Below are 279,522 nucleotides of genomic sequence, written 5' to 3'. Positions count from 1 at the left end.
TCAAACATCGTCATCTTACATAAGATCTGTTTGATTGACGATGTTTGACATCAAACATGTGTCGGAGCCCGCAGTGATACAGAGCCTATAGATTAATGTGTCCACAGGTCTGCCGCATACTATATGTCTGGTAGACAGGACCCATATGACTACCTTGTCAAACTCCTTGAGTTGAATGTACCTCATGTAGATTAGATATAGATTGCAGTATAATCTAAGGATGCCAAAGTTCAGTTTAGTTTGGTTTAGGGCCCAATTTTTGCTGAACCAAAACTAAACCAATAATTTTTTTTCTGAACCTGAACTGAACTAAACCTAAACCGTAAAAACTGGTTCTTTCAGTTTAGTTCTGGTTCAGTTTTGGTTTGAATTGCTTGAACCAATAAAATATTATAAAGAGTGTATTTCAAAATAAAATAAAGTAATTACATGCATTTCCTAATCTAATGGTTATTATGACTTAGGTCTACTACAAGCTCAGTTGTATCAGACACAAAAAAGAGCTGTACAGATTATAAGGCCTAATTATAAGAAAAGACTTGTTTATTATAATCTGCACATCTGCTAAATATTTAAGAGCTCCAAATCTACTAGGAGAATCTCATAGGGGAAACTGATAAGAAAATACTCATGTGTATGGCTACCCAAGTGGGAAAATATTCCCCATAAATACTTGGTTTGCGGAGCCATCACAAAGCGCGGAAATACAAGACTTTTACTCATTTTAATTTTTTTCACATAAAATGAGCCTTAGAAAGTTTTTGTATACTTAAAAATATTTTATATTCTAATATATTTGTAGCAGGTTCTTGAATATTAAATAATCTGCAATTATAGAGTTAGCCTCTTACAAGCTAGTTTTTATAGTTAAAATAGCTAATACTATGGGTGATCAGTTGTTCAGATTGGACACTGATTCGGATCTCAAGATCCTGTGCTCTGTTCCTCATAAAAATTGGTATATACATTCTAATACATACTATTTGCATAAAAATAAAAATAAAATCATAGAAAACAAATAGAAAATGGGTAGCATGAATGAATGTCCAAACTGACTTCCCATTACCTCTCATCATTGCCATTAATCTGAGTTAACAAGCGGCATGGCATTTCTATGAGCTATCAATGGTTGGCACGACTTGGAGTTATAATTTTTGCTGTTGACCAATGGTAAGTGGCCATCAACCCAAATGTATGTCCAATCTAAACAACTAATCACCCATAGTACCCTTTCTTTAAATATATTCAGATGAAGTTTATCACATAAATGATATTGATTAATACTAAAAAGCTACATGTATAAGCCAGCTAATTTTATCTATGGATACTGGGTTTGAGTCTAGTAAAGTGATTGTTTTTAATTTAATCTTTTGAAATTTCCTTGTTTGTAATATAAAAGTGTCACATACTAGCATATTACATAAGCAGTGATGTGTGTGCACACATGACAGCCGTAGAAATGCAGATATGACTGTAAAATTAAAAACAAGCAGAGAGAAATATGAAATAACTGAGATAAGGCTTACCAAAGTAAACAGCACAAGATTAACGAGGCAGAAAGCAAGGGAAATCTCACAGAGTGTTGTGAACGGCAAACTGAGAGAAAGGCCAGTCTGAATAGTTGGTAACAAAGTGTAGTGCAGGAAGGTGGCCTCAGTTATAAAAATAGGATTTACTGCTTGATCAGTCAGTTAACATGTATAGAAGTTCATGATAATAATAAACTCAGCCCCTAAAAGACAAGGCACCAGCCTGCTAAACAAGAATGCAGAATCCTGGTCATGGTACACAGAATGGACGAGCAGGCAGTCCAAGCTCAGTAACAGATAAGCGCCCAGCAGAATCATTTCCAATAACGCCAATTAAACCAATAGCCAAGTACAATCAGAGCGTTGGGTATTTCGGGAAGAAATCCTATAAATACGGCTCAAGAAGGAAGCTGAAAGGCAAGCATTGTACCTGTGAGTCTTCAAGCAAATTAGTATAAAGTTTTGAAATATAGCATAGAAGTCACAGAGCTAAGTAAGAGTCAGAAGTTAGTAGTCAGGCAAAGTGATAAGTCAGCCAGTTCAAGAGGAGGCTAGAGCACTTGTACTTGAGATTTAGAATTAGTCTTGTGAAATCCAATATATCTTAAAACCCTAACAAAACCCCTCAAAACAACTTGAATTACTATACAAATCAAACCATTAAATATCTGTATATGTTTTTAGAATTGTGATATTAATACTTTAGTAACCTTGCCATGTACAAAGTGTGTGTGTGTGTGTGTGTGTGTATGTGTGTATGTGTGTGTGTGTGTGTGTGTGGTTCTACTACGTAAAACATTACAATCTCTTCAGCAGTAATGTTGCTTTGAATTTTGTGAATGATTTGCAATTTATTTCACTAGATTTGATAAAGAACTGGCTATTATATACTTGTTTTAAATTATGAAACATTTGTTTCAAAAATATATATTAATGATGTAATATCCGTCAAGACAGACACCTTCAAGGTCTTCAATTCTGCGGATATTGGAGCTGAGTAGAGTTGGGTTTCAAATTCTGAGTCATATGGTTTTAAATCACATGCATAATGCACAGCCATTTGATGGAGTTGATAGTATTGCACAATATTGATGGCATCAGTATTTGTGACAATGTCACAATTTAGAACTCAGATGTAACAAGCAACTACATCCAGAATACTGTCTCTGCATCCATCCCTAAATATGATTTTTTTGACTAAATAAATTTATAAAAGAATAATAATGCCTAGCATCTATCCTACAAAAAAAAAATGGTTTGAGAAAGATTTGAAAGAAATATACAGCTTTTAAGAGGAATGAAGTACCAATATAGTAAGTCACTTGATGGCATCACAAATATGTTCTCACGGGGTCAACAGGCATTACACTTTTGATGGCCAATATTCTCAGTAAAAAGAACTCACTTTTACAAAGTAAAAGTCTCGTAATAATTTCCTAATTTTTGAAAAGTGCATCAAGAATAAAATAAAATTTGTTGGCGGAAATATTTGTTTGGTGCATAGATTGCTTTTTGGCCTAGTTTGATGTTGCCATGAACACAATTGGCTGTGCAAAAACATATTTCAAGCAGAAAAGCAACATTGCTTTTTGATCACCCAAAAATTTAAAATATGCCTGAAAATGTTGTAATCAAGACTGAAAAACACAAGACCAAATGGATTACTATGTTCGCGCATCCGCCAGACATCCGCTAGACAGACTCACATGACTACCTTGTCATATTATGTCTCAACATTGCGTGCGCACGCTCTCATGCACTTTGTATATACTCAACAATCCTAATCCCTAATCCCTAACCCCTACACCCAACCCTAAACTACCTAATCCCAACCCTAAACTAACTAACTAATTAATCCAACCCTAAGAAATAAAAGAACTGCTTAAATATGGCAAGCATTAGAGTGGTAAGATTGAAGCCAAAAATTGCACTACTGCAGTGGTACAAGTTATGTAGACTATTTCACCACTACAGTGGTACAAATCATGTATACTATTCTAGCACTTGAGTGATATAAGATACATTCAAAATCTTACCACTTCAGTGGTATAGGAATTATAAAAGTAGTAATAGTTAGTATTCTTAGGATTGTATTTATTCTATCTAACATACAATTATGACTACTGCAGTGGTGGAATACAACAAGTCATTTTCAGTACTGACATAAACTTGCTATATTCCACTACTAAAGTAATCATACTGACATGCTGTACTTGATTACTGGAGTGACCAAATTTACATGTCAAATTCGACTACTTCAGTGGTAAAAACTAATATGTCAATTTCATCACTGCAATGGTTACGTGAGTCATGTGCTGTCCGCCAAACACTCTGTCCAGTGGATATTATAATTATAATAATCTATTCTATCTGAAAAACACTATAATTGGGCCTAAAAACCCTTAGGAGAGCTTTTTAGGGCCTAAATAACAGCCCAACTTTCCGTAAAAAGCATAGGGGCACTACTAGTATATTAGAAATTATCAAAAAAGTTCAATTTGCTTAAACATACTGAAATGACCATGGAAATAACTTGAATATACTATATGCAAGTTATTCCCACAATCTGCTTATTAATTTATAGCCAATACAAACAGCACAACAAGTTTAATATGACAAGATTATTTGAAGTAGCATTGAAAATAATTACTATTGCCAAAGATACTTGTATTTTACCTGAAACATATGCAATGCATCTTAGTAATGTATCAGAAATTATCAAAAAAGTTTAACTTGCTTAAACATACTGGAATGATCATGAGAATAACTTGCATACACTATATGCAAGTTATTCCCACAACCTGCTTATTAATTTATGGCCAGTAGAAATACCACAATAAGTCTAATATGACAAGTTATCTGAAGTGGCATTAATAATAGCTAAATACATAATGTTTATTATTTTTTATTCTATTTTTCTGCAGTCTGATAGTTATTTATACTAACTTCATTTGGTAACAACAGAGTATTCTATTTACCTCTATTTGCAGTTAGAGGTGTAAAAAGCATGCAAAATACTTGGTATGGAATTGATGGTGACTAATTAATGGGCTCAAATCAATTAAATGAGGTCATTATTATAAAATTTTTAGTCTTGATCAATAACTATCTGCTTCAAAATGTTTAATTTGTGACTAAAAGGTCATGATGTAATAATATTTAATTTTGTTTTCCACCACATAAGAAGCATACCAGTTAAATAAAAACCAGTATTAATCACGCAATTTTGATGGCATCAATGATTTACTAATGGGGACAATTGGCAAGGATATTTTTTTGCACAGTGGGTTGTCGAGATAAAAGAACTCACTTTACTTACATAAAATCTTGTAACAAGGCTGACTATAGGGAAGACTTGTTCTTTTCATCTTTGACCCTTGCCAAAATTTTGGCTATATAATACTTGAGTAGCTGGCAAATCCCAAAGTCCAAATTTTCCTTGGCCTTTCCATATATAGGTATTCATTCCAAATTCAAATGCAATGCTATTTTCAGCAATTAGGTTCAAAGTCCACATGTTACTTGGCTTGTGGATTGCTACTCATCACCATCCATCTATTGACAATCAGCAGCAAGGGCCAATGCAAGTGCTGGCTGGTAGTTTTTTCCATTGCCACTTATTCTCTAGATAACCGGCAGTGTGTTATCATTACTTTCCATCCTCTTGATAACCAGTGTATTACTGGTATATCCATCTTGCCAATCATTCTTCCTTTGACAACCAGCAGTACAAAGCTGATGAGAATTAGTTGGTAAGTATTTGTGTATTGCTGTTCCCAATGTCAAGCATTCAAATCTTATACTTTGTAGTTTTTTTTTAATTAAAAGTTTGTATTTATTTTCATAGCATTGCTAAATTATATACTTATAATACTATAGAGACAATTCATTTTTGTTTACTGTAATAAATTATATACAGTGGGCAAAAAAACCGTTCAAGTGTTGGTCACGTATGAAAAGATTAATTTATAACTTTGAAATTAAAAATGTTAAAAATATGAGATTATTCACAGATATACTAGAGGGTATTAGCTAAAGGATGGCATACTGATCATGTGATTTTTCCAAGAATTGACCAAACAGGAGCATATACAGTTTGCTAAGTCATTCAAATAGTTTTTTTGCTAAACACTTGAGTATCAATAAATCATATCTACTAGTACTTTATATGTCCACCCTTGGCCTTATTCACTGCTGCACACCTTCTAGGCATGCTAGCAATCAAATTCTGCACCACTTTCTTGGGTATTCCATTCCATTCCTTCTCAACCCTCTCCCAAAGTTCATGGATACCCTTTGGTGGGACTTCATGTTCATTAAGTCTTCTTTTGAGGTATTCTCATAGATGTTCAATGGGGTTGAGATCTGGAGATTGTGCAGGCCATATGAGGACCCTAAAATTCTGCTCTTCAAACCATTTCCTGGCCAATTTTGAGGTGTGCTTGGGGTCATTGTCTTGCTGAAAGTGGATATCTTCTACCTGTTGACCATACCACTCCAAGGATTTTAGGAGCTCATCACCTAGGATCTCAGTGTATAACTGAGCATCCATCTTCCCATCAATTCTAGTGGCAAATCCAATTCCTTCCCATCCCATACAACCCCACATCATCAAGTTTTCTCCTCCAAACTTCACAGTTTGCTTGATCCTCCTGGGGTCCTGTCTGTTTTCCTTGTCTATCCACACCTGATCTCTGCCATCTGAACCCAATCTATTGATTTTGGTCTCATCTAACCACCAGACCCTTGCCCAGTCATCCACAGTCCACTCCAAATGCCTTTCTGCAAACTCCAATCTAGCCCTCCTATGCTTTTTTGATAACAAAGGCTTCTTTTGTTTTGCCACTGAGACTATGCCAGTTGATTTGAGTGTATTCCTAACTGTTTGAGGACTGATATTCTGGCCATTAATAGTAGCCAGAGACTTGGCAGCTTGCACAGCATTCTTGATTTGTCCAGTTCGAATTCCACACTTGGTATAGGTGATATTGGCACCAGTCAGCTTCTTTGGGCGTCCTCCATGGGAAACCACTACCTCAGGACAGTAGTCTTGGCAAATCTTGGTGATAGAACCAGCACTAGCTCTAGTCTGGGCCTTGATAGAGGCATAGGAGTGACCAGAAGTAAGAAGAGAGACAATAGTAGCAATGGTTGCTTTAGAGAGGGGTTTCATGCTTGATTGGGGGGATAAAGAGGTTGGTTGTAGCTATTATATACCTATTCAACATGTAGTCACATGATTTTATTGATAGTTGTTTGGTATATCAACAAAGTCATGTGATAATACATAGTTTATAGCATTTAAATTACTAGCAAAAAAACTGTTCAAATGACATAGCAAATTGTGTATGCTGCTGTTTGGTCAATTCTTGGACAAATCACATGATCAGTGTGTCATTCTTTAGCTAACACCATATAGTATATCTGTGAATAATCTCATATTTTTAACATTTTTAATTTCAAAGTTATAAATTAATCTTTTCATACGTGACCAACACTCGAACGGTTTTTTTGCCCACTGTAATTCAAGGCATATATAACACTGTAGAGTTGTGATTATAAATAAATAGCAGCATAAAATATAAATTAGAAATAATGTTATTGAACAGCTCTACATTAAAATATTCACATAATGGCATCTAGCCTTGTAACTGCCATAGGTAAACAATGGCCCTCCTTTCAAGTTATCCCAGATAGTCCTGCAACTTTAATGAACACTTTCTGTCCCAGATAGATCTGCAACTTTAATGAACATTTTCTATGCTTCATGTACCAGCCATTACCAGAAGCCATTTGTATTATATAATGACTCTAAAGTGGCTGGTTACAATTAAAACTTAGTTTTCAAACTGAATTTTAATGTCTTATTATGTTTTTTAATTGTAAAACAACAAGTTCTGCACCAAAAATTATGAAATTTTTTGCACTAAAAGTTTAGTTTAAACCGGTTTGAACTTGGTTTGTGGGGCTATTGCAAAGCACAGCAATACAAGACTTTTACTTATTTTGATTTTTTTATATAATATGAGTCTTAGAAAATTGTTGTGTATTTAAAAATATTTTACATTCTAATATGTTTATAGTAAATTCTTGAATTTCAAAAAATCTGCAATTATAGAGTTAGCCTTTTTACAAGTGCAAAATTATGCTGCACTATGCATACTAATCTGGAAAATAAGAATATTATACTCCTATGACTAATACCAGATAATGGCCAGATTATGTGCAAATTATACACAGCATATTTAACTGCATGGTGTTAGTCTTAGACATGCTTTTTTAACAAGAATTATATTTTTTTATCATTTATTTTTTGACTGCATACTGTATATTCTGGATAATAAGATATGTTTTAATCAAATCTAATTTTCTTGATTTATAATTTTGTCTGTATTCTCAACAACATGTAGAATAGAGGCTTAGGATATCAAATAACTAATATTCTATCAATTTTTTAAAAAAATCATTGGATGTTTTTAATCATCTCTATTTGGATGGGATGTAACATTAAAAAAGAGTGGAGTCTGGGACACTTAATGTAGTATTTAGATCACACCTACTCATACCAATAGAAGGTAATACTAGTATCATGTAAGAGCCACTATTGATTAATATCAACTTATTCAACAATAATAATACCTCTATTGCATTGCAGAAGATGTTTTTTTTGTATGCTAATAAATTTGAGCTGCTTACTTACTCATCCTACTATTACATTTGTGAGTGCTTGCAGCATTACTAAAATTCTAAAAGATTTTATTCTTGTTATGCTTACAGATTGACAGGACTTGTCTTTTATTTTTTCTGCTTTATATGCACCTCTTAAGCCTATACGGATTATATTAAAAACTATTATATTTTCTTTATTGCTTATCAAAGAGGATGATAATTTTAATTTTCTTTCTATTGTCTGTTTATTAGCTTTAAAAAAATTGAGTAAGAGCTTGAAAAATGCTTAAATATATTTTTTTATATTTATGGCTCTACAGATAACCACAAGCATTAGGGCATTATTAGTTTTTGACTACACTTTTTTTATTAATTATTTATTTTTCTGCTATAGAGTTTGATCCTAAAATGTTTTAAACAAATCTAGCAAGTAAAAAACACTAACTTTTCAATCTGGATTTGACTTAAGTAGATAATTGTAAGTTGGGCTCAAGCCAATATATCTTAAACAATACTCAAACAGGTTAATAAATTTCTGTTGATCCTATTTTTCTTCTATATAGTATTGAAGTCATAATAGGTCTAGCTTGTGAACTGCCTTTTGACTTGTTATATAGTAAATCTGGCAATGTTAGAATAAGCAATCATTTGGAATATAAGCTTGACACAAGTGTTGTACATTGAAGATATAATATAATACTTTTCTGACACAAAAGTAGCAGATTATATTATTTAAATTGTGCTGCATTTGATATAACAATGACATGTATTGGCTTGGTATCTTGATATTACATAATAATCTTATATAAAACTTTTATTTCTATTTGTATCCAAAACACACCAAGAGTCAATTACATGCATTTATTTATGAATAAATTATACTAGTTTTTGTAGTTGAAATAGATAGTACCCTCCCTTTAAATATATTAAGATAAAGTTTATCATATAAATGATATTGATCAATATTAAAAAGCTATATGTATAAGCCAGCTAATTTTATCTATGGATACTGGGTTTAAATCTAATAACATTGATTGTTTTTAATTTAATCTTTTGAAATTTCTTTGTTTATAATATAAAAGTGTCACATACTGACATATTACATAAGCAGTAATGTTGCTTTGAATTTTGTAAATGATTTGCAACTTATTTTACTAGATTTGATAAAGATCTGGCTGTTATATACTTGTTTTAAATTATGAAACATTTGTTTCAAAAATTTATATTAATAATGTAATATCCATCAAGATGGATACCTTCAAAGTCTTTGTTTCTGCGGATATTGGAGCTGAGTGGAGCTGGGTTTTAAATTTTGAGTCATATGGTTTTAAATCACATGCATAATGCATAGCCATTTGAAGGAGTTGATGGTATTACAAAATATTGATGGCATCAGTATTTGTGTCAATGTCACAGTTTAGAACTCAGATATAACAAGACAACAGATGAATAAGCATGACAAATTATTATGTAACCAAGTGTTAGATAATGATGTGATCAGTTAATAGCATTACTGATGGTTGATGCAAACCAATAAGATAAAACAAACAAATTGATGGCATCACAAATATGTTTTCACGGTGTCTACAGGCATTACACTTTTGATGGCTAATATTCTTGGTAAAAAAAACTTATTTTTACTTCCTAAAAGTCTTGTAACAAGTAACTGTCTAGGTGGCAAATTACATTCTTACCAGGCATTTCATATCAATGATATCCAAGTAAAAGAATGATGAAATCTTCAATGATTTTATTGCTTTTATTTGCTTGATTTCATTTCACTTTGATTATATTTTATTAACTTACTTATATATTTGATTTCAAATCCAGGCTGTTTCATTTAACTACTTAGCATGATTTTAATTAGATTTCAATTGTTATCTAGAAGGATTTTATTGCTGTATAGCATTGATTTCAATGTTTATGCATAGGATTTTATTATGATTTTATATCTAATCTTATGATTATCTAGGCTTGGTAATCCTATACTAGATTGATTAGTGCATACTATTTTTGGCTCAGGAACTTGGACTAGATATATTAGAATTAGGACTGATAGCCATTATATCAGAGTCCTGTCCCTGCTCCTTACCTTGGCTTTTGGCTCTATAAATAACACTCATCCTATACTACTTTTGTATATTGCTGGCAATGGATTAGGCGCTTTTAGGAGCATTTCTTAACTCTTTCCCTTGGTGTTTTTTGGTAGTCCTATAGCTTTAATGTGTCCCAATCTAATTCTAAAATTACAATTGCAATATGTTTACTTGTTATTGTGCAATTAAGCATACAATGTTTTGGCCAAAAGATGCACCTTAAATAGCACCCTCCAGGGGTTGGTATATATCTTTTTGACTATGCCATTGTTTTATATTTCTGTTAGGCAGAGTACATGCCAGGTTTTAGTCTAATTGGAGCAGTAAAACCTATTAAACTATAATATGCATCCTACCCCTCCTCCTACCCCTTGTATGAATGCATTCCCAGTTAGACAAATTCAGGCCTAACTAGGGCTGGGTAGGCATCTATTATACCAATTTTTAAAGCCTAAAATCTTGGTGCAACTCTAAGATCTCAGGATGCTACCTCATCCTCTCCAGAACTTATATATTTTATTATGGGATAGAATAATCATTCCTAGCACATATAGATATGTAATGCTATTTTATATAGTGCCACAAACGCAATACATATCTTTGAAACATTCTGGATAAAGAAGAACACTTTGGTTATGAGGTAAACAAGAAGGGGTTGGGTTTCTATTATAATATTAGTATATCACCACTTATTCTTCACCAAAATGCACATATTATACATTTATGGATAGCCATTAATATCTCCTACATTCTATATTTAAAGTGCTAAATAGCCAAAATGTTTCACAAGATGGTATAAGAAGAATAAGCAATATTGTCCAAAAATAGCAAAAAGGCAAAATATGATGGGCAAGATAATATTTAAAAAATACTTAAATAGCATAGCTGTGTAGCCCCAAGTGACACCTATCTGTGGTATATAGAATCATAGAAATCCAATGAGTATAAGCCAAGATATGTCAAAATGTATCTAGGAGAGACCCTAGGTAGGTGACCACAAGCAAAGCATAAATAAAGGCCCATATCCATCTGGGTCTTTGTATGACAGAGTCACTTTGTAAATAACAACTTTCAATCTCAGATGCAGCCATGCTCATGATTTCTGAAAAGTCTTAGCATATTATTCAACTTTAGACATAAATAAATGATGTATATAGGTACATAAAAGATATATAAGGACATAGGTAGAGTAGGTAGAGAACAAGCTTGAATAGATTCTCATTTGAACAGTCTTTTTGGGTTTCAAATATGTGCTAGGATTTATGTGATTATCACACCCTGTCATATATTTTTGACTACACATCTACTATCTCTCTCTCTACTCTACTCAACCACCTTACCACATTGTTTTGACCTCCATCTTTATGTTTCCTTTGGCCTGATCACCCAAGGATACCTGGTACGTTGTTGACAACTTCTATTGTGTTACTAATACTTGCTTGCAGAACCTTATGGCTAATAAGGGCCTAGCTTTGAGAAGTAGCTGCACACTGAGGAGCCAAGTTATCTCCAGAGATATGGCTGCTATGGGATCTAACAGAGATCCTTCTGCTTTGAAGGGTGAAAAAACCAAAAAGCTGGATGTCCCGTGACTGGATTGGGAGGGAATGACATGTGTGGTTGCAGCAACCATCATGATGAATTTGAAATTGACAGCCACAGTAAAGGATACCATTTAAAGGCCAGGGATGCAGCCGCTGCAGCCAGGCACATCTGTCATAGCTTAAGCCTTAGTAGCTTAGATAGAAATTATATGAATGTAATAGCTGACAATACTTTCATGTGTACTAGTGTGCATGATGCACAAATAGTAGTTGCTAAAACTAAGAATTTAATATTATCGCTCATGGAAAGATTGGAAAAAAATGAAGAAGCTATTAAGCTGAATAATATTGACAAAGTAACTACAGAAAGGGATGTGACAGAAACTAAACCTAGTCCATTTAATAAAAGAAAAAACATTGACCCCAGGAATTGGGACAATGTCAGCATTCCCAAGGATAAATTATCCAAGAAAATATAACAAGCCATTAAGCATGAGATTCTTAATTTCTACGCTTGCAAGTTGAGCAACTTAGATATAGAACAAGAAAATACAGACAATAACAAACTTGATATAGAATATGAACGGATTCAAGATTTAAAGAAACAGCTAAACAAAGTTAAAAGAGCTTACTAAATTCAAAAACTTTATTCACAGAGTGAACAACCAAATATCAATAACAAGTATGAAATTTTAACTATGCCTATGTCTTGCAACATCAAAGAACTTATCACACAAGTGGCATATTAGCAAATGCAGGCTAAACAGGCCAAGACTATTAAGCCTAGCAACCAGCTATCTGCAGAAAGTTTGCTGGGACAGCTTTTTATCAACATAAAGGATAATGGTAGTAGAAAGCTACCAGAGTCAAGTGCCCAAGTACTGGGACCATTAGACACAGAGGAACAGACCATCAGTCATGCAAGGTTTAAACCATTACCATCTACAGCCCTGAATAAATATCACGGCAACAGACTTTATAAAGTTCTACAAATATATTATATAGTATAAAAGATTCTGTAAAGAAGCAGCATTACCTCCTCAAGATTAAATAGTAAAGTGTGCTAATTATTTTGCAGAAAAAGTGTACAAGTTCTACTCTACTATGATATCAGTAAATGTAGAGTACTGGGACAGACAATACTTCTTTACTGAGCTATACAACTATTGCTTTCCACTAGACTATAGACTGAAGCAAAGAAAAAAGCTTGAGAATTTCTCTCAAGGATTATTGACTGTAGCAGAGTATGCAGCAGAGTTAATGATTCTCTTCCATATAATTGGTAAGTCCACACCTAAATAGAAAGTGGACCATCTATGGAACAGATTAAAGCCAGAATTACGGGACAAGGTCATACAAGTGGCTACTTATCATGAGATTGCTCAACAAATTAAGAACAACCAGAAACAATCCCACAGAAATGTCAATGAACCTTTAATAAGAAATCTAGGTTTGGAAATAATGAAATTAAATGAAACTATCACAGAGACAATTGCAAGGATTCAAATATAAATAGATCTAAAGGTGACAAAAAGGAATTAGCACCCAATAAGAGATTTGGAAATAACCGATCCAAACCAGAAGGATACAGCTCTTATATTAAATGCTATTGGTGTGGAGAGATTAGACACATTGGAAGACATTGTAAATTGTCCCAAATAGTAAAAGCAAGTGGTAACAATGGAAAACCACCTGGAGTAAAGAGCTTTAATGTTAAAGTTGCAGTAGACAATGAAAACATATTAATCGGTCTCCAGGACACTATAGAAACATCAATTAAATCACATTGCATGCAGGTTGATATGTCAATGTGTGAGATTAAAGACAACAACCTTTACTTGCAAAATACACCATTATACAAGAAAGCAGCCCAAGGACTATACAGGCTGGATATGGGTAGTGTATCAGATGAAACACTAGATAGTCCAATTTGTGACTTAGTAAAACATTAGTTAGAAAGTATGTGGCCTTATTCTGGTAATCCATGCTGGGAATCTCATATTTCTAACAGATTTATGGTATATACTAGCCACAAAGGTTAGAAACTGGTTATACTCAATATAGTCAATCATACAGATTAATTGCTAGACGTGGGATTAGTCTTGTATTGTGATTTTCTAATAGGGAGATGGTACACAATAAAATATACCCAAAAAGTGTGATTGTTTAGAATAAGGCCAGACAAGCGCTAGTATTGTAAAACAATTTTGCTCAATGTTTGGGAGCGTAATTGCAAGTGAAAATTAGCCACAGGTTGCAGTTTTGGTAAATATCTTTCCATGACTAAGGAATCTTGCCTCAAGTGCACCAGTAGATTTGTAGTTCACTTGGATAATACAAAAAAGCTCAATAAACTCAAGTATGTTATAATAGATTGGAATTTATACATATCTGACATTCAGAATATCAGCGAAAGAAATAGAAAAACCAAGACTCAACATTCAAACCTGGTATTTCAAGTGGCTAACCAAGCTAATAAAGGACTATGTGATATCAGATGTTGAAAATTAGTCTTTATTTGGGCTAAATGAACTATTTTACAACCAATCTGAACCAATTGACAACTCCTGTGATCAATATGACTTTTATGATGAGGATGAGACTATTAACGAGGATGCAGAGGCAATTGGTTTAGATAAAAAATTAATAGTTAAATTAAGTGCCTAAGAATTGGTAGCATTAACAAATGGCTTACCTGCAGCTTAAAGAAACGCAGCAATTGTGCAAAATCCTTCTAGAGTCATACCAGACTCCGTAGTAGTTGTAGTAAACATACAGGGATGCCTGGTGCAAGTATTAATTGATATCAGATTGTTATGTGACCTTCATGTCTTTTATTTTAGTTGATCAGTTAAGACTGAATAAATATGAATTGAAGACTCCACTCACTGTTCAGCTTGCGGTTCTGGGTTTTTGCTCTAAAGTCAACTACAATACAAGTGCTTGATTAACGTACCAAGACATCAATGAAGTGTGATCATTTGATATGATTAATTTGTCAAGTTATGACTTGATTTTAGGTACATCTTTTATGTATCAGCATTAAGTGCTGGTAGGATTTAATCCTACTCAAGTTATTGTAGGCAGTAATATGGCCCTTCCAATTAAAGGCTTGGCTATTTGGACTCTTCATTTACAAATAGCAAGAATTCAAGAGAAAAATCTTGATAAAGTTTGTGAATTTTTGAAGGCAAAGGCCACACCATTATGTAAAACAGTAGCTGAAACACCATTGCCACCCCTTTGAGCAATTAACCATTATATAGAGTTAATAAATGACAAATTTTAGTATTGCTAGCACCCCTCATAATGCTTTGAGGTTTTTATGCCCCAATAAGTTGTTCCTATGATGTTCATACCAAAGCTGGCAAAGCCTGGCAAACCTGCAAAGCTACGCACAGTCATTGATTTGCGTGCTTGCAATAGTAATACCAAAAAACTTACAAATCCACTGCTGGATATCAATGGCATTATGCAATGGATATTAAGTAAACCATACTAAAATTTAATTGATTTGAAAAATGCTTATGAGCAGGTCAGAATTGAACCAGCAAACATATGGAAAATGGCCTTCTCCACACCTAATATAAATATGGTATCATATGTATTACAGCAGGGTAATTGCAATGCTCCTGCTACTTTCCAGTCACTAATAAATCATATATTCTTATCCTACATTGCAAAATTCATAGATGCTTACTTAGATGACATAGTAATTTACTCAGACACATTAGAAGAACATATTGAACAGGTATTGACTATCCTAGATGTACTCTAAAGAGAGAAGTTTTATGTTTTTGCCACTAACAAGCTAGACTTTCTATGCAAAAAAGTCAAGATATTAGAGTAGATTGTTGACAACCAAAAAATCCAAATGGATCTGCATAAGGTTGATGCACTGCTGAAATGAAAGACACCAACTAGCCGTAAATTGTTGCACAGGTTTCTAGGATCAGCAAATTATCTTGCAAATGATATTGAAAGTGTCTGCATCCCAATGAGAATATTGTACATACTGACTAGTAAAGATGCACCTTACCAGTAGGAACCAACTCACCAATATGCTTTCAAAGAGATAAAGCAGTGCACAAATGCTTACCGTAATCACTATAGGTGCCCGCTTGATTATTTGGAGAATGTACTGCCTATTAACATGATAATGGATGCCAGTATTATTAGAATAGCTAGTGTCATTAGTTAAGAGATGGATTGGAAAACTGCTCCTGTTGCTGTTTTCTATTCAGCTAAGCTCTTGCCTGCCCAGAAAAATTATCCTATTTATGAGACAGAGATGTTAGCTGGGCTAGAAATAATAATGAGATATAGAGACTTACTATTAGGTGTAAAATTTTGGTGGTTTACAGATCATAAAGGCCTTGTTACTATATTAAGTCATTGGAATATTGATTGTGCCAGCAGTGGTTGTTGCGCCTGGTGGCTAGAACAGCTTGCAATGTTTGATTTTAAGATTATTTATGTCCCTAGTATAGAAAATATACTTAGTGACGTGTTATCTTGAATATATTCAAATGACGCACTTAGAATAGTTTGTTTGGAATCAGAATATATAGAGTATGACTCACCAGAGACTGGAGACTTACAGTGGGCAAAAAAACCGTTCAAGTGTTGGTCACGTATGAAAAGATTAATTTATAACTTTGAAATTAAAAATGTTAAAAATATGAGATTATTCACAGATATACTAGAGGGTATTAGCTAAAGGATGGCATACTGATCATGTGATTTTTCCAAGAATTGACCAAACAGGAGCATATACAGTTTGCTAAGTCATTCAAACAGTTTTTTTGCTAAACACTTGAGTATTAATAAATCATATCTACTAGTACTTTGTATGTCCATCCTTGGCCTTAATCACTGCTGCACACCTTCTAGGCATGCTAGCAATCAAATTCTGCACCACTTTCTTGGGTATTCCATTCCATTCCTTCTCAACCCTCTCCCAAAGTTCATGGATACCCTTTGGTGTGACTTCATGTTCATTAAATCTTCTTTTGAGGTATTCCCATAGATGTTCAATGGGGTTGAGATCTGGAGATTGTGCAAGCCATATGAGGACCCTAAAATTCTGCTCTTGAAACCATTTCTTGGCCAATTTTGAGGTGTACTTGGGGTCATTGTCTTGCTGAAAGTGGATATCTTCTACCTGTTGACCATACTACTCCAAGAATTTTAGGAGCTCATCACCTAGAATCTCAGTATATAACTAAGCATCCATCTTCCCATCAATTCTAGTGGCAAATCCAATTCCTTCCCATCCCATACAACCCCACATCATCAAGTTTTCTCCTCCAAACTTCACAGTTTGCTTGATCCTCCTGGGGTCCTGTCTGTTTTCCTTGTCTATCCACACCTGATCTCTGCCATCTAAACCCAATCTATTGATTTTGGTCTCATCTAACCACCAGACCCTTGCCCAGTCATCCACAGTCCACTCCAAATGCCTTTCTGCAAACTCCAATCTAGCCCTCCTATGCTTTTTTGATAACAAAGGCTTCTTTTGTTTTGCCACTGAGACTATGCCAGTTGATTTGAGTGTATTCCTAACTGTTTGAGGACTGATATTCTGGCCATTAATAGTAGCCAGAGACTTGGCAGCTTGCACAGCATTCTTGATTTGTCCAGTTTGAATTCCACGCTTGGTATAGGTGATATTGGCACCAGTCAGCTTCTTTGGGCGTCGTCCATGGGAAACCACTGCCTCAGGACAGTAGTCTTGGCAAATCTTGGTGATAGAACCAGCACTAGCTCCAGTCTGGGCCTTGATAGAGGCATAGGAGTGACCAGAAGTAAGAAGAGAGACAATAGTAGCAATGGTTGCTTTAGAGAGGGGTTTCATGCTTGATTGGGGGGATAAAGAGGTTGGTTGTAGCTATTATATACCTATTCAACATGTAGTCACATGATTTTATTGATAGTTGTTTGGTATATCAACAAAGTCATGTGATAATACATAGTTTATAGCATTTAAATTACTAGCAAAAAAACTGTTCGAATGACTTAGCAAATTGTGTATGCTGCTGTTTGGTCAATTCTTGGACAAATCACATGATCAGTGTGTCATCCTTTAGCTAACACCATATAGTATATCTGTGAATAATCTCATATTTTTAACATTTTTAATTTCAAAGTTATAAATTAATCTTTTTATACGTGACCAACACTTGAACGGTTTTTTTGCCCACTGTAATGGCAGTCATATTGAGTACAATAACATACTTTGTTTTGGTTGGTTTAGAAGCTGAATGCTCAGCGCTTAATCCAAATTTTGTAGGATGGTAATCAAAACAAATACAAAATCGTGAAGGGGCCAAAACTGGATAGCCTAAAACCTTGGACAAGTTTGCAGCACAAATGCAAGGATTGGTAAAGGTTAAGAGCCCTAAGGAACCTCAGGAGGGCACATTATCTTCTAACAACAAGAGGTTAGTAATTTGACTACCTTCAAGATGTTCCAATGCTTATGGTTTGGCAATTTGTCAGGATATAGGCATACAGGTTTAGCCTAGTCTTGAAAAAACTCCAGACAATATTGTACTGTCTGTATTTCTTATGACTAGTTATAATTCATTGAATGTATTTGATAATGTGAATGAGATTAGTATTGTAAATAGTATGAAAAAGAAATATACTAAGGATCCTATCTTTAAATCCATTGTTGACAAACCACAAAAATTCAAGAGCTTTGAGTTTGATACAGAGTCTGAATTGTTATATTTCATTAACAATGATGCAAAGCTATTATATATACCTAATATTAAGACTTCTGATGGATGTGCCATACAAAAAATTGTCATTGTGGAAGAACATACTCTGTTGGCACATTTAAGTGCCTGTAAAACCTATACTTATTTGCATGATTTTGTATGGTAGAAATCATTGGCAAAGGATGTGAAGTTCTATTGTTGTTCCTGTTCTTTGTACTTGCACAATAAGGATGGTCATTATCAGACCTAGACAGTGAGACTACACTCAGTGGACATTGTGAATGAACGACTGTTGAATCTACCTAGACAGTGAGACTGCACTAGATAAGATGGTAATCAATATCTAGGTATCATGGGAATAGGGAGACGAGAACTTTACCTCAGTGGACATTGTGAATGAACGACTGAGGGAAAGGAGGAATAGAAGGGAATGAGCTATATGTACTAATGGTGTCACGTGTCTATGGTAATGGTCTAACACACCCCCACATGTATGAGGGTGACGAGTGCATGGAAGGAGAGAGATAGAGAGGAAAGAGAAAAAGGCTAAGAGAAAAGAAAAAGAAAAAAAAAAAAAAACAACGGGAAAGAATGGAATGGAAGGGGTAACACAAGCGTCGAGAATCAAGGGATTTTCACGATTCCTAATGCATCGCAATGTTTGGAAAAAATGGCATACGGGAGAGGCTTTGTGAATATGTCGGCTGTTATGTCTGCGGTGGGTATCCAATGTGTTTCGAACGATCCATCGGCTATTTTCTTGCGTATTATGTGGTAGCGCACATCGATATGTTTTGAGCGTGAAGATATTGCATCGTTATTGGCGAGACATAGGGTGCTTTGGTTGTCTCCTAGCATGGGAAATGGGGTCGGGATGGGTAAAGAGAGCAATGTCAAGAAAAGCCGCAGCCATATAGCTTCTCGCAGTGCATGAGACATGGAATAATATTCCGCTTCAGTCGACAACAATGCAACAATCCTCTGTTTCGAGGCTGACCATGAAATAAGGCAACCCAGGTAGAAGAAACAGTATCCCGAAATACTCTTACGGTTGGTCTCGTCTGAAGCCCAGTCAGCATCGGTCAGCACACATCCATTAAGAAATGGGGTGGTAGGTGCCGACACCTTCGATGTATCCACTGCGTATTCCAGACCGTAATCCATAGTACTGGTGAGGTAGCGTAATACACCTTTAGCGGCAAGCAGATGGGCCCGCGTGGGGTTGGCATTATGCTGTCCAAGTGCCATAGCCGCGTATGAGATATCTGGGCGGGTTGAAATGGCGATGTAGATGAGACTGCCCACAATACGTTGGAAATTGATTTTGATATCCGCGTCAGCTATAGAGGGCATTGAGTTGGATGGGACAGGTGGGAGTTTATGCAGTGGGGAATACATGGGGACTTTTGCGGGTGCGCATTCCAGCATATCCCACGTCGACAGTAGGTCATAAATCAGAGGCTTTTGGGAGATCCAGAGTTTCTTTCTTGCCCTATCCCGTGTTATACGACAACCCAGATACATGAAGACCGGGCCCATGTCAATCACCTCGAGGTCAGGTATCAATTGTTAAATTAACCAGTGGTACAGTGGAATGGAGTTCATAACCACGAGCCCATCATCGACATGGATCGGGACTATCAGGTATAGTCGGGATTTGTCTGGTAGCGGGGGAATTGACGAGTGGGATGGTGTTGCCCAATATCCGACAAAGACAGAATGGTCAACTTCACAACGCATCAAGCCGATACGCACCAGCAGCTTCATGAAGAATTGATAGAATTCATGGGCCGATTGACGCAGGCCGTAGAGTGCCACCATAAGGCGCAGGACTGTGGTTGGGTCTGCTTCAGGGAATCCCGGTACTTGCTTAACATATATCGAGTTTGTCAGCTTCGCGTGAAGAAATGCCGTTTTGACATTGAAACTCATGATTTCAAGGTCGTTGTAGGAGGCATGAGCGAGGATTGACTTGACACTAGACAGTTTGCAAACAGGTGCATATGTATCGACGAAATCAATGCCGTATTGCTGGTGGAAACCCTGGGCGACTAAATAGGCCTTTTCTTTGCCTTGACGTATGCTGCCGTCTGGATGATATTTGAAGGAGAATCGCCAGACCATGCCAATTGCTTTGTAGCCTTGTGGAATTGGCGTTGTCCGTTTGAAGGCACCACGTTTTTGCAAGCTGTCGTATTCCCGCTGCATTGCCGCAATCCAAATTGCTTTATCAGGTCGAGCGATGGCTTCCTGGTATGATTCGGGGGGTTTGTCAGGATCATAATCAGCGATTCAGAAACGATAAGGGAAGCGCGAGTTGGAATAATAAGAAGAATGTAAGAAATGGGAAGTGTCATCAGGCTGAAAATCGGAAAGTGAAAAAATGTGCTGTACTACATTGTCCGTTTTGCATCTATCTACAAAGCTATCAAGGGCGTTAACGTCTGCGAAGCAAGAAAGAGAATCGAAAGTTTGAAGTGGGTGGATAAAAGGATGAAAGGTATTATGTACAAGGGAAGTGACTTGTGAAAGGTATGAAAGAGGTTTTAGAGAGTCGTCGTGTTCCGCGAGAAGGGAGGCATGTTGTGGAACGTTTTGGTAGGCAGCAGATCGGAGTACCCTTGTCGGGGGAGGCAGTGGGTGGTTGGTAGTGGTGTGGTCTGGTTTCTGTTGTTTGGGTGACAGGAGGTGGCCATGTTCATCCTCGACAAAAATAACATCACGCGTGAAGCGGACTTTACCCTATAAGTCCATTACATTCCAACCAATCCGGTTTTTCTCATATCCGACAAAGATACCTTCATAACACATTAGAGAACCTTTACCACGGAGTTCCTCTGGCTGGTATGCAAAACACCGACACCCCCATACACGCAGGATTGTCAAGTCAGGTTTTGTCTTATACATGCGTTCGTAGGGAGAGGTGGTAGCAGGTAGTGTCTTTGTTGGAATGCGGTTTTGAAGGTACACAGCAGCCAGCACAGCCCAACCCCAGAACGAGGAGGGTAATCCCGCATCGGCCATCAAGGCAGCGGCAGTGTCAGAAATTGTACGGATATATTGTTCTATCTTGCCGTTTTGCTGGTGCGCATAAGGTGCTGTCTGTTGTATGAGAATACCCCGTTCCTCCAAAAGGTTCCGGAAGGCACCTGCGACAAACTCTGCAGCGCCATCCATGCGTATTGCTTTGACTTTACGATTGGATACCGTTTCCCAACAAGCCGTGGTACGTTTCCATATGGATGTAGCATTGTTCTTTGCAGACATGAGGCCAACATCGCCCATGTTAGTGCAATCATCCAATATGGCGACGTAGTACTTGGCTTTAGATGTGGCCAGGATAGGGAAAGGTCCGCATGTATCCATATGTACCAGGTCGCACGGATTCGCGGCACGTTTGTGATTGGAGACATATGGAGTCTGTGGCATCTTGCCTAGTATACACGGCACGCAATAACGCAATGCTGAATCACCAGACCAGTCAATACCCTTTGACAGGTGATTTTGTAGCACAATCCGCGTTGTATCCTGGCCGGGGTGTTCAAGACAACGATGCCACAGTGTAGGAGTTGGTTTGACAATAGGGAGCGCAGGGCAAGCGAACATGGGAGGTGAGGAAAGAAGTATTGGTGGTAAGAAAGTAAGAGAAAGGAATGATATGCGATGTTTAATAGTGGCGTTGAAAAATTTGCCAGATAGTGAGGCTGGATGATTGGCTTCCTCAGAGAAGCATACTTTGGTGTATGGTTTCCCCAGACCCGGTTCAAATCTGCACGCTATACCCGCTTCCGCCATCTGGCCGACCGACAGCAGGTTGAAGGGGACGTCTGGTGTGTGTAGACAATCGCGAAGAGTCCAGTTGATGTTAATGGATGAACCATCAATTCCCATAGCCGTGATCCTCACTTTCACATCACCCCGTGCGCATGTCTCCATCTGACCGCAATTTGCAGTGCCCACGACGGCTCGTTCCTGCTCGTTGTATGTCCAGAAAAGATTATGGTCCTTGATGAGGTGGACCGTGCATCCGGAGTCTAACGCGGAGTTGAACTGAGTGATTGTAGGAGCAAGAAGGACCCAGTCTAGCGGGGCAACAAATGCACACTCAGGGGATTCGGATGGAAAGTAGGAGGAAAATTCAATGGATTGCGCAGAGGAAGGCCTAGCTACCAAAAGGGCCCCAAACGGTTGTACTACAGGTGACTCAATGGCTTCTTTAAACGAATCTACGATTCCATCATCCAGCACCGCATCTACAGTATCCGCGAGGTGAGCCTGTGCAGGGATTTGAGCACGCCGGTTAGCCAAGACTTCGTCTTTCCGTCCTTCCATTGCACCCCCAGGTTGGAAGCAGTTTTCGGTCGGGTGGCTACCATGGCAGGTTGAACAAGTCGGTCGAACAGTAGTCGCAGTAGTAGGGTGTGTATTCGGTATCGCAGAAGATATGGTTGGGCGGCGCGAAGGGTTAGGTGCATGTGGAGTTTTGGGCATACGAGAAAGGGTAGAAGTCATAGCCTGGGAATCCCCTACCACATGAATCATGTCAAGGATCTCATCGAACGATGGTAGCGTGTTGTCATCGGAGTTGCGAAGCTGGAGAAAAACAGAAGTCTTAACCTGCGTAAATGCGAGCGAGTTGGATGGCAATCCGCAGACGAGGAGTTGGAGGACCTGACGATGAGGTAACGGGTAACCCGCTTCGAAGAGCTGAAGGTAACCCAAACGCCATGTTGCGATGTAATCGGCAAGTGTCACACCCCCGGAACCTGGACCTGAGCGGACGCGCAGTGCACGTAGTTTCTGTTCCACCAGCATCGCAGAGTAGTAATCGCCGACGCTATACAATTGCCAAAGGTGTGCGTAGATCTCACGGGAAGAATGCCGTTGTCCCGCGAACGGTAGGGCTGTGGGTATGCTACCCAGTACGGCCGATAAGAGACGCGATGTAAGAACCCAAAGGACTTGGTTATCCTGGGACCACCAACAGGTGTAAGCCGCCAGATCGTTAGGCGAGTAGCCTGGCATGAGAATAGGTGGATGGGATGGCATCAACAGAGGGTCAGGGATAATGTGGGTAGGAATCTGCCAGTCCTCCGCGATGTGGCCATACAATCCTAGGGAGGTGATGAGTAGGGTAACGCCATTGTTCCAGGTAGTCCAGTTCTCGCGGCCGGTGAGCACGGGAATCTCTTTGGTAGATGGCGGTAGGGCATGTTGTTGCTGTGGTGCCGCCATGGGAAGGGTCGGTGGTGCGGTCGTATGGTGAATGGGAGGTTGTGGCATTGCATATCCATCCGGGAAAACAGCATGATGACCAATATGAGTCTGAGGGGGATGTACTCGAAAAGCCGCCGGAGTATGGTGTCGCTGGGTAGAGGCAAATGGGTGACGCACCGAGGGTTTCACTGCAGATGTATGCACCTTATCCCGAGATGGGACAGAAAGTAAGGAAAAAGGAGAAGAAAGTGCATTATAAGAAGGATGGTTCTGGGAACCTTGAGCAAAAGAGTATGAATGGTCATCTGGAGTACGAGGTGGAGGAATGGAATGTGAAGAAGACTGTCTATGAGAATTTAAAGAACGTGAATTGTCAACTTGACTTAAGAACATATAATTCGAAGAGAATAGGGCAGAAGAACCCGTGGAAGATCTTGTGGAACAATGGCCATGCGATACCCGCGTAGATGAACTACCGGTTGCAGCGGAGGGCGGGGAGATAATGGACCAATCAGAGCCAGTAGTAGCCTCGTGAGAAGAAGAAGATAAATGAGAGGAATGGTGAGAAGAATCATACGACAAAGACGAGTCATCAGATCCGACAGTACCTCCTGGACGAGGCGGGGAAGGAGGCGGTGGAGCTCGTGGAACTGGACTTGCAGATGCCTGTTGGGCAGCGGCACCTGGTGTGATTGCAGAAAGGTGGGTCAAGGCAGGAGATGGTAGACGACGTGGTTGTGGAGTCGGTGAATGCGTAGGTGAGCGGTGCGTGATGATAGGAACACCAGGACAACGAGTCATGTGTGGTGGTGTTGGGCGGTTGGCAAAATTTACACCAGACCCAGAGTGGTTGTGAAAAGATGGGGTTCTTGCCGTCTCCGTAAGCGGTACATGGAGCAAAGAACTAAGTCCCAGACCAAGATGGCCTGGGTTCATCCGAAAAGGGGAATGGAAAGGTAATCTATAATACTGAAGAAGCGAATCGCAATTGGAAGAACGCGTAATGCGAGAAAAATTTGAATGCAACGAAGGTAAAGAATCAGAATTAACAATATCAAAAGGCGCATATATCTGAGCGTTGACCGGCTCAGTGAGGTCCATTGGATTTCCTGACATCCGTGGCGAGTAATTCCCACTGGGCGAGACACTGTCTTGAAAAATCCGAAGAATTCCACCTTAGGCGGGGCCCATAACCTATCAGACCTAGACAGTGAGACTGCACTCAGTAGACATTGTGAATGAACGACTGTTGAATCTACCTAGACAGTGAGACTGCACTAGATAAGATGGTAATCAATATCTAGGTATCATGGAAATAGGGAGACGAGAACTTTACCTCAGTGGACATTATGAATGAACGACTGAGGGAAAGGAGGAATAGAAGGGAATGAGCTATATGTACTAATGGTGTCACGTGTCTATGGTAATGGTCTAACAGTCATAAGCAACCATATGGATTGATTAACCCACTAGAGATTAACAGATGACCATAGGACATTATTAGGATTAATTTTGTGGGTTCTTTGCCTATATCTGAAGACCACAATGGATCCTATAACTTGATTGTTATAATCATTGATTTGTTTATAGGCATGGCTTATTTGATTTCTAGCCGGGAAAATTATACTGCTAAGGATATTGCAGAGCTTGTATTTTCTGAGGCCTATAAACTGCATAGTCTACCTAGTATAATAATTAGTGACAGAGACAAATGGTTTACTAGTCATTTTTAGGATGAACTGCATTGTTTAATTGGTACTAAGCTACGGATGTCAAGCGTGTATCATCCTCAAACAGATGGTTTAACAGAGCAGGCAAACAAACCAATAGGACAGATGTTTTGGTACTGTATCTTCCCAAATCAAAAAGATTGGGTAATTAAGTTGCCAGCTATTGAATTTGCAATAAATTCTGCCAGTTCTGAGAGTACTGGTTACACTCTATTTTTCTTAAACTATGGGAAAGTGTCTCAGTCATTTATTTGGGATTCAAGTAAATCTGTGAAGTACCTAGAAGTATGAGCATTTGCTAGGCATATAAAGTCAGCTATTTTATGAGCACATGATGTCTTGATTGCTTCAAGGGTTAAGTTGGTCCGTAATGCAAATTAGAAGCGTATTTGAGCACCTTTTGCCTTTGGAGACTTGGTATATATTTCTACAATGAACATTGATTTGCCTAAAGGTTTATCTTGTAAACTGGCTCCTAGGTTTATTAGGCCATATAAAATACTGGAAGACTTCAAAAATAACTCATATTATGTGGATATATCTAGTAAGTTGTGTAAACAAGATGTAAATAATGTTTTTCATGCTTTTTTGCTTAGAATTCATATATCTAATGATAATAGATTTTTTTCTAGGAGAGCAAACAATCAAATCTTTATAGTTGAAGATCTGAAGGGCAAGTGGATAGTGAATAAGATTACAAACTACAGAAAAAATACTGATGGAATAATGTTATTGGAAGTTTAGTGGAAAACTGGAGATAAAACATGGGTACTATACAACCAAATTCAACACCTACACCAGTATAAAGAATACCTAGAAGTAAAAGGTGTTAGAACTATCAATGACCTTGCCAAGAACAGTGAGCAGAAAGTTTCAGGTATTTTTTTGATACTTGTAGATATTGCTCAATTTAAAATTCAATCTGAACTAGACATATATAAACAGAAAAATAAAGACAAAAGAGAGCACTAATGCACACTTCTATATTATCCACACTCGCTTTGCATGTTAATTGATACTTTCCCTATTCCTATTTATCCAAGCATCATCCTGGTCAAGTAGCAAATGAACAGCATGTACATTGCAAGTTCAGATACACTAGATCAAGACACCACTATAGCAAGCAATGACAGTTTTTTAACTATTGCTACTACAGAAAGTGGCACATTGGACAGTTTTCTAGCTCCAAACACTACAAGTAATATAAATCTAGCTGTACTAGCACCCATTCCTGCACAGGCAACAGTGGACAACTTTGTTGAAGCAACGGGCACTAGCCAATATATATTACACTTGATTTTTTACAAATTCCCATTTACTAAATTTAGATTTGTGATAGTATCAGCCAGTGATGGACTTAGCAATGCTGCTTTGAGTGTGCCAATATATTCATATGACTTCTTTGGTTGGCCTGTATTCATCAATTTTCCTATCCATGGATTTGCAGTACTCTTCCAATTCTCTGACAAGTATGAATACGGTATTGTTGCACCAGATATGTCCATTTACTCCATATACGCCGCTCAACTATGAGACTTCATTTTGTTCACATATTGCATTCTTAAGGCAACACCTAGAGCTGCACCTGCTGTTGAACCAATTGGTTATTGCGAGTTTCTTACGTTCCTGCATCAATACTCTAACCTGAATACAAGGTTGATGATATTCAACAACCATGGCAACATTTTGTTAAAACCAACTACAAATCAATTTCCATTTTAAATATACTTTCTAAACAATGCGGAAATATTACTATCATCACTCCAGTAGTGGATCTATGCAAGTAATTCTTACCACAACAATGTCAACAAGAATAAATATATATATAAAAATTGCTTTATTTTGTTTTTCTTCCTTTAACCACAATCTCAACATGGAAACCTTCCACCTCTTTGATACTTCCAACACTCCCAAGTTACTAGCATCTGTAAAGGATTTTGCGATTGCTTTGCCTAGTAGTGCAACTTGTCCTTGCTGCCATGCTCAACCTATCTCCCATCCTATCAAATGCACAGGAGGTAAAACCAAAAACCTAGGTTACTACTTCCAGATGTATCCAGATTGATATACCCACATCCATACTCAAGGCAAATGCAAATTTTTCCAGTGGGTATTCCATTCTGAACACCCCTCCAATGTCAATGTTTCAGTGCCTCTAGCACCTGGTGCACTATTTTATTCTACCTTTTTTTTTTCTACCCTATCACATTGAGGTAAATGGGCTATCTGTGAAGGGCCCTGTTTTAATGGAATTTGCAATTAAATATATACCTTTTTAATCTATAAAACCTATTGTATTAATCGCCAGTCTAGCACCCCTGAAACAAGATAGACTGTCTCTGCCCATACTATCTCAGCTGACACCTCAAACAACAAACATAATGCACTATTACATGCACCTGCTCAGAGTCTACTGCATGTATCTCCTCAAGCTTTCTCATCCCAAGCTTTTCAAAATCTAACACCTCAATCGTACGGAAGGATGATTAACCCCCTGTATCAAGAGAAACTTGCATCTTTTCCTAAGATGTTTACCTTATCTCCCATTGGCAATAGTCCTAGCAAGGCGTAGCTCTGCAATCTAGAAAACCAGAAGGTCAGGGTATTGTGGTGGTTCTCAATATGTCTTTCATATTTTAATTCCTATGTCATTAATTCTCAAACTTCATAGGATGATGAATGTTCTGAACTCTTCAAAGCAGACTTGCAACTCATCTCTGTTTTCAACCAGCCTTAGACTTGGCTTTTGCCCTTTGCAAAGCCTTTCCTGAAGACCCCCAGTTCACTGAATATGAAACATTTAGGGCTTACGATCCATCCATAGGAGAATGGCCCATAACTCAAAGATCCGTAACAGTTAACAAAACTACTAGCACAGTCCTTTTGAGGCATGTACATGTTAAGCAATGTCTTGATTTTGAGAAATACAATACCTCACCTACTGCACGGCGCCTGTAGGATACCAATAATAAGCAATCCTTCTCAGCAGCTGAACCATATCTTCAAAAGTTACGTGTTCTGAATGCAACAGGAAATCCTGTACTAGTCTGTCTGTTTGCTTATATGCATCAACAACCTGCATTCCAGGATATTTTTGACCTGTGAGTAGGGTTTTGTGTACTTTGGTCGAAACTTATGCTCTTAAAATTGGTACTTTGTGTGACAGTAAACTAGATACCACATCTAAAAACAACACAGATATCTCAGGTCAAGGTACTGCACTAGCACTATCATCTACGCAGAACCACACCATTCAGTATGCTCAACCTCAATATTTACTTTTTTACTACATTATTTATTTAACCAGGGTGGCATTCAATTGCCATAGTATCAATGCTCCGCAATCACAACCTGAGACTACCCATGCCTCATTGTAAGTCATTGATTTGTCTTACTTGCATAACTTTCACTATTTATTCCCTCTTTTAGGATTCATGGCCCATCAAAATCCGGTTTTCCCCTGAGATATGCCTGTAATATGGACCACTGTTTTAAATGCATGAATGATATACCTAAAAATTCTAAGATAAAAATCAAATTTAAGTCTGTTTGTGGTGGGATACCCTATGTCTCTTCCACATATTTAGACCATTGCAAGATATGAAAGAAGGTGAAAAATACTTCGGAATTTGCTTCTGCTTTGGCAGCTGGTCATTGTATAGAAGATTTATAGTCTACCGTTTTTTGATCTCATAAGAATACCAAGTAGATAGGAAATGCAAATAGCTATGTAACATTTGATCATTCAGCAAAAAAATTGGTTGTTTACCTGGCCAGCCTATGCACTCCTATGCAACCATTTTTTTATATCCCGTTGATTTGAAATGTTAAATACTTGGTAAAGAACAAAAAATAAACCGGTACTCCTGTTTAATTCTGCCCTGTCACAAACCCTTTACATTTGTTTGATAGTCCTCAATAGCACCTCAACAAATGATCAAAGAACAATTGTGAGCATAGCCACAGTTTGCATATTTTTATGCTCATCTTGTTGTCTCCCATTCAGTACTTGTGCCCCATTTTGCCTATCTAGTAATAAGTTTTTCCATATATTTTTACTACTATGCTCACAGACACCCAAGAACTTCTTTCAATACTTGAAAGAGTTGCAACAGCAGGTGAACTGAAGAATCACCCAGCCGAGAAACATTTGGCTATAGGACAAATAATTTTGCACCAGCCAGAGGTTGATTGGGATCAAATCCTAGACAACAATATGTCAAATCTTGAATCCTTTAAAGCTTTAGTTTGTAGAAGTGTTGAGAAGGGTTGAATCATTCCTTCTTCTGAAGAAGAACAGTCTAATCTGACAGAACTATTGGATGATGACAACTCTCAATTAACTTGCTCTATGATAAATAACAAATAAGTTACACCATTGTCTTAGGCTAGTGCACAGCCTGGAGATGCTTCCGGTCAACCTGTTGCTATCTTTGCCTTCCACATTGCTATTGCCAAATTCATGGAAACCAACTATGATTACTTACTGGCACTAGATCAACCATGTCCTGATAGCAATATACTCAGCCTTGACTTTGCCATTACTATGAAAATTTTTTGCAAGCAACCGCTCCATAATTGTAAGTTAGACTATAACTGCATATAACAATAACTGACTATGCAATCCTTGCAGTATGTGCACTCAAACTTATATTGGGATCTGTCCTTGCCAGACTCTAACCCAACAGTGCCCTCAAATATCTGGGTCAATTCATTAGTCTAGACAAATCTAATAGCCATCTAGTTTTTGAAGCTTGCAAGTCTCCTATATATCCCCTTTATATTCAATCTGATGAAAATGATGAAGAAGGAAGATATTATATTCACTTACTGCTTGTCTCTGACCTTTCCTTAAAATTTCCTCTTATTTCTATTTACATCCATATTCTTCTTCTGAACCCTAATAACAGCAATAGCCGTGCTCTACATATCCCCACCTGGACAGACTCAAAGTCATTTGACATTTTTATCAGTCGCATAACATCATATGATGTTATCAATAAAAAATCAACCATTTAGATAAAGTCCCTTGTATTTCAGCCACTGTCCCCCAAAAAACAGGCACAGCAAGAACTTAAACAAAAACAGGGATACAACAAGGAGGAAGCCAAGGAAGCGGCAAGGCGTAGGGATAAGCATGACACTTGTCAGAGGATTGCCAATGAAGTTGCAAAAGAACAATATGCACCTCTCAAATTGTGGCACACAAGACCTCAAAAGGACAAAGCAGTTCCAATGGAGGAACTTGTTAAGTTAGTCAATCTCACCCACGACTTGTATACCAAAGCGGGAGTCAAGGACCACCAAGATCTTCTGGCCAAGTGCTTTAAGTGCACTGTCAATTTTATCAATTTCTGCATTCATATTTATCAAAAATTAGAAAACTGTCCTGTTTTCTACAAAAAACTTTAGCTAAGACTTGAAAGGCAGAAATTGGAGACCATTGGAATCAGTAGGATGAAGATGATGTTGAAAAACCTCAATATTGATTGATACATACTAATGTAACTTGTCTCTACATCTAAAAATGCAATAAAATGACATATAATGCTACATAAATGCAATGTTAAAAATGTAAATATGTCCATAAATGTGAAATTCCATTGTATTGCGATTCCGTAACTACACTACTGTAATGTGCTAGAAAATGTCCTTTTGTGCAATATTGTGCAATATTATTTATACCCCAGGTAGACTTGAATGAGGCTGGTTGTGAGATACTTTGGATACTGCATGTTCTTTGCCAGCTTCCTACGTGGAAAGAAATATACTCCACAAAGTGAACCCTCCATTTTCCAAACCTTGTAAATCTTGCCTGAATTTGGTCCCTCTAGTAATGTAACCATGTTATTGACTGCCGTTGGGTGAATTAGCCAAACTATGTCAGGATCAAGTTCTGTGTATGTGCCTGATTGCCTCACTGTTATCTTGTCCTGTATGGCCACTATCATTTCAAATACTCCCATTCCCTCAGTTTTTCTTTCTATAATTATGCATTATCACTTTGACTCTGACGCCATGTAGATCAGAACTCATATACCACAATGTTTTTGGGTCTTGATGTACTGCATCTGCAGAGATTTGGATAGGAGTTTGCAAAAAAAGGATTCTATGCTTCCAATAGCCTTAATGTTTCAGATGGATTGTGCCGCAGTGTCACACTACCCTGTGAAATTTCATTCTCTACAAAATTGAATATTGGTAATCTGCATTGCAAAGATAAGTACAATTTGATGATTATAATATCAACGACATACAACACTAGATCTTCCAGTAGGAATCTTTTGATTCTTTGCTGTCGCGCTGAAGATTGAAGTTTGTGATTGGTTATAAACTATAAATAACCCAACAAACACAAACCCTAAAGAAAAAATGGTCTAGTCTAGATAGGATGAAATCTTCATCTTAATTTCTTAAGGGAGGATATTGCCTAGGATTTAGGTAGATAAGGATAGTATGGATAGTAAAGGGTAATTGGTAAGTAGTGGATAGCCAGGTTTTCTGGGTATGATGGTAAATAAACCTTCAGAAAATAGAATAGAGCCATGAAATTGGATGGCAGGTGTATAGGGAAAATACGACAAGGGTGCGTAGAATGAGTAGAAAAAATCAATAAAGGTGAATCTTAAAGGGGTAGTTGGAAAAGAATTGGGAACGTTATAAGGAGAAATAAGAAGGTGATTGGGAGTAGGAACATCATTGAATGGCTGAATCTTGGTTAATGGATGGTAAAGGTGAAAGTGTCTTTAAATTGACAATCTTTCTGACATTGGAAATGAAGTTGTACGTTGCAAAAGTATTGACTATATTAAGACTGAATGGATAAGTCTATCTTGAATAAAATCACTCCAGATGAGTTAACGAAGGGAAGGATGTCTTAGAACAACTCCTAACAGCAATGGTTAGAAGGCGTAAAAAGGGAAAGTATGATGACAGGTTGGATAGAGGAGAGGAAGTAGAAAAGTTCTGGATGTCTGGACAGAAGTAGGGTTTTCAATGCTGGGAAAAAGAGGCATTGGAGGAGAAGAAGGACTGGTCTCAGATAAAATCCTCTGTTAATGGAAAGCGAGATGACTTCGGATGAATGGAAGTAAACTTGGTCTCGACAGAGGATGGAACTGATGACTGAATTGGACTTGGACTTGGGATTGGGCTTGGGCTTGGGCTAGGAATTGAAATGAATCAATGTGGATTGACTTGAAATTGACTTGACTTGGATGAAAATTGACTTGCTTTGAAGAAAGTGGGGACTGGGTGTAACTTTCCTGTCATTTTGTGTAATTCTACTATAGCTTTTATACTAAAAACTACATGAACAAAATATCAATCTGAACTACTGAAAACCGAGTCATATACTGTACAAAGTGTCAAGAATGAGGCTACGCAAGCATAACAATAAGCAAGAACAATAAGACATGTCAATATCAACATGACGACAGATAAGAAATGAATAGGATGAGTAAGAAAGAAGTGTACAACAAAGGTGAATGTAAATGAGTCAGAAAGCATAGAGGATTGGTAAGACAAGGACAATAAAAGTGCAACAGACAATAGAAAAGATATAAATAAACACAAAAGGATGAGTAAGACAAACCAAAAATAAGTTGGAATGAGTAATCTGCAGTCTGATGCTGAGTAAGACCATTGAGTTGATAAAAATAGAGTTGATAGTCCGGCTGTGCAAGGCAGTGTAGAATGCTGTGCAGTTTAATGGTTGACTGATCCGTTGCATAGCCTTGATGATCCGACAGAATAACATGATCCGGAATAACATGGCTCACATGTGACGAGTGTTGATAAGATAAGATGGGTGGATGACTTATGGAAAGAATGACTGCTTGGGTTGAGGGCATTGTGTGTAGATCCAAAATGAACATCTCATCTCTAATAAGGATTGGGGTATGATACCGTCCATGGTGCTCTGGATTCTTGGAAACACTGATAGATGACTGGTTGTCCATATGCAGCACAGAGGGCTTAGTGACTGTGTAGCCAAACTCCTCAAGGATATTGCACATCCACACAATCTCCTTGGCTGCCTCCACTGCAGCAATATACTCTGCCTCAGTAGTAGACAGAGTTACAACAGCTTGGAGTTTGCTTGCCCAGCCAATAGCATCTCCAGCTAGAACGGTCAAATAACCACTCGTAGAGCGTCCAGTATCTACACAATCACTATGTGCAGCATCAGTGTAAATGACAAAGTTATCATGGCCCACAGCGCCAGAATAAGTCAACTTGTAATCCAGAGTGCCTCTGAGGTAGCGGAATAAATGTTTAATCGCAGCCCAATGCTTAGGCCCAGGATTGGAGTTGAAGTGTGCCAGATAGGACACAGTAAAAGCAATGTCAGGACGGGTCATGGTGGCTAGATACTGCAAAGAGCCAACTGCATTGAGGTAGGGAACATTTTGCATAAATTCCACCTCATCTCCATTCTGAGGTCCATCTGCCTTGGACAGAACAGTGCCCACAGCCATAGGTGTTTTGACCGGATTAGAATCAGTCATGCTATATGTATCAAGCATATCGAGGATATACTGACGCTGATGCAAGGAAATGGTTTTAGCAGCCATATCTCGCTCAATGGCAACACCAAGTAAATACTATGTAGGACCCAGATCATGGAGTTCAAAATGCGCAGCTAGCTGCTTAACAGCTCTATCTATGGCAGCGTCCGATTTGGAGGCAAAGGTGATGTCATCAATGTAAATGGGAACAATAATCTTCACATCTCCATCTGAATAAATGTAGACAGAGCAATCTGATTCTATACACTTGAACCCCATATCTGACAATGCCTCATGCAACTTGAGGTTTCATTGACGTGTAGACTGCTTAAGACCATAGAGCGACTTTTTGAGCTTCAAAATCATGTTAGGACCACCTTACTGAAATCCTTCGGGTTGTAACATGTAAATCTCCTTGTCCAGGACACCTTTAGTGAAAGCAGCTGTAATATCAACAGAGCGCAACTTCAAGTCCCCAATGGCGGCCAGAGCCACAATCAAGCGGAAAGTAGCAGGGCAGAAAGTAGGAGCAAAGACCTCATGGTAATCAATGCCAGGGCGCTGACTGTAGCCCTTGGCAACAATACGAGCCTTGTAACGCTCTATACTGCCATCTGCATTTCGCTTGATTTTAAAGACCCAACCACAGCCAATTGCCTTTTAACCCGGAGGGAGCTCAACTCGCTCCCAAGTTTGATTGTGCTGCAACAGATTGAATTCTGTGTTAGCAGCCTCTTCCCACATGTGCGCATCAGGCGCTTTCATTGCCTGTTTGAATGTGCGCGGATCTGCGCTTGAAACAAGCCCAGCAAACTCTACCTCTTCAAATCCAGGATCATTGGCTTCAGGTGGTTCAGGATCATGTGAGACTTTCCACCATTCACCAGGCTGCTTACGAACGCGAGTAGTGCGTCTCAACGTTGCAGGATCAACTGGAGCACGCTGGCGGCGTGCAGGCTTAGGAGGAGGTGCAGGAACGGCCTCAGGCTGTGGCGGTTCAGCTGGCTGTTCAGGAGGCGCAATAGGCACCTCTGGCTCAATGACAGGAATTGGAGTAGAGTCATCCTCATCATCATCAAAATTGAAGCCATTAGAGTCCCCCCCTGAATTGAGAGGTGGTGCACTTGCAGAAGAAGTGGGAAGAAGGTCAAACTTTGGCATAGGGCCAGTGGACACCCCAGGGAAGCACCTTTCGTCGAAATCAGCTCTCTCAGAGATAATGAACCTTTTGGTGACTGGGTTGTAAAACTCCCAGCCCTTGTACCCAGTAGGATACCCAACAAAGATACACTTCTCCATATGAGGCTGCAACGATTTGCGCTTATCTCCCTGAACATAAACATATGCAAGGCAACCCCAAACCCTCAAATGACTAACATCAGGTTTGCGCTTGTTCCAGCTTTCATACGGAGTCTTGTCCGGTAGAGGAGCTGTAGGAACACGATTCCATACATGCATGTATGCTGCAACACAGCGACCCCAAAATGAAGGTGGAACACAAGCCTCATTGAGCATGGAAGTAACATGTTCTGCCATGGTGCGATTTGCACGCTCTGCAACTCCGTTCTGTTGTGGGCGATTTCGCGTTGTATGACGACGCTCAATGCCACACTGGTCAGTGAATTTGATGAAAGCATTTGACATGTATTCACCAGCTTTGTCATCCTGCAGCGCTTTGATCTTAAAGCCTAATTTGTTCTCAGCCCATGCTTTGTACGTTTGAAACGCACTGAATGCATCGCTTTTGCGCTTAAGAAGCACAGCAGCTCTACTCTTTGTATGGTCATCAATAAAGGTTATCCAGTAGCGATAGCCTTCAGGAGTAGGGGGCGAGATAGGACCTTTCAGATCTGAGAAGATAAGCGCAAGCGGAACATCTGACATGCTGGGTGAAGAAGGAAATGGGTTGGAATGCATCTTGCCTGCAAGGCAAGGTTCACAAATGGGGTCAGGCTGTTGCTGTGAATTCAGCTTGAGTCCGGTGACCATACCCTCTCTAATCATCTTCTGGATGTCAGTGTAGCTATGATGAGCAAACCGACGATGCCAGAGACTGATATCAAGGGGTAGAGTGGAATTGGAGGACATAAAGGCAGACTCCGAAATAGGAACTGTATAACCGTTCAATAAAGCGCAGTTTGATGTACTAACATCTGCAGAGAAGAGACAAGCTCCTTTGCAATGAAACTCCATCAGATTAGCATCAATGGTGATTTTGAAGCCTTTGTGCTTTGTGAGGTATAGAACAGACAGTAGATTGTTTCGGAGATCTGGTACATGTAAAACTCTAGTTAACTTGACGCCTCTTGACTTTATTCCATTTACAACTGGTTCAAAGAACACAGTGCCCACCCCTGCAAAATAAATAACTCGTTCATCTGCTAATTGGATTGGAATGCGAAGGGCGGTGTAATTTCTAACCCAATTGCGATGGGGCGTCATATGAGAAGTTGCCCCTGTGTCTGCAATCCAATCGTCATTAGTTTGGGGTGAAATGGAAGAGGGAACATTGGTATTAAGAGCACTTGCATTTCCAGCAAATTCCATGTCCTTGGACTCTTTTTCCTCACTGGATGCCTCTGAGGCCTTGTGCGCTCTATTGCCTTTGCGAGCCGCTTTGACACGCTCCTTCGCATCCTTTTGCGCAGCAATAAACTTGTGACACTTGTCCATTGCATGGTTGGTCATATCACAAAATGCGCACTTGGGCTTGGATGCAGAAGGGGCTGGAGCGGTCTGGAACGCGGTGGCGAGTGCAGGCAACTCCGAAGCGCGGCGACGTCGCTGTATGTTCTCTGTGACAAAGGCTTGATGCATTGTAGCCTTGTCTAACTTGTCCAAAAGGAGAAGTGAGGATGCAAATGAAGTGTATTTTTCTGGGAGTGCCCTGACCAGAGCAAGCGAAGCAAGCTCTTCATCAAGCTTAGCCAGATCAAACCCCTTAGGGCGAAGCTGCTGAATTAGCAACATGGCTTGCTCAACTCTATTGATCAGGGTTTGAAGGTTTTCACCTTCCTCCTTTCGGATGGAGAACAGATCATCATATGCATTAAAGCGGTTGCCAGGGCGCTTTTGCTGATGTACAGCGGCGAGGGCATCCCACATCTTGATAGGATCATCCTTGATGGCTTCCACATGAACCCTCTGATCATTTTCCAAACTGAGATAGATCAAACCACATGCTTTGTCTCTCTGCTCAAAGTAGGTTTCAAGCAAAGCTTCCTCCTGAGCAGTAGGCTTGTCTGAGAGCGTTGGCTGTGCTCTAGCACCGCTGACAATGCGCCATATCCCTTTAGACTGGAGATAGGCAGTCATCTGGCCTGCCCAGGTGTTGTAGTTGGTTGAGTTCAATGGAGTGATTTGGGGATCAGAAGTCATTATTGCGAATTGCGAAGAAACGCGTAAGCGGATGGATACGAGTGTTGGTAGTAATGTGTGGGGATGTGTAATGATGTGTGGAAACGAACTAGGCGTTACCCGGAGCTCGGGGTGCGATGCGAACGCAAGTGGAAAAGACGAAGTTAAACTAGCCTAATTTAAAAGGGTTACTTTTAACTAGAAATAACTCGGGGATTAGGCGACGGGGGCCCGCTCAACCGAGGTTAACAAGTCGCGTAAGGCGTGCTCGTTCAACCCTACTAGCAGCGGCAATGTATGGCCGGGCCTGGTAGAGGATAAAAAGCAAAAAAGACTAAAATGACCGTTTTATGAAAACTATGCAGAAAGCAACTTGGTTCGCAAAACACGGAATTGGAGCGCTTAGAGCGCGGGGCCCATAACCTGTTGAAGCAGGCGAGCTCGGGGCAGTGTGAGCTACTCGGCGACCTAGTTATAGAACGTAGGGCGCAGGGATAAGCGAGCACGAAGCGTCTGAAGTCCGAAGTGAGTAACTGGGTGAATTGAGCAAAGTGCTAACAAACTAACCTGAAGTCCGAAGTGAGTAACTGGGGACTTCAGGATGTAAACTAGAGTGACTATATACTGTGTAGACTCAAGTACTCTGGTCTACCTAGGTCTACTCTGGTCCGGTCCAGACCAGTCTATGGACTGATAAATATCATGTGTCTAGAATGGTCTGGAGAGCAAATGAAGATAAGAAGAAAGTAATCTAATCTGATAAGATAGCAAAGTGAGGGAGACATAGAGAGCAGTTTTAACAGCTATCAAGATGTAGGATGCCCTCGCCGCTGTATATCAGCAAAAGCGCCCTGGAAACCGCTTTAATGCATATAATGATCTGTTCTCCATCCGAAAGGAGGAAGGTGAAAACCTTCAAACCCTGATCAATAGAGTTGAGCAAGCCATGTTGCTAATTCAGCAGCTTCGCCCTAAGGGGTTTGATCTGGCTAAGCTTGATGAAGAGCTTGCTTCGCTTGCTCTGGTCAGGGCACTCCCAGAAGAATACAGTTCATTTGCATCCTCACTTCTCCTTTTGGACAAGTTAGACAAGGCTACAATTCATCAAGCCTTTGTCACAGAGAACATACAGCGACGTCGCCGCGCTTCGGAGTTGCCTGCATTCGCCACCGCATTCCAGACCGCTCCAGCCCCTTCTGCATCCAAGCCCAAGTGCGCATTTTGTGATATGACCAACCATGCAATGGACAAGTGTCACAAGTTCATTGCTGCGCAAAAGGATGCGAAGGAGCGTGTCAAAGCGGCTCGCAAAGGCAACAGAGCGCACAAGGCCTCAGAGGCATCCAGTGAGGAAAAAGAGTCCAAGGAAATGGAATTTGCTGGAAATGCAAGTGCTCTTAATACCGATGTTCCCTCTTCCATTTCACCCCAAACTAATGACGATTGGATTGCAGACACAGGGGCAACTTCTCATATGACGCCCCATCGCAATTGGGTTAGAAATTACACCGCCCTTCGCATTCCAATCCAATTAGCAGATGAACGAGTTATTTATTTTGCAGGGGTGGGCACTGTGTTCTTTGAACCAGTTGTAAATGGAATAAAGTCAAGAGGCGTCAAGTTAACTAGAGTTTTACATGTACCAGATCTCCGAAACAATCTACTGTCTGTTCTATACCTCACAAAGCACAAAGGCTTCAAAATCACCATTGATGCTAATCTGATGGAGTTTCATTGCAAAGGAGCTTGTCTCTTCTCTGCCGAGATGTTAGTACATCAAACTGCGCTTTATTGAACGGTTATACAGTTCCTATTTCGGAGTCTGCCTTTATGTCCTCCAATTCCACTCTACCCCTTGATATCAGTCTCTGGCATCGTCGCTTTGCTCATCATAGCTACACTGACATCCAGAAGATGATTAGAGAGGGTATGGTCACCGGACTCAAGCTGAATTCACAGCAACAGCCTGACCCCATTTGTGAACCTTGCCTTGCAGGCAAGATGCATTCCAACCCATTTCCTTCTTCACCCAGCATGTCAGATGTTCCGCTTGCGCTTATCTTCTCAGATCTGACAGGTCCTATCTCGTCCCCTACTCCTGAAGGCTATCGCTACTGGATAACCTTTATTGATGACCATACAAAGAGTAGAGCTGCTGTGCTTCTTAAGCGCAAAAGCGATGCATTCAGTGCGTTTCAAACGTACAAAGCATGGGCTGAGAACAAATTAGGCTTTAAGATCAAAGCGCTGCAGGATGACAAAGCTGGTGAATACATGTCAAATGCTTTCATCAAATTCACTGACCAGTGTGGCATTGAGCGTCGTCATACAACGCGAAATCGCCCACAACAGAACGGAGTTGCAGAGCGTGCAAATAGCACCATAGCAGAACATGTTACTTCCATGCTCAATGAGGCTCGTGTTCCACCTTCGTTTTGGGGTCGCTGTGTTGCAGCATACATGCATGTATGGAATCGTGTTCCTACAGCTCCTCTACCGGACAAGACTCCGTATGAAAGCTGGAACAAGCGCAAACCTGATGTTAGTCATTTGAGGGTTTGGGGTTGCCTTGCATATGTTTATGTTCAGGGAGATAAGCGCAAATCGTTGCAGCCTCATATGGAGAAGTGTATCTTTGTTGGGTATCCTACTAGGTACAAGGGCTCAGAGTTTTACAACCCAGTCACCAAAAGGTTCATTATCTCTGAGAGAGCTAATTTCGACAAAAGGTGCTTCCCTGGGGTGTCCACTGGCCCTATGCCAAAGTTTGACCTTCTTCCCACTTCTTCTGCAAGTGCACCACCTCCCAATTCAGGGGGGGACTCTAATGGCTTCAATTTTGATGATGATGAGGATGACTCTACTCCAATTCCTGTCATTGAGCCAGAGGTGCCTATTGCACCTCCTGAACAGCCAGCTGAACCGCCACAGCCTGAGGCCGTTCCTGCACCTCCTCCTAAGCCTGCACGCCGCCAGCATGCTCCAGTTGATCCTGCAACGTTGAGACGCACTACTCGCGTTCCTAAGCAGCCTGGTGAATGGTGGAAGGTCTCACATGATCCTGAACCACCTGAAGCCAATGATCCTGGATTTGAAGAGGTGGAGTTTGTTGGGCTTGTTTCAAGCGCAGATCCGCGCACATTCAAACAGGCAATGAAAGCGCCTGATGCGCACATGTGGGAAGAGGCTGCTAATACAGAATTTAATCTGTTGCAGCACAACCAAACTTGGGAGCGAGTTGAGCTCCCTCCGGGTCAAAAGGCAATTGGCTGTGGTTGGGTCTTTAAAATCAAGCGAAATGCAGATGGCAGTATAGAGGGCTATAAGGCTCGTATTGTTGCCAAGGGCTACAGTCAGCGCCCTAGCATTGATTACCATGAGGTCTTTGCTCCTACTTTCTGCCCTGCTACTTTCCGCTTGATTGTGGCTCTGGCCGCCATTGGGGACTTGAAGTTGCGCTCTGTTGATATTACAGCTGCTTTCACTAAAGGTGTCCTGGACAAGGAGATTTACATGTTACAACCCGAAGGATTTCAGTAAGGTGGTCCTAACATGATTTTGAAGCTCAAAAAGTCGCTCTATGGTCTTAAGCAGTCTGCACGTCAATGGAACCTCAAGTTGCATGAGGCATTGTCAGATATGGGGTTCAAGCGTATAGAATCAGATCGCTCTGTCTACATCTATTCAGATGGAGATGTGAAGATTATTGTTCCCATTTACATTGATGACATTACCTTTGCCTCCAAATCGGACGCTGCCATAGATAGAGCTGTTAAGCAGCTAGCTGCGCGTTTTGAACTCCGTGATCTGGGTCCTACACAGTATTTACTTGGTGTTGCCATTGAGCGAGATATGGCTGCTAAAACCATTTCCTTGCATCAGCGTCAGTATATCCTCGATATGCTTGATACATATGGCATGACTGATTCTAATCCGGTCAAAACACCTATGGCTGTGGGCACTGTTCTGTCCAAGGCAGATGGACCTCAGAATGGAGATGAGGTGGAATTTATGTGAAATGTTCCCTACCTCAATGCAGTTGGCTCCTTGCAGTATCTAGCCACCATGACCCGTCCTGACATTGCTTTTACTGTGTCCTATCTGGCACGCTTCAACTCCAATCCTGGGCCTAAGCATTGGGCTGCAGTTAAACATTTATTCCGCTACCTCAGAGGCACTCTGGATTACAAGTTGACTTATTCTGGGGCTGTGGGCCATGATAACTTTGTCACCTACACTGATGCTGCACATAGTGATTGTGTAGATACTGGACGCTCTACGAGTGGTTATTTGACCGTTCTAGCTGGAGGTGCTATTGGCTGGGCAAGCAAACTCCAAACTGTTGTAATTCTGTCTACTACTGAGGCAGAGTATATTGCTGCAGTGGAGGCAGCCAAGGAAATTGTGTGGATGTGCAATATCCTTGAGGAGTTTGGCTACACAGTCACTGAGCTCTCTGTACTGTATATGGACAACCAGTCATCTATCAGTGTTTCCAAGAATCCAGAGTACCATGGATGGATGAAACACCTTGATTTGCGCTATTATTGGCTTAGGGATGCTGTTGGTGTTAGAAAGATTTCTCCTTCTTATATTCCTACTGATCAGCAAGCTGCTGATATTCTCACCAAACCCCTCTCACCTCCCAAAGTGGACTTTTGTAGAGATAAAATGGGTCTCAAACTTTAATCTTTCTTTCTCTGTTTTGCGTTATTTTTCTTTGTTCTGGAGACTTGTCAGAACAGGGAGGAGTGTTAAAACTGCTCTCTATGTCTCCCTCACTTTGCTATCTTATCAGATTAGATTACTTTCTTCTTATCTTCATTTGCTCTCCAGACCATTCTAGACACATGATATTTATTAGTCCATAGACTGGTCTGGACCGGACCAGAGTAGACCTAGGTAGACCAGAATACTTGAGTCTACACAGTATATAGTCACTCTAGTTTACATCCTGAAGTCCCCAGTTACTCACTTAGGACTTCAGGTTAGTTTGTTAGCACTTTGCTCAATTCACCCAGTTACTCACTTCTATGACACAATTTTCCGTTGAAAATTCGAACATTCAGAATCTCAGCTGTACTCATAAGTATCCGGCCTTTTTGTACATCATAATAGGTAGTTAACGAGGACCCAAACAATGAGAAACAAGCTACCAAGTTAAATATAGCACAATGCTTAGTACACAGTGACGTGTGTCGTGGTGCGATCATGGTTTTCAAGGTGCACTCCTTGGTATTGCCCCGGAAAAATCCTTCTATCTTTGTGGATAATTACTCTAAAAATTATCACAGAGTTTCTCAAAATTGTCCTGACTCTATTTCGGCCCATCCACGGCAAGGCCTGTTATTGGAATTTGTGCTTTGCCAAGTGTCTTGCCAATACATATACACCAATTTTTTGAAGCCAAGGGAGCAGAGAATCCCGAGACGCACTGGAGAGGAAGGATTTCTAACAGTGAGTTTCAATTTATATAGAAATAACACAATATTTGGCACATGCGCTTGTTAGCGTGTAGAGCTTATAAATTCTGACAGAAAAAACCAAGGTAATGAACAAAATAAACCAGGGCTACAGTACGACCACAGCAGAGTACGTACTACAATCCATTGTGCAAGCGCTATCAACTACGTACCTAGTTACAAAACCTGCATCAATTGTACGTACTACAATATTCAACTTGCTATTTTTATACTCACCATAAACGAGTCTCAGGGACTTCACATTTTCAACGGAAAATCATGTCATACACTTCGGACTTCAGACGCTTCGTGCTCGCTTATCCCTGCGCCCTACGTTCTATAACTAGGTCGCCGAGTAGCTCACACTGCCCCGAGCTCGCCTGCTTCAACAGGTTATGGGCCCCGCGCTCTAAGCGCTCCAATTCCGTGTTTTGCGAACCAAGTTGCTTTCTGCATAGTTTCACAAAACGGTCATTTTAGTCTTTTTTGCTTTTTATCCTCTACCAGGCCCGGCCATACATTGCCGCTGCTAGTAGGGTTGAACGAGCACGCCTTACGCGACTTGTTAACCTCGGTTGAGGGGGCCCCCGTCGCCTAATCCCCGAGTTATTTCTAGTTAAAAGTAACCCTTTTAAATTAGGCTAGTTTAACTTCGTCTTTTCAACTTCGTTAATGCGATGTTCGGCGAGTTATTTGGAGTTTCAAAGGACCTTAGGACCCTTCTTATCAACAGCATCAAAGGCAAGACCCTTACTGTTGACGAATTCAAAGCTTCATTGGCAAACGGCAACTTAAAGCTTTCCGATAAGGAAGTTCTAGACATCATTCGCAGTGCCGAAAAGGACATACCTGTTCAATACATGCACAAGACCAATTCAGTCAAATCCCTTTGCGCTCACAAGCCCCTTTTTCGAATCACATTAATGTGTAATGGTCACAAACTCAATGCCTTAATTGACAGTGGATCTATGCAGAACATTTTAAGCGAACAAGCTTGGAAAAAGATTGTCAGGTTGCCGATGGACAGCCGGAACACTATTGTTATGGCTGATATTCATGGCGGCAAATCTCACAAGTTTGGATTCGTTAGAAATGTTTAACTTGATATTGGTACAGTCAGGACGCATGCTCATTACTATGTATTTGACAAAGTCCAGTTTGATATACTCTTGGGACGTCCATGGACCCGTGACAACTATGTGAACATTCTAGAACAACCCAAAGGGACCTTCATTGCCTTCTATGACTTCAAAGATCCTACACGTGAGCAGAAATTCCTTGTGACAGTGGGTTCCAACTTGATGGCGCAAAGATAGTAAATGGCGTACAAAAAATCATGGATGGTGAGCTTCGACATCTGCTTGATCAAGTTCTCCACTTTGTTGTCCTTGTGCGCTTGCTTCTCTTCCTTTTCTAGATCCTGAAAGATGTGCTTGGTCTCTTCCGGGGGATTGTATGGACGTTCACAAGCATCGCACGTCTCGATGTTAGGAAACATCTCCTGTAAGTACTTCTTGATCTTGTCGAAGACTGATGAATGTTCAGGATACGAATTCTTTGGGGGAATAAGAGATGTGAAGGGGCGTGCAGAGGGATTGTCAAGGATTTCAACATCAAAGCGGTCTTGTTTGAAGATGATTTTAACTGCCTTGGTAACGTCTTCAATAGAAAAAGGTGAGGAGAGGTCGATATGAGGATTAAAGACCATAATCTTGCTTTTGAGTGCAGGTCGGAGGGATTCATTGATTCCTAGCCAGAAGTATTGATTGTATTCCGTCTTGGATATCTTGTTGTTGTTGAGAAGCCAACCAGCGATGCAAATGTATTGCTTCTGATACTCGCGGAAGTCGTTGAGAGAGCGCATAGAAAGATTGGAGTGTTGGAAAGCGTAAGCACGAAGAGTACTCAACATGAACTTCTGTGTTGTCCTAGCATAGTCAAAGATCTTGAGCATATCAGTCTTGAGTCGTTCCCATTGCTTGGCATGATGGCTGGGTAAACCTTCAATGATTTCTCTGCTCTCTTGGTTGCAGCATTAAACCATGTATCGTACTTTGTCATTGTCGAGAGTGACATTGTACTGATCAAAAATGCGGTCGCAGTGATCCAAAAAGTTCTTGACATCGACATAGGATCTAGTGAATTTTGGAGCAGCACTAGATTTAGGAATGGGCATATTGACAGGAGTATGTTGGATGATGGTGGTAGCCATAGTGGGAGTAGAGGATGGAAGCGGATTGCCAGAATTGGTCATAGCGTAAACCAGTTACAGAGTCAGAAAGTGTTGCCTAGAGTTGTTGCCTAGAGTTGCCTAGAAAATAAACCAGAGAAGCAAAGGATGGTGAAGGTGAAAGTGTCCTTAAATTGACAATCTTTCTGAAGCTTGGAATGAAGCTATACGTTGCGAGAGTATTGACTGAATCGAGGATGAAAGACTAAGTCTGTCTCGAATGAAATCGCTCCAGATGAGTTGACGGAGGGAAAGAAAGTCTTGGATCCACTCCTAACAGCGATGGTTGGAAGGTATAGAAAGAGTAGGAGCGGTGACAGATTGGATGGGGGAGAGGAAGTAGGAAGTACTGGAAGTCTGGATAGACGTGGGATGATCAACGCTGGGAAGAAGAAGCATTGGAGGAAAAGGAGGACTGGTCTTGGATAAAATCCTCTGTCAATGGAAGGCAAGATGATTTTGGATGAATGGAAGTAAACTGGGTCTTGTCGGAGGGTGGAACTAATGACTGAATTAGACTTGGACTTGGGATTGGGCTTGGGCTTGGGCTTGGAATTGGAATGAATCAATGTGGATTGATTTGAAATTGACCTGACTTGGATGAAAATTGACTTGCTTTGAAGAAAGTGGAGACTGGGTGTAACTTTCCTGTCATTTTATGTAATTCTACTATAGCTTTTATACTAAAAGTTACATGAACAAAATACCAATCTGAGCTACTAAAAACCGAGTCATATACTGTACAAAGTGTCAAGAATGAGGCTACGCAAGTGTAACAATAAGCAAGAACAATAAGACATGTCAATATCAACATGACGACAGATAAGAAATGAATAGGATGAGTAAGAAAGAAGTGTATGACGAAGGTGAATGGTAATACAGATTAGATAAAAGAAGCAAGGATGAGTCAAAAAGCATAGAAGATTGGTAAGACAAAGACAATAAAAGCGCAACAGACAATAGAAAAGATATAAATAAACACAAAAGGATGAGTAAGACAAACCAAAAATAAGATAAGATGAGTAATCCGCAGTCTGACGCTGAGTAAGACCATTGAGTTGATAAAAATAGAGTTGACAGTCCGGCTATGCAAGGCAGTGTAGAAAGCTGTGCAGTTTGATGGTTGACTAATCCGTTGCATAGCCTTGATGATCCGACAAATTGACATGATCCGGAATAATGTGGCTCCCATGTGACGAGTGTTGATAAGATAAGATGAGTGGATGACTTATGGAAAGAATGACTGCTTGGGTTGAGGGTGTCGTGTGTAGATCCAAAATGAACATCTCATCTCCAATCAGGATTGGGGTATGATAGCGGATTATTGTTTTGAAAAGGATCTGAAAGGTTTTTGCCTAGGTAGGAACAGGACTCAGTAATCATTATAAGAGTCTGTCCGGTAACAATAATTCCGTAGGAATTATTCAAATGATGGCAATCTCAAATATGATGGCTGATGGGAACAATTCTCACTTCCCAAAAATGGAAATGCGTGACACGTCCGATAAGCTATCTATCCTTTTGTACTTGTTGCTATTAAGTTTTAACCATTTTGCCAATGCCTTGAGGTCTTTCATTACACCAGCATCAACTCATCATAGCTGCTGCATACCTAGTTAATGTTGTAGGCATTACTGCAACACTGTATGCATTCCCCTTTTACTGGAAACAACTCTATCACACTTCAAAGTTAACTGGAGAGGAATGGGTAAAAGAGCTGATCCAAGGTCATCCGGATTGTATATGGACAGAGCTAGGAATGCATGTATATATGTTTCTAGCATTTGTTCATGAACTACGAACTGTTTGTGGGCTAAATGACTCTAGGCATGTAGGGTTGAATGAACAAGCAGCAATATTTCTCTATATGTGTGTTACTGGTTTATCAGTTAGGCATGTTGGGGAAAGATTTCAACGGTCAAATGATACAATATCAAAGTATGTTGCTAATTTTTGACATGGTTTTTAAAATTAACTTGAATTTAATATATTAAATATTTGCGCAAAATTCTTGATGCTGTATCTTCTGGACCATTCTATCAGAAATATGTCCAGCTTCCAAGTGTTAATAATAACACACCCGAGTTTATATGTGGAAGCTCCAAATTCTATCCTTTTTTTCAACATGCTATTGGAGCAATGGACGGCACACACATTAATTGCAATCCCTCAGCAGAAGATTGACATGCTGCACGTAATCGCAAAAACGGGGTTTCACAGAACTGTCTTGCATGTGTTTCCTTTTCTATGTGATTTCTTTATTTTGTCAATGGCTGGGAAGGCTCAACAGCAGATGCTATAATGTATGCAACCTCGTGACTAGTGGATTTAACAATACCTTCTGGAAAATTCTATCTTCCGGATGCTGGATTTGGACTTTGTGATGCATTGCTTGTTCCTTATTGTGGAGTCCAATATTATTTAGCAGAATGGGGAAGAGTACAACTCCGGTACGTAAATAATATTTTCATAATAAGAATCTGTAAAATTTATGAATAACTTAGACCTACAAATAAAGAAGAATTATTTAATTTGCGGCATTCATCCGCTCGGAATGTGGTTGAAAGAGTTTTTAGTGTTTTAAAAAAACGCTGGAATATTCTTACCCGACCACCACAATTTTCAATGGCAATTCAAGCCCAAATTCCTTCTGGCCTTGCATCAATTTATAATTTTATTATGGATACTGACTCAATTGATATTGACAACTACCTAAGTGGAAATCTTGAAAGCGACTTAGACCCCAATCCAGGAATAGTTATTGAACACGAATTTGGAACATTGGCTAATTGATCAGTAACTAACCAGGAAAAAACTCGGGCAGCTTTAAATTGGGATCAAATTGCACAGGCAATATGGGATGATTATCAAGAAAAGTTGCATTTACGGTTATCTCAAGTTGAAGTATAAAATCACTTCATATAAACGATTGACTATTAGTGAGTGTATATAAAATATAATGAATGTAGATATAAATAAATGTAAGGTAGTTAAACAAGTGAAACATGTAAAATCGGGAATCACAACACTTCAGTAAATGCTGCTAAACCTTCAAGCTGAATCCTAACCTATTCACGACAAACATCTATCTCCGTAAGTGCTAAATAAGTATCAACAGAACTTGGATCATTCTTTAAAAAGTCAACAAAAATAGCGCACTGCTTGGTTGTAAGCCAGACCTTTTTATGCGTAAGAACAGAAGTAATTGCTTGGATTAAGGGAGTAGTGGAAATAACTGGAATAGAAGGTGTGGAAGAAGCCGGTACAGGTGCTGTAGAAGGTTGGGCAAATGCTATAGCAAGAATAGTATTGAAAGCACCAAGTGATTCAGCCATACTCATTAGCGCAGCAGCACCATTAAATGAACAATGGTGCTTTGCAGCTACTGGAGTGGGCATGGCTGGCTCTCGTTTTTGCTTGGCATTTAACCCAGTTGAGGAATTCAAAGTCTATATAAATAAGAACAAATTTAGACCAAATATTAGACTAATAAAATAATTGTGACACACCTCTTCAGTTTCCGAGTCTGAAGACTCCTTGGCAGAAATAATACCCAAATTACCACGATCAGATCTAACCAATGACAATGTACACGGCTGAGATGATGGTGAAGAAGCTCTGGCTGTAGATGATAATGGACAAAAAACATTGGAACCAGAAAGAGATCCTGGCATAAGCTGATCCATTTGGTACAAATACGGCCAGCCCTTGTTGTGAAATGGCTTAGCCTCTGGGTGCATTCTAACATAGTCATCCCAAGATGATGCCGTATGGATATCAATTGATGCACTAGTAGAGTCATCCCATGTCCATCCTGAAACAAGTTAAATAGCATGAATAATGCGATAAATCTTGCAAAACTATAAGAAAATATTAAGTTAGATTAATTCTAAATAAAAAACATTTGCAACGCACCATGGAATATTTGTTCATGCATGACTTTGCATTTTTAATAGCTTTGCGCTTGTGAAAAGGCCCAATGTGTAAGGCTGCCTTTTGGAAAGTAGCTGATTTAAAACTGCCATCATCACCGGCCTCTGCCTTATAATCAACAAGAAATTTCATGAAGCTGAGCTCCTCTTGAGCTGTCCAGGAAGCAGATAGGGACATTGGAGAAATCAGAAACAATGATACAAGAGGAAGAAGGGGGTGAGAAACACTACTCACCTAGTCATCAGGTTTAAATATGATGCTACACCTTTGATTCATGGGTAAAGGGCACAAAACAGCTGTATTTTATTTAACTACATTAAATACACATGTAAACTATGTTTAGATTCTGTAAATGCAAAGGGAATGAGGTGAACGTAGAGCAAAAACATTGAAATTGTGAGGTTGCACACGATAATCAGTCATGGATCAGCCATGTGACTCAAATGTGACACCTACCCAAATTAAGACATGAGAATTATTCCTATTAGCCATCATATTTGAGAATGCCATCATTTGAATAGTTCCTACGGAATTATTGTTACCGGACAGACTTTAAGTGAACAACTAGTATTGGAGTCTATCTAGACAATGGAATGGGGCTAGATAGTATGATAGTTAATATCTAGATAGAATGGAAATGGTAGATGGAACTTTACCTCAGTAATCATTATGAATAAACAACTGAGGGAAAGAGCAAAAAAAAGGAAATAAACTATATAGAATGAGTGGAGTCATATGTCTACAGTTTTGGTCTAACAATAGAAATATTATTTGGATCAGTAACTAGATTAGAACTATTATTAGAATAATTAACTGGAGTGGTTGAATTGAAATTATTGTGAATGAATAACACTGGAGCTATATTGTTTAGATAAGGTTCTGTATTGGGTTAAACAATATATGCTTGCTGCATTAATTGTGGTGATGCACAATCTCTGATGCATGTGACCTTGTGTGACTGGGCTCATCACACTGTGACATGCCCAATATCTTGAGATATTGACTTTGTACTCCATATACTTAAAATAATACTTCTACAACAACTATGATAGACTTGTATAGATTAAATCTACATTTTGTGAGAGTTAAGAGGATCAATATGCATTAGTTATTTCAAAAATGCAAAATGTTACTGTTTTTCCTGCAAAAAATAGTACTTTTGAGTATATAGCTTTTATTTTTGCATAAAATGAAAATATAGAAATGGTTGATAAAGCAAAAAGTATCTATTTTCAATTCTATACAACTCTATCAGAGCAGAATTTTGAAATTTATTTCCAGTGCTGAGATATACCCTAAAAATAGCAGTTTTAACACACTTAGAGATAGAAAATCAAAAATTGGCTTGGACCATGTTGTTTGAAATGAAAAATAGATTAATTTTACTCCCTCAATTATAGCTTGAATTGAAGTTCTCATTAAGATATTCTTCTTGTATTGATTTGCTTGCAAAAAATGGATGACACAGCCACTGATTGCATTTTTGAACGGGCCAAAAACATCCCATGACTGCTTTATGGATGTCTTGTACCCTCAAAATAATCCTGAAACAACATATAAAAACATGAAGACTGGGAAAAAAGTGCTTCTTTTCCCTTTACCATTATTATTGCAATACGTAGCCACTTAATTTTGCTATTTTTTGCATTTTTGAACTCAAAATTGCAATATATTTCTTCTATTTGGCCAAATATTGTCTGTATACTATCTATAAGTAGGTTTTTTATTATAAAAATGCGGTATTGCTTAATCAACTTAATAGGCATTTTTGTGCAGTATATTAGCATACTTTTGAGGATTTTCTGTACATAAATCTTTAAAATATATCATTCTAATATTGTGTATATATAAGATTTTTTTCATTTATGGCATCTGGTAAAACTAGACATGTTACATCTATTGCAGTGGCTAGGGAGGCCAAAACAGAAAAAAAAGCTGCACAGTCACACATTGAGGAATTAGAAGATTTGCTGTTTATAAAGATAGAGGAGTGTACTTGTCTATGTTTGAAGCTTGAAAGTGCTCTATTAAAGTTGACTGAGTATAAAAAAGAAGCATTTTTGTTAAAGTCTAAGCACAAAGACAAATATCCCAAGCTTCATATGCAATGTCAAACTGCACAGTACTGGAAAGTTAAAAATTCTCAATTAGAGGATCAGATTACAATTTTAAAAGCAGCAGAGAAACATGCATCCATGCAGTTTTTATATATTGCTCGAGAATCTCATATGTCTTTGATGTTACTTCAAAAGGCTAATGAAAAGCTACAAAACACTTTATCTAAATCCTTATTTCAATGGACCTCACAATTGGCTGATGCATATTCTAAGCTTGATATATTTAATAATTGTTTACAAGAACTTCAAATAGAGGCATATAAACTGCTCAAAAATATTGCATATTCCAAAATTGCTAAACATGAAGCTCTTGCAGATTTACACTCTAAAATTTATAAAGAGTAATTTGTTAATTATTTAGCAAGCAAAGGTATTATTACAGAAAGCACAAGAGATGTTGTCCACCTTCTAGTAAAAGCAGGCTGCTCACGTAATTATATCCAAGACATTATTGTAGCAGTTTTAAAATCTGCTAGAATAGAAACTATTGGTAGAATTAGCTGGGCTTCTGTATCTTGCATTTTTTGTGAAGGTTACTTTGCTGCATAAATTCAACTTGGATATGAAATCAAAAATTCAGAAGGATTCACTTTTAGTGCAGATTGTATAGGCTATTGAAGTATTAACTATAACTTCCAACACATTTATTTTCTTGCAAAAGATTATACAATACTTGATGGTTCTACAATAAAATAGCATGCTACCCGTTTACTTGGAATTAGATTTTCACAAGATGGTATAAGTGCAAAGGCAGTAGCAGATTGGCAAAAATCTTTTAAAAGATATTCTTGGCATACATATATAATAATAGCCCACTTAGAAAGTAATCTGGAATCATTTTCAAAGTTGCTGATATCTTTATAAAACTTATAGAAATGAATACCAACCATTGTGCTAAAGAAAAAAAAAATGCTTGCTTATTAGAAGCAATAAAGGCAGCTGCAGTTGATTAACATCTTGGAAAAGAAAAACTGCTTGAAATGTCATTTGAAGAAGCTTCAGAATATTTACAAAAGGCTGAGGCATCTATGGTAAAAAAAGCAAAAAGGTAGAAAAAATGAGGATACTTATTTTATCTGTTTGGGTAAGCATTTTTATTTTACTCTTTTTTATTATTTTTTTAACTTTCATGCTATCACTTCAACCTAACATTAAGCTTGCTTATTGCAAGAAAATGTGGAATGAAGAATATTATAACAAGGAATATAATGCTTTATGTGATATGGTGTGTATTTTATTTCTTTATTATTAGTTATAACATTATCTGATTTAGGTATAGTTTAACTTATATTATAAGCCACGCGAATTGGCTTCACAGTCTTTACAATCACAAAACTCATTTCAAGGTAAATATTATTATTTATATTAATGGATTTTTTCTAATTTGTTTGGTATTTAAAGGAAAGAGTGCTGTTAAGTCTAGCTATGCATCAGCTTGGATTCAAAACAGCATTCAACCCAAGGTTAACAGTCAAATGGCGGCTTCTAATCCTCAAAAAGAGCTCTGTGATTATCTTGAAAGTAATTTAGAGCAAGTTTCTGATCCTATCAAGTGGTAGAGTGTAAGTAATTTGATAGTTTATTCTTTTATTTTATCTAATGCATTATTTAGTATCATTCAAAGCAATATCCTACTCTTTCATGGATTGCATGCAACTATTTGGCTATTCAAGGCTCATTTGTAGCTGCTGAACACTCTTTTTCAGCTGGTAGATTGACTAATGTTCTCAATCGTAACCAGATGGATCCAGAACTCTTTGGGTATCTTCAAATTCTCAAAGGTTGCTACAAGTCTAAACTAATGACTGCTACTAATGAGGCTAAGGCTCATGAGCCTATGGATTGGGAATCTATTTAAATATTTTGTTATATTTTTTAAAATATTATCTTTAAAAATTTGTCAGTTCAATCAGTTTGAACCAGAACCAAACCAGAACCGAACTGACTGAACCAGTTTTAACAGTTCAGATTCAGTTCAGTTCAGGTTAAGAAATTTTTTAGTTAGTTCAGTTCTGGTTCAATAAAAATTGGGCTCTAAACCAAACTGAACCAAACTTTGGCAACCCTAACCACTAGGGCAAGGGCTGCGTCATGTCACCATTGCCGCTGCTGCCCTGCTCTGCCTCTATCTGCAACCAGCAGCTCCGGCCTACTGGTATATCTCTCTGCCTCTCCCCTGTTGACTTGCGCTGCTGGCTTGGTCCTTCTATGCCCTTGCTTCATCCCTCTAGAATTGTAGCCACCACCTACTGGTTGGATCCGCATGATGTTCTTTTTTTTTTTGGTCTGTAGATAGTGCATTATGAAACTACAATATGCAACAATGTGTAGTTTTTTTTATTGCAGTGTAATATAGTTGGCTATGCATTTTATTTGTGTTTATCATTGATTTATCAAAATATGAGTTCAATTCTGGACTGTCACATTTTAACAAGGATTTTTTATACTAGCTTTGTTATTTATATGCATAATTTAAAAGTTTTACTAATCTTTAAAATAACCATCTTAATAGTCATTAATGGTGATGTTTAGGAGGTTATTAAATGAACTGCTATTATCAATACTATTTAGAGGATATATATTATTAATTCTACTTTATATAGAATTAATATTCAGGTTTTATAACAATCAATAACAATGAAGGCTAAGGCTTTATACATATCATGTATAAGTACTAGCCCACCTTACAAGTGTAGATAGACAACAAATGCAGTGAATTGGGACATTTGTGCATATTCTATAGCTAGTAGGTTTTATTGCAAACTTATAATCTATTTTCTGATATCAAAATAGACAAGTCACATGATTATATTCTCATGACCCAAGAAGATAGGTTGATTTTATGGTCGAGTTTAAAGAAAAATGTTACAATAGTCCAATGAGGAATGCCAAAGAACTACCGCGCAGAAATGTGAATAGCAATATTTATGACATTCCCTTAGGCCAAGCGTCACAAGAAATACTCATTCTCCTCAGACCGTGTGTCTCGAGGAATTCCTCTATAACTGTCTCCGGCCCCAAGCGGCATGGGCAAAGACTGTCTCACCCAATAAAATACTTATAAGACGGAAACAGTCAATGTTGCAAGCTCTTTCACATCGCGAACATCACATTTTGAGCACAACTACTCGAGCAACAAAAAATATAACTTCTATCAAAGAAAGCTCGTGCTTTATCGTCAACTTTAGTTGTCTCATTAAAAAATATCATGACCAATGTCCCAACTCAACATTCACCCATTATTAACTCGGACGGCAATCAGAGATTGACTGAAGTATCCCAGTCCACACGCGACAAAAGGACCTCCAACACTCTTTCTAACTCACTTCACAACAACAACTGTAATGGCGAGTCAGGATTCTCGTTCCAAGATGATGACCAACGCCTTGGCGGTCCATCCCATTGTGAAATCCGTCCCGAGTACGTCATGCAATTCCCATCAAACCAGCGTCGGGGGCGTCTACAGCCAGCCTCGTTATCATACCCCAATCCTGATTGGAGATGAGATGTTCATTTTGGATCTACACATGACGCCCTCAACCCAAGCAGTCATTCTTTCCATAAGTCATCCACACATCTTATCTTATCAACACTTGTCACATGGGAGCCACGTTATTCCGGATCATGTCACTTCGTCGGATCATCAAGGCTATGCGACGGATCAGTCAACCATCAAACTGCACAGCTTTCTACACTGCCTTACACAGCCGGACTATCAACTTTATTTTTATCAATTCAATGGTCTTACTCAGCATCAGGCTGCGGATTACTCATTCTAACTTATTTTTGGTTTGTCTTACTCATCCTTTTGTGTTTATTTATATCTTTTCTATTGTCTGTTGCGCTTTTATTGTCTTTGTCTTACCAATCTTCTATGCTTTCTGACTCATCCTTGCTTCTTTTATCTAATCTGTATTACCATTCACCTTCGTCATACACTTCTTTCTTACTCATCCTATTCATTTCTTATCTGTCGTTATGTCGATATTGACATGTCTTATTGTTCTTGCTTATTGTTACACTTGCGTAGCCTCATTCTTGACACGTTGTACAGTATATGACTCGGTTTTCAGTAGCTCAGATTGGTATTTCGTTCACGTAGCTTTTAGTATAAAAGCTGTAGTAGAATTACACAAAATGACAGGAAAGTTACACCCAGTCCCCACTTTCTTCAAAGCAAGTCAATTTTCATCCAAGTCAAGTCAATTTCAAGTCAATCCACATTGATTCATTTCAATTCCAAGTTCAAGTTCAAGCCAAGCCCAAACCCAAGTCCAATTCAGTCATCAGTTCCACCCTCCGTCGAGACCAAGTTTACTTCCATTCATCCGAAGTCATCTCGCTTTCCATTAAGAGAGGATTTCATCCGAGACCAGTCATCCTTCTCATCCAACGCCTCTTCTTCTCAGCGTTGAATATCCAACTTCTATCCAGACATCCAGTACTTCCCCTCCTCCATTCAATCCGTCACCGCTCCTACTCCTTCTACACTTTCCAACCATCGCCGTTAGGAGTGTATTCAAGACATCCTTTCCCTCCGTCAACTCATCTGGAGTGATTTCATTCGAGACAGACTTAGTCTTTCACCCTCGATTCAGTCGATACTCCCGCGACGTATAGCTTCATTCCAAGCGTCAGAAAGATTGTCAATTTAAGGACACTTTCGCCTTTACCATCCGCTTATCAAGATTCAGCCATTCAACAACATTCCAACTCCTAGTCATCTCCTCATCTCCCCTCGGAACGTTCCCCACTCACTTCAGACAACCCCTCTAAGATTCACATTTATTGATTTCTCATACGCATTTTACGCATCTTCTTCACGCTTTCCATATACACCCGCCATCCAATTCCACGGTTCTATCCCATTTTTGGAAGGCTTATTTACTATTGTACCCAGACGACCCAGTTATCCTCTTCTTACTATTTCACTTTCGTTACCCTTCACAATCCACACCATCCTAATCTACTTAAATCCTAGGCAGCGTCCTCCCTTAAGAAACTTAGGAGAAGGTTTTGTCCTATCCAGTCTGGACCACTCTTTCCCTGGGGTTTGTGTTTGTTGGATTACATATAGTTTATAACCAATCACAAACTTCGATCTTCATCTGGAGCCCACTGCGAGGGACAGATAGAATGGATTAATATAATCATAATTTCCGCCGGACACTCCGTCCGGCGGACAGCACGTGATTCACGTGACCACCGCGGTGGTGAAATTGACATGTTAGTTTTCACCACTGAAGTGGTCAAATCTGACATGTAAATTTGATCACTCCAGTGATCAAGTACAGCATGTAAGTATGACCACTTCAGTGGTGGAATGTAGCAAGTTAATATCAGCACTGAAGTGGTGAAATTAATATGTTGGAGTTTGCCACTTCAGTGCTGAAATTGACTTGTTGTATTCCACCACTGCAGTGGTCATAGTTGTGTGTCAGATAGAATAAATACAATGCTAAGAATAGTAATTATTGCTACTTTTATAATTTCTACACCACTGGAGTGGTAACATTTAGAATGTATCTTATATCACTCAAGTGCTAGAACAGTGCACATGATTTGTACCACTGAAGTGGTGAAATTGTCTACATAACTTATACCACTGCAGTGGTGGAATTATTAGTTTCAATCTCACCACTCCAGTGCTTGACATATTTTAGCAGTTTGTTTTATTTTTTAGGGTTGGATTAATTAATTAATTAGATTAGGTAGTTTAGGGTTTGGATTAGGTAGTTTAGGGTTGGGTGTAGGGGTTAGGGATTAGGGGTTAGGGATTATGGGTTAGGGATTAGGGGTTAGGGATTATGGGTTAGGGATTAGGGGTTAGGGATTATGGGTTAGGGATTAGGGGTTAGGGATTAGCTTTTAGGGTTGTTGAGTATATATACAAAGCGCGCGAGAGCGCGCGCCATGTACATTGAGACGCGACGTGACGAGGTAGTCACGTGAGTCTGTCCGGCGGATGTCCGGCGGACGCGCGGACACAGTAATCCATTCGGTCTCGCGAGGGAGGGTTAATTAGGATTTTGTATTAGGAACACAGCAATCTACCACTTTATCACTTCCATTCCATCCATTTCGACTCTTTTTCTTTACAGGTTATTTCGCTTCTCTGGTTTATTCTCTAGGCAACTCTAGGCAACTCTAGGCAACAATTCTAGGCAACACTTTCTGACTCTGTAACTGGTTTACGCTATGACTGATTCTGGCAATCCACTTCCATCCTCTGCTCCCACTATGGCTACTACTATCATCCAACGTACTCCAGTTGATATGCCCGTTCCTAAATCTAGTGCTGCTCCAAAATTCACTGGATCTTATGTCGACGTCAAGAACTTTTTGGATCACTGCGACCGCATTTTTGATCAGTACAATGTCACTCTCGACAATGACAAAGTACGATACATGGTTTAATGCTGCAACCAAGAGAGCAGAGAAATCATTGAAGGTTTACCCAGCCATCATGCCAAGCAATGGGAACGACTCAAGACTGATATGCTCAAGATCTTTGACCATGCTAGGACGACGCAGAAGTTCACGTTGAGTACTCTTTGTGCTTATGCTTTCCAACACTCCAATCTTTCTATGCGCTCTCTCGACGACTTCCGCGAGTATCAGAAGCAATACATTTGCATCGCTGGTTGGCTTCTCAACAACAACAAGATATCCAAGACGGAATACAATCAATACTTCTGGCTAGGAATCAATGAATCCCTCCGACCTGCGCTCGAAAGCAAGATCATGGTCTTTAATCCTCATATCGATCTCTCCTCACCTTTTTCCATTGAAGACGTCACCAAGGCAGTTGAAATCATCTTCAAACAAGACCGCTTTGATGTTGGAATCTTTGACAATCCTTCTGCACGCCCCTTCACGTCTCTTATTCCTCCAAAGGATTTGTATCCAGAGCGCTCATCAGTCTTTGACGAGATCAAGAAGTACTTATAGGAGATGTTTCCTAACATCGAGACGCGCGATGCCCGTGAACGTCCATACAATCCCCCGGAAGAGACCAAGTGCATCTTTCAGGATCTAGACAAGGAAGAAAAGCAAGCACACAAGGACGACGAAGTGGAGAACTTGATCAAGCAGATGTCGAAGCTCACCATCCATGATTCTTCGTACGCCATTTACTATCTTTGCGCCATCAAGTTGGAACCCGCTCTTGCTAACATGCTCATTGCTCCGGCCATTATGAATCAAAGTGCACAGCCAGCTCAGCCAGTCCCAAGTGCAAGTCAGACAGCACCTCCAGCACCACGAGCACCACGTCAGTCCGCATCCGAGATCATCTACTATGGTTGCCACCAACAAGGCCATGGAATCAACAACTGCCCAACACTTATTGATCTTACGAACCGCAAGCTCATCTCCAGAGACAGTAGCAATCGAGTTGTCTTCCCTGATGGATCCCGTATTATTCGCCAGAATGGAGAGTCAATTGCACAAGCAGTCCTTCGTCAACAACAGCCTCCTCCTCCTCCTCCTCAAGTCGCTACCACAAGCATAGCTGTATCCAAAGCATATTATGGTCAGATGTTCAAGAACTACAGAGCCATGGTCGCAGAAGAAGAAGAGGACAATATTGGAACCTGGGATGGAGAAGACGAGTTTGAGTTTACGCTGGCAGGTCCTGGTAATCGAATCCCAACTGAAAAGCGAACACGTGCTGCACGCAAACAGGTCATGGACGCTGTGGTACCTCCGGAACCCGCGTATCTCAAAGGAAAGCAAGCGGAAATGAGTAAAGCTAAGGATTCTTCTCAGATCCCATCTATTCTTAAACGTCCAGCTAACTCTGGATTGCCGAACAACGTGCCTAGCTCCACTTCCATTCAACCTGTCCCAATTCCGTCAATTAATCAACCTTCTGCTGAAATGAATCCATCAATTCCTATCAAACAAGCTCAATCCAATGTCCCAATTAGGGCAAATCCAACGGAACATCCCGAGACTGCGCAACGACACGAGGTTTTTGATCCGGCCGATGATGATCAAATCATGGAAGATGTCACTCCTAGTCTAGAACGAGGCAAATCAGTTACCAAGCCACGTGCAGCGCCTCAGAAACGTGTCTCTGACATATCCCAAACTGTCGACACTATGGCCATTCTCAGACGATGCCTTAATCAATCCGTTAATGCAACGTTCGGCGAGTTACTTGGAGTTTCAAAGGACCTTAGGACCCTTCTTATCAACAGCATCAAAGGCAAGACCCTTACTGTCGACGAATTCAAAGCTTCATTGGCAAACGGCAACTTAAAGCTTTCCGATAAGGAGGTTCTAGACATCATTCGCAGTGCCGAAAAGGACGTACCTGTTCAATACATGCACGAGACCAATTTAGTCGAATCCCTTCGCGCTCACGAGCTCCTTCTTCGAATCACATTAATGTGTAATGGTCACGAACTCAATGCCTTGATTGACAGTGGATCTACGCAGAACATTCTAAGCGAACAGGCTTGGAAGAAGATTGTCAGGTTGCCGATGGACAGCCGGAATACTATTGTTATGGTCGATATTCATGGCGGCAAATCCCACATGCTTGGATTTGTTGGAAATGTTCAACTTGATATTGGTACAGTCAGGACGCGTGCTCATTGCTATGTATTCGACAAAGTCCAGTTTGATATACTCTTGGGACGTCCATGGACCCGTGACAACTATGTGGACATTCTAGAACGACCCGAAGGGACTTTCATTGCCTTCTATGACGTCAAAGATCCTACATGTGAGCAGAAATTCCTTGTGACACCCAATACTCAGCACGACCGGCGTTACTTCACGGATACCATTTACGACAAGACCCCCCACACAATGTTAGTACACAACAACCTCTCCTTAGCTAATCCAGATGCCGAAGAAGGTGAAATTGAAGAAGATCTAGAACCCGGTGAATTATTGGACGACCTTCGCTATCCATCACCTACCCCTTCCATGATCGAGTTATCTATCCTTACTAGGCAACAATCTCTGAATCGGGACGAATCTGCTAACCCAAATGAGGACTTATCCACTTCACAAGATGCACCCTCTTTCTCTGACTCCAACTGCGAACATGACTCGACTCAGGACTCCTCTCACGGTCTCTACGCTTCCGATTATGACTCAATGTATCAAGATGACTCGGGAACTTCTCAATTCAATGCGACAGCCCATTATGGTCATATTTCTACACCACCTTATGATTCCACACATGAAGCCCCACAAATAGAACAGCCACCATCACCATCTGTCAATCCGTCCATCAAATCCCACACTTCAGACAGTAACGACCCACATGAAGAAGAACCAGCTGATGACGATCCAGAAATGGAACAATTGAGCTCACCTAAAGTAGAAGCTATTCAATTCTCTTCTGACAATACTCACCTTACGGCTATGGGAATGCTCAACCCCCACTTGCGCTTTGAAGATTGGATCCTATACGACGCCACTTATTCTTCTCCTACTTGTGTTGTTTCTGACCGGACAGGAACGGCCTTTGTTCATTATGTTTATCCGCAGAGAGACACTCATATAAATTTGACGACAACTCCAACTATTCTACACTTCAGTCGCACTGGTATCTCGTCTCAATCTAACCACTCTGCTTCAGTCAGTGCCTATCCAATGGGCCAACGTCACTCAGCATCCTGGACTCATTTTATTCCCCAATCCATTCGCTCTCAAAACGCTTCTTCTATTTCCCAACCTCATTCCCGAAGTTCTGCTCTTCCAGAAACACCTCTTTCGATTATGATTCAACAAGAAACACGTGTATCATCGACGGTCACCGCAAATATAGACGAGCATCATCAAGGCCCAAAAGCTTTGGTACATCCTCTGCGAGTAGCCCACGACAGTCCGAAGAAGCCATTAAACGAGGATGAAGAAGAGCTACGAATCGCCCAAAATGGCAAAGAGGTTGACCACAATTCTTCCCTTTTACCTCTTCCCATAACCAGCACAATGCACGAATCGCAAGCTTCAAATATGGACGATAGAAACGAATGGTACTATCAGTATGGAGAAGAAAGTCCCTTTGGTATCGACAACACAGAAGAATATCCCTTGGATGCCAACACATTGTACTGACTATCTGGACGGTGCATGGACATCAGCTTGCTTCCTCAATGCCCTCTCTTTGTTCTCCAATCCCCTCAATTTTTCTTTGTCACCTTTGCTGTTGCTGGTGTTTCTTCTTCCTCATCGTTATGCCTTTATCCCACCTCCCATTTTATTTCCACATTTTGCGTTTCTCTTTTCCATGTCACGGACACTTATGTAGATTTTTCATTTGTGCAACGAGTTTTTGAACGCCTCCACTTTTCTTTTATGCGCCTTTTCCTCACATTCACACTCTCAATGGCAACTCCACGCCATACAACCTTTTCCTTTACCTTTTATTTTCATTTTCTTTCCACTTTATCCATTTGTATGTACGTCGACCGAAAAGTTGTTAAACTAACCTTTATTTATTCCTCCCTTTTATTTATTTGTTCCACCCCTGCTTCACCACTTCAGTCTGCAAACGAATCCTCAGGTCGCCTATTGCAGAGTTCTTGGAGGAACACATGCAACCTCCCAATGGAATGCTATACGGAATCTCTATCTCCAATATACACCACAATCATGCCTCCAATACACCTCAAACTCCTACAGAATTGGGAAGGGCTTCATCTTATCCACAAAGAGCGAAAAATCAAGCTTACGGACAAGATAAGAAGGACGACCACCCCATTACCTCTGATGGGTCAAGACCTACAGAAATTTTGGATAGATCAAAGCATTTATGCGAGATCATGGTTACTCAATTCAGATATTACTGCTAAACCCACCGTCAACCGAACTAATTCGGCAAGGTTGTCAAGCTCTCCTACAATTGGTTTTGTATTCACTGCCGCGTCAGGATCGACACTATCAACCTTCCGAGCCTCCATGAATCAATTCATATAACCTATTCTTTCCCCCACTTCTACCAATACAGCCTATAAACAAGTCGATCGGAAAGTTAGACCTATAAATCGGGTTACTCCCGAATCGGCCAAAGTTATACAACAAATTCCTGTTGATCCCTTATTATCTCTCCCACCTCTCCCACTCCATCCCCCTGCCTTTACACCAACGACCAGACTCACTCTTGAACGCATACAATCAATGAACATTAACGCCAACAAATTCCTATGGCCGGAAGAAGAAAAGCTTTTCCTTCATATTCTTAAACTCAATGAACGCTCACTCGCTTTTCATCAGTCCGAACGTGGAACATTTTCTGAAGAATACTTCTCTCCATACATCTTTCCTGTTGAGGATCACGAGCTCTGGGTAGTCCGAAATATTCCTATTCCACCCGGCATCAAGGATCAAGTTATCAGTCTCTTACGTGAAAAGATAGACGCTGGAGTATACGAACCAAGCCAAGCTCCGTATCGCTCTCCAATTTTCTGGGTCAAGAAGAAGACATCTGGTGCTATCCGTCTAGTTCATGATCTGCAGATTCTTAACTCTATTTCCTATCGTGACGCAGGAGTTCCTCCAGTTCTTGACGACTTTGTGGTTCCCTTTGCTGGTCATTCTATTTACACGGTCTTTGACTTATATTGGGGATACGACGCACGCAAAATCCATCCTATGAGCCGAGATCTTACCACATTCCAGTCGCCTATTGGACCTCTTCGACTTACTTCAATGCCTATGGGATATACAAATGCAGTAGCGGAATTTCAAGCCTGTACTACCTTCATCCTTTGTGACGAGATCCCTCACGTAGCCAATGTCTTTATCGATGACGTTCCTATCAAAGGCCCTCCAACACAGTACTTAGACGAGGACGGCAATCCAGAAACACTTCCAGAAAATCCAGGAATACGACAATTTGTCTGGGAACACGCTCAAGATGTTCATCGAGTTATGCATTGCATGGGATGTGCTGATGCTACATTTTCTGGACCAAAGACTCAGCTCGCTCAGCCTGAAGTTCTTATCCTTGGACAGTTATGCACTCCGGATGGACGACTACCCGATCAGAGCAAGATACAGAAAGTCACTGATTGGCCACAACCAAAGTCTGTTCACAACATCCGATCCTTTCTAGGTCTATGCAGAACAATGCGTGTTTGGATCAGAAATTACTCAGCCCTTGTCCGACCGCTTACAGAACTCTATTGTAAGGACAAACCCTTTGTCTGGACTCAACAACGAGAAGACTCTTTCCAAACTCTCAAAGAAATCATTTCCAATCCTCCTGTTCTCACTTCTATTGACTATTCATCCGATCGCCCAGTTATTCTTGCCGTGGACACTTCTCACATTGCTATTGGTATCATTCTCTATCAACTTGACAAAGAAGGCATCCGACGACCTGTCCGCTATGGTTCTATCTCACTTAATCCACGAGAAGCACGATACAGTCAGCCCAAGCTCGAGTTATATGGTCTTTTCCGTGCTCTTCGAAAATTCCGCCTCTATCTTATTGGAGTCAAGAACCTCTACGTTGAAGTCGACGCCAAGTACATCAAAGGCATGCTCAATCAGCCTGACTTGCAGCCGAGTGCTAGTATGAATCGATGGATACAAGGCATTCTTCTCTTTGACTTCAAGCTCATCCATGTAAAGGCCGGTAATCATCGTGGACCTGATGGACTTTCAAGGCGACAACCAACTTCTAAAGAGTTAGAAGAACCTCAAGAAGACAATGACTGGCTCGACGATATTGCTCTTCTTAATACGGTCAAATTTTTCCCTACTTTTCTTTTTACTCCCTCTTCTATGCCATCGTATGACTCTATCTTGCTTCCTTCTTTTATTGCTTCTTTGTCTTCTCAAGAACGGACACTTTGACAAATTCTTCAATTTCTTACAGACCAAACTATACCCCCTTTTCCCAATTTGCAGTCCCGATGATGATTCCTTGCTCGCGCTACTCAGTACTATCTCAAAGATGATCAACTCTATCGACGACGACAAGGAAGACCTCCACTCTTGATTATTCTAGATCCAGACAAGCGACGTCTCATTCTTACTCAAGCTCATGAAGAACTCGGACATCGAGGAGTATACGGTGTGTTTGGAGTTATTCGCATTTGGTTTTTCTGGCCATTTCTTTTTCAGGATATCAAGCATCATCTCGCTACTTGCCATGAATGTCAGATCAGATCCACCAAGAAAAGCAAAGTTCCTATCACTATCACAGCTCACCCAACTATCTTCACTATCATCAATGTCGACGTCATGTACATGCCCAAGTCTGGATGCTTTCGATACGTAGTCCTAGCCCGAGACGACTTATCATGTGCACCTGAAGGACGTGCCCTCAAGTCTTTACGTTCCAAAGAGCTGGCCACTTTCTTTTGGGAAGAAGTCATATGCCAATATGGTGCTATTGCTATTGTACGCACGGACAATGGAGTAGAAGTCTCTGGCGCTTTCAGTCTTTTGATGGAAAAGTACGGCATTCCTCAAGTTCGCATTTCTCCTTACAACTCTAAAGCCAATGGATCTATTGAACGTGGTCACATTGACTTCCGTGAATCCATTCTCAAAGCTTGCGGCGACCGACCTCTAGACTGGCCACAGTACGTTCATCACACACTCTTCTCCGACAAATGCATCACTCGACGCTCTACTGGACGTTCCCCTTTCTATGTCATGCATGGTGTTCATCCTGTTCTTCCATTCGATCTCCTTGAAGCCACATTTCTAGTTGATGGATTCCGACAAGGAATGAGTTCCGAAGATCTCCTAGCTCTCCGTGTTCGACAACTCATGAAACGAGATGAAGACTTAGCCAACATAGCCGACGTTCTGAAACAATCACGACTTCAATCCAAAGCTATTTTTGAATGACGATTTGCTCGACGTCTTCGACAAGAAAGCTTCAAGTTTGGTGATCTAGTCCTTGTCAGGAACAGTCAAGTTGAGAAGGAGATGAATCGCAAGCACAAGCCACGATATCTTGGACCTTACGAAGTTGTACGACAGACACGAGGAGGATCATATGTGCTTAGAGAACTTAATGGTACGCAACTGGCTCAAGGCGTAGCTGCTTTCCGACTTCTTCGCTATTTTCCACGAGACGGTTCAGTCATTCCTCGACCTCAGCTAGACCGGATGATCAGAGAACTTGGACACAAGAGTGAGGAAGATGAAGACACATGGAGCGACGACATGGACGATTTCTAATCTATCCCCTCCCTTCCTTCCGCAACCGGGGACGGTTGATTTCTCAAGTTTGGAATGGATATCATACCCCAATCCTGATTGGAGATGAGATGTTCATTTTGGATCTACACACAACGCCCTCAACCCAAGCAGTCATTCTTTCCATAAGTCATCCACACATCTTATCTTATCAACACTCGTCACATGGGAGCCACGTTATTCCGGATCATGTCACTTCGTCGGATCATCAAGGCTATGCAACGGATCAGTCAACCATCAAACTGCACAGCTTTCTACACTGCCTTGCACAGCCGGACTGTCAACTTTATTTTTATCAATTCAATGGTCTTACTCAGCGTCAGGCTGCGGATTACTCATTCCAACTTATTTTTGGTTTGTCTTACTCATCCTTTTGTGTTTATTTATATCTTTTCTATTGTCTGTTGCGCTTTTATTGTCTTTGTCTTACCAATCTTCTATGCTTTCTGACTCATCCTTGCTTCTTTTATCTAATCTGTATTACCATTCATCTTCGTCATACACTTCTTTCTTACTCATCCTATTCATTTATTATCTGTCGTCGTGTCAATATTGACATGTCTTATTGTTCTTGCTTATTGTTACACTTGTGTAGCCTCATTCTTGACACGTTGTACAGTATATGACTCGGTTTTCAGTAGCTCAGATTGGTATTTTGTTCACGTAGCTTTTAGTATAAAAGCTGTAGTAGAATTACACGAAATGATAAGAAAGTTACACCCAGTCCCCACTTTCTTCAAAGCAAGTCAATTTTCATCTAAGTCAAGTCAATTTCAAGTCAATCCACATCGATTCATTTCAATTCCAAGCTCAAGTTCAAGCCAAGCCCAAACTCAAGTCCAATTCAGTCATCAGTTCCACCCTCCGTCGAGACCAAGTTTACTTCCATTCATCCAAAGTCATCTCGCTTTCCATTAAGAGAGGATTTTATCCGAGACCAGTCATCCTTCTCATCCAACGCCTCTTCTTCTCAGCGTTGAATATCCAACTTCTATCTAGACATCCAGTACTTCCCTACTTCCCCTCCTCCATTCAATCCGTCACCGCTTCTACTCCTTCTACACCTTCCAACCATTGCCGGTAGGAGTGTATTCAAGACATCCTTTCCCTCCGTCAACTCATCTGGAGCAATTTCATTTGAGACAGACTTAGTCTTTCATCCTTGATTCAGTCGATACTCCCGCGACGTATAGCTTCATTCCAAGCGTCAGAAAGATTGTCAATTTAAGGACACTTTCGCCTTTACCATCCGCTTATCAAGATTCAGCCATTTAACGACATTCCAACTCCTAGTCATCTCCTCATCTCCCCTCGGAACGTTCCCCACTCACTTCAGACAACCCCTCTAAGATTCACATTTATTGATTTCTCATACGCATTCTACGCATCTTCTTCACGCTTTCCATATACACCCGCCATCCAATTCCATGGTTCCATCCCATTTTTGGAAGGCTTATTTACTATCGTACCCAGACGACCCGGTTATCCTCTTCTTACTATTTCACTTTCGTTACCCTTCACAATCCACACCATCCTAATCTACTTAAATCCTAGGCAGCGTCCTCCCTTAAGAAACTTAGGAGAAGGTTTTGTCCTATCCAGTCTGGACCACTCTTTCCCTGGGGTTTGTGTTTGTTGGATTACATATAGTTTATAACCAATCACAAACTTCGATCTTCAACGGGCATATTAACTGGAGTACGTTGGATGATAGTAGTAGCCATAGTGGGAGCAGAGGATGGAAGTGGATTGCCAGAATCAGTCATAGCGTAAACCAGTTACAGAGTCAGAAAGTGTTGCCTAGAGTTGTTGCCTAGAGTTGCCTAGAGTTGCCTAGAGAATAAACCAGAGAAGCAAAATAATCTGTAAAGAAAAAGAGTCGAAATAGAAGGAATGGAAGTGATAAAGTGGTAGATTGCTGTGTTCCTAATACAAAATCCTAATTAACCCTCCCTTGCGGTGGGCTCCAGATGAAGATTGAAGTTTGTGATTGGTTATAAACTATAAGTAATCCAACAAACACAAACCCCAGGGAAAGAGTGGTCCAGACTGGATAGGACAAAACCTTCTCCTAAGTTTCTTAAGGGAGGACGCTGCCTAGGATTTAAGTAGATTAGGATGGTATGGATTGTGAAGGGTAACGAAAGCAAAATGGTAAGAAGAGGATAACCGGGTCGTCTGGGTACGATGGTAAATAAGCCTTCCGAAAATGGGATGGAACCGTGGAATTGGATGGCGGGTGTATATGGAAAGCGTGAAGAAGATGCGTAGAATGCGTATGAGAAATCAATAAATGTAAATCTTAGAGGGGTTGTCTGAAGTGAGTGGGGAACGTTCCGAGGGGAGATGAGGAGATGACTAGGAGTTGGAATGTTGTTGAATGGCTGAATCTTGATAAGCGGATGGTAAAGGCGAAAGTGTCCTTAAATTGACAATCTTTCTGACGCTTGGAATGAAGCTATACGTCGCGGGAGTATCGACTGAATTGAGGGTGAAAGACTAAGTCTGTCTCGAATGAAATCACTCCAGATGAGTTGACGGAGGGAAAGGATGTCTTGAATACACTCCTAACGGCGATGGTTGGAAAGTGTAGAAGGAGTAGGAGCGGTGACGGATTGAATGGAGAAGGGGAAGTAGGGAAGTACTGGATGTCTAGATAGAAGTTGGATATTCAACGCTGAGAAGAAGAGGCGTTGGATGAGAAGGATGACTGGTCTCGGATGAAATCCTCTCTTAATGGAAAGCGAGATGACTTCGGATGAATGGAAGTAAACTTGGTCTCGACGGAGGGTGGAACTGATGACTGAATTGGACTTGGGTTTGGGCTTGGCTTGAACTTGAACTTGGAATTGAAATGAATTAATGTGGATTGACTTGAAATTGACTTGACTTAGATGAAAATTGACTTGCTTTGAAGAAAGTGGGGACTGGGTGTAACTTTCCTATCATTTCGTGTAATTCTACTACAGCTTTTATACTAAAAGCTACGTGAACGAAATACCAATCTGAGCTACTGAAAACCGAGTCATATACTGTACAACGTGTCAAGAATGAGGCTACGCAAGTGTAACAATAAGCAAGAACAATAAGACATGTCAATATTGACACGACGACAGATAAGAAATGAATAGGATGAGTAAGAAAGAAGTGTATGACAAAGGTGAATGGTAATACAGATTAGATAAAAGAAGCAAGGATGAGTCAGAAAGCATAGAAGATTGGTAAGACAAAGACAATAAAAGCACAACAGACAATAGAAAAGATATAAATAAACACAAAAGGATGAGTAAGACAAACCAAAAATAAGTTGGAATGAGTAATCCGCAGCCTGACGCTGAGTAAGACCATTGAATTGATAAAAATAAAGTTGATAGTCCGGCTGTGTAAAGCAGTGTAGAAAGCTGTGCAGTTTGATGGTTGACTGATCCGTCGCATAGCCTTGATGATCCGACGAAGTGACATGATCCGGAATAACGTGGCTCCCATGTGACAAGTGTTGATAAGATAAGATGTGTGGATGACTTATGGAAAGAATGACTGCTTGGGTTGAGGGTGTTGTGTGTAGATCCAAAATGAACATCTCATCTCCAATCAGGATTGGGGTATGATAACGCCCTCTTGAAAAAGTTCAAAATTGCGCCCTCAGACTAATATGTGCCGTCTTTAAGACCACACTAATAACCGCCCTCAAAATCGAATCAGCAATACCACCAATCAAGTACCAACTCGATCACCTAACCAAATGATATGCTATCAGACTCAACAAACTCAGCATATCAAGTGCTGTTCTTCAAAGACTACCAAACACATGGAGACACAACCAAGCTCCCACAACCCCCCACCCCTCCCCACCACCCCATCATCTCCCAAATCAAGACCAAAGAAAACAACAACCTTGAGCCGAATTGCAAAATTCACTGAACCTCACCATGAAAGATTAGACTCTTTCTTACTACCACCATGAAGACGTACCCCTTCTTTTTATAATGGATGTCTACTCATCAAACCTTGCGACCTTTTTTCAGATAAAGATAGTATACAAGAACATAAGGAACTTATCAATAACATTGGGCAAAAAGAAGACACACTAGTTGTCTACTCGGATGGATCACTTGTCAAATTCAAAATTAGATTTACCAGAGCAGGAGGAGCCGCCGTAGGATACTACCTTGACAGAGAAGTGTTTGCAATCTGAATGGGACTCGGAGGCTATGCTGAAGTCTATGATGGGGAAATGGCAGGCCTAATGATGGCAGCAACTCAAGCAGTCAATTTCGCTCGAAATCATAACACTATACATCACTTATATTTCTTTGCAGACAACACATCAGTAGTGTCAGCAATCTTTGATGCCAAACCAAGATCAGCCCAAACCTACGCCTACACATTCTACACCAAAATTTGTGAATTTCTCAAAAGCAACAAAAATACAACAGTAAATATTGTGTGGTGCCCAAGCCATGTGGACATAACCGGGAATGAGAGAGCTGACAAACTTGCTAAACAAGCAATGAGACTGGCCTGCTCTGCTCCCATCACCGTCACTTGATCAAATGCACTCAAAAGGGCTAAGGCGCAAATTCTAAAGGCATGGAAACAAGAGTGGGCAAACACTCCCAAGACCGGTGGCTTTGCACCCGCCAACCGCATCCAACCTTCCCTCAAATTTCCCACACCGACCATGCAGCACGTCCAAAGGTTCTCAAAACCTAGAGAATTATTTGGATGCATCATCCAATGCCACACAAATCATGGCTATATTGGCAGTTTCCGCCAACGATTCAAACTACAAGGTGAAATCAGCTGCCCATGTGGTGAAGCAGACATTCAGACCCAAGAACACATTCTTCGAGAATGCCCACGCTATACTGAAGCGCGAAGAGAACTACTACAGGCTTCCCAATACATATTTCTACCGGAAATCCTAGGAACAACCCAAGGCATTAAAGCCCTGACATCTTTCCTCGCAGCCTCCGGGGCATACACTCAATCTGGCACCCAACCACTACCACCCAAACCTCCATTGTTTGACAACAAACCAGTCCCGGACTCCAAAGACAACAAATCCGATCTTGACCTGTGATCCAAACGGGAGACGGCAACACACCTGTATCAAACCCCCAATGCCAATCCATCATTTTGTTTGAAAACATCCACAACTTACTTGTCCATTCTTACTATCCCCCCCATTTGACTTTATCTACATTTATTTTTACTTTATCTACATCTCTATTATATTCTACATCTTCCTCCTCTTTGAATGCGTACCACACTCGACCCCCACACCAATAATTTGTACCTACAGATGATCCCTTAGATATACAAACACCAATAACTAATACTTAGTAGATAGTTTAGCGTAGAGAGGTGAGCACCACTCACCCGTGCGTCTTAGCACACTGATTGCTTGTTGCACGATAATAAACAGATTCAACAACAACACTTCAAACCTTCCAATTTAGGTTGCGAGTATGTGTCGCATCTTCGTCCCGAATTAGTCAGCAGGTGTGACAGGGGCGTGAGAACCGATGAACAGACCCAAAGACGGAATGAAAGGAACAGAGGCAGATAATGCACGTTAAATGAACCCACACCTCACACCAACAAAATGACATCTACATCCTCCCCCGTCCACATCGACACCCTGCTCACGCAGATCACGACGTCCAATAGCCCTGCGGCGCTCAACCACACGTTCAAGACGGCTTTTACCCGCGACGCGCGGGAGATTTTGCTCTCGAGCTTTCTGGCGAATGGACAGGACCCGCTTGCGTTTTTGGATCCTGCTGTGAACACCATTGGATCGCTGTACATTCTGTATGTGCTGTATACTGTGCACTGTGCAATGAGAGAGAGAGTGTGTGTGTGCTGATAGATGGGATGTTACAGATCGTCGAGGCTGCATGCGAACTACTCGAACACACCGCCGCCGTCGTGGCAGACGATCGGGGACTTTTGCAGCTCGTTCAACGCGGACGATGCGCGTCTCGCTCCGGAACGCGGTGAGCACACATCGCATCGCATCGAATCCCATCTGTATCCTAACCAACCCTGTGTAGTAACGAAGCTGGCAAGAGGTATACAACGATACGCAGCGCACATCGGGACCGTAAGCGCTCGTCTGTTCATCACACACCTCTCAAGCTGACGAATGCACAGCCAAGTCTCGCAATTCAACCGCTCTCTGACCTTGTGACGCGCTACCCGCCAACTCGATCGCACCTCACCGCCATCCACCCCATCTTCCTCCTCGTACGTCCCATCCCCCACCCATCCAATCCAATCCAATCTAACAACCCACCACCCCAGACCTGCGTAACAACCCGCCACTTCCGCGCCGCGCTCCCCGTGCTCGCGCACCCCATCACCGAGATCGACACAACGACGACGTCGCCCGACCTCACATACACCGACAACCTCGTGTACCACTACGCGGGCGGCATCGCGCTCGCCGCGCTCAAGCGCTGGGCCGCCGCGGAGGAGTGCTTCGAGATCTGCGTGACGAGTCCCGGGACGTACCCCGCCGCGCTGCAGATGGAGGCGCTGAAGAAGCTGCGCCTCGTCCAGCTCATCTCGACGGGCACGGTGTGTCCATCCATTTGTCCATTGATTTTTTTCTGATCTTGGTATGAATGAATATGTTACGCTTTTTTGATAGATCTCGAATTTGCCAAAGTACACACACCCGCTTTTGAACCGCATGTTCAAAAACACAGCGTACAACGCATTCATCAACGCCTATCCAAAGAACACGACTCTAATGCGCGAGATCCTCGAAAAAGAGCGCGCTACATTCGCCCAGGTCCGTCTCCCTCCCTCCAATTTCCCATCTCCCATCCACTTGATGCCTTAATATCTAAACAATACCCCAATACACAGGAAAAAAACATCGGGCTGATCCAACAAGCAATCACCCGCGCACCGCGCTGGGTGCTCAAAAAGCTCACCGCGACCTACGTCACCCTCCATCTATCCGATATCGCGCGTGCCGTCGAGATCGAGTCTGAAGACGAAGTGCGCGCGTTGCTTTTGAGCATGGTGCGTTTCCCCTCTCTTCCCTTCCTTTCCCCTTCCTCTCCCTCTTCCCCTCTCTTCCTCTCCCCTCGCCCCCCTTCCCCACTTATACCTACCCCACCTCACCTCACCCCACCATAACGCTAACCCCCCCCACCCAGATCGAATCCAACGACATAACAGCGACCATCTCCGCCTCCGGCACAGTCACCTTCTCCGACCCGCCCGCCCAATTCTCCAAAGCCCAAGTCGACGCCGCGCTCCGCGGCGTCCAGGAGCAGACTGCGCTCCTTGCGTTCTTGGAGCTTGAGGCGGGGAGGAGTCGGGAGTTTTTGGGGAAGGTGAGTTTTTTTTTCTGGGGCTTTCGCGTTCTCGTCATTTCATTTACTCATTTACTCGTTTGCCCGTTTGCTCGTTTCATTTACTCATGTTTTTTTCTCTTTTCCTTACTATATGCCCTACAGGTCGTCAAATCAAACGACGGCAACTGGGCACCAGCTCCCGACGAAGAGATATTCGCCAACCTCGGCGCGCAGCATATGTGGGAGGAGAACATATATTCCTAGACGACCCCCCCTCCTTCGCCCTTCGTCCTCTACAAACCCGACTCTACACACCCGTCCCGACTCTACACACCCGCCCGCCTCTTCGCTATCCCGCCCGCCTCTTCCAACTCTCCCAACTTTCCCGACTTTCCCGTCCCTCCTCTCGGTTTCGAACACGGTTTTGAGCACGGTTTTGGACACTGTTTTAGACACAGTTTCGAGCACGGTTTACTCCTCGTCCTCGTACATACGCACGCATATACACACCGACACACCTCCCCCTCTCCTCCTCTCTCCGACATTTGCTTTTCTACTTTTTTGACATTCATCGCTTTCCTGTACATATTCCGTTCCGTTCTGCTCTTCCCATTCCCTTTCTTTCGCTTACTTTTACATGTTATAAACTTTTTCTTTTTGTGCATTCGTGTATTCGTGTATACACTCTCCTGGTCTGGTCTGGTCCCTGCCTCATGGTTCTTTGGTCAATGTCAATGTATTGACAATGCCCGTCGTTTCGATAAGTTCAAAACGCAATTCCAAATCCAACATCATATTCGAATCTCAAATTCAGGTTCACTTTTCCTCCTGTTCATACCCCTCCTCCTCCTCCTGCTGCTGCTGCTGCTGCTCTTTCTCGTGTTCATGCGGCTCCAGAAGTCCAAGTCCATAGAATTTAGAAATAGGCCGAGTCACAAGTTCAACAAACACATACAAAAAACACAAAGTTCAACAAACACATACAAAAACAGACGTTCAACAAACACGTTCAAAAACAGAAGTTTGACAAATAAGTACACGAGTTCAACAAACAAATACACAAGTTCAATAAATAAGTATACAAGTTCAACAAATAAGTATACGAGTTCAACAAATAAGTACACGAGTTCAACAAATAAATACACGAGTTCAATAAACAAACACATAAAACACATACAACTGAATTACAAAAACACAAGTTCATTGTTCAACACACGAACAAACATAACACACAAAGTTCAACGATTGAACGATTTCGGATCGAACGAGTTAGCCAGGCAGGCATACGGAGAAATCATAGAATCGAGAAATCACAGAATTGAGAAATCATAGAATTGAATTGCATAATTCAAAGTACATATCGTAAACGTATACATATTATCGGTGATGGGTCGATGGGTCGGTCGTTATTTAACAGAAAGGAAAAAGACAAAGAGAGGACAAAGAAAGAGAGAGAGAGATGAGAAGAAAAATGAGAGAGAGAGATGAGAGGTAAGAAGAGAAAAACATAAGGAAAGAGAGAGAGAGAGATACATAAAACTGGATATACATAAAAAAACCAAAAAGAAACCGAGAGCCCCAAGCTTCAAGCTTCGAGATCAAACTTGCTTTATCATATCACAACATAATCTAACAATCACAATAAAAAAAAAAGAAATGAAAGAAAAGGAGAACCCAAGAAAAGGAAAAAAAATCAAAACCAAAAAAAAAAAACGAAGTACCAAAAATCCCAAAACCACCACACCCCCCCACACACGCAACCCCCCAAAAAAGGAGGCTTACAACCTCCACCGAGGTCTAACAACCACATCCACCCCCTTCCCTCCCTTCCCCTTGCCCCCATGTCCCATCTTACTCCCCCCAACCCCCGCACCCGCCCGCCCACCCACCCCCGCCGCCTCCTCCTCCGCCCTCCTCAAAGTCTCAAATCCCAAAACCAAATCCTTAACACTACTCCCACTGCTCCTCCTCGGTCTCGGGACCACCCCCTTCCCCTTCTCCCTCTCCCGCTCCTTGTCGTTCTCGGGAAGTTCGCGGTGATGCAGCTCAACAAGCCTCTTCCCTTGTCCCCGTCCACCAGCGGAAGAAGAAGCAGCAGCGGAAGAAGAAGAGGAAGGACGAGCGGGAGGGGGAGGGGGGTGTAACCTAACAAGCTCCCTAGGCGGCCTCACCCTCTCCATCGGTCGTCTAGCAGGCGTAACAACCGGCCCTCTCATCCTTGTCTTCTTCAGCACCTCGGGCGGGGGCATCGGGAGCGCTTGGCCTAGATGATGATTTCGCAGTGGGCGCGGTGGTATGGATTTCGTCTTTAACGATGATGATGAAGAGGTGGAGGTGGAGGAGAGAGTGGGGAGGTACGAGAACAGGAATCCTGTTACGCGCTTTGTGAGTGTTGGATTTGGCTTGTTGTTGTGAGCTTCATCTTCGTGTTCATCTTCATGTTCATTTTCGTCTTCGTCCTGGTCCCGGTTCTGGGATAGGTGCGTATCTTCAACGTTAAACGACGTCTGCGACTCGGAGGCGAACGACATGTCCTCTTCCCGCTGGTCCTCCTCCTCCCCTTCCGAACCCATCCTCGGAAACTCAACAGGAAACGGATGTACCAACACGCCCTCTTTCCCAACCGCCACAGCCTCCTCCAACAAATGCGAATATCGCGGTGCGAATAGTGTCGGCGGGAGTTTCTTCTTGTTCTTGTTCTTGTTGTTCTCTTTCTCAATTTCCTTTCCCCTTTCCTTTTCCTTTTCCTTCCTCTCGTCCCTCTTGTCATCCTCCAACGCGTTCCCATCATCTTCCAACGCGTTCGCCTCGAGCGCAAGACAAGCAAACGGCGCTCCGGATCCACCAGGCGCACCCAACCGCGACCCCAACGACCCCAACTTTGATCCCAAACCCAAACGAGGCGGACCAGGTCTACGACCAAGCGGTGTAAAATCCGGAACTTCCATCGTTGGCGTGCGTCTGGTTCCCCCAAGAGCTAATGCGGCGGATGACGCTTCGGGGACACGCGAGGCAGAGGCAGGTGATAAGCCGAACGTAAACACCGACAACGACGAACGGGGGGTAGTAGGCGCCACAACCTTCCCGGCGCGCTGCTTGCGCTGCAGTGCGCGTGCTCTCTCGAGTAGGTTGTCCCTACACACACGTAAAACACATAGTTAGTATAACATACACCCAATAAAATGAAATAAAAAATGAAATGAAAATTTTAAAAAGTAAGGGTAGAAAAGGGTAGAAAAAAAAATAAGGGTAAGGGAGTAAAGCAAAAAGCAAAAAAAAAAAAAAAAAAAACGAAAAAAAAACCGAAAGAGAAAGAGCAAGAAAGAAACCACCAACCTAGACCACGCATCCCCATACCCCCTCAACACATCCTCACCACCTACAAAGTCCACATACCGGTCGACGACATCGTCCAGCGCGACCATTTCCACAGGCGCGAGCGCATTTCCATCGTGCGCGAGTGTATCATGTGCATTTGCATCAAGCGCATTTGCATCGAGAGCGAGTGTATCGTGCGCACCGGGCAAAGCCAACGCAGCGCCTACAACAAGCCGCTGCTCCGTAAAACACGCATCGAGGAGTTTCCAATCGTCTTTAGCCCACACCCGCTCGCCTTTGTCCTCGTGGTGGTAGTGCTGGTGATTATCCTCAACAACCGTCGACCGGCGCCTATTCATCACAGGCGTCGTCAACACCTCGGACTGCGCCTGTGCTCGCGCACTCCATACACGCTCCATGGCCGCAGGACCAGGGCTCTTATGCAACTGCAACTCCATCGAAACCTCCTCCTCAGCCTCCTTCAACAGCTCAGGCAGTGTCATAACAGGTGTCCCAGGGATAAAGACCCGGTCTCCAATCACCCCCATCGACCTCCTATTGCCCTTGTGCACAGACTTGGACTTGGACGCGGACTTGGATATTCCGGCGGAGAGGATATCCCTCCGCCTCGCGGACCGCGCTGGATCAGAAAGTGTCGAATGGGAAGCGCGCCGTTTCATGGCGATCTTGGTGTAACACTCATAGTCATGCTAACAACGCAAAACGTCACGTCAACCAAAAAAAAAAAGTATGTCAAATAGACGCGCGCGTACCTGTTTAAGAATCGCAGCTGCGCGTGCAGCAGCGCGCGGGTCCGAGCTCGTAATCTTGACAAATCCAGGTTCATCCCCGTCCTCCTCCTCCTCATCATCATCATCCTCCCGACCAGACACAAACGCATCGCGCATACTCGCATCATCGTCCACAAGCGCCTTCAACACCGAAGGCGACAACTCCACCATCGAATAATTCGCTTTAGACGGGGCAGGCTGCGGGGACTCGATAGCTGAAAAATCAAACGCGTCTTTGATCGTCGGCGCTGGGGATGGTTCTCGTGGAACCTCTTCCTCATCGTGCTCGTCGTCAAACGACATGGACATCTCGCGGACTTGACGCTCCTCTTCCTCTTCCTCATCCTCGTCGGCAGACATCTGTCCGACCTCTTCCACAGACACATGTTCAAGCTCAGGTTCAACAGACAACCTCCTAACCTCCTCCTCCTCCTTCTCTTCTTCTTCTTCACCGACCAAATCAAGCACAGCGCCTTTCGGAAACGGACTAATCGGGCGGCCCCATTCTTCCATCCTAACGCGCGTCGCACTGCTCGGCGGGTCCATCTTTGTCCGCACCGTCGTCATCCGCCAGCGGCCCGTGTACTCGCCTTCGCCTTCCTCTTCTTCCGCCTTCTCCTTCTCCTTCTCCTTCGCCGCCGCATTCTCGCCAACCGCCACCGGCTCATCATCATCGCTATCACTCCACGCCCCGCCCGCGTCCACAAAAAGCCGCACAGGCGACACATCCGCGTCGCGCGGGTCAAGCTGCATAACACTATCCCCTTCCTCCTCCTCAGTATTCATACTCCCGCCCCCCGCACCAAACCCAAACCCAAAGTCGAACGTGCGCACCGCGTCCATATCCTCTGAATCGAGCGGCAGCGGCTCAGGCGACGAAGGCGGGAGCGTCCCCGTTTCCATCTCCATCCCCGTCTCCATCGCCACTCCCGCCTCCACATGGTCCGTCGACGCCGCATCTTCAACCTGCACCGACGCCTCCCTCTTCCCCCCACCGCTACCGCCGCCCTCACTAGAAGGAAACGAAAACGACAACCTCCTCTCCACCCACGACCGCCTCCTCCACCTCTCCTCCTCTCTCTCTCCCTGCTCCATCTGATTAGGCTCAGACTCAGGCTCCGCCGGCCCACTCAACAACAGCGGATCATCCGACGGACTCGGCGGTGGCATCGGCGCGGTCAAATCGATATCATCCGGGATCTCCTGCTTCACCTGGATGCGCAGCTGCGATTTCGCTTTCACCTTCTTCGCTTTGCTGGTGTTACCATTATTGCCATTGTCGGTGGAAATGGAGTTCGTCGGACTGCGCTTCTGCTTCTTCGCAGCAGACCTGGACTTCGTAACGGACTTGGGCACAGGCGTAAGATACACCTCCCTAGGCGGCGTGAACACATCCGCAGGTGGCTCGTAGGGCGGGATCGGCGTCAGACTCCGGCTCCTGCGCGACAAGCGTCTCATCGCTTTTGCCTCCTTTTCCTTTGCCTCTGCCATTTCCTTTGCCGCTGCCGCTGCCGCTGCGTTTCTTGCACTCCCACCCTCTCCTTCATCCTCACTTCCACTCTCATTCCCGTCCCCGCGCTCCGCAGACGAGACAAGCGAAAGCATCGGTATCGGGATGCGCACCGACACAGGCGGTATCCAGTCCGCATCGGGGTTATCCGCATGTGGACTACGCAGCATCATACGCCGTGCTCTCGCGCTCCCATTCCTAGTCCCGTTCCCAGTCCCATTCACACCCGCGTGCGCATTGCGTTTGCGCGTAGGCGTCGAAGGCACCGGCGGCTCATTTTCCTGCTGAGCATGTGAATCCAAATATGGATATGGTACCGAAGAAGAAGAGGCAGAAGGCCTCGTCGGCGACCCCATCTCCATAGACTCCACACGAACATGCCGGCCCAACTTGCGCGGTTTCGGGTTCGGCGTCTGTTCTATCTCCATCTCCAGCTCTATCTCCTGCGGTGGTTCTAATTCATTCAGCTGCTCGTGTTGAGGGGCGTCCACGACGGAAACAACGGCGGCGGCGGGGGAGGCGTCCTTGTTCGCCCGCTTAGCACTTGCAGTGGCGCGTTTCCTCTTGGCTGTGGTGGCATTGACTGCGGTAGTGGTAGGGGTGGCATTGGCATTGGCATTAGAATTGGCATTGGCACCGACGCTCCCGCGGGGTGGAGACCCATTCTCATCATTGACATTGGCGTTGGCGAGTAAAGAAGGTGTGAACTGTCCGCTCAGTCTCTGTAAAAGTCACAAATAAAAAAAAACATTAATTTACGTTTCTTTCTTTCTTTTTGATTTTTTGGAGAGGAAGGGGGTGCGGGTCAGGGCAAGGAGAAGGAGAAGGGAAAAGGAGAAGAAAAAGGAGAAGGATGAAGGGGTGGGTGGAGTGGCGCTGCTTCGCCAGCGCGGAAAATGTAGGATGTGAAAATAATCATATGTAAATATATGAAAAATGAAAATGGATGCCGCTGCTTCCTGCTTCCAGAGTGTAATGGTGTGCCACCGCAAAGAAAAGAAAGAGAAAAAGCATGATAACGTGAAGTCGATGCAAAAGCAGCGCAACCACAAACAAAAGAAAAAGAAAAAAACGGGACAGAACAGAACAGAACAGAAAGTGAAAACCCATAGAAAACCCCGCTTAAAAACCACACCACACACCACACCATGCAAAAAAACCACAAAAAAACACCCAAAAAACACAAACATCGAACTCAAACACAGACTTGAAATTAAAAACTCACCACACTAGACTGCCTCCTAAACGACAGCGTCTCCTCAGGCGGCGGGCTGATAAGCTGCATCCTGTGCGTGTCGATCTCTCGTACGTCTCTCTCCCTCTCCCTCTCTCTTTCCCTTTCTCTTCCCATATCCCAGTCCACATCACCATCAAAATCACCATCGACGTTACCCCCCGACGAAACCCCCAACACGCGCGCATCGCCGTTGCGCGGTTTCATAGGCGAGCTATTAACACTCAGCACGCTCTTCTTTCCCTTTCCCTTTCCCTTCCCGACCCCCTTGGAGTTGGATTGGGATTGGGATTGGGATTTGGAGTGGGATTTGGATTTGCGCGCGGACATGGGTCTGATGAGAGATGTAAAGTCTACGCGCCGTGTGTTCCCGCTCCCGTTCCCGTTGCCGCTTCCGTCCTCGTTGTTCTCGTTGTTCTCGTTGTAGTGGTGGTTGTAGTTCTCTTGGTTTTCAAAGGCGTTGTTGTAGTTCTCGTTGTTAGGGTCGTTGTACCGCTCAAAGTCGAACGCAGAAGCAGAAGCAGAAGTATAAGCGTAAGCGCGTTTATGCTCTGCCATCCTTGTCCTTCTTGTCCTTGTCCTTGTCCTTGTCCTTGTCCTTGTTCCTTCCTAATCCTTGTTCCTTGCTAATGCTTGTCCCTTCTAATCCTTGTTCCCCAACCAAAAATCGGTGCTCAGATGTCGATGCAGATGCAGTTGCAGGTGTAGATGCACTTGTAGGTGTAGTCCTAGTCGTCGTAGATATCCACGTATCAGATTATACCATAAGGCAAGACAGTAAGACGGCGGAGCCCCAGTCCTCGTGCGGGAGAGGAGGAAAGTAAACAAAGGAGATGAAATTAGATCGTGGTCCACTCGTTTGAAATTCAACATGCACGTGATCGTGCCACTTTTTTCTTTTTTTAGATATGTGCGGTGGCTGGAGCCTGGGGTGGCGCGCGCCGCGCGAGGACGCGTCGCGTCTTTTGACACTTGAAGCTTGACATGTACATGTTGACGGTGTGGATGTGGATTCGTGGAAGCGATGCTTGAGACTCTGTATGACCTTCTGAAGCGCGCAGAATTTTTACAGTCTGAATGGACTCTGTGAAATTTGAAGTGATAGAAGGCAACACTTCGTACGTTGAGAGTCCTAGCACGCGCCCCATCTGAGAATTACACAACTTCCAAGGTTTCAAATACAAACTTCACCGGCGTCTCAGAAACATACACCAACCAGGCCTTTTAGGCTAAATTCCTCTCATCAAATCCAAAACCCTGTCATTCCCATTCACCATATCGCATTGTAGAGTACGCTCCCAAGAGTCCGGAGGGCCGGTTGTTATAGATTGGGAGATGGCAGGTTGGTTTCCTGAGTATTGGGATTATATCCGGACGCACGAGGCGAAATGGGACTTTGAAAGCTGGCTGGATATGTTTAAAGAAGTAATGGAGAGATACGACGACGAGTGGGATGTCCAACTTGGAATTAAAGAATACGTATACATGATATACTCAGTGTCTTTCAATTCCAGCTCTCGAGTTGTGTATACGTTAATGTTCATTTTGGATCTTTCCACGACAGCCACCAAACAAGGATGTGTTTTAATACTCCCACACTCTTCCTTTTCCTCATTCTTCTCACACCGTCATTATCTCAATCGAAATGGATACAAAACCTAAAGGGAAAGAGGCAGAAACCTCGTACGTATGCGTTCTCCAAGAAAGAAAATTAATTAATCATATAGTCATGCATGCTAGCACTTCTGGCATGGCAGCTTTTCAGGTTCCATGGTTTCCTATACGGGAATTGAGTGGTTTTGAACTCTTCAGATACAAGCTTAACCGCCATCTATCAAAGTTAATAACAGACTGTCGTTTCCTCTTATTCAAAAACAGACCCTTCGTCAAAGCGCATCTGAAAGTGCGATATCAAGAAGCCCTATCAATGGAATTTATAGCGCAAAACACAACAATCCCAGTCCCTCGTATTCTCGATGTTTACACTGTCAATAGAATAGTGCACATCCTTCAGGAACGCATCCAAGGTCTTGTTCTAGAACTAGTCTGGGATGATCTGCCACTGGATGAGAAGCGCAGTTGCATGCTGCAAATCAAAGACTACTTCATCCAGCTCCGCAATCTCAAGCCTCCTCACCCCGAACACGTCCAGTCCATCGATGGATCGGGTCTCTCAGATAACAGAGTCGAGAACTACATCTGGGGTCCATTCTCCAGCCACGACGAGTTCCAAAAATCCTGAACCACGATTTCTTCCGTCAGCGGCCAGAAAGGTACCCGAATCTCCAAGAACCTCTATCCAAAGTACAAGGAAAGAAATTTAAGAGTGTCTTCGCCCACGGCGACTTCGGACCTCATAATATCATCTGGAGCAATGGTAGAGCGGTTATCATCGATTGGGAAATGGCAGGTTGGTTCCCCGAGTACTGGGATTACACTCGGACACACGAGACTCGGTGGTATTTCGCAAGTTGGTTGGATATGTTCAAGAAGCAGTGAATCGGTACGACGATGAGTGGGATGTCCAGCTTGGAGTTCATGAGTATGTTTTCACAATATAACATTTCGCGATGCGTAACGGCACTTATTGCACTCGCTTTATACCATCCACTTCCAGACAATCTTGCGCATCGGGATAGGGAAGCGTGTATACGTCATGGGCGCTTGTCAAGTTAACGATTTGGTCCTCAAAATAGCGCACGGTTGCTTGAGATATGAAATGAAAAGCATGATAAATATACGACGGCATATGCGCATCAGAGCGGAGTTCAGAAGCTAGCTGGAGGCCGAGCCTATTTTACTGCCATAACAAGCTATTTGAAAGCCCTTGAGGTTGGAACTTTTTGTCATAAACATATCAGGTTTCCAGCAGAGTATTCAGAAATGGTCCTCCAATCCGACCTTTGACGTTGTGTGTACGCACTTATGACGGTGTTCAAATTTTCGGATCTTTCCAGGACAGCCATTAAACAAGGTTGTGTTGTAAATTATCCCACACTCTTCCTATTTTTCGTTCTTCTCACAGCGTCATTATCTCAACCGGAATGGACACAAAATCTGAGAGAAAAGAGGGAGGCACTTCGTACGCATGCGTTCTCTTGAGAAATTTGATCAATTATTCATATAATAGTGCATTACTAGCGCTTCTGGCATACCTTTTCAGGTTCCATGGTTTCCTGTACGGGAATTGAGTGGGCTCGAACTCTTCAAATACAAGCTTAAACAGCGTCTCAGAGGCTATACACCGCACTGGAAGTTTCTCTCATTCAAAAACAGGACATTTGTGAAAGCACATCCTGATGTGCGTTATCAGGAGGCCCTGTCCATGGAGTTTATTGCACGAAACACCACAATTCCAGTGCCCCGAGTACTCGATGTTTATACCGTCAATGGGATTGTGCATATTGTTCAAGAGCGTATCCCAGGTCGCGTTCTACAAGTAGTCTGGGATCGTCTATCAGCCGAAGAAAAGCAAAGCTGTATGCTACAGATCAAACAATTTTTTACCCAGTTGCGCAGCATCAAGCCTCCCCACCCGGAACACGTTCAATCCGTCGATGGGTCTGGTCTCTCGGACAACCGTGTAGAGAACTACATCTGGGGCCCATTCTCCAGCCACGATGAATTCCATAAATTTATGCATCACCACGTTTTCCGCGCGTGGCCTGATATTTATCCCAAGTTACGCGAACCACTGGCAAAGGTTCAAGGGAGGAAATACAAGAGCGTGTTCTGTCATGGCGATCTTGGGCCTCATAACATCATCTGGAACAATGGTAAAGCGGTTTTTATTGATTGGGAAATGGCAGGCTGGTTCCCGGAGTATTGGGACTATATTCGGACACATGAAGCTCGTTGGTGGTATACAAGCTGGTTGGATATGTTCAAGGAAGTAGTGGACAGGTACGATGACGAGTGGGATGTTGAGCTTGGGATTAAAGAATACATATTTAAAATTTAACGTTCCGTGATACATGACAGAATTGATGGTCCTCGCTTCATACATCCTACCTCCAGGACAATTACTGTGCATTGGAAAGCATGCATAGGTCGTGGGCGCTTCCTGATTAAATGTTTCACCAATTTGTTCGTTGCCCAGAATAGCGCGCCGCGCCCCCAAAGCATAAACGCCTGTCTCGTTCCCAGCTGCGTGCAGGTTGCACGCGGTGTGTTCAAATGTTCGGATCTTTCCAGGACAGCCATGAACATAATACAAACAAGGTTGCGTTGTAAAGACTCCACACTCTTCCTTTTTTTCGTTCTTTTCACAGCGTCATTATCTCAAGCAAAATGAATAGAAAATCTGAAGTGAAAGAGGGCGAAACTTCGTACGTATGCATCTACTACTAAGAATGTGTATCAATTAATCGTATAATTGTGCATGATAGCACTTCTGTCATGCCAACCTTTCAGGTTCCATGGTTTCCTGTGCGGGAATTGAGTGGCTTTAAACTTTTCAAATACAAGATTCACCGGTGCCTCAGAGACTATATACCAGACTGGCAATTTCTATCATTCAAAAATCGACCATTTGTCAAGGCGCACTCTAGAGTGCGCTATCAGGAGGCCCTGGCCATGGAATTCATCGCCCGAAACACAACAATTCCGGTCCCTCGCGTACTCGACGTTTATACCGTTAATGGAACTGTGCACATTGTACAAGAACGCATCCACGGTCGTCTTCTTGAATCTGTCTGGAATCTTTTATCAGAAGAAGAGAAGAGAAGCTGTATGTTGCAGATCAAAGATTATTTTGTTCAGTTACAAAATCTCAAGCCTCCTCATCCGGGACATGTGCAATCCGTTGATGGGACCGGCCTCTCAGACAATCGGGTGAAAAACTGCATCTGGGGTCCATTCAACAGTCATGATGAATTCCACATATTCCTACATCACGATGTTTTCCGTCAACGGTCACATATTTATCCCATATTACAGGAACCACTGGCTAAAGTGCAAGGGAAACAATACAAAAGTGTTTTTTCTCATGGCGATTTTGGGCCTCATAATATCATCTGGTGCGATGGCAAAGCGGTTATCATCGACTGGGAAATGGCAGGTTGGTTCCCTGAGTGCTGGGATTACATTCGGACACACGAGGCGAGATGAGATTTTGAAAGCTGGATGGATATGTTTAAAGAAGTAGTGGAGAGATACGACGACGAGTGGGATGTTCAGCTCGGAATTAAAGAATATGTATACACAATATAAGGTGCATGGTTGCACTGGCTGAACTTGCTTCGTAATTCCATCTCCAGGACAATCATTCTACACAGTGAAACATGTGTACGTCATGGGCGCTTGTCAATTCACGATTTTGGTCCTCAAAATAGCGCGCGGTTGCTTGAGATATGAAATGAAAAAAGCAAGATAAACGACGGCATATGCGCATCAGAGCGGAGTTCGGAAGGCTATTACCTGGAGACCGAGCCATCAGCAAAAGTGCTCGGATCCCCAAATGCCTTGTCAAGGCATTTGGAGGCGTCCAAAGGCCCCAATGCCCGAAAGGCATTGTGCGGTTCGTAACGAGAGACTCCGAAGACTGAAAGGCTTCGAATTATTTATTCCAAGGAAATGATTTAGGTAGTACTAAATATAGCCAAATCATTTGGTTAAAATTTGAGAGTGTCCGTAACATTTAGGCAACATTTGGGAGTCCCAAAAACATTTGGCAAACATTTGCCAGTGTTTAAATGTTTTACACTGTTCACATGGTTCCTTATTTAGTGGATCCCTCAGATTATCATAGCAAGTAAAAAGAACTTGTTGCATTAAGAAAACTTATACTACAACATGACTCCAAAAGGTACAGAGAAGCGAGAAAGTGGGTAAATAACAAAATGATGCTGAGATGATGTCATCAATAGATGTTACCCATGAATTATAGGAGCTACTTTGGTTGCATGATGTAAGCAAGGTGTGTGTGCAGAAGTGCGCATATACTCACCTAAAAGTTTGGGAACTAGTGAATAATTATATACCAAGCCGGATATCCAGTAGATCTAAGGCAGAAGGAGAACGGTCTACGGAAAGGCAGATACATGGTCAGTTGAGGATGATCTAATCAGAAAGGAAGTGGCAGAATTACCTGTGAGTTAGATTCAGCTATGATATACGAAGACTTAGAGTTGAAAAGTCCAAGCCCAAGTCCCACCAAGCGTCGCCGGAGTAGTGAACATGAGAGTATGTGGAAAGAAAGAAACGGGGGTTGAAAGAGATTATTATGCACAAACAAACAAATATTTGATCTCCGATTCACTCCGATTCATGCTGATCGCATTGTGACTTCGTTGACAGTCGAGAAATTGTACAGACCGGGTGACCAACTGTACAGAATTCTAATTAGAACTAATGTGGCTGTATAGCCAGTAAATTTTGGTGTGGATGAATTATTTCATCAGCATTTGAAAGTCCTGTAAACATTTCTCATAACCGAAGTGTAAAACCAAATGTTTTGTGACCTCTTTTAATTTTGTTAAATGATTCCTTCAAGGTTGCACAGTCTACGAATTTTTTTTTGTAAATTGTAGTTACTAGAAATTATTTGGTGCTTGTTTTGTGCTTCAAAAATGTTTGTGGGGCCTCCAAATGACCACCAAATGATTTGAGTGTTCCCAAATGTTGCCCAAATGTTTTGCGTGACATTACTGTGTCACGTAAAACATTGGCATGCCTTATAAGGCTCCCAAGGCATTTGGGGGTCTGGTCACTTTTGCTGATGGCCTATTTCAATGCCATGACAAACTCTTTGAAAGTCCATGAAGTTTGGACTTGAATTGGTCATAAACATATCAGGTTTCGAGCAGAGTATTCAGGAATGGTCCTCCAATCCGACCTTCCACGTTGTGTGCGCACTTACGACGGTGTTCAAATTTTCGGATCTTTCCAGGACAGCCATTAAACTAGGTTGTGTTGTAAATTCTCCCACACTCTTCCTTTTTCTCGTTCTTCTCACAGCGTCATTATCTCAACCGGAATGGAAACAAAATCCGAAGGAAAAGAGGAAGACACTTTGTACGCATCCATTCTCTTAAGAGGGTATATCAATTGTTCATATAACAGTGCATTGCTAGCGCTTCCAGCATAACTTTTCAGGTTCCATGGTTTCCTGTACGGGAATTGAGCGGGTTTGAACTCTTCAAGTACAAGCTTAGACGGCGTCTCAGAAACTATACACCCGACTGGAAGTTTCTCTCATTCAGAAGCAGGACATTTGTCAAAGCACATCGTGGTGTGCGCTATCAGGAGGCCCTGTCCATGGAGTTTATTGCACAAAACACAACGATTCCAGTGCCCCGAGTGCTTGATGTTTATACTGTCAATGGAATTGTGCACATTGTTCAAGAACGTATCCCAGGTCGCGTTCTGCAAATAGACTGGGATCATCTATCAACCGAAGAGAAGCAAAGCTGTATGCTACAGATCAAAGACTTTTTTACTCAATTGCGCAGCCTCAAGCCTCCCCACCCAGAACACGTTCAATCCGTTGATGGCTCTGGTCTCTCGGACAACCGTATAGAAAACTACATCTGGGGTCCATTCTCCAGCCACGATGAATTTCATAAATTTATGCATCACGACGTTTTCCGTCAACGACCGCACCACTACCCCAATCTCCAAGAACCCCTTTCTAAAGTACAAGGGAAGAAATACAAGAGCGTGTTCTGTCATGGCGATCTTGGGCCTCATAACATCATCTGGAATGATGGCAAAGCGGTTTTTATCGATTGGGAAATGGCGGGCTGGTTCCCAGAATATTGGGATTATATTCGGACACATGAAGCTCGTTGGTGGTTCACAAGTTGGTTGGATATGTTCAAGGAAGCAGTGGACAGATACGATGATGAATGGGATGTCCAATTTGCAATGAAAGGGTATTTTGCTTTCCGATAGTTCTGGTGGTCATTTATATAAACGCATGTTAAGCGGGTTCATCATGTCCTTTGAAATGTTGCAAATTGTATTACTATCTAGTCTGGACTGACAACAAACTTCCAAAACTACCTTCGAGTACGCATGAACATAAATCTGAAGCTGTATTGTGTTACTTTGTGTGGTTATACGCCACCAGTTCACAAAGTGGTTGTCGAAATTCATTTCATTTTCGAACATAAGGCCCAATTTCGCTATCGATTTGCCTGCCAGACATATCGCACGTATAAAGCCAGTCATCATGTACTGGAATCCCGTTTCCGTTTGTTGCTCCGTTGACAAAGTTGACTCCAACATTCCACAGATCCTGGCCAGTTCCATCAAATCTCGGAATAATCCTCTCCTCCGCCAGGATCTTTAAAAACGAGAAGCAGTGTCAAATTGGTGTTATTTGGACTATCAATCGCTTAAACACTCACCTCTAACGATGCCCACACCCAATTTGTGCATCTCCAGTCTGCTCCAGAGGCATCTGCATCTGTCGGTGGGATATATATCTTGGTCAACACTTCTTCGATGATTTCGGGTGTGATTGCAGGCTCGAGCTTCCCGAGCAGCATAACCCCAGAAAGCATTATGGTTCGAGGAGAAGAATCTTTAGCTTCAAATCTCCATATTTGTCGCAATTTTCGATTTTTATCCAAGAAATCGACTGCGTGAAGAATTCTGGCATTGGGCTCATTGTCCTTCGGCTTTTTTGGGCAAATCATGAAAGAAACATGGTATCTCTCAGGGTTGGCTCCGCTGGGATTAGTTCGCTTGAAGTAAGCAAGATAGAGTCTCAATTTGTTAGCGACCATCTGGATAGATAACAAGTGTCAGCGGCCATAGTATAAACAAGGATTAAGCTGAAACAAACGAACGGTTGTATTTGATTTTGCGAAGTACTGCAGACGAGGAAAGTTTGTAAGAAGGCGTCGACAAAGTATGCCACTTAAATACCCAAAAGCTCGGTCTGTGCGTGCAAACACGACGTACTGGAAGCGAGCTTCGATCATTTCAAACGGAGTAAAGAAAGCATGAATACACACAAAAGAAATCGATAAGGTGAGCAAAAGTCGACGAAAATGGTGCCAAATTACCGATAGTTCTCATGAACTATGAGTCACTCAGTCCGCATGTGCGTACATGCGCATTTATGACAGTGGCTTTTCGCTATATGTACCGCTGTACAAGCCAAATCACCGCACTAAACACATCAAAGAATCATACTGTGGGAGTGACAAGGAAATGTATGTCCCTGGTATGACTAGATATACCAAATCGCACCATTGTATTCACACATAACACGAAGTACAACAAGAAAATTTCAGTCAGCTGAACACAGGGATTCTCTTCCTTTGACTCACCGCAACAAACACCTAACCATATAGAAAGAAAACGCCCAGATTCGGAGCGTACCTTCCGGTGTGGTCCCCATGTCATGAGTCGGCCATTGAAGAGTGAGTGTGGATGAATCTATCTGGCATCCTAGCTGCTGAAACTAGTGTGTTTCTCTCACCTGCTAATTCACATGCATGCCTTGTCTGCGCCACCGCCAGGACGCTCACTGGGAACACGGCGAACACGGCGGGAGCATGTATACCTCATGGGCGCTTGTCAATTTAATGAGTCGCCAATTTTAATGCAACGATGGGTTTGATTCATATTAACATTTCTCAGCATTAATATCTTACGAAAGTTGTGTTTTCCATCTTAGCATGGTGAGAAGAACGATAGGGAAGTAGGCAAGCATCTGGGAACGCCACTCGAACATGAACTGACTCTCAAACGGCGAGCTATAAATAGAACTTGTGTGTGCTCTTGTCAATTACTGATGATCGATCATCGATGATGCCAGTCACCTCAACGTAACGCTCATCCTGATTCCTTTAATTCTTTATCCGCTGCTGAAAAAACCGATTCGTTGCAGTATATCAGTGTCAAGGTCTTTAAGGATCTTCCGGACCTAAACTCCACTGCCCGAAGAGTAAGCTAGAAAACGAGTCATCGATCAAGAAATCAGCTTCCACATTTAATTCCGAGAAGCCCATGGGAACGACACTCACTCAAACAGCGCCATCGTCGTCCACTTTCTATTGTCTGCCTCCTGGAACACAAGCGAACGCGGGCCATAGAAAACCTTTACAGAATACAAATCCGATAAGGAAATCCTTTTCAAAAATTTTGAACATAGCCACCCACCTCGTCGTTGACTTCGTCCGATTTGCGGGGAAGACAATGCATGAACATCCAATCCGGATGCGCATGCGCACAAAGCTTCTCAGTGACCTGATACCCTTCAAAGGCCCTAATTCTTTCCTCCTTTTCCGCCTCCTGGCCCATCGACACCCTACGAAACAGCGTCAAAACGATAAAAAATCAACTCAAGCTCAACGAACGTGCCATATGCTTATCACACGCACCACGTATCAGTAACAACCACATGGGCACCGTATACGGCCTCGAGCGGGTTCTCGAACCACTCAATACCCCGATTACACCCAAGCTGCACAACGCGCCGCATCACCTCAGCGGGAGGGCGGTACTGCAGGGGCGCAGCGACGCGCATGCGATGGCCCAGCCGTGGATACGCAACGAGCATATCATGAAGGACGTTGGCGCAGTCACCCACGTACGCGATTGTAAGAGGTGGGAGCGCCGGCAGGGCAGGTGTAGTTTCTGGCTGTGCTATTGCGTGCGTTGACGTTGGGCTGGGCGTCGGCGTCGGAGTTGGCTTGCTGAGGCTCTGAAACACAGCAGCGTGGTCGTGGAGAGTGAGCAGCCCAGCTAGTATCTGCGTAGGATGCCACAGGCTCGAAAGCGCATTGACAACAGGGACATCCGCCCACTTCGCGATCTCCTGCACACCCCAAAAGCTCCATTAACAAGCTTCAAGAAAATTATTAAGTACAAATCTCACCTCAATTTCACTATGATCGCCTACACGCGCGACTATCCCCTGACACATCCCCGACACAATCCGCGCTGTATCCCTCACGCTCTCATTCACACCCATCTGTATGTCATCCCTGCCCAAAAACAGCGCGCGGCCTCCCAAGAGCGCAACGCTCGTCTCCGCGGCGAGCCGCGTGCGCGTGCTGCGCTTGGAAAAAAGCAGTGCGATTGTTTTTGCATGCAGCGACTCCGCGGGGAGGTTTGCCTTGACGCTGTTGGTAGTACTACCATCAACAGCCGCAGAGGAGCGCTGTGGGCCCATCCACGGCTTTGCACGCGTTTTTAGCATATGCGCGTGGTTGACGATGTGTTTTATCTGCCAAGGGGAGAGGTCCGCGAGGGTCATGAGGTGAGGTGGGCGCATTGTCGTAGCAAGTACTTCTTCAGCGCACAGGTCAGAGGCAAGAAAAACACACGTCAATGCACATTTAAAATATGCCCTTGGTTCCCCAGGGGTACGTACAGGGTACGTACATAATCGAGTCATAACCTAAAGGTGAGTCATTTTAAAATAGTTCGACAGGCGTCTATTATTGTCGTTTTGTTCCATCGTTTTGCTCCACCTCCTCTAGAGAACTTTCTGATCAAAATAATGTATATAGCAAGTTTGATGCACTACGAGACCTTGCGCATGTTCTAGTCGACTCGTTTTACAGTCAGTCTCAAGCACAACAACGCATCGAAGGACTCATGAAAGAAATGTTTACGCCTTCTAAAGGCTAACGATGACAGGAGTACGTAATCCAAATCTCTAATCATTCTGCGTTCGACGTCTGGTTCCATTGCATCTCAAAGGTGAGTGCATCCATTAATGTACCCCAAGAGCCTGGAGAAGTGCCTTTCCAACAGCGGAAGCAGAGGCAGGATTCTGGCCCGTAATGAGCTTCCCATCGACCGCAATTTTCACCTAAAAAATAATCACCAGCGTCAGAATTTTTACGTCTCTGCTGCTGAGGAGCTAACTGACACCCCAAGCTTTATCAGCCTTGACATATTTGCCTCCGAGATCTTGAATCCTATCCTCCAGCAAAAATGGGATGTCCTGAACCGAATGCAAACGGTCAATAACCCAGAAACTCTGTCATAAATTGATGCTTACCGCGACTTTGTCGACTTGAACTTCTTCTTCGTTTGAGAATCCAGTGAACGTTCGTCCTGCAAAATTTAACTTGCCGTCGGCGTCTACACCATTCACAAGAGCACTTCCAAAGACGTGTCAGTAAAGCCATCCCACTGACGTCACTCGAAAATACTCTTACGCAGGTCCATGGCAAACAGCTGAGACAATCCTTCCAGAATCCTAGAACTAACTCCCCAAAAGGTTGTAAACCCATTCTTCAGCACGACCTCTGTTTGGCGGGCTTACCTCTCCAATCAACTTGATGTTGTCCTTATCGGTTGGAAGATCAATTACAGGCCCGTGCCCCCCAACGTAAAAAATAGCATCGTAATCGCGGAACTGCACCTCCGACAGCTTTTTGTGCTGGCAAGTTTCTCTTGTACCACAGGATCGGTAAGAAACCTGACAGACTCCTCATCTTTGTATAGCTGCGTACGCTGGTGAGTGCCGTATTTCTGTAAATACAGAAAGTGCTAATTACTTTCACGCTACTTTCGTCTAGCGGCGGATTGGCCCCCTTTGGCGCGGCAAAATCGATGGTTGCGTGTGGGGCGAGCAAGTAGTAGGGATGCGCTGCTTCAGGCAAGTACCACCCCTAGAATCAGACAAATGTTTCAGACCATGAATACTTCACTGAATTAAAATCACGCGTAAAGTCTGTGCTCCTGTCAGGGTTCTGTCTGCTGAAGTCAAAACAAATAGCTCGGAAGGCATGTTTGATTGCGATTGGGTATATGCGATCAAGCTAGAGAAGGTGTAAAAGAAGAGTTGATACGTTGAATGGAAACGAAAAGCATAGCAGCTTTTATACCCCAGTACAAGGACCTTAACGTCATATCCTCCCACTTTCTGTGCCGGAATGTGAATTCATCTCGCTCACTCGGCTACCACAAGTTTGATACAAGTCCCACGGTGACAACCTCGATTTGGACCGTGAGCCCGCCATTCTCCGCGTATTTCACAACCACTAAGATAAAATATAGCGATCTTACTCAGATGACAGCTTCCAAGCTGCTCAGAAGCTATTATGAACTCGGGGAAGCAAGCTCCAAAATTCAGATTGGTAATTTTGAACTAATGTAAGGCGGGGACTCCAACTCGAGTTGTCTAAGTCCGTAATCACCGAGTGAGCGGTTGGGCGTACAATTCCTTACTAAGGCTGTGTTTTCTCTTATCCTGGACCCCTCTCAAACTTAACTAAATAGCTGATTAGCTTTGATTCATTATCTGGCATGTACTTGAATCCATTTAAAACTTCAATACACCCGTTGGTCATTGATTCTCTGCGATTGAATCTCAAAGAAATCTGAAGAGTTTTCGTGTTTGATTAATGGTCAATACATTTCATCCATTCTATTCTCCGCAGTTAATTTTTCTGGTAGACGTTCAATAAAAGATTATTTTGAGGCTACTGTTTCAAGTTCATACGACCTTATAAAGATTGTAAGTAGCGACATTGTATGCATCGTGGGAATGGCGCCTTCCTTTTCGAGAATGCAGTAAACGCGATCGCTTGACGTTGAACACGCCATGAACTCGAACCACGTTTCCAATGTCGAACAACAAGCTCAAGAAACAACCTCCCATCGCCATGTCAGCTACACTCGCACTGGCTTCCTCTTACAACACCAAACAGTCCCAGTACGATTCTCAGGGAGCAAACTCTCATTCGTCAACTTGGCTGCCGCAGCGGTATAAAGGAAGTATAGCCAATTCATCATTGGTTTCGACCACGACCACTCTGGACGACATCACAAATGTGAATATGAATACGATGCATATGCAGCCTTTAACTGCGAAGGAACAGTACTGGGCGACACGTGCTTTGAAAGCAGAGGCATTACTTGCTGCACACGAGGACCACAAGAAGGAGATTAAGAATTTGGGATATGCGCACGACATGAAGAGAGAGGTGAGCACCTCCATATGTAGAACTTTGCAACAAGAATAATTATCATTCATATCACAGCGCGAGCTTGTACAACTCGCTAAGGAACAGAAGGAAAAGCACGACACATTAGAAAAACTCGTCGTATGTCCCTTGTCGTTGATACACAATTCGGTTCATTGAACACAGTATTCTTTCCAGAGACTTCTCGTTGGGATCGTCTTTCTACTAATCGGCGTCGTGGTCTATCTTGCAACACACTACGCGCGTCATTCAATGTTATTACAACATAAACAGCAGGAAAAATGGTGGTCAATGATAGGTGCTTCACATTTCACAATCCCAATCCTGTCGCCTTTCACATCAGTGGTGAGTTTCAATGAATGTATTGTCGTTTATCTCACTGTCGAATTTCTGCAGGTTGAACACGAGAGCTCGGTTGTTGGTGCCAAGGTGATAGGCACTCTCGCTGCTGTTGGAGCTTGTCTAGCCTTTTTTGTGTTCCGAAAATGGCTTTCAACACAAGGTAATCATGACGCAAATGCAGGACGAGGGGGAATAGGGGCCAGTGGTGTGGCTGCAATCGCGTCGGCTGTTTCGCCGATGCCCTACAACATTGACCGATGAATCAAAGACGAACAGGATACTGTCGATTTGGCAAATGGCAGAAAGAAAGTTCTCTTGGAAAAGAGCCAACTTTCTAGCCCCTGATGCACTCCTGTGGGCAGTTGCCGCCATGGAAGGCCTTGGGAGTGTGGTGGTAACAAGTTGAATAGCGCCTCGTAAGGTCTGTTGGTATGTGGACTCGCTGTCTTGAGTGCGAATTAAATATAACGAGGTAAATATTGACCACCCACTATGATGTAGGACTCATCTGGGGATTATTCAGAGTTCTAATGCTCTATCAGAGCATCTTTCGGGTACTGCTCGCCGATTTGAACATTTACTACCAATGAGTTGATTCACTGGACGACCATTCTATTCAGTATATTTCAGCTACTAGGAACCCGCATGAATACTATAGGGCTTATAAATGAACAGGAATTATCCACCCACTTCGCAAAATTAAATGCTAGTAACGTTGCGCTTTGCTCAGGGGCTAGCAGTGTACCCATCCACTTCACTATATTACTGTACTGCTCAGAAGGAACTCCAAAATTAGCTGCTACCTCTGGTTATTTGAATCTGGCCTTTCTAGGATATTTCGATTTGAACCGGCGATCGAAGAGACCATATCGATTGCTACTGCATGAATGAAAGTAAGCTGGCCTTGTTCTTACTACCTCCATATTTCCCCTAACCCTTTCCATGCAGCTTGCTTTGACAATTGACGTCAGCGGAGATATACTATTGACGGTATATCCTATGTCTCTCAAAAGTTATATCTCTCAATTGTTGGATGCGGTCTGTGCGTTGAATCTCTCTTGAGGATGATATCTCTCAATCCTTGGATGCAGAAATGAAGCTTACGCTCCTGCATTGCTAACACAAGTAGGGTTCATTGCTGCTGTCAACTTAGGATCAATTTAGTGTCAAGATAGATGCAGAAGCAAAGGTATTGAGTGTGCACGCTTATCCGCCCAAAATAATATAGCTTATCAAGGTATAGTGTGCATCCATAATCTGCCTGATGTGTTCACTTCACACCAATGGGTATTTGTATAAAGACTGGTTATCCGAAAGATTCTATTCCCACCATCTTTAACCACTGAAAATGTCTTCTACAGCTCTCGTTTGGCTTATTACCGGATGCTCGTGCGTTTACTTATACCCCAAACCTCTAATTTTATGCGGCATGAACGACTTACTCACGATGCTGCAGGTCGGGCATAGGTCGTGAGCTCGCTATTGCAGTACTCGAGCGGGGAGATCATGTTATAGCTACTACACGACTGCGATCCTTTGAATCCATCAAAGACTTGAAGGACCTGGGTGCTCACGTCATGGTTCTTGATGTCACCGAAAGCATAGATAAGCTTAAAGCTGTCGCTGCAGAAGCTATCGTCGTCTATGGGAAGGTTGATGTGGTTGTAAATAACGCTGGTAGGTGGTTTTATATTACTTTTCTTTGGTGCTCAGCGTTTCAACTGTCTGTCTGTATTGTTTAGGATTTATCATGCCAGGAAGCTTTGAAGAAACTACGTAAGTATTTTCTAGTAAACAGCATATTACAAAACCTCTGCTCACTACTGCAATAATACTCAGCCACGAGGAAACTCTTACTCAATTCAAGTGAGTTATTTGGCTGCGTATAATTTATGATACCAGAGGTGCACTCAATGCTAATACGGATCCCATAGTACAAATGTTTTCGGGGCTCTTAACGTGGCTCGTGCTTTTCTTCCATACATGCGCAAGCAAAGGACTGGCACAATTTCCTTCATCGGATCCTGCTATGGGTGGAGGTAAGTCCCTTTTATTTTAATGTGTTGCACTTTTGATCAAGTTGTCAATCCGAATTTAGACCCGTGCCCTTCTGTGGGCTCTACGTCGCAAGCAAATTTGCCATTCGAGGTCAGTAGAACTTCACATACAGAGACTTAGTGCACCTTATTTTACCACCTTTTCATCTGGTTGCATTTAGGAATATCCGACACACTACATGAGGAAATTGCGCCTTTCGGACTTCGCAGTATTTGTTTTGACTTTGGCGCCTTCCGCACTCCCATAATAGAGAAGCTCCCGAAATGGGTTCCCATTCTTGATGCATATAAAGATGCCGGTGAAAGTGCCAATGCGACTCTGCTCGGTATGAATCATTCTGTTACATTCATGTCTGGAGCTTACTTTTTTTGTCGATACATCAACACAGCATACAAAGGGACTCAAAAAGGGGATACAGTCCGTGGTGCTTATACTATAATTGACATTATTAGGGGAGAGGGAATGGCAACCGGGAGACAAGTCCATCCCGGCTTTGCACTTGGAAGTGATAGCTATGAGACTGTGAAGAAGCATTGCGAAAATACGCTAGCTAGGCTTGAAGAGTGGAAGCCCGTTTCTCTGGCTACAGACTACCCAGATAATTAGCTAACAGCAAACCCAAAGATGTCACAAAGTATAGCGTCCAAGGCCCGGGCTTTCATTGAATAGGGAACATTGTACAATGTAGATATTGTGGGAAACATAATTTCCTTTTCAAGCCAACATCAGCAAAAGTGTCCGGATCCCCAAATGCCTTGACAAGGCATTTGGAGGCGTCCAAAGGCCCCAATGCCCGAAAGGCATTGTGCGGTTCGTAACGAGAGACTCCGAAGACTGAAAGGCTTCGAATTCTTTATTCAAAGCAAATGTTTTAGGTAGTACTAAATATAGCCAAATCATTCCGCAACATTTAAGAGTACATGAAACATTTGGATAACATTTGAGGGTCCCAATATCATTTATCTAACATTTAGGAGACCCAAAATCATTTGGGATTCACTCAATGCACATTTCTTGGGTACCCTTATTCCTAGCGGCTACTTCAGGCCATCACACACAGTAATAAACAATGGAAAGCGAAATTGCAATTTAAAAAATAACAATACAGACAGGGAGGCTACAAGTACAGGTAACCGAGCAAACAGAATGCAAGCAGACTATAATTACATGATTTTCGCCGTCGAATGGAAGCCAGAGCTGTCGCCGAGAAGTCCAAAATGCAACATGAGTGAGAGGAGAGCCGAGCAAGAACGAGAAGTTGACAGTAGCGAGAGAGGCCAGAGCACCAAGAGAATAATAGTAGCAGTTGAATCTAAAGCCTTATCAGTAATGATAACTTGCAGAATGATTAGGTGAGCTTACCAGTTTGTTATGTCAGGGAAGACCGGATTCATCTGGGGACCTACACTGGGATGACGATGACCAATATGGTTCTTCTTCCTTGTGTGGTCGGCAAAGTATGACTCGTCGTAGGTATTCTCCAGCTGCCATTCCGGAGAATTATTGAACTGTTGAGTGTAGACACTGGAAGAGAGTGCGCGCGGGGTTGGATGACCACGAGACAGAGCCGGAGCCGGAGTGGAGGCACTAGCAATAGGGTGCGATGAGTTGTAAAACAGAGGAACACCTGCAGGATATCGAGAAGGTCCACCGAGAGGTGGGTGGTTGCTAGCAACATGAGGACCTGGGATCTGTAAACGGGGGTCAATGTTGGCGTCCACTGGGCCGGCAAGGTATTGAGCATGGTGCTGCCGGCCAGGAATACCTACACTTGGTGGAATAGATGAACCCGGTGCCGGAGACTGAACAGGCCTTAACGACAAGGGCGGCGATGGCGACAACATCTCGCGCTGATATTGAGATGGTGGTGGTGGTGGTGGTGCAGAGTTGGCAGGAATATCCCTCGCTGCACGGCTGGCCTTCACCTGTGCCTTCATTTTCTTGAAGGTAGACGTAGTCATCTCTTCGTCAGATGAACTGCTCTCGGTAACGGAGTCGTCTTCGACAGGGAAAACTTGCCTAGGATGAACTGTTTGAGTTATATAATTTAATTGTAAAAAAGAAACTACGCACGCGTTCCACCATGTAACAAAGTCTTTCCACCACTCGGGATCATTTTCTCGAGCCCACTCCAGCATTTTTACAACCTCCATGTAGAACTCTTCGTAGTTGAAATGCCTATCGTTCTGACGCCAGTCCATACATCCCGAAATAGCGTACCGATACTGATGACATGGTTAGTATATACAACATGTGGAAAAAAACACGTACATGTGTGCATGCATATGCAATGCTCGGTATCGTAACTGACTTCATGTGATGCTTGCGAGCCTTCCCATGTCCGGTCCGTGTAATGCCAGGTGTCTTCAGCGCCGAGGATGGCGACATAAATATATGTTGAAAAACCTGATAACATGCGTAAGTAGTACTGAAGACAGCAACACAAAATACGCACCGCGACCAAGGCCGGAGCCATGAACATCCCTTCCAATACATGCTCGGGGTCGTACTTACCATACGGATACACCAGGTGTGGCATTGCCTTTGCCTTGATAACAACCTTGTTGAGAGAGAGATTGCGACGATACCTCAAAAACAAAATCAGTATGACACGCATATAAATACGGGTGACTTACTCGGGATCATTTTGATACTGTTCAAAGCAGGCGGCGGGAACTAAAAGCGCACCAAGTTGCGGGTGCTTGAAGCCTCGGGTCGTCTTCTTGGAGTCGTTTGGGTTAATGGGAGGATCCAGGCGACCATCAGGCAGGCACAGTGCTGCATAGGTAAGTGCATCCTTCTTGAGGCTTGAGATGTCGTTAGAACGAGCGGTTCCGGCGGCAGTAACCATCTGAATAGGACATTAGATGTACGTGTATGAGAAATAGGTACTCATACCGTTTTGCACAGTCTGTCTAGGTAAGCGGGGTCCCTTGCGATGACCTTTATATCATCGTCAAAGGTGGGAATAGCCGCTCGCAGATCGTCGTAAGCCGAAAGTGCTTTTTTGTGCTTCTCCGCAAACCTAAAGTAGTAAAAAGTTTAAACAAAAGAGACCAAATCGGGTAAATAATAAAGTTACTTACTCCTGCTGTGTAAGAGAGCCAAATTTCCCCTGCTCGGCCTTCAAGCCGGTGAGAATAACGTGTTCCCAGTTGGTGTAGATAGCACCATTGCGAATGTGCCATGCCGAATGGTGCATAAAGGGCTCGAGTACCGCGCTAGGTGACAGCAATGCGCATTCAGTAGTAAACTTAAACTTGAAAAAACACAATACGCACGAAGACTTTAATTTTTTGCGAGAGGCCCTTTTACGAAACGTAACCTTCAAAGCCTTCTTGCGCTTTTTGATAACCACCTCTTCTTTATGGTCTTGGTCAGTATCCGAGCCGCTGCTGTCTTCATTGCTGCCGTCACTGCTGCTGATTGATTCTCGAGATTTTGCATGCTGAGTGGAATGTGGGGGTTGTGCGTCTGCAGTGTGAATCTGTGAGGCTGGAGCCATGGAATCCCGAGGTAGGTGGTTGCAGAGTAGGGAGATGGTGATGGGACAGGGCAAAAGGTTTCAGGTTTTCCGAAAAAGCCCGTTGAGAACGGACACGTGATCTTTTCTGATGCGTCGCGACGCGTGTTTTCTGGTCAATATTACCTTCTTGACCTCTTTTTTGTCTCCATGCGCATTGCATGCTGCAATGCGGCATTCTATTTTGTTGTTTCTTATCATCATGGTCATTTGCGATGCTTGCGAGAAGACATTCAAAACAAAGCACGCAGTTCGAATTCACCGCATCACCTGTGCTGCTGTGCAAGCAGACCTTGAAAATGTCTGCAAGCCGCTTGATGTTGACCGGGATACTGGAAGTGCGAAGCGTGTCAAGATTGACACCACCGTTAATCATGAACTCAATAAGGTATGGTCCACCGCTTCGACACACATTATACTGACAAATGAATACTTTCAGGATGCCGAATGGGAGGATGTTTCTATGACCTACGAGAATATCGACGACGGTGTTATTTTGCCTCCAAGATCTGATCCCCCTGACCCATTTCCTGAGGGGTTTGTCCCTCCTCCTACGCGTTTGGGACGTGTACGTAAATATCCCAAAAAACATGTTGACTTTTTACCCAACTCGTCGACCCGTATACCTCATATGCCTCCCCCCATTCCTCGAGTCCGACGATCTGCTCCAAAGCCTGTTTCTCCACACGAACTAACTCCGGAGCCGGCTCCTTCTTTTGAACCCACCGTAACACGCACTCTGCCCAACGAGTTTGGTTTGTACCGGGAATATCCAACTTTTCCCAGACAGGAGGTTGATGACTTCGAGGAACTCGACAATCTTTGCAATGCACCTGGCTTGGCGACCTCTATCCCAAAGGAATCAAGTTCTCGGATTGCCAAGGTTATGGGAATATCCCTAGACAAAGCTTCTGTGTCCAACCGCTTTGCGCCTTTCTTGAATGCTACGGTTTTTCGCCTTATGCATTGGTTCTATGGCAATACTACCCTGAAATCCGTGGGTGAGCTTGATCGCTTGGTCCGGGAGGTTCTGCTTGCCGAGGATTTCTGTGTCAAAGATTTGGAGAACTTTAGTGCGAAACGGGAACTCGCTCGCATGGACAATGCGACTTCCGCACCCGAAAGTTCACAATCAACGTTCAGACAGGAAGCAGGCTGGATCAATGCAACTGTCAAAATACCTCTTCCTTGCGAGCAGTCGCTACACCCTTCCGAGGATGCAGCACCAGTCCTTGAGGTACCAAATGTCTATTATCGGAGTTTGGTAGGCACGATCAAGGCCGCCCTTCAGGATGAAAGCGCGGAATCATGGCATTTCACACCGCATCATCTTTTCTGGAAGCCATCGCCCTCGAGTCCACCAGAGCGCGTCATTACGGAGATCTACAACTCCGACGCATTTTACGATGAATATGTCGATCTTTGTAAACAGCAGAATCAGGAAGCGCAACTTAGCGATACCCACGAAATTGCTATTGTTGCGTTGATGCTGTGGTCAGACTCGACCCAGCTTGCTAACTTTGGCAACGCATCACTCTGGCCGTTATACCTGCTATTTGGCAATCAATCAAAGTACGTACGTGCGAATCCCAATAGCTTCTCAGCGCACCACATTGCGTATTTACCATCGGTATGTTCATTGTTCTCATTCTGTTTTCTGTTCGTTTAACTATATATGTGACTAGCTGCCCAAAACCCTACAAGACATCTATATGAAAGCTTACAACGGTCTGACAGCAACGGCAGCAACAATCACCCACCTAAAGCGGGAGCTGATGCATGCCGTATGGCTCATTCTTCTCGACGAGGAATTCATGGAAGCCTACGAACATGGCATCATTATTAAATGTGCCGATGGTGTCATACGTCGTGTGTTTCCCCGGTTTTTTACATACTCCGCCGACTATCCTGAGAAGTAAGTCTGTTTTGTTTACTCTGGTCTATGCCGTACCAAGTCATACCTTCAGAGTCCTTCTTGCCACCATCCGCTACCTCGCAAAATGTGTCTGTCCTCGGTGCTTTATTCAGAAGCGCTGGGTAAGTGGACTTGGAACTCATGTTGATCAACAGCGGCGCTCGCACATTCGCAAAGACGATCAGCAACGGCGCGACAGGGTTGAGAATAGTCGAAAGTGGATCTTCAAACATGGAAAGGGGGTCAAAAGCACACGTGTAGAAGATATCCTTCAGGATACGTCGGCCGTCCCAACACGGGTACGTTGATCCATTTTACCCCTTCTTACAACGATTAACCTTTGTGTAGAATGCATTCTCAACACGTCTTTCAAAATTTGGATTCAATTTTCATACCATGTTTGTACCTGACTTCCTACACGAGTTCGAACTTGGTGTTTGGAAGTCTTTCTTCACGCATATGATGCGTATTCTTCTGGCCGCTGGTGGCAACTGTGTTCAGCGTCTCAACTGGAGGTAAGTACTATATATTATCATTTAAATTTCGTGCATTCACCTGCCAATAGATATCGCAAAGTGTCTACGTTTGGCCGAAGCACAATACGCCGTTTCCACCGCAATGCATCGGACATGACCAAGCTTGCAGCCCGAGATTTTGAAGACTTACTTCAGGTACGTATAAATGATTTGCCATCGTTCCACGTTACGGAACACTAATATGCTCTATCTAGTGCTCCATGCCAGTCTTTGAAGGCCTCCTTCCTCCGGCGCAGGATAAATTTATTCAAGACATTCTCTTCACATTCTGTGAATGGCACGCGCTCGCCAAGCTTCGCATGCATACCAACTCCACGCTTACAGGACTTGGTGTCGCCACTCGTCAACTAGGCAAGGAGCTCAGATCTTTTGTCTCTAAGATCTGTCCGCTGTACGCAACCAAGGAACTACCAAAGGAGACCGCTGCCCGCGCCCGTCGTGCCGCCAATAATGCAAAGAAGGGCAAGCCCACCGCTCCTGGGTCTCTGAATGCGAAGGTTTCCAAAATGCTGAACCTCTTCACGTATAAGCTTCACGCTCTCGGAGATTATGTCAAGACTATCTGGATGTTTGGCCCAACAGAGGGTTATTCTACTCAACGGGTATGTCATTTTTTGTTACTACAACATTATATTAACTACTCTCAGGGCGAATTGGAACACCGTCGCGTCAAACGGTTTTTTGTACGCAGCAACAAGGGGTCTCAGTTTGAGCGCCAAATTTCTCGTCATGAGCGTCGTGAGCAGTTGCTCCGCTCTATTGCTGCACGGGTTTCAAGACTGGAAGAAAGTGAGGCTAGCGAAAAGGCCAATTCAACTTCAAAGGATAAGCAGGCCACTGCACAGCCGTCCAAGAAGCGTCCGAGGGCTTCGCGTGTTAAGAAATCGTATATCAAACCCCCACACATCGTCTCAGCTTCGGAATCTGAGAGTCTCCCTCCTATCTCACCGTCCGAGCACCATCAAATATCGACCAGCAAGCGCCATAAACTGTATTTGTTTCAGTTTATGAACGAATACTGTGATGACCCAGCAGTTACGGAGGTAATTTTCTCTCCATTCTTTACTGCAACCTGTGCTAATAATACTCGCTCAAACATTAGGACTTTGTTTCTAACCTCGAAGATCATATATTATCTCGAATACTTGGCCATTCGAATACAGGACAAGTCCGTACATATTCAGACCAAGAGCGCGCACAGGTGAACATCCTTAGCGACCGAATTTACTTGCACAAAGTCCTGCGAGTCAACTATACAACTTACGACGTACGACGCGAGCAAGATTCTATCAATCCTCGGAACCATTGTAATATCATGACTCTCTCTCGGGACGGGGACTCAGGTCGCTCTATGGCCCACCCTTATTCGTATGCTCGAGTTCTTGGTATCTTCGACGCTGACATACAGCATAACGGAGGTAAAACACAACGTTTTGAATTTCTGTGGGTAAGATGGTTTGAAGTCGACTATGCCTTTCGTGCGGGGTGGACTGCACGCCGATTAGACCGACTCAAGTTCATTGATTCGGATTCCCCGGATGCGTTTGGCTTCCTCAACCCCTCTGATATACTCAGGGCCTCACATATTATTCCGGCATTTAATTTGGGGATGACTGACTCCCTTCTTCCCCCCTCCATTGCTCGGCAAGCCTACTGGGAAGATGACAACTATCCAGACCACGACTGGAATTTCTATTATGTTAACCGGTACGCTGTGTTGTTTTATTTATTCTATTTGATACATATTGCTAATGTATGATAAGTTTCGTGGATCGTGACATGTTTGTACGCTATCTAGGCTACGGTATTGGCCACAAGGGCACCAACGAGTACACGCGAAGCATGCGACCGTGGTATTTTGGTTCCTACTTCAACCTCAGTGATGAAGAACCTTTAGATGACGAAGAAGAAGTTGATTTACCCGTTACAGCTGAGCAAGAGGCTGCCATGAACGCTTCAGAGTCTGAAAACAGTGACGAGTCAGAGAAAGAAGATCAAGATGAGGAGAACGATGAAGGTTTTGTGGGAGAAGATGGGGAGGAGCCCTGGGATATGGATGATACAGAAGCCGTGGGTTTTGCAGAGTTTTAACCTTACCTTATCTGTACGTTGAATAGGTTTTCTGATGCATAAATCATTTTGAGTGCATTTGAATCCATTCATTTGTTTTGCGTGCATTTGAAAGACCTTCAATCATTGCTGTGGACGTCAATTTAAAATCAATGTTTTGTTCTCCATTTTAATTTTTCTCAAGCATTCTCTGAAAGTTCTATGGTAAACCAATGATTGGGTGTTCACTGCAAGAACCTGAAATAATTTATACTGCATTTTTGGGATGTCAAATGTTTGTGGAGCATTTGAATGCCCTCCAAATGTTTTCGACACCACCAAATATTATTCAAATGTTTGCGCAACATAATTACGTCACATCAAGGATTGACCTGCCCTATAAGGCCTCAAAGGCATTTGGGCGTCTGGTCACTTTTGCTGATGAAACTAGAAGCTTTTTCAATCTGGTTGTTATCGTGTATCAAGCAATCGGAATGCTAAGATACACGAGTGAATGGCCCTAAGGGCCGCTCTACATAGATCTACTACGTATTAGCTATCTGGACCTGCATATCTAAAGGTCAAGGGATCATCTGTGGCACATGCACTTGAACGTTGTCTAAGTCAAACGAGGCTTAAGGAGCTGCCCCTTCACATTAGCTTCCTTCCATCCATAGTACTTAGCAGTTCTATTGCAGTTCTCGTATACCTTTCCCAACTTTATCAACGTCAATACTACATCACACACATTAAATATGATTTGCATGTGGCCTATTGTAACAACACCAAGAAAGTGCAGGGGTAAGACGCACTCGTGATACTAAAAGATCAAGAACTGGGATGCGTGCGCAATATAAGAAAAGGTGAGCCGCGTCATTCAAAAGTAGAATATATGGGATTACAATGGCAAGAAATAACACTCTGGCATGTAAGTGTTCATCGGTTAGTACGTAGTAGGCTCGCCGTGTCACATCCAGTAATTTATCAAATAGTATGGGAGAATTTCTAGACTATAGAGGCCATAGCTAAAAAAAAATCTGTTAGATCTTTCTCAAGACAGCAACTAGCTACTCCGGGACTCAGTAATTCCTTTGTTCAAATTTGTCCATTGACATTTTATACAGCCGTGAAATCATTTTGGCTGTCAAATTGATTAAGAACCGAAGTCCCAAGGAACATTTATTTTCTAAAATATGTCTTGTCTTTTTTGTTGACTGAGAGTGAAATTCCTGATGGGGTAACTTGGGCTGTCTAGTTTCGAATTTACAGATTGAAATCAAAGATAAGACTGTTCTTTATATAGAGAGGAATTAAAACATACTTTACATAGGCATCTACGGGACGAGTCTTAGTATCAATTTCTGCTTTTACAGTAGCTCCAAGCTCCATGTGGTGCGTAAGTGAGCAATGGATACATTAAAATCTTAACGGAACCAGCTGACACCGTTGGGTTTTTGTCGAACAAATTTCTCAGCCTCGGCAGCGCATTAGCTGGACAGCTGCAGACAGCAAATTTAGCTTATCGGACCGGACATTGTAAGCTTTTTGGTACCCCCTGTGTGGCGAGTCGGAAATGTCGAAGTATAAAAGTAAAAAGCTGACATGGAATCCCTGCCATTTAACCCTTTGATACGAAACCCTCATCACATACCAGCTTTAACTTTATCTAACATGCCTGCTGCACCTCTTGTTTGGCTCATCACCGGATGCTCGTATGTTGATCACATCAGTAGACAATTGTCAGGAGTGCATTAACACTTATACCTTAACACTGCAGGTCTGGAATAGGTCGAGCGCTTGCGATTGCGGCCATCAAGCGAGGCGATCTTGTCATAGCCACTACACGTGCAAAGTCATTCGACACCATCAGGAACTTGACGGAAATTGGGGCGCACATAATGGAACTCGACGTTACGGCGAGTTTAGATCATTTGAAGGAAGTTGCAGCGGAAGCGGTCAAGGTCTATGGCCGTGTGGACGTCGTCATGAATAACGCTGGTAAGATTTTTATATAATGCTTGCTTTTTACTGCTGTGGTGCTTATCACGGGCCTTGGTTAGGGTTTGCCTTGCGTGGAAGCTTGGAAGAAACATCGTACACATTGACATTGCTATATTTTAAGATTCTGATATTAACACTTCCTCAGACACGAGGACTCATTGGCACAGTTCAAGTAAGCTTCACTTCATCGCGAAAACCGCCATAAGTTTGCCAGATAATACATTGCTAATAAAGGTAACAAATGGCACTAAGGACACAAAGATTATAAATGGCCTTACTTGTAAGCACTTACAAGTAAGGACACGTTATAATTAGCAACATTGCGAATCCTTTGTAACTTTTGGTCATTCTTAGTTGACCTTTGAAGGCAGGGCAAATCTTTAATTGCCCTTGCAAAGCTGGGTAACTTTGCAAAGATGTGCGCTCATTAATGAATCTTATTTCACTCTTTCTGGCTTGGCCGCCGGTATCCAGAAATGTACAAATTGCTTATTAACCAACTGAATACAAATACACGTGTAGTAAAAAAAGCTACTGTAGAAGTCAAAACAGCAGAGCAAAAAAACTACGCTAAAAGCGAGAACGAGACCGAGTGCGAGTGCGAGTGCGAGAACGAGACCGAGTGCGAGAATGAGACCAAGTGCAAGAACGAGACCGAGTGCGAGAATCAGATAGTCGGTCACCTTCGTGTTGAAAACGAGTACATTGTGGAATAGATGGTACAGAATATGATGTGCACTTACTATCTGACCAGCCAAACCCAGTCCCACATGTGTGCTAGTACTGTTGGAACTGTATACTTGCTAGAGGTTATACGGCAGGAATCTCACAAGTTAGGAAGAAATTCTTACCATTTAATTTCTTGAAGATGGGGAAGTGAAAAGCCTTGACAGAGTTGTTTTGAGTTGTGCGACGGTCTTTTAGAGTCCCCGTCCCCAATTTCCGTGGCCCCAATGTCTGACTCTATGTCATGTGATCTCTCACGGAACTTTGTCTCTGAGCTTGCTCTGAGCAGTGAGGAGCGCCCCGTGGTTATAAATATTGAACAATCAATATAATAACTAAAAATCAATGAATAACCTACACTACTAATCTAGATATTGGTTTGCCTTTCAATTTTCAGGTAAGATTTCATTAACAAGGAAATATTTTTCTAAAGCTTTACAACACAATATAAGGCAAAGCATATAATTATATTGGAAAATAAGGTAGAATTTATAATTCTCTGATTATACATACATCTGAAATATTTTGCTATGACTTACAATAAGAACAGATATTAAAATCCCAAGCAAAGATCAGTTAATAATTCACTAACCTTTCAAAGGCAATCCAAGGTCAACAAATGTTTGGATTGGCTTGGTAAGGTCGGCTAATTCCTGACTTACCTTAAAAGGGTACAAAGGCAATGCATGTTTTTGGCGGTTTTCGCGATGTTCGTGATCCAATAATATGGAAAAGGGCTCATACGTTTAAAGTACAAACCTATTTGGTGCACTTAACGTCTCTCGCACTTTCCTTCCCCATATGCGTGAGCGAGGCACCGGCACCATCTGCTTTATCGGATCCTGCTTTGGATGGGCGTACGCAACTTTCCTTTCAATTCCACTTTTGACAAATAATAATAAACTATTTCCAGTCCCTTCCCCTTTACTGGACTATACAACGCGAGCAAGTTTGCTCTTCGAGGTAAAAAAACAGATTCTAACTGCCCATAAGACAATTAAACGCATACTGAAAATTTGTTTTTGATGCTGCAGGAATGGCGGATACATTAAACCAAGAGATCTCCCAGTTTGGACTTCGCAGCATCTGTTTTGATTCTGGGTGCTTCCGTACACAGATTATAGATCACATTGCCCCGATAGTTTCAAACATTGATGCTTACAATGAAGCAGGGCATAGCAATAACACTTTACTATTTTGTATGATGCCTATTCCTATTCATATTGTTTTGATTATTTGACCTGCTAATAACGGATCCATACAGCCCTTAACGGAAAACAGAAGGGTGACCCAGAGCGAGGGGTGAACGTCATTATTGACGTAGTCAAGAGGGAAGGACTGGCGGCGGTACTGAGCGACGATGAAATTCCGTCTGGGTTTGCACTCGGGCAAGACTGCTATAACGCGGTGAAGGAAGAATGCGAGAAAACTTTGGCTAGGCTGGAGAAATGGAAAGCACTGACATTCAGCACCGATTATCCTGATAATTAGAAACCATCACCATCACAAGTGATTCGAATGTTAAAACTTGTTAAATAATAGTAAATTACTATGTATTTGAGGTGATCGTAACCTTAAGGTATTGGATGCTCATTCGAGATAACTAGCCTTCAGTCATAGTTTTTCAGCGACATCCCCATTCGAGTCTTGTTATACAGAAGGACAACGAATGAAATACTGGACCCATTGTCGAAACTGGCGCCCAAAACGATCGGGCGCCCGTCGCCCGAGCCGGCAACAATTACCGAACGCGGATCGGTTCATCCGATGACCTATCTGATCAACGTAATACCTGGGGCAAAAAAGCGGGGAAAGACATACCCATCCTACCGGCATTGAAAAGTTGAGTCAGCGACCCTGTTTCTCTGATCAAGGCATGCCTCAGAGGTAAGAATAAAGCATATAAAATGCCCAGACTTTTTTGACTCCAACTCGAAAAGCTACACATTAAGACCCGATTCGTGTTCAACACTCCGCATGGCTACTTACATCTTGAATACCTTCATTGCTAGAGCGCTAGGCTCCCCATATAGTGCCGCAATTACCATTAGCGTGGGCTTGACGTCGTACTTCTTCTGCGGAAACATGTCGGCGCAATACATGGGGGCCATGTCCCTGGCCATATATCCAGAGGAGCGCAAGAAACTTCAACTCAACACAGCTCAAGCAGTCGAGTTATTCGGGTATGGCTATAGGAAGGGTGCTGTAAGTTCTGAACTAGCAAATCCGCACAGTTGACACTGATGGAACATAACGCCGCAGAGACACTTTGGTGGAGCAGGGACTATGGCTGGCCTAGTGCTTTTAACTGCAGCATTTCTAACGCCTCCTTCCGGGCTCTTCTTTTCACCCAAAAACTACCTCCTCTTTCTGGCACCACTAAACTTCGCACATGGCGTATACACGTTAATATTCAGTGAGTTATATCAGTGAATCAATGGAAGCAAATGAGAAAACTAAGCTTTAAAAACCCAGTGCTTCCTACGAACCTCCGTCTCCTTGCCCTAGGAGACAAAATTGTGAAAGCACGGTCAACATCCAAAGAGTCTCCTCTGACTCCTGCTGAGGAAAATGAAGCCGAGTCGTTACTGCAAAAGTGGAGACAGCTCCATTACGCTCGGCTAACCGCTGGTGCTGTGGGATGGGTCGCAACATGCGCTGTCTTCTTAACCACTGTATAAGCTGAAATTTGAGTACTATGGAACACAATTGTGGCTTGGAGTACGTAGGTGTTGTTCGAGGTCGTAATCAGACATGCAGCACTTGACCCCTTTTCGCGCGATCTTGGCGCGGTAGTATTCTAAGACGCCTGCCAAGCTTACGCGTCGCGTCCAAGTTTGGCCCAGTCCAAGGTCGCGTCGACGCGTACTGTCATACCTTTCCTATCTTTAACTTGACTGAAAATAATGTCTCGATGCTCACCTGTACTCGAGTTTTAATATCCTCCATTATTCATCGCAGTACACGGCCCTCCGGTGCCTGTAACGCCGCTCCGAGGCTCTTTGAGGTGCATTACTCTCATATCGATCATTGATTTCTCGTACAAATACTCAATCACAATATAGCGTTCCTGGAACTGGCCTATGACTCGGGTCGGCACGAGTCGCCATTCAATAGTGTCCGAACTTGAGGTAGCGGCTGGCGCAGCGGGAGCTGCACTGCGCACAGCTACACTGCCCGACGCGCCTCACTTGCCTGCGGGCAACAACGGAGCGAGCTGGCCGACCACTAAATACCGTATTACCTTGTTAAGCGTGGCAGCCTTATGTTGCCCATCATTGTGCACTAGAAATGCACTACTGCACAGCACGGCACTGTTAGTGTGCTTAACTTATCTCCGGCTCCTCCCGAGTATCGGCATACACGTTCTGCGCACGCACGCGCCACGCGCCGCTTGGGACAACGTGAATAAGTTAACTAAGTACATACTGGTAAGTCGTTTACGACATTACATGTCTTGATAAGTTATGTAGTTAGCTTATTTTGTTTTTTCCGCCGGGGTCCCTGTGTCCCTGCAAAGTCACCGCGTACTGCGCGTGCAGCGCAGTGCCGCGCTAGTCTCTCGTAGACAGACCACGATACGTACGTGCCGCGCACCTGCAGCGCCGCACTTCGTTTTGCACACGCAACGGACACGGGGACACACGGAACAGGGGAAAACAACGGCACGTGTGCGCGTCACCGTCGGGGGCAGATCAGCGGCGTCTATGTACATCCTCACTTGCTCATAAGTATATGCGCGTAAAATGCAGATCAGGAGAGAAGTAAATTACCGCGCCGGCTGTCCTGTCCTGTCGATCCGCCACTTGCTTTAATAAATGCGTGTTCTCAGAGGTCGAGTGTTGGATGCTAGTAACGCGACATCATCATGATTGTCGTTTGTATGTCAGTGTTACAATGTAAATCAAAATGACTCCTCGGTGAGTCGGCTTGTCTCTGACGCCTGACGCCGGAGCAATGAGGTCTGAAGCTGAAGATGTATATATTTAATTCACTGTTTACATACGTCTCCGCCCAGCACACGTCAGAGTGCTCTGAAATTCTGCATCATCAGTGCTCTTGGTAAGTTGACGCCGGTGCTACGTAGTACGTTGACGCCTTTAGCACCGGCACTGTACTAACAAAGCAAATCCGCGGAGCACTGCAGTTACAGTGCAGAAATCACTCAAGTACTAGCACCCAATCCACCAAAGTCAAAAAAATCGAGTCAGAAGACTGTCAAAATCGTGCTCTTGACCTCGACTTTGAGCGGCTCATTCTAGTCATACTAACTTGAACCTCGAACACGACGTGCTAGAACTTCAAACATGAACATATCAAGACTAATTAACGAAAAACTCCAGCGATCTCCGACGTGTTCAACTACTAGTAAGAAACAAACAAGCCACGTTCTTTGTAACAGACATGACTCCCTTTACTCCACAATCGGTGCCGTGAGGACTGGAACTAGCGTCCTTCACTGCACACTACATCGTTATTTCCTTTCAATTCCCCAGGCTGCACTACACTCCCAGCAGCCTAATTGTCCAAGTATTAGTATTAGATATCAGTGCTTCATCTAATAATAACACACACCCTCGGAACCGAGAGTAAAAACACAAAAAGTAACAGTATCGAGTCATCAAATCATCCAAATGAATTAAATCCGAGCTGTACACCCGCCCATGGCCAACACGACACCGTCCATTGTCCATTGTCCATTGTCCATTATCATTTCCCGACTCCTCAGTTGCCCAAAACACTCAAACCTAAGTATAATTAAACAGTTAAACAGTCACAGTCGACACTGACTCGACAGGTAAGACCCCGAGAGACAACGCAATTAATCCATGATCCTCTAAATTGCCATCCTCAATAAAATCAGAAAAACACCAACACAACGCCCCGAAAAGGAAATGTAATTGAAGAATGGAGATGCTATGGGTATCGCTGTATCGCTGTATCGCTGCATAACGTATAATGCATAATGCATCGCACCGAGTCATAGCTAGACCAGTCCTCCAATGATCAATGATATCCTGCGAATTCATCGAACCCTGGGCCGCGGAACGAGAAACGAGAAACGAGGAACGAGGAACGAGATGGTAGTTACATCACGATACCTTTGATATACAATTATGATAACGATGATGTCGATGTTACAGTAGATGGCTATTGCGATGGCTATTGCGATGGTGAGCACTGACTAGGACGAGCTCGGATCACTGAGCAGAGTGGCGATGCCGTACAATTAATCATTGACATTGTAGCTCGCGACCAGTCGCCAGTCGCCAGTCGCCGCAGACCAAATGGCAAAAACGCACTGGCAAACACGCAGACTCGGGAAAACCACAAAATAGAAAAAAAGTACATTTGAATCATCTTGATTCTTGAACATGATTAGTAGTAGTACTTAATGTTACCCTTTTACCTTTCAGTCGTTCACTGACACACGAAACGACGAAACACAAAACAACCACACAACAAATACAATGTACAACACATCACAACCACATATCTATATCTTCACAAACGGTGTCTACGCAGAATGAGCATTGAGCATTGAGCATTGAGATTTGTTACGTGCAATGTAATAATTCCATAGCGATAGCGGGTGTATGTGGGTAGGTAGCTAGCTATAGGGAATAGCGATGAAGGATGATGGATGAGGGATGAGATCTTGAGAGACTGGGGGGGGGGGGGGGGATTGGGGATAGACGTTGCTTCAGCAAAGAAAACAACAGTATTGCGAAAAAGAGGAAAAGTCATAACATCGAAGACAAGGGACAACGACAAGGATCAAAGGGCAAAGGATCAAGGGACAAAGGATCAAAGAACAAAGAACAAAAAACACTAAAAAGCCATAAACATACCAATACCAATCAATAAATAACTACAATTCGCAAAAACCGCAATGCAACGCAACGCAATACAATACAATACGATGCAATGCAATGCGGCGCAACGCGATGCGAAAAAAAAAAAGGGAAAATAGAATAAGTAAATGTACTTTCAAAGTTCGAACCACTGTATTCTGCCGTGGTTGGTTGAGATAATCCAGTCCGGTCAGATCAGATCAGGTCCGGTCAAGTCAAGTTCGGTCAAGTCGGTCAAGGTCTGTTCGTGAACCGATGCATTTTTTGCGGGGTCGTAAAGAGGTCGTAAAGGGTCGTAATCGTGATTGTCGTGAGTGGTCGTGAATATATGCGTCAATAACCAAATGGATGGATGGATGGATGGATGGTGGGGGGCTGTAGCCGGATAGAATGGATATGCGTCGAGAACAAGAGCAAGTGCCAATAAGGCAAACAACAAGTCGAAGTCGAAGGCGAAGGCGAACGAAGACAAGGCAAGGCAAGACAAGACAACAGAAGGACGCGAGAGTGTATGCGTCCTGGCGGGGTACAAAATAAATATCAACGCGTCAAGGCGTCACGGCACGGCACGGCCAAGCGAGAAAAGAACGGTCACATCGCGTCGCGTCGCGTCCAATTCGAAAATCCGAAATCCAAGATCCAAATTTCAAATTGGAATCACGAAGCGCCCACAAACCCAACCGAGCTCGGCGGCCTCGATCCCGCACCTCCACCTCCATTCACAGGTGTCATAGCCAACGGCGACGGTCCGCTCTCGCTCCTCCCGCGCGGGCGCAGCGCAGCTTGGACGTGCACGGGGATGGGCCGTTTAGCTGCGATCGAGAGGTCGTCCTGCGAGTGCGCTGGTGAGAAGAAGTCGTCTTCTGGGAGCTCGTATGGTGATGAGGACGCGTTTATCTGGGGGAAACGAAATGGGGGGTGAGGGTTTGGTTAGATAGATGTAATGTATGGATGAATGAATGGATGAATGGATAGAGCGCGCAGACAGAATACAAGCCCGTAACACGAACACGAACAAAAGGAAAATAAAATGTTTTAAAAGAAGCCGCCACTCACCCACTGCCCCAACACATCCGCAATCCTCGCCGCCTCCTCATTGCTAACACGGGCACTACACCCCTTCTCCGCATGCATCCTCAACAGCTCGCTCAGCGTGCGCTTCTTGCCCGCCTTGTCCAGACTCGGGCCGCGGCTGTGCGTCGACGAGTAGCGCGAGCGTCTTGAGGGTGTGGTGCTTGTGGTTGCGGTTGCCGGGAAGACGACGGAGTTGCGCGGGGTCGTTGATGATGCGTGTGCGGGTGTTGAGGAGGGTGTGGAGGAGGAGGAGGAAGCTTGAGCTTGATCGTTGATGTCGACGTCCAGGGAGGAGACGGATGGATCGGGGAGCGATCTGTCCCAGTCGTCTTCGGATTCGAACTGTGTGGACGTGAGCGACAACGACGAGAGCGAGCGGTCCATGCTAGCAGCAGCGGCAGCGGAGGAGGAGGGGGAGGGGGAGGACATCGGGGGCGGTGGTAGTGGAGGAGGAGGAGGTGAGATGTGAACCGTCAAGACGGACGAACAGCCCAATCGCACGGATTAATCAACGAAAACAAAGCAAAACAACGCGTCCCCGAGATTTAATAATAATTATCTAATCCGGGAGCATTTTTGCCTCCGTTAATGCTATTTCGAAATTATTATTATTACTAATTAAGGCTGTGCAGGGACCCCAAAAGCACACGCAACCGTTAACGCCGGTCGGAGATTGAAAATAGCGTGTATGTTTCCCTGACCTCTGATTCCTTTTAGTAGCCTCGCATTCATTCCATTCAAGGCTGCTGTAAAAGAAACGCACATCAATCGCCCTTGTTTTCGATTTTCGAAAGTTAAACTACATCATAATGGCCACATACGCTCAACCATACCAGAGCCAGCACTACGCTCACAGGAGCACTTATCCACCACTACAATCTGCCCCCGTTTCTTCTCAGAGCAGCTGGGCTCGCGGCGGCACGGCAGCAGCAGTAGCAGCACCTCCCCCAGTCCCATACGCAGGCGCTCCGCCACCCATACCCGCGGGCGTCTCTGTCAACCCGCAACAGTGGCAGGCCGGCTCCTGGCAAATCAACCCCGCATACAGGCACCCCGCCAACGCCCCCGCACAGCAGCAGCATGTGCCATGGATCCCGAGCCATCATTGGACTCAGCAGTACCAGCCGCCGGCTCAGCACCAGCAGCAGCCGTATCAGCAGCAAGCCGCCCAGCAGCAAGCGAGCTATAACCCGTACAAGCGGGTACCCAAGCCGCCTAGTAAAGAGTATCTAGAAACAGAACTGTCCGCGAATCCGCTTGGATTGGAGAACATGGTTCCTGCCTCTGTGTGCGTCCATCTGCTTTGTTTTCTCTCATCACGATCTGGGAATCTGACGTGGATATCTATACAGGGAAGAATACTATCGGCGCGGGCACCAAACACCCTGGATCTGGAAGCCGCGGGATCTCGATGACGACGAGTCGAGCGCTAACGGCAGCACCAGCACCAGCACCAACGCCAACGCGCCGCGGCGGCACACCGACGGCGATATCACCCACCAGCCCAGCGAGCCCGAGTCATTCACAGCGAAACGCGAGCTCCAGCCTACATTCTCCAGCAAGATCGTACGCACGCCGGAGCACTACCGCAACACGCCGTCGCCCAAGCGCGCGGGGTCATACAGCTCGATCGACTCGAGTCTCTCCTCGCGCATGAGCTCTTTCAGCATAAGCACAGGCGAAACCAGCTCGCCTACACCACTATCGCGACAATCGACGATGCCCACCTCGCTCGGCTCCTCGTCCTCCTCCTCCTCGACGTCGTCGTATCTTTGGTCCAACTCGGCGTCACCGACCAAGCGCGAGTTCGGTGCGGCTGCACAGCCGATGCTGGCTGATCAGCTGTCTGAAGAGCCGGATAGCATGCTTTCGCCGCTTGTGCTTGCGAAGACGCCTCTGCTCCCTGCGCGCACGGTGAGGAACCACCCGAACCCGCTGTTGTCGACGCAGTCGCTTGATACCATCCCTGAAGGCCCTGCGCGGCAAAGTTCGTTGAATTCGACGGTGCGCGCGCCGGAGCATATTAAGTATTATCCACCACCACCGCAACAGCAGCAGCAGCAGCAACCTGCGGTTGGAGGGGGAGGAGGAGGAGGAGGAGGAGTGGGTACGAATGGGAATTATTATAGTAGCAGTAGCTCGTCGCTGCAACACGCGCACACGATGCCGAATTTGCCGAAATCGCAGTATATCTACCCGAGCAATTCGCATAGTCGACATCAAAAGGCAGAGGACCACAATTGGGAGCGGGAACGAGAAAGAGAAGAGCGCGAGAAAGACCGAGAACGAGAGCGAGAACGAGAAAGAGAACGAGAAAGGGGTTTGGGCAGTCGACATACGACGTACGTCGACCCGCATCTGCCTTTGAGCGCCAACGCCAACGCCACGACGAACGCAAAGACGCCTTCGCCGCGGAACCACGTGCCGTCTCATCCATCCTCGGCACACGCGTCGCCGACGAACATCACGCCCCCGAACTATCCCACATCGCCGCCCCACCAGCAGTCACAGCCGTACGCGTACGCACAACAGCACGCGCACACCGCGTACCCCTCGCCGTCCGCCACAGTCACATCGCCCGCGTCACACACCGTATTCTCACCCACCTCCTCCCTCTCCTCCTCCACCGGCCCGTCATCGCGGCCCTCCCACACATCGCCCTCCTCCTCCTCCACCGCCGTCGCACCCACCAACAGCAACCCTCTCCCACCACCGCCGCAGCTCCCCACACGCCCGCCCATCCTCCCAACGCCCCGCACGCCCCCTGCAAAGTACAACACGCGCATGCGCCGCGGCTTCTGGAATAGGCGCGGCGACCACCTCACCGCGGACGGGTACATCGTCTACGCCCCCGCGTCGCAGGCATACCCGAACGATCTGGTGTCGTACCCCGATGAGGGTGTGGGGTACCAGGACCACCATGGCTTGTTCACGGCGCATATGGCGCGCCCCGAGCTGCCGCAGAGTTTGCCGCGTTGGGGGAGGGAGCCTGAGTGTCCTTATGAGAAGGTCAGTTTTTTTTTTTTTTTTGGTTTTGTGTTTGGGTTTCATGATGATGTTGATATGGTGTGTTCTAGTTTGTTGTGTATGAATACACGTAACGTATACCCAACTCGCATCCGATACCCCAATACCCCTCAATGGAATAGACCAGACTCGCATACCACACTCCTAAAGCTCGCCAATACACACGCACGCACAATACCATACCATACCATACCATACCATACCATACCATACCTTCGCAACCTTGCGTTTTCCGTTTCCATTTCCACGACACTCGCATCTACAGATACACCCTGCCTCATCTATTTACTGTGCATCTCTCATCCATATCTTTGTGTCTTTTTCCATCTTTTGCTCGTGCCAGCTTCGTCTGTCCGCTTCATTATCTTATCATCTTATGACGCCGTAACCCGTTGTTCAAGGACGTTGTGTTTCGTTTACGGTTCGATTTCGATTACTATACCTTATTATCGCGCATATATCGCGGCTTGACCGTGTCCTGCGCATTATACCAATTCCAATACCAATACCACACACCACACACCGTGCGACGTTGAAGTTGCGCATATATACCCAATACTTGATAGTCTGACTGGAAGGATGGATGCACGCATATATCGACTTTGCCTTTACCTTTGCCTTCTACTCTCGGCTCCGGACTCGGACGTTCGCTCGACGATATATGATTATGCATCACATATATGCGCGTTACCCATCTCGTAACAGCAGCAGCAGCAGCGTCTGTCGCATGCCCCACAACGCTCAGGTTGGGCGCGTTGAATTGAATTTCAGTGTCCCATCTCCGAGTCCCTTCTCCCTTCTCCCGTGTACTATCTACTGTCTACAGCTGCGAAACTGTAATTGCAACTTGAACTGCAACTGCAACTGCAACTCGGAACGACGAACCCAACGACGGTGATGTTATCTCTGCTCACGCCTATCGGTTCTATGCACACGTCTATCGGTATCGGTATTAGTATTGGGCATTGGGCATTGGTTTTCTTTTGCCGTTTTGCCTTTTTGCCTTTTTGCCTTTCGGCTTCGAATTCGACTTCGAATTCGATTTTTTACTTTGATTCTTTGATTCTTTGATTAAGGACTTGGACTTTATGATATCTTCAACTTGGACTTTTTTTTGACTCCGACACACGATCAGCAGTACGACACAACTCTCCTCTCCTCGTCACAATTCACCTAAATTCGACTCGACTCGACTCGACACGACTTGACTCGACTCGAGAGCCAATGACTCTGGTTGTTGTACTGTACTCTACCCTCCCACCATCCAATTTACATCTGTATATTCTTTCTTATCGCTTTTTTTCTTGTTCATTACCTCTCTTTCTCTCTCTCTCTTTCTCTGTCTCCGTGTACATCCTCATCTTCATCCTCCTTCGAGCCTATGATTCGATCAGCTTTGATACCGTATTGGCCTATCCCAACACCAACACCAACACAGACGTCACCAATACCTGTACCACCAATGCCGATACCGATACCAATACCAATACCACCAATACAGATACCGATACCAATGTGACCAACAACCGCTCGGTATCTCCATCTCTCTCCATCTCCAAGTCAGATTCACACTTTATCTCAAACATCCTACTATCCTACTATCCTACTATCCTATTCTCCTACTCTCGATACTCTGTTCCTGTTCCTGTTCCTGTTCCTGTTCCTGTTGCAGTTACAGTTACTTCTACTGTTTACTCTTTACTTATCAATACATACACGTATATACATGCATTTTTTTTGTAATATATCGGCGCTATGCCACAGATGCGATGCGATGCGATGTGGTTGTGAGGTGAATTGTGATTGTGAGGTAATTACGATTGTGAATGCGAGGTGAATTGCTATTGTTATTATGCGCTGATTTCTAGGCGATGTCATTGTTAATGTGAGGTGAAGGTAAATGTAATTTGCAAATGCCATGAGATATAAGGTGATTGTGAATGTGAATGTGAAGGTGGTGCCCTAAAACCCTTTTATTTTCATTTCTCGAATCTCGAATCCATGTGTCTGCCTGCTTTTATGCTTTTCGTGTAATTGTTCTTCGTTTTGCTTTTTAACATTTTAAATTTTATGGCTTAACACTTTTAGCGTTTTACCTTTTTTGCACCTCTTTGTCTCTTCTACCTCTTCTGCATAACTCGAAGGTTTCCTCTTTTAGCTGCATCCCGTCCCGTCCCGTCGCTGCCTTCCATTCCCTTCATTCCCTTCATTCCTTTATCCCTTATCCCTTAATCCCTCCATCCCTCCATCCGTCTATCTCAGCTAGGGTCTACCTCTGTTCAGCTTATATTACGGGGAGTCAGGGGGTTATCTACTTCCCTACATCCCTAGCCGTGATTCCGTGATTCCCACCTTCCCACCTTCCCAGCGTCCCAACGTCCCAATATCCCAATATCCCAATGTTCCTACACCCTACACTCTCACACACTCTCACTCTCACGAAAGCGCGTGTATGTACGTATATTCTAAGATTGGGCTCATCAGAAACCAGCACCCTTACGTAATCAATGGGCTTGGCGCCAAGAGCGGCCAAAATCCAGCTCGAAAAAAAAATCAAAAGTTATGTTGACGGAAAATGGTTTCAGACAAAAAGTTTAAAAAAAAAAAATTCATAAATGTGCATATACAATCCTTACTACTAGCCTTTATGCCCACAATAATAGAATTACACCTCAGAGGTCAAATTGTAGTCTCTGGAAGTCCATAATGAGTCTGAGAGGTATTACTTAGGCGTGACTTATTGTCACGTGTGGTCACGTGTACCATTATATAAGCGGCCAAAAGAACATTGTCAAATTTTCGAAAATCTCCCAAACTCGAGAAAACACCATTTCTGACGTGTTAGACTAAAAAAAAAGGAAAAAAATTAAAATCTTTATAACTTCTTGAGATCAAAATTTTTTTGAAAAAAAAAACCACAGATGTGTTCAAAGAAGCATAACCTACATATCTGTGGTTCAAAAATGTAGAATAGTGTGAGTGCAGAAGGGTTGAAAAGGTTCGGAGGTAAGCCAACTTTTGCTTACCTAAGGGGGTGCTGGTTCCTGATGAGCCCAATCTTATAAGCATACATACATGCAGGCAGGTAGGTAGGTAGACATGAAGGGATACCGGGCGCGTGCAGGATGCGTGCAGACTCGGATATTAAAAGGCATTTTCCTGCCACCCTGCCCTGCCCTGGCCTATTTTTTAACATTCTAACAGCTGGCTTCTTCTTATCGTATCACATCACCATTCACATCACACCGTATCGTATCGTATCGTATCGTATCATATCATATCAAATGCTATCGCATCGAATTTGTATGTCATTCATTGTCTGGTCATAGTCATTGTCGTCGGAGGATCGGAGGATCATATATATAGCAGGCTTCTGTGCAAATGAGGAGGCGAAAACTAAAAAAAAAAGAAAAAGAAAAAGAAAAAAAAGAGCGTCCTTACGCTTAATTTGCATGAATATTCAGAAACTACACTTGTATCGTAGCAGAAGAGTCTGAGCTGCCAGTGATAAAGCTTAAAGCTTAAAGCTTAAAGTTAAAGTGTCATCGGTATCTATACCTCGTGGGAATCATTGGCCTTGAGTAAGTAGTATGCATGCATGTTCTCACTACACCTAGAATGTTATTCCCCGAGCGCTAGCCTGAGCTGGGTGATCCAAAAGGTTAGAGTCATCGCTCGTACCGTCGCACACTGGCGTCCAAATAAAGGGGAGGTTTTGATTGAACTGACAGGCTGCTCGGTGCCTCGGGCTAGTGGGACCGGCACTGGCACTGGCACACCGGGCGGGCGCTTAATCCCATCTGTAAAAATAAATCAAATTGGATATACATCCCGTAATCATCTACAGCTAACATTTCGCATAGAAATATGCATGTGCTTCAATATGCGTCGCTCCAATGGGCGTCAGCGCTGAGCTTGAGCACTGGTGATCACTCTCAAAATAAATATAAAGATACATACAACCAACTCGGATCTCCCTCAATTGAAAATTGAAAATTCTCCGCGACATAAACGGGGGATGGATCATAGCGGATCCCCTTGCGTCATTAAATTAAATTAACTTACATCACGGAAGAGATAAAGTGCACTCCAACCAAGAATCCACGACACTTACTTCCGCCAAAGCAACACCCTACACAAGTCAACCGAACAATGCACCTCTCAAAACTCTCATTCGCTCTCCAAGCCATCGTCGCTGGCATAACGCTAGCCACAGCAGTGGCAACCGCGAATCCAATCCCCGACACTGAACGTGAGGCTTCCATCTATAGCTACCCAAGATGTGTTTCTGAGTCTGCCTCTACACATCCCTTCTACTCTAGTTATGCCACATTGTACGCCTCTTCCCTATAGCTAGCTAGATATCAAGGATGTGATCTGATCATCTTTGCCTGCGTACTGACTACTGGCGTGCTAGGTATTACTCCGTGTTTTTGCCCTGGTATACCCATACCCCCTTGCGCCGAATGAATGCTTTTGGATCGAGTGCTCTACGAAACCCAGCAAAGATAGAACGTAAAGGAATGTTATCGTTTAGTATATTGTATGTCCACTCAGGCCAACTGATAACGGAATATACAATGTTTACATTAAATTTTAATGAACGAGTCAGAAAACGCCTCGTACACCAAATTTGGATGCTGCACTCGCCCAAAACAAAGTCGGTGCAAACGCCGGCTCACTTGACCACGCATCGCCCATAAGAACAACAACAAGTGAAGACACGTACCTGATTCATTTTTACCTCCTAAATACAATTAGGGCGCCAACAGCGCTCATGATGATGATGACAATCGTTCTCAAGGTAAATATACATACATGGGACTGCATCATTCCATAGACGGGATAAATATGCAATCCGGCAACTATACACAACCCGATACCTCTAGTTCTACCCTCTCCAAAAAAAAGAGCGGGTATGGCGGATCCCCTTGCTTCTTTAAATTAAATTTACTTGCATCGCTGAAGATATAAAATGGAGTTCAACCAAGGACCTGACCCTCAGATCTACAACAAAGCAGTTACTCGAGTCAAAGGAGCAATGCACCTTCCCAAACTCTCAACCGCTTTGCAGGCCATCGTCGCCGCCATGATGTTGGCTACTGCAATGGCAAATCCAATCCCCGATACTGACGGTGAGATACTCAAGAAATTTTATATCGATGAATTCTTTATCTGATTGTTGTCCCTCCTAATCCATAGTTATTATTCCTTGTACGCATATTTGTTCTAATATGATTAACCATTCTCACATGTGTACTGACAATTGGTGTGCTAGGCACTATTAGATGTCATTGTCCTGGAATTCCCTGCCCAGACCGCTAAGGAGAGTTTGGAATGTGCACCTATCTGAAAGAAAAACAATATACAATGACATTTTTTATGACTTCCAATGAGGCTCACCTTTTTGATTTTCGCGCACCAAGCGAATGCCGTGCTCGCCGTAAGGCCGTGTGAAAGCTGAATTACTTGGCTCGGCATCTTCAACAAAAAATGAGTGAAGCACAAGTAAAGCACATCCGTTGCTTATCTCTGAGAATTTAGCACATATGCTTTTCTTTTTCACTTTTAGAACCGTCAGAGTTTTTGTATTCAAGAAGAAGTAGTTTGTTTTCTTAGAATCAGCTCCTCAACTTGAATGAGCACCTGGAGTCTGCCGCTTCACACGCCATCACAGGCATCTCGGCACGCACTTGTGAAAAATTGAATGCGCTGGTGTACAAACATTACAACAAAAACACATCGTTTGCTGGAGAAGATACCTGGGTGAGATATATCGTATCTAAATATTCAGGGACACCATTCTGAAGTTTGTTTAGTATTATATATATGGATATCATGTTCGATTTGGCTGCAATTTGGTGGCCATAGAGCGGCGACTAGAAAATGGGTACAAGTTTGAAATACCTCTCGATCGACAACCGGACACTGCTGGCGCTGATACATATTTGATAGAAAAATATGTATCGGTAATTATGTTTCCTGTTGGTTTTTGACGTATTTTTCTCGTATATAGAGTTCGGGGTTACCCAATTAGGGAAGCCCGAAGCCTATATTCCAATAAAATACGTCAAAAAAATGTAGGAAACATAAACACTGGGTCTTATTTTCTTGAAAATATGTATGAGCGCCAGCGGTGGGATCTGGGCTTGCCATAAAATAACACGGATATGGCCGATCTTTTCTCTGTGCTCGCTCTGTCAAGAGATAGCTTTTATAGATCAATGTGCTTTGCTCGCTCTGTCAATAGATATGAACACAATCCGTATGTGTGGGACCTGTATCATCTCCTTGCTTAAGCTGAAGCTGAAGTAATATCCAGCACCCATACCTCTCAATAGCTTTCTAAGCCATATTTTATGCCGTAAAATCTGCCACTTCTATCACAAGTTCGGTCACAGAGTCTGACCATAAGTCTGATGAGCTTGTGTACGTTATTTTTGTTGAGTTCCGTGATATAGGACATGCTAAGGCGGCCCGAGGGGGTGCCAGAGCCTGCCTGCAGGAAGCTCTTAATAACTTGTTATTTCTCCGAGATCTGACCCTCGTTATCGGTCTAAAAGTGACCCTAAATCTATCACCTTCTCTCAAGTGTTATAAGATCAGACACCCCTTCGGATACAAGTTGTTGTCACTATGTTCGCACTTTGTTTGAGTCCGAGGGTAGTCGGTAATCTACCACGATTTTAGGAGCATCAGTGTCAAAGTATTGGTATCATCTATACCTTCTCAGGATTATACGTCTATATGTATCATCAATTTATGTCTATGTAGAAGGCAACAAAATTAGCCGCCCAATCGTACATGACCATTGACTTATTTGTGTTTCTCCACCGCATCTCCACCGGCATCGCATTGTACTATGGTTACAAATTTGTATTGACGTGAACGGCACCCGTTTTTTCTAATTCTCTTGCTTTTTCTTCTGCTTCGTGCCTCTGTTTTGCCATGCATTCCGAGTCCGTAAGCTGCGCAGCGCTGCCAAAGTGAGCGCATCTATATCTTACCCCAATAATCATCTAACCCATTGTATACGATACCATCTCATTCAAATCATTAGCTCGTTCCAGCCTTCGAGAATGAGGAATCGAAGGACCATTTCCCTGGCCCTAACCCGTGTCATGGAATATGATTGGCGGGCATGCCATTTATAAATTTAACATAGCAATTAATACCATGAAGGCAGGATGTTTGTAAAACCAGTACTTATGGATATACAAAAAATGCATTGTGATCGTAGCAAAGGATTTCGCTCTGGTCCACTTATGAAAATCCATAAAGCCAGCATTAAGTTCGGGCGGGACTCTGCACCGTGAGTCTAAATTCAAAAATAACAACTTTTCACACTCGCGGTGAGCCATGCCATCGAACCGAAAGTCCTAAAATACCCTGCCTTGCTAAGTTTGATTTTTTTAACTTGTAACAGTCCTGACTCTGGGCCCTGTCCTGTCAAATAACGATATTGACACGGATATCATAGCCGCGTGACAATGGCAACTCAAAAAGAAAATCCCTATCAAATCTCAAAAAGCTTATCAGAACGAAGTGAGAGTGTACGTATACATACTGCGTGGCAAACTTACTGTGGTAGTGTCTGTGAAACACCCATCAGACGCCGAAGGACTAACCGTGCATATCCGACTCTTTGACGTTTAAAAGTGTACATCAAATCTATCACACCTATCGAGTCCTTTCATTGCACTGCTAGCGTCCTCGAACTCCACGGATATTCCAATAATGAAAAGTTGTCATTTTCAACAATTTCAATACAATCTCACTATACTAACTTTATCAACACAAAGTACTCCTCTCTCTGATTCCATCCAAGCACATTTCACAATACTTATCACGAATTTGGGATCAATTTACGACGCTACAAAAATAGCCGCCCAAACGTCCATACTTTTGACTTGCTTAAGTCCCGCTGCTGCATCTCCACTGTCATCCAAAAGTGCTACACTAACGTCCACCGCGTCAAACGCAGCAATCAATGCCGCGAGTTCTTTCTCTCCAACACCATCAGCTTGCAAAGTACGCATTATATCTTTCCTCTCCTCTCGTATCCCCCATACCTCCCAGTATCCATCCCTAAGGCCCTCGTTGCTCTGTATGATCTGCTGCTTCTCCAGCCCAAATTTTTCTCCTTCTGTGATGTGTGAGAGAATCTGAGCAGGGGAGAATACGGATCTGATGTTCCAAGTCGATGGAACCTTTCGCTTCGCCTCCACATTGGCCATCAGCAACGCAGTCAGTACATGCGGCAGCGCCTGGATTTTTGTAGCTCGCAATCCCCATTCCGCGACGCAGAGTTGTTTTGTTTTGCCGATTAAGCTGTTGATAGTTCGGGAGAGGACCTCTGGAGAAGCGAAGTACCAGATACAGTGGGATAAAACCACATAGTCGTATGGAACAAAAGATTCCGGAAGGTTGTTTAGGTATTCAATTGGATTGACGGTGAGATGAAATGTCACCCTTGGTCCCAATGGACCAGATTTTATGAAATCCTGCGCCTGGGATAAGGTGTATGGTGCGCCTAGTAAATATTAGTATTGCTCAATAGCATTATCAAACAACCAAGCCACGCACCATAATCAGGCGCTCCGAGATCCACCGCATCTACATGCCCTGCATCTCCAACCCTATCTGCAAGTACAATTGTGCAATCACCCTGACCACATCCAATTTCTAACACCCGCGAACCAGGCTTGATATCCCAGAACGACACGAGATGAAGTCGGTGATCGATTTGCCACGCTACGCTTTGTGCACTTTTGCCGTTCGGATTCTGAAGAAAATATTTTCCAAGTGATTGAACCTTCTGTGAGGGCACAGCGGACATGGCTCCCTACGCATGCCTTCATATGAGCAACAAGGTTTTATATTCGATTTTGGGTCAGGACTGCCAGGACAACTGACTCAGCATTACGAAAGGACATCAACACCGTGCGTGTGCTGCGAACGCATGGCATGTTCCGAACCTGACTCAAACCTGACTGGAATGCATGGCCCGCACAATAAAATCAATATCCGAGTCATATCAGCAGAATTATCTACGCGTGCACTTCGACGAAATAGTTTTTGGAAATGGTCTCCATAAAACACCATCTAAAACTTCAGAGCCCTTCATGAGAATATTTTAGTAAATGTCAGTGCATGAAGCAAGTACCACTGCCGTAAAATACCCAAGAATTTGTTAATTTGTAATAAAATACGCTTTAATTCCAAGCTGGCCATCCCACTCAGATTTGATGGAACTGGCCGGGATCTGTGGAATATTGGAACCAACTTTGTCAACAGTGCAACAAACGGAAGCGGGATTCCAGTACATGATGACTGGCTTTCTACGTGTGGTATGTCTAGCAGGCAAATCGCTAGCAAAATCGGGCCTCATGTGCGAAACTGAAATGAATTTCGACAAACCACTTTGTGAACTGGTGGCGTATAACCACACAAAGTGACACAATACAACTTCAGATTTCTGTTCATGCGCACTCGACGGTAGTTCTGAAGTTTGTTTGTCAGTCCAGACTAGATAGAAATACAATTTGCAACATTTCAAAGGACATGATGAACCCGCTTAACATGCGTTTATATAAATGACCACCAGAACTATCGGAAAGCAAAATACCCTTTCATTGCAAACTGGACATCCCATTCATCATCGTATCTGTCCACTACCTCCTTGAACATATCCAACCAACTTGTGAACCACCAACGAGCTTCATGTGTCCGAATATAATCCCAATATTCTGGGAACCAGCCCGCCATTTCCCAATCGATAAAAACCGCTTTACCATCATTCCAGATGATGTTATGAGGCCCAAGGTCGCCATGACAGAACACGCTCTTGTATTTCTTCCCTTGCACTTTAGATTGGGTGTTAATTATAATATCGTTATCGCATACAATATACTTCCATGGTGCGAATCTTCATTGGACAGTTCAGTTTCTGTAGCCATAAAGATCATAAGGACGCAGATTGTAAGGGAGGAACAAGGGCTCTGAGTGTTGCCGATTGTTGGTGGTAAAAAATCCCAGCCAAGTGTCGAAAGGTGTCGAACTAGGTTCAAAAATTCCGATGGTGGCCCGTGCGCTTGCAATGCCATCGCCATAGACTTTCTATAGATTTTTGACAACAGGGAAAGGTCGCTTCATACGTGTACCACTCACAAGGGGAATGGTATTACAAAGACAACTACAGACAATATACAAATTTAAAAGTTTTACAAATCAGTAAGACAGCTCCATAGAAATACCGTTGTCGGTATATTGCCCAACGCAGCGAAAAGAGAGGTAGTACAAAATACAAGGAGCAAGGGTTAGAAAACAGAATACACATACAAATGCGTCGATATCTGGTGCACGAAGCGCATTGCGTACAGTGAGAAACGGAACACATTGGGAGGATAGAGGGAAAGGACCTGATCAGAGGCTAATAAATAAATAGAGCGTAAAATTCAAAGAAGGCATGCGTGGGTAGAAGAAAAACGAGAAAAAATACACTTTACTGATCAAACAATTGGGCCTAACCCCCAATCTCCATGCTGGCTTTGCATATGACCGTAAATCCCATCGCCTTTGGGGAATGTCTTCATGCACACCCAGCAAACGTGGGTCTTACACATCGTGCACACCATATGGTTGCAACCCTCGTCTTTCTCGATCGGTACGCTGCATCCGGGGCACCGTTTTACGTCGTGTTTGCTTGCCCAGATCTTGAAGAGGTCGTCCCCAGACTTAACCTCCGCGCACGTCTGTCCATCGTGTGCATCCTTATGGCAACTGGGACAAGTTCTGACGAGGCACGAGGGGCATTGAATAAATACACCCTCGGGGGCAGTCCGATAGACTTGGGAACAGTCCGGTGTTGGACAATAGTGGTACTCTTTCGAGTTTGACTGGATATACGCGGCAAATGCTGCGTGAACGACAGAGTCAAGTTCAACAGCACTGAGAAGCGTCCTTGCAGTTAGCAAAGGAATCCGCTCCGTGCATTTACCTTCTTTTCCAAGGCAGGTCAAAGGGAAGAATTTTTGGTCGATGGACGCAATCAAGTATCTGTGAATACACGCTCGGCACCATTCGTGCCCACAACCAAGGCGCACAGGATTGGTAGGTTCATGGAAGCACACAGGACATACTGCTGCAGAAGACGACATGGACTTCTTGCCTCGGTCACTGAGCTCTAGTCTGCGCCTCGAGGCAGCCACGGCATCCATTGCAATATCGAATGCATCCTGATTGCCGTGGATGCGCAATTCTCGATTCCAAATATCCAGGACTAGATTTTCCGCACCAAGTGTCTCTCGCAATTTGGCATAACCGTCGCTTGAAAAGGCATACGTGAGGCGGCCATCCATACGGATCATATAGCTATTTAGGGATCGTAACGCTGTGATCTTCTGGACGATTTTATCCCTAGCAAGCGCCCTGACTTCGGCGATGCCGAAAGCGCGCAACGTGCGTCTAGAGGCGTCCCTTTCAAGGCGAACACCCAAGATACCTCGTTCTACCTCTTGCAAGAACGAGAAACCGACTGGTCCACCAAAGAAGTCGTGCCAAGCGACGGCGCCATTATCCAAGATCAACTCGCCATTGAGAGTACGCTCGACTTCGAGCTTCCATCTTCGAAGGACCTGGAGGTCTTCGCCGCACAGAGATAAGGTGACATGGTATACCTTGTCGTTGCAATTTAAGCTATACCCGCCACCTTCCTTCCGAATGGTGTCGCTGAGCGCCTTGATTTCCGACGCGACTCTGCGGTACTTCTCGTTATGCACGTCGTACTCGATAGTCTTGATGTGTCTCGCCGTAATTCTAGTATGACCTGTAAAAATAGGTTTCCTGTCATGGATATCTTCGGCAGCAGCCTTTGCATCGCTGGGAGTATTAAAATGCGCCCAAGCGCGCATCTTCCCATCTCGGTAAGGAGGAGGCCTAAACTCCAGATTGGTAACCTTCCCTCTAAATTGGGGTTGGTTAAGCAGCTTTCTAACACCTTTAATCGTGTCTTCCGCTGTGAAATCCTTGTAATTAGGACGTTCAGTAACCATACCCTGATGCGGACCATAGAGCTCCGCCATTTTCTCCTCTGTAACATTAACAGGGACGCCCGCAAATTTGACAGTCACCATTCCCACCGCCGGCACCCCTATATGTACATTGGCCTGGGTGACGTAATCCTCGTATGGAATGTACTTCGCCTTGTTCACGATTTCGTTCGCGACCTCCATGCTCTCGTAGCCCATGTACACGTTACGGTGTGGGCCCTCCCAGTCAATTCGCACCCCTGTGATGTCAATGCGACTGCCTCCAACCTTGGTCTCAACTGCCATACGAAGTTCGAGCTTCCTCCCGAAATGGACGCTGCCATGTAGAGTGATGTACGCTTTATAAGCATCCGCAGGCTTCGAGAACTGCACACGCGCCTGCGGGGACTGCGACTCGCGGTGGATGCTAAGGACCTCGCCAAACTCACGCATGAGTGTCATAAGACGCGGGTCTGGGAGGAGGTATGGCAAATTTGAGACGTTGACCCAGCGCGACTCAAAGCCGGTAGTTATATCTTCGACCTCGAATCCAGGCCCAACGCGGATGCGCATATGGTCATGCAATGTGAACCCGAACGCCTCTGGAGGCCTCCTCGACAACTGTTGAAAATAGGTATCAGATATCGGGGGATATCACAGTGAATGACACGGAAACTACTCACCGGTTCTTCGTCGTCGTCGTACTTTAGATCGCCGTGTATCCGTTTGCAGTTGTATCCATACGTACATGATTTCTGTTGCCACCTCCTGCATATCTCGTTGGTTTTCGGTCGGGGATGCTTTATTTGTGGTATAGAGGCTTGTTGAAGAGCTTGTGGCCTTTGCGGCGATTGTGCGACGACAGGCATCTTTGACGACATGGCCCCTAACTCTTGAGGGGATTGTTCTACACGATTTGAGAGTACCGCGGCTGGTTGAACTTGTGTTAATGGCACTCGAGGAGGTGCAGCTACGCTGGCAGGGTCTTCATCATATTTGAGATCGCCATGAACATATGAACAGTTGAAGCCAAGATTACATTCATTCCGCTGCCATCGATAACAGGGTTTGCCGTGTTTAGGTCGGTAATGCTTGACGGTGGAAGGTGAAACCTCTGGCACAATCGGCCGAGGTGGCAGGGGGTGAATCTGCCGGGACTGTTGCGTGCTAGCTGAAGGTTGTGGGTCACTTGGGGAAGGGGTATAAATAACAGAAGGAGGTTGATCTAGTAGCCATCTAAAGCTTTCCGAACATCTGGCATAATCTTCCGGATCCATTTCCCAATCATCCGTGTTGGCTTGGGGAAACCACAGCAGCGCTTCCATATTATCAGTACCATTCGATGAACTACTGGTATCTGAGGGGGGATGATCTGCCCACGGAGGGGTGCGAATGTCCTCAGCGCTATTGGATTTATATTCGTGTCCTCGGGTCTATATAATGTAAATTACCATCCAAATCAATGAGAGATAAGCCTAGTATACCTTGTTCTGTGATTTGGATGTCCGGGAAGGGCCAGCAATGGGACCTGAATTTCCCGATGTTATCTGAGTAGGAGGTAGCTTTACGCGGACTGCGGGATCTTCAGAGGTGCTAATTTCTGGAGCAGGTCCGTACACATGCCCACTTGGTCCTACAGTGTTGCTACTTTGCAATTCCGACCTCATTTTGTTATATGATGCGGCTGCCTTTACGACAGTTGGACGATGTGTGGAGCGATCGAGAGGGTGAATACGATAGCAGGCGGTGCCGCGAGGGCACCATCGTTTATGGCTAACAAAGTCAAAGCACACTTCATTGTAAATGGCTTTGGTGCGAAAAGCCTACAAGGAGAGGCGTTGGTACAATGATTATATAAGAAACGATGGAGCCGTACCTTGATCCCGAAGGCCTCAAATTGTTGACGCGACGTGGAAGGTGGTGGATTTGTTGAGGCATCTAACGACATAGGTTCAGAGATAACGTGGTTTTCTTTTTCTTCGACGACGGAATATGATGAAGTTTGAACATCGAAGGTTCGGACAGTCCCATCAATACAGGAAAAGGTGAGACTCTGAGAATGAGAGTTCTGTGCTAATGGTGAGAAACACAAGGCGCGGGTAAGAGAAAATTCAGACCTTCTTTGCGGATTCGTGTGCTTCCCTAAGCCTAGCTACGCTTTTGTGGGGCTTAGAATTCGGCAGAATCGATTTTGGGTCGAATGGCACGTCCTGGATTACATCAACAAGCTCAGTGAGATAATCACGACCCTGGATGATCATACTACTGACCGTGGGGTTCGGAGGAGCAACATCAACAGGCTGGGACGAGACATCTACTTTCTTTTTCCGGCTTTTCTTCTTCAACGAGGCAATGGGGGGCGTGGTCGTATCCGATGATGGAGGCAACGCCTGGTTGACCTGAGTGGCACCGGACGCAGTCTCTCTTTGTTTTCCTTTCGCTGTTGACATATCACCAAGATGGGAGAGGTGGGAGAGCGGTGGAAGGTGGGGGCATGGAAGGTGGAGGTTATAAGAAGTTGAGTGGGTTATGGGCCGCGGTGTGAGTGTGTGCAACGGAGTCACGCGTAATCTCCATCACATCACATCATTGTCTCTTGTTATTGCCTCCACTTGTTCTCTACCTCCATTCATCTTTGTGTGGTCCCCACCAATCTTATGCTTTTATCTGCACATCAGCTGGGCAGGATAATGCTGCCCCGGCATGATTCTTTCTTCGAAAAACAAGTATACACGTAAGTGAAAACCACAGAAAATTTTTGATTGGTGGGAACAATACAGTGCTTCCTGTCAAAGCCACGTCCTGCTGATCATGACTCCTTCGGGATTTCTCACCGTCAATCTAGTTCCTTACCAGCGCTTCGACTTGCCTCTCAGGTACTTATTATTTCTTGTTGCTGACTCTTGGTTTTGAAACCCTGACGAATTGACCAGCTTAATTCCCGACAAATTCGATGACAGAATATGACTACAGCGAATCTGTATATCTAAACAGAAGCCCTTACCCAGCTCCGTCCAGAGCACCGAATGAAACCAAACTTCTTTTCAGGGCGCAACGCGTATCATCACCCATCACAACCGATGGCCCGATAAATACTAAGGCCAGAGATGGGCTCTTAAATAGGGTCTCAAAACTTCTAAAACTATCGAGAAAGACTCGCAAACGTCTGACTCCTATCAGTAATCTTGCTAGGGACACTGGAAACCACAGCGATATAGAGCGAGGTCGCAGCAGAGTTCAAAAGCACTTGGCTGCATCCACCCCAAACCTTCGCATATCACACCGATCTATCTCTCCTCAATTGTTGAAATTCCCTCCACCTTCTCCATTTCCTCGTTTCACTAAGCCCATATCCGATGGAAATCAGGAGCAGAGAGAATTCAACCAACAAGAGCGTAGACGTCAACGTCAATTAAGAAGACAAGAAAGGGAGAAAATCCGTCAGGATCTTTGGGCTCGCCGTCAAATGGAAGATGAAAAGAGAGACAGCGAAGGAGATTCTGCTTTTAAAATCCTTCACTCTAGACCGATCCTATCTAACCGATTATCTGAACGAAATCTCTCAACTTCGCGAGTTCATTTACGCTCACGAAATTCTTCAGTTCAAGGTATGCCTGAAGGGTCATCGAAAACCAACAAGAGTGGACTAGTTCCAGATTTGAGTTCTCCTTCCTTGAAAACAAAAGGTTTGCCCGTTAAACCACGTCAGCGGCTCTCCAAGCCTTTGCCACTTCCACCTGTTGGACGGTTTACTGTTATAGATCCCTATGTCCACTGCGGTGAATTCTCAAGTCAAAGACAACGGCATTCTCCCCAGAAATCCCGCTTCATTCGTCATCCCCGTCGCCCTTCTCCCCACCCGTCCTCGGGACAGCGATCCTCTAGATCATCTTATTCTCGCTCCTCGTCGATATCATCATTTGGGGGACTTTCGAGCATTCCTCAAGGAATACCTCACCAACCCTCTGACTGCAGCAGGCAATCATCACCGTCAATTCGGTCCACATCTTATTCACGTTCTCATTCTCCTTCTTCCATGCACTCTCTTTCTCCTCACTCTGCCCCATTGTTACATACAACATCCAGCCATAACAGAGAGGACAATCATCGACGGAAAATTTTCAAATTACGATTGCTTTTCAAAGGCCACAAATTCACTTTTGTGGTTCCATCCACAATCAAATATGGCCATCTGGTTGACAGGATTCGCCTTAAGCTACGGATCCTTGAACTATATAATGAGGGCCCTTTAAACATCGATGTCAAAGACGTCGAAGGAAACTTTACGCGAATAGAAACGACGGAAGATATGCAACAAATATTCCAGCAGCATCAACAAAATTCCGATTTCATTGAACTCTCCATCACTCCCGCGTAATTCGAATTCATCTCTGTTCTGCCCCGTTTGGGAGGGGTGCCTGTCGACCTGGATGTGCCAGTTGTCCGTTTTTAACAATCCTTTGTGCAAGAATCCCCCTCATTAACCAATTTTGTAATACAACGCGCTGTTTACCCGTAAATGAATATTCGATGTGTACGTCCAGATTAATTTAGCACATGCTATTATTCCATTCAGAATGTTAGCAGAAAACGAGCGAGGATCGCCCTCACCACATTGCACACAAATCAGCTCAAAGTCGTATCAGGAGCAACATTAACGCCACTAGCTCAATGAAAATCCCCATGAACACCGCCGTCCCATGCACCTGAGCACGTTACAAATGTACTCGTATGTGTATCTAATAAAATCTTACCACTTAACCCATTCTTCCTTTAATGTATTTCAGAAGCGATACAAATTATCTGCACGTCCTCCCACAAAATTTCAAGTTGTTCAAGATAACCTACATACGATCGCATATTCCGTCCTCCGACAAGTATGGATCCGGCCTTGACTGCCTGGCACCTGCACTGTAGACAGCCTGCGGATCGCTGGTAAGATCATAATCACACATGTATGGGTCACAAGAACACGCCTAATAGTTTCAACTTAACAGTCAGGTATCTACCTCAAAGATATAAAGAAGAAAAGGACACATTGCTCACAAGACACATATCTTCAATATTTTCCCCTAACACGCTGGAGTCAGGATGCTCGGATTCATTTTTGTGTCCGCCTTGTTGACTCTCAATAAATACTGCACCGTTTGCGCTTTTCCTGCGCATGGTTCGCTTGCCGGGCTTGCTAGGGAACAGCTTGACGCCATAATTCCAACGCTTGAATACCAGATCCCCTAGAGCCCTCCTGGTCCTCTAACCGACACATCTGCGAAGCTTGTCAACGACGCTGCCCACCCTTGGAAACCCCAAGCCCCTGGAGATATCCGCGGACCCTGTCCAGGGCTCACTACCCTTGCGTCTCATGGGGTACATCCTACAACTGCTTCTCTCCATTCAACAATCTAACTGGTGAAAAATAGTGGCTCCCTAGAAATGGAATTACTACTCCAGCTCAAATCATCAACGCCGTCCAAGAAGGTCAGAAACCTTGCATGTTCTCCTTGCTCATTGAAGCCTGACATGGCGGTTCGGCATCTACAGGTTTCAATATGGAAAACGACGTAGCTACGCTCGTTACCTACGCCGCTTTTCTTGTTGACGGAAATGTTATTACAAACCTTCTGAGCATCGGAGGAAAGACTTCATTCACGGGTCCGGACCCACCCGCCCCAGCAATTGTGGGAGGTCTAAACACTCATGCTGTGTTCGAAGGTAAGCAACGCTCCAATATAATTTTATGTAATTTAACAGCATTTGTTTATTCCAAGGCGACGCCAGCATGACTCGTGGTATGTTCGGTACAATGACAGCAAGTATTATAAGCTGATTGGCAACCTCTTGTTATCCAGCTGATTTCTTTTTTTGGAAATAATCACGACTTCAATGAAACACTCTTTGACCAAGTACGTGACTCGTTCGATGCCCATCTCTCTATTTTTTTTTATTGAATGGTCTCTCAACCTCAAATTTTGGAATAGTTTGTAGACTTTAGCAACCGCTTTGGCGCCGGAAAATTCAATTACACAGTCGCAGCAGAGCTCAGAGCCGAACGTATCAAACAATCAATCGCAACCAATCCCACCTTCTCCTTTGTCTCTCCGCGCTACTACACCGCCTTTGCCGAGTCCACTTTTCCTGTCAACTTTTTCATCGACGGCCGGCGCACAGATGGGCAACTAGATATGACCACAGCGCGTGGGTTCTTCCAGGACTCACGCATGCCCGACGGGTTCTTTCGACACAACGGGAGCATAGGCATCGATGGCCTAGGTCAAGTTTTCAATCCTCATCCTATCGCACCAGGCAGGAACGTGAATGGAGTTAATACCTACACTCTCGACCCCACTTCCGCTGATTTTACCGACTTCTGCCTTCTCTACACCAACTTTGTCAACGAGACTGTCAGGAATTTATATCCAAACCCAACAGGCATCTTGCGACAGGCTTTAAACACCAATCTGGGCTTCTTGTTCCAAACCGGCTTCGAGGACTCTGGATGTGTTCAAATATTTCCTTTTGGGCAGGATTAAATGCGTATACGAACGGTAGAAATCCGCGTAAATTTAACTTTATGGCTTCTTCATTAACCTGTCCTCATTGGAAGTAAATGGAATCATATTCTCTGCTCTAAGTCACATTGAAAAGGGAGTTTGTAATGATTCTTTCATACCAAATGGTATCAATATTTACAAACTGCGTCCATATTTTTTCCGTAATTTTGGTGCCTTTTGAAACATTTCATCATCTTGTATTCGCTCTCGATATTGCAACATGGCCTGTTTAGCTTTGTCCAATTCCTCCAAGCCCTTGCACTCATCTCGAAAAGAATGAGACTCAATTTGCCTCATCAAAGTTCCCGAATAATTAGATTTTGACAAAAGGGTCGGAAGAAAAGCGAGAGCATCCTTGATAATTGGCCCGTGATCGTCTTCGATGTCTAGGCTGCATCCACGGCTAGTGTTAGGACATTTAGTAATTTTAAATTGAGTTGCTTACGCTGGTGGCGAGGACGGTGATCGCATGTCATAATAATCAGACTCCCAGAAGTGACCTAACATTTCCGATTCATCACGATCTCCAATCCGAGTTCTAATGAAATTAGTTCTGCACACTGTTATTAGTGATAATAAACCGCTCACTTTGTTGTTCCCCTAACTGATAAATACTCCAAAAATAAAACAGAGACAGCTGCATAAGCTTTGGCGCTAAGCATGTACCTTCCCGACCGTTTTTCATCAGCAAAAAAATCAAGGAGCATACCCCGATACGCTTGAGAGGGACGCTCGATTATCCCAAATTCGTAACCGCTTCTATCCCAAGTGTATAGCCATTTTATATGAGAAAATTCTGAATCCCAGTGGTCCGGTAGCAGACAACACAAGGTCGAGTAGATCGAACCAGTAAAGTCTTCATGGAGAAGAACACTGCATACATATATGTACAGCAGTGAAGGGAAGTTCTGCAGCTCTGCCAAGAGGTATTCATCCCAAACCTTGAGATGATGATCATACACGTGTGAAGCACTTGCAAAATTCTGCATAGAGGAACAAAACTAAGCTGGTATTGAAAGCAAAACAAAAATGAACATCTCACAGGTGATTCCAAAGAGGCAAAGAAATCCAAGAAATATTCCAAATCTTGGTATGTGCCCAAGTAAAAAAGCGGCGGAACCACGGGAGTCTCCAGAAGTACTGCAATCAGGTCCTTAGAAGGTGGTGCTTTTGAGCAATTTTCTGCAAGCTGGCGACATGAGTAACGAAGCAGAGTCACTTCGTCATTATCACTATAATCTTGAGCTGTATTTACAAACATAGAGTAAGAATGACACTCAAAGACAAGAAAAATAACACAACGTACATATATGTGATCTCTGAATGAATTCACAGTACATAATGGAGAGTCGGTCTTTGAACTCTACAGGGTCAATAAAGTAGCCTTTTGATCTGTTCTCATCCAGTAAAAAATCCACGAAAGACGCATGTATAACCCGAAGCTCGGTATCCTGATCCTGATACCTTATCAAAGACGAAAGATCTATCAAAAGACGCTGAACCTCCCCGTCTTCAAGAGCGAGAAACTTCTCCAAAAAGCGAGGAATCTTGAGAACATTTTGATATAAGTCGATCCTTTCGGTACTCTGTGGAAGGAGAAACCCCAATAATTTCATCGTGGATGATATATCCTCCACTGTGGCCGCAGGATTTATTATTTTGGTATATAGTGCATCAAGCTGGGCGAAAGGGGCGTGGTTTGAGCGAGGAGGGCGTAGGCCTAGAATGACCTCTAAACATTGTGCAGGCTGGTTACGTGGTGCAGAGACGTATTGAATCACCGTGGCTGCATATATAAATTGACCTGATGACTTGTTAACTAGCGTTTCAATATCACGAACAGTCGGCCAAACGCCAGGGATATGCCTTCGCAAGGGGTGCCTTTCCTTGATTTTCTTGAAAGAATCTTCCAAGAACTGTCTGATATCAGCAGTAGGGTAATATTTGTCGTCCAGAGGAAATCTAGTTGTTTTTGGGAAAAGCTGTGGATCAGCAAATTGGATATAGAGATGAGGCTCTGGGCGACTAGCGATGATATAACGGAGTGGCAAACGGGTTTCGACTTCTTGCATTTCACTCGAGATAGCGTCCAAAACTAAACTTTGCATATCAAATTTCAAGCACTCGTCGAGGCCATCAATGATTATCACCCTGGGGCTAGTTTGAGTAAAGGCTCCGGAATGTACAAGTTGAAGCAAAGGGCGAATGATCAAGGAATGAAATTGGTCTTGTAGCGAGCGAGTGAAGATCAGAGGGTCACGGTCAACCACCATCTCAATCAAATCGCGGGCCATTGGTAGATACAAAGCCACCTGATAGGCCAAAGTTGCCATTAGAGCGTTCACCTGATTACGAGTTGGATCTGTGTTGGAGAAGAAGTACGTCGCGAGCAACAAGTTCCGAGAACTACACCTCTCTGCGATGGTCTTCGCGACTGCAGATTTTCCGGCGCCCGCGGGTCCATATAGCCACAGCACATATCCATCCAAAGTCTCGAGATTCCCTCCAACCCATTCCATGATCTTATCCAAAATGGCAACCCGTGTGTTTGGATGACATTTCGGTGAGTCGAAATTACTCCCTGCGTTATAGAATGCTGAAGGAGACGAGGCTTTCACAAGGTTATCAAATCCTGGAGAACTCAAAGTGAGTGCTTATGCATTCAACCAAACGAAGTCTTAAAGTTGATTACCGGTTGATTGCTTTGAGATTCCATGGTATTCAACGCGACTATCGACAAAAGTGCCCCCGGTTACAAGGGTGTTCTGACTTTGAGTGAACATAGCATGTGCGGTTTGTGTACGATTGTAATTAGATGGTGGTGCGGTCCTGGGTTGAATTTGGGTTGGCCGGACACACGTGCCTCTTGGGCGGTGAGGGGCGGCTACTATATTTTTATCGCTGGCAAATAGTTGTGCTAATTATTCGAATTGTTCAATATCGATCGCATGTGGGCTGTGCCGTTATGATGCCTTCAGCAAAAATGGAAGCTGGAGGAGAAGAAAACAAAGAATCACTTTCGAAGGTACAAAAGTGATTGATTGGACTTATGGATGGAAGAGAACAAATTCATGATCAGACGTGCATGAGGGGCGGCGCTAATTATGAGTTCGGAGACAGAGTCGATCCGGAATACGGGACGTCCGAATCCGATGGTCAGGCACCGAACTACAAGGTCCTCCAGTGACAAAAAAAGATACACGGTCTCTTCGGGGACGCATATTCACCGTGTCATTAGAACCACCCTTGGATATGCTTTGATAGATGAATCGAGGACCTCTGAGTACAGTGTTCTTCAGCAAGTTCTTGAGAAAACTGACCGCGGGCGCTCAGAAAGAAGGGTTCGTCCCCACTTCTCGGTGAAGAATTTCCTCGTTAGAAGATAAGTGATCATACATACAGTCTTTTATCCGAATGAAATGATCAATCTCGTTCAGAAATACTAAAGCAGAGTGTTACGGACCATAATAGCAGACAGAATTGTCCGAAACGCTGTCCAAGTGAAACGAAAGATCAAAGATATTGCGCGAATAGGGAGCGCTCCTTCCAAGAAAGCGTAGGATCCTTGATCAGCTGGAAAGTGCAAGACAATATTAAGGCGTGAGACACAGAACATTTTATCATTCCAAACGTGTGGCAGCAATTACCGCCAAAAACAAGTCTCAATAGCCAAGCTATCCACGTTTGCCAGACCTCCCTTTCGTTTTGCTGGTTTTGAAAGTACTGTTTTATCAGATATGCAGATCCATTGATTGAGTCAAATTCTGCATGTGCCATGTCCGTTAGTTCGACCACTGTATTCGTTAGTGCGTTTGATGCAAGTACTGCGCCATGTTGGATATCACGCAGGTCCTCGGCCTCGCGTAAGGCAAGAGATAAGGCGCCGGCTGTCTGCGCGGCTTGGTCGGAGATATTGAACAAGACCTGAAGTTCATTCAGCCTCTATGTCATGCTAAAGAGTGCCTCATGATTGCCACCAACCTCCCTCATTCCATTTAAGTCATAGCCAAACTCTATCCAGCGTGTTTGAGTGGCAAGCTAGCCATTGTTCCTAAATTAGACAACTGAGTTGGGAGCACACAGACGACGCTCACGAAAAGGGAGTTCATTAGTTGATATTGCCCCTCGTGGCGCGACAGAATGTCATCAATTCTGGAAGACACGATAGAGTCCATCGTATCCATAAATGTTCCCAAACGCGAAGCGTGCTGAAATATTGATGAATATACAACAAGTCAGAAGTTTCTTGGTGAAAAATACTTCAGATGCAATTTCTGCAAACGCCAGTTCAAGCTGAGTAAACAACGATCGTCAACGGGAATAAATGCAACTGAGTTTGAGAGCACTGGCCTTCGCAACGGATTGATCATAAAATTGTTCATGACTATAAAGAGATTTCAGGCCCATATCCCACAGGCTACTTAGTGTCTGAGATTGGTCGACGAATTTTGTAAAATTAGGGCAGAAAGCGTCGGTAACGAGCCTACCGTGTTCAATTTTTCGTGAAAATTGGAAAAATAGTTGTTCATATCTGTGGCAAGTCCGGCGTATGCAGACTGCAGTCCGGAATTAGTATATTCCATTTCCTAATTGAAAAAATGTGAGCTTAGGCAGACGGAAAATATGCTCAGGTGGACACACTTTCGACCGTTTTACCCAATCATCAGTCAGATCCTCCATTTTCTTTTCCCTGTTAGCAATAAATCGTATCAAACTAATTTTCTCGACGGTGGCATTGTAGTAAATATCGCGCGCCAGATCTTATTCCCAGCTCGTCAGTATACCAAACCAAAACAACAGCGCATTCACTCGATCACCAATATCGTTCCATCTTCGGAAAGCATGACACAGTTGGGCTGTTGTTTTATGTGAGAATATATGCGTATTTAATTGAAAGAAGAGCGACATACGAACTTCCCGCAGATACCCAGAATAACTTGACCAAAACTGTGCACTGCGAGCCAAAGCACTGATGGACCCATTGAGTATCGATTTCTGCGACGATGACAAAAGAGTCTTACTCAACGCATGCTCCTTGATTTTGAGATGGGTTTTCTGTCTTGCTTGAGCCGCCAACAGAGTACTGATGACACTCCAGAGGGTGGGAATGATGTTTAGCGGTAGCAATCTCGCATAATGTCATAGATATTGCAGCTTGTAAGGCATCCTGATATGAGAAAAAAAGATGAATCCATCAGTAAAATATTTACCTGACACTCTCGCGTCCTCGTCCATATCCAACTCCGTACACCGAGCACGAATACTAGCGGCAGCTTCTTTGAAGCAATCAGGTTTCCGATTGTATGCGCGTAGTGCATCTTCAAGCAACGCGCACTGCTATTAGTCCTCGTCAAATAGCTAGTTTCGTAAACTTAACGGTCGCACCCATATTTAGTTGCAATGATCCGTAATTTTCATCCCCCAAAAAGCGGTCTAAATGCGAGCTGATTGGAAAGTAGATGAATACGAAAGATTTATTTACTCAATTCCTGTGGAATGAAACTGGCGCCGATAGTGCTGATGGTGGGCGGTGCATTCAAGGCATCTTCATCATTTTTGACACGAGAGATATCACGCCGCCAAGAAAAAGAGTAGCAAATGGGCAAGTAGAGTATCAAGAATGGGAGCAGCATCATAAGAGTAGAGAAGGTTAGAGATTTTATTGTCCGGTCGAGAAGGAAGCGCCATTGAAGATAAACTGGCGCAAGCATTCCCACGATGCTCGTGATTAGCCCCTGAACTTGAATTCTCGTAAGTATTACCTCAGGGATCGATTCGACTCTTGACTCTTGACCTCAAACTTTATACTTCAAGACCGACGTCGGAGCTTATTGCACATAGAATGGTGCAGACCCGCTACGCTTCGTTCCTACTGCCTCCAATGTTGCATTTCAGTGCATCACATCTGCGATATCACGTGTAATCCAGTTACTACGAGTTCGATTCAGTGTCTTGCCGACATACGTGTAGTATTCACTTTACTTCCCACCAGCATCTTTGACGCCTCTGTATTTCCTCAAAACTCGAAGATATGCTGACTGTTCATCACTTGAATAACTCTCGTTCTCAACGGATTCTATGGCTACTTGTGGGCCCATCTGCCAGTGTCTCCTCTTGGGTAACAGCAACTGACTTTGATAATGATGTTCACGCATAAAGGAGGAATTGGAAATCCCGTACGAGTTGAAGAAATACCAACGAACCCCTGATGGTTTGGCGCCCCCGGAACTCATAGCCATAAGTCCTCTGGGGAAATCGCCGCTCATTACGGATGGCGATGTCACCCTCGCAGAAAGCGGCGCCATCATTGGTGGGTCCAAGTCATGATGAAACCCTACATTATCCCATTGACGTACTCTGTCGCCTGAATAGACTACATCATTGCCACATATGGTAATGGTAGAGCCGTCGCTCAACAGTCGGGATATATACACAATCTCTATTGTGAGGACCGAGTCAAACTCTGTGGTTTACATGAATTAATCCGTCAAAATTACTCCCATTAATTTAGTCAGCCACTATGCAGAAGGTTCCCTGATGCCTGTTTTAATCCTCAAATTCATCTTTACAATTGTGCCCAAGAAATCACCTTTCTTGATTAGACCATTTCTTAGTTTCATCTTTCGCCAACTCGACAAACAGCTCGCAGAGCCCCAGATCACACAGCATCTCAAAATGGTAAAGCATGTCTTGATCACCGATGACTTCGTGAAAGCTCAAGTTTGATAATATCAGATCGAGGAACACCTGGCAAAATCGAAATCTACCTGGTTCGCCGGTGGAGAAGAGCCCACTGTAAGTGCAACCTCGCTACCGAAATCATCCAATAGTGACAAATGCTCGGTCTCATCGAAACCATGTAGGCCGCAGACTATCAGATGGCCTTCCCCCTTGAGGCAGTTGCGTCAGAAATTCCAAACTTTGTCGTAAACAGTCCGCACATCAAGAAATACGTGGAAACTGTTCACAGTCGGCAAGTATCATACTCACTGTTCATCCCACGCATCAAATGTAACTGATGTGTTTGATCTTGTTCACAGACCGGCTTATAAAAGGGTAGGTCCATATCCCATGGCAACTTCTGCGCAGAACTGATCATGCCAATAATATTAGGCGATTGAAAAGGGTGGAAAGTACTCGTATGCAAAACTTTGAATATATTAGTCCTTCAAAGTTTCTACGGCAGGGAACTACATAAATTAGTGCAATGGTATAAATACATCGAGGGGGGATGCTTCGTAAAGCGGGTATTAAAACACAGAAATAGGACTTTGCTACAGGTGATGAACAATAAAGTGAATATGGTAGTGCATGAAAGAAATGACTGTGTCTACAGCAAACGAACGAATGGTGGAATGAGCACAGGGCTAGGAGAAGTCTACTATTAATGGATAAAGATAAGTTAGTGAATGTTCAACAAAGAATGAACAAATCAAGACAAAGATACTAGGGCTACAGTGGGTGATGCGAGTCGTAAAAGTCAGCACAAAAAATACACGAATGAAGTGACGAGACTCAAAGGAAAGCAATGGTTAATAATTTAAAGATTAATGGCGGTCGGCGTCGGTTCGGCGCTTGACAACTTGGCCAGACTGTGCCTTTTGCTCCCATGCCATAGGGGATTCACCTTCAAACCACGTTTCGGTGATCGGGTCGTGTTCGAAGTCGCCATCCTTGTACCCATATCTCTGTTCGAGCAATCGCAATAGAGGGTTGCGCAAAGCAGGATCCATCCTGACAGTCTCTCCAGGAAGATAGCTCCCAACACCGTGCCTAGAGAGCGATTCTTCGAAAAGAGCCTCCTCGTATGTGCAGCCACAGTTGAGGTATCCCGGAGGAGCGTGCCTGGCAGGGTATGCACGCCTTTCACGTCGGGAGTCGTGCCACGCGCACAGGGCGTTACCGGCCCTGTTAAGAGAGCAGAACATCTTCTTGCGCGTCTCCGTTCGTGCCCTCCAAGAAGCCTGGAAAGATGCCGAGCGCGGTGCAGCGGGGAGCCCCGTCTTGGCCTGCAGGGCAACCTTCGCACGGCTGCACTCTTGCTCGAGCTCCTTGATTCTGCGTCGGAGGCTTGCGATCTCGCTGCTTTTGCTGTCAGGAGAAGAAGGGTATGTACCAATGTACCCCATTGGTGCTCCGCCTTGTTGCGGGGATAGGTGGTGACGGTACGCGTCGCCTCCGTATTCGCTGGGGTAGTTTGGAGAGTGGGGGGAAATTGATTCCGGTGAAACGTTACGAGTCGTCGTGTATTCATTTAGTGACATATCAAGGCTGGATTGGCTCATGCTAGAAAATCCCATCCCGCCGTGACCTGCCACACCAGGGTAGCCGGAGTTGTTCATCGCAATCATGTTCATTTGAGAGGAAGTGTTCCATAAGCCAGAATTTGGAGTCTGGAGGTTGCCGGAGTATGCGTTCCCGCTGTTGGACGAAGAGGGAGAACGAGAGTGTCGCGAATTAGAGATGCTGGCATCGCCCATGGCACCAGTAAGACTTGAGGTGGATGACATAGGTCTAAGATCAGGCGGTATGAAGGACTCCTATATATCATAAATAAGGCGCTTAAGTCAAGAGGTAAATACAATTAAACATACCGCCATGCCATATGAGGGAACAGAGTAAGAACTCTGATCCTCTCCATCAGATGTCCTGCGTTCAACTGGGCCATGTCTGCTGTGACTAGACTTGGATCCAGTGGGGTTCCATGTTCCGTAAGCCGCGTTATTAGACATTGTAGAAATAAGTGATTCTTTTCGTGAGATCTTTAAGCGGTGAGTTGAAGGATATGGTCTTGGGCGTTTTGGGCCAGCCAGGGAATATATGGAACCTCTTCGACGCGACGTCGTCGAATGAACACTCGGCAACGAGTAGGAAGGGAGAGAAGGAGTAATTGGAGGGGAAAGTAATGAGGAACCAAGGTCGGAGACCTCCTCTTTAATATCCATTTCGTTCACCAGGCAATCAGTGAAGAAACTCTCCATGATGAGGGCAGTGCTTCAGACGCTACAGTAACAACAGGTTGAAAACAGGGCTATTTACCTTGACGAACCAACTCAATCTTTGGTCACGCTTCGCCTAGCATCTATGTCGTGAAGGAGATCGACCAAACGTTAGAAACCGCCAAATACGAGATCTTGCAGTGGGGCTGTGAATGGAGACACAAATCTGTAATTATAAGATCTATTGATGCCCAAATATGCTTAGCGAGCCCGCTTTTTGAATAGATTGATGAAATCATCAAAAAATTACACGATCCTTGAATGTCAAGTTTCAGCATAGAGCGTGACCTGTTGAACAGAGTAAGCTGTGGTTTGGGATACCATCCAGATGATGGCCGCGTCTTCGGATCAATGGCCTATGAGCAGCTGCACCCACAAATATACCCGGACCCACAAGGGCCGTAGGAAAGGCATGAACGCGACGATCAGCTTCTCGGGTTTGACTTGGGCCTGAACATTGTATTCAATTAAAAAAGACACTGAAGAGACGTCAACTCAAGCCAATGGGATATAAAAAGAACATGGAGTATGGTCGAGGGAAGATACAGACATACATGGTGAATTAAGTTCCTGAAATAATTTGATGTCCCGAGATGGACAAGGTACGCTAGAATGTGCGTAAAATACTTGATCCAACCAATAATCTGCAGGAAAAATGAGAGAACCACAAAGCACAGGAATGATTTGAATCTAATCATTTGCCCAGAAATCTTCAGGGAGATAACCACGTCCCGGGTTCGACCGGATAACGTCTTTCCATGCGCGGGCCTTTGCAGAACTAGCGCTGGAGAGTTCAAGTGTGGAGCACGTAATACAGTTTATGACTTGACCAACACCTGGAAGTTGAAACTACTGACCTCAAGTTTGGGGGAATATCAATTTCTCCGCTCTTCATGTCGATGTTGATGAACTTGGTCAGCTCGACGGCAGGCTGGCCAGGACAGCTGGAGAGGAATTGAGAAGACCGGAAAGCCAACAGATGATGGAGCTCGTACAGTTTCAGGATACGGGGCAGTGGAAAACAGTGGAACGTAGGAGTTCCATTGCGCTCATTCTTGAGTGAGCATGTGTGCTGAACTATTTCTGCAATGACACACTTCTTAGTCTCTTGCTTGTCCATTGCCAAAACGCAAACTCGTCTCGAGCCTCGCATCACTCCTGTACTGGCTTAGCTAAGCAGATGCCATCGATCCCGGCATCACGTGCCAAAAAAAACAAAAACGTTCGATCGTAAAATCTGGAGGTTATCCACAAACTCTCATCCTATCTCTCATCCTCTCGCAAAAATGGTCTTCAAAGTCGCTGGTAAGTCGCTTTCTCTTTCAAATTGCTTGGATCGCTGCTCATATTCCTTCAAGATGTGTCTCTTGCTGCTTTCGGTCGCAAGGAGATTGAAATCGCAGAGGTAACTCAGTTCGATGGGATTTGTTCGAAAATCCCCGTGTCGTATCACTTTGTCTAACGCAATTTTATCAACAGAATGAGATGCCAGGGCTCATGTACCTCAGGGGAAAGGTGAGCATCATTCATTGTACATCATGCCCGCATGTCCTCATTGTCGTCGCAGTACGGTCCATCTCAACCCCTGAAGGGTGCTCGCATTGCTGGATGCCTCCACATGTAAGCTGTCAACCCAAATATCTTCTGTTCTTTCTTGACAGGTTTTTCGTATCCAAAGGACCATCCAAACTGCTGTTCTCATCGAGACTCTCACTGCTCTCGGTGCTGAGGTTACATGGTCGTCCTGCGTATGTTTAGACGTGATATATTCGACTCTGAACATCAATTAATGTTATTTATCAATCTAGAACATCTTCTCAACTCAGGATCATGCTGCTGCTGCGTGAGTTTGTTTTCGATCACTATTTCTTGTTTCTAACATAATGTTTGACAGAATTGCTGCTACTGGTGTTCCTGTCTTCGCCTGGAAGGGCGAGACCGAGGAGGAATACCTCTGGTGTATCGAGCAAACCCTTGCTGGTTTCAAGGATGGCAAAGCCCTCAACATGATCCTTGATGACGGTGGTGATTTGACCACCCTTGTCCATGAGAAATACCCCCAATACCTCTCTGGTGAGTTTTGTTCGGTTTATCTTCCACTAATCTTAGTGCTAATATCTTGATATCACAGATATCCGCGGAGTCTCTGAAGAGACTACCACCGGTGTTCACCACCTGTACAAAGCCTTCCGTGATGGAAAGCTTAAAATTCCTGCCATCAATGTTAACGATTCGGTCACCAAATCCAAATTCGACAACTACTACGGCTGCCGTGAATCACTCGTCGATGGTATCAAGCGTGCTACCGATGTTATGCTTGCTGGAAAGGTTGCCGTCGTTGCTGGCTTCGGTGATGTTGGAAAAGGAGTAAGTTTCAGCGGGACATTCTGTTTAATTTGTTGCTGATCCTGTCTTCCAGTGTGCCGAGTCCCTCAAGTCGTACGGTGCCCGTGTCCTGATCACCGAGATCGACCCCATCAACGCCCTCCAAGCTGCCATGGCCGGATACGAAGTCACGACTATGGAGGACGCCGCTCCCCGTGCTAATGTCTTTGTTACCACCACTGGTAACAGGGATATCATCACTGGTGCCCACTTTAATGTCATGCCTGAGGATGCCATCGTCTGCAAGTAGGTTGATCAAAACTTGGTTGCATGAGAATAATTTTCTGATAACGTTTCTAAAAAGCATCGGTCACTTCGATGTCGAGATCGATGTTGCTTGGCTCAAGGCCAACGCGGTCTCAGTCTCCAACGTCAAGCCTCAGGTCGATCGCTTCACCATGGCCTCCGGCCGTCACATCATCCTCCTCGCTGAAGGCCGTCTCGTCAACTTGGGGTGAGTATTCCTATCAGCTCCGTGAATAAACTGTTCTGATGTGTTTTCATTGACAGATGTGCTACTGGACACCCCTCCTTCGTCATGTCTTGCTCTTTCGCAAACCAGGTTCTTGCTCAGATCGCTCTCTGGACCACCCCCGAGAAGTTCCCCCTCGGTGTGCACATGCTGCCCAAGGAGCTCGATGAGGAGGTTGCCCGTGCCCACTTGGCACAACTCAATGTGAAACTCACCGTCCTCAGCGAGACTCAGTCTAAGTATTTGGATATCCCTGTCCAGGGCCCCTACAAGCCTGTGCGTGTCTTATCTGTCTTTGTCACTTGATTTCTCACATTCACCTCTTTACAGTCTCACTACCGTTACTAAACGTGTAGCCTGATACCCGTATTCATCGACGGCCTCAACGAGCCCTCGCCAATTAGACGGGAGAATGGGATCTTCAACGTCCTAACGAGTGGATGTTTCGGTGATTCGTTCAACAGAGTCTTTATTTAATGCTCTTGAAGCAGGCAGGGACAAATCAGCACATGTGGCTGAGAGCGTCAGTTTAGGAGTAAGTATACCGCAGACAAGGGAATATTTTGTCCCTGGGGATGATGTTGCGGTTGCTGCAGAAGGCCTCAACGCCTTGGATGTGGATGTGATGTTGATAATCACTTGGATTATTTCATGGATGCAAAAAACATTTCTTCAAATATGATTGACCGACATTTTGAGTGAAGTATCTTTGTTTGCATGGTAAGTTAACAGGAACGGATTGGCCTGGGTTGGTGAAATGTTGACGTGCATTGTATCCGAGTTGCCACAGTGTCTAAAGTGTGGGCACTGTATGACTGCAAACATGTGTGATTGAGTGTCGAGTAACGGGTTTACCGCTTACCGTTGGTTGTAAAAATATTAAACGTGTCCATTTCGATCACGATCATGATCAAAATTGTTGATCACGATCAGTCGTATGTTTTGCTGATCTTCTTAGCCTGCTGATTACCGCTGATTACGATACACGGTGTACAAGAGGTCAGAAAAGCCGTATCCCTCTGTGTTTTTCCACAGGCCTAACATTATTTGCAGGCGACATACAGAGAAACATGGTCGAAACGTCGGTCCTCGGCCCCATTGACCCCGCATCTTTGAAAAAGGACCAGGAGGAAGAAAAATCGGCACCATGGATCGTTAGAAAACTAGTAGGCGTGAGTACTTACCTTACTCTTGGGCGTTGATTTTAGCTCGTATTTTTCTTTGTTGCCTCGATATGTCGCTGTCCCCGACTGGGAAACTGTAGTCTACAAGGGTTTCTCAGCCAGGCGAACAGCCTCCTCGCAAGTGGATCGCAAAACCCCATTCAAATGAAGCGAGCTATCACCATGTTTCATTCACCAACTATTGTGGTGGCTTACTAATAAAGGGAACCATTAATGAATTAACTAACCGTTTTTTCCATCTAGTCAGTGACCGGACGAATCGTCATGTCGTCATACGAAACGCTACGGGCGACGGGTACCAACATTATTTGCCTTTCTCCTGTGAGTCCCAGGGTTAATACACTCCAGATATCATGAAACCCATCAGAACAACGACGCGCGTTCTTCTTTCTCCTGGTCGCCTATTTCCAACTCAATACAGTGGGGAGATTCATCGCCGCTGTTTTTGCCCTGCATACGATTCCGTGACCTCGCCGTACACACTGTTATAGCAGCTACAGTAAGTCCGCCGCTAAATTAACATCCCGGCGCCCCCCCTTTTTACACTCCAGCCACTAATCCGAAATCATGATCACGATTCTCAGGGAGGGATGGCAGCCGTAGCAGCTCCGGTGTACGTCACAACCTATTTTTTTCGATCTGAAAGACAATTTTGTGCCTTGCTCCTGCTGATTCCAAGGCCATATGTTCTGATTTATTAAATTATAATAGCATGGGACCAGTTTCGGATGTGGTGGTTGGGTCGCTCGGTGATACAGTTTTAGTCGAACTTGGCCTCCACGCCGGATTTGGCCTCACCACGAAACTTGCGAACGATCTTGTTTTCGATAAAACTATCAAAAAAATAGTCCCAATACATTCAGACAGACTTGAAACCACCGCCGTCAAAGTGCTCCTTATAACACTCAAGTATAAACACACCATGACAGACGCTGCGCTGGGGTTTTACCGTAGCTCTCTACATTCGTAAGTTGATTTAAATTGCCTTTATAGAGAAGGCTGAAAAGAGGGGCTGAATATGACGTTCTCACCTATAAAGGGATAACTCTCTGTTTGCTGCGGTCAAAGACTATCTATCGGTTGAGAAAGGATGGTTCTCACCCTACCTTTTCGCGAGCGCGCGACGACCGATCATTCCAAGAAACATGAAACCTGATATTATCTTCTGTCATGGTCCATTTTTATCAGGTGAGCACGTACACCTGGGTGTAATATTTATCTTATTGTGTCGCGTGAAGCTAATCCACCTCTATGCAATTCTCCCGTCTGTCGCATGTGAACCTAAAGGCGATTACAAAATTGGAGAAACGCTGCTAAAGGAATCAGCACATGTAATTGAACTATGTGACGCACCTCCGGCCGAGCCCACTGAAGTAGAGGAGGAGGATCATCATTTGAGTTTGAAGAATCTGTCCATCCCTTCACTTTCCACTATGTTTAACCGGTCCAGAACGCCGTCTCCAGAGCCGGAGTTGACACCCTTGCCGAACCCTCCGAAACCGCGTCGAATGGTTATTCTCCTAGTGGGACTCAAACCACACCGAAAAATGTGGACACTGAGTGCACGCCCAAGCGAAAGCGTCATGAATTACATTCTTCTCAATGGCTGTCCAGCCATCGTAGTTCCCGTCAAACTGGGAGGGCCATTGGTTGCGTGGGATGGGCTAACTCTTGAACAACTCTGGGAGATTGATTTGCCACCCAGCGACGGAGCGCTAAGTGCATCAGGAAAATTCGAAGGCATTGTTGATGTTGTGTTTGAATATATCGACCTGTGCGTCGATTGGGAAAGGGTAAATATTCCGGTTGCAGAGTCGGAAACGGAACAAGAAGGTAATTTGCAGACAGTGGTGTCGGATCTTAAAGGCGGTGAGGCATTGTCCCGAAAGCTACTCAAAGATGCGGTCATTCTACTCGTTGCTGCAGCAATAAGAAGCAGGTCTAGTAAGGAAGCCAAGAAGGAGATTGATGGCGAACGAAGTGGAATTGCTATGTGGAGAATACCGTAGAACATTGGATGGTTGATTTAATGGATATCCTTCTTTGTATTTGCCTTGTTTGGAGAGAGCATCTCATGCCCTGTAAGTCGCGAGAATCTACCGAACCAATGTAAATTACAGACACTTTCTGCGGTCTATCTTTCGCGCTGTTTTTCAGGTAGTTAGTCTGCTACCACGCTGAGAATGTGAACCCACGGAACTTTGATGACAACACAAACCCGCAATCATGTTCTTGATGTACTTGATTGGGTTTCTAGCACAACCGGGAAAAGGAAAGGTCAAAGATGATGTTTCGGGAGTATATCTGGGACCAAGAATATACAGAACCAGCAGCGAGAGAAGGTAGAGAATGGTATGGAACACTGCCCACGGACTGGCAACCTTGCCAACGTGGAATTAATCCCTCAACGTTTTTTGTTCAATCTTCTACTTTCACCTGTTGGGAAGAAACACGACGTGATCAAATAACAGTCAAATTGAGTCTATCACAGTACGCACCCTTCTTAGCCTTTGGCGGTGCACCCTTTCCTCTCCTGCGTCTCTCTATGACATCCTGCAAACGCTCCTCCTCGTCGTCATCCACCATTTCCAGTCTATTGCGGTATGATCGAACAATTTGTGAAATATTGACGCGTTCAGGGTAGTAGCCAACCAGAGAAGGGCCTCTTAAACGCGCCCGCAAATATTTCGCGCCCGTTCGCAGGCTGTCTGGGTTATATGTTGTCTGGAAAATGCTGCATCGAAGTTTCGTGAGTGCCTGCAACCGAGAAGGCGGCACCGAAGCCATTGCGTGAGGTATAAAGTCGAGGAAACCTGGTTATGTTACTTCGAGAATCTGTGGTTGCAGTTTTTTCGATGATAAATAGTTTGAGTGCGTCGCAGAGAGTGGTGAGGTCAATTCAATGGAACCGATTTTTGCCTGCGGACACTGGTCGAAGTCTTCTAAACCAAGCATGGACAAACATCGACGGTATACCTTAAAATGGAAATTCTTCAATGAACCAATTTGTGTTTTGGACTCATTTGAACTGGAAGCTCCCATTCGCAATCCAAAGTGACTATAATGTTTGGAATTTACGACTGCTAAGATTGCCGGTGTATGTACAGCAGCCATATATTACGAGTCACGTAGTGTAGAAGCCGGAGAACTCGGAATGACCTACTACCACTTGTTAAGTTCTATACTCCACGCATAGTTCAACGAGTAGTTTGAGAAGGAAGATAAAAGATATTGTGTCAATACTTGATACGCACTTGAAACCGTTTAGATTTTCTCGTTAGATGGCAAAGTTAGTGGCACCATAGGCTATTCTCCAATTGACGTCGATGCAGAATGTTGAAACACTAGGATATGTGTCCGAGTACTAGCGTCAGAACACGGTTTGTCTGTAACAAAGCTTTCGTCATATTGAGAGTGACTTCCATTACTTGATATCAAAGCCACTATTATGGTGGCCGTCCCGCAGTTCATCTATTATCTACGGAATCATGATGTATAGGGGGATCCATGGCTACTTTGACTGTGGGTGCATGCCATTAGGTACTTTGAAACACTTTGCATCGGTATTCTGGTCTAAATTTGCAGCAGCAGCAATCTAAAATTAAATTACATCTGAGACATTTACTGTCGCAAGGTGGCTCTTCTAAATGTACGTTGCTATTACGATTTCTCGTCTCTGCCTAAGTTTAATAATCTTAGTAGTAGTCTTCTAAACCGTTCGTAGGGCGTCCAGTCTGAAGCCTCTTCAGGCCAAATAGATACTCGTACCGGCTAACTCATGAGAGTAATACACCTATCGCTTTCAATCTTAGATTCATGCCCAAAAATCGATAAACCAGATTAACTTACCCATGTGCACAGCCTCAAAGTCTTTCACAAATCTTATACTTAGAGGGGCCCTGTAGCATTCACGAATCGCCAGTTCGACAAGTTGATTACATAGGCAATTAATGATCTGTGCAGTGACATCGAATGACATATGCACATATACAGAATCAAATTATAGTCAGCACTCAAGCCGTTGAAAGATACTTGCCGCCGGATGTCTAGATTTACAGCGCCCACCCCATCTTGCTACTTACTTGTTGAACTTGAAAGCCGGATTCCTGCCGTTTGGGATATTAATTATATCAATCTATTAATAGACTGATATACAAGTGACACACCGATCCAGGCTGAAACGCTGAAGCTAGGACTGAGAGCGCCTAAAATTCAAAGCATTTTGTCACATACTGATTCTGCCTTTTACGAAACGTTACAGAGGTTTTTTTTTGGCAGTGAGGAGAATAAATTAAAGCGTACATCATGTGGGAAAATATTACATAAAAGCTTCCCAGAGCTTTCGATTTACAGCCCATTGTGGCTACGTCATACGCGACTCTGAGTGCGAAACTCTCCCGGACTTTCAAATCAGTTTTCAAAGTATTCCGTCATCTACATATTATCTGCTAGTCAAAGCACTTTTTTACACCTTCAGATAAAAGTGCCTCGCGCGCTGTCAACTCGCCATTATGAATCACCGTGTTCTCGCGGTTCTTCGGCTCTTAGGGGTCATGGTTATGATTTCTATTCCTTCAACGATGGTCTTATTCATGTTCCTGGGTAAATCTCCAGAGATCACTGTGCATCTGGAAAAACAAACGCAGCCTAAGCAGCACGCCATGACTAAACCGGTTGACTTTATCGACAAATTTCAGATTTACGTGGTCTCGTTACCTGGACGTGGAGCACGCAAGGCTGATATGGAGAGACTTCGTGGAGCCCTAGGTCTACAGTGGAAATACTACGACGCAACTTACTCCAACAGTGCTCTCATTGGGAAGATCCTTCACTGGGTTGAAAATGTTCGAGCGAAGCTTCTGTCTGCCATACCATCTACAGACTCTGACGTCTCTGGATCTCTCGGCAATGACGACTCCTATAGCGATGGCGATATACATGCAGAAGATGTGTTATTTTGGCCAGAATATTTAGAGGATATCGCACAATCTAACCTCGAGATCCCCCTCCTTGATCCACTAATTTGGGCTCAGCCAGTCAGGCGTCCACCCTATGAGCCTCTTACGTGCAGCGAGCAAGACTTTTATCTCCTCGACAAGGCGCCTGACGAGGTACCGGAATACAAGCGACTGACTTCTGGGCGTGTCGCATGCTGGCACTCACATTTATCGGTCCTGCACCTACATGCAAACAGTTTACCAACTGCTTCTGGTAAAGGAAGTATTGCGTTGATTCTGGAAGACGACGTCGACATGGAAAGAGATATCATGCAGCAAATGGAATTCCTGTGGAAGGATTTGCCGGAAGATTGGGACATGGTGTTTCTAGGTATTGAGCACTTCATGTGAAGAATGTATTCTTTTTTGTCTAAATTCTAATCCTCTATCAGGTCATTGCTGGTCAGACGAAACCCGGGGTAGTCTAATCACAAAAGAATCACCTACAAACGGATCGCTCCCGACATGGTCGAAAATGTATACCTCTACCGATCCCAAATGCACACATGCCTACGCTGTCTCCCGCGCAGGCGCCCGGCGTCTACTGCTGCATCTGACGCATCCACCATTTGCCTACTCACGCGCGATTGACCAGGCTTATGCGTGGCTTATAGAGAGCAAACGGATACAAAGCTTTTCTGTGGTCCCCAATTTGGCCATGCAGCGCAAAGTTACAGTGAGTGATGTTATGGAAGGGGGTACGGTGAACAATCTCTGGATAGACTCCCTGTTCAACAGTGTGTTAGACTCATTGCAGGAGGATTGATTTGATATCAAGTATCCGTTTTTTTACAAAATACTACAATGTATATAGACGACATGTATTTTCGAATTATAATCTATGAAACAATCGAGACCCATCGAACAACCCGTATACTACGAACACCTACCTCAGAGGCCTATCGCTATCTGAAGTGTAATAGTACTGGTCAAGACCAGTTTTCCCTTTATTTTTTCACGCCATAAATCGAAATTCTACGTTAAATTGTCCTCTGTCAAATGAAAGTAAACAAGTGTTTATGATTTTTATATGATGGAAAACGACCTACCTTAACCTTGGCCCACTGAACTATAACCTCTTTAATTCGTTTTTGCAACGCCATTTCGCAGTCGGCACAAGTTAAATGATCCCCCAAAGCTTCAAAAGTGGACTGTATCTTGTTTATCGAGACATCTTCTCCATTCGAAAAAAAACGACGGTCAGAAAATTAGAATAGTGGCACCGATGCCGAAAATTAGGGACGCGCGCATTACGAGCCAACTCACCCGGATTGGAGTCCCACGCCAGATATGACGCCGAAAGAGCCCACGCCCTCGCCAGCGCCTTTTGCTCATCGGAGCCACAGAGGTTGCTCCTCCCATGAGGGTCGGGAGGTTGCAGAATAATTTTTTTCAACGAATCAACCGTATTCAGGTGTAGCGCCATGAGCTTGTTGAGATAAATGGGTCCCATGCGAATCGAAATCTCATCCGTCAAGTTTGCAAGGTTATATGACAGAAGATGGGATGAGGTTTTTAGCGCCAGCTCGTGGGCACGAAAATGGCCGGCTAAGGTGTATATGCGCAATGGATACAAGGGAGCTTTCGACAGGAGTAGGTCGAATAACGGGTTGGCGGGGACAATGTGTGCTTTGGGGTCAATCCCGTAGACAGGCATACGATATACAGCTTCTTCGATGTCGTCAATTGTAGGAGCATGTCTGGCGCATGAAATATGGTACAGCGTGTGCAATATTACGTCGAGGACGGCGGATGACTCTGGTATGTCGATTATAGCACCGTTTCTGATTTTGAACCTTTCTTCGCTCAATGAGGAGCCTAGGAAAGGTTCGAAAGCATTGCCCGACTTGTGCAAAATGTCGTCAGTTCCTACATAGAACATTACGCCATCTGAAGAACGAAATACGACGTCTGAGATTGAGTTATGAGAGCCTGAAAAGAACGCTGTGGATATGAGAGATGTCGCCCCTGGTACATAATGAGGTTGATCTGCTTCATCTTCTGGAGGCGTCTCCAGACCAGGGGCTTTGTTGGAGATGTTATACACCAAGGATAATGTGTTTGATGAACCTGGAAGTCCTGGGATATTTGTAGCAGTGTAGTGGGCGGACATTGCAACAAATTTCAAGAGTCTTTTGGATTCTCAAGGCTTGAGGGCACTGGACTTCTTATAACCTTCCGAGTTGTATACAAACCATAAAAATACATCATATCCGACGTCAGTAGTGTACGCGCTGTAGTGCACAACCATTCGCCGCTTCGGCATTCCATGTAAGTAGGCCATAAAGGATTATCTCTCGAAGGTCCGCAATCCATATATTAAAATGCAAAAAATCCCTCCATACTTGGTTCACAATGAGACGTCATTAGGCCTAGCAGCATCGTACTTTGGACGACACGGAATTTATGGTAATGATAAGCGTATCTATTAGGTGGACAAATTTTCCAAATTATTTATGCTCACCGGAGAGAGAAGCACGTCGGCATACTATCAAATAATGGACGGCGAAAGAAAAGAATCCAGCAGTGACACATCGAAGGTGTAAGGTATGAAGTCATTGATGACCGCTGACACTGTTATTGTACAGAGATCACACCACGCTCATCTATACAGTTACTTAATAGTGACAAGAAGAGAATAAACAATCTCTGCTCTACTGTCAAGGAAATTGTAGAATCTTCCAGTCATGTCACGGTTCCTGTCTCGAAATTACGAAAATCAGCCTGGGCTATATTTAGCGGTTTGATGGGAGATAAACCGTTTTCCATCATTCAAACGACATTTGTTGTTCGTTTGAGAATCAAAGAGAGCCAGAGAGAGCCCCTTTCAACCTCGGAGGCGATATAGAAGCCCACATGAGTACGTTGTCTTTTAAAACTCAGATGCAACACGGAAACGATTAAATTTCACAAAGAATTCGGAGATTCAAGAAAATGTGTACAGCAATATGAGCACATGGAAATGAGGTGATTAAAACTTCTTCTCGCCTTCTCCGACTGGGTATTTATCCATGAGATTGGATGGGTAAGAGGGGTCGACGTCCTACTGACCGGTCGCCCCATAATAGGGCGCTTGGGCGGGGCCGTTGTTCTGATACAATGGTTGATATTGACCATTTCCGACATCTTGAAGAGGCAAACAGATATCATTAACAATTGTGAATGACAAACAGGTGGTATGAGACATTACTCACATACGAAACCGCCATTGCCGTAACGCTCTTCAGCCTGCATCTTCTTGTAGATAAGCCAGAAAGCGTGAATATGACCAGGAATGTATCCAAGGCTGTAAAACGCAATGAGAAAGACATGAGTCATGAGAGAATGCATCAATATACATGGTCAATAGGATGTTGATGAGCAAATCACAGCTGCATCCTGTAACAATTGCCGCAGCTGCTGGGGGGAAAAGAATGGCTACCTGTTCAGAAGAGCAGTTCAATAACACTCCTGTCAAAGGATTACCGCGACATAGCTCTTACCAAGATAAGGAGAACGTCTGAGGATCTAACCATAGTGAGGAAAGGTGACTGAGGGTGTGGAAGTAGTGGTTAGAAAGGAGAGTCTACGACTGCGGCGCGCTCGATCCTGCGGTTTAAAGGCGTGGGAGCATCTGCTGTCATACGTCATATGGTATTAACGTCCACGTGCCTCTGTTCAGCGTGGAATGCGTGACTGTGACCGTTTCGGCAGGAACGAGTCGGAAAGCGCATCTTCTTCAATTCGGAGCACAGATAGTACTCCTAATTCATGTATATATCGTCCTCCTTCTCTACTTCGTTTCTACGCCCAAAAATTATCACCAGCAACGTCCGAGAGATAGATATCGCATTCGATTCTTGCCCGACTTATCAGCTTGATCCGAAGTTCGAACTGTATCAACATCGCAAATTGCCGTTGCCACGATCGCTCACCGATTGACCGCGTAGTAGGTTATGGCTGGTTAAGGCGCGTATTTGGGTGTCAAAACCAGCTCAAAACATAGCGGCCATGATTGCCATCATATAAGTTGATCTTTTTCCCTCTGCATCTGTTTTACCATTTTGCCATTCCACCGCCTTTACATCTGTGAAAGCATACCATCAATTACAGTCTTAATGGGCAGAACAGTCAATACTGCGAGGCGAGCGCCTCATAGTGCTATTATACTCTACGGACGATCTAGAGCTTCAATTGACTCTACAGCAAATAAAACTACCCAGACGGCATCCGATCTACCATCCGATAACCGTTCACAAACCCAGTCGTCTTCCAATGAAAAGAAGGAGTCGTTGGAAAAGAGGACAATCACGAACAAGACTTATTTCAAACCAACTTATGTCCAAGAAAAGGCTACCGCACAAACTGTGGCAAGTATGGCTGTGGATGTTTTAAGCCTATTTGAGCAGGTACCGTACGTGAGCGTTATAACTGGTCTTATCGAGCAGATTATCAAGATATCTGATGTAGTATACTATTTCTATCTCTATTATTCCGTTTGACTAATATTTTCACTTTATGTAGGAAATTGAATCCAACAAAGATAGAAGCAAACAGCTTATAGCAAAAGTGATGATCTATGCCAAAGTCGTATTCGATGCGCTGTTGGGACTAGATGAACAGACCGCCATTGGACTCAAGCACGATCTGGAAGATCTTGCAGCGTCAGTCTCATTATATCAACTTGCCATACTCCTAATGAATCAATTTTTAGAGTCCTTGAATCTATCCACGGCGTCCTTCAAGAAATGACAGGCCCGAACCAAGCATCGCTTATTAGTCGCCTGGTGTATCGGAATGAAATAGCATCCATGTTGGCCGAGCAAGACCGAAATTTAGATACTACAATTACTGCGTTTCAAGTCAGTGCTGCGTCCCCTGGGTCATTTCCTATAGTCTGACTTTATTTGAAGCTTAAATGTGCCATCATCAATCGTTCTGGAAAAGAGAGGGTTGAATCCAAGATCAAAGTGAGTACTTTTTGTGAGCCTACGCTACTTTCGAAACTCAGCTTGGTAGGAAATACCAACTCTATCTCCCGCCGCGAGTGCAAGTCTAACTCTGGGATTGCGATCAAAACCTCAAATTTTCTACGGTCGGACAAAAGAGATCGATTTGATCATTACCTCGCTTCAGGGCAGTGCAGATGTATCGCAAGCCACCGTTTCTCCCCCTAAGCTATGCATTCTGGGACCAGGCGGGATTGGGAAGACAACGCTAGCGCTCTCTGTTGTTCACCACGAACTGGTGGTACGGCAGTATCAAGAAAAGCGATACTTTGTGAGCTGTGAAGCCGCCTCCTCTGTCGAACTATTGCTAAACCAACTTGCGAGCTCCCTGCGGCTTGCAGTGGAGGAACTCAAAGTCAGCCTGCTAGAAGCGATACTTGCTCATCTCAGGAAAACGGACTGCTTGCTTGTCATTGATAACTTTGAGACTGCATGGGATCCCTTACACACCCGTTCTCAAGTAGAGGGTGTCCTCAGCGACATATCTGCTCTCCCGACGGTCACCCTTCTAGTAACGATGCGAGGCTCTCAACAACCTGCTGGTACGCGATGGACCAACGTTATTCCCCCTCTTCTGCCCGTCGATCTCGAATCAGCTATTTCCATCTTCACAGATATCTCCCATAAGAATGACAAATATGCCGTTGATCTTGTTCGTGCAGTTGATTGTGTCCCATTGGCCGTCACTCTTCTTGCGAATTTGGCTGCCGTTGACGGAGAGACAACGGAAGCATTGTGGGCTCGCTGGGAGGCAGAACGGACTTCGATGGTAGAAAATGGTCAGGACAGGTTAAGCAGCTTGGAGGCATCGATTCGGCTCTCTTTGAATGGCCCGCGTATGCAAAAGGATCCCAGTGCTTCTCACTTACTCAGCACGCTTTCACTTCTGCCAGATGGTGTATCTCCGGCCACCCTTCTTGCATGCGAGAATAATTTACCAGAGGTTCAGTCGGTCAAAAAAGCCATATCTACGCTTCGCCAGAATGCTCTCATCTACGAGGATGCAAATAAAGACCTACGGATCTTAAGCCCCATCCGACTCTTGATGTGCGCACGGCACCCGCCGTCGAACAAGTGTCGGTCTTTCATCCACGAGCATTTTATTAATCTGGCACTGAAGGGAACCCAATATCAAGACCCACCTACTCGATCTCAGCTGCAACGCGAAGTGAACAACATCAGCGCAGTCTTGATGTACATGCTGAATGACTCGAAAGAGAACTTGTTTCGCGTTGTGGAGGCTGTGATCAACTTTTGCCATTTCACTTATGTTGCCGGGTACGGAACGACGCAATATCTCTCTCTCGCCATTGAGAAATTGGAGAATGTCAAGCCAGCGACAATATCGGCCGAGCCAGCTGTTTTAGCAGCACCAAAACCCAAGAAAGTGTGGCAGCGATCATTCGTCGGTTTTGGCCAATCCAAAGTCGCGAAACCCATTCCATCCGTCATATCTAAGGACACAGGGGCATCCGTTGTGCAAATAGCCACTGCGCTGCAACTCCGTGCCGATTGCCTGGGCTGTTTTGGCCAAATCCTTAATCGTCAGTCTCAGTTTGATCAGGCTCGAGAAAAATTTGAGCTAGCGAAGGAATTGCACATTCAATCCGGAGACCAAAGTGCACATGCGTACGACCTGCTCAATATCGGCCTCATATATTCGCGGAATTTTGACACTCTTCCACAAGCTTTGGACACTGTCAAAGAAGCTCTCAACCTCCACAATAACCTAGGAGATGCTACTGGAAAGGCATACGATTTATTAGGTTTAGGTCACGTCTACCAAGATCTTTGCCAATTCGAAGAAGCAGAGGACCAATTTGAACTTGCAGCCCAGATCTTCAAGGAATTGGATGATCTCCATGGTCAAGCGGCCGCAATGAACGGGCTGGGAGCGACACTCGTGTCGGTATCTGCTTTTGAACCCGCGGCCAAGTACTTCAAAAACGCAATCAATCTGTGCCAGAACTTAGGAGATATCGTTGGGGAGGCAGAAAATCTTGGGGGACTTGCAACTACGTTACTCCTTCGATCTCGCTTTCCAGAAGCCCTCGAGACCATTGAGCGAGCTTTAGCACTCCGGCAACCGTTCGAAGACCCAGAGCATCTCCACATTCTAGGCAGAATTTTCATTGCAATGGATAGATATAAAGAAGCCAAAGCTGCGCTCGAACGCTCTCTTTCTATCCAAAAGGATATTGGAAACACCCGTGGACAGGCCGCCAACCTGCTCTATCTTGGTTATATTGAATTTGACCAGGGGAGTTGCTCGGACGCACAGGCCCTTGCAGAACAGGCTTTGGCTATACCCAACAACAGCCTCGTAGAAGCTGACATCAACATCCTCCTCGCTATCACCAACATCCGACTCTTGAATTTTTCAGAGGCAAAGGAGATCCTTGATGCGTCAGCAGAGGAGTTTACCGATGCAGGACACACACTCGGTGAGGCGTATTGTTTGTACACTCAAGGTTTACTATTCCTTCGCCGAGGTCAATTTGGAAACGCAGTTGTCGCCTTGGGTGACGCAATCACTCTTCATCAAAGAGTAGGGAATGTCCAGGGCCACGCCGACGACTTGAACAAGATATGCGAGGCATTGCTGTCTAGGGGAAATATTGAAGATGCCATGACGCTGAGCGCGGAGGCTCTAGCTCTTCATATCCAGATCGGCGACAGACGAGGGCAAGGGGATGATTTGCTCATCCAGGCATCCCTCTTTCTTGCGCAAGGACGACTTACGGATGCTGAAAAATTCGTACGTCATGCTCTGGAGCTACACAGCGCAGCGGAGTCAATATACGGTATGGCCAAAGACAATGCTCTCCTTGGTTATATCCTCTGGCAACGGATGCATGGAACCGAACGCGCTGTACAACATATGCAAACGGCAATGTCCCTTTTTCAACGGCTGGGAGCAGTTGGTGAGATTACCGAGTGCAAGAATCAGATTCTGCATATGAAGCAAGATATAGCCCTAGAGAAAATTGAAGTATCTGCCTGGGTCCCTTTGGAGACAGATGCTTCCGTTGACTACGACTCGGACGACTCGGGTTATTATGATTTCGACGATGACGATGATGACAATGAGGGAGATGGCAAATCCAATCCTGCATGGGTCCCTTTATTTCCTGTTTATGTACACTGACTGTTATCTATGCAACTTGAAGGACTTCAATTACTCATTTTGTATCGACTAGGATTGACGCCGCTTTGCTACATTCAAAGCCAATTTGACCTACAATTAAAAATTAACGTGAATTCAGCGTTGTCTGCATATCAAAGCCCAGGTATACTGCTAGTCCCCCTAATAGCTCAGGATTTTACCAATATCCAGGCAAGTTAAAAACATTTCCAGAAGATCAGTCCAGCAAACATTACATCTGGCGACTAGTGGCTGGCGCCTACTTGCACCTGATGCGGCTGACAATGACATCACACTATCTCACTACAACCACCGAAAGTGCGGCATTGCATGCCGCCCAACGATCGACGGTGTGGTATATAAACCGTGCATTGCTCGTTTGGGTGCCCCCCACAACTTGACTCTCGTCTACTACAATCACTGCTCAGTACAGATGGTTTTGATAGTGGTATGTGGTTTTGTTCGTCGCTGTGCTTTGATTTGTTATGCTGTACATTCCACGACTAGGTTGGCACACCATTCCACAAGGCGGGGTGATGATAAGAGACCTTAAGCTCAAGCTTCACATCGCCCCCGCGTGTGTGGTCTGGGTGCTGTCACAGTAACGACATCGCCCAACAATATTTCAGAAGGCGGGCTGGCCAAATTACCTCCGACCGGTTGCAACTGAGCCTGACCACAACACATCGCTATATCGCCTAGTCTCAATTGTTGTGAGTGTCGCTCTCGTAGGTAATTTATCGACTAATCAATGTCTATTATAGGTCTGAACGTATTCAAGCTCTGCTTTATTTTTTCTTTTGTCTGGTTTTCCTCGGCCTCGCCGTTATTCCTCCTCATCGCCTTTTCAAATCTGTCAACCTCGCCCTTTTTAAACTCGCCTTTCCTCAAATTCGCCTTTTCTTAACCTCGCCTTTTCTCAACTTTTTCTGAACCTCGCCTTGATTCTTTTTTTCTTCCCCTAAACCCCTTATTCAACATCAACACAGTCCACCTCTTTCATATCTACCCATATCCAACTCAACAACCACATAATGCTCTCCACTTCCAAGACCTCGAGGCTTGTTGCATTGACGGACACTACTATTGATGCCCCGCGCATCGATGGCGGAGTCTGTCTCCCAGCTTCTTGCTTTGGCGGACTCCATGCCGCCTCGGTCTCAGTCAGGGTACCTGTCTCTTGCGTACGCTTGAGCAGTATCCCGTCTTGACTCCGTGGTACCGCTGGCTGTCTGCTTCGACACCTCTTTGAGCCTTTGGTGGACGGCTGCCTGTGCCTCTGGCTCCTTTGTGAGACTGCCTTCATGCGCATGCTGGCGGTTTTGCTCCGGGTGTCTTCATCACAGGTGGTTTTGTCTGTCTAGGCTCTTGAGCTGTTGGAGGTTTCCCCCGGCTACTCTGAATCACTCATATAAACCAACAATCGTCATCTTCACATAATCCGCCACCTTTATTTGTCTCTTCAGCTCATTTCTTTCTCCATTATTTACCTTCATTTCCGCGTGCATTCAACTTCACTTCCAACAACCTCAATTATGATCTTGACACCCATCTTTTTTTCTTTCGACTTTAACCATGATCCTGACAACCTTGTCACTCTCGTCATCTCAATTTCCCTTTTTTAATCAATTCACCCCAACAGCCATCTTTTCTTTTTCTTGACCTTCTCTTACACACTCCGCATTATGCTCTCCACTTCCAAGACCTCGAGGCTTGTTGCATTGACGGACACTACTATTGATGCCCCGCGCATCGATGGCGGAGTCTGTCTCCCTGCTTCTTGCTTTGGCGGACTCCACGCCACCTCGGTCTCAGTCAGGGTACCTGTCTCTTGCGTACGCTTGAGCAGTATCCCGTCTTGACTCCTTGGTACCGCTGGCTGTCTGCTTCGACGCCTCTCGGGCCTTTGGTGGACGGCTGCCTGTGCCTCTGGCTCCTTCGTGAGACCGCCTTCATGCGCATGCTGGTGGTTTTGCTCCGGGTGTCTTCATCACAGGTGGTTTTGTCTGTCTAGGCTCTTGAGCTGTTGGAGGTTCTCCCCAAGCTACACTCAATCAACATCCTTTTTTTCTTCTCAATCATTCCCATAATCCTTCCTTCTTTCCTTTCCTTTCATATTTGGTCTTTTGGACCCCTTCGTTAAATCCCTTTTTAATTTTCAATTTCCTTTTCTATTCTTTTCTTCCCTTTTTTTAATCACTTTTTTCGTTTTTAATCTTTTCTTCCTTTTTTTAAAATCTTTTCTTGAGGTTTCCCCCGGCTACTCTGAATCACTCATATAAACCAACAATCGTCTTCTTCACATGATCCATCACCCTTATTTATCTCTTCATCTCAATTCTTTCTCGATTATTTCCCTTCATTTCTGCTTGCATTTAACTTCACTTCCAACATTCTCAATCGTGACCCTGACACCCATCTTTTTTCCCTTTCACTTTAACCATGATCCTATCACCCTTGTTACTCTCATCGTCTCATTTCCACTTCTTTAATCAAGCTACACTCAATCACCATCCTGTCTCTCTTCTCAATCATTCCCATAATCCTTCCTTCTTTTCTTTCCTTTTGTTTGCTCTTTCCCCCTTTGTCTATAAATTCCTTTTTTAAATTTCGTTTTCTATTCTTTTCTTCCTTTTTTTAAAATCTTTTCTTCTTTTTTTTTATTCTTTTCTTTTTTTTACTCTTTTCTTTCTTTTTTTTCTTTCTTTTTTCTTTCTTTTCTTTCTGTTTTAATTTCTTTTCTTCCTTTTTTAAAATCTTGTCTTCTTTTTTTTTATTCTTTTCTTTCTTTTCTTAATCTTTTCTTCCCTTTTTATATTTTTCTTTTCTTCCAAATGCTCTCAATCAAAGTCCACACACGCGTCCCAACTATAAATGCCGTACACAATAAATGTATTAAAAATTCAATCACAACCGCAATTATTGCAGGACTGCGAGCGAGAAGTACGCGTGGGGCGCGTTAGCGCATCCGAAATCGCGACGCGTATCATTCTATTCACGTGCTTACATTATTTCACAGGGTTCAGGGGCATTCGATTATTCATCTGTTCAACATCCATGCAGTTCCATCGACAAAATGCAACAAATGCGCAGCAGTGTCTACGCATAGAGCTACATACCAACTCTAGTAACTGACCCACTTGTTGACTAGATCTTTATTTTTCTTCTCTTTGTTTTTCAACCCTCTGACCCTCTGGTCCTAATGCCGACTCGTCTGAAGAACGTGTCGACTATTGATCCCATTGCAGTGACTGTCAATGCCAGGGCACGTTCGCTCTAGCCCGGTTATAATTGAAGTACTGACTTTTCTTCCAGGCTCACAAGAAACACTTCTGGGACTACTTAGTATCTAAATCTCCAGTCCTCAGATCACTGGCACTGCTAGTCATTATAGCCTATGCCTGCCTTGCCTTCGCGCTTCATAGAGGTCCTATTACTGGAAGAAAATTAAATCTACCCGACCTCTATGAGGCAACTGTCCTCGAGCTTCAAGCTGGGATGGATGCTGGGCACTTCACCAGCGTGGATTTAGTAAAAGTTAGCGAGTTTCTAATTGTCAGTTGGCGATATGTGCTTATATTGGATTTTCACCAGGCCTATTTCGCTCGTATTGAGGAAGTTAATCTCAAGGGACCAACACTTCGGGCAGTTATCGAAATCAACCCATCTGCATTAACAGAAGCAGCGAGGCTTGATGAGGAGAGGAAGAAATCAGGAAAGAGGTCTTTGATGCATGGCATACCAATGTTGCTAAAGGTGCGTAAACGGTGAAACGATATATCTGTTTGGGATATATTGATTTTGCGACAACAGGACAACATAGCTGCTATAGGTTTGTTTTAGTACACTCCCAGTACAAGATTGAAATAACTAATCGAGTGACTTCGCAAACAGGCACGAATACGACCGCTGGATCATATAGCCTTCTAGGATCCATCGTTCCAGATGATGCTGGCGTTGTCAAGCGTTTACGCAAGGCTGGATCTGTCATCTTGGGTATCGAAACACCTACTGCTAAACCATTAATATACTGAATTCTGGTTTCAGGCAAGGCAAATCTATCAGAATTCGCTCGATACCGAAGTGCATTAGCCTCTGGCTGGTCTGGTATAGGCGGCCAATGCACAAACGCCTACTTCCCCAACGCCGATCCTTGTGGCTCATCCTCGGGGTCGGGAGTCGCCGCCTCTATCGGTCTCGCGGCTGTTACTTTGGGTACGGAAACGGCTGGTAGCATCACATGCCCGTCAAGTTACAACAATCTGGCCGGTATTAAACCTACACTTGGTTTGACTTCAAGGGCAGGAGGTATGTTACACACCTTTCCAATGAAACTTTGGGCTTGTCAATGAACTTTGTTCCAGTCATCCCTATCACAGAGCACCAAGATACCGTTGGTCCTATGACGAGGAGCATGACGGACGCTGCAATTGTGCTTTCTGTTATCGCGGGCAAAGACCCCAACGACAATTACACACTTTCACAGCCGCAAGATGTACCTGACTTTACTAAAGCGCTGAACAAGGATGCTTTCAAGGGAAAGAGAATCGGTGTACCTCGCCACGTCTTTCTTAATGATAGTATCAGTGGCAATCATCCATCCATCGCAATTGCTTTTGAACAGGCACTCAACACAATAAGAGAGCTTGGAGCTACCATTGTAGATCCTGCGGACATACCTTCAGCAGAAGAAATCATGAATTCTCATAATGATAGCCTCATCTTCGCAGTGGATTTCAAGGTACTTATAATTCAAGATTTTAAACGTTACAAACATGAATTAAATCATATGCTCATGATCAATAGATTCAAATGAACGCCTACTTCGAGGCCCTCATAGAAAATCCATCAGGAGTGAGGAGCGTGGCTGACTTGATCGCATTCAACAACGCCCATCCTGAGCTCGAGAAGCCACCAGGCTATGAGTCGCAGTCCGAGTACGGATAACACCTGCACGCCTTATTTCGTAAAACTCATCTGCATCTAATAGTTTCTACGAAGCTGAAGCGACGCAAGGGCGGAATGAAACGTTTTGGAAGCAACTAGCATTTGACGTAGAACTGGGTGCCACACGAGGTATAGATGCAGCATTGAAAGCTCACAACCTAGATGCTCTCGTAGCACCTGCTCGAGGACGGACCTTGATGCCTGCAGGTTTGTTCGACATCATTAATTTCTACCTTCATCCCCGTTGATTAAATTTTGCTTTGTATTGCCCAGCCCTTGCTGGCTATCCTATAGTCACAGGTACGCTCATTGGCTTTGCATAGGTTTTGATTCGCTCAAACCATTCACTATAGTACCTTTGGGCTTCTTACCGGACGATGTAGTTCCCGTACCTGCTGGTCCAACTACAGTGTACCCCGCACCTGGTGTACCATTCGGCCTTTCATTTCTTGGGACAGCTTTTTCAGACTTCGATCTGATTGGCTTTGGATATGCTTATGAGCAGAGGACACGAACTCGCTTGGCTCGGAGGGCGTATCCGGCAGCTATACCGAAGACCCAGTTGGTGGACGTCATTGGAAAGACTACCCTGTAACTCAAAGGTAGCGATCCACTGGTAGTAACGCACAGACAACTGTTGCTCAGCGACTAATGTTTTCTCAGACCAATGCCGGCATTTTTTGCGCTGATGGTTATCCGTAGAGTCATTCCCGAATTGTCTGTACACCCGAATTTATCTGTGAGTTTCTAGGTTATAATGGCATCTATAGGAGATGTTACGACCTCCTTGAGCAACTTTGGCATGGCGTAATACTCAGTGCATTCTCGACAGTATCAATACAGTCGGCGTAATGCGAATCATTGTTGCGTAGAAATTGCGCACATTCTAAATTGAAGTAACCAGTAGTGCCACCAGCTCCATTTCAAAAATTTTCCTCGTTTTGTTGCAATGTGGACGGCAGTATACGACGTACGTTAACAGCGACATAGACGGCTGTAGTGTCGTGTGGCACGCCGCACGACTCTGTACCAAATTGGCGACCGTAATGCGGCCACAAGCAAACCCCGGGCAGCCAAAGAGTCTAGAACTACCTCGTCAACTTCAAATTACTTAAGTTAGTCTTCGTGATAGTTGTCTTCTTTGTCAGATTTCAGTGGAGTTAGGCTTGTATCGCGAATTATGTACTAGGAAATGCAACCTCAAAGCTCCGTACAATTGAGATATACCTTATGATATCAGCTTCTGGACCAGGTCAAGCCACGACAAGGGGGAGAGATTGACATTTGACTTTCAATTACACCAACGAGATGAAGCTAAAAGAAGGCTATAGTATATTTTATCAACAATGTGTACTTCATAATCTTACAGTAGGCTCAAGATTAATTTTTTAAAAGTAATGTCCCTGATTGAGAGTCTAGAAATCACATTGACGCACGCCCCTGATGCAAAAGCCAATCAGCATCAACAAATAATCCGGCTGGCGTGTACGACAGAGTAATCTGACCTGTCGGATGGGTGTCCATCCATCGCGTTGCAATGACTGGCGCAGCTGAGTGAGAGACATTTCGTGGGCGCTGATGTAGAAGCAGGCAAATAGGTCTGAAGATAGAAAAATGAAAGGCTTGCATGAGAACGATGCACTGAATATAGGATGACTATCTAATATATTTCAAGGCCACCGAAGCACCATTAGTCAATCAGGTTCTAAGTATATACGGTAAAATAAACGTGCGTTCCTTATTCCCACTGTTACTACCCTGGGTGTCTTTGGAATTCAGTGGAATTCAGTGAATAGTCTTTGGACATGACGCGCAAAATAGAGAGAGAACTGTAGTGCTCTATCTGCTCTGGGGCATCTGTAAGGCGTTAACGGGTGAGAAGGTCACGATATTATCTCATGGCAAGGTGGACCGAGTGCCGAATACACCTTTTTATCGAGACCGGGCAATATCCAAACTCCGGAGACTGGAATTAAAACGAAATAAGCCATTTGGCGCACAAGAGATCGGATAAGACAGGATGCACTAGAAGTCTTCTGACTGAACGAATAGCACTTACCAAAACATAAATATGTAAGCAACTATTAGAAAGTTCAAGAATTTTGACCCTCGCCATGTGTAATTGTCTTTCTGCGGGAGATCACTGGAAAAAAGTAGTAGGTCTAATTGTTTACATGCTGATCCAAGACACGGAGACTGTATAATAATTGGATGCGTACCATCAGTGTGGGGTGTTGACAGATTCTGTTGATTATAATAGTGAAGTAACAGTTAGCAGATATGACCCCAAGTCGTATACATTAGCTGGATGAACACTTTACGTAGACGGCCCCACTGCGCCAAGGGCTTCTTCTGAGGTCAAGGTTGGATTGAAAACATACGAATTGGCTCCAAGGGGTAGCATACACAAAAGGCGGTTGAAACGGATCGATATCATGAGGGCAAGCCGAAAGGCGGGGCCACGAATTTCAAGTTATCACAACCCTCGGCTAGTACCAAACTTGTAACAAAATTACTGCAGCTGAGCACCTTGTGCTGAAGACACGGTGCACTTTTTATGAATAAAGATCCACAAGGAAGGGCGCAACTAATGTGGTCCCGACGGCAATTCTCGGTCCATAGGCCCTTGAGCATTGGTCACCATGATCAGGCAAAAATTCCGGCTGCTTCAGATCCAGTGGAGGGCAGATACAGGATGAAGCAGTGAGCCTCTAGAACAAAACTGGTCGAGGCGGAAAGATAGCGGATGGGGAACAATGCGGAGAACAAGGCCTGCTATTTGCGAGTCCACGGAAGTACTTTCCTCGAAGCTTCTACACGCTTCTGCTTTGTCACTTTTAATGATGGGCGGTATGCTCAAGGTTTCAGAGAGGGCTTTGCCCGCCCGCGATTATGCATGATGAACCGTGCAAGACGGGAAACGCATGCGTGCACTGGTTTTCATGCATGAGTGGGCTGGGATGGTGAAGGATGGCCTGAATTATTTTTGATACAAGTCTCATGGGATCGAAATAGGCGTAGAGAAATGATGCGCGATTTGCTTCCAGCTTGGCTTTAGCGCAGGGAAGAACGCCGGCTCTGAAGCTGAAACTGATCCATGAGCGGCCAGAGCCCCAGATATCTGACATTCCAGCGTTCTATTTTAGAGCTGCACACTATCATTGTCAATCATCATGCATCAAGTGGAACACCCACAATATCTTTGGGCGTCTACATATGTGGCGCATAGACAAGCAGAGGGACGTATTCGATGGTGAGGTTCAAGAAGAAATGCCCATTCATGTTCAAACTCGGCGGCGGTCCCCTGAATGCACGGAGCTTTCGGGCGATTTTGTGCTTAGTTGTCATAGAAATGATGGCATGCGGACTTGCACCTTTTGCCAGATCTCGAGAATAATGTTATTTCGGGTCAGTTCAAAAGGAGAACCTTGGAGATAAATGCGGACCCCGCCTATCTTGTTATATCTATCCCGGCGAGTCGCAAGGCGTCGTTTGTTCTGCCCTACCACCCACCTCTCGCAGGCAGGCCCTGGGCCCCCGACGAGTCCCGAATTCGAGTTCGACCCCGCTGGTGGTTCGTTATGCTTGTAACGAAGAAGAAGTCTCTGACCGCCCTCCCATGGCCCGCTACGCGCGGCAACGAAACCGATGAGGAGAGAAAGGCGAGGAAGTTGCGGGCAGCGGAAGCAAAGCGGAGAAACGATGCAATAAATCGCGAGTTGGAGGCTGAACGCCAGCGTATACATAAGCAAAGGGCGGGGAAGATTCTGCTTCTAGGTGCGCTCACTGTCTACCTATTTGTTACTCTGTTAAACATCGTGAAACAAAGGCCAGGCGGAGTCGGGCAAGTCGACCGTGCTAAAGAATTTCCAGTTGCACCTCGCTCCCAAGGCCTTCGAACTTGAGGTGTGTTTGACGCGCTCCCGAAAATCACACTTGCTGTATAACATTCCATCTTTTTTTTGACAGGCTGAAATATGGCGGCCTGTCATCCATCTCAACCTCGTCAGATCCGTCAACTTCATCGTCAACCTAGCTATGTCGCGTGGTCAATTGCCCCGGCAAGAAAATCCAAAGGTCCCAAGAGGCCCACGCAAACTATCAACCTCCATGACTCCGGAACTCCGTAAACTCACTGTCCGACTGGCTCCTTTACGTCAAGTAGAGGAGCACCTCATTCAAATTCTATCTGGCCAGGAGGCAACCAATGACTCTGGTGTGGCGCTAGTACAACCCTACAATCCGACTAAAGCTCCTGATATCACCTTGTCTAATGGAACGCAATGGCGGAAGGCTATGACTGTCCATCGTAAACATTCAATTGATTCTATGAGCTCGACAGCGAGCAGGGAGTCAACGGAAATCATTCAATGCCGACGGATGCTGACAGCGCTGAGTAGTGACATCGAAGCACTGTGGGCAAATCGTTCCGTCCAGGAGATGCTGAAAACGGCGGACATTGCTCTTCACGAACAACCGGGATTGTAAGTCCCATGTAGTCCACAAATAACGCCCGCTCTGACTAGACGTCAGCTTTTTGGATCAAGTGAAACGTGTTACGGGAGAGAATTTCCGTCCACGTCCTGGTGAGTCGCGTCAATCCGTTGCCTTTTTTACGCGATCTCTAAATTTAGTGACATCTTTCCTCCAGACGACGTTCTCAAGGCGCGAGTCAACACCCTTGGTCCTGAAGAGCATACCATCGTCGCGGAAAGTGGAAGCGAAAAGGAGAAACACTACACAATATATGATGTAGGAGGTAGCCGAAGTCAACGCAGTAAGTTTTACCAACTTACTCCGAAGAAACGGGAATTACGAATCTTGCTCATTTTTACTGATCGCAGACGCGTGGGCGCAATTTTTTGATGACGGTAGGGATCGGCTGTCTGATACAACATTAACGAGCTAATCAAATATGTCTAGTTGATATCATTATATTTCTGGCGCCCATGTCCGGGTTCAATCAAGTTCTCGCTGAAGATACAAATGTGAATCGTCTGGTACGCTGACCAAGTTTAATTTGGATTTATGTAATATTCATTCTCACCATGTCCGCAGACCGATTCCCTGCGACTATGGCAATCAATATGCAGTAATAGGATCCTCGCTGGTGTAGAATTTGTTCTTTTCCTAAACAAATTAGACATCCTCGAGTCGAAACTGAAATCTGGAATTCAATTTGCCGACTTTGTAACATCCTACGGCAACAAACCAAACGAAACCGAGCCGGTGTCAAAATGTGCGTTGTATAAACAAACTACAAAGTAAAAAAAATCCCACCCTGAACTTTCCCTTTCTCCCTTTTTTAGACCTGCTTGATGTCTTCATCCGGATCCATAAGCAGTATTCTCCAAAACGAAGAAAGTTACATTCATATCTTACATGCGCAGTTGTACGTTAAGCCAAGGACCTTGCTCTCTTGCACCAAGCTGACTAACGCCTCAATTCAAAAGGACACCAAGGCAACTTCAGACATCATCACCAAAAGTAAGTCCTTGGCCCCTTTTACAACCATATCACCGCCTAATTCGAATGCTTTACCGCCACCAGTCCAAGATGTCATCCTTATGAAGATTCTCGCACGGGTCAACCTCGTATAAAAGACACACATCTCTGTACCTCCGATCTTGTATCCTTTGGGGTCTGCATTCCTTCATTCACATGGCGCGGCAGCGAAACGCTTCGAGTCAGATTTCACAAATCAATCCGACTCTCGCACCCCCGCCACTCGCATCTGTTGTAACATTTTGTACAAAAAGTGGGTAATTTTGGGTAAATTTTCTTCAATATCTTGTATGCTAGATACCCTCCCCCGTAATTATACATGTCGTAGATTATATATCTCGGAAGACTAAATGGTATCGCATAAGGCGCTGCTATTTAGTAGTTGTGATGTTTTTGAATGGGATTGCTGGGGATTGAGGTGGCGGTTGGGAACAAGACATAACGTCTTCCAAATATAAATGTATCATAGAGTCTATTAACATGCTAGTTATTGAGATGTTTGGCAAGTCGTGTATCGAGTACAGACAGAATCTAGCTATATGGGAGGCGGCATCTGCGTCTCCAAAAGGTTTGAATCCTGAATGCTACAGTATCATAAATACCCGTACAGGAGACAAAAAGAAAACAGAAACCTTCAAGTGTTGTACAGAAAAAAATGCATAACTGACAGTAAAATGGGGAGAATAACTTGGTAAGCACGTCGTTGAAGAAATAGCCAGCAAAAAAAAGAAATGGGTGTCCAGAAAACGTAGCGGATGATGGTTGGATGAATATTAAGTATTTACAATGTTAAAGAGACGAATAACACAGAAACCAGAAAATGAAAATGAAGCCCTAAGAAAAAAGGAATAGAAAAATATATCAAGGAGCAATAAGAACTTGCTTGCACTTGGAATATGTAAACAGTACATGCAACCAAGTAAGAAGAGTGAAGAAGAAGGATAGAGGGAGAAGAATAGAATGTGAATATAACCAAATGTTGACCAGCATGAACTGGACGCGTCCACAACGCATCTCGATCATGAGACCCACGAGACGTTGCTTTGGGTGCCCATGACAAAGATAATGTCCTCCTCGTCCTCTTCTTCATCCTCATCCTCCGGCTCGTCACCTTCCTCTCGATGACCCTTCTTTGTCGAAGGAGTCTCTTTATCTTTGACATTTACGTGTCCGGGACTGACCTGGGATCCATCATCGCCTAGACGCAGGCCCTCCACTCCCACAGCTAGCTCATCCGCCCCCACACTAACTTTTTCCATTGGAGTATCTTGGCTGTGTCCATTGACAGGTTTTGCGCCTGGTCCTTCCACTTGAAGTGCTTCCATCCTGACCTGTCCCATGTTCTGCTCGTAGCCGTATCCATGACCATTCACTGTCCCTGGTATGAATCCTCCTACAGGTGGCGGCCTCCAGAACCCTCCATCAAGTCCATGATGCCTACCGGCTGGGTTTTCTTCCCAGCCTACTGCATGCCCAGCATGCCGATCTATCATACGAGGAGGAAAGGGAGGTTGCCCATAACCATACGCCACACTTGGCCCGAGACTATACTCAGGATGAAGTGGAAGTGGTGGTGGTGGCGGTGACAGGCCATACAAAGCGTTTCCATAAGGCGCGCCGTACCCTAAAGTTTGAGTATACCCATATCCTCCGACGCCGTTTTCCTCCTCCTGTTCCGGAACAGTACTAGGCCTCGCATCGGGCAAGACGTACCGTTCCCAACCTTGCATACGCACCCACCCCACCGCAACATTGGGCGTTACATTGGCGTCCACTCTTCCTCCAAGACCCTCTTTCGCGCTTTTATCTTCGTTATCCGCCCCTTGCTCCTCTTTGCCCTTGCTTTCAACAACATCATCGCCGCTCAAAGCAGCGGCACCGCCTCTCCGCACCTGCGCAATACTCGAAAGCGCAAGCACATCTCTGACAAGCGCCACGTCCATAGTCAAAGTCTTGACTCGATTGAACGACGCAATCAACTCTATTGGAATCCACCCTTTACTGTCCATCTAAATAAAATAATAAAAAAAGATGTAATCAGATGCCTGATTCCTGATAGATATAACATCAAACAAGGCGTAAATTGACTTACATTACGCCTCAAAAATATATCATGTGCCATATTCTGCGGGCTGAGATAATACTCCAATTGTCCAAGAAGCCAGTATCGCGTCGGATCAAGAGGGAACGGAATCGGTGTCAAAGGCGCTGGAACAGGAGGCGGTGCTGGATGGTGATGTGGTTGGGTCTTGGGAGGTTGCAGTGGTTGTGGCGACATCGTCTTCGGTAGCGGTGAAGATGGCGTCACAGATGTGTGTTGCCCAGTAGACTTTTCATCAACTGGACTCCTGCTCGACGAAGCATCTCCGACCGAGACTGTCTGTGAAAGCGGAGAAAGCTGCCGAGGACCCTGGGGATGCGCTACTGAAGATGGGTTGGGCAGTGACGGCGGCGATGGGGAGGAGGAATATTGTGGGTGGGGATGGAGGAGCGGCACATTGTACCCGTTCGACGGTGGTCCCTCTAGCTGCTGTTGCTGAGGGACAAATCCAGACTGCAAAATAGGCCGCGGCGGAGGTGCAAACCCGGGCGGCGGCGGCAGAGGAGGAGGAGGATATCGCATTGCCAGCGGCTGATGAGGTAGTGGGAGCGGGAGGGGTACAAACCGCGGTGGTGGTGTAACCACAAATGGCGGTGCTCGCGCCTCACTCACACTGCTCCCATTCGAGTTGCTCGAGTATGCACGCCTGTCGGCAGTAAAGTAGTGTTCTGCGCGATTTCGTTCTCGCTCGCCGCCACCGCCAGCATATCCACGGCCACGACCTCGTCGCGGGCCTGAACCTCGTCCGAAGTCTCTGCCTGTCTCTCTGTCCCTACCGAACTCCCTGTCCCTGTTCCCGCCAAACCCTCTTTCCCGGTCTCCTCCACCCCTCACGAATTCCTTTTCCCGCTCTCGTTCATACCCACCGCGTTCGCGATCCGCATAAGCATGTCCATAGAAGCCATCTCCACGTGCACCTCCACGTCCTCCACGTCCTCCATAGCCGCGTCGTCCTCTTCCACCACCCATTCCCGGAGGCGGGTTCAACTGGTTGGAATAAGGGTAGGGGGGACCAGGTGGGGAATATAGGTGTGGATACGCTCCCATTTGTTCAGGCGGTACGTAGTAGTTGTTGGGCAGGGGAATAGGTACTGGCACCTGCCTTGGGGAAGACGCTTCTTCAACAGATGCCCTCTGCAACGGCAATGGCAACGGTGGCGGTGGCGGAGGCGACGTGGCCGTGGCTCCCTGGTAGTGTTGCGGAGGCAGCGGTAGAAACGGATACTGCTGAGGATACGGGAGGTGATATGCATTTGGATTTGGTGCCCAGTAAGGGTGTGGGTATGGCTGCTGGTTCAAACTTTGATCCTCGTTCCGATTGGGTTCCTGTCCCTCTTCCCGTGCCTTGTTTTCGTTTTCCTTATCACCCTGCACTCTCTCCCCTTGCGGTGTTTGCCCAAACCCATATCCAAAATCACGCACTCGCATATCGTCATCCAACTCTAATGGCAATGGTGGAGGCAACGGTGACGAAGGCGCCGAAGTCCCCACTGACACTGAAACCGATACTGACGGTGTTGTAGTCGCCGTTGCAGACGACAATGCAGACGCGGAAGCATCCTCTGACGATGTAGCAGATGACGACACCGAAAGCAGCACAGGAGGAGGCGTACCACCCCGACTCGTAGTCCCAAACTTCCACTTTTTGGTGTATCCAAATTCCGAGGAGGATCCGACATTACTCGTATTCGTACTGTCGCCTATACTGGTGATAGATGAAAGACGCGCCCTCGTTTTTGTATTCAGCGACCCACTGCTTGTCCTCGATTTCAATTTGACCGTGCTTGACGCAGCTCCGATAATGAAAGGAATGCTCGTGCTCGAAACAAAAGTTGGTGTTCCCAACGACGCAGATGTCGACGGTGATGGTGAGGATACCGATGCCGGTATTGTAGGCGGTGGTGGTGAAAGAGGGCGGATGGTGCCAAAGATGATCTTGCCTCCGCCACTGCTTGTGCTTGGGCCCATGCTAGTCTGACTCTCCTGTTCGTCCGCCGATGCTAGAACGATTCTCGGTATGGGCTGCTCATGTTGCGGTTTGGTTACTGTGGGCACTAGTGGGACATTCCACGCAGATTTGGGTGCCTGCGACGATGAAGATGTAGAGGGGGAAGTGGAGCGGGTAGTGGTAGTTATTGTCTCCGTTATCAAGCTGGGTTGTTGTTGTTGACCCTTTACTTTCTGCGATTCTGAAACGTTGATATTATTCCGACTCTGGGCGATTCCACTCTGGACACGCGCTGTGGATGACATTGACCGTCCCCCGCCCTCCGTCGACCCTGTTGTTGTCACTGTGCGGCGCGATGACCCTGCCACGGTGCCCACTGTAACCTTGGGTTCTGAAACTCTACGTAAGTACCATATAAAAGAAGAACCATTGAACATACGTTGACCAATCTCTGGCCACAGCTCCGGGCTTAGATGGGTGTTCGTTGAGCCACTGTCGGCGATGTTTTCTATTCGGTTAGCCCACACATCGGTGGTAGGCTTGTTCGCCGCTACGATATTAAGCGCCTTGACCGCGAGTTGTGCTCTTTCTGCATAAGAGCTCATGGATATGATATGTGTGTAAGAGAGAGTTCAACTTGTTAACAAAATGGCACAAATGACTGTATTCCTATTTTCCCACGCTAATATGCAGCTGACTTCGCGTTTTTTCGAGAGCTTTGCCCAATAAATTAAGCCCCCAGCGTTCTTTTTGTCCCATGGCATTCTTTTCTCCAAACCCAATTCCCCATATCCTATCTCTTGGGCTAGCTTCTACGATGTGCTTGCTTCCAGTGGCCATCAATTTCTCTTTTATTTCGGGGTTTTGTTGGAATTTGAGTAGGTTGCCTTCAAGCACGATCTTCTCCCGCGCAGCGACCCATGTTTCTTCGTCAAATCCCTGAACTTTGCGACCTAAGCCTTTGACATAACGCATTTCCTCTTGTCCGACTCCTGTGATCTCTAGAATTTCTCGGGCCACCGCATAGTCTTTGAATAACAGCGCTTTCAATGCTCAGCAGTAGGGAAAAGCACAGTCTCTTCTTCTGCCCCCTCGTCTCCAGAAAGTACAACGGCCGCTTTGAAGGGCGAAAGATACCACTGCGAGCCCCATCCACTGTGCACAGTTATATGTACTCTTTACGTGACCTGGTTGGAAGTGACTTAATGACTCACTGCTCCTCATTTGTCTTCCAGAAAAACACATAATCGTCCCGGGTCAACATTCTAGATATCAGTTGTATCGATGGATAGATTGCCTTCTTTTCTCTCCGCTCATATCGTCCATATATAACCGTGCGCTTGTGACTCACCGTGATTCATAGGCATCAAGTGCCATCGACAATGACATGGGCATGCCGCGGCGGCCCCGAAGGCTTTTGTTCGATAATATCACAGCTCATTCAGGCCCAAACGTGTCGTCTATTATCCGGTTTATCGAAGGCCTATGCCTACGGTCCGAGTCCGGAGAAACATACCAATTTTCTTGATTTTTGATGTCTACCAAACCGTATATTCGTCAGATAATTGACAAGGCCTAGTCATAAATAACAAATTCGAAGATTCGAGAGGCAGGTGTACTATGCGTGGCGCGCAATCCTTTAGACTTGAATATTCAAGGATATACAATAAGCATCACCATTATCATTCGATGTTGCAAAAGGAGACCTTCCTGTGTCCCAACAGATAAACAAACTCGCTTCAATTAGCCAGCATACAATCTCGGTGGTCCAACCGATACCAATCCACCAGCCGTATTAGCCACAAAGAAAACGGACTGAAGTACAAAACATCATGGGGAGAATGACGAATACCGAGGCCATCGCCACATAGTGCTATCATACTTTATGGCCAGACTCGGCCAAGGTCAAACGAAAAACCAGACAGAGTTGACGCTGCAGTAGACAGTCCGGGAGCGCTGAAAGCTGAAACCACTGGGTCACTCCTTTAATTGTTCCCCCATCCTCCAATGATCTCAAAGAAGTAGTCGAAACGCACACTGTCACGAATTCGACCTATTTCCAAAGCACTGTATTCGGATGGGGAAATGCTACTATCCCGAAAACTGTGACAAGTCTTGCTGATGATGTTTTAGAGACGTTTGCACAAGTTCCCTATGTTCAGATCATAGCAGGCCTCGTTCAACAAATTCTCAAGGCATCTGAAATATCAATACCTTTTCCCTCAGCCTTAGGTAATATGGTTAAGTGATGCTGATCGCCCACCACAGTTTTGACAGCGAATGTGAAAATTAGAGCTTGCGCCGGTTCTCGTACACGCTGAATAGTGTAAACTGAATGAGTGTAAGATAGTGATGAGGAATAGATATAACAAGTTCCATAAGAAACAAATGAACGATAGATGGCGCACATGAAAAAATATTAGTACGGGATGAATAGATGGACCGGAAAAGATAAGATAAAAGAGGCCGAGAGAATCCATTGTAGATATAGTTTGTGATCGTAAAGTTGGAGTCGTAGGTTGTGCAAGCATCCATGAAAATTAGGAGCCAGGAATTGGGCTAGTATTGCTTCAGGTTATTGCGAAGCATGACACGACGAGCGTCTGCCGTAACATTCCACGCCGTCTGCACAACCTGGATTATCCGGGCATTATTTAATCCCAACGCGAGAATGTTTTTCCACAAACCCTGGTTATGCCTGTATATTGATTCCTGTTCGGCCTGCGGTCGTCTTGATAAGATCGTCGACATGGCTGCCGCGTTTGGAAACTCCTCTACGACTTCTACAGGAAGCAGCTTCCAAGCGAGGATGTTAAGATTGGTTTCGAGACCCATTGCATAGAGAAGTAGGAGCGCAAGGGATGAGAGGTGGGGCACATTGATAGGAATCACCGGAAGGTTCACGTAGAGGACCTGTGAATCTCCAACGGTTATACTGCGTGGTTTGGGGGTAATAGATGTAGCTGGTGGAAAATTAAGGTCGATGCGAAATCCGCGCTCGAAGAGAACGCGGTCAATGGGGAGCATTAGTGGCGACGTTTTCACTGGATTCTGGTCGGACTGTGTGGCGGCGAGGAGATGTGTTGGCATGCGTGCGTCGCGAACGACGTGCATGTTAAATGTAGGCCCAGTTCTGAGCTGTAGGGTGTTGGTGTTTCCCGGACATTGAAGTAGGAATAGAGAGCTTTGATAGTATTTGGGGCGGATTCAAGATATGAAGGGTTTGCATGATTAGCGCTAGTCTTGATCAATCAGGAGATGATCTATGAACTCCGCCAATGACTTACAGTTACCCGGTTACATTACAATGACCCATTTAACGCGTCCGTCTCATCTTTTTCGCTGCAATTCCCTCTTTTCCAACCCGACTGTCTCACTTTGACTCTTCTTTCCTAGCGTCCCTTGCTTCTCTCTTCTGCGCTGCTACACCTTTGACCTCTGCCCTTCCAACGCTCGCCGTCGTGCACGATCCGGTCTATCCATGGCGCCCCACAACACGATTTACTCCTTTCATAGCATCTACACCCTGCCTGTTTTCTTTGAGATACGCTGCCATCCTGGACACCCTTATATTTCTGTCAGTCTGGTACTCAACATCCATTGTGATAAAGGTACGTACTGTCATTCAAAACTTTTCAGACGTCCAACTCATTCCCTGTCAACAGACATTCTGCATCTGCTGCCCCAGGCCCACCTCGCACCTCAACCTTGCTCATCGTGCTGCCCATCGGTTTCAACATTCTCGTCAACACGAAAAGGCATAAACTCACCGACCCAGACGCCGAATCCTCGTGCACAACCTCTGGCTCTCTGGCCCAAAAACCCTTCTCGTTCGATGTTGCCAATGGTCAATGCTTATTGACATCAATTCCTAGTGCCTCAACCTGTCTGTCAGCCTGTTACTCCATACCAACCGCGATAAAGGTACGTACCATGATTCAAAGATCTCTTGACATCCAACTCATCTCCTGTCTTATACAGTACCCCACAATATCTGCCTTTACCCACCTCCGTCACGCCTCAACCTTCCGCACTGTGCTAACAATCATCTTCAACGTCGTCGTTGATACACACAGGCGTAAAACTCACCGAGGCAGGCGCCCTTCATCGTGCACAGTATCTAACTCTCTGCCCACAACCGAGATTCTCCTTGTACGATGCCGCAGTTCAGTCCGCCGTCGTGGTATTAGGGGGGTAAAGGCCCGCCGCCATCAATCTTTCAACTGCACAGTTAGTTGGCACTTGATATCCACAGAGAACACTCACATAGACACCAGGACAGTTACAACACCCCACAACATCCGGGCATCCCCTCTTTCCACTCTCATTATCACCTCAACCTCAACAACCACAAGGCCGCGGTTAAGGCGTATCGACAGCAGTCCCTCGCCCCTCAATCTCGCTGTCAGCCTGGTTATCGATACCAACCGCGATAAAGGTACGTACCATGATTCAAAGATCTCTTGACATCCAACTCATCTTATACAGCACCCCACAACACCTGCCTTCACACCCATCTCCACGGATCCTCGTCACTCCTCAACCTGCCAGGGATCATTTTCAGCGTCTTCGTCTACACGGAAAGGCATAAACTCACCGACGCAGGCGCCCTTCATCATGCACAGCCTCTAGCTCTCTGCCCACAACCAAGATCTTCTTCGTACGATGCTGCATGAACGACGCGTATCGACAGCAAGTCTTCGTGCTTAAACCTCAATTTCAGCCCGGTACTTAACACCAACCGCAATGAGGTACGTACCGTGATTCAAACTTTTCAAGACACCCGGCTCACCCGTGTAGACACCTCTCATATGATACCACAACACCTGGCAGCACTGTGCCGAATGTTTACGGGTCCATCGTGGCGCATTGTCAACTAGTCATCGGGTTTATCAACAGCCCAAGTGAGATTGCAAAGAAGAACTCACCCGCTAACCCTCTTCTTCGCCGTTCCAGTCGATCGTCGCGATATCCAGCAAGAAGCCGCTTTGGAATCACGGCCTCACCAGGATCACAATCACGGGACTACATTCAGAAGTGGATTCATGGCGAGCGCAAGTCCGCGAGAACCATACTGGCGTTCGGCTCAACCTCGACAGGCTGCGCTATCTCGAACGTTGCCTACCGACCATCCAGTTCAGCGTCAGACAGCACGAGCTTAACAAGAACAAACTTACCGGCCCTCGTGGTGCGAGGTTTCCATGGACAACCATGGACGAGGTAAAGTGACAGCAGTCCCTTGACCCTCATTTTCACTGTCAGCACGGGTATTCAACATCCACAGAGATAACGGTACATACCTCCAGTCACAACAACCTACAGCTCATCTCGTGTCGCATACAGCACCCACCGCACCCGCACTCTGCCTCCACAGTTCCCTGTTGCACCACACCATCCCGCTCGCGTTTATCGACTTCCAGAGCGATTCCGACGAGGAGCACGATTGCAGCTCAACATCCAGAGATAGACCGGACAACGCCTGCAAGGAGCAGCATCAAACATGTGAAGCACAACTGCAGGACGTACTCACCTTTCAATGCTCCTCTCCGTCAATCGCATCATTCATCTACAGCAATGTCAGTCAGCAAGACGGCACGGAGCGACCTCGACATGCAGGGAGCTTACTCGGACGTTTCTCCCACGTCACCCAACACTCGTCGGCACCGTCAAGCTCGTATTTCGAGCTGCCTTTCCAGTTGTCAGCACTAGCCCTACCAGAAACATGACGATCGAGACACTTACGGGGGCGGGCGGACGTTCAAACGTGGTCTCGATGAGGGAGAATGGGTCCGTTACGTGTCTGCAAAAGGTGCGTAGGTACGAGTTAATTCGATGGCATGTAACACGACTGACTGCAAATTGTACTCACTTTTAGGTGCGTCGTTCGTGACTGTTCTGCGCCGATCCTGTCGCTCCTGTACAATAAGACCACAGTCATCAGAACACGGCATCCAGCAAGACAGCGCGGAGCGACTGACACTTACGACGGTGTTTCTTGCACCTCATCCAGCAGTTGCCTTCGCCATCCCGCTCGCTTCTGCAGCTTCAAAACACATTCAACACGTCTCTGGTAAGAAAAACAATATCCAGACACTTACAGGGGTACACGTCACCCAGCACTCATCTTTTCCATCGCGCTCGATTCTGCAGTTTCAAGAGACTGTTAGCAACATCCCGACAAAGAACACGATGACAAGACACTTACAGGGGAGGCAGTACGGTTAGATGTGGTGATAACATCTGCGAGAATGGGTGTCAATCAGCAGAAGGATATTCCAGCTCGCAAGACACACACGGAGAAGGCTAGACACGAGCAGGGCGGCCTGCAAATAGGTGAGTGTGAGCTTGATTTCTGCGACAGACAGCAGAGCCGCCTCGTCGTCGTGCCAGTCCAAAGAGAAGAGTGGGGGGCGCGGTGCCCAAGACTCGAGGAGAGGAGAGGAGAGCGGAGCGGAGAAGCCAAGGCGGGATGAGGAAAGGTGAGTGGTATTCCACACTCCTTATATACACGCGCACCTTGCCGCTGTATGTACATACATACGCACAGGGGTTGTGTTTTCGGGTCGTTTTGCAGGGTCCGATTTGGGATCTGCAACCTGCCTCCTCCGCTAAGCGAGAGATTGGGTGTATTTCTGTACACTGTATACCCCCTGTCGTCGTGTAGTGTGCTAATGCAATATAATTTCATTCTATTTGCTAAAGATCAGTTCACGATAGACATGAAAAGACGAGATTCGTGATAATCACTTTTGTTATCAATTCTGATATCCAGGCAGCACAGAAAAGAAAAGTAAACGAGTACATACTCTCAGTGCAACTACACTCACAAAAATTAGAAGAATAAATAACAACTACACCCACAGAATAGGAGACGAGCATAAAACAGCTACACCCATCACAAAGCAGTCCAGTATTCACCGCAAACTCGCCAAACCGCCTCTACGTGAACTCTCGAGCTCTAGCTTCAAAAATTTGCATCTCAATTTCGGTACAGTCCTCGATCTTACGTTGCTTAATTAAGCTAACGAGATACAAAGCACCGAATTCCAGACGTTTCAAACTGCATTTCGGTCGGAAGATGCAGATGGGGAGTTGTTGCATCGCAATGCATTACATCCTGCCGTTTGTGAAATGTACATTTGCTACTTGGTGAGTTGCACTCCTTGATCTTTCTATTGTCGGGGCTTGGAGCTGACATGTACTACACTACCGTACTCTTCTAGGTGTTGTATTCGTACGTATTCTGCGTTCTAGTGTTTGTGTCGATTGAATGGACGGACTGGAATGCCTCGGGAGTATCACAAAAAAAATTTCAGTTTCCAGCTTCGAAATTACGCGACGAGGTACGTGAGATGCTATGAATAAGTGATACGTTCAGGGATGATAACAATCCAGGTGGTTTTTTTGCGAGACGAGCGGTGTTTTGGGGAAGGAGGAGGGGATTGGATTGGGGAACGGATGTGTTGCAGGACTCCACCGGGAGCTTGACCGTCTGGCTGACCATTCTATGGTGCTCTCCTGGTCAAGTATAACATATTCTGCATAGTACCCCGTTGTGCAAAGGTGCTGAAATTGATCTGCGAGCGATTCAGCTCGCGTCTACTCCATCTTTGCAAACAATCCGACAACTTTTTTTGCCCACAAATCCTTCACCCCAACAACCCCTATTCATATCACAGTGATTACCAGCATCCCCAGAAACCCATAAACCGACGTAAAACGCGTTAAACGTCGCTAGAGCTTGTAACGACTGCCAGCACACAAACAGTTCACCCAAGTTCACCGCTGCTTCCTCTCATTTTCAATCGCCACAAGCGTCGATCGTGTATGTAAGGGGTGTCGTAAACACGTTGCGACCGGGAGCGAGCGGTTTGGAAGGCTTGGAAAGTGCGTAATGGGGGAGGAGGCGCAGATGCCCGTTTGCAATAGCTCTGGGTCTAGTCTGCGACTCGGAGCGATTGGGTGGTCGGTTTGAGTCTGCGGTGATGGGGAAGAGTGTCTGTATGATAGAATGGTGGGTATTTTGGGGTCTGAGAGTGTGTTTCCTGTAATATGCATTATACAGCTCACTGCTTATTTTGCACCGTAGATAGCATTTGTGCAAAAGTTATGCTTTGAAGTTTGATGCTTCAAGTGAATTAGGGTAGTTTTAAATCTCTCAGTGTCTGTACATTTGAAACAGAGTGTTTTCCGTGTGTTGTTATTCCACTCCGGAACGACTCAATCGAGCTTTATGGAACATTTTGAACATAAAATCGTGCCTCACAGAGCATTGAGTCTTTTAACATATGTAGACTAGAATACCCTACATGGATCTTCAAAGTGTACAATGACCTGTATAAAGCGAAATTCAAGGAACGTTCGTAACTGTGTTTTCCGGAATTACAGTCTCTTCGCATCCGCCGACGTTTCCGTCTTCTAAGCCCAATATTTTTATCAAAACTAATTATATCTTACGTTACGTAGTGCCCTCGAAACGACTCTAATTCAACAAATGTCGAAATCGAGACGGAGAACGTTATAGGGTGACGTGTTGATTTCGCTTTGTCTCCAGCGTTCAGACAAGTTGACGAGTCCGTATTATGTTTAAAGGTACATGCAAGGATGCAAAGAAGGTAAATATGTCATTGTGAACCACTAGCGAGGGTAAAGTAAACCTAGAACAGGAGTAAACCAATGTAGTCAGGGGAAAATATAGTTACATTTTCATATCCCACGCGTTTACTCGTTAGAAAAGATCCGAGAAGTACTTAGTGGTCCTGTTTATATATGGGAACACTCATTTTGACCTGTTGTTCGTTGTGTTTGATCTCGAAATGCTGGATTTTGTGACCTACGTGGCAATGCTCGATACATGAATTCGGTGCGTTTCTGCAGCTATTTGACCATGGAAACCTCTTAGAATGATGAAAAGCACAACGTTTAGCAATTGAAATGACTTGAAAGTGGAAGGACAGCGTAGGAACCTTGATGAACGTCCCGGAAAAGACTGGGCGCTTATTTGAAATCCGCGCGTCTATTGGACTTGGCACGGTATGTGATGTCATTCGCACATAAGAGGACTATGGGAAAAGGTTCACGATGAGCTCATTTCCAGACGAATCGATTTTGCCAAAAAAGATATCTGGGACCCTGAAATCCAGTCGATTGGTTTGGGTGGACCGATGAGCTGGCTGCGATCTCGTATGTAGTTTAAATTGCCGATACACGCTAGTTGCTGTGTTGCTTATTTTTGGAATTTCAAGCCCCTGTGAGTCGTTAGAATCCATCGAAAAGTTCATCAGGAGTTGTGTTACTTATTTTTGGAATTTTGAGCCCCTGTGAGTTGTGAAAATCATGAATACCATTAGCAATGTGTTTGACTCAAATGATAGGCTGACATTCCTGGGCCATGTAGAGTGGAAAGTGAGGTAACGAGGATGTGTTGCTGGGTGTACGTACACGGGGATCAGGCAGAAAATTTGGCAAACGTAGGAGCGAGCTAAAAGAATTGGATCAGGGTTCTCGGAACTTTGCTGAAGGTATATAAGAGGGCACGAAATGGAATTTTGACAGCTGTCCATCCCGTCCTTATGCCAGTCTGCGATTCGAGTTGGTGTCGCGCTCAAAATTTGATTTTTGGGCGTCCGCCGACTCGATATTTCGCCTTCCCGCCACCATAGTGATACGCTGCCGTGGCCTGAATGCCAGTTACGGTCCCAGGCATCAAAATTGTATATTTTGACTTCCCGCGAACCACCCTGTTCATCAAACTCCGTCACCTTTCGAAATTTGATATTCTGTGTTCCCGCAAACCGCGCTGAAGGCTACATATTTTGGTACGTGGCACTTGCTTCTCTTTCTCAGTCTTTACTAACATTACAGCAGGAGTCAAAGCAAACATCTTGCAAGTCAGATTGACCGGCCCCCGACCGAAATTTGAGATTCTGTGTTCCCGCGAACTGTGCTGAAGACTACATATTTTCGTACGTGGCACTTGCATCTCTCTTTTATTCTTTACTAACATGACAACAGGAGTCAAAGCAAACACGGTGCAAGTCAGATTGGCCTCCCTCGGACGTAAATTCGATATTCTGGATTCCCGCGAACCATGCCCTAGTGTTTGGTGCTATGTGGCACCCCTCGAAGTCGAAATTTGATATTTCGCGTTCCCGCGGACCGCCCTGCGAGCATGTTAGGTGTATGCGAATATGACTCCAGGGTGTCAAACTCAGTTGTAAACCTCTCCCCCTCAGACCTACATTCGATATTTTGGATTCCCGCAAACCTCCCCGCTACAAGTCAACACATTTTTTGTGGTATGTGGCCCCCAAAGTCCAAATTTGATATTTTGCGTTCCCGAGAATCGCTCTGTGGGTCTGTTTGATGGTACGTGGCATTTGTTTGTATGTTGACTTTCCCTTCAATAATTTGCCTTTCTAGTAGCGGACAGTTGTGTTTGATACAACCTCTAGGAGTTGAAATTTGATATTTTGGATTCCCGCGAACTGCCCCATTACAAGTCGCCCCCAAAGTCAAAATTTGATATTTCGCGTTCCGGCGAATCGCCCTGCAGGTGTGTTTGTTGTGTGTGTTTCCATGTCGGGTACCTCTCGGGTCTAAATTTGATGTTTTGCGCCAGTTATGACCGGCAAGTATTTTTGATATTTCCGAATCGCCTTGCAAGGGTGAGTTTGGTGGTACATGGTATCTCGGTCTTTGCTGATGTTACCTTTGCAGTTGAAATTGAATGCTTTGAATTCACACAAACCGTGAGTCAGAGTCAAGATTATGTGTTTTGTGGTCTTTGCTAATACGGTTCTGTAGATATAGATTCAAACTTTTGGATTTCCGCAAGTTTTCTGGTCACAGAGTTCCGTTCACGCGCCCCCAGTCAAAACTAAGAGGTGAAGATATTTTTTTTGTGTAGATAGAGAAAATAAGCACCCTGGCCTTCGGGCGGGGAGAAACTATGTCCGTACGTAGCAAAAAAGAGAAAAAAACTTCTATGTCTTTCACTCAGGGTCGTCTCAATATGGTTATTCGCTCCATTGATGGTTAGAATAAACATTAGCGTCTTTGATCCCCATGATTTCGGGGTTGAGTAAGCACGTTTCTTCGTCAAATCCCTGAACTTTGCGACCTAAGCCTTTGACATATCGCATTTCCTCTTGTCCGACTCCTGTGATCTCTAGAATTTCTCGGGCCACCGCATAGTCTTTGAATAACAGCGCTTTCAATGCTCAGCAGTAGGGAAAAGCACAGTCTCTTCTTCTGCCCCCTCGTCTCCAGAAAGTACAACGGCCGCTTTGAAGGGCGAAAGATACCACTGCGAGCCCCATCCACTGTGCACGGTTATATGTACTCTTTACGTGACCTGGTTGGAAGTGACTTAATGACTCACTGCTCCTCATTTGTCTTCCAGAAAAACACATAATCGTCCCGGGTCAACATTCTAGATATCAGTTGTATCGATGGATAGATTGCCTTCTTTTCTCTCCGCTCATATCGTCCATATATAACCGTGCGCTTGTGACTCACCGTGATTCATAGGCATCAAGTGCCATCGACAATGACATGGGCATGCCGCGGCGGCCCCGAAGGCTTTTGTTCGATAATATCACAGCTCATTCAGGCCCAAACGTGTCGTCTATTATCCGGTTTATCGAAGGCCTATGCCTACGGTCCGAGTCCGGAGAAACATACCAATTTTCTTGATTTTTGATGTCTACCAAACCGTATATTCGTCAGATAATTGACAAGGCCTAGTCATAAATAACAAATTCGAAGATTCCAGAGGCAGGTGTACTATGCGTGGCGCGCAATCCTTTAGACTTGAATATTGAAAGATATTCAATAAGCATCACCATTATCATTCAATGTTGCAAAAGGAGACCTTCCTGTGTCCAAACAGATAAACAAACTCGCTTCAATTAGCCAGCATACAATATCAGTGGCCAACCGATACCAATCCACCAGCCGTATTAGCCACAAGGAAACCGGATTGAAGTACAAAGCATCATGGGGAGAATGACGAATACCGCGAGGCCATCGCCACATAGTGCTATCATACTTTATGGCCAGACTCGGCCAAGGTCAAACGAAAAACCAGACAGAGTTGACGCTGCAGTAGACAGTCCGGGAGCGCTGAGAGCTGAAACCACTGAATCACTCCCAAGCACTGTATTCGGATGGGGAAATGCTACTATCCATACTGTGACAAGTCTTGCTGATGATGTTTTAGAGGCGTTTGCACAAGCTCCCTATGTTCAGATCATAGCAGGCCTCGTTCAACAAATTCTCAAGCATTTTGAAGTACCAATACCGTTTCCCTGAAGCTTCTACATTGAATTGATACATCCCTTCTAACACCCGCCATCGAACACAAAGTGTCGGTCTTTCATCCACGAGCATTTTATTTAATCTGGCGCTGAAGGGAACCCAATATCATGACCCACCTGCTCGATCTCAGCTACAAAGCGAAGTGAACAACATCAGCGCAGTCTTGATGTACATGCTGAATGACTCGAAAGGGAACCAATCACGGCTGCCCACTTCACAAAAAGAATCATTCGGTTTGGATTCGTTTTGATGGCTGATCATCGGTACATAATATTTTCAACTCCGACCACTGCCGACAAGACGGCTTCCTATAACTAAGACGTATTCTCGTGGGATTCCTCCTCAAGTCCATTCATGTTTTGTCGTCGCTTGCAGTTGCAATAAAGACAATGGTATTTATTGGTTATCAGTATATCAGAAATTATTAGTATAAGTATAACTATGGGTATTACGAGTGGGAAATCGACCATCACGGACAGCATTGATAGCTTCCTGTATTCTATTTTCATAGGTAGGGTCAGCATATATAATTGTGAAAAGGAAAAGAAAGTGTTACGATGTGCTCAGAGCATCCTGAACGCGTTTCAGTAAACACGCAAACGTATCGTGGTCTGTCTAGAGACTATATTGCACGTGAGACGCGATGCGCCGACATGCCGTCCTTTCTTTCTTTTTGATGGCATTGTCGGCATTGCAAAACGATCAATTTCTAACACTCATTTGTTTTGCTCATTTCTACCTCGTTTCTGGTCAAAAAAAAGTAAGATCATGTATAACTCATACACTAAAGCTTATATTTCAATTTGCAGAAGAAACGGAGTACGGGAAGGTGGGTAAACCGAATCAGTGGTCAACCAAACGTCTGGTCAATGATAGTATGTTTTCCTCGCATTGAAACGTTTGTTCAGCGCACAAAATGTGCTTATGCACATGTAATTTACACATTAAATATAATTTGGAGCAGAAATAATGCACTCGCGCTTGCAAATTCAAATATTCGAAATAGCTAATTGTGTTTACCGATTCATCAAATTGGTTCAGAAAGAAATCTGCACACACCAAACAAATGTGTCCGCTCACAAATTTTGTTCTATCATTGACGCACTTCTCAAAAATAAGGAAATTATATCTACGGGGAATATCTCCCCACTTGGGCAGCCATAGGGTTTAGGGTTAAGTGATGCTGATCGCCCACCACAGTTTTGACAGCGAATGTGAAAATTAGAGCTTGCGCCGGTTCTCGTACACGCTGAATAGTGTAAACTGAATGAGTGTAAGATAGTGATGAGGAATAGATATAACAAGTTCCATAAGAAACAAATGAACGATAGATGGCGCACATGAAAAAATATTAGTACGGGATGAATAGATGGACCGGAAAAGATAAGATAAAAGAGGCCGAGAGAATCCATTGTAGATATAGTTTGTGATCGTAAAGTTGGAGTCGTAGGTTGTGCAAGCATCCATAAAAATTAGAAGCCAGGAATTGGGCTAGTATTGCTTCAGGTTATTGCGAAGCATGACACGACGAGCGTCTGCCGTAACATTCCACGCCGTCTGCACAACCTGGATTATCCGGGCATTATTTAATCCCAACGCGAGAATGTTTTTCCACAAACCCTGGTTATGCCTGTATATTGATTCCTGTTCGGCCTGCGGTCGTCTTGATAAGATCGTCGACATGGCTGCCGCGTTTGGAAACTCCTCTACGACTTCTACAGGAAGCAGCTTCCAAGCGAGGATGTTAAGATTGGTTTCGAGACCCATTGCATAGAGAAGTAGGAGCGCAAGGGATGAGAGGTGGGGCACATTGACAGGAATCACCGGAAGGTTCACGTAGAGGACCTGTGAATCTCCAACGGTTATACTGCGTGGTTTGGGGGTAATAGATGTAGCTGGTGGAAAATTAAGGTCGATGCGAAATCCGCGCTCGAAAAGAACGCGGTCAATGGGGAGCATTAGCGGCGACGTTTTCACTGGATCCTGGTCGGACTGTGTGGCGGCGAGGAGATGTGTTGGCATGCGTGCGTCGCAAACGACGTGCATGTTAAATGTAGGCCCAGTTCTGAGCTGTAGGGTGTTGGTGTTTACTGGACATTAAAGTAGGAATAAAGAGCTTTGATAGTATTTGGGGCGGATTCAAGATATGAAGGGTTTGCATGATTAGCGCTACTCTTGATCAATCAGGAGATGATCTATGAACTCCGCCAATGACTTACAGTTACCCGGTTACATTACAATGACCCATTTAACGCGTCCGTCTCATCTTTTTCGCTGCAATTCCCTCTTTTCCAACCCGACTGTCTCACTTTGACTCTTCTTTCCTAGCGTCCCTTGCTTCTCTCTTCTGCACTGCAACACCTTCGACCTCTGCCCTTCCAACGCTCGCCGTCGTGCACAATCCGGTCTATCCATGGCGCCCCACAACACGATTTACTCCTTTCATAGCATCTACACCCTGCCTGTTTTCTTTGAGATACGCTGCCATCGTGGACACCCTTATATTTCTGTCAGTCTGGTATTCAACATCCATTGTGATAAAGGTACGTACTGTCATTCAAAACTTTTCAGACGTCCAACTCATTCCCTGTCAACAGACATTCTGCATCTGCTGCCCCAGGCCTACCTCGCACCTCAACCTTGCTCATCGTGCTGCCCATCGGTTTCAACATCGTCGTCAACACGGAAAGGCGTAAACTCACCGACGTAGACGCCAAATCCTCATGCACAACCTCTGGCTCTCTGGCCCAAATGCCCTTCTCGTTCGATGCCGCCAATGAACAATGCTTATCGACATCAATTCCTTGTGCCTCAACCTCTCTGTCAGCCTGTTACTACATACCGATCGCGATAAAGGTACGTACCATGATTCAGAGATTTCTGGTCATCTAGCCCATCTCCTATCTTATAAAGCACCCCACCTGCCTTCGCCCATCTCCACGGATTCTCGTCGTGCCTTCACCTTCTGCACCTTGCTAGCAATCATCTTCAATCTCATCGTCGACACACACAGGCATAAAACTCACCAAAACGGCTGCCGATTCATTGTTCACAACCTCTACATCTCTGCCCACAACAGAGATCCTCGTACGACCTCGCCAATGGACGATGCTTATTGAAAGCAAGCTTCAACCTCAATTTCAGCCCGGTACTTGACACCAACCGCAATAAGGTACGTACCGTGATTCAAGCTTTTCAAGACACCCGGCTCATCCCCTACCTGTAGACACTCCTCATACGATACTCGTAACACCTGGCAGCACTGTGCCAAACATTTACAGGGTGCCTCATTGCACAGTGCCTACCAGACATTGGGTTTATCAACAACCAACCACGAGTCCGACAAGAAACTCACCGAGATCCTTAATGTACGATACCGCCCTGGACAACAACGGACGACGCATATCGACAGCAGTGTCTCGCGCCTCAAACTCGCTGTCAGCATGGGTGTTCAACAACAACCACTAATATAAAGGTACATACATACCATTATTCAAAGTTTCCCCACTCACACTGATCTCCAGCACCCGTGTCCAGCTCTCCGTCTCTCGCACACGGTACCCCACAACCTGTTTTCGCTCCACCGCACTCACGTTCATCGACTCTGACGAGGTTTGTGGGTCGAAGCGGCGGGAGAATGTCTGCGAGAGGCATTGAACATCAGTTTGACGGCTGGATCGCAAGAAGTACTCACCCATCAACCATCCTCTTCGCTGTTCCAGTCGTTCGTCACGATATTCAGCAAGAGGCCGCGCTGGAAACACGGCGTCACGATGATCACAATCGCGGGACGACATTCAGAAGTGGATTCATGGCAAGCGCAAGGCCGCGAGAACCCTGCTGGCGTTGTGCTCAACCTTGACAGGCTGCGCTATCTCGAACGTTGCCTACCGACCATCCAGTTCAGCGTCAGACAGCATGAGTTCACCAAGAACAAACTTACCGGCCCTCGTGGTGCGAGGTTTCCATGGACAACCATGGACGAGGTAAAGTGACAGCAGTCCCTTGACCCTCAATCTCTCTGTCAGCACGATTGTTCAACATCCACAGAGATAGAGGTACATACCTCCAGTCACAACAACCTACAGCTCATCTCGTGTCGCATACAGCACCCACCGCACCCGCACTCCGCCTCCACAGTTCCCTGTTGCACCACACCATCCCGCTCGCGTTTATCGACTTCCAGCGCGATTCCGACGAGGAGCACGATTGCAGCTCAACATCCAGAGATAGACCGGACAACGCCTGCAAGGAGCAGCATCAAACATGTGAAGCACAACTGCAGGACGTACTCACCTTTCAATGCTCCTCTCCGTCAATCGCATCATTCATCTACAGCAATGTCAGTCAGCAAGACGGCACGGAGCGACCTCGACATGCAGGGAGCTTACTCGGACGCTTCTCCCACGTCACCCAACACTCGTCGGCACCGTCAAGCTCGTATTTCGAGCTGCCTTTCCAGTTGTCAGCACAAGCCCTACCAGAAACATGACGATCGAGACACTTACGGGGGCGGGCGGACGTTCAAACGTGGTCTAGATGAGGAAGAATGGGTCCGCTGCGTGGCTGTAAAAGGTGCGTAGGTGCGAGTTAATTCGATGGCATGTAACACGACTGACTGCAAATTGTACTCACTTTTAGGTGCGTCATTTGTGACTGTTCTGCGCCGATCCTGTCGCTCCTGTACAGTAATGCCACAGTCATCAGAACACGGCATCCAGCAAGACAGCGCGGAGCGACTAATACTTACGACGGTGTTTCTCGCACCTCGTCCAGCAGTTGCCTCAACACGTCTCTGGTAAGAAAAACAATATCCAGACACTTACAGGGGTACACGTCACCCAGCACTCATCTTTTCCATCGCGCTCGATTCTGCAGTTTCAAGAGACTGTTAGCAACATCCCGACAAAGAACACGATGACAAGACACTTACAGGGGAGGCAGTACGGTTAGATGTGGTGATAACATCTGCGAGAATGGGTGTCAATCAGCAGAAGGATATTCCAGCTCGCAAGACACACACGGAGAAGGCTAGACACGAGCAGGGCGGCCTGCAAATAGGTGAGTGTGAGCTTGATTTCTGCGACAGACAGCAGAGCCGCCTCGTCGTCGTGCCAGTCCAAAGAGAAGAGTGGGGGGCGCGGTGCCCAAGACTCGAGGAGAGGAGAGGAGAGCGGAGCGGAGAAGCCAAGGCGGGATGAGGAAAGGTGAGTGGTATTCCACACTCCTTATATACACGCGCACCTTGCCGCTGTATGTACATACATACGCACAGGGGTTGTGTTTTCGGGTCGTTTTGCAGGGTCCGATTTGGGATCTGCAACCTGCCTCCTCCGCTAAGCGAGAGATTGGGTGTATTTCTGTACACTGTATACCCCCTGTCGTCGTGTAGTGTGCTAATGCAATATAATTTCATTCTATTTGCTAAAGATCAGTTCACGATAGACATGAAAAGACGAGATTCGTGATAATCACTTTTGTTATCAATTCTGATATCCAGGCAGCACAGAAAAGAAAAGTAAACGAGTACATACTCTCAGTGCAACTACACTCACAAAAATTAGAAGAATAAATAACAACTACACCCACAGAATAGGAGACGAGCATAAAACAGCTACACCCATCACAAAGCAGTCCAGTATTCACCGCAAACTCGCCAAACCGCCTCTACGTGAACTCTCGAGCTCTAGCTTCAAAAATTTGCATCTCAATTTCGGTACAGTCCTCGATCTTACGTTGCTTAATTAAGCTAACGAGATACAAAGCACCGAATTCCAGACGTTTCAAACTGCATTTCGGTCGGAAGATGCAGATGGGGAGTTGTTGCATCGCAATGCATTACATCCTGCCGTTTGTGAAATGTACATTTGCTACTTGGTGAGTTGCACTCCTTGATCTTTCTATTGTCGGGGCTTGGAGCTGACATGTACTACACTACCGTACTCTTCTAGGTGTTGTATTCGTACGTATTCTGCGTTCTAGTGTTTGTGTCGATTGAATGGACGGACTGGAATGCCTCGGGAGTATCACAAAAAAAATTTCAGTTTCCAGCTTCGAAATTACGCGACGAGGTACGTGAGATGCTATGAATAAGTGATACGTTCAGGGATGATAACAATCCAGGTGGTTTTTTTGCGAGACGAGCGGTGTTTTGGGGAAGGAGGAGGGGATTGGATTGGGGAACGGATGTGTTGCAGGACTCCACCGGGAGCTTGACCGTCTGGCTGACCATTCTATGGTGCTCTCCTGGTCAAGTATAACATATTCTGCATAGTACCCCGTTGTGCAAAGGTGCTGAAATTGATCTGCGAGCGATTCAGCTCGCGTCTACTCCATCTTTGCAAACAATCCGACAACTTTTTTTGCCCACAAATCCTTCACCCCAACAACCCCTATTCATATCACAGTGATTACCAGCATCCCCAGAAACCCATAAACCGACGTAAAACGCGTTAAACGTCGCTAGAGCTTGTAACGACTGCCAGCACACAAACAGTTCACCCAAGTTCACCGCTGCTTCCTCTCATTTTCAATCGCCACAAGCGTCGATCGTGTATGTAAGGGGTGTCGTAAACACGTTGCGACCGGGAGCGAGCGGTTTGGAAGGCTTGGAAAGTGCGTAATGGGGGAGGAGGCGCAGATGCCCGTTTGCAATAGCTCTGGGTCTAGTCTGCGACTCGGAGCGATTGGGTGGTCGGTTTGAGTCTGCGGTGATGGGGAAGAGTGTCTGTATGATAGAATGGTGGGTATTTTGGGGTCTGAGAGTGTGTTTCCTGTAATATGCATTATACAGCTCACTGCTTATTTTGCACCGTAGATAGCATTTGTGCAAAAGTTATGCTTTGAAGTTTGATGCTTCAAGTGAATTAGGGTAGTTTTAAATCTCTCAGTGTCTGTACATTTGAAACAGAGTGTTTTCCGTGTGTTGTTATTCCACTCCGGAACGACTCAATCGAGCTTTATGGAACATTTTGAACATAAAATCGTGCCTCACAGAGCATTGAGTCTTTTAACATATGTAGACTAGAATACCCTACATGGATCTTCAAAGTGTACAATGACCTGTATAAAGCGAAATTCAAGGAACGTTCGTAACTGTGTTTTCCGGAATTACAGTCTCTTCGCATCCGCCGACGTTTCCGTCTTCTAAGCCCAATATTTTTATCAAAACTAATTATATCTTACGTTACGTAGTGCCCTCGAAACGACTCTAATTCAACAAATGTCGAAATCGAGACGGAGAACGTTATAGGGTGACGTGTTGATTTCGCTTTGTCTCCAGCGTTCAGACAAGTTGACGAGTCCGTATTATGTTTAAAGGTACATGCAAGGATGCAAAGAAGGTAAATATGTCATTGTGAACCACTAGCGAGGGTAAAGTAAACCTAGAACAGGAGTAAACCAATGTAGTCAGGGGAAAATATAGTTACATTTTCATATCCCACGCGTTTACTCGTTAGAAAAGATCCGAGAAGTACTTAGTGGTCCTGTTTATATATGGGAACACTCATTTTGACCTGTTGTTCGTTGTGTTTGATCTCGAAATGCTGGATTTTGTGACCTACGTGGCAATGCTCGATACATGAATTCGGTGCGTTTCTGCAGCTATTTGACCATGGAAACCTCTTAGAATGATGAAAAGCACAACGTTTAGCAATTGAAATGACTTGAAAGTGGAAGGACAGCGTAGGAACCTTGATGAACGTCCCGGAAAAGACTGGGCGCTTATTTGAAATCCGCGCGTCTATTGGACTTGGCACGGTATGTGATGTCATTCGCACATAAGAGGACTATGGGAAAAGGTTCACGATGAGCTCATTTCCAGACGAATCGATTTTGCCAAAAAAGATATCTGGGACCCTGAAATCCAGTCGATTGGTTTGGGTGGACCGATGAGCTGGCTGCGATCTCGTATGTAGTTTAAATTGCCGATACACGCTAGTTGCTGTGTTGCTTATTTTTGGAATTTCAAGCCCCTGTGAGTCGTTAGAATCCATCGAAAAGTTCATCAGGAGTTGTGTTACTTATTTTTGGAATTTTGAGCCCCTGTGAGTTGTGAAAATCATGAATACCATTAGCAATGTGTTTGACTCAAATGATAGGCTGACATTCCTGGGCCATGTAGAGTGGAAAGTGAGGTAACGAGGATGTGTTGCTGGGTGTACGTACACGGGGATCAGGCAGAAAATTTGGCAAACGTAGGAGCGAGCTAAAAGAATTGGATCAGGGTTCTCGGAACTTTGCTGAAGGTATATAAGAGGGCACGAAATGGAATTTTGACAGCTGTCCATCCCGTCCTTATGCCAGTCTGCGATTCGAGTTGGTGTCGCGCTCAAAATTTGATTTTTGGGCGTCCGCCGACTCGATATTTCGCCTTCCCGCCACCATAGTGATACGCTGCCGTGGCCTGAATGCCAGTTACGGTCCCAGGCATCAAAATTGTATATTTTGACTTCCCGCGAACCACCCTGTTCATCAAACTCCGTCACCTTTCGAAATTTGATATTCTGTGTTCCCGCAAACCGCGCTGAAGGCTACATATTTTGGTACGTGGCACTTGCTTCTCTTTCTCAGTCTTTACTAACATTACAGCAGGAGTCAAAGCAAACATCTTGCAAGTCAGATTGACCGGCCCCCGACCGAAATTTGAGATTCTGTGTTCCCGCGAACTGTGCTGAAGACTACATATTTTCGTACGTGGCACTTGCATCTCTCTTTTATTCTTTACTAACATGACAACAGGAGTCAAAGCAAACACGGTGCAAGTCAGATTGGCCTCCCTCGGACGTAAATTCGATATTCTGGATTCCCGCGAACCATGCCCTAGTGTTTGGTGCTATGTGGCACCCCTCGAAGTCGAAATTTGATATTTCGCGTTCCCGCGGACCGCCCTGCGAGCATGTTAGGTGTATGCGAATATGACTCCAGGGTGTCAAACTCAGTTGTAAACCTCTCCCCCTCAGACCTACATTCGATATTTTGGATTCCCGCAAACCTCCCCGCTACAAGTCAACACATTTTTTGTGGTATGTGGCCCCCAAAGTCCAAATTTGATATTTTGCGTTCCCGAGAATCGCTCTGTGGGTCTGTTTGATGGTACGTGGCATTTGTTTGTATGTTGACTTTCCCTTCAATAATTTGCCTTTCTAGTAGCGGACAGTTGTGTTTGATACAACCTCTAGGAGTTGAAATTTGATATTTTGGATTCCCGCGAACTGCCCCATTACAAGTCGCCCCCAAAGTCAAAATTTGATATTTCGCGTTCCGGCGAATCGCCCTGCAGGTGTGTTTGTTGTGTGTGTTTCCATGTCGGGTACCTCTCGGGTCTAAATTTGATGTTTTGCGCCAGTTATGACCGGCAAGTATTTTTGATATTTCCGAATCGCCTTGCAAGGGTGAGTTTGGTGGTACATGGTATCTCGGTCTTTGCTGATGTTACCTTTGCAGTTGAAATTGAATGCTTTGAATTCACACAAACCGTGAGTCAGAGTCAAGATTATGTGTTTTGTGGTCTTTGCTAATACGGTTCTGTAGATATAGATTCAAACTTTTGGATTTCCGCAAGTTTTCTGGTCACAGAGTTCCGTTCACGCGCCCCCAGTCAAAACTAAGAGGTGAAGATATTTTTTTTGTGTAGATAGAGAAAATAAGCACCCTGGCCTTCGGGCGGGGAGAAACTATGTCCGTACGTAGCAAAAAAGAGAAAAAAACTTCTATGTCTTTCACTCAGGGTCGTCTCAATATGGTTATTCGCTCCATTGATGGTTAGAATAAACATTAGCGTCTTTGATCCCCATGATTTCGGGGTTGAGTAAGCACGTTTCTTCGTCAAATCCCTGAACTTTGCGACCTAAGCCTTTGACATATCGCATTTCCTCTTGTCCGACTCCTGTGATCTCTAGAATTTCTCGGGCCACCGCATAGTCTTTGAATAACAGCGCTTTCAATGCTCAGCAGTAGGGAAAAGCACAGTCTCTTCTTCTGCCCCCTCGTCTCCAGAAAGTACAACGGCCGCTTTGAAGGGCGAAAGATACCACTGCGAGCCCCATCCACTGTGCACGGTTATATGTACTCTTTACGTGACCTGGTTGGAAGTGACTTAATGACTCACTGCTCCTCATTTGTCTTCCAGAAAAACACATAATCGTCCCGGGTCAACATTCTAGATATCAGTTGTATCGATGGATAGATTGCCTTCTTTTCTCTCCGCTCATATCGTCCATATATAACCGTGCGCTTGTGACTCACCGTGATTCATAGGCATCAAGTGCCATCGACAATGACATGGGCATGCCGCGGCGGCCCCGAAGGCTTTTGTTCGATAATATCACAGCTCATTCAGGCCCAAACGTGTCGTCTATTATCCGGTTTATCGAAGGCCTATGCCTACGGTCCGAGTCCGGAGAAACATACCAATTTTCTTGATTTTTGATGTCTACCAAACCGTATATTCGTCAGATAATTGACAAGGCCTAGTCATAAATAACAAATTCGAAGATTCCAGAGGCAGGTGTACTATGCGTGGCGCGCAATCCTTTAGACTTGAATATTGAAAGATATTCAATAAGCATCACCATTATCATTCAATGTTGCAAAAGGAGACCTTCCTGTGTCCAAACAGATAAACAAACTCGCTTCAATTAGCCAGCATACAATATCAGTGGCCAACCGATACCAATCCACCAGCCGTATTAGCCACAAGGAAACCGGATTGAAGTACAAAGCATCATGGGGAGAATGACGAATACCGCGAGGCCATCGCCACATAGTGCTATCATACTTTATGGCCAGACTCGGCCAAGGTCAAACGAAAAACCAGACAGAGTTGACGCTGCAGTAGACAGTCCGGGAGCGCTGAGAGCTGAAACCACTGAATCACTCCCAAGCACTGTATTCGGATGGGGAAATGCTACTATCCATACTGTGACAAGTCTTGCTGATGATGTTTTAGAGGCGTTTGCACAAGCTCCCTATGTTCAGATCATAGCAGGCCTCGTTCAACAAATTCTCAAGCATTTTGAAGTACCAATACCGTTTCCCTGAAGCTTCTACATTGAATTGATACATCCCTTCTAACACCCGCCATCGAACACAAAGTGTCGGTCTTTCATCCACGAGCATTTTATTTAATCTGGCGCTGAAGGGAACCCAATATCATGACCCACCTGCTCGATCTCAGCTACAAAGCGAAGTGAACAACATCAGCGCAGTCTTGATGTACATGCTGAATGACTCGAAAGGGAACCAATCACGGCTGCCCACTTCACAAAAAGAATCATTCGGTTTGGATTCGTTTTGATGGCTGATCATCGGTACATAATATTTTCAACTCCGACCACTGCCGACAAGACGGCTTCCTATAACTAAGACGTATTCTCGTGGGATTCCTCCTCAAGTCCATTCATGTTTTGTCGTCGCTTGCAGTTGCAATAAAGACAATGGTATTTATTGGTTATCAGTATATCAGAAATTATTAGTATAAGTATAACTATGGGTATTACGAGTGGGAAATCGACCATCACGGACAGCATTGATAGCTTCCTGTATTCTATTTTCATAGGTAGGGTCAGCATATATAATTGTGAAAAGGAAAAGAAAGTGTTACGATGTGCTCAGAGCATCCTGAACGCGTTTCAGTAAACACGCAAACGTATCGTGGTCTGTCTAGAGACTATATTGCACGTGAGACGCGATGCGCCGACATGCCGTCCTTTCTTTCTTTTTGATGGCATTGTCGGCATTGCAAAACGATCAATTTCTAACACTCATTTGTTTTGCTCATTTCTACCTCGTTTCTGGTCAAAAAAAAGTAAGATCATGTATAACTCATACACTAAAGCTTATATTTCAATTTGCAGAAGAAACGGAGTACGGGAAGGTGGGTAAACCGAATCAGTGGTCAACCAAACGTCTGGTCAATGATAGTATGTTTTCCTCGCATTGAAACGTTTGTTCAGCGCACAAAATGTGCTTATGCACATGTAATTTACACATTAAATATAATTTGGAGCAGAAATAATGCACTCGCGCTTGCAAATTCAAATATTCGAAATAGCTAATTGTGTTTACCGATTCATCAAATTGGTTCAGAAAGAAATCTGCACACACCAAACAAATGTGTCCGCTCACAAATTTTGTTCTATCATTGACGCACTTCTCAAAAATAAGGAAATTATATCTACGGGGAATATCTCCCCACTTGGGCAGCCATAGGGTTTAGGGTTAAGTGATGCTGATCGCCCACCACAGTTTTGACAGCGAATGTGAAAATTAGAGCTTGCGCCGGTTCTCGTACACGCTGAATAGTGTAAACTGAATGAGTGTAAGATAGTGATGAGGAATAGATATAACAAGTTCCATAAGAAACAAATGAACGATAGATGGCGCACATGAAAAAATATTAGTACGGGATGAATAGATGGACCGGAAAAGATAAGATAAAAGAGGCCGAGAGAATCCATTGTAGATATAGTTTGTGATCGTAAAGTTGGAGTCGTAGGTTGTGCAAGCATCCATAAAAATTAGAAGCCAGGAATTGGGCTAGTATTGCTTCAGGTTATTGCGAAGCATGACACGACGAGCGTCTGCCGTAACATTCCACGCCGTCTGCACAACCTGGATTATCCGGGCATTATTTAATCCCAACGCGAGAATGTTTTTCCACAAACCCTGGTTATGCCTGTATATTGATTCCTGTTCGGCCTGCGGTCGTCTTGATAAGATCGTCGACATGGCTGCCGCGTTTGGAAACTCCTCTACGACTTCTACAGGAAGCAGCTTCCAAGCGAGGATGTTAAGATTGGTTTCGAGACCCATTGCATAGAGAAGTAGGAGCGCAAGGGATGAGAGGTGGGGCACATTGACAGGAATCACCGGAAGGTTCACGTAGAGGACCTGTGAATCTCCAACGGTTATACTGCGTGGTTTGGGGGTAATAGATGTAGCTGGTGGAAAATTAAGGTCGATGCGAAATCCGCGCTCGAAAAGAACGCGGTCAATGGGGAGCATTAGCGGCGACGTTTTCACTGGATCCTGGTCGGACTGTGTGGCGGCGAGGAGATGTGTTGGCATGCGTGCGTCGCAAACGACGTGCATGTTAAATGTAGGCCCAGTTCTGAGCTGTAGGGTGTTGGTGTTTACTGGACATTAAAGTAGGAATAAAGAGCTTTGATAGTATTTGGGGCGGATTCAAGATATGAAGGGTTTGCATGATTAGCGCTACTCTTGATCAATCAGGAGATGATCTATGAACTCCGCCAATGACTTACAGTTACCCGGTTACATTACAATGACCCATTTAACGCGTCCGTCTCATCTTTTTCGCTGCAATTCCCTCTTTTCCAACCCGACTGTCTCACTTTGACTCTTCTTTCCTAGCGTCCCTTGCTTCTCTCTTCTGCACTGCAACACCTTCGACCTCTGCCCTTCCAACGCTCGCCGTCGTGCACAATCCGGTCTATCCATGGCGCCCCACAACACGATTTACTCCTTTCATAGCATCTACACCCTGCCTGTTTTCTTTGAGATACGCTGCCATCGTGGACACCCTTATATTTCTGTCAGTCTGGTATTCAACATCCATTGTGATAAAGGTACGTACTGTCATTCAAAACTTTTCAGACGTCCAACTCATTCCCTGTCAACAGACATTCTGCATCTGCTGCCCCAGGCCTACCTCGCACCTCAACCTTGCTCATCGTGCTGCCCATCGGTTTCAACATCGTCGTCAACACGGAAAGGCGTAAACTCACCGACGTAGACGCCAAATCCTCATGCACAACCTCTGGCTCTCTGGCCCAAATGCCCTTCTCGTTCGATGCCGCCAATGAACAATGCTTATCGACATCAATTCCTTGTGCCTCAACCTCTCTGTCAGCCTGTTACTACATACCGATCGCGATAAAGGTACGTACCATGATTCAGAGATTTCTGGTCATCTAGCCCATCTCCTATCTTATAAAGCACCCCACCTGCCTTCGCCCATCTCCACGGATTCTCGTCGTGCCTTCACCTTCTGCACCTTGCTAGCAATCATCTTCAATCTCATCGTCGACACACACAGGCATAAAACTCACCAAAACGGCTGCCGATTCATTGTTCACAACCTCTACATCTCTGCCCACAACAGAGATCCTCGTACGACCTCGCCAATGGACGATGCTTATTGAAAGCAAGCTTCAACCTCAATTTCAGCCCGGTACTTGACACCAACCGCAATAAGGTACGTACCGTGATTCAAGCTTTTCAAGACACCCGGCTCATCCCCTACCTGTAGACACTCCTCATACGATACTCGTAACACCTGGCAGCACTGTGCCAAACATTTACAGGGTGCCTCATTGCACAGTGCCTACCAGACATTGGGTTTATCAACAACCAACCACGAGTCCGACAAGAAACTCACCGAGATCCTTAATGTACGATACCGCCCTGGACAACAACGGACGACGCATATCGACAGCAGTGTCTCGCGCCTCAAACTCGCTGTCAGCATGGGTGTTCAACAACAACCACTAATATAAAGGTACATACATACCATTATTCAAAGTTTCCCCACTCACACTGATCTCCAGCACCCGTGTCCAGCTCTCCGTCTCTCGCACACGGTACCCCACAACCTGTTTTCGCTCCACCGCACTCACGTTCATCGACTCTGACGAGGTTTGTGGGTCGAAGCGGCGGGAGAATGTCTGCGAGAGGCATTGAACATCAGTTTGACGGCTGGATCGCAAGAAGTACTCACCCATCAACCATCCTCTTCGCTGTTCCAGTCGTTCGTCACGATATTCAGCAAGAGGCCGCGCTGGAAACACGGCGTCACGATGATCACAATCGCGGGACGACATTCAGAAGTGGATTCATGGCAAGCGCAAGGCCGCGAGAACCCTGCTGGCGTTGTGCTCAACCTTGACAGGCTGCGCTATCTCGAACGTTGCCTACCGACCATCCAGTTCAGCGTCAGACAGCATGAGTTCACCAAGAACAAACTTACCGGCCCTCGTGGTGCGAGGTTTCCATGGACAACCATGGACGAGGTAAAGTGACAGCAGTCCCTTGACCCTCAATCTCTCTGTCAGCACGATTGTTCAACATCCACAGAGATAGAGGTACATACCTCCAGTCACAACAACCTACAGCTCATCTCGTGTCGCATACAGCACCCACCGCACCCGCACTCCGCCTCCACAGTTCCCTGTTGCACCACACCATCCCGCTCGCGTTTATCGACTTCCAGCGCGATTCCGACGAGGAGCACGATTGCAGCTCAACATCCAGAGATAGACCGGACAACGCCTGCAAGGAGCAGCATCAAACATGTGAAGCACAACTGCAGGACGTACTCACCTTTCAATGCTCCTCTCCGTCAATCGCATCATTCATCTACAGCAATGTCAGTCAGCAAGACGGCACGGAGCGACCTCGACATGCAGGGAGCTTACTCGGACGCTTCTCCCACGTCACCCAACACTCGTCGGCACCGTCAAGCTCGTATTTCGAGCTGCCTTTCCAGTTGTCAGCACAAGCCCTACCAGAAACATGACGATCGAGACACTTACGGGGGCGGGCGGACGTTCAAACGTGGTCTAGATGAGGAAGAATGGGTCCGCTGCGTGGCTGTAAAAGGTGCGTAGGTGCGAGTTAATTCGATGGCATGTAACACGACTGACTGCAAATTGTACTCACTTTTAGGTGCGTCATTTGTGACTGTTCTGCGCCGATCCTGTCGCTCCTGTACAGTAATGCCACAGTCATCAGAACACGGCATCCAGCAAGACAGCGCGGAGCGACTAATACTTACGACGGTGTTTCTCGCACCTCGTCCAGCAGTTGCCTCAACACGTCTCTGGTAAGAAAAACAATATCCAGACACTTACAGGGGTACACGTCACCCAGCACTCATCTTTTCCATCGCGCTCGATTCTGCAGTTTCAAGAGACTGTTAGCAACATCCCGACAAAGAACACGATGACAAGACACTTACAGGGGAGGCAGTACGGTTAGATGTGGTGATAACATCTGCGAGAATGGGTGTCAATCAGCAGAAGGATATTCCAGCTCGCAAGACACACACGGAGAAGGCTAGACACGAGCAGGGCGGCCTGCAAATAGGTGAGTGTGAGCTTGATTTCTGCGACAGACAGCAGAGCCGCCTCGTCGTCGTGCCAGTCCAAAGAGAAGAGTGGGGGGCGCGGTGCCCAAGACTCGAGGAGAGGAGAGGAGAGCGGAGCGGAGAAGCCAAGGCGGGATGAGGAAAGGTGAGTGGTATTCCACACTCCTTATATACACGCGCACCTTGCCGCTGTATGTACATACATACGCACAGGGGTTGTGTTTTCGGGTCGTTTTGCAGGGTCCGATTTGGGATCTGCAACCTGCCTCCTCCGCTAAGCGAGAGATTGGGTGTATTTCTGTACACTGTATACCCCCTGTCGTCGTGTAGTGTGCTAATGCAATATAATTTCATTCTATTTGCTAAAGATCAGTTCACGATAGACATGAAAAGACGAGATTCGTGATAATCACTTTTGTTATCAATTCTGATATCCAGGCAGCACAGAAAAGAAAAGTAAACGAGTACATACTCTCAGTGCAACTACACTCACAAAAATTAGAAGAATAAATAACAACTACACCCACAGAATAGGAGACGAGCATAAAACAGCTACACCCATCACAAAGCAGTCCAGTATTCACCGCAAACTCGCCAAACCGCCTCTACGTGAACTCTCGAGCTCTAGCTTCAAAAATTTGCATCTCAATTTCGGTACAGTCCTCGATCTTACGTTGCTTAATTAAGCTAACGAGATACAAAGCACCGAATTCCAGACGTTTCAAACTGCATTTCGGTCGGAAGATGCAGATGGGGAGTTGTTGCATCGCAATGCATTACATCCTGCCGTTTGTGAAATGTACATTTGCTACTTGGTGAGTTGCACTCCTTGATCTTTCTATTGTCGGGGCTTGGAGCTGACATGTACTACACTACCGTACTCTTCTAGGTGTTGTATTCGTACGTATTCTGCGTTCTAGTGTTTGTGTCGATTGAATGGACGGACTGGAATGCCTCGGGAGTATCACAAAAAAAATTTCAGTTTCCAGCTTCGAAATTACGCGACGAGGTACGTGAGATGCTATGAATAAGTGATACGTTCAGGGATGATAACAATCCAGGTGGTTTTTTTGCGAGACGAGCGGTGTTTTGGGGAAGGAGGAGGGGATTGGATTGGGGAACGGATGTGTTGCAGGACTCCACCGGGAGCTTGACCGTCTGGCTGACCATTCTATGGTGCTCTCCTGGTCAAGTATAACATATTCTGCATAGTACCCCGTTGTGCAAAGGTGCTGAAATTGATCTGCGAGCGATTCAGCTCGCGTCTACTCCATCTTTGCAAACAATCCGACAACTTTTTTTGCCCACAAATCCTTCACCCCAACAACCCCTATTCATATCACAGTGATTACCAGCATCCCCAGAAACCCATAAACCGACGTAAAACGCGTTAAACGTCGCTAGAGCTTGTAACGACTGCCAGCACACAAACAGTTCACCCAAGTTCACCGCTGCTTCCTCTCATTTTCAATCGCCACAAGCGTCGATCGTGTATGTAAGGGGTGTCGTAAACACGTTGCGACCGGGAGCGAGCGGTTTGGAAGGCTTGGAAAGTGCGTAATGGGGGAGGAGGCGCAGATGCCCGTTTGCAATAGCTCTGGGTCTAGTCTGCGACTCGGAGCGATTGGGTGGTCGGTTTGAGTCTGCGGTGATGGGGAAGAGTGTCTGTATGATAGAATGGTGGGTATTTTGGGGTCTGAGAGTGTGTTTCCTGTAATATGCATTATACAGCTCACTGCTTATTTTGCACCGTAGATAGCATTTGTGCAAAAGTTATGCTTTGAAGTTTGATGCTTCAAGTGAATTAGGGTAGTTTTAAATCTCTCAGTGTCTGTACATTTGAAACAGAGTGTTTTCCGTGTGTTGTTATTCCACTCCGGAACGACTCAATCGAGCTTTATGGAACATTTTGAACATAAAATCGTGCCTCACAGAGCATTGAGTCTTTTAACATATGTAGACTAGAATACCCTACATGGATCTTCAAAGTGTACAATGACCTGTATAAAGCGAAATTCAAGGAACGTTCGTAACTGTGTTTTCCGGAATTACAGTCTCTTCGCATCCGCCGACGTTTCCGTCTTCTAAGCCCAATATTTTTATCAAAACTAATTATATCTTACGTTACGTAGTGCCCTCGAAACGACTCTAATTCAACAAATGTCGAAATCGAGACGGAGAACGTTATAGGGTGACGTGTTGATTTCGCTTTGTCTCCAGCGTTCAGACAAGTTGACGAGTCCGTATTATGTTTAAAGGTACATGCAAGGATGCAAAGAAGGTAAATATGTCATTGTGAACCACTAGCGAGGGTAAAGTAAACCTAGAACAGGAGTAAACCAATGTAGTCAGGGGAAAATATAGTTACATTTTCATATCCCACGCGTTTACTCGTTAGAAAAGATCCGAGAAGTACTTAGTGGTCCTGTTTATATATGGGAACACTCATTTTGACCTGTTGTTCGTTGTGTTTGATCTCGAAATGCTGGATTTTGTGACCTACGTGGCAATGCTCGATACATGAATTCGGTGCGTTTCTGCAGCTATTTGACCATGGAAACCTCTTAGAATGATGAAAAGCACAACGTTTAGCAATTGAAATGACTTGAAAGTGGAAGGACAGCGTAGGAACCTTGATGAACGTCCCGGAAAAGACTGGGCGCTTATTTGAAATCCGCGCGTCTATTGGACTTGGCACGGTATGTGATGTCATTCGCACATAAGAGGACTATGGGAAAAGGTTCACGATGAGCTCATTTCCAGACGAATCGATTTTGCCAAAAAAGATATCTGGGACCCTGAAATCCAGTCGATTGGTTTGGGTGGACCGATGAGCTGGCTGCGATCTCGTATGTAGTTTAAATTGCCGATACACGCTAGTTGCTGTGTTGCTTATTTTTGGAATTTCAAGCCCCTGTGAGTCGTTAGAATCCATCGAAAAGTTCATCAGGAGTTGTGTTACTTATTTTTGGAATTTTGAGCCCCTGTGAGTTGTGAAAATCATGAATACCATTAGCAATGTGTTTGACTCAAATGATAGGCTGACATTCCTGGGCCATGTAGAGTGGAAAGTGAGGTAACGAGGATGTGTTGCTGGGTGTACGTACACGGGGATCAGGCAGAAAATTTGGCAAACGTAGGAGCGAGCTAAAAGAATTGGATCAGGGTTCTCGGAACTTTGCTGAAGGTATATAAGAGGGCACGAAATGGAATTTTGACAGCTGTCCATCCCGTCCTTATGCCAGTCTGCGATTCGAGTTGGTGTCGCGCTCAAAATTTGATTTTTGGGCGTCCGCCGACTCGATATTTCGCCTTCCCGCCACCATAGTGATACGCTGCCGTGGCCTGAATGCCAGTTACGGTCCCAGGCATCAAAATTGTATATTTTGACTTCCCGCGAACCACCCTGTTCATCAAACTCCGTCACCTTTCGAAATTTGATATTCTGTGTTCCCGCAAACCGCGCTGAAGGCTACATATTTTGGTACGTGGCACTTGCTTCTCTTTCTCAGTCTTTACTAACATTACAGCAGGAGTCAAAGCAAACATCTTGCAAGTCAGATTGACCGGCCCCCGACCGAAATTTGAGATTCTGTGTTCCCGCGAACTGTGCTGAAGACTACATATTTTCGTACGTGGCACTTGCATCTCTCTTTTATTCTTTACTAACATGACAACAGGAGTCAAAGCAAACACGGTGCAAGTCAGATTGGCCTCCCTCGGACGTAAATTCGATATTCTGGATTCCCGCGAACCATGCCCTAGTGTTTGGTGCTATGTGGCACCCCTCGAAGTCGAAATTTGATATTTCGCGTTCCCGCGGACCGCCCTGCGAGCATGTTAGGTGTATGCGAATATGACTCCAGGGTGTCAAACTCAGTTGTAAACCTCTCCCCCTCAGACCTACATTCGATATTTTGGATTCCCGCAAACCTCCCCGCTACAAGTCAACACATTTTTTGTGGTATGTGGCCCCCAAAGTCCAAATTTGATATTTTGCGTTCCCGAGAATCGCTCTGTGGGTCTGTTTGATGGTACGTGGCATTTGTTTGTATGTTGACTTTCCCTTCAATAATTTGCCTTTCTAGTAGCGGACAGTTGTGTTTGATACAACCTCTAGGAGTTGAAATTTGATATTTTGGATTCCCGCGAACTGCCCCATTACAAGTCGCCCCCAAAGTCAAAATTTGATATTTCGCGTTCCGGCGAATCGCCCTGCAGGTGTGTTTGTTGTGTGTGTTTCCATGTCGGGTACCTCTCGGGTCTAAATTTGATGTTTTGCGCCAGTTATGACCGGCAAGTATTTTTGATATTTCCGAATCGCCTTGCAAGGGTGAGTTTGGTGGTACATGGTATCTCGGTCTTTGCTGATGTTACCTTTGCAGTTGAAATTGAATGCTTTGAATTCACACAAACCGTGAGTCAGAGTCAAGATTATGTGTTTTGTGGTCTTTGCTAATACGGTTCTGTAGATATAGATTCAAACTTTTGGATTTCCGCAAGTTTTCTGGTCACAGAGTTCCGTTCACGCGCCCCCAGTCAAAACTAAGAGGTGAAGATATTTTTTTTGTGTAGATAGAGAAAATAAGCACCCTGGCCTTCGGGCGGGGAGAAACTATGTCCGTACGTAGCAAAAAAGAGAAAAAAACTTCTATGTCTTTCACTCAGGGTCGTCTCAATATGGTTATTCGCTCCATTGATGGTTAGAATAAACATTAGCGTCTTTGATCCCCATGATTTCGGGGTTGAGTAAGCACGTTTCTTCGTCAAATCCCTGAACTTTGCGACCTAAGCCTTTGACATATCGCATTTCCTCTTGTCCGACTCCTGTGATCTCTAGAATTTCTCGGGCCACCGCATAGTCTTTGAATAACAGCGCTTTCAATGCTCAGCAGTAGGGAAAAGCACAGTCTCTTCTTCTGCCCCCTCGTCTCCAGAAAGTACAACGGCCGCTTTGAAGGGCGAAAGATACCACTGCGAGCCCCATCCACTGTGCACGGTTATATGTACTCTTTACGTGACCTGGTTGGAAGTGACTTAATGACTCACTGCTCCTCATTTGTCTTCCAGAAAAACACATAATCGTCCCGGGTCAACATTCTAGATATCAGTTGTATCGATGGATAGATTGCCTTCTTTTCTCTCCGCTCATATCGTCCATATATAACCGTGCGCTTGTGACTCACCGTGATTCATAGGCATCAAGTGCCATCGACAATGACATGGGCATGCCGCGGCGGCCCCGAAGGCTTTTGTTCGATAATATCACAGCTCATTCAGGCCCAAACGTGTCGTCTATTATCCGGTTTATCGAAGGCCTATGCCTACGGTCCGAGTCCGGAGAAACATACCAATTTTCTTGATTTTTGATGTCTACCAAACCGTATATTCGTCAGATAATTGACAAGGCCTAGTCATAAATAACAAATTCGAAGATTCCAGAGGCAGGTGTACTATGCGTGGCGCGCAATCCTTTAGACTTGAATATTGAAAGATATTCAATAAGCATCACCATTATCATTCAATGTTGCAAAAGGAGACCTTCCTGTGTCCAAACAGATAAACAAACTCGCTTCAATTAGCCAGCATACAATATCAGTGGCCAACCGATACCAATCCACCAGCCGTATTAGCCACAAGGAAACCGGATTGAAGTACAAAGCATCATGGGGAGAATGACGAATACCGCGAGGCCATCGCCACATAGTGCTATCATACTTTATGGCCAGACTCGGCCAAGGTCAAACGAAAAACCAGACAGAGTTGACGCTGCAGTAGACAGTCCGGGAGCGCTGAGAGCTGAAACCACTGAATCACTCCCAAGCACTGTATTCGGATGGGGAAATGCTACTATCCATACTGTGACAAGTCTTGCTGATGATGTTTTAGAGGCGTTTGCACAAGCTCCCTATGTTCAGATCATAGCAGGCCTCGTTCAACAAATTCTCAAGCATTTTGAAGTACCAATACCGTTTCCCTGAAGCTTCTACATTGAATTGATACATCCCTTCTAACACCCGCCATCGAACACAAAGTGTCGGTCTTTCATCCACGAGCATTTTATTTAATCTGGCGCTGAAGGGAACCCAATATCATGACCCACCTGCTCGATCTCAGCTACAAAGCGAAGTGAACAACATCAGCGCAGTCTTGATGTACATGCTGAATGACTCGAAAGGGAACCAATCACGGCTGCCCACTTCACAAAAAGAATCATTCGGTTTGGATTCGTTTTGATGGCTGATCATCGGTACATAATATTTTCAACTCCGACCACTGCCGACAAGACGGCTTCCTATAACTAAGACGTATTCTCGTGGGATTCCTCCTCAAGTCCATTCATGTTTTGTCGTCGCTTGCAGTTGCAATAAAGACAATGGTATTTATTGGTTATCAGTATATCAGAAATTATTAGTATAAGTATAACTATGGGTATTACGAGTGGGAAATCGACCATCACGGACAGCATTGATAGCTTCCTGTATTCTATTTTCATAGGTAGGGTCAGCATATATAATTGTGAAAAGGAAAAGAAAGTGTTACGATGTGCTCAGAGCATCCTGAACGCGTTTCAGTAAACACGCAAACGTATCGTGGTCTGTCTAGAGACTATATTGCACGTGAGACGCGATGCGCCGACATGCCGTCCTTTCTTTCTTTTTGATGGCATTGTCGGCATTGCAAAACGATCAATTTCTAACACTCATTTGTTTTGCTCATTTCTACCTCGTTTCTGGTCAAAAAAAAGTAAGATCATGTATAACTCATACACTAAAGCTTATATTTCAATTTGCAGAAGAAACGGAGTACGGGAAGGTGGGTAAACCGAATCAGTGGTCAACCAAACGTCTGGTCAATGATAGTATGTTTTCCTCGCATTGAAACGTTTGTTCAGCGCACAAAATGTGCTTATGCACATGTAATTTACACATTAAATATAATTTGGAGCAGAAATAATGCACTCGCGCTTGCAAATTCAAATATTCGAAATAGCTAATTGTGTTTACCGATTCATCAAATTGGTTCAGAAAGAAATCTGCACACACCAAACAAATGTGTCCGCTCACAAATTTTGTTCTATCATTGACGCACTTCTCAAAAATAAGGAAATTATATCTACGGGGAATATCTCCCCACTTGGGCAGCCATAGGGTTTAGGGTTAAGTGATGCTGATCGCCCACCACAGTTTTGACAGCGAATGTGAAAATTAGAGCTTGCGCCGGTTCTCGTACACGCTGAATAGTGTAAACTGAATGAGTGTAAGATAGTGATGAGGAATAGATATAACAAGTTCCATAAGAAACAAATGAACGATAGATGGCGCACATGAAAAAATATTAGTACGGGATGAATAGATGGACCGGAAAAGATAAGATAAAAGAGGCCGAGAGAATCCATTGTAGATATAGTTTGTGATCGTAAAGTTGGAGTCGTAGGTTGTGCAAGCATCCATAAAAATTAGAAGCCAGGAATTGGGCTAGTATTGCTTCAGGTTATTGCGAAGCATGACACGACGAGCGTCTGCCGTAACATTCCACGCCGTCTGCACAACCTGGATTATCCGGGCATTATTTAATCCCAACGCGAGAATGTTTTTCCACAAACCCTGGTTATGCCTGTATATTGATTCCTGTTCGGCCTGCGGTCGTCTTGATAAGATCGTCGACATGGCTGCCGCGTTTGGAAACTCCTCTACGACTTCTACAGGAAGCAGCTTCCAAGCGAGGATGTTAAGATTGGTTTCGAGACCCATTGCATAGAGAAGTAGGAGCGCAAGGGATGAGAGGTGGGGCACATTGACAGGAATCACCGGAAGGTTCACGTAGAGGACCTGTGAATCTCCAACGGTTATACTGCGTGGTTTGGGGGTAATAGATGTAGCTGGTGGAAAATTAAGGTCGATGCGAAATCCGCGCTCGAAAAGAACGCGGTCAATGGGGAGCATTAGCGGCGACGTTTTCACTGGATCCTGGTCGGACTGTGTGGCGGCGAGGAGATGTGTTGGCATGCGTGCGTCGCAAACGACGTGCATGTTAAATGTAGGCCCAGTTCTGAGCTGTAGGGTGTTGGTGTTTACTGGACATTAAAGTAGGAATAAAGAGCTTTGATAGTATTTGGGGCGGATTCAAGATATGAAGGGTTTGCATGATTAGCGCTACTCTTGATCAATCAGGAGATGATCTATGAACTCCGCCAATGACTTACAGTTACCCGGTTACATTACAATGACCCATTTAACGCGTCCGTCTCATCTTTTTCGCTGCAATTCCCTCTTTTCCAACCCGACTGTCTCACTTTGACTCTTCTTTCCTAGCGTCCCTTGCTTCTCTCTTCTGCACTGCAACACCTTCGACCTCTGCCCTTCCAACGCTCGCCGTCGTGCACAATCCGGTCTATCCATGGCGCCCCACAACACGATTTACTCCTTTCATAGCATCTACACCCTGCCTGTTTTCTTTGAGATACGCTGCCATCGTGGACACCCTTATATTTCTGTCAGTCTGGTATTCAACATCCATTGTGATAAAGGTACGTACTGTCATTCAAAACTTTTCAGACGTCCAACTCATTCCCTGTCAACAGACATTCTGCATCTGCTGCCCCAGGCCTACCTCGCACCTCAACCTTGCTCATCGTGCTGCCCATCGGTTTCAACATCGTCGTCAACACGGAAAGGCGTAAACTCACCGACGTAGACGCCAAATCCTCATGCACAACCTCTGGCTCTCTGGCCCAAATGCCCTTCTCGTTCGATGCCGCCAATGAACAATGCTTATCGACATCAATTCCTTGTGCCTCAACCTCTCTGTCAGCCTGTTACTACATACCGATCGCGATAAAGGTACGTACCATGATTCAGAGATTTCTGGTCATCTAGCCCATCTCCTATCTTATAAAGCACCCCACCTGCCTTCGCCCATCTCCACGGATTCTCGTCGTGCCTTCACCTTCTGCACCTTGCTAGCAATCATCTTCAATCTCATCGTCGACACACACAGGCATAAAACTCACCAAAACGGCTGCCGATTCATTGTTCACAACCTCTACATCTCTGCCCACAACAGAGATCCTCGTACGACCTCGCCAATGGACGATGCTTATTGAAAGCAAGCTTCAACCTCAATTTCAGCCCGGTACTTGACACCAACCGCAATAAGGTACGTACCGTGATTCAAGCTTTTCAAGACACCCGGCTCATCCCCTACCTGTAGACACTCCTCATACGATACTCGTAACACCTGGCAGCACTGTGCCAAACATTTACAGGGTGCCTCATTGCACAGTGCCTACCAGACATTGGGTTTATCAACAACCAACCACGAGTCCGACAAGAAACTCACCGAGATCCTTAATGTACGATACCGCCCTGGACAACAACGGACGACGCATATCGACAGCAGTGTCTCGCGCCTCAAACTCGCTGTCAGCATGGGTGTTCAACAACAACCACTAATATAAAGGTACATACATACCATTATTCAAAGTTTCCCCACTCACACTGATCTCCAGCACCCGTGTCCAGCTCTCCGTCTCTCGCACACGGTACCCCACAACCTGTTTTCGCTCCACCGCACTCACGTTCATCGACTCTGACGAGGTTTGTGGGTCGAAGCGGCGGGAGAATGTCTGCGAGAGGCATTGAACATCAGTTTGACGGCTGGATCGCAAGAAGTACTCACCCATCAACCATCCTCTTCGCTGTTCCAGTCGTTCGTCACGATATTCAGCAAGAGGCCGCGCTGGAAACACGGCGTCACGATGATCACAATCGCGGGACGACATTCAGAAGTGGATTCATGGCAAGCGCAAGGCCGCGAGAACCCTGCTGGCGTTGTGCTCAACCTTGACAGGCTGCGCTATCTCGAACGTTGCCTACCGACCATCCAGTTCAGCGTCAGACAGCATGAGTTCACCAAGAACAAACTTACCGGCCCTCGTGGTGCGAGGTTTCCATGGACAACCATGGACGAGGTAAAGTGACAGCAGTCCCTTGACCCTCAATCTCTCTGTCAGCACGATTGTTCAACATCCACAGAGATAGAGGTACATACCTCCAGTCACAACAACCTACAGCTCATCTCGTGTCGCATACAGCACCCACCGCACCCGCACTCCGCCTCCACAGTTCCCTGTTGCACCACACCATCCCGCTCGCGTTTATCGACTTCCAGCGCGATTCCGACGAGGAGCACGATTGCAGCTCAACATCCAGAGATAGACCGGACAACGCCTGCAAGGAGCAGCATCAAACATGTGAAGCACAACTGCAGGACGTACTCACCTTTCAATGCTCCTCTCCGTCAATCGCATCATTCATCTACAGCAATGTCAGTCAGCAAGACGGCACGGAGCGACCTCGACATGCAGGGAGCTTACTCGGACGCTTCTCCCACGTCACCCAACACTCGTCGGCACCGTCAAGCTCGTATTTCGAGCTGCCTTTCCAGTTGTCAGCACAAGCCCTACCAGAAACATGACGATCGAGACACTTACGGGGGCGGGCGGACGTTCAAACGTGGTCTAGATGAGGAAGAATGGGTCCGCTGCGTGGCTGTAAAAGGTGCGTAGGTGCGAGTTAATTCGATGGCATGTAACACGACTGACTGCAAATTGTACTCACTTTTAGGTGCGTCATTTGTGACTGTTCTGCGCCGATCCTGTCGCTCCTGTACAGTAATGCCACAGTCATCAGAACACGGCATCCAGCAAGACAGCGCGGAGCGACTAATACTTACGACGGTGTTTCTCGCACCTCGTCCAGCAGTTGCCTCAACACGTCTCTGGTAAGAAAAACAATATCCAGACACTTACAGGGGTACACGTCACCCAGCACTCATCTTTTCCATCGCGCTCGATTCTGCAGTTTCAAGAGACTGTTAGCAACATCCCGACAAAGAACACGATGACAAGACACTTACAGGGGAGGCAGTACGGTTAGATGTGGTGATAACATCTGCGAGAATGGGTGTCAATCAGCAGAAGGATATTCCAGCTCGCAAGACACACACGGAGAAGGCTAGACACGAGCAGGGCGGCCTGCAAATAGGTGAGTGTGAGCTTGATTTCTGCGACAGACAGCAGAGCCGCCTCGTCGTCGTGCCAGTCCAAAGAGAAGAGTGGGGGGCGCGGTGCCCAAGACTCGAGGAGAGGAGAGGAGAGCGGAGCGGAGAAGCCAAGGCGGGATGAGGAAAGGTGAGTGGTATTCCACACTCCTTATATACACGCGCACCTTGCCGCTGTATGTACATACATACGCACAGGGGTTGTGTTTTCGGGTCGTTTTGCAGGGTCCGATTTGGGATCTGCAACCTGCCTCCTCCGCTAAGCGAGAGATTGGGTGTATTTCTGTACACTGTATACCCCCTGTCGTCGTGTAGTGTGCTAATGCAATATAATTTCATTCTATTTGCTAAAGATCAGTTCACGATAGACATGAAAAGACGAGATTCGTGATAATCACTTTTGTTATCAATTCTGATATCCAGGCAGCACAGAAAAGAAAAGTAAACGAGTACATACTCTCAGTGCAACTACACTCACAAAAATTAGAAGAATAAATAACAACTACACCCACAGAATAGGAGACGAGCATAAAACAGCTACACCCATCACAAAGCAGTCCAGTATTCACCGCAAACTCGCCAAACCGCCTCTACGTGAACTCTCGAGCTCTAGCTTCAAAAATTTGCATCTCAATTTCGGTACAGTCCTCGATCTTACGTTGCTTAATTAAGCTAACGAGATACAAAGCACCGAATTCCAGACGTTTCAAACTGCATTTCGGTCGGAAGATGCAGATGGGGAGTTGTTGCATCGCAATGCATTACATCCTGCCGTTTGTGAAATGTACATTTGCTACTTGGTGAGTTGCACTCCTTGATCTTTCTATTGTCGGGGCTTGGAGCTGACATGTACTACACTACCGTACTCTTCTAGGTGTTGTATTCGTACGTATTCTGCGTTCTAGTGTTTGTGTCGATTGAATGGACGGACTGGAATGCCTCGGGAGTATCACAAAAAAAATTTCAGTTTCCAGCTTCGAAATTACGCGACGAGGTACGTGAGATGCTATGAATAAGTGATACGTTCAGGGATGATAACAATCCAGGTGGTTTTTTTGCGAGACGAGCGGTGTTTTGGGGAAGGAGGAGGGGATTGGATTGGGGAACGGATGTGTTGCAGGACTCCACCGGGAGCTTGACCGTCTGGCTGACCATTCTATGGTGCTCTCCTGGTCAAGTATAACATATTCTGCATAGTACCCCGTTGTGCAAAGGTGCTGAAATTGATCTGCGAGCGATTCAGCTCGCGTCTACTCCATCTTTGCAAACAATCCGACAACTTTTTTTGCCCACAAATCCTTCACCCCAACAACCCCTATTCATATCACAGTGATTACCAGCATCCCCAGAAACCCATAAACCGACGTAAAACGCGTTAAACGTCGCTAGAGCTTGTAACGACTGCCAGCACACAAACAGTTCACCCAAGTTCACCGCTGCTTCCTCTCATTTTCAATCGCCACAAGCGTCGATCGTGTATGTAAGGGGTGTCGTAAACACGTTGCGACCGGGAGCGAGCGGTTTGGAAGGCTTGGAAAGTGCGTAATGGGGGAGGAGGCGCAGATGCCCGTTTGCAATAGCTCTGGGTCTAGTCTGCGACTCGGAGCGATTGGGTGGTCGGTTTGAGTCTGCGGTGATGGGGAAGAGTGTCTGTATGATAGAATGGTGGGTATTTTGGGGTCTGAGAGTGTGTTTCCTGTAATATGCATTATACAGCTCACTGCTTATTTTGCACCGTAGATAGCATTTGTGCAAAAGTTATGCTTTGAAGTTTGATGCTTCAAGTGAATTAGGGTAGTTTTAAATCTCTCAGTGTCTGTACATTTGAAACAGAGTGTTTTCCGTGTGTTGTTATTCCACTCCGGAACGACTCAATCGAGCTTTATGGAACATTTTGAACATAAAATCGTGCCTCACAGAGCATTGAGTCTTTTAACATATGTAGACTAGAATACCCTACATGGATCTTCAAAGTGTACAATGACCTGTATAAAGCGAAATTCAAGGAACGTTCGTAACTGTGTTTTCCGGAATTACAGTCTCTTCGCATCCGCCGACGTTTCCGTCTTCTAAGCCCAATATTTTTATCAAAACTAATTATATCTTACGTTACGTAGTGCCCTCGAAACGACTCTAATTCAACAAATGTCGAAATCGAGACGGAGAACGTTATAGGGTGACGTGTTGATTTCGCTTTGTCTCCAGCGTTCAGACAAGTTGACGAGTCCGTATTATGTTTAAAGGTACATGCAAGGATGCAAAGAAGGTAAATATGTCATTGTGAACCACTAGCGAGGGTAAAGTAAACCTAGAACAGGAGTAAACCAATGTAGTCAGGGGAAAATATAGTTACATTTTCATATCCCACGCGTTTACTCGTTAGAAAAGATCCGAGAAGTACTTAGTGGTCCTGTTTATATATGGGAACACTCATTTTGACCTGTTGTTCGTTGTGTTTGATCTCGAAATGCTGGATTTTGTGACCTACGTGGCAATGCTCGATACATGAATTCGGTGCGTTTCTGCAGCTATTTGACCATGGAAACCTCTTAGAATGATGAAAAGCACAACGTTTAGCAATTGAAATGACTTGAAAGTGGAAGGACAGCGTAGGAACCTTGATGAACGTCCCGGAAAAGACTGGGCGCTTATTTGAAATCCGCGCGTCTATTGGACTTGGCACGGTATGTGATGTCATTCGCACATAAGAGGACTATGGGAAAAGGTTCACGATGAGCTCATTTCCAGACGAATCGATTTTGCCAAAAAAGATATCTGGGACCCTGAAATCCAGTCGATTGGTTTGGGTGGACCGATGAGCTGGCTGCGATCTCGTATGTAGTTTAAATTGCCGATACACGCTAGTTGCTGTGTTGCTTATTTTTGGAATTTCAAGCCCCTGTGAGTCGTTAGAATCCATCGAAAAGTTCATCAGGAGTTGTGTTACTTATTTTTGGAATTTTGAGCCCCTGTGAGTTGTGAAAATCATGAATACCATTAGCAATGTGTTTGACTCAAATGATAGGCTGACATTCCTGGGCCATGTAGAGTGGAAAGTGAGGTAACGAGGATGTGTTGCTGGGTGTACGTACACGGGGATCAGGCAGAAAATTTGGCAAACGTAGGAGCGAGCTAAAAGAATTGGATCAGGGTTCTCGGAACTTTGCTGAAGGTATATAAGAGGGCACGAAATGGAATTTTGACAGCTGTCCATCCCGTCCTTATGCCAGTCTGCGATTCGAGTTGGTGTCGCGCTCAAAATTTGATTTTTGGGCGTCCGCCGACTCGATATTTCGCCTTCCCGCCACCATAGTGATACGCTGCCGTGGCCTGAATGCCAGTTACGGTCCCAGGCATCAAAATTGTATATTTTGACTTCCCGCGAACCACCCTGTTCATCAAACTCCGTCACCTTTCGAAATTTGATATTCTGTGTTCCCGCAAACCGCGCTGAAGGCTACATATTTTGGTACGTGGCACTTGCTTCTCTTTCTCAGTCTTTACTAACATTACAGCAGGAGTCAAAGCAAACATCTTGCAAGTCAGATTGACCGGCCCCCGACCGAAATTTGAGATTCTGTGTTCCCGCGAACTGTGCTGAAGACTACATATTTTCGTACGTGGCACTTGCATCTCTCTTTTATTCTTTACTAACATGACAACAGGAGTCAAAGCAAACACGGTGCAAGTCAGATTGGCCTCCCTCGGACGTAAATTCGATATTCTGGATTCCCGCGAACCATGCCCTAGTGTTTGGTGCTATGTGGCACCCCTCGAAGTCGAAATTTGATATTTCGCGTTCCCGCGGACCGCCCTGCGAGCATGTTAGGTGTATGCGAATATGACTCCAGGGTGTCAAACTCAGTTGTAAACCTCTCCCCCTCAGACCTACATTCGATATTTTGGATTCCCGCAAACCTCCCCGCTACAAGTCAACACATTTTTTGTGGTATGTGGCCCCCAAAGTCCAAATTTGATATTTTGCGTTCCCGAGAATCGCTCTGTGGGTCTGTTTGATGGTACGTGGCATTTGTTTGTATGTTGACTTTCCCTTCAATAATTTGCCTTTCTAGTAGCGGACAGTTGTGTTTGATACAACCTCTAGGAGTTGAAATTTGATATTTTGGATTCCCGCGAACTGCCCCATTACAAGTCGCCCCCAAAGTCAAAATTTGATATTTCGCGTTCCGGCGAATCGCCCTGCAGGTGTGTTTGTTGTGTGTGTTTCCATGTCGGGTACCTCTCGGGTCTAAATTTGATGTTTTGCGCCAGTTATGACCGGCAAGTATTTTTGATATTTCCGAATCGCCTTGCAAGGGTGAGTTTGGTGGTACATGGTATCTCGGTCTTTGCTGATGTTACCTTTGCAGTTGAAATTGAATGCTTTGAATTCACACAAACCGTGAGTCAGAGTCAAGATTATGTGTTTTGTGGTCTTTGCTAATACGGTTCTGTAGATATAGATTCAAACTTTTGGATTTCCGCAAGTTTTCTGGTCACAGAGTTCCGTTCACGCGCCCCCAGTCAAAACTAAGAGGTGAAGATATTTTTTTTGTGTAGATAGAGAAAATAAGCACCCTGGCCTTCGGGCGGGGAGAAACTATGTCCGTACGTAGCAAAAAAGAGAAAAAAACTTCTATGTCTTTCACTCAGGGTCGTCTCAATATGGTTATTCGCTCCATTGATGGTTAGAATAAACATTAGCGTCTTTGATCCCCATGATTTCGGGGTTGAGTAAGCACGTTTCTTCGTCAAATCCCTGAACTTTGCGACCTAAGCCTTTGACATATCGCATTTCCTCTTGTCCGACTCCTGTGATCTCTAGAATTTCTCGGGCCACCGCATAGTCTTTGAATAACAGCGCTTTCAATGCTCAGCAGTAGGGAAAAGCACAGTCTCTTCTTCTGCCCCCTCGTCTCCAGAAAGTACAACGGCCGCTTTGAAGGGCGAAAGATACCACTGCGAGCCCCATCCACTGTGCACGGTTATATGTACTCTTTACGTGACCTGGTTGGAAGTGACTTAATGACTCACTGCTCCTCATTTGTCTTCCAGAAAAACACATAATCGTCCCGGGTCAACATTCTAGATATCAGTTGTATCGATGGATAGATTGCCTTCTTTTCTCTCCGCTCATATCGTCCATATATAACCGTGCGCTTGTGACTCACCGTGATTCATAGGCATCAAGTGCCATCGACAATGACATGGGCATGCCGCGGCGGCCCCGAAGGCTTTTGTTCGATAATATCACAGCTCATTCAGGCCCAAACGTGTCGTCTATTATCCGGTTTATCGAAGGCCTATGCCTACGGTCCGAGTCCGGAGAAACATACCAATTTTCTTGATTTTTGATGTCTACCAAACCGTATATTCGTCAGATAATTGACAAGGCCTAGTCATAAATAACAAATTCGAAGATTCCAGAGGCAGGTGTACTATGCGTGGCGCGCAATCCTTTAGACTTGAATATTGAAAGATATTCAATAAGCATCACCATTATCATTCGATGTTGCAAAAGGAGACCTTCCTGTGTCCCAACAGATAAACAAACTCGCTTCAATTAGCCAGCATACGATCTCGGTGGTCCAACCGATACCAATCCACCAGCCGTATTAGCCACAAAGAAAACGGATTGAAGTACAAAACATCATGGGGAGAATGACGAATACCGAGGCCATCGCCACATAGTACTATCATACTTTATGGCCAGACTCGGCCAAGGTCAAACGAAAAACCAGACAGAGTTGACGCTGCAGTAGACAGTCCGGGAGCGCTGAAAGCTGAAACCACTGGGTCACTCCTTTAATTGTTCCCCCATCCTCCAATGATCTCAAAGAAGTAGTCGAAACGCACACTGTCACGAATTCGACCTATTTCCAAAGCACTGTATTCGGATGGGGAAATGCTACTATCCCGGAAACTGTAACAAGTCTTGCTGATGATGTTTTAGAGACGTTTGCACAAGTTCCCTATGTTCAGATCATAGCAGGCCTCGTTCAACAAATTCTCAAGGCATTTGAAATATCAATACCTTTTCCCTCAGCCTTAGGTAATATGGTTAAGTGATGCTGATCGCCCACCACAGTTTTGACAACGAATGTGAAAATCAGAGCTTGCGCCGGTTCTCGTACACGCTGAATAGTGTAAACTGAATAAGTGTAGGAGGAATAGATATAACAACAAGTTCCATAAGAAAACGATAGATGGCGCACATGAAAAAATATTAGTACGGGATGAATAGATGGACCGGAAAAGATAAGATAAAAGAGGCCGAGAGAATCCATTGTAGATATAGTTTGTGATCGTAAAGTTGGAGTCGTAGGTTGTGCAAGCATCCATAAAAATTAGAAGCCAGGAATTGGGCTAGTATTGCTTCAGGTTATTGCGAAGCATGACACGACGAGCGTCTGCCGTAACATTCCACGCCGTCTGCACAACCTGGATTATCCGGGCATTATTTAATCCCAACGCGAGAATGTTTTTCCACAAACCCTGGTTATGCCTGTATATTGATTCCTGTTCGGCCTGCGGTCGTCTTGATAAGATCGTCGACATGGCTGCCGCGTTTGGAAACTCCTCTACAACTTCTACAGGAAGCAGCTTCCAAGCGAGGATGTTAAGATTGGTTTCGAGACCCATTGCATAGAGAAGTAGGAGCGCAAGGGATGAGAGGTGGGGCACATTGATAGGAATCACCGGAAGGTTCACGTAGAGGACCTGTGAATCTCCAACGGTTATACTGCGTGGTTTTGGGGTAATAGATGTAGCTGGTGGAAAATTAAGGTCGATGCGAAATCCGCGCTCGAAGAGAACGCGGTCAATGGGGAGCATTAGTGGCGACGTTTTCACTGGATCCTGGTCGGACTGTGTGGCGGCGAGGAGATGTGTTGGCATGCGTGCGTCGCGAACGACGTGCATGTCAAATGTGGGCCCCAGTTCTGAGCTGTTGGGTGTTGGCGTTTCCCGGACATTGAAGTAGGAATAGAGAGCCTTGACAGTATTTGGGGCGGATTCAAGATATGAAGGGTGTTGCATGATTAGCGCTACTCTTGATCAATCAGGAGATGATCTATGAACGTACAAAAGGGTTCCGCCAATGACTTACAGTTACAACCGGTTACATTACAATGTAACCCCATTTAACTAGATCCAATTCAATACGCGTCCCGCGAAGCCATCAGACAATCTCAAATTTCTCAAGTCTGTTCGAACAAGGTCTGATCTTTACCACCACCACCATTACTGCCACCTACCACTGCACGCCAGGCGGCTGCGGGTGCACAGATATCCTGTATCATTGGCACCCAATATCATGATCACCACCAGGAAAGGCGCAGCGCGTCTACGTATCCTTATTTTATCTGTCTGCGTCACGTCCCTCTGCGCTTTCTTTTTTGTTTATAGAAATGGAGATATTCCACTTTTCGAGCGCTTCAGTCTCGTTACATCGACAAGACCCGAAATCAATAACTCTACCGAATCTCCAGGATCGCCGTACTTGGAAGATGAAACTCCTCTTCCCACACAGACGGTTTCACCCATACCTGTTACCCCAGTAGACGCGGGACCGAAAGATTATCGCGAGTGGAATACGCGGACATTGAAAGAGCTGCACTCATGTATCAAGCACGACAATTGTGGTTCGAACCAGCGGAAGATCGCGTTGTTGGCTTCGCATTGGTTTACATGGGGTGTCTTCAACAATTGGAGAGGAGGGGAGGGTGTCTGGTAAGTTTTCTGAATGTCCTCAGAAACTTCGGTTGACCATGAAATGTTCAGGGGTGTATCAGTTGTAAATATCGAATTTTTTTCCCATTTGGATGTATATTTACCAACTACACACAGTTTAAATCTCTCGATACCTTAGGGTATACCATACTCTTCGCAGAAACCTTCGGTCAGGCACCCATTCTTTGTTAAATGTTGTTATATTGAATTTTGCCTTCAGAGGAGGCTGTGGAGCAACACCGCGAGTTTCCAGACCTAGTCAAGGTACTCAGACCCATCTCCTTTTCAGTACACCCCTTTTGACCAACGAATTTCAGGTCGTCATACGGCATTTGGCAGGTCAATGCCACTCCAATCCAAACTGCGTCAAGAGCCCTTCCAACCCCCTTGGAATCCCCGCCTGGAAGATTTTTGACCTTGAATTTTTCCCCGTATTTGCCGAGCACGACGACGGGTCTCTTTTGGGCGGAAAATGGATCCTTTCCGCTAACCCTGATCATCTCCTCAGCGAAGAAGATAGCACGGTGCAATATATTGGGTACGCCTCTCCCTTACCACGAAGAAACATTGCACAGGCTGATGATTGATCAATGCTCTGCAAACACACTAGGTATTCCATCCAGGACGAGTGCCGGCAAACTTCGCCCGTTCCCCTTTCCTCGCGATGGAACCAAGCCTGGCTGCTAATGAAGCAGATCAAATACGTATACGACAACCGTTTTGCTTGGGATCGCTCTTTCTTCTCGCGCGCCTCGCACGAGCTCAACATCAAGCTCGTTGGCGCATGGTCGCTCGACCAGCACTATGGTGCATGGGACCCGGAGAAGGACGGCGAGATGAAGGATATCGAGGACCGTGATCGGGGAGTATATAATCTTGGCGAGAACCTGAACGCCACCAGCTTCATGCACCAGGTCGGAATGAGTAAAGTTATGATCGGCGTCGGAAATCCGTACTGGAGTCCTTCTCCATATAACGCTCTGTGCCAGGGTGTACCATTCATTAACCCTGTGAGTTTCTGCTAGATTCCTTTCTCGAAAGGCTCTGCTTAAACCATACCTAATGTAGATCATTTACTGGGATGAAAATCAACCACAGCGAAAATCTGCATGGATTACACAGCACCCGTCTCTCAATCAATTTGACCCCCCGTAAGCAAGCTTTCATTGTCCATTGTCCCGCCGTTATGTATTTATACTTATCCCAGTTATGTCTACAATGTACACGCCCGCAACTGGACCGGCTTCGTCGAGGCCATTAAAGCCGCATCTACCACAGAAATCGCCAGGTGCGTTGCCCCTATTTCAACTCACACGGAGATTTGACCACTGACTTCAATAAACCAAGCTTCATTCCCGAGCATATGACAGAAACAGCCGTCCAAGCACGCTTGAAAAAGCTTATGGAGGAAAATTGGCGATCAAAAGCAGCCAAACTTTTAGAACAGCGACTGCAAGAAAAGAAGGAAGGGAAAGACGTATATGTAAGCCCTCTTTCCAGTCGACAACGCTGCCCCGTGTAAACTGAAATGACGTCGATCTTCTAGATATTTGAACTTTAATTTACAAACTACGCATCAGGCATTTCATGCCATCTATCCATTTACTACTCGCGCTGCATATTAACTTTACAACCGTTCTTTGGCCTCTGTGTTATTCATTAGAATTAGTTATCTCATCTCACGCATTCATTTATACCCCATTCATGTATCATCCATCTAGCTATCAATCAAATTGCTCAGTAACTATCATTTAGATCAGACAAAGTTCACATATAACAAACAGATTGCTTTAATGTAAAATCTAATGCTCCAACTAATTATAAAGTGTCCGTACATACAAATATACAGTAACTACTGGCTAATGCTACATAAGAGAGATGCGGCCATGAAGAAACTTCAAAGGATGTAATACAGAGTGAGGGATCCTTGTGGGTATGTATGGGTAGATGATGATGAATAGTGATAAATGATGATGATTGAGTAGAATGTTCTTGTCCGTGATCATGAGTCGTAGAATGTCATATCAAGTCGTGTGAGGGAAAAAGAACAAAAAGTGGATGCTGATGGTAAAAAAAGGATAAAGAAAACAAGCGATGAAAAGCATCGAGGAAAAGAACAAAGATGATAAGTAATAAAATATATGAAGAATGAGGGGGGGAACAAAAGTCTTGAGGAGAAAAAAACAAATATAGGGGCCAGAATAAAATCTCATTTCCAGAATGGATTTCTCGATTTCTTCTTCAGCTCCGTCAAATCAAACGACGCCGCAGACCAGCGAGACGTAGTATTGCGTTCCTTCACCGGCTGTCGTGGTTCTGGCATCCGCCTCGGCGCTCCCGTCATTTGCGAGTAAATCGACGGCTCCGAAAACTGGCTACTACTGTCGTCACTGATCGACTGCCGTGGATCACGCTGGGGCCCGTTCAGGTGTCCCAAGCTCTTGTTGTTTTGCTTGAAGAAGTACGTCGTTTGCCGCGGTTCATTTGTCGCGTTGTAAGACCCAATGAGGTCGATCATGTCCACCTCCTGGCTGGCCGGTCGAGGGGGTCGTTGAGGAGGTCGTGGGGTGTATGTAATAGGTTCGTAAGCCGTCCTCGCTTCCTCCGCAGCGCGCATTTTTAACAGCATCGACTGCTCAGTCTCAGGCTGATATTCAAGCGGTCCCAGATGTACGATTGTGGGGCCTGCCGCTCCAGGCGCCTTTCGACTCCGCCTGTGTCCGAACAGCTTCTCTCCCCACCGAATGAGACGCCATCGCCATCCCGTCGGCCCACGACTGACGTGGCCAGCAGTAAATATCGCCGTCTTCTGTGCTCGCTTTTTCCTCTGTCGCCTACGGAATAGCCAAAGGATAACGAGGAAGATGAATGCGCAGCCTAGTGCCATCAGCAATATCTGCCACCATTCCAGGCGGCCTGATTTTACTACAGTAGTTGGCGTATCGATACCAGTCACTGTCGGAAGGGGTGGTGCTGTCGAAGGGCGTGTCTGTGAAACAAGTTCAGACAAACAGACACCGAGACCTGGAACGACGTTGGGATTGCCCTGGCAGTTAGCAGTTTGGCACGATCCCTGACGGAGGACTTGGGTCGAGCTCGAGCAAGAGAGGCAATTGCTGGCGCCTCTACCGGTGCAACTCGCGCAGCTCGAATCGCATGCCTGGCAGGTGGATGAGACAGTGTCGAAATATTGCGACTTGCCGCACGTGGGTAAACATCGCCCGTTTGTAAGTACGGGTCTATCTGAGGGGCAACTTGTGCATTGGTTGAACGATCCTCCTGAGCAACTTGCACAGTCCGGATGGCATGTCAAACATGCACCAGAAGAAGAAAAGGTGTTCGATGGACAACTTTGAACGCATTTGCCCGCTGAGGCCAGTTGATTGTTAGAGCAAGAAAGGCAGAATGTCGGTGATCCTGCACAGGTGCTACAGGACGAATCGCAAGCTATTAAAGAATAATATTAGATTCCAAAAAAAATGTGAATAGATCGAACATACCAATGCAGGTCAAATTATCTTGTGACGAAACCGTAGTGCCAGAGGGACAACTCGACACGCATTTCCCATTGCTAAGAAAGAAACCCGGCAAGCAAGCTGTGCATTGTAATTGATCGACTGTTGAGGCAGCATTGAAGTTCGGGATCTGGCATTTAGTGCATGCCGCGCCGCAAGCTAATCAAATATAAGTACGCGCTTTGCGAATGCATCGGGTGAAAAACTCACTGTCGCACTCATGTTTGTTGTTATCAGCAATCAAATTGGTTCCGGCACAGACTCCATTATTATCTGCCGAAACACACTGGCCGTTCAAGGTATACAACCCAGACGCACAAACCACACAATCGTTGGCGGTTGGTCCAGTGCATGTGAGACATGAAGCAGAGCATCGAGTACATTGAGCACCGTTCCCAAAGCTACCGTCCGGACAGATTTGATTATTGCTGTTGATTTGGGTAGGTGGTGTACATTTTGTGGGATCGTTTCCGTCTCGGCCAAAGTTGGGAAGACACTGGGTGCATGCTCCTGTTCCATCAGTGCATTGAGTACACCCAAGCTGGCAGGCTAAGTTAAAACTCGCATTAGACGCTTGCAGAAACAAAGCAGACAACCAAACTTACCTTTGCAATCACCGTCTGAAGTCTGGAAAAATCCAGGCAAGCACTTGGAGCAAGCAATACCATCATTACCTGTGGTAAAACCGGCATTGCAGGTACATTGTCCATTACTCCCACATACTCCATTCTTGCAGTTACATTTGGCGGGGTCGTTGGTTAACGTGGGCTTGATACACCTGCCAGTGCCTGTAATGCCGTCGTCGCACGTATCACAATTATTGGGACACGCTTGACATTTGGGTCCAAAGAAGCCTGGGACACATGCTTCACATGAGGTCCCGCCAAAGCCAGGTGCACACTGACAAGAGCCAGATGCAGTACAAATCCCTGAAGATGAACAACCAGGGGTGCAAGCAGTCGATTGAATGTCTGTCAAGGCAAGCGTGCCCTGGGATCCAGAAGGTAGTTGATTAACGTCAGGAACAGGGTCCCACACGATAAACCGATTGTTTGAATCGCCGGCGCTCAAAGCGATCCATATATTTGTGGCTAGTCCGAGGGCTCTCGCCGTTATAGGTGTCGATGCGCCAACGATGGGCGAAGATGGTAGAGCAGTGAATGCCGCTTGGCCAGAATACAGAGGACCAGAGTAAATCGATACGCCAGGTTGTAAAGCGAGATTGAGTGGCAAGGATAATGAAGACGAATTGCCAAAGCCTGCAGAGGTGGTTATTGAAGCTGAGGATGTCAGGGCATTATGAAGAAGCTGTGGGTTTGTTGTGGAAGTATATACACCAGGAAGAAGTTTTATAGGTGTGGAGGTGGTGGGAGATAATAGAGTGACACCAACTAATAATTAGACAGAAATTAGCGACGTTAATGAAGCGATACTTTTTCTACCAAACGTACTTGTTGTGTTAGAGTAACCCTGGAGACATTGGTCTGGTAGACACAGAACAGAGGGTACAGATTGCGCAGCTATAACCAAGTTATCAAGCTTCAGGTTTGGAGAGATCCGGAGAATACACTCACATATTGACAATGGTAAGTATAAGAGCGGTAGTAGGGGATATAATCTCGCGAACATCGCGAGACGCGTTCAGTCTGCGGAAAGACTAGGTGGTGGTAAGAATGCAAGAGCAAAAAAGATTCCCGAGCGCCATCCAAGCTCGGATAAAGGCCATGGCCTTCGTTGTACGGGAGGACTGTGCATGGTCCGACTCTCAATTGTTCTCGACATACGACGACGCAGGTCCACAATAAGAACAGTTGTCATTGTCTCCCAAATGCGGTAATGGGTTTGTTTGGTTTTGAGGTTGCCAAACATTACATAGCCAAGCAGACACAATCACGAATGTAACACCCAATCAGGGTATTGTTCTCACGGCTATTTTTGGACGTCTATAGTTGGTCTATATATAGACTCTTGAAGCGCAGCTTGCGCTGCTTTACTCTCCTCGCTCTCTCTTTATAGCGAAGTGCGAAGCCCTCGCCATCAAATTTCAACTATCTCTCGGTATCCGAGAAAAAAAAATAAAATTAATATATTTCCGCCAGCTGCCGATAATCCAAATACAACAAGAACTCAGTGGCTAAACTCGAACATAACACTGTCATACATATCGAGAAGAAGGAAATGCATATAGAAACGTACAAATCGAAATATTTAACAAGGATAGTGAATGTCAGAGATTATAGAAAACACAAAAATAACGAATGATCGATTGCTTTAAGAGACGACCCACAGGTCCCATCGCTTCTGGGACGTCTGCGGGTGTGTGTACTGTCTTTCCGGGCCTTGATTTAGAGCCATGCATGGCTCGCGTGTATACGAGCTAAATATTCGTTCAAGAGTGGTCAAAAGTGCAAACAGTACGCGACATACCGTCCTGTTGGCTTCCGACTCCTCTGATATTTGGTCAACATCAATTGGGCGGTTCGCCGTTTGACTCTGGAGTAACAAAGTAGAGGAAGTTAAACGACAATAGACCACTAATCCCGGGTGGGACTTACCTGCTCTCTAACCATACTCCGTGGATTTGGACCAGATAATAAACGGAGAAGTATGTCCGGCAAATAATACCACATAATCAAGACAATCAATGCAGGCGCCATATAGAAGATACAAGAGTGCAGCAAGAGCGTAATCAATGCCAAGATCTTCAAAGTCTTTCGCAGAAGTCGAGTCCCAGATATAATGGAACTAGCCAACTGACTCCGTACAGGAAGCGATCGCTGAGAGTTTGTCGATTGGATGACATCCTGTGTTAACGTCGAGTTTCTAGACGAAACAACCGCAGGAGGCGCTTTTGGAACCTTGACTTGCAATGGTGGGTTCTTGCTAGGTCGATCTGGAAAGACACGTAACAAGCGCGGGCCTGCGCGTCGCCGGGAAACCCTTCTCATGATGCTCTTCATGAAACGGAGAAGTAGGCGCCCAGTAGTTCTCAATACGTACAGAATAAACGGGAGCAAGATGATAAATGACAACCAGTCGTTCCAATTATTTTCAAACATGGCTTCCACGTGCATGGGAGGAGGTGGTGGGGGCGGGGGCATACCGCCTCTGACAAAACAAAAGTTTCCAGATCCGTCCCGTGTTCTCGGAGGGCCAAATCCAAGAGCAAAATCAACGGGGTATGAGCCAGGTAGCTCTGGAGAGGTTCCCCTTGACTGCCCAGAACCATCAGAAGTGTTCGTGCCCGTCGGCACTTGCCTCCTAGGATTTAACGCCCACATCCACTTGACTATATTCCACCATCGACTTCCTGACCTCGGTTTTGCCTTCAGTTTTGGTCGTGCCTTCTGTATCGAGTGACGCGAGGGGGACAGAATTATGCAGGTAGCTGCAATTATGGCAAATAAGGAACAGACAGATAATCCAATGATGCACGCCATTAGCGACGTATTGTGCGCCGAGTACAGGACCTCTGGATGACTACTCCCAGTTATGTTGGATTCTCCGTGTGTGTCTTGAACAACCAGCGGCTTCGTCTCAAGAACCAAGGATATCATCGTCTCCGTAACCAATGGAACCACTGCTTCAGTGGTGGGTGGGACGGCATCATCCATTTTCGGTGGGTGCTGCCATGACGAGCCCGGGTTCGCAGGGCGAGAACTACCCAAAGACTTCTGAAATCTGAACTGATAGCCAAGGCGATTCTCTGTGAGGCGCAGGAAGAAAGCAAGACCCGCGCTGAAGACGATCTTGACAACGAACTTGGATATGTGCATGACATTATGACCAGCGGAAAAGAAAGCCATTTCTCCAAGGGCGAGCATCAGGCTCATCAAGAACTTCAACCAGAGGCACCAATAAGTCGGCTTGTACGAGACCGTGACCAAAGAGCGTGGCAGAAAATTTGGTGGCAGCTTCATATATGTCGGGGTCACTGGTGATATTAGTCAGCTCGATCCCTCGGTGTTGACCGTCGTGCATCTGCGCGAGACGGAGAAGATAGTGATCGACCTATTAACTTCGTTAGATCTTGACCTTTGTTAATTACTTGATACATGGCTACTACAAAAATGACTTGAGTCGATTTGCAAGTACCATCGAGTCGCGTGAGAAAGTAGAAACATCTTGGCAACTTAAGCATGATTTATCATTTTTGGGCGCCTATCACACGATGTAAAAGGCGATCTGGGGATACAGTCTGATAGATTAAATAGTACACGTATACACCGGCCGGTGATGCCTGATGTAAAATAATGAATCAGTTCTCGTGGTTATATCATAACCGTGATAAACTGTCACCTATGGGGGATTTGGGATTGAAATTTTTTGTGACAAATCTACAGGCCTTGGATAAGGCACGCGAAAGACACCACCGTGAACGGAGCGCCAGGATTTTGGCAACGTCCAGCGATCTGAATCCAGGCATACTCTTGTCCCGTACACCCTGGTCCTGACCAATATGTTACAGCATGAGTAGAAGAAGATCCACTAATCTAAGAAGTAGGTAAAACATATTAGCGATATCATCCTGCAAGCATTCAATTGATATATATCTATTTACCAAGGAAGACTGTTTCCCCGTGAACAAATTGCAGCTATTGTCACAGTTGAAAGTAGCCGTGGATGTTCCGGTACAATCTGTGTTGCTGTATCCGACAATGGTGTCCAATGCCTGGACGGAGGTTCCAAGCGCAGTGGCACAAATCAGTGAAGAGAGAAGTGTCTTAAAGTTCATTGATGGAGAGTAAGACTTCGGTGATGTTTTTGAGATTTGTTCTAGAGTTCTTATATATGACTTTCGGCTGCGTACGCTTTGATTAGGCGAAAAAAGTCGACTTCCTATATAATTTCGATTTGGACATGGCAGAACTTCGCTTATACTCGAATTGATTTGACCCATTCACTAATCCGATGCGGAGATTCTTTACACAGTTTCTACTTTTAATTGGTTCAGCACACGCAACACTTTCAATAACAAGTGACTTTCTCTACATTGAAGCGGCTTAGCGGGGGGCAAAAAATAATCGAGTGATGTTCTGTCGCTTGCGTGGAATATAGGTGAACCTGGTGATACTTCACACCACCTCTACTTTACACAATAAACGGCGTTAATGTAAATGACAATACCTTTGACGAGCACCATATTCTCTGCTCCGAGTACTTGACATAGTGACCAAATTTCAGGAGGGACCAGAAAACCCGAATGAGAGATTGGGTTCATAATTTATTTTTGTCTGACATAAATCTGTGTATGTGAGACAAAGACAACGGTTGTCCATCGATAAATCAGTGGTCAACCAAGCGATGTGAACCAAGTCTCTACTGCATTATATCAAGTACTCTTACCAAAACCTTCACGATTCTGAGAGTTGATACACAATGCGAAGCCAATAATAAACAGGCACCTGCACTGTCGTCGAAAGTAGTTTGTGCTTTTCACGATAGGCAACAAATCAGTCACCCATGAAGGATTACATGCCTAGCCTAGGTACATGATCATGAGAGTGATGGGGAGATGAAAAGACGCCGGCTTTGTAGCCTCTAAACTTCCACCCATTTCTCTTTCCAACTAGCCCACCAACAAGTTACGCAACCGCCGCAGGGTAGTCAGTATACCCTGTACTCCAATCGGCATCTCCCTTCGTCTGCATATGCTTAATATCCGGGGCATTATTGAGCGGGATGTTATGGTAGACCCTCTGCGCGACATCGGGATGGGTGACATAATTGAACCCAATTACAATAGCGTCGACTTTGCCTGACTCGACCAGTGCGGTGCCCTCTTCTGGAGTCACGCCTGCATTGAGGAAAAGTTTCGCCTTTTTGACATACGGACGGAAAGTCTCTAAAACGTTGAACTTAGTGGCGCGACGTTCGCCTGGCAGAGGATGTCAGTAGGAGTAATGAAGTGCGCTTTGACGAAATCAATAATCAAGACGAACCGTCAAATGTGACATCGAAGGCCTCCGTATAACGGACCAAAGTGAAGTACGCAATGTTTAATTTCTCCGCCTCAGTGATGAAGTATGAAAAAGTTTCAATTGTATCTTGCAGTGGCATCCTGAGAATATAATTTTAGAACAGGCCGAAACCCATTTGTACATGTGAAATAGCATGTTAAACATACCCAACATCGTTGTATCCTCCACAAGGACTGAGCTTCACGCCTACATCAGGCCCAAAAACTTCAACCAAGACCTTGAGAACTTCAAGTCCAAATCGGCACCGATTCTCAACGCTTCCGCCCCATTGATCCGTGCGTTTGTTGGATGTGTTATCAAGAAATTGGGCAACAAGATACCCGTTTGCGCCATGGACTATGTACACTGTCAGTAACATTATACAGCAAAATCAAATATTACAATGCACGTTCGACCCCGTCAAATCCTGCCTTCTTGGCATTGACTGCAGCGTGTTTAAACTGCTTGATGATGATTCGAGGATCCTCAATTTCGGTAGGCTTAGAGATTTTGAAGAAGTTAAAGTGTGGCCAAATTGACAAAAAGGAGTGCTCACCGTAACATATCCCGGTGCCCCAGGAAGCTGGCGGAATTTTCCACCTCTGGCGCTAATCGCTGACGGGGCATAAACGGGCTTTAAGAAAGCAGCCTTCTGTCAACGAACACATAACTGTTGTAAGCATACCAAACCTACAGTCCCAGCGAGTTTTTGTTCAGGAACGTCTGGATGGGCAGTCCGTCCAGTGTGCCAGAGCTAAGTAAATTTCATCGTCATTCCCTTTAATATAAAAATGCCCTATGAGGTAACATACCTGAGCGTACATATGCGTCCCCGCAGCATGTACTGCATCTGTTATCTTCTTCCATCCAGCGACGTGCTGGTCGTCCCAGAGTCCAGGAGCGAGAGGCCACTCGGTGCTGGTAAAAAGAAATGCACACAGTCAAGAGGTCTGGTTGACGGGCATTGGGATCGAAAGGGGTACACACCCTTGACGAACAATCAAGATGCCCTCCGACACAATCAAACCAGCACCAGCACGTTGGACATAATATTCTTTCATAATGTCGGTTGGGTAGGTGCCTTCTGCTCTATTTCTAGTGAGAGCCGACATAGTTATGCGGTTCTTCAAAGTCTTGCTTCCAACCTTCAGAGGGGAAAAGAGTGCTTTTCCGCAAGGCCCCTTGTGGCATGCTGCCTCAGGAACAGGGTGTTCATTGATGCCTACACTTTGCTCAGCCATTCTAATGCCTTGTGTCGTTGGATAGAGGTAGAAAATATGTAGGAGGATGAACGTTGGTTGCCAAAAAGCCTAGTAAGTCTCAGACATCTATCTGGCCGTTTAAAACATCCAATGAAGACTAATTATAGAACTCACTTGGTGACACACCAAACGAAAACATCGAGGAGCGCTTTGAAAGAGGCCAAAAGGCATTGGCGAAACAGCATACAGACTAGTGCGGCAATAATCCATAAAAAAGACGACCATATACTCATGACTGTCGACCTCCAAGAATCTTAACGGCAACAGGAAAGAAAATTTGTTGAAAATATATTGACATTATTTATTAAAGCATGAAGAGAAGGTATGATACAACAACCTATAAAGAATGGAAAGCACATAAGTAAGTCATATAGCTGAACATCGAACACCAAACAGAGAATCAGAGAAGCCGTTATTTTCATTCTCCCCTCCCCTGATCCACGCCTTGAACCCTCACAGATATCCCAAAACGAGATAGCCGCGCACGACCCCAATCTTCGAGAAGACCAGGGCGGCCCAAGAGCACGGTAGATGGAGGGTACTTCAACGAATGGATGAACTATTTTTCGTCCTACAAAAAGAATGTGGAAAAGTCAAACTCACAATCTGTCAGACAGCACCAAATACACCCTATCTACTGTACATGAGCGCAACACCTGAAAGAGAAGATATATCAGTAAGGGAGTTCAAATCAAAAGAAGAACACGAAGAAGAGTCAGAAAATATTTTTTGGTAAAAGTTGTTGTCCACAAGAGGTTGATTGCTCTCGTTCGGAAGCAGAACTGAAGTAATCATCACAAAAATGATGGTTTCATACGAAACCAAAAGTATAAAGATGAAAACGCGTACTCACAAGAACAATGTATGAAGAGGAAGAACAACGCGAAACGTGGAAAGCCGGGGACAGCTTATAAGACAAACTGTACAGTTCTATTCAATCTCCGACAGCCAAACAAATCACGGCTCCGGGCTCCATCAATCGGAGTTTAAAATACGAAATTTGCCAGGTGTACAAAGCTTAACCAAACAACAACTTGCAGACGACTCTCATCTTGCTCTCCCGTCGTTGTTCGTTCCACAATGGTGAGTACCCGGTTTATGCCTTTGGCGTTGATGATATTTTTCCATTTCTCGAGACGGTGACGTTTTTCGATGAACCACACTCGTAACATGCATCACCAACTGAGCCTTTTGTTCCTTTTTGACTGTGTTTTTTACTCGTTTGTCTGTGAAGCTGATTCCCGTTGCTTTACAGGTACAGTATTGTTTGCTCTAGTAGGAAAGATGATGCAATCTTCGATGTGTTGGAATATGGTAAGCAAATTTCCGTTTTCACTTTTTTCCCCTTCCTTTCTGCCTTGCCCTGTGATGAGTTAAAAAAAGAACAAGCATATGTCCGACCTTTCATGACGGACAAAGTTTTATCTTCGTCTGAGGGCTCACAAATCTTCAGTGTTTTCGAACTAGTAACTGACGATACTGTTTGTTTATTCAGGTTCATATCTATTTTCTATGTAATTGTAGGAAGTCATGCCCACCTTATGTACCCTACTCGAGCTTTACCTCTCAAATCCATGTCGTTCCAAACCCATCTGCTCGTCCACCAAAAATACTTGTTAAGATATCTCATAACGCAGATATCACCTATCGGTGTCCTGCTCAACCAACGATATTTCATGGCACACTGAGCACTGAGGGGAAATCATGAAATTTTTGCGGTGTGTAACATTCAATCTGTATCATTGAAGAACGAATCAAAGCCGTCGACTACATCGACTGGAACGGCATGTCCGGTTTTCAACTTTCTCTTACCAGGCGCCTCTGTCATCAACAACGTCAGCGACCACGATCGCGCGTGGAAGTGGATAAACTCACGTTCCCTCTGGCGTTTTCTCCATGCCCATTTTTTCATTAGCTTGGTTGGTTCAACCAACCATTCCTCAAACTTCCTCGCCACAGATGGGTCTTCAATGCGGCTAAGCTGAACGACTCGCTCTCCCCACATCTTAAACGCGTCTAAATCGCCGAGCATGGCATAACACATGGCAATCTCTTCGATGAATAGGTTTTGCAACCCATGCATACCTTCTTTATCGAGCAAAGCTAGGGCCTCCATGTGGGAGTTGATAATAACGTCGTCCTTCCGCGACAGGTCTGTGCTCCATTTGTTGTACCCTGGGTGGGTAAAGATCCAGGTTCCAAGGAGCGCACGATCTTTATCAGAGGCGTTGACCAGGGCCTGTTCTTCTTCGGTCAATGGAAGATCGACATTTGCGCATGGTTGAGCCCTGGACCGGATATTGCACCAAGGACAGTCACAACTAAAGCGATAGTTGTTCAGGAGGATGCTCATCCGTTTTTCACGAGAGAAGATAGGATTGATGTAGGTTTTCTGGATTTCTTCGCCCGCAACGATAGGCCTTAGAGCGTAAAGAGTCTCCGTCAGGGTGGACAAATCCCACTTGACAGTGGCATTCGGACCACAACTAGCATCCACCATCAACCACACATTCCAATTGAATGTCCAAAATCACGCACCTATGGTTGGCGCGATTAACTGTAGGGTACACTCCGCCATAAATCTCCCTCTTCTCTTGCGAAATCGTGCCTTTCGGATCCAACTCCAACATCAACGCGTTCGTCCGTACGATGCCTTCAACGGGGCTCGGACATTCTTCTTCCGATCGAGCATTGGCCATTGCCAACAGCTCTGCCCTTCTCTTCGCTGGCAAGCGCCTTGCGAGTTCGTCGTACACTGCAGCAGGGAAGCGCCCCGTGGGCAGGATCAAGGCAGGATGCTCAACCATGATCAGCTCACCGGCTGCGATGTCGCGAGCGGCGAAGAGGCCAGCGCCCTTGTGTTCTGTCTGTAGCACGCAAAAGTTTGGATTTGTTATCGGCTTGTGCGCGGGGGGTACTGGATTTGGTAGGAGAGAGATAAGCGCCGGTTCAAGCAGGCATGATATGGTGGCCTCTTCTGAACATTCTGAAGCAGGTAAAGTGATAGTATGTAGTGTATATGTTCGACCGTCTAATATGTATGTTTCGGTATCAACAGACTGTGCCATATAGACACGTAAGTTGAGGTTATCGACACTGTTAGATCAGCGCTTCACTAGATCAAGACCGACTTTATTAGCACGTATACTGACGTCGTGAGTAGTGGTAATGAAGTACCTTTCTTGTTAATTGAATGAATAGAAAGAAGAGTTATGATTTGGCCATGATAAGAACAATTTTACTTCGCTCGCTTCGCTGCATTCTCGATCACGTGTGCGTTTGATGGCTGTTATACCAGTCAGATTTTCATTAGATCTACAGTTCCAAGTCATTCTACAATGTTGAATGGTTGATATCCTATTTTAATTGACAGACAGTGCGCTTTCGAGAAGAGAATACACAAAATATCCAAAATATCCGTCCAAGCATTTCCATTTGGTAGTGACATCCTTGGCTCCCGACTACTACTACCATATCGGGAACTATCCAGGTGGGTAAGCCCCGAGGATGTCTTCGGTTTGCTGGGCAACTTTGGCGGGAGTCATTTTTTGACCCGTAGGTTCTTAAGTCCAGTTCTTGCATGATGGGCATGTTCCATTTCCTGAAATTATTAATTGAATGCTCATTGTTTAGCAAAGTGGCGACGATTTATAGGTATTGGTCTAGTTATTGGAAAGTACATATCGCAAAGATCCCTTTAATTCTCCGTCTTCTACAACACAACCAACAAAACCAAATCGCCTCCCTATCAGCGAGTTTATCGCCAGGAACGGAAGACGTTTGCAAGAAGCAGGTGCAATGAAATCTGTTAAGATCGTCGCGGAGGCGACTCGAGAACTTGGCGGACCTTGTACCGAATGCACTTCACATGGCCTGGCAGAGCAGCAATCCATGACGGACGCTTCTAAAATTCTAATGAACTGGATTTTTGGCATATGCGTAACGGCCGTGTTTAAGAGGGTGGTCTATAACAAAATTAGAGAGGATCACAAACACTGTGAAACGGTGAACTTACTATCAGATTGTGCTCGATATCCGATCGTGCGGCCGTTTTGTAGTCTCCGTTACGGTCTGAAGGTAGAGGCAGTTGCGAGAGGTTAACACCTATACATAAGCGCTCCATGTTCTTGCATTGCGCCAAGGTTTTAAAGTTGTGAGGACCGATACACCAGAGCCCTTCATACGATGTGCTCAGAATAAGTTCTTCCAAAGTATTTGTATGGCCAATGATGGATTTGTCGTAGAATTTTGCAGCCATGGAGTCCGACAACTCAGAATTACGCAATTTATGCAGGTCGATATTGAGTTTCTTCAACCCTGAATAAGAGGCAAGATAGTCGAGGAAGGAACTTGGTACCATGTCGATGGAAATATTTTCCAGCTGCACGCCGATACTACGGAAAGCTGTCCAGACATCCTCCAGATTGGAACAAAAAGAATCCTTGCCTTGCAAAACAAGGTCGCGATCCAGATTGGCGCCCGACTGGCTGGCTGGCTGACTCGGTAAAGTGCAATGCTCTTCGACGCATAAGAGTTGGAGAGAAGTAAGATGTTGTAGATGTGGAATAGTGATATCATCCAATCGGAAGCGACATTCAAACATCCGAAGGTCACGAAGACGTAGAGGTGGTGCTTCCCTTGGGTAGTATTTGAATACCTGATGCAAACATTGGAATTCGTCGATATTGCGACGGTAGAACCCTGCATTCCTGATGTCAATTAAGTGAAGTTGGGGGTTCTGGGCCACAGCTTTCGCCAGGCCTTCGAACATGTCCACCTGGAGGGTTTCTGAAATTTCATGCATTATTATCTCTTGCAGTGATGTCACGGAGTCAAGATCTAGAGGTGTCCTCAGCCATGTAACGGACACATCGATGTGGCGTAGATTCGGTAACGTTTTCAGCGCATCCATTACAAGTTTGTGCGTCTGTTCGCTATCCTTGCGTTCTGGCTTCCATCTGTAAATGTTATATTTAGACTAAGCCGAGCGAAATATAAAGCTGATTCTCACATCACTTCTTCTACCGCTTTCATTGACGAAATAACATCGAAAATGTAACCAGCTATCACTTCTTCAGCAACCGACTCCAAAGGATGTTCTGGAGGTGTTTCGGCTACCCAACCCTGTGTATTGGCGTCCCATTTCCAATTGACTTGCCCATCCATATCGTATGAGCCTGATAACGACCCGATGATAAGCTTCTTTGTGGCCTCCCGATTGGCATGAACATTCGTTGACAATGCTTTGAGCTTGTACAATCCCAATCCAAGATTGGACTTGGTGACTTTAATGGCAAGGGATCTGTTGGAATGATAGTCGGCGAGCGACTTGGTCGCTAAGTCGTTATCTTCCTCTTGTAGTTTATCTTATCATATTTTTTCTAGATTATTCTACTATAGGTTCCGTAGTTACTGTAGGTACAACCGTGTAGCTACGTCGTGAATCTACATCTTTTACCACCACTGCGCATTATACTTACAACAGGTTATGGGCCCCGAGAGGTCATAACTAAAGCTCGCTTTGTTCTAAACTCGTTCTATTCTTATCGATCTATATCTAAACTTGTACTCGACGTCAAATGGCTGACTCGACAACCGCGGAAGTCAACATCGGCGGATATCGCATCGACACACTGAAGGCCCACAATTGGATGCCGTGGAAGCGGCGCATGCTAGCAGTACTGGTGGACCTCGGACTGGAGAAATACGTGGACGGCACGTCGCTTCGACCAGGATCAGCGAAACCGAACGCACCCACGGCGGAAGAAATCGCAGCTCAGACAGCGTGGGATAAGGGAGATGCGAAAGCGCGATGCAGGATCGAACTCGCGTTAAGCGATGCGGAGATGGTACACGTCCTGGGAGCGCGCACGGCGCGCGAGATGTGGACGCAGTTGTGCACAGTGAAGGAATCCAAGGGACGACTCGGTGTTTTGGCGACACGACGAGCACTTTTCCGGGCAACCGCAGAGGAGGGATGCGACATGGCAGAGCATATCGCAAAGCTACGTCAATTCCAGGAGGAGCTGCACATCATGGGCAGCATTGTATCGGACGAAGATTTCGTCATGATTTTGCTCACCTCGTTGCCGGAATCTTGGGAGAATTATGCGTCATCCTTTTTGGGCTCGAGCGGGAATCGTCCTACGCTCACTTCGCAAGAGCTCGTTGGTGTTCTCCTTGAAGAAGCTCGTCGTCGGAAGGAGCGTGGAGGTGATGGTGCCGGAGGGACTACGCTTCAAGTTCGTGGAGGTCAAGGGTCGTCGGATGGAAAGGGTAATGGTTCGAGGGATGGCAGCGGCGGGAAGGAGTGCTATAATTGCCACAAGATGGGGCACATTTCGAAGGATTGCTGGGCGAAGGGCGGAGGTCGTGAAGGAAAGGGTCCGAGGGGGCGGAAGACGAAGAATAGAGGGCGGACGAATCAGGCTCGGGAGGACGTCAACACTACGCTCAACGATGAGGTTGCGTACCACACGTACTCGACGTCAAACTTCTCTCGTTACGACTGGCTTTACGATTCTGCAACCACCAGTCACGTTTGTCCCGTCCGTGAAGCCTTCATCGAGTATACGCCACTCGTTAATTCCTCCGTTCGTGGTGTCGGAAAGAGTCCAGCTATCATTGCAGGCCGCGGAACAGTCATCCTCAACTTCGATGTCGACGGGCAGACGATTACTCATCGTTTGAAAGACGTTTTACACATCCCTGAAGCCGAAAATGCTTTGATGTCGCTCGGAAGGTTTGAGAGGGATGGGAGGAGCTCGTCGTTTAAGAATGGGAAGGTTCTTTTGATGGATGCGAAGGATAAGGTTATTGGAAAAGGGTCGAAACGCGGTCAGATGTATATTCTTCACGCTCGCGCTCAGCTTAATTCAGGGGAACAGGTCAACTACGTCTCGCCAAAACTCACCTGGGATCAATGGCATCGTCGTTTTGGCCATATCTCAGTGTCGTCGTTGCAGAAACTCGTCCGGAACGATCTTGTCGTCGGTCTTTCCGTGGACGAAACGTCTATTCCATCCCCATCGTGCGAGGCGTGCATCCAAGCGAAGCAGACGCATAAACCTTTCCCTGGAGAAGCAGAAAATCGATCCACGGTTCCTGGAGAGCGAACCATGAGCGACGTATGGGGTCCTATCGGAACACGCTCGGTAAATGGATTTTATTACTACATTACGTTTATGGACGACGCGAAGCGATACAACGGCGTGGTTTTCTTGAAGGACAAGAAGGAGGCGGCGAAGGCGATTGAGAATCATGGGGAGCGAGTGAAGAGGAGGTTTGGGCAGTATCCGAGGTACATTCGCATGGACAATGGCAAGGAACTCGTGAACGAGCGGATTAAGAAGTGGGCGGCGGAGAGAGGCATTGAAATCGAGACGACGGCGCCATATTCCCCATCTCAGAACGGCGTCGCAGAGCGCTACAATCGTACGCTGTTGGAGCTAGCACGTGCGATGATTATTGCGAAGAATTTACCTCTCTTTCTCTGGGACGAGGCGGTCAATTACGCGAATTATTTACGCAACCGCGCGCCTACTCGAGCACTCGACGACAAGACACCATATGAAGGCTGGCACAACAAGAAACCGGATGTTTCTCACCTTCGGGAGTTCGGATGCGATGTATGGGTGTTAGACGAGACGAAGGGGCTTTCGAAGCTCAAGCCACGGTCGAAGAAGATGGTATTCGTTGGTTTTAACGAAGGCTCGAAGTCTGTGCGTTATTACGATCCCAAATCGCGCACAGTGAAGTCATCGCGAAACGTATCGTTTAACGAAAACGAAACGCCGCAGAACGTCGAAATTCCTGGATTATCGTCTGAGGGGGAGCGTAACGAATCGACAGACGTTAAATCCAGCGAAAACGAGCCAGAAACCGTCAAGAACGAACCTATTTCGTCTACAGCATCGATTCCACAGCCCAGCATACGTCGATCAGCTCGTGAACACAATTTTGTTGATTACAAGAAGGCAAACAACCCGAATGCTCGTTTACCGACTACACGATCCCAAACGACTCTAAACGCACCACAAATCGCTACAAAATCGACCGAGACCTCGAGCGCAAAGTCTACAGCAACGGAGCAAGCAAACATTGTCAAAGAACAGCTGTGGGGCGCGATTTTAGACGATTCGGAACGTGTCTTTGCCATGCGCGAATTGGACGTACCTCGGACACTTGAAGAAGCTTTGGAAAGCTGTGAGGCAGCTGCGTGGAAGGCAGCTATGGACGAAGAAATTGAGACGCTTTTACGGATGGGTACTTGGGAGATGATGAAGATTCCGGATGGAAGGAAACTGGTTGGATGCCGTTGGGTCTACGCGAAGAAACGGGACGAAAACGGGAACGTCATCAAGTACAAGGCCCGACTAGTCGTTCAGGGATGCTCTCAGAGACCTGGTACAGACTACAGCGAGGACGGAACATTCGCACCAGTCATGCGATTCGACACGCTACGCTCGCTACTCGCATATTCGGCCGTACACAATCTCAAGATGCGTCAATTCGATATAAAGGGTGCATATTTGCATGGTTACATCTCGGAGGAGATATATATGGTCCAACCACCCGGTTATGACGATGGCACTGGTCAGGCATGCCGTCTCATTCGTTCGCTTTACGGTCTCAAGCAGGCAGGAAACGTATGGAACCATGAACTCGATAACGCTCTCACTTCATTCGGTTTTACGAAACTCAAGAGCGATTACTGCTGCTACATCCGTCGAGCTGAAAACGGCGATTTTACGATTTTGGTTACCTGGGTGGACGACATAATCAGTTTCTCAACAAACGACTCGCTCAACGACCAGCTGGAGCGAGAATTAGGCTCGAAATTCGACGTTAAATCGATGGGTCAGCCCTCGATGATGCTAGGATTCAAGCTCGAGCAAAAGGACCATTACATTTCGCTCTCGCAAGCACACTACATCGACAAACTCCTCGAGAAGTTTGGTTTACAAGACGCGAACCCCGTTTCGACGCCTATGGACCCGAACGTGCGATTGGATAAGGATGAAGGTGTTCGGGAGGATGGAGACGGTCAGGGGGAGGTTAATTCGCGTTTAGGATTCAGTTATGCAACGGTCATCGGCTCGCTCATGTATCTGGCACTCGGAACTCGTCCAGACATCGCGTTTGCGGTATACAAACTCGCGCAATTCACCAGCAAGCCGAAATCGACTCATTGGACCGCTGTCAAACGTATATTTCGTTATCTGAAGGGCACGCGCAATCACAAACTTACTTACGGCGGCGATTCGCAAGTTTTGGACGTAAATCTCAATGTTTATTGCGACGCCGATTGGGCTGAAAACTACGATCGGAAATCAACTAGCGGATACGTGGTTACGATAGCAGGCGGCGCTGTGGCATGGAGCTCGAAGAAACAGAATACGGTCGCACTTTCAACCGCTGAAGCCGAATACGTTTCCACAACGCATGCGGCGAAGCAAGTCTTATGGCACCGCTCACTCTTCACGGAGCTCGGTTTCCACATTCCATCAACGTCAACCATCTTTACCGACAATACGGCAGCCATTTCGATTGCGCATCATCCAGAATTCCATGCCCGTACGAAGCACATTGACATTGCATTTCATTTCCTACGCGACTTGGTGGAGAAGAAGACGCTCGACACGGTTTACATCAACACTTCAAACAATTTGGCAGACGTTTTCACAAAGGCTTTACCTCGCGTTGCACACGATGGTTTCACGTTGCAGTTGGGAGTTTTGGCCGACTAAGGGGGAGTGTTGGAATGATAGTCGGCGAGCGACTTGGTCGCTAAGTCGTTATCTTCCTCTTGTAGTTTATCTTATCATATTTTTTCTAGATTATTCTACTATAGGTTCCGTAGTTACTGTAGGTACAACCGTGTAGCTACGTCGTGAATCTACATCTTTTACCACCACTGCGCATTATACTTACAACAGGATCGTAACACCCAGCGAGCAGCCAAAACAGCGAAGAAATGGCATGTTAGACGAAGCTGTTTCAGTGCTTGTAGGTCAAGCTATATAATTGTATAGTCAGCGTTTTTCTGATTTACCATGACGGGCTGACAGAACTTACTTGGAGACATATTTTTTCAGTCAACTCTGGGGTAAGAGAAAGTAAAGGGGAATCTAAGCATGTTGGTGCAGAGGTCATTTTGCTGCCTTTGTGAAGCCAACGTTCGTTAAGTAATATAGGTCTACTGATGGCAAATTCAAGTAGGCGACACGTCAATGGTTGCGAGTCTCGACCAACAGTTATATTATGATTTGATGTCATTTGAAGGAGCAATTTGAAGGTTGACAGTTTGACCCTGCCGGTAGCTGGTGGGGCGCTCTTCCAGGCGTTATCTACTGACGTGGAATGAGCTGTTTGTTACTTTTTTTAAGCTTAAATGCGAAGTCACAGACCTCAGGTCTCAGGCTGGTAATGACTGGTCAACATTTCCTGGGAATAACTGGGCGGGTAGCAATAGCCATATTTCCGGCTTTAAGCTGGTGAGTGAAGACTTCATCTTGATTTCTCCCCGATATTTGCTCCAGCACGGGCAGCAGTGGGATGCTACTAGGGAGGGAGTGATCGCACCCAAGTACCTCTATCGTTGGACATCTAGAATTTACACATGGATGAGTCTTAATTGAAACTCGATGGATACTGACTGCATGCCGGTTGTCTTTCATTGTGTGGCGATGCTCTGAGCGTCCGAAAAGTTTGAGATACTCTGTAGCCTCTGCCAGTTTCAAATCAACAAGTGACGCACTGACAAAGAGGGAATGATATTAGTGTAGAAAAATGACATTACTATGTGCACTTTCACTGGATAATTTATGAAAAAAGCTATCCATTGATGAATGCTCGATAAAAGTTCGATGAAATTGTCTGCGTTGGCAGGAAGTCAGCCGGATGCGACACATTCATATTCAGCTCGGAACTCCGACGTTTATTCTTCCGCAAGTCGCGACGACTTCTACTCTTGTTCTTTCTATTACAACCTTCAACGCCCAATATCTAACCCTGTATCCATCCTTATTGTATGTGGCATCATCGTAAATGCTCATTTCATGCCTCTGACGGTTATCGGGCATACTCACTTCTAATTTGTAATGAATCCCCCCTTTGACTCCCTTTGATATACACAGCAGTCGAACTATTTAACGTGGTCTCCATGTTCCCACCAGAACTGATATGCACTATTGTTGGAAACCTACCGAGCCGGCACGATCTTCGCACATTGTGTATGGTCTCCCATACATTTTACAGGGAAGCAATCCCATTTTTGTACAAAGAAATGACGGATCCAGACGAATGCATTCACTCCGAGTTTCTCAACACTCTCCGGCACAGCTCACAGCTAGCTCAGTTCGTTAAAATCTATCACGTCCCAAAAGCTACACATGAAGACGGAATCACCTGGCAGACTTTGGAAAATCCATTAATGCGAATGATTAATCTGAAAGAGTTGTCACTGCATAATATCATTCCATATCCGGTTCCTAAAGACGTGCCATTTCAGTTGGACACGCTTATTTGGAGTACAGATGCCAGCGTGGACATCGGGGACAACTTGACTCATATTCACGAATTCATGTGCACCCAACGGTGTATCACATCGCTTCACTGGGACAGTCATTGTGATCCGCCGAATCTTCCCTGGGGATTAACTCTGAAAACCTTGGTTGCAGAGACCAAGGCGATACTCAAGATTCTTCCCGGACGCACCATAGTAAATCTGCACTGGAAAGAGAAAAATGCATTCAGACTACTCCTCGCATCTATGCCAATGGTACTCGCGCCTCTTCAAGAACTCCAAAAATTACGTGCATTATCCATGGAGTTATGTTCTCTTTGTCGATTTGCTCAAGCTTTGAATCAGCTTGAATGGCAAATTGCCCCCCCATATCTGGAAGGAGTCCAGGTTATAGACGTTTTTGATATCTATGATATAGAGGGAGGATCCATGCTCGTCAGTAGTTTTTTTTTTTTTTTTTTTTTTTTTTTTTTTTTTGAAAATTGGCCTATTTTCTGACACTTGAACATACGGCGTCGTTTAGGGCATTGCTGGCACGGTATTGAATGGCCTGTTCCCCAGCCTTCGAAAGTTAATAATTAGGCCAATGGCCCCGTTTAAATCAGACGACCAACACCACGCAAAAAATAACATTGCCAACCTTTATGAAAATTACCCCAGCCTTGTAAACATTGATTTATGGTACCGCGACACATATTATCAACGATGGGACCGGAACTTACAACAACCACTGCCAGCACTCATTAATGTCCCTGAAGACAGACTTTTGACCATAGAATGATATGGATGTAGTACAGGTTTAATACGAAAGAATTAACGCCATCGTCGGGTTACTGTGTGACGTGAGTCTAGCAACACTGTCATGGTCTGCACAATCATGTAGTCTCGGCGAACAACATAATTTGAAGTCTACCTTCTCTAATAATCCTCCACCATAACAAAGAAACCAACGCGATGATATACAATTCGAGTTGATCGCCGTGATTACTGTAACCCTTACTACTAATCAATACAGTAAAGTAAAAAAAAAAAAGAAATGAAAAATTACAGGTATCGACGAAATTTCTCCCCAGTGTGATCGTGCGACGTGGATGTAAGTAAATATGCTTATCTGATTAAATAAATACAATTCAATGAAAAAAGAAACTCGTAAAAATCGTAAGAAGCGAAAGCGATGCATCAAGAAACCGAAAAACATTTTCTCAAGCAAGGAATGTCTCTAAGCGCACAGACCTACATAGTATCTTCGTGAGATGTTGAACTATAGGTGGTATGTCCTGATCAATGCGCCCCGTTCCAAAGAGTATAAGAATGACTGCCATTCTTGCTTGAAGCGGGCGGTGCGCCAGGCCTACTGTTCGAAAACCCACGGGGTCGCTGCGACGACAGCGAACTGTGCGAAGAAGAGAATCCTGAGCTATTAGTAGTTGTCGTATTCGAATTTGAATGCCCTTGCCCGTGGAGTTGGTTGTTGCCGTTGAGGATAGGTCTCAGAGGTTCAAAGGCAGGTGCACGACTTGAAAGGGTGGATGTGGCAGCTGTCATACCCGGACTGCTCCGCGTGGGTGATGAGTTTATAGGAGATGATGCTGGTGAGGAGGAGGTTGTAGGAGTTGAACTGGGCAGGGACGAAAATGAACTAGTTGAAGAAGTAGCCAACGTCGAGATAGACGGAGCGGAAGCCAGCACAGACTTTGAATTTAGTGATGCCCTGCGCTGAGGACTGAGCATTATCGTTGACGGGTTGTGACCTGCGATAGCGTTATAAGATTGAGAACGTGGACTATGTGTTTGCATTTGTCCAGGGGTATGAGGATGTACGAGCGACTGCGCTTGACGGAGACTCATAGGTGGACTCCACAAAAGATTTGAAGTTGACTGGTTGCCGTTGACTGAATGGTTAATCTCAACGTGAGGCCGCTGTATTGGGGCGGGTGCCGGTCTTCCGATTGGTATGGGTTGCTCGCCTGGCGCGTGATATCGGTTTCGCTGCATAGGGATATACGAAGGAGATCCTGTGTCGATGGGCTGGTCGCTCTCAAGACTTCGCTGAAATCGTTGATTGATCATGTTTTGGTTATCTTCTTCCTCCAGGCGTGCAAGTTCAAGTTCTTCGGCCTCAATCTCCCCCGCCACTTCGCTCAGTTTCCCTTCAAGATCGGGAATAATTGTTGACTCCAGCTTGTCCTTCTTGCCTCCCAATTTTTCCAGCTTGTTGGTTAAACCTGCCAACTCGGCCTTCATGGTGTCAATCCGTTTCCTCTCCTTTTCCTCAACATCTTCCCTTTCTTTCTTTATTCGATCTGCCTCCTGCTTGATTTTAGCATACTCAGCCTCCTTCTGGTCCTTGACCGAAGTCAGTTCTGGCAAGCCACTTTTGATCTCTTCCACCGCTTGCTCCATTTCCTTTGTTGCATTATTGGCCCGTTTTACCGACTCCTGAAGTGCCAGAACTTTCTGCTTGCCTCTGAGCTCCGCCGAAGAGTTTTTCTCAGACGTCCTTTTTAGAGTTTCGATCTCGGACCGTAGGGCCGCGTCTGCCTTTTGAGCATCCTTGCGCGCGGATTTGAGCGATGCAATGAGGCTTTCCTGCTCTGCATTCACTGTTGACAGGGTGTGCTGCAGCTGATTAAGCCTATCTTCCAATGTGATCTGAGGCGCCGCAGGTGGTGTGCCTGGGACAGTGCGGCTGGGTGAAGTGGACGGTGTAGAATGAGGATCAGATGACGAAGAATTGTCGGGATTCGGCGATTCTGGATCTGTAGTATTCCCTGCAGTCTCTGGCTCTGAATCATCTTTGAAAGACAATAGATGAGATAGATGGGAAACGCAGCATTCGTGATACTCACCTTGTGTTGTAACCTGCCGGCGTATCGTTGCCGGTTGGCCAGCAGAGGCAAGCGCTAGCTCGATGTCATACTGTCGCCCAGGCATTAGGGCGTATATGATAATAACAGCTTCATCCAATTGATCGTCGATCCGAATGAAAGCCCTTTGCCATGCAGATCCATTAACATTGACCGAAAGTCCTTTTGCGAGTGCATCAGCAATGACAGAACTGCTTCTCCTCGAAGTTGGAGTTGAAACTCCATTGTCATCGTAAACGTTGTTCGCGTCGTCCTCGGCGGCCTCGAGACCGATAGAGGCCAATGAAGAGTCGAGTTCACCACTCAAAGTCGATGAAAGAATGAATGTAGCCGAAACTGAGGTGATCTCTCGAACTCCCAAGGAAAGCGACGGTGCCCAGGGTCTTATTGAGTGCCAGTTGGAAGACTGAGGAGGTATGGCATTCTCTAATGAACCATCGGGAGACATTGTCATGGACGTTGTCTGCAAAAATAATGGATGTGACGGTATGTGACTCGGCATCCTCATATTTGAACCCGGCGGCTGGCGACTTCCTCTTTCATAGCCACCACGACCACGGAATGCCACCAACAGGTATGTGCCAGAGTCGTACATTTCCACATTTCTCTCAATAATATATGCAGATGAACTTCGAATTCCTATCGAGTACGGTTGCCGCCTCAAACATGGTCTAACTTTCTTGCAGATCGTCGAATCTGAGTCCGTTTTTGTTAATCGGGGTCTCTTCCTCATGGCATAACTCTCCGTTACCTCTGTGACACCTTTTGTAGCTTTACAATCTCCGACACTGTACATGTTCTGCCGACCGCCGAGGCTATGAACAATCTAGTGCCATTACCGAAGTGTTACTGGCTACTGGCACATGAGCCTGAACAAAATTGAAGTTGAAGTTAGAGTACCAGAATTATTCTATCAGTTTAATATGTAGAGCTGAGTTTGTATTATATACATTATGGGAGGTCAGAGTAGACGATTCAGACGCAGAGGTGATTCTGCTCATCAGAAGCGTGGGAAGACGCAGAATCGCCTCTGAATCGTTGAAGCGCCTCCGGAGCCGCTTCAATGATTCTGCATCTATGAATACAACAAGTTACAATGTCCAATTGAAAGAAGCCACTGGGCTGTTAGTATGGCTGTGTTTCTGCCATATTGGATAACGAGTCTGCTTTTCAGTTGCAGAGGTTACAAGTGAATTGACAAAATTAGTAGTCCTGGCTCATGCTGCTAAGGCGTAATCAACACTCACCTCCGTTTGTCAAGACTCAAAATTAAATATTCCGTGTCCGAGTCGAAGGTTTCCTCTTTTCCATCGTTCAACAACATGTCAAGGTTTCAATGTTTTTTTTTCTTTTTGTTTCGTTGCCTAAGGGACGAGAGCAGCAGCTTCTGAGTATTCCTCTTCCGATTTTTCATCTTCACAATGGTCTATATCTTCCTCAACTTCTCATGAGATGGCCCAAATCAAGAGTGGTGAAAACACTGTTATACACGCATAGACTCTCGAGGTCCTTGATTGACATGTTGAATCACTAAAAAGTTGCTTTTTTCAATTCGCTATTCAATTCCTGTCGCTTCCATGTCAAAAGCTTGCAAACAAGAAATTTAATGGTTATGAAAGAACATATAGTTTGTTACTTATAACTGTCTGTCTACAGTGGTCAACATACGTGCGTTCTTGAGGGGAGAACATGCCACCATTATCGTTCGAACCTGACAGATAGAAATGGAAACGAACCCCCGAGTTTATCAGAACACGAGGCAGAAACAAGCAAAAACTTAAATTGAAGGGTGATCGGATTTCCATGTTGCTTGTATCCTATGTCCAATTTCTGAGTCACATTCACACTTTCTGGTAAAGCACAGTCATATAATGTGAAAAATTTCTCGTAGTCCAATTATGACCAGTATATAATACAACCTAATTAACTTACTTGTAAGCTGTGTAGAATAAGGGCCAAATTTTACAGCATAGGAATACGCTGGAAGACGGCGTTGTACACCACCGACTTAAACAAACACACAAAATGCTCCATCTAAACGGGGACATGGCGGCATGCCTGTCTCAAGGTTGGAGGGTAGCCGATGGCAAGGGAGGTGTAATACGTGGTGACTTGAGGGTGTTGTACAGCATGATAAAAAATTGTATTTATTTGCTTTGGCCTGTATGTCAACCTGTTAGTGAACGAGGAGGTGGGGTAAGGACATTTCGGAGAAGCACCTCGAGGCTCGCTCACAAGATAGAGGTTGAAATTTGAAACTCCGACTTCCCCCGAGCCGGCCAACCACAGTCACACACAAGAGGGTCTGAACAGCAGTGCAGTTCTACCTGGCGTGACAAACAGGAAAGTAACGCAGTGCCGGGACCCCCATCCACCGCTTCTTGATAGCGGAACAGTTGCCTTATGTAGACCATGTTTGAGGCGGCAACCGTAATCGAGGTCATTGAGATCATTATCGAGTTTCTTGAAGACGACATGGCATCGTTGGCCGCTTGTTCTCTAGTGTCCCGCGCATGGCTGCCTACTTCCCGACGACTTCTTTTTTTTACGATTAGCATTCACGATGACAACTACAAGGATCTACTATCCATGCTTAGCAACCCCAATTGCCGCCTGGCATTTTGGGTTACTGGGCTCAGGCTGTCAACTAAAGAAAAAGATCCTTGCGACGATTTACTATCGCAGCGCCATTGGTTGTACCTCACGCTGCCCACGCTCGCCAAGCATTTCACATTCGTCGAATCGCTTGAAATAACTTATTCATTATGGAATATGCACACTCCAGAGCTCCGCGAACGACTGATCCACGCTTTCCCCAGAACTAAAACAAAGACCCAATTCTTTTCTGATGGCTATTATCTCTATCGTCCCCGACTTAAACGAGAAATCGATTTCTAAATCCATATAGGAACGAATCCAGAACGTCTTGCGGGTTTGGCATGGGCAGAAATCGATGATCTAGCTGCAGAGAGGCCTTGGGGTAACACTCTTCAGCGGATAACTGTATATTTGATTCCAACGACGAGTAGATCATATACTTCGGTTTGGCCAGATTGCGAAAAGCAGGCTTTTGAAAGTAAAATATGGTTAGTTCCGGAAATTATAAAGTAAACAAACTAAACAGTGCTGTGCTTCCCAAATGATAAAATGTAGAAAAGCAAAAGTTTAAAGCTAGACAAACATGATATACGGATTGTCTTTAGATAATTCCAACACTAACTAGGGGCGGTGACCTCCACAGGGACAACGTTTGGGACGTCGATGTTCAATTTTACTGCCTCTTTTTGTTTATTTGCTTTCTTCCTGCTAAAAAATGTCAATCCAATATCGACTTCTGATCCACTACCCCGCGGCCCTTCTCTTAGCGCCGTCTCCTTGTGCTCTCTAGCAGTCTTGTGCAAGCCCTCGATGGTCGTCCAAGTCCCTGTATAACCGAGCCCTCCCTTCTCTGGCGGTAACCGCGCACGAGAGTCGTCGAAAATTAGATGCACCGCCGTGAGGTAGAATACCGAAGGCTGCAGGTTGACAATCGGTCCTGTGATAACAGGAAGAAGTTTTCCTAGCATCCACCCCGACGACGCCAAAGCGTATTGCAGGCGAACATATGCCTCGATAATGTGTGCCACAGCCAACATCGCAGAAGCCGACAACACAGGAAACGTGCACTCTCCATCGGATAGTACTTCGAGCGTCGTATACGCGTCCCCGTATGTGGGAATGGGTCCAGGATCCGCGATACAGAAGGCCTGACCACCAATGTCGGGATTCCGACCTCCGTTCTGTAGTTCGATAAGCCGAGCCTCGTAGCATAAATGTGCAACAGCGCAGTTTTCGACATAGCTGAAGGACGAAAAAATCGTCTTCGCCCAACTAGGATTAGTTAGACGCTTCAGGTATGCACCACATAACATGTCGCCTCTCGGTCCAAAAACCCCATTCCCAGGCCTAATGCAACCTGTCCTGATAACCTTTTTCGAACCGGAGGGTCCAGTGTTTGCACGGTCGGAAGCACGTACGAGCATCTCAGCTTTCATCTTGGTAGCGGCATAATTCGAGAAAAAATCTTCGTGTCGTTTCGGGAGCCGACTGTCGTCGTCATTGATAACTTGCACAAAATGTTCCGGCTCCTTCTCCCAAGGCCATAGTAGCAGACGGGTGCTCCATACGCCGACCGAGCCAGACGACGTATACACAAGCACCGACGCGCCTGCAGTGCGAGATGCCCGAATTACATTCTCAGTCCCACCCACATTGACCCTGGCCGATCTGTCCAGAAACTCCAGTTTCCGCTCGTAGAATCGAATGTTAGCGGCAGTGTGAAACACAGTCAACTCTGGCTCGGCGTCTGCTGAGTTGTTTTTGGCTGATTCAAACCATGGCGCTGTGAATGCCGCCTCCAACGCTTCTGCGTCTGTGACATCGACCTTCAAAAACTGGAGGCCTTTCTGGATCGCGTCAAGCAAGATTGGATGGTTTGTCGGTGGAAAAATATCAATCAGACGGATGTTATGCATGTCCTCCCCACGATCGAGCAACTTTGTTACGATCCAACCACCCAGGAAGCCACCCTGTTGAGAAAAGATATAGATGTATTACAGGTGTTGTGCGACGTCGTTAATACATGGAAGCTGCAGAAAAGTTAACATAAGACTCACCCCACCAACTACAATATACCGTCTGCCGGTTCTAGGAGGTAGTACCTCTCTGCTTTCTAATGAAGGAGAGTTTGCCAACCGCTCAGCAGTCGCGAGAACATCCTGGTCCGTCGTTCTTTTCGGGCCAAACGCCAGAACACTGGAAGGGATGCTTGTCAGAATGCTGTCGTTTCGACGGACATAACAAATCAAAAGAATGATTAGAGCAGATACCAGGCCAAACCAATACGCAAAGGCCATGAAGGCTGAGGTATACGATATGGTCTGATTCCAAGCTGGGACTTGGGACTCTTTCTTGGTTGGACTATATTTAAACGGTGACAAATTGGCATTTGTCAGGCGCATCAAGGGTTGCATTTATTTCTTTGATGAAAGATTTTCGAATGCCCAATTGCTTTGGAAATAACAGATGCCAGGGATTGCATGATACAACTTGATATATTAGAGCAGACTCGAGAGAAATCCCTCGACAACAAAGATAACTGGTAACGAAAAATTGCGCAAATGCAGTACTACCAACGTGAAGCCTACATATAAGCCTACACACGGTATCGTACTCGGGAATAAATCATGACGGGGGAGGGGGTGGAGGGGCGTCAGAAGGTTGGGTGGCAGTAGCAGCAGCGCCAGCATAGGCCGCATAATATTGAGCATATTGTTGTTGCTGACTGGCTTGCCATTCTTTAAATTCGGCAGAGTTGACATCATATCCATATGCAGCCCTGTAGAGATAAAAGGTTAGACAAACACGTAGTGATGGTTGGGAGAGAACTCACCAATATGCAGCGTATGCCTCGGTATCGGAAGGCGCAGGTGGGCCGGCAGCCACGTTATATTGAGCAGCAGCCGCTGCTGCTGCATCGCCTGCGGGTGTCCCAGAAGGCGGTGGCGGTGGTCCCTCTCCTGGAGGAGGAGGAGGGGCAGGTGCAGCGGGAGGGGGAGGGGCATATCCCTGAAAAAAAGTTGAGTAGAGGAAACTTCAATACAATGAAAGCACTCACCCCCATTGCGCTGGCACTATAGGCTGCATATTGAGCCTGAGCTTGATGAAGTTCCATTTGCTGTTGGTGAAGCATAGCCTGAACTTTGGCGTGTTCCTGACGAACAACGAGAAGCAAATCTTCTGTCAGAACTTTGGCTCTGGCAACCTGACCTTCATCGGGCCCACTAATAAAACATCAGATTTAAAAGAGGTCCAAAGGCAAGGGCGTACTAACGTGATGTGGATATACAAAGGAACTGGTTCCTCTTGTCCTGTCTAACAAAGGGGTCTAGTTAATGTGTTGATAGAAAGAAGATATATCTACCTCTTGGTCAATGAACCCAGATCCCGCCCCCTTGATTTGCACTCGGGTACTTGTCTCCGCCTGTATATATTTAACGAATGATCCCTGAAATGCTTTATAGTGAGTTATTAGGAAGGAGGTGAAAATGCGCATTCATACCGATGGACCAACAACTTTGGCTCTGATGTTGAAATTTCTCAGTGACTCTAGCCCTACAGGTAGCTTTTCCTCCGGCCATTTTCTCTGTCCTAGCTTGAGAATTGAAAGTATAACGTTATGTAAACACTTACTCGTTCTCTTGTCTTGTCACCCTTCTCCACTAGTGAACCCATGTCCATCGAAATTAACTCATTAACTTTGGCAACAGCTTTGTCCAGAATTTCCTTCGTTCGCGCCGAGATATGAATATACAGAGGAGGGTCCTTCTCTGTAGCTTTCGATCGATCTGGATACCATACACCCCTGGTACCCACAGACGCGCCTGTTTCTTCATGAATCTAACGCCCAAATCAGCAATTGAAGAATCCTCGCATCATCCAAGGTTCAATAACACACCTGGTCCTGTGTTGACCCTCTCGTTAAAAGGTATCGATTGCGGACATCGTTGATATCAATGTCATGGGTGAACTCCTCGTGATCCTTGTCTCCTCCCAGCGTCCCATTGGCAAATTGTGCCGCGATTTTTGCTGCAATTGCGGCTGCTGCTGCTGCTGCCTCGGACGCTGACTTTCCTTCATCGGTTTTGGCAACTTTGGAGGCGGTTGACGACTCTTCTCCAGGAGCTGGTTGGTCCCATTTTCTTTTTGATGTTTTTGGAGGGTCTGGGGAAGCGGAGGACATGACTGGTAAAGGATAAATTATCGAGGCAGGTGCACTGCGCCAACCGTTCTGATGTTCTTTGTTGACAAGTATTTGCCATCGGCTTTGGCTGTGCCGAACACACCGGCATTTCTCGATCCTGAAGACTTGTTCGCGCTTTCTATTTTTTGGAATCTATGTTGCCCTTTCTTGCTTGCATTCTCGATACAAACTTCAGGCATTGGCCCACTCCAAATTTTACAGCCTTTAGGAATACATAACAAAACTTCATTTCAATCAATCATAATACAACTAAAGGAACAAGAGATCAAAACGAAATCCGAGGCAAATGGGAGAAACAACTACGTAACTACTAACAGATCCATTGCGCACATTGGTTTAAAATTTTCAGTCTTTGCCTTCCCAGGCTGCGTTCCACCCCAAGGCACTTCTGTCCCATTCACCTTCCTCTTGACCATACCCCGCCCACCCCAACGTATTCATTAACAACCCCGCTGCCCTGACGAAGACCGTGCCATCGACCTTTGCCATGCCAATATGTGTCTCTTCCTTATTGTTTGAAGATCTGAATGTCCCCGGAACCTCTCCAGGTGGTGTAATTCCAAAATGTTGTGCTCCGTAGATGAGAGTTCGCAATGCCTTCAAGACGTGAGCATCTTGGTGGTACTGGACTCCTTCGATAAGCGCCGGCCAAGGATCGTAATCCTCGTCATTGGTGGGCGATCCTAAGGAAGTTTTGATTGGTTTGGGAAATAGACTTTTGTCTAACGGCGGGCGAGGGACGTCGGTAAACGACATGATGTACTCAGGATCAATCCTCGGCCGGCCTCGGGAAAGCATGGTGAGAATCAAAACTGGAATATAGACGCGCAAAAGTTCCGCCTTGTGCTCAGGCTTCTTCAAGACAGAGAGCCACGGGCGAAGGAAAAGTGAAGACGTAAGTATGTGCATGAGGAAGAAATCCAAGCGAGGTTTCCTTCCTTTCCTTCCCGTAGCAAAGGTAAGTAGCGTGCTGACCCAAATTACTTCTTCTGTCTTCTGCGCCAATTCACTGTCCGTGATATCACGACTGATGGAATACTTTGCGCACAGCCGCCTAATTTCTTCAGCGCCCCCATTTTCCACGACCCGCTGGATACGGGCATTGATAAATGCATTAGGGTCATAGGGCAAGGCTGGTTTCAGTGCTTCGGAGTCGTACACCTCGCGAAGGAGTTCGAACAGGTTCACGGATTGCGACGGCTCGACGTATGATTTGCTGGTTAATACAGTACCTGCCCTATGTACAGCTGCCTGGGCGAGACCTAGATCGACATCAGATATATGCACAACTCGCAGTAGTTGTCACCGACCAGTTACGATGAGAGTATCGTTGCCAAATTCAGCTCCGTACTGCCCTTAGGTGAGATAAATTTGTGTATAATGTGCCTGTTTTTCACTCACGCCAAGTAGTATGAACGGATGAATCCTGTTGAGCCAACGGGTATGATAATTAATATAGGCCAGGCGCCTAGTCAAATATGACTTACGCCCCGCTTACAACTCTATTGAGCATAAGGACGTGGTCCGCATTAGCTTCTTCTTCAAAAACATATTTTTCCAGAGTTCCTGTGACTCCCAGAGTTTGCACCTTGTTCGCAAAGAACTTTACGAATGCATTGTAGGCACTGTGGTATGTTATCCATCATGAAACATGAACGCTTTGACAAAATGATTTGACTTGCCTACTATTCCCAAGATACTGAACCCAGTTATTATCGTCGACTACATTTTCTTTTTCTTTGTCTTGAGATACGATCGGACGTTGGTACCTTGCTTCATCATCATACATCTTTTGCAAATGACCTGGTGAAGCGCCGAGGTCATACGCAGCCAGAAGACTAGTACTCTGAGTAAAGCTGTCTCATGAGAGACTATAAATAATGCTCACTGGTGGCTTAGATGGTTGTGAAACCCCGCAGAGTTGAAGAAACAATGATGAATTTCCGCATCCTTCAACAAGAGATCCTCCACAGTTTTCTTCGAAGCATGGGTAATTCCAGGTAGGTTGAGCTGTCCTTTCCTTCCTAGCTTATACGACAGATGAGACATTGTGGAAAAGGTTCGAGAGACTCTCAGCATGGTGGGTTCTTATATGACCTATTCATGGTCAAGGGGTCAGGCGACAAAATGAGTGACGTCTTGATGTGTAAATGCTGACTGATCAATATTACGTTGGACATGAAGTGTTGATAAAAATAGAATCAAACCGCGACGGGCGCTAGCCAACTGCTTGCTGAGGGTAGCATCTGACAAAGAGCAAAAATTTACGAGGGTTTAGAGTAAACTTGAACGTAGACTTAAAATACCGTGAGGTATTATGTGACCTCATAGTTTCGTAATTCAACTCCAGTGTATGATTCACCATCCTTGAATCGCCGACTCCGCAACATATGATGGCCGTATTTCTATGAACTCTGCTGAAAGATAGTGTAGAACTGATTCATATCAGGCCCTAAAGGAAACCTATTAACATATTTCTGGATTCGTCACAAATATAGGCGAGGTTTATGAATTTGCGTTCCAAAATATCAAAAGGCATCAAGCCCTCGGAGGCGGAGACCCAATCATCGCACTCTGGAATGAAAGAAGTTCGGCGAACGATTGGAGAATGAAGTCACTGGGGCCACATCGCAAAACGGTAGGAAGCATATCGAAGGCCCTGTACCGTCTGAGTTACCCACCCTGTGAGGCTTGCTTTCAGCTCGATTGGGGCAGTTGGTCAAGAGATTTTATTAAAAGGTGCTTGAATTCAAGTTCAACATTATTTAGTCGTCAAATCTCACAAACGTTCTTGCATAAACTACTAGAGGAGCTGCTCATGAATACGTACATGTGACACTGGAGCGTTTATATATTCATAGCTCATTCTTGCTTCCCTTGAGGACAGGGACAACATGGGACCGGGTTCAAGATTTTTATCAATGAGATCCTGATGGCCAATGTTTGCAAATAGTTTTGCCATGTTTAAAAGTGTGTCGCGGTACCCACGGTTGTGGGTACAACCATTTTTGGGACACAGCCGCTTTGCCGATTCGTTGGTAAACTTGACCCTTTGGCATATTTACAGGTATTAATTCGACTAAAAAACAGGTATAAAAGGCCTAAAGGTTGCAATCCTTTCATCCAACATCTCCTGTTCATTCAAACGAGGTCAGAAAATCCCCCTCCTTTGATTTCAAGACCTCTCATACTAATCTTCATCACTTGTGCAGAAGAACTACTTACTACCGCTCATCATGCAATTCAACACCGTCTTTTTTGCCCTCCTCGCATCTGTGACCAGCGCACTGTCTGCCATTATCACTGGATTTGATGGTGCCGACTGCACTGGCACCTAAGGAGAGAGCTTCAACGTCCCTTCAAACGAGTGCTTCAGCTTGGGAGGCGGCTCAACCAAGTCGATCAGTTACTCTGGAGTACCCTCCCAGATCCAATTCTTTATCTCTGGCGGGGCACACGACTCTTGCACCAATGGTGCAAGCTTGGTTCGTACTGACGGTTCTGGATGCGCAACAGCACCTTCAGGGTAAGGAAGTTCATTTTTCTACTTGTTAGAAACGCTGACATGTCTTTAGCGTCAACTGGGAAAGTGTTGCAGTTTTCTAAGCCTCATTGTCTGCAGGCTCGTCCATAACAAATTCCCAGTACTCCGACAGTTCTCAGAAATATGTACAGTGCCTGGAACATATATAAAACTGAAATACAAATATATTATGATTTGAATATGTATAAAATTGCCACTAATTTCTTTTACTCTACAGAAGGGATAGAAATGGTCAAAAATGTCTACAAGCTCTAGTCTCAAATTTCACTGTCTGCTGCTCTAAAAGAATACCGTACTCAGTTTTTCTACATGGACAAATTACGTGGTGTGAGCACGACAGGAAGAGCGCCCTTGACACTGACATAGTAGTCCTTGATGTCGTCCAACCATTGAGCTGGATTATACCCCTTTGCAAGTTCAATATCAAACCGCTGCATTATCATGCACACGACCATGCGCATCTCCATGTACGCCAGGTTTTTTCCGGCGCAGTTGGCTGCCCCGTGTGAGAAGGGGATAAATGCGTTCGTGTCATGGATGAAGTTGTCTGGGTTGCCGAATATCTTGGGTTCCAGTTTAACCCGGTCTTCTTCAGGAAGCCATCGCTCAGGATGGAATGCTTCAGTTTCTGGAGCAAAATAGCGAGGACTGCGATGCAGACTGTAAGTTGCAATAGATGCGGTAGTACCCTCCGGAAGAAAGCTAAGTTTTTCACTGTGTCAATATGTATATTATGGACAGCATATTGAAGACTTACTATGATCCGATCATACTTCCCCCACTCCCAGTTGCCGTTTCACGTTGGGAACCTCCGAGTACCGGCGGTAAAAGCCGTAATGTCTCGTTTCTACAGTAAATTAGTGAAAGCTTTGATTATAATGAATAAGGATCACGAACATGGCACCGTTAAGGTATGACATATGTGCCTGCTTGCTGGTATTCTGAATATCATCGGCCAAGGTGTCGACCTCCGCCTGTAAGCGCCTATATGCCGTTGGATTGAGCATCAAAAAGTAAAACAGGTGGCTCAAGGCAGTAGATGTTGTATCAGATCCAGCAACAATAGCGAGACCGCCTGAATTAAGGTGCGTTTAATTTATCAAATGCATAGGAAAATTCAAATCGACTAACCATCACTAGCAATTTCTGCAGCTGTTGGGGGCTCATTCGATACGCCGCCTTCATCAATCTGAGGAAATGGTCAGAAATTATTGATTAGGAGAATTACTTTATTTATACCAAATGATAGAATATGTCTTTGTAGGAAGATCCTTCAGCCTTTCTTGCCGCTACCCGTGATCGAGCATATGTACTGAATGCTTGGATATCCTTTGCAAATAGCTGAGGATATTGGAGTAGCCACTTTCCCAACCAGGGAACATGGCTCATAAACATAGCGTTCCTACACAAACTTGGATCAGATGATCTGAAAGTGAAGACTGTGAATAATTTTTGACTTACTCTTGACCAGCTTCCATCAAGTGCCAAAGTCCAGTGACATCCCCTTGAGCCATCATTTCCGACCCACCTCCAAACCTATGGGATTAATTACCGTCAAAAAAAAGTATCAAATATCGAAAACCAGATGCGTACGCCAAGTCATTCATAATATCATATCTAAGAGTAGTTCAGCAAACAGTTCGAGTGAGAGGAAAGGGATTAACTTACGCAAAGTAAGACAAGCACTGGGAAATGTTTACAACGCCTTTCGAACTGTCTAACAAATCCACCAGCTGTGCCGACCTTTTGATGACCATATCCTCGTATCCCTTAAGCGAGTCAGCCTTGAAAGCTCTCGCCCATGGCCGGCGTCTACGCGCATGCTCGGATTTGTCTTTAGTGGCAATGAGTGAAGTCACCGAATCAACAACAGCCATTCGCCCTTCGAAGACTGGGAAAGATTAGATACTTTCTTTTGCAAAAGATGAGAACGTACATTGGCTCTTGGGTACTCCTGGATTACTTAGTAATGGGTTCACAGCATCTACATCACATATCGACAATTGGTTTGGCCCTAGATATGGCATGGATGTGAGCAAGATGAAAGAGGAATATAAAACGGACCCACTAACCAATTCTTACAACGCTACCGTATAGACCGTGTAACGTGTCAAGGTATATGTGCTGTTTACCTCCCAAAGACCGAAATGCGATGTAAAACTTGGAGACCTTTCCTAGGAGTGGGCCTGGGTATTTAGCCAGTGGGTGCCATGGAGAAAGACGATATGCGATAATAGATGCCACTAATGTGAACCAGAATAGGGGGAAAACTCTCAAAGCCTCCAATACAAAGCTTTTATGATAGGGTTCCCATACAGAGAGCGCCAACGGGACTCCAAAATTAAGGACTAATGCAACAGAAAATTGGCGTGGCTCCAATTGTCGATAAATGAGATGAACAATCTGTACATTTCATCAGGTTAGTATAATGTATATTCGAGTTGTAGGTACTTACAATGCCTGCAGCAGCTACAACTCCTGATTTGGAGCCGGTAAATGACAGCAGATGATCCATTTAAAACTGTGATAGGTAGCAGAGGTGTCTCGAAGTGTCAATGCAAGGCTGTAAGATGATTTGTGGCGATGGACAACAATGCACTACATTGCGTTCCTTTTAACTGTTTGCTAGTAGGTCGGTCATAACTTCGACTTGAGACCTAAATTGAGCCATGGCTGGTATCCGGCTAGAGAGGATCCCAAAGTCGTCAGAGAATGCCGGTTTACCCGTCTAAAAATATAAACGTCACCGAACAGACGGTGATCAGCGGTCATTATGAATTACGCTGTCCAATGGTCGTCTGGAAGCCTATCCGCATGAGAATCTGAATCGCATGTTGGATTGGTGCATGAATAGATGGCATACAGTCAAGTTACTAGGTGCAGAACAATTTAAGGTATGGTACCGCATTCTACGGGGGAATATGGCGTTAATTGTGCTGCTATAGTGTTTGTGAGATTGTGAATGGAACGGGTTAACTAGCATAGTGTATACACACTTTCAATGGTTGGAATCAATGAATTTTGGAGAGTATTTGGTTGCGGAAAGAATATCCTTGTGATGCTAATTCACGCTTATCAGTCAAGGTTTATCAGGCGTGAAAATTGCAACTTAAGCCTACTTAAGCCCATCTAAGATGACATATTGAGTCCGACGTTGGTCTCATTCGGCGTCGGTGCTTTGTAAAGCGAGAGCGTAAGTGCCGTAATCCTTGAAGGCAACTTCTTAAAAGGTAAAACTCGTGGCTACATAGGCGGACCGGAATCCGAGTCCCATGGAAAAGATGTTACTATCCATTCATTCATAAGTTAGAATGTAAGATAGTATGCCCGTTGTGCTCTCCAATCCGCACGAATTCAGAATTCGAGATGATTTAGATCTGAATTGAAGAGTACTTACAAATTTAAGGCTGCACATTTTCACTAGTCGACTACCACCGATGGTTTCGTCGGTCCATGCTTATACCCGATTCTATATTTGTAAATCTCATGGAATGGCCAGGCAACACTATTTGCAGGATGACGTTCTGTATTGACCAGGACACATGGGTGTTCAACGTTCATCCACTGAACCTATCCGAAATCTACCGCTTTAGTGTCAAGCAATACACGGCATACTTTTTAAGAGCGCAAAATCAGACCAAATCACCATAATAGCGTGGATAGTGAGTGTCATTGTCCTAGGTTACCTCCAAAACCGATTCTGACAATGACGGCCTCGCCGATGTAGAAATTCTACCTTGTACTGGAGCAGAAAATCGGCTGTAAGTTACATAAATCCGAGGAACCACTCACCAGTTGAAATGCAGCATCTGGAAATCGACTTGTACCCAGTTTGAGCCACTAATTAGTGTATATACGGAAATAAACCAGAAGAAAAACCACGGTCAGTGTGCAGCGGCATCCAGACTAAATGCTGAATGGAATGTTTCTGCGACAGTCTTGACTTGAACATTGGTCGCACTCTGGGTGTTGAGGCAATACGAAGGAGCCATGATTTTGAACTACATAACCATTCACTGAGAATGTCAATTGGTGCGTACTGTTCCGCCGTTTAAGCTCGAGTTGCTAAATTATATTCAACTTTACGCACCTGTCGTGCTATATCTTGGACACCTATCAATCCTCCCGATTTCTATAATATTTCTCCCTTTTCTTGAGCCACTTCGCCCTATATTTAGCTTCCTCGAGCTCGTTTAATATGTGTTTCACCCAGTCAAAGCATTCTTTACAGTCTTTGACCAGTTGTTTCCTGCACTTGCAATCTTCGCCATCTCCTATCGGGATCGCCCCGAGTTCATATACATTAATTGACTCGCGACTCTAGCATGTACAAAGTCAGAAGGGAATGACGATCTAGATGTGAAGAAATACTCAAAACCAGCTCACATCCATGCTGTACACGCCACCGTTGTCACCGATATCCCTGAGGGCAGGCTCTTCGAGGAGAGTAAAGTTGTTTGTGTCCCGATGGTCATAGAAACAAGGATAGCAGTACTCGTCACCATGTTTTTTGCAGAAGGCAAAGTTATTCACGATTACCATGGGTTCACCGTAGCCCATTTCGAAAACAACGGGGTTCGAAGCAAAGTGGTTGATTGGTTAGAGGCAAGATTCAAAAACAAATTGCTTGTTGGGTTTAATACAGTGTGGATCAACTCTGACAAATTTGTAATTCGCTTTCCCAGGAGTCTAAAACTTTATTGATGGATCCTGGACGTCCCTGGACTCTGGTCTGGGCCGAACGGTGGCTTCCAAATTGTAATCCAACAACTACCGCCTCATGAATCTTTAGTTACAGTACTAATTAGTCACTTCCAACACTAGCTTAATGAAAGGCCCCAAACTCACCTTAGTCATTCCTGTTTTTGTAGTACTTCTCCCTTTTGTTCAACCATTTCTCCTGGCTTTCGGCCTCCTTGGCCCCGTTTTTGATGTACTCTACCCAGTTAAAACACGTATTGCAATCGATGGTGCCATGCTTTCTGCATTTACAGTCTGACTCGGTCGCCTCGCTTCTCCTGCCTACAGCAACACCACCAAGGTCGTAAATGTTGATGGGTTGGCGATTCTAACTTCGAGTTAATCGTGTAAGTGGCCTATAATTCTAACGAGAACGTACATCTAAATCATATCCATTCTCGATTAAATCTGCAAGGGCGGGGTCGTCTTGGATTTGATAGTTGTTTGTGAATCGATGGTCATAAGTGCAAAGGTGACAGTACTCGTCGCCATGCCTCTTGCAGAATACAAAGCTATTTGCGACTATGATTGGATCCATCATGGTGCTAGAAATGAATCAGGTGGGAAGAAGAAGAAGCACAGAACAAGACAACCCCAGTGGTATTTTATTGGGCGAGTCACAAGATTTTTGTGACGATCTCCACTAGATTGAAACAAAGTGACATGAGCGACGCCTGGATAACTTGAAGCATCTAAGCGGCCACAAACTAAAGCCAACGTGTATCTTTATGGTTTGATGGAAGTTTATTGTCGCAGGTTACTGGGGATCATGTTCATTGGCGTCAAATTTGTCTATTTAATATTAGGCGCCCATCCCTCAAGAAAGCATCATTCCCAAAATATTTCTGCAAAAATTATCAACAAGTAAGATTACGATATGTTCTGCAAGTGTCATGTAATAGAGGTTCTCGACAATTCAGATTCCACAACCATGCACAATGTTGGATATAAAACATCCAGATCTATATATTTGCCATATCATTTTCCCATGGGGAGTCATATATTATTCTTGGAAGAAATTTAGAGCTATAAATGGTTCAAATGACTCACAGAAATATTCAGTTAAACCACAATAATTGAACCACTTCCCAACACCTAAGGTACCGACAACTTACCTCAGTTATTAATAGAGACAACAGATCAAGTATAAAAAGCAAAGACACTTGAAACGCGTCCAGGTTCCCACTTTTCAACATGTTCGAGCTTAACTGTGGTATCCGCCTTCGTGCTTTCAAGTCCCAACCTGCGGATGATATTGAAAACATACTCAGCCTTTATAACAACATACAAATTTCTCCGTTCATCTCCCCCCTTTTCGCTGTTCCTCGAGGAGACAAGTTCAAAAAGGAGTTTCAAGACCTTATCAGCAATGAAGCAGAAATGTTTTGTATCATCGAAACCATACCAGGTCAGCCCGCTGGCACGGAATCCGATAGTAAAAAGCAACCGGAGCCCGAGTTTATTGGATTTACCGGACTGTGGGGGTTGTTGGAACGCGGCCACAGACATACAAACTACGCCATCATCATGCAACCCAAGTTCTGCAACAAAGGGTATGGTCAAAAAATTACACGATTCATGATCGATCATGCCTTTGTGCACATGAATATGCACCGTATATCTCTTGAAGTCTACGAGGGTAACGATCGTGCCATCAATGTGTACAGAAAACAGTCAGTAGTATTTTTGGCGATAAGAAGTGACTGAGAGATACTCACTGTATGAATACTTAGGGGATTCATCGAAGAGGGCCGACAGCGTAAAGCGATGTGGATAAATGGTGGTTGGAAGGATGTCATTCATATGGGAATTCTTGTTGAGGAATGGAAAGAAGGGCAAAACAGTCGTGTTGAAGCAGGACATATTTAAGTGCAGGAATTTCCTCACCCAGGAATTTATAAGGAGCTCTTGAATTGGGTACCCAAAAATCAACATCGCGTTTCAAGTTGTACTGTTGAGAGAGAAGCGTACGTCATTTGTGGTTGAGCGAGACGGTAAGGGATGATTCAGAATGCATGCTGCAAATTTGGATATCTTCCGCTGGCACAATCCGGTTACAACCAGCCAACTGGCGTCTGTGGTTCGACAGCAAATGAATATCAAACGGTCCCGACTGTTCGTCCAGCCCCTTGCTATTTGAAGGCCTACATCTGCCAACCGTGACCGTAGTTGGCGGATCAGCTCAATTTTGGCTTCAAAAGATACCGAAACCAGGCGATCTTAATTGTGACCGGATAAACAAGCGGAACGATTTTCGGTTTCTCTAACTTGAAGGGCTTTAGTATGCATTGAATAAAGGACTTAAAACGCACCTTATCAGTGCACACGTAAGGAGGACGCGGCACCCGTTGACATCAAGTTCAAGTATAAGGCATTAGTAATCATCTGGAATACGAATGCCCTCGGCACCAAATTCGCTGCACTGCAAATTTACCAACTGGCGGCACAGAAACAAGGCGGGGCCCGAAACTTCGTAAATTTTCTTATGCAGGCGTTAAACAACCATAACGACTTGCTGACAGTAAAGATTGTCTGACTCATTGTCGGAGAGACAACAGAGTTGCCTTATTAGAATCTCTAGTCAAGACAATATAAGTAGACCTCAAAGAAAGTGGTGTTGTGTACCATCTCTACTCGCCTTCCTCGAAATGTCTTCCTCCTCAGCCCAAACTCAACACCTTGCAGCCATTTTGACTTCTAAGGGCTCGCCATTCGATATCGCATATCGTACAACGCCGACACCAGGACCAGACGAAGTTCTCGTTGAAGTCAAGGCCATAGCCATAAATCCCATTGACGCCTACCAAAGGCTTAGCGGCTTCGTCATCGATTCATACCCAGCAGTTATCGGCTCAGACGTAGGCGGCGTCATTATCGCCGCTGGAATAAATGTATCTACAGACCTCCAGCCAGGGACACGTGTATCTGCATTCGCACCGTGTTTCTTTAGGCGAGGCGCGCCAGACTACGGCGCCTTCCAGGAGCGCGTGCTGATTCCGGCTAGCAATGTGGCGCTGTTGCCCGAGAAAATAAGCTTTAAGGAGGCGAGCTTGTTCCCGATGGCGGTGGGGACGGCATGGGCGGGACTACAAGTTGTCGGCATTCCACGAGATGCAGAGTACAAACAGGAGGATAAAAAGGTTTTGTTGATTTGGGGAGGTGCAAGCAGCATTGGAAGCGCTGTCATTCAAGTCGCCAAATCACTCGGGTTCATCACTTACGTCACTGCAAGCGAGAACCACCACGATTACATGAAAGAATTAGGCGCCGACAAAGTGTTTGATTACAAGGCTGAAGACACGGTCGACGCAATCGTCAAGTCTGCCCGCGAAGACGGAGTAAAAATACAATATGCTTATGAAGCATCTGGTAGAGCGGTCAAGGACGCGTTTGAGGTGCTCAAGAAAGCCAAAGGAAAAGATATTGCTAAACTGGCATCGGCGGCACCACTGAGGCCAGATTGCCCCACTGCTGAAGGAATCGAGGTCAAGTTTGTTGCAGTCCCGACAGATGTTGGTGCTCGAAGAGAGTTCTCCAGCTTTGTGTATCGGGATTGGTTAACAAAGAAATTGGCCGACGGAGAGTTCGTACCTAGTCCAAGGATTAAAGTCGTCGGAAAGGGGCTGGAATCATTGCAAAAGGGTCTAGATGAATGGAGTCAAGGTGTCAGTGGGGTCAAGCTCGTGGTTGATTTGGAAGTCAACAATGCTTATGAGCATTCGTAGAGTAGTCGTAGTTATTGTATACCGTGTATGTCCTGTTGGTTGGAGACTGGGATAATGTCGCTTCATTGAAAGCAAAAAATCGAACACCATCAAAGGCCATAAATCCTTGAGCGTTCAAGGGCTTGAGTTCCTGGTTAATTCTTCAGAAAAACATTCAAGTTAATGGAGGGGACAACTTGGTATTTCGTACTCATCTAAACCCTCCTGAATCCCCATAAAATCTCTTGCTTCCAGTTGAGTCATTTCAAGGACAATAAGTGTTAAAATTTAAAACGTTGATTCCATGTTGATTCAACTGCACCTAGTCCCGGCAGGGCCCCGAGAATCCTCTGATTCCTCTTGTCGCATCTCATCACCTCATATCCCCTAATAAACGACGCTTCTTTACAACGGTGGACATCCTACTTGTATCTGATGGGCATTTCCAAAGTAGTTACTTTGTTGTCATCTATGCTCAAGGTGACCACCAGAGCATCAAAGAATTTGTTGAGAATGCGACAAGGCCATGCAACAGCTTGCCAGTGCTTTGGAGGTGCGATCTGTCGAACCTCTGCAACAACGCGAAAGGTATCTGACACTTCTTGACGGAACGGAAGGTCTCCCTCGCTAGAAGGAATTTCAAAAGTTTGGCAAAGTTGTTGAGGAAGTGAGGGATACACCGTAACGGTTTCCGAAAGCAAAAACATTCCGAGATTGTGATGCATGCACGTGACCTTTGATTTCAGATTCCTAGATTTTCCCGCTACATACTGGGCTGTAATACATCATATCGAAGTCTGTGTAATAGAGACTACCGCTCTGTTGGAGACCTGTGCTCCAAGTTCAAACTTATAACATCCTGGCTGTCACTGAAAGTTCGTACAATTTCAAATAGTATTGAATTATTTGGAAATACCATCATTCAGATCACTTCTAGGATCTTCGAACCTTCAATCCGTCAGCAATGGTTAAAGGCAACCCAAAGTCATCTGCGACTTCAGCGACGCGCAAGAAGCACCTGAAGAAACATGCAGCTGCCGATGAACCCCCACCGAAGGACAAAAGGCCAAAGAATAAAGGAGAGAAAGGCAAAAAGAAAGCCGAGCCGAGGGTCAAGATGTACATCCCACCGGTGAAACCAGCGCCAGTGCAGCCAGATCCACTTGAGACGACAGGTCTAGCGCATTCTTTACCTGCAGATCTACTCGTTGTTCTACGAAATATCAGCAAAAAGGCCCAGGTTACAAAGACAAGAGCATTGGAGGAGCTACAATCGGCGTGGGTGAATCAGTGTCTCAAGGAGGGCTCGGAAAGCCCGATAACCTATACATTGGTCGAGATGTTACCCGTGTGGGTGAGTTTACTTGACTGTATGCGCCGATCTTGATTCTGACCAAGGATATAGCTTCATCACATATCAGCGCTATTAGTCAATGCGTCGCGTCGTGTTCGTCTACTCGCCATTTCAGTACACTCAACATTGCTTCAGATCCCGCCTGTGCGGGAACAGATCATATTTTTCCTCCGCGAATCTGCGTCTTCCTCCCAGCTGGACAATATCTTGGGTACATGGTGTCTTTCGATGCATGACGTTGACCGTACAGTCGCGACAATAGCTTCAAGGTCATGGAAAGAAACAGTCACAACAGAAGAATCGGCGTCTTCCCAGCACCTTTTTCTCAGCGATGATATTCAAACATCGTTGAATGCGTTTATTCAAAGAGTCATTTTGGATCCAAATGGCGTATATATCTATCTTAACCCGCTTCCCCCTCCCCCTCCTGCACCTGTTACATCTACAAAGAAAGGATCTGGAAGAGTCCCAACGCCTAGAAAAGACGACGGAGACCAAACACCACGCTCCAAACAAGAGGAACAAGAGGAAAGCGAACCCGATCGCAGAGCTAGATTACGCATTGGAGCATTAGGTGCGGCTCGCTGGACACTTGGTACGTAGGATAATTATTTTGCAATCACCGTTTGACCCTATTGCTTTAGCATCATCATCGACATTATCCCAAGATTCACGGTCATTTTACTCGAATCCAGCTTTGTGGACTGTTTTAAACTCTGCGCAATCGTGCCCGTGGATTGACGTCGAAAACTTTGGATTTGCGCAACCCAATGTCCGCAAGTCGGGCTGGAGTTTAGTGCAAACGTTGATCACCTCTCATAAAGGTAATCATTCCAAACATCCTCCTGGTCCATTTCTCATTTGCTTCAGATCATCTAGAAACATTGGTGTCTACATTAGGGATTGCGATTCTGAGGTCTGCTTGGATAGAGATGGATACAAATGTGCAAGGAGTGATGTGGGAACCTTTGCTAGTTTTCCTTAAGCGTACGCCGTATTTTCTTTTATACAATTATATTTTGTTTCTCAATCGTGCGCAGAATACCCTCAGTGTTGGACGTTAGATGAAGGGAAATCAACTGAAGGCGAAGAGTCAGGGTCAGACGCAGATAGTGATGTTGATGCAGGTGAACCCACGTCCGTAGCTGTGACGTCTTCCCCTCCGGCTTTTCAAGAGTTTTTGCAATTTTTGCGATCGGGTTGCTCAGGATCTCCAGTACTGGGGTATCCTGCAGTTGTCATTGTCATTTCAACGATTCCTTCCTCAGTAAGTTACGATAAATTGTCTTGCATCAAGTTCTTATATTCCGTTCAGATCTTGGCCTCAGAGACAGATCCGTCTACACAACCTCTCTCCCAATTCTTCGCTGCATTCTGGGAGGCTGTCGAGAGCCGTGCGCTCAGCTCCCTTCACAGAGTTGCGGCCTCTGCAGCCTTCCTTGCATCTCTCCTCGAGTCAATTACCTTTCTTATAAAGCGTATCCGAAACACCTCTATCAACATAGACTCCAACGGTATCGTACGTGGACAGTTACAGGCTGTTTGGGAACATCTATCAAGTCAGAAACTTCAAATGGGCGATAGAGCCGCGGCACGACTACTAGCGCAGACATTGGAGGTGCTGCACGGCGTGGACGAAACGCTTTTCGATTCTGCATGGGATGTCTTGGTGTTGGGCATGAAGGCATCCAGTGCGGAAGGCCAGAACGTACAGCTGATTTCAGCTGTTCTCAAAGTTTTTTATGATCGATTCAAGAAGACCCCTTCGCTGGCTGAACGAATTCGTAGTTTGATGAAAGATATTTTGGATTACGAATTGACCAAGTTGGAGAAGACACTGAAGGGAGCGGAAAAAGTAGAATTTGAGCTGTTTGTCAATATGCTAGATCAGTTTAGAGATGGGTTGTTTTTGGATTTGTCATTTGCCAGCGTAAGTGATTTTTCCTCCACGGAATTGATTGAATCTAACGCATCCCTGGTGCAGAGATTCGATGCACTTCTCTTTCAACACTCATACCGCATACTCGAACTTTCAAGCCCTCTCCTCTTAACTTATCTTTTACACCGAAATAACGAACAAAATGCTTCGAGAGTTTGGCACTCCCTTCTGGCGAGCGTGGCTGCGACATCAGTTGTTGGCCATGTACCTGATCAAAACTCGATAGGCATCCTCTTGGAGGCTGCGCAGAAAGGAAAACTTCCGAATTATCTCAAACCCCAAGCCAGTGAGCTCGATGGTGTCGTTGGTGGATTGTTGGAGCAGGCATTGGGGGGTACTATCGGATCTGATGAGGTTTTGTTAGTGGAAAAAATCTTGTCGTCGGCAGGTGTGTTTTTTCCTTGAACTGTATTGCAATTTGGTTGAAGACAAAGTTTCTGACAATGACTATACGTAGACTATTTCTTGTCAGCTCCAGGAGTAAACACATTTTTGCAAGTCATCATCGTGACATTCACATCAAATGCCCACCACGTCATCAATAGACGCGATGGACCTGAACCCAACTTTGACACTTCAATCCATTTAATCCAAACTGTTTACCCCCGCGTCATCAAGAATCCATCATTTCTACGATCTTTGCTTCCCGATGTATTTCTTTTCGGTTTTCTCTACCCGCATATTGGAAATGAAGGGGCAGATATCACTCTCAGCTCGTCTGAAGCACATGCCAGGAACTTGTGGACGGAGTGGCTCAATGACGCTGATGAAGACGAAAAGTTGGATATATTGAATATCCTGAAAGAGAAATTGAGGGCTATTGTTCAGGATACTTCGGTCAACCCAACGTAAGTGAGATATGACACTGATATCCTCATTCGCTGATTACAGGCCTATCCCTCTCCTCTCCCAGTCCAGAAGATGTTCTTCATATGCTCTCTGAGAAGCCCCCTGGACTACAGCTGGACCTTCTTCAAGAACTATTCCCCAACGATTCGCTCTTAAACTTGACGCTTAATGACCTTTCACCTGGTGCCATCGATCCAAGTATTGCGATTCTTGATCCACTCATCTCTCCTACTTCACTATCGAAACCAGTTGTTAAAACCGCAGATCGCCGTGGATTCACCTCATATGCTCGTATCGTCAGCGGCATCTTACACCTCCTTGCAGAAGAAAGAAAAGTTGCGAAGCAAAACCTCTGGATATTACGCCACACCATCGCGTTGTCACTATATGCGCAAGATTTATCAAACGTACCGTCGGCGTTGTCACGGAGCCCCGTTTTCAACGAATCTGTGACTTCTTCAGCGCTGCATCACATTATTGGAAAGGCAAAACAGCTCTCAGTGTATCTCTTCAATTCTGCAGAGGGTAAAGATGACCCCGCCTGCAGGAGAGCTGTTCTGGATAGATTGTTGCATGAATCCCCCGGCAAGGACCCAAGGGAAGGCCTTAATCAAATTCAGATCCTTCTTTTTAATGCAATCTCGTATGCCAAAGAGAATGACACAGCACGCGATGCGAGGATTTTAAAGTTTATCATGGAACCACTTCTGGCCGATGACGTTGAAGCAGCAGAAGTAGATCTATGGGTACAGCTGGGTCGAAAGCTGGAAAAAAGTGGTATGTATATCTACCACTGAAATTCTCTCTAGACAATGACAGTCGGTTCTATCTAGCGCCTCAAACATCTATGACCATCATTTCCGTGGCCACCTCCACTGGAGCAGAACCTCCCAAACTGGATCGCTATCGAAACGAACTAGCTGCAAGTCTGCTTGGTATCAAGCCTAGCAAGGTCAACACGGAAGGTTTACTCACTTTACGCAAACTCGCTGCCTGTGCTCCGGATCCCGAGGGTGAAGTTGCGTTTCTTCCTCCCCCAAGAGCCGTAAACGTCGTCAAAGCTTGTCAAGCATGGGTCCTTGCTGATGTTGAAGATGACGATGAAGAGCTCGATGAAGATGTTCAGAGTGCTATGCTGCCTATTTTCACGCATTTGGCGCCGATCTTGCAGAATATTCCTGGTTCCCATTGGTCATTTATCTTTGATGTCATTGAGGCGGTCTTAGAGACGTCTTCTGGAGAAGATGATGAGACAGAAGGGCATGACGTTGACGATGAAAGCAACTCTGAAGATGGGTCTAAGTTGGTCGGTCTGGCGAGAACATTACGTCTGGTAATTGTCCTTGAAGATCTTGCGAAGCTGAACAAGAGCTTAATGGCGGAATGGTCGGAGAGGAGGTTGGGGATCTTGACCACTATACGCGATTTGAAAGTCATTAGTCATCGTGAGTGTTTATTGTACATATTTTCGGGTGGAAACTAATTCATTGAATTGTAGATTCTAATGCGCTATCTTCAACACCCCGATCAGCTTGTCGGGAGCTCGTGTTATCGATTATCCAAGATCTACCTTCATCACTCATAGATCAGGATACATTGACGAAGGTAAACATATTCAAAACAGAGTTAACCGATTTCTGTTATTACTCACGCTTACTTGTGACATTCGGTAGATGTGCCACCTCATCGACGATCGCTCGCTCACGGTACAGAAAATGGCGTATCAACTCCTGAAATCCGCCGCTCGGACGCGCACAGAATATTTTGTCATTGAAGCTGGTGTGGATACTGAAGGCTCTGTCCAGGCAACATTACCCACAGAACTACTCGATATTATCACAAGGCAGATGAACTTTGAGGTCGACGAAGAGGACGCTGGGGAACATGATAACATTTTTGGTTATCTATTGGGATGGTTGCTGGTATTTGATCTCTTCCAGGATGCAGTAAGTGGACCTACATCGTCTCAGTATAAAATGATCACCTACTCCAAATTTTAGTCATTCAAAGTCAAATCAAATTACATCGAACAACTCCGCAATTTGAACGTAGTCGTAGACCATTTTGTCCCATGCTTTTTGGGTCTTCTACGTCTCAATCTCGGCAGTCTCACCAAAGCATTCAAGTTAGATATTTGGGCTGTGGATCAGTTTTACGTTGATCGTAAGTAAATTCTCCGATATAAATTGTCCTCGGATCGCTAAACGCACCTAGTATACGAGCCTGGAAATCCCCACACTATTCCTGTCCTTGCAGCTCATGTATACTACCGGGCTCTTCTCAGTGTTCCTTCTCTTATCCATTCATGGATACTTGACTGCAAAGATCGGCAACTCACTAACACTGTTACTGCATACACATCGACACACTTCTCGCCTGTTCTAATCAAAACAGAGCTTGAACATGTCCGATCTCATGCAGTAACAGACGGCATTGCAGATGACAATATGTCGATAAAGGTGGCAACAGCGATCAACGAAGTCATTGCTGCATACCTTGTAGACGAACATCAACTAGAAATCAAATTACGCATTCCGGGAGACTGGCCTCTCCATAAAATCGAAGTCCGGGATACTAAACAAGTTGGGGTGGACGAAAACCGTTGGAGAGCTTGGGTTCTTGGTGTGCAGCAGACGATCTGGTCCCATGTCAGTCTCATTTATTCCCTCTCTAATTAACAAGATTATCCACTTACCCTACCTCTTCCAGAACGGCCGTATAATAGATGGGCTTGGAATATTCAAGAAGAATGTGACTTTGCACTTCGAGGGTCAAGTTGAATGTGCCATTTGCTATTCGTGAGCCTCTCCCACTTTTGCCCTCCTGAAATACTCATCAAATTCTCCACATAGCATTATCAGCGTCATGGACGGGAGTCTGCCGAAGAAGCCGTGTAAAACGTGTAAAAATCGTTTCCACGCAGGATGCTTGTACAAAGTAAGTGGCCCGATGTACGTACTGCGACAGTTAATCTAATTCTTCCCATCCCTTTAGTGGTTCAATACTAGCCATTCGTCCAGCTGCCCACTTTGCCGTTCTGACATCATCTAAAATGTCGTCGTTCAAATACAAGATTCATGTTATTGTATTATTATGATTTGCCTTCCTTGTATCGTATACTAAAACCTTGGTGAATGCCACTTCTTAATCCACAAATCGTTGTTTCGCCTTCTTTGGTAAGTCCATCATATGCTTTCGGACATTGGTTATACTGATCTGAAGAGTTTCATGAACTGACGTAAATGGCCTTTTTAGCACGATCGATTGGCATGTTAAAAAGTGTCAGTACCTCATGCTTGTGCATAATTTCTCTATCTGTTGAGTTTATTTTCGTTGGAATTCTATTCGTCTGCCATATCCCCGGTCTGTGTTGTGCACGACTGCACATTGTCCCTCTTCACCGTACCTCACGGTTATTGGTCAACCCTGACCTCAGGGTGGCCATGTGGTGCGGCGCAGAATGACCGTCTATCGAATGAGCATGCTTTGATGCTTCAAAACTTTCTCTCGGAAGTCATGAAATCCATATATGTTTAACTGAAAATTCAGATTCGGCTCCAGTTAAAACTTTGCAGATTTCAGTACGGATGCCAGTGAGTGAACGAGATATAGAATCACAAATATTATACACAATGTAGTTAATTGGAATTATCAAGTTCTATTGTATGTGGGGAGCAACGGAAAAGAAATCAACTGTCAATATTTGGCCCCTTGTCCATGGATGAACCTGACCCAGATGCCCTGTTCAAGTTCGAAGGCCAACTGTGACGTGCCTGAGAGATTCTCAAACGCTTCGTCGCTCGAGCCCATGGGTGGCCTTCTCGATCTTCCTCGGTGGGTAACGATGATGTAAAGACGGGGAAGTAAGAACTGCTTCCTTCAGCAGGAAGCAGTTCACTTGTGTTCTGGTAACTGGTGGATATCATACTTATCAAATTAGATAAAAAAAATGATGTCACGATTTGGATGTACTCACCCAGCACCTTCATCGTACTGCTCATGCCCGCCGTGTGCTGGAACATTTGCAAACAAATCTTCTCGGTAGTAGGGCGCCTCAGGACTAATCAAGTTGGCCGACGGCGGCATCATCACGGCCGTAGAACTTGAAGGATAGCTTGACAGTGACGAAGTGTTACCTTGTTGGGAATCTCGACGACCACCGGATATATTTAAAGGTGAGTGAGTGAACAGTCCGGGAGGTAGGTTACTAGGTGACTGTAGCATTGGTGGGCCCTGCTCGAAAGTTGGAATGCCGGGGTGACCTGACCTAGAGAAGACACCAGGAGCCAGATCTACAACAAAGAGGGTATGTTATAACTTTTCGTGAGGAGCCGCACTGACTCAAGCTCCAAGACAATAAGCAGAAGAGTCACAATGCGACTCGTTGGACCGCTCGCACTTTGAGTAGTACAAAGAGTGTAGCTGTGTAATCGATGCATGAGCCGAACATTTCAGTTCGGTGGCTCAAGGTTTCCAATGATGGTAACTCAATGACATCTGCAAGACTGTGTTCTTTGGACATAGTGAAAATTTGAAGCTTACTATCATGGGGACCTTGCTCAATGTCTTGCTGCGTTGGGTGGTTTGACTGTTGGGTAGGGATGGCTGCCTCAATGCTTTTAACTCTCGACTCCAGGTATTCAATTCGCTCAGTGGAATACCGTTCCAGAGTGCGTAGCTTTGACCTAAGATCTCTAATCTCACCTTCCAGACGACTGATGACGTCCAGCAGTTCTTTGTTTGTTGGGACAGCCTGCTGAGGGGAGTATACATCCAATTCAGGGCTATATGATGACGATGGTTTGGGAAGCCTTTCCTCCTGCCGGGAGCCATGAACCTCTGTGCGGGGTACCTCCGATTGTGGTACTACTGCCTTCCGCATGATATACTTCAGATCACCAGGCCTGTCACCATGAAAATGGGGGTGCCTGAATGTCCACGTCTACAGAGTTGTTACTTTGAATGTTGTTTGAAACAATAATCAATGCCACAAACCGGATGCAAGTCCTGAGATGTCTTTCTAACTTTGTGGAAGTCGTATTTGTTTAATTGCCTCACGAAGGACGAGAAATTTCCGTGGTTGAACACCCGGGGCAGGATCGTATTTGAAAGGGTGTTCACGTCCTGCATCAAGATCAGAACTTGTCAAGACTTGCGCAAATTCAATTTGAGCATACCATGACCGTAAAAGAATCTCTTTCAGAACTCCAGGATATAATTGAGCCATTTGCAGGATCCTCGAGTAGACTGAGCACACGAGAAGGAAAAGTAGTATAGCATATAATCAGATCAGTCCCAAGAAAAAAATGAACAAAAAACAGTAAACGTGACTTGAAAAGTTTTCTCGCAAAGTCCGGGACCGTTGACGGCATTGTCAAATCTTCTCCCGGTATATTCGTTTCAAACACGATTTCTTGGGGTCGAACATTAACCAAATCAGAGGTTTCTGTGTTGAAGGACATGGGGACTTTGTGTTGATGGGGGTTTACAGCTGAGATGCAGAAAAGCGCTGGGTGGATCGACACCTTCTATATTGTACATCCTATTCCCATCGATCTTATAGTACTAAGTGATTGTTTGACCCCGATGGTGCGGCGCATTGATTCTTCTGACGGTCAAATTACGAATGAGGTGATCTGGCATTCAGGGTGGAAAATTTGTTTCCAGCATACACTCCTCTATCTCAATTGGAAGAACTTCTTTAGCTCCCAGGTTGTCAACTCGATGAGGGTTAAGCCAATAAGATGTAAATACCAACTGAATCAGATAACAAAGGTGGTACATACAATACACAACAAAATAGCTCTACGAATAGCTACTTGGAATCAAATGGCACTGCGAGATCGCCGCAATGCACCCTTCTTCAAAATCGGCATGAAGTCATTGGCCTGGGCCTAATTTCGTATCAGCTTACAGAAATCGCATTAGTACAATTATTTGGAGAATCCTGCGGGTTAATTTTGACGGACCCAGTGAAATCGATCTTCAAGTGGCATAACTATCGTTCCTGCCAGTTTGACGTAAACGGTGTAAAACACACCTGAAATAAATTGTATAAACCGTTGAGCGCTCACATATGACATCATCGACTGTGTAGTTTCATGTAGCCCTTTGAGTTCTCCGTTATAAGCAAAGGCAAAAATTACGACTTCGATAAGCTTTTATTAGCACTTCAACAGTTGAGAATAGATATGATTCTCATCGTAGCATGAGATTTTAGTTTCAAAACAATACACTCAATCAACACCCATGACTTCTGTACTATCTAAAGCATGCCTTCACTTCTCGGCCAGCGGCCATGCCACATACCATGCATCTACAGGGAGTCAGAATGATGTAATTAACTGGACGGGAAGACCATGCGTCAAAAGATTTCGATCAGTGCAGATCAGTGCAGATCAGTGTAGATCGCCTTTTTCTGAAGAATAAGGTAACTGTTTAGTCAGTTTATCGCCTTCAATTTGTTCTAATGTATAGTTTGAGTACAGTCACTGCGGATAATCCAAGACGTCCAAATTTATCCGGGCTACATCCGTCAATTATGGTGACCATGCTGGAACATGTCTTCAAATACCTAAGGGGCCTGTAATATGAAGTAACGGAGCTCGTTCATCGATTCTAACTAGCGGTTGAATCTTCAGATTCAATGTTTTTTGTGGAAAAATAGCTAAAATCTCGAAAAAGTTATTTTTAGATACAGCTTTCGATGAGCTGCATTAGCATCCGAGTTATCTGAGAAATTAGTCGAACCGTTGTTCTCGAAAACAATCAACATGATACCATCCAAAGACAGACCAATTTAACTAAAAGGTGCGCTTAACGAGCATAAAATATTCTACAGTACTTGCGTTCGTGACATACCGCTACCGTGGAGGTGAAAGAAGACCCGAGCGACCGAAACAAAGCTGAACAGGGCAGAATATGTGAATTTTATGACCGAAAAACTCGGCGGTCGTGGCAAATCTTTTGTACGCTTGTAGGCCATCCAAATTCCAATCAATAATTATGCCTTAATTTTTATAACCCGAAGTCTCATTCAAGAAATACAGAAACGGACGCCCATTGATTATCCACAAAGTACCTATACACAGCCATTTCTTGTTCAAAACTATACATCGATTCTAACTGGCCAACGCACATGTACCCCACATTATGTACCCTCAATCATGCAACGCACCCATTCAATGTAACATCCCAGCTCCACAATCTAAATGCAAACCAACTTTAAAAAAATGCCAGCGATGCCCAAAGCTTCCCTTCAAATTCCAATTATTGACTCTCAGACTCCCAGCATCACCGAGCAGCACCTCGCGTTCGGGTTTTCTCTCACACACACAGAACCGGTCCGAAAGAGACAGATAAAGAACATCTGACATATGTACAGGGACGTAATCATGTAAGTCGTACATCTACATATTTTCGTTGAATCGGCATGTAAATAGAATAAAGAACCTCACAATATGGGGTACATATTTACTGATCCACCTTTCCAGGAAAATGATCCCAAGTGAACGGACTTCTTGATGTATCAACAACACGCCTCGCAGAGTCGCATATGATTTTCAAGCTAGAAAAAAATACGACAAAAGTTATTTTCATTACAATCGTGCAACTTGTCGATATTCATGAATGGGCTACCTACGCCTTCCAACATGGGCACTAATTTCTCTCCCCCCCCCCCCTCCGGGCACTGGAAAATGTCAGTGCATACCACAGCGATGTCAGCGCAAACTGCAGTGATGTCAGGGCAATGTCAGTGCATGTTTCCAATCATCTATAAATTGGTCAGGGTGTGTCAGTGCGTCCTGGGTTATGTTAGTGAATTGGTTAGTTCATCGTGTGGTGGTAAAGTTTGTACTTGTTAAATTGAAAGTTGTGGGCCATGAGAAAGTTAACTTAGGGAGGATTAAAGCATACAGTCTCGGAATTTATGGGCCAGACATGGCTAAATAACAAGATATACTAGAAGTAGACATATATTCTCTACATTTTCAAGTAACGATCTGGTGTACTAAATCAAGCGAATTATGCTGGAATCATTAGATAGGCGCCTCAGAGTATCCCTGTGTATAATTGATCCAACATGCTTGTTTGACAACTGTTTGACAATGATTTGGGATCATCCTTGGCTGCAGGCGCAACAATGCTTTGAAATATTGGCCTTGGCTTGGGGTGCGGTTTCTTAGTAGGGAGGACGTCCCTATGAAGAACTAAAAAGTCCCATCGGAGCACCCTAGTTGAGCGGGTCTTTGGGACAGCTGATGGACCGGAGGTAATTCATACAGTCTACCTACCTACCATTGTGTTCTTTGTTTGAAATAAAACATAACATGATTATAAGGTAGAAACAATGTCAGTGCATTGTCAGTGCACCATCACTGAAGGTCAGTGTATGTCAGTGCATGTCAGTGCACCCTCAGTGCAAATGCTTGGTGGTCAGTGTAAAGATAATTCTAGGAGGATAGAATCCATTCAAAATCCGTCCAAGTAATCCTGCACTGA

General features: G+C 44.9%; 70 protein-coding genes across 70 annotated transcripts; 35 read left to right on the top strand and 35 right to left on the bottom strand.

Moving 5' to 3' along the window:
• Positions 1-29,573: 29,573 nt before the first annotated feature.
• On the top strand, positions 29,574-31,003 carry JR316_0010138 (uncharacterized protein; the record flags this gene model as incomplete). The annotated part of the gene is made up of 5 exons (XM_047895812.1): positions 29,574-29,756; positions 29,898-30,090; positions 30,184-30,215; positions 30,530-30,831; positions 30,928-31,003. 5 exons carry the CDS (start codon positions 29,574-29,576, stop codon positions 31,001-31,003), a joined length of 786 nt encoding a protein of 261 aa, XP_047745531.1.
• A 13,076-nt stretch (positions 31,004-44,079) lies between these two features.
• Positions 44,080-45,051, bottom strand: JR316_0010137 (uncharacterized protein; the record flags this gene model as incomplete). Its single annotated transcript, XM_047895811.1, has 2 exons — positions 44,080-44,859; positions 44,893-45,051. 2 exons carry the CDS (start codon positions 45,049-45,051, stop codon positions 44,080-44,082), a joined length of 939 nt encoding a protein of 312 aa, XP_047745530.1.
• Positions 45,052-47,981: 2,930 nt separating this feature from the next.
• JR316_0010136 (uncharacterized protein) lies at positions 47,982-49,179 on the bottom strand (the record flags this gene model as incomplete). The annotated part of the gene is made up of 5 exons (XM_047895810.1): positions 47,982-48,002; positions 48,249-48,518; positions 48,579-48,691; positions 48,769-48,883; positions 48,985-49,179. The coding sequence occupies 5 exons, from the start codon at positions 49,177-49,179 to the stop codon at positions 47,982-47,984; spliced, it is 714 nt and encodes a 237-aa protein (XP_047745529.1).
• A 3,069-nt stretch (positions 49,180-52,248) lies between these two features.
• JR316_0010135 (uncharacterized protein) lies at positions 52,249-52,977 on the top strand (the record flags this gene model as incomplete). The annotated part of the gene is made up of 4 exons (XM_047895809.1): positions 52,249-52,344; positions 52,399-52,465; positions 52,521-52,654; positions 52,732-52,977. The coding sequence occupies 4 exons, from the start codon at positions 52,249-52,251 to the stop codon at positions 52,975-52,977; spliced, it is 543 nt and encodes a 180-aa protein (XP_047745528.1).
• Positions 52,978-57,359: 4,382 nt separating this feature from the next.
• Positions 57,360-58,070, top strand: JR316_0010134 (uncharacterized protein; the record flags this gene model as incomplete). The annotated part of the gene is made up of 2 exons (XM_047895808.1): positions 57,360-57,518; positions 57,552-58,070. The coding sequence occupies 2 exons, from the start codon at positions 57,360-57,362 to the stop codon at positions 58,068-58,070; spliced, it is 678 nt and encodes a 225-aa protein (XP_047745527.1).
• A 3-nt stretch (positions 58,071-58,073) lies between these two features.
• Positions 58,074-61,199, top strand: JR316_0010133 (uncharacterized protein; the record flags this gene model as incomplete). The annotated part of the gene is made up of 1 exon (XM_047895807.1): positions 58,074-61,199. One exon carries the CDS (start codon positions 58,074-58,076, stop codon positions 61,197-61,199), a length of 3,126 nt encoding a protein of 1,041 aa, XP_047745526.1.
• Positions 61,200-69,984: 8,785 nt separating this feature from the next.
• On the top strand, positions 69,985-70,386 carry JR316_0010132 (uncharacterized protein; the record flags this gene model as incomplete). Its single annotated transcript, XM_047895806.1, has 1 exon — positions 69,985-70,386. The coding sequence occupies one exon, from the start codon at positions 69,985-69,987 to the stop codon at positions 70,384-70,386; it is 402 nt and encodes a 133-aa protein (XP_047745525.1).
• A 525-nt stretch (positions 70,387-70,911) lies between these two features.
• Positions 70,912-72,883, top strand: JR316_0010131 (COP9 signalosome complex subunit 3; the record flags this gene model as incomplete). The annotated part of the gene is made up of 9 exons (XM_047895805.1): positions 70,912-71,120; positions 71,193-71,305; positions 71,363-71,412; positions 71,463-71,555; positions 71,613-71,888; positions 71,962-72,105; positions 72,183-72,341; positions 72,479-72,658; positions 72,782-72,883. The coding sequence occupies 9 exons, from the start codon at positions 70,912-70,914 to the stop codon at positions 72,881-72,883; spliced, it is 1,326 nt and encodes a 441-aa protein (XP_047745524.1).
• Positions 72,884-74,397: 1,514 nt separating this feature from the next.
• On the bottom strand, positions 74,398-80,030 carry JR316_0010130 (uncharacterized protein; the record flags this gene model as incomplete). The annotated part of the gene is made up of 4 exons (XM_047895804.1): positions 74,398-75,754; positions 76,016-76,647; positions 76,711-78,960; positions 79,464-80,030. The coding sequence occupies 4 exons, from the start codon at positions 80,028-80,030 to the stop codon at positions 74,398-74,400; spliced, it is 4,806 nt and encodes a 1,601-aa protein (XP_047745523.1).
• A 1,087-nt stretch (positions 80,031-81,117) lies between these two features.
• JR316_0010129 (uncharacterized protein) lies at positions 81,118-81,714 on the top strand (the record flags this gene model as incomplete). The annotated part of the gene is made up of 2 exons (XM_047895803.1): positions 81,118-81,155; positions 81,351-81,714. 2 exons carry the CDS (start codon positions 81,118-81,120, stop codon positions 81,712-81,714), a joined length of 402 nt encoding a protein of 133 aa, XP_047745522.1.
• Positions 81,715-82,516: 802 nt separating this feature from the next.
• On the top strand, positions 82,517-83,433 carry JR316_0010128 (uncharacterized protein; the record flags this gene model as incomplete). Its single annotated transcript, XM_047895802.1, has 2 exons — positions 82,517-82,554; positions 82,614-83,433. The coding sequence occupies 2 exons, from the start codon at positions 82,517-82,519 to the stop codon at positions 83,431-83,433; spliced, it is 858 nt and encodes a 285-aa protein (XP_047745521.1).
• Positions 83,434-86,448: 3,015 nt separating this feature from the next.
• Positions 86,449-87,365, top strand: JR316_0010127 (uncharacterized protein; the record flags this gene model as incomplete). The annotated part of the gene is made up of 2 exons (XM_047895801.1): positions 86,449-86,510; positions 86,546-87,365. 2 exons carry the CDS (start codon positions 86,449-86,451, stop codon positions 87,363-87,365), a joined length of 882 nt encoding a protein of 293 aa, XP_047745520.1.
• Positions 87,366-87,570: 205 nt separating this feature from the next.
• JR316_0010126 (uncharacterized protein) lies at positions 87,571-88,204 on the bottom strand (the record flags this gene model as incomplete). The annotated part of the gene is made up of 2 exons (XM_047895800.1): positions 87,571-87,759; positions 87,824-88,204. 2 exons carry the CDS (start codon positions 88,202-88,204, stop codon positions 87,571-87,573), a joined length of 570 nt encoding a protein of 189 aa, XP_047745519.1.
• A 1,131-nt stretch (positions 88,205-89,335) lies between these two features.
• On the bottom strand, positions 89,336-90,705 carry JR316_0010125 (Ornithine carbamoyltransferase, mitochondrial; the record flags this gene model as incomplete). Its single annotated transcript, XM_047895799.1, has 5 exons — positions 89,336-89,378; positions 89,453-89,526; positions 89,589-89,736; positions 89,810-90,246; positions 90,307-90,705. 5 exons carry the CDS (start codon positions 90,703-90,705, stop codon positions 89,336-89,338), a joined length of 1,101 nt encoding a protein of 366 aa, XP_047745518.1.
• Positions 90,706-91,149: 444 nt separating this feature from the next.
• On the bottom strand, positions 91,150-92,175 carry JR316_0010124 (Glutathione-independent glyoxalase HSP31; the record flags this gene model as incomplete). Its single annotated transcript, XM_047895798.1, has 7 exons — positions 91,150-91,248; positions 91,309-91,383; positions 91,441-91,523; positions 91,653-91,824; positions 91,845-91,916; positions 91,943-92,056; positions 92,110-92,175. 7 exons carry the CDS (start codon positions 92,173-92,175, stop codon positions 91,150-91,152), a joined length of 681 nt encoding a protein of 226 aa, XP_047745517.1.
• Positions 92,176-93,013: 838 nt separating this feature from the next.
• On the top strand, positions 93,014-93,976 carry JR316_0010123 (uncharacterized protein; the record flags this gene model as incomplete). The annotated part of the gene is made up of 4 exons (XM_047895797.1): positions 93,014-93,373; positions 93,431-93,493; positions 93,551-93,718; positions 93,770-93,976. The coding sequence occupies 4 exons, from the start codon at positions 93,014-93,016 to the stop codon at positions 93,974-93,976; spliced, it is 798 nt and encodes a 265-aa protein (XP_047745516.1).
• A 1,087-nt stretch (positions 93,977-95,063) lies between these two features.
• On the top strand, positions 95,064-96,379 carry JR316_0010122 (Oxidoreductase BOA17; the record flags this gene model as incomplete). The annotated part of the gene is made up of 8 exons (XM_047895796.1): positions 95,064-95,104; positions 95,172-95,392; positions 95,458-95,491; positions 95,555-95,581; positions 95,650-95,754; positions 95,814-95,863; positions 95,934-96,098; positions 96,162-96,379. The coding sequence occupies 8 exons, from the start codon at positions 95,064-95,066 to the stop codon at positions 96,377-96,379; spliced, it is 861 nt and encodes a 286-aa protein (XP_047745515.1).
• Positions 96,380-97,131: 752 nt separating this feature from the next.
• Positions 97,132-99,278, bottom strand: JR316_0010121 (uncharacterized protein; the record flags this gene model as incomplete). The annotated part of the gene is made up of 8 exons (XM_047895795.1): positions 97,132-97,792; positions 97,847-97,998; positions 98,045-98,179; positions 98,229-98,361; positions 98,410-98,624; positions 98,672-98,798; positions 98,860-98,994; positions 99,055-99,278. 8 exons carry the CDS (start codon positions 99,276-99,278, stop codon positions 97,132-97,134), a joined length of 1,782 nt encoding a protein of 593 aa, XP_047745514.1.
• Positions 99,279-99,498: 220 nt separating this feature from the next.
• On the top strand, positions 99,499-103,838 carry JR316_0010120 (uncharacterized protein; the record flags this gene model as incomplete). Its single annotated transcript, XM_047895794.1, has 10 exons — positions 99,499-99,684; positions 99,736-100,926; positions 100,982-101,211; positions 101,264-101,510; positions 101,560-101,726; positions 101,777-101,882; positions 101,942-102,349; positions 102,395-102,790; positions 102,850-103,454; positions 103,511-103,838. 10 exons carry the CDS (start codon positions 99,499-99,501, stop codon positions 103,836-103,838), a joined length of 3,864 nt encoding a protein of 1,287 aa, XP_047745513.1.
• A 1,629-nt stretch (positions 103,839-105,467) lies between these two features.
• On the top strand, positions 105,468-108,014 carry JR316_0010119 (Oxidoreductase BOA17; the record flags this gene model as incomplete). Its single annotated transcript, XM_047895793.1, has 8 exons — positions 105,468-105,508; positions 105,574-105,794; positions 105,857-105,890; positions 105,943-105,969; positions 107,276-107,380; positions 107,437-107,486; positions 107,558-107,722; positions 107,788-108,014. 8 exons carry the CDS (start codon positions 105,468-105,470, stop codon positions 108,012-108,014), a joined length of 870 nt encoding a protein of 289 aa, XP_047745512.1.
• Positions 108,015-108,500: 486 nt separating this feature from the next.
• On the top strand, positions 108,501-109,204 carry JR316_0010118 (uncharacterized protein; the record flags this gene model as incomplete). Its single annotated transcript, XM_047895792.1, has 3 exons — positions 108,501-108,728; positions 108,786-108,939; positions 108,999-109,204. The coding sequence occupies 3 exons, from the start codon at positions 108,501-108,503 to the stop codon at positions 109,202-109,204; spliced, it is 588 nt and encodes a 195-aa protein (XP_047745511.1).
• Positions 109,205-113,035: 3,831 nt separating this feature from the next.
• JR316_0010117 (uncharacterized protein) lies at positions 113,036-113,881 on the bottom strand (the record flags this gene model as incomplete). Its single annotated transcript, XM_047895791.1, has 2 exons — positions 113,036-113,275; positions 113,435-113,881. The coding sequence occupies 2 exons, from the start codon at positions 113,879-113,881 to the stop codon at positions 113,036-113,038; spliced, it is 687 nt and encodes a 228-aa protein (XP_047745510.1).
• A 380-nt stretch (positions 113,882-114,261) lies between these two features.
• Positions 114,262-116,553, top strand: JR316_0010116 (uncharacterized protein; the record flags this gene model as incomplete). Its single annotated transcript, XM_047895790.1, has 3 exons — positions 114,262-114,740; positions 114,805-116,461; positions 116,530-116,553. 3 exons carry the CDS (start codon positions 114,262-114,264, stop codon positions 116,551-116,553), a joined length of 2,160 nt encoding a protein of 719 aa, XP_047745509.1.
• A 4,777-nt stretch (positions 116,554-121,330) lies between these two features.
• On the top strand, positions 121,331-121,832 carry JR316_0010115 (uncharacterized protein; the record flags this gene model as incomplete). Its single annotated transcript, XM_047895789.1, has 4 exons — positions 121,331-121,395; positions 121,448-121,614; positions 121,682-121,693; positions 121,768-121,832. The coding sequence occupies 4 exons, from the start codon at positions 121,331-121,333 to the stop codon at positions 121,830-121,832; spliced, it is 309 nt and encodes a 102-aa protein (XP_047745508.1).
• Positions 121,833-124,344: 2,512 nt separating this feature from the next.
• On the bottom strand, positions 124,345-125,318 carry JR316_0010114 (Methyltransferase ustM; the record flags this gene model as incomplete). Its single annotated transcript, XM_047895788.1, has 2 exons — positions 124,345-125,012; positions 125,066-125,318. The coding sequence occupies 2 exons, from the start codon at positions 125,316-125,318 to the stop codon at positions 124,345-124,347; spliced, it is 921 nt and encodes a 306-aa protein (XP_047745507.1).
• A 770-nt stretch (positions 125,319-126,088) lies between these two features.
• JR316_0010113 (ATP-dependent RNA helicase DEAH11, chloroplastic) lies at positions 126,089-130,958 on the bottom strand (the record flags this gene model as incomplete). The annotated part of the gene is made up of 7 exons (XM_047895787.1): positions 126,089-126,407; positions 126,821-126,911; positions 127,128-129,129; positions 129,192-129,941; positions 129,993-130,331; positions 130,385-130,576; positions 130,626-130,958. The coding sequence occupies 7 exons, from the start codon at positions 130,956-130,958 to the stop codon at positions 126,089-126,091; spliced, it is 4,026 nt and encodes a 1,341-aa protein (XP_047745506.1).
• Positions 130,959-131,461: 503 nt separating this feature from the next.
• JR316_0010112 (uncharacterized protein) lies at positions 131,462-132,886 on the top strand (the record flags this gene model as incomplete). The annotated part of the gene is made up of 1 exon (XM_047895786.1): positions 131,462-132,886. The coding sequence occupies one exon, from the start codon at positions 131,462-131,464 to the stop codon at positions 132,884-132,886; it is 1,425 nt and encodes a 474-aa protein (XP_047745505.1).
• A 1,171-nt stretch (positions 132,887-134,057) lies between these two features.
• Positions 134,058-135,038, top strand: JR316_0010111 (Aromatic peroxygenase; the record flags this gene model as incomplete). The annotated part of the gene is made up of 3 exons (XM_047895785.1): positions 134,058-134,220; positions 134,332-134,411; positions 134,487-135,038. 3 exons carry the CDS (start codon positions 134,058-134,060, stop codon positions 135,036-135,038), a joined length of 795 nt encoding a protein of 264 aa, XP_047745504.1.
• Positions 135,039-135,194: 156 nt separating this feature from the next.
• JR316_0010110 (uncharacterized protein) lies at positions 135,195-139,739 on the bottom strand (the record flags this gene model as incomplete). Its single annotated transcript, XM_047895784.1, has 14 exons — positions 135,195-135,450; positions 135,505-135,597; positions 135,648-135,663; positions 135,769-136,042; positions 136,102-136,304; positions 136,366-137,691; positions 137,752-137,824; positions 138,523-138,632; positions 138,707-138,983; positions 139,041-139,097; positions 139,154-139,267; positions 139,320-139,352; positions 139,547-139,645; positions 139,701-139,739. The coding sequence occupies 14 exons, from the start codon at positions 139,737-139,739 to the stop codon at positions 135,195-135,197; spliced, it is 2,970 nt and encodes a 989-aa protein (XP_047745503.1).
• Positions 139,740-141,090: 1,351 nt separating this feature from the next.
• JR316_0010109 (Glutathione S-transferase 3) lies at positions 141,091-142,214 on the top strand (the record flags this gene model as incomplete). Its single annotated transcript, XM_047895783.1, has 8 exons — positions 141,091-141,147; positions 141,219-141,369; positions 141,432-141,503; positions 141,571-141,737; positions 141,795-141,854; positions 141,923-142,032; positions 142,100-142,115; positions 142,173-142,214. The coding sequence occupies 8 exons, from the start codon at positions 141,091-141,093 to the stop codon at positions 142,212-142,214; spliced, it is 675 nt and encodes a 224-aa protein (XP_047745502.1).
• Positions 142,215-142,606: 392 nt separating this feature from the next.
• On the bottom strand, positions 142,607-143,791 carry JR316_0010108 (uncharacterized protein; the record flags this gene model as incomplete). The annotated part of the gene is made up of 2 exons (XM_047895782.1): positions 142,607-143,599; positions 143,654-143,791. The coding sequence occupies 2 exons, from the start codon at positions 143,789-143,791 to the stop codon at positions 142,607-142,609; spliced, it is 1,131 nt and encodes a 376-aa protein (XP_047745501.1).
• Positions 143,792-144,748: 957 nt separating this feature from the next.
• Positions 144,749-145,178, bottom strand: JR316_0010107 (uncharacterized protein; the record flags this gene model as incomplete). Its single annotated transcript, XM_047895781.1, has 2 exons — positions 144,749-144,842; positions 144,916-145,178. The coding sequence occupies 2 exons, from the start codon at positions 145,176-145,178 to the stop codon at positions 144,749-144,751; spliced, it is 357 nt and encodes a 118-aa protein (XP_047745500.1).
• Positions 145,179-145,344: 166 nt separating this feature from the next.
• Positions 145,345-147,263, top strand: JR316_0010106 (Adenosylhomocysteinase; the record flags this gene model as incomplete). Its single annotated transcript, XM_047895780.1, has 12 exons — positions 145,345-145,363; positions 145,417-145,463; positions 145,538-145,573; positions 145,626-145,678; positions 145,737-145,806; positions 145,867-145,901; positions 145,953-146,131; positions 146,190-146,425; positions 146,478-146,689; positions 146,748-146,897; positions 146,954-147,191; positions 147,246-147,263. 12 exons carry the CDS (start codon positions 145,345-145,347, stop codon positions 147,261-147,263), a joined length of 1,293 nt encoding a protein of 430 aa, XP_047745499.1.
• Positions 147,264-147,985: 722 nt separating this feature from the next.
• Positions 147,986-150,108, top strand: JR316_0010105 (uncharacterized protein; the record flags this gene model as incomplete). Its single annotated transcript, XM_047895779.1, has 7 exons — positions 147,986-148,087; positions 148,343-148,420; positions 148,521-148,598; positions 148,684-148,712; positions 148,811-149,065; positions 149,139-149,295; positions 149,338-150,108. The coding sequence occupies 7 exons, from the start codon at positions 147,986-147,988 to the stop codon at positions 150,106-150,108; spliced, it is 1,470 nt and encodes a 489-aa protein (XP_047745498.1).
• A 451-nt stretch (positions 150,109-150,559) lies between these two features.
• On the bottom strand, positions 150,560-150,886 carry JR316_0010104 (Mitochondrial 37S ribosomal protein S27; the record flags this gene model as incomplete). Its single annotated transcript, XM_047895778.1, has 1 exon — positions 150,560-150,886. One exon carries the CDS (start codon positions 150,884-150,886, stop codon positions 150,560-150,562), a length of 327 nt encoding a protein of 108 aa, XP_047745497.1.
• A 1,793-nt stretch (positions 150,887-152,679) lies between these two features.
• On the top strand, positions 152,680-153,862 carry JR316_0010103 (uncharacterized protein; the record flags this gene model as incomplete). Its single annotated transcript, XM_047895777.1, has 2 exons — positions 152,680-153,427; positions 153,489-153,862. 2 exons carry the CDS (start codon positions 152,680-152,682, stop codon positions 153,860-153,862), a joined length of 1,122 nt encoding a protein of 373 aa, XP_047745496.1.
• Positions 153,863-154,258: 396 nt separating this feature from the next.
• On the bottom strand, positions 154,259-155,209 carry JR316_0010102 (uncharacterized protein; the record flags this gene model as incomplete). The annotated part of the gene is made up of 1 exon (XM_047895776.1): positions 154,259-155,209. The coding sequence occupies one exon, from the start codon at positions 155,207-155,209 to the stop codon at positions 154,259-154,261; it is 951 nt and encodes a 316-aa protein (XP_047745495.1).
• Positions 155,210-156,067: 858 nt separating this feature from the next.
• On the bottom strand, positions 156,068-156,611 carry JR316_0010101 (Plasma membrane proteolipid 3; the record flags this gene model as incomplete). The annotated part of the gene is made up of 5 exons (XM_047895775.1): positions 156,068-156,093; positions 156,148-156,222; positions 156,291-156,382; positions 156,435-156,517; positions 156,579-156,611. 5 exons carry the CDS (start codon positions 156,609-156,611, stop codon positions 156,068-156,070), a joined length of 309 nt encoding a protein of 102 aa, XP_047745494.1.
• Positions 156,612-157,193: 582 nt separating this feature from the next.
• On the top strand, positions 157,194-161,232 carry JR316_0010100 (uncharacterized protein; the record flags this gene model as incomplete). The annotated part of the gene is made up of 5 exons (XM_047895774.1): positions 157,194-157,541; positions 157,600-157,739; positions 157,790-157,937; positions 157,989-158,045; positions 158,095-161,232. The coding sequence occupies 5 exons, from the start codon at positions 157,194-157,196 to the stop codon at positions 161,230-161,232; spliced, it is 3,831 nt and encodes a 1,276-aa protein (XP_047745493.1).
• A 3,199-nt stretch (positions 161,233-164,431) lies between these two features.
• JR316_0010099 (Putative amidase) lies at positions 164,432-166,771 on the top strand (the record flags this gene model as incomplete). The annotated part of the gene is made up of 11 exons (XM_047895773.1): positions 164,432-164,476; positions 164,545-164,766; positions 164,824-164,985; positions 165,043-165,061; positions 165,124-165,225; positions 165,277-165,537; positions 165,594-165,970; positions 166,036-166,166; positions 166,220-166,383; positions 166,450-166,476; positions 166,530-166,771. The coding sequence occupies 11 exons, from the start codon at positions 164,432-164,434 to the stop codon at positions 166,769-166,771; spliced, it is 1,752 nt and encodes a 583-aa protein (XP_047745492.1).
• Positions 166,772-169,757: 2,986 nt separating this feature from the next.
• Positions 169,758-171,776, top strand: JR316_0010098 (Guanine nucleotide-binding protein alpha-4 subunit; the record flags this gene model as incomplete). The annotated part of the gene is made up of 10 exons (XM_047895772.1): positions 169,758-169,953; positions 170,006-170,082; positions 170,146-170,660; positions 170,710-170,762; positions 170,828-170,953; positions 171,100-171,176; positions 171,235-171,415; positions 171,486-171,568; positions 171,630-171,663; positions 171,727-171,776. The coding sequence occupies 10 exons, from the start codon at positions 169,758-169,760 to the stop codon at positions 171,774-171,776; spliced, it is 1,392 nt and encodes a 463-aa protein (XP_047745491.1).
• Positions 171,777-172,700: 924 nt separating this feature from the next.
• Positions 172,701-176,705, bottom strand: JR316_0010097 (N-glycosidase; the record flags this gene model as incomplete). Its single annotated transcript, XM_047895771.1, has 4 exons — positions 172,701-173,690; positions 173,774-176,121; positions 176,170-176,319; positions 176,429-176,705. The coding sequence occupies 4 exons, from the start codon at positions 176,703-176,705 to the stop codon at positions 172,701-172,703; spliced, it is 3,765 nt and encodes a 1,254-aa protein (XP_047745490.1).
• A 1,584-nt stretch (positions 176,706-178,289) lies between these two features.
• Positions 178,290-178,844, bottom strand: JR316_0010096 (uncharacterized protein; the record flags this gene model as incomplete). Its single annotated transcript, XM_047895770.1, has 1 exon — positions 178,290-178,844. The coding sequence occupies one exon, from the start codon at positions 178,842-178,844 to the stop codon at positions 178,290-178,292; it is 555 nt and encodes a 184-aa protein (XP_047745489.1).
• A 1,632-nt stretch (positions 178,845-180,476) lies between these two features.
• Positions 180,477-180,892, top strand: JR316_0010095 (uncharacterized protein; the record flags this gene model as incomplete). The annotated part of the gene is made up of 3 exons (XM_047895769.1): positions 180,477-180,481; positions 180,531-180,634; positions 180,687-180,892. The coding sequence occupies 3 exons, from the start codon at positions 180,477-180,479 to the stop codon at positions 180,890-180,892; spliced, it is 315 nt and encodes a 104-aa protein (XP_047745488.1).
• An 8,650-nt stretch (positions 180,893-189,542) lies between these two features.
• On the bottom strand, positions 189,543-190,097 carry JR316_0010094 (uncharacterized protein; the record flags this gene model as incomplete). Its single annotated transcript, XM_047895768.1, has 1 exon — positions 189,543-190,097. The coding sequence occupies one exon, from the start codon at positions 190,095-190,097 to the stop codon at positions 189,543-189,545; it is 555 nt and encodes a 184-aa protein (XP_047745487.1).
• Positions 190,098-190,290: 193 nt separating this feature from the next.
• JR316_0010093 (uncharacterized protein) lies at positions 190,291-191,524 on the top strand (the record flags this gene model as incomplete). The annotated part of the gene is made up of 5 exons (XM_047895767.1): positions 190,291-190,306; positions 190,380-190,594; positions 190,623-190,907; positions 191,131-191,223; positions 191,252-191,524. 5 exons carry the CDS (start codon positions 190,291-190,293, stop codon positions 191,522-191,524), a joined length of 882 nt encoding a protein of 293 aa, XP_047745486.1.
• A 300-nt stretch (positions 191,525-191,824) lies between these two features.
• Positions 191,825-193,252, top strand: JR316_0010092 (uncharacterized protein; the record flags this gene model as incomplete). The annotated part of the gene is made up of 5 exons (XM_047895766.1): positions 191,825-192,005; positions 192,080-192,491; positions 192,514-192,626; positions 192,741-192,805; positions 192,947-193,252. The coding sequence occupies 5 exons, from the start codon at positions 191,825-191,827 to the stop codon at positions 193,250-193,252; spliced, it is 1,077 nt and encodes a 358-aa protein (XP_047745485.1).
• A 7,339-nt stretch (positions 193,253-200,591) lies between these two features.
• On the bottom strand, positions 200,592-201,146 carry JR316_0010091 (uncharacterized protein; the record flags this gene model as incomplete). The annotated part of the gene is made up of 1 exon (XM_047895765.1): positions 200,592-201,146. The coding sequence occupies one exon, from the start codon at positions 201,144-201,146 to the stop codon at positions 200,592-200,594; it is 555 nt and encodes a 184-aa protein (XP_047745484.1).
• Positions 201,147-201,883: 737 nt separating this feature from the next.
• On the top strand, positions 201,884-204,301 carry JR316_0010090 (uncharacterized protein; the record flags this gene model as incomplete). Its single annotated transcript, XM_047895764.1, has 6 exons — positions 201,884-201,956; positions 202,245-202,272; positions 202,327-202,549; positions 202,823-203,091; positions 203,151-203,388; positions 203,996-204,301. The coding sequence occupies 6 exons, from the start codon at positions 201,884-201,886 to the stop codon at positions 204,299-204,301; spliced, it is 1,137 nt and encodes a 378-aa protein (XP_047745483.1).
• Positions 204,302-209,837: 5,536 nt separating this feature from the next.
• Positions 209,838-210,143, top strand: JR316_0010089 (uncharacterized protein; the record flags this gene model as incomplete). Its single annotated transcript, XM_047895763.1, has 1 exon — positions 209,838-210,143. One exon carries the CDS (start codon positions 209,838-209,840, stop codon positions 210,141-210,143), a length of 306 nt encoding a protein of 101 aa, XP_047745482.1.
• Positions 210,144-211,640: 1,497 nt separating this feature from the next.
• Positions 211,641-212,195, bottom strand: JR316_0010088 (uncharacterized protein; the record flags this gene model as incomplete). Its single annotated transcript, XM_047895762.1, has 1 exon — positions 211,641-212,195. The coding sequence occupies one exon, from the start codon at positions 212,193-212,195 to the stop codon at positions 211,641-211,643; it is 555 nt and encodes a 184-aa protein (XP_047745481.1).
• A 737-nt stretch (positions 212,196-212,932) lies between these two features.
• JR316_0010087 (uncharacterized protein) lies at positions 212,933-215,350 on the top strand (the record flags this gene model as incomplete). Its single annotated transcript, XM_047895761.1, has 10 exons — positions 212,933-213,005; positions 213,063-213,236; positions 213,294-213,321; positions 213,376-213,596; positions 213,674-213,761; positions 213,814-214,103; positions 214,178-214,417; positions 214,488-214,728; positions 214,791-214,947; positions 215,045-215,350. 10 exons carry the CDS (start codon positions 212,933-212,935, stop codon positions 215,348-215,350), a joined length of 1,818 nt encoding a protein of 605 aa, XP_047745480.1.
• Positions 215,351-221,592: 6,242 nt separating this feature from the next.
• Positions 221,593-222,264, bottom strand: JR316_0010086 (uncharacterized protein; the record flags this gene model as incomplete). The annotated part of the gene is made up of 1 exon (XM_047895760.1): positions 221,593-222,264. One exon carries the CDS (start codon positions 222,262-222,264, stop codon positions 221,593-221,595), a length of 672 nt encoding a protein of 223 aa, XP_047745479.1.
• Positions 222,265-222,541: 277 nt separating this feature from the next.
• Positions 222,542-224,479, top strand: JR316_0010085 (uncharacterized protein; the record flags this gene model as incomplete). The annotated part of the gene is made up of 10 exons (XM_047895759.1): positions 222,542-222,603; positions 222,634-222,957; positions 223,009-223,021; positions 223,075-223,126; positions 223,178-223,221; positions 223,275-223,495; positions 223,568-223,967; positions 224,026-224,108; positions 224,165-224,245; positions 224,305-224,479. 10 exons carry the CDS (start codon positions 222,542-222,544, stop codon positions 224,477-224,479), a joined length of 1,455 nt encoding a protein of 484 aa, XP_047745478.1.
• A 687-nt stretch (positions 224,480-225,166) lies between these two features.
• On the bottom strand, positions 225,167-228,341 carry JR316_0010084 (Major surface trophozoite antigen 11; the record flags this gene model as incomplete). The annotated part of the gene is made up of 6 exons (XM_047895758.1): positions 225,167-225,981; positions 226,381-226,404; positions 226,458-226,631; positions 226,683-227,021; positions 227,078-227,863; positions 228,257-228,341. The coding sequence occupies 6 exons, from the start codon at positions 228,339-228,341 to the stop codon at positions 225,167-225,169; spliced, it is 2,223 nt and encodes a 740-aa protein (XP_047745477.1).
• Positions 228,342-228,606: 265 nt separating this feature from the next.
• On the bottom strand, positions 228,607-230,278 carry JR316_0010083 (uncharacterized protein; the record flags this gene model as incomplete). Its single annotated transcript, XM_047895757.1, has 4 exons — positions 228,607-228,624; positions 228,760-228,849; positions 228,900-228,965; positions 229,028-230,278. The coding sequence occupies 4 exons, from the start codon at positions 230,276-230,278 to the stop codon at positions 228,607-228,609; spliced, it is 1,425 nt and encodes a 474-aa protein (XP_047745476.1).
• A 1,779-nt stretch (positions 230,279-232,057) lies between these two features.
• Positions 232,058-233,673, bottom strand: JR316_0010082 (N-ethylmaleimide reductase; the record flags this gene model as incomplete). Its single annotated transcript, XM_047895756.1, has 8 exons — positions 232,058-232,350; positions 232,415-232,533; positions 232,600-232,789; positions 232,842-232,932; positions 232,989-233,066; positions 233,127-233,186; positions 233,245-233,350; positions 233,420-233,673. The coding sequence occupies 8 exons, from the start codon at positions 233,671-233,673 to the stop codon at positions 232,058-232,060; spliced, it is 1,191 nt and encodes a 396-aa protein (XP_047745475.1).
• Positions 233,674-235,423: 1,750 nt separating this feature from the next.
• On the bottom strand, positions 235,424-236,762 carry JR316_0010081 (SET domain-containing protein 5; the record flags this gene model as incomplete). Its single annotated transcript, XM_047895755.1, has 3 exons — positions 235,424-235,515; positions 235,570-236,180; positions 236,233-236,762. The coding sequence occupies 3 exons, from the start codon at positions 236,760-236,762 to the stop codon at positions 235,424-235,426; spliced, it is 1,233 nt and encodes a 410-aa protein (XP_047745474.1).
• A 740-nt stretch (positions 236,763-237,502) lies between these two features.
• JR316_0010080 (uncharacterized protein) lies at positions 237,503-239,165 on the bottom strand (the record flags this gene model as incomplete). The annotated part of the gene is made up of 4 exons (XM_047895754.1): positions 237,503-237,598; positions 237,710-238,652; positions 238,706-239,060; positions 239,153-239,165. 4 exons carry the CDS (start codon positions 239,163-239,165, stop codon positions 237,503-237,505), a joined length of 1,407 nt encoding a protein of 468 aa, XP_047745473.1.
• Positions 239,166-246,502: 7,337 nt separating this feature from the next.
• Positions 246,503-248,536, bottom strand: JR316_0010079 (uncharacterized protein; the record flags this gene model as incomplete). Its single annotated transcript, XM_047895753.1, has 2 exons — positions 246,503-248,016; positions 248,071-248,536. The coding sequence occupies 2 exons, from the start codon at positions 248,534-248,536 to the stop codon at positions 246,503-246,505; spliced, it is 1,980 nt and encodes a 659-aa protein (XP_047745472.1).
• A 2,767-nt stretch (positions 248,537-251,303) lies between these two features.
• On the bottom strand, positions 251,304-252,983 carry JR316_0010078 (3beta-hydroxysteroid-dehydrogenase/decarboxylase; the record flags this gene model as incomplete). The annotated part of the gene is made up of 2 exons (XM_047895752.1): positions 251,304-252,656; positions 252,744-252,983. 2 exons carry the CDS (start codon positions 252,981-252,983, stop codon positions 251,304-251,306), a joined length of 1,593 nt encoding a protein of 530 aa, XP_047745471.1.
• A 328-nt stretch (positions 252,984-253,311) lies between these two features.
• Positions 253,312-254,869, bottom strand: JR316_0010077 (uncharacterized protein; the record flags this gene model as incomplete). The annotated part of the gene is made up of 8 exons (XM_047895751.1): positions 253,312-253,465; positions 253,520-253,695; positions 253,745-253,910; positions 253,961-254,001; positions 254,051-254,134; positions 254,189-254,272; positions 254,320-254,526; positions 254,585-254,869. The coding sequence occupies 8 exons, from the start codon at positions 254,867-254,869 to the stop codon at positions 253,312-253,314; spliced, it is 1,197 nt and encodes a 398-aa protein (XP_047745470.1).
• A 366-nt stretch (positions 254,870-255,235) lies between these two features.
• Positions 255,236-256,939, bottom strand: JR316_0010076 (Baeyer-Villiger oxidase; the record flags this gene model as incomplete). The annotated part of the gene is made up of 6 exons (XM_047895750.1): positions 255,236-256,152; positions 256,201-256,240; positions 256,292-256,316; positions 256,378-256,515; positions 256,573-256,728; positions 256,779-256,939. The coding sequence occupies 6 exons, from the start codon at positions 256,937-256,939 to the stop codon at positions 255,236-255,238; spliced, it is 1,437 nt and encodes a 478-aa protein (XP_047745469.1).
• Positions 256,940-258,126: 1,187 nt separating this feature from the next.
• JR316_0010075 (uncharacterized protein) lies at positions 258,127-258,524 on the top strand (the record flags this gene model as incomplete). Its single annotated transcript, XM_047895749.1, has 3 exons — positions 258,127-258,205; positions 258,267-258,416; positions 258,466-258,524. 3 exons carry the CDS (start codon positions 258,127-258,129, stop codon positions 258,522-258,524), a joined length of 288 nt encoding a protein of 95 aa, XP_047745468.1.
• A 215-nt stretch (positions 258,525-258,739) lies between these two features.
• Positions 258,740-260,949, bottom strand: JR316_0010074 (Cytochrome P450 67; the record flags this gene model as incomplete). Its single annotated transcript, XM_047895748.1, has 11 exons — positions 258,740-259,136; positions 259,192-259,281; positions 259,332-259,509; positions 259,566-259,623; positions 259,674-259,836; positions 259,896-259,970; positions 260,028-260,051; positions 260,103-260,325; positions 260,371-260,448; positions 260,507-260,837; positions 260,890-260,949. 11 exons carry the CDS (start codon positions 260,947-260,949, stop codon positions 258,740-258,742), a joined length of 1,677 nt encoding a protein of 558 aa, XP_047745467.1.
• A 1,601-nt stretch (positions 260,950-262,550) lies between these two features.
• On the bottom strand, positions 262,551-262,994 carry JR316_0010073 (uncharacterized protein; the record flags this gene model as incomplete). The annotated part of the gene is made up of 2 exons (XM_047895747.1): positions 262,551-262,754; positions 262,821-262,994. 2 exons carry the CDS (start codon positions 262,992-262,994, stop codon positions 262,551-262,553), a joined length of 378 nt encoding a protein of 125 aa, XP_047745466.1.
• Positions 262,995-263,283: 289 nt separating this feature from the next.
• JR316_0010072 (uncharacterized protein) lies at positions 263,284-263,715 on the bottom strand (the record flags this gene model as incomplete). The annotated part of the gene is made up of 2 exons (XM_047895746.1): positions 263,284-263,502; positions 263,554-263,715. The coding sequence occupies 2 exons, from the start codon at positions 263,713-263,715 to the stop codon at positions 263,284-263,286; spliced, it is 381 nt and encodes a 126-aa protein (XP_047745465.1).
• Positions 263,716-264,368: 653 nt separating this feature from the next.
• On the top strand, positions 264,369-265,043 carry JR316_0010071 (Spermidine N(1)-acetyltransferase; the record flags this gene model as incomplete). Its single annotated transcript, XM_047895745.1, has 2 exons — positions 264,369-264,847; positions 264,908-265,043. The coding sequence occupies 2 exons, from the start codon at positions 264,369-264,371 to the stop codon at positions 265,041-265,043; spliced, it is 615 nt and encodes a 204-aa protein (XP_047745464.1).
• A 779-nt stretch (positions 265,044-265,822) lies between these two features.
• Positions 265,823-266,899, top strand: JR316_0010070 (Dehydrogenase azaJ; the record flags this gene model as incomplete). Its single annotated transcript, XM_047895744.1, has 1 exon — positions 265,823-266,899. One exon carries the CDS (start codon positions 265,823-265,825, stop codon positions 266,897-266,899), a length of 1,077 nt encoding a protein of 358 aa, XP_047745463.1.
• A 7,810-nt stretch (positions 266,900-274,709) lies between these two features.
• Positions 274,710-276,482, bottom strand: JR316_0010069 (Transcription factor SKN7; the record flags this gene model as incomplete). Its single annotated transcript, XM_047895743.1, has 6 exons — positions 274,710-274,932; positions 274,997-275,312; positions 275,563-275,962; positions 276,016-276,144; positions 276,198-276,267; positions 276,340-276,482. The coding sequence occupies 6 exons, from the start codon at positions 276,480-276,482 to the stop codon at positions 274,710-274,712; spliced, it is 1,281 nt and encodes a 426-aa protein (XP_047745462.1).
• Between the last annotated feature and the right edge of the window lie 3,040 nt (positions 276,483-279,522).

The sequence above is a fragment of the Psilocybe cubensis genome, chromosome 9 (genome assembly GCF_017499595.1).
Source record: "Psilocybe cubensis strain MGC-MH-2018 chromosome 9, whole genome shotgun sequence".
Lineage (NCBI taxonomy): Eukaryota > Fungi > Basidiomycota > Agaricomycetes > Agaricales > Agrocybaceae > Psilocybe > Psilocybe cubensis.
Note: the sequence above shows the minus strand (reverse complement) of the source record. Positions and strands in the feature narration are given on the sequence as shown.